General features: G+C 39.6%; 2 protein-coding genes across 3 annotated transcripts; both read right to left on the bottom strand.

Moving 5' to 3' along the window:
* Positions 1 to 44362: 44362 nt before the first annotated feature.
* On the bottom strand, positions 44363 to 48861 carry sox4b (SRY-box transcription factor 4b). Its single transcript, XM_028425717.1, has one exon. It carries the CDS (start codon positions 48320 to 48322, stop codon positions 47060 to 47062), a length of 1263 nt encoding a protein of 420 aa, XP_028281518.1. The 5' UTR covers positions 48323 to 48861; the 3' UTR covers positions 44363 to 47059.
* A 69180-nt stretch (positions 48862 to 118041) lies between these two features.
* On the bottom strand, positions 118042 to 286260 carry cdkal1 (CDK5 regulatory subunit associated protein 1-like 1). Of its 2 annotated transcripts, none has more exons than XM_028425708.1 (15): positions 286122 to 286260; positions 285325 to 285510; positions 284830 to 284942; positions 259470 to 259554; positions 237382 to 237478; positions 234191 to 234239; positions 229537 to 229657; positions 215533 to 215636; positions 192853 to 193019; positions 184096 to 184241; positions 168342 to 168522; positions 160079 to 160141; positions 133270 to 133353; positions 129750 to 129914; positions 118042 to 119089 (listed from the first exon to the last, which is right to left on the bottom strand). In XM_028425708.1, exons 2-15 carry the CDS (start codon positions 285489 to 285491, stop codon positions 118928 to 118930), a joined length of 1704 nt encoding a protein of 567 aa, XP_028281509.1. In that variant the 5' UTR covers positions 285492 to 285510; positions 286122 to 286260; the 3' UTR covers positions 118042 to 118927. The 2 variants fall into 2 exon arrangements, with proteins under 2 accessions (XP_028281509.1, XP_028281508.1); XM_028425707.1 differs by having other exon boundaries at positions 285325 to 285497; positions 286122 to 286254.
* Between the last annotated feature and the right edge of the window lie 2098 nt (positions 286261 to 288358).

Raw genomic sequence — 288358 nt, 5'->3', positions numbered from 1 at the left:
TTGCTGTAAATAAAAAGGATAGGAATTAAAAACAGGCTAAGGGGTTTGGTTAAAGATTTGGCTAAAACTTCTTCTGTAAGTATTGGACCGATCTAGTGGTACTAAAGTTTTTGTCCACTATATCCAGAGAAAGCTAAAATGTAGGCTCACTTCTGAAGAGGCAATGGATCTTCCATTGCCCTACTCAGCACTGATGTGACACTGCGCTCACTGTTTGTATTTTGTCAAATGCAATTACTTCAACATGCTCGAGTTTCTACTGTGAGTGAATCATCATCCCCTCTTTCCAGAAAAACTGTAGCCATTATTGTTTCCATTGTTTTCGGTCTTTCTTAGTGTTCGCCTCTTTCCAGAGATTACCTGCTATTTTCCAGTTCCACCCATGTATGTTAGTCCTAAAATAAATCATGTCACTAGGCTTCTCCCACATTACGGTTAATGTGACATGCAGAGCTGCCTCAGCAAGGTTATGTAACTATTTTACTTTCAAAATCATTTTGATGGTACACTGACTTGGCTCTAAATTCATTCTCATTCTCCCCTCCTCCATGTCCCTTGATTGAGTGGGTATGACCCTTAGGAAAAGCACATAACGCTCCATGGCAATGCGTCACACCAACTATGGGTTTGATCAGTTTCAAATGTGAACTGCCTGGTGATCAACCGCAGGATTCTCTTTAGAGCTACATTTAGTTTGTGCTATCATCCAGCTGGCTACTAGGAAGGGCTAACAGGGGCTACAGTGGGTGATTCTGCACCAGCTTCTTAGGTCTAACTGAGCTAATATGCTGTTTTCCAATGGAGTGGAGCTGCGTTTCAGTGCTGCAAAAAGACCACAATTACTGCAGATTATGGATGTCCCAATCAGGTTTTTTTGCCCTTCAGTCCAAGTTTAAGTCATTTGATTTTGAGTATCTGCCGATACCCAGTCCCGATCCGATACTTTTAGGGTTCTCTACAAAGGCGAATGGCAGGTCACTCGTTAAGATTGTCATTTGTGCTATTTTGGCATATTAGGGCTGTCAAACAATTACTGCTTTACCTGTTATTGCTCGCGTTTCTGTTTGCATACGCAAAACTCTTTGTGTGTGTAGTGCTTCCCGCTGACTCATCAACTGCCCCCGGCACAATACTTTGACAAACTACTCGAAACGCATTGCCACAAACTATAAATACTATAAATACTTCATCCATCCCAAACTGGAAACGTCCCAAGAGTCTCAAACCCAGGACCTCTCACACCCAAAGCAACAATCATAGAGTCATCCTGCGCTGCACGTTAACTTTGACAGCCCTAATAAATATATATCCGAGTTCTGATCGGTAATGTCCGATTCTGAAGCTTTAAACGGAACTGAAGAAATAATATATTGGCAAAATTGTCCATGCATTGTGTTTCAGAGATATCTTCTGAAGTTAGCATGCTAAGGGTGTATTTAGGCCTTGCTCTTAGTCCAAACATGCAATTCTCACATGTGGCCACAGAAGCTGCTGTTGCCACTGTTCAGCAAGTTGCATACTGTTCCTTTAAACCACTGCAGCATTAAAACAGCTGAATATTTAAGTGCCTTTAAAGCAATATAATTTTATGTATTTTCCTGTGTAAAAGCAGACTGGGGTTCAAAGTTTTAACTGTTTCTCCAGCCTAAACCTAAGCACTAAACAGTCACCTGCTTTTGGCCTGCTTTTGGCCTGCTTTTGTTTGTTTCCATTAGATTCAGTCATTTTCAACAATCTCTCCTATTCTCTACATTCTCCCAGTTACACCCATGTGTGTTAAAATATATCTAGTGTTACATGGGGCATGATGTCATTCTGCCTGTGGGGCTTTCCCACATCCATGGCTCAGCTGATAACACATGTGGTGGAGAACTGTTAAAACATGGGTGTAGCAGTGCTAAACTCCTAACCCATATCAACCTTCCATGAGAAACAGAGCAAGGAGGGGATTTGGCAAGGAAAACAGGGCTCTCTTTCCCCCCCGACAGCAACCAGCAGCTTTAAAGCTCATCTAGATTGTGATTACATTGGCTAAATACAATAACCCAGCCCATGTTGTTCCAGGCAGGCTACAGCTGTGCTTTACTTTCAAACACCTCCAAAAACTTTTCATGCTGTATAGTCACTCTTTACCTTCCTGATTTAGAGAACAACTGCTTGTGCAGTTGATTTCCATTGCTGTACAAAGCAAACATTGCTCCACCAAAAACTCTTCAAATAGTCAGATGCTTTCACTCAGTTATTCTGTGTTATAAGTCAGGGTAAATAAAGTAGACTCCCCATACATAAAGAGATGATTTTAGGACATTAGTCTCACCAAACATGTTGTTTGTGGTTCAGCAGCACACGAGAAGCCTATTCTATTACTTTGTCAAACAGTGCAGAACTAAACAAAGTCTGGTACAGAAAAAACAGTGACTTGAGTCCAGCAGTTACAAATTAAGAAAAATAATACTTCAGCTGTGTGTGGGGGAGGGAAAAGACCAAAAAAAAATTCCCAAGTCCCACTGGGACACTTACAGGATAAACTCAGCTGATATGGAACCCTCAGAAGGAAGTTAAACTTGTTTATGAAGGAAATGACATCACTGGGCTTGGCGCAGACAATGACTTTATGCTGACAAGATCATAGCTGAGAGGGACAGACAGACAGAGAGAGAGAGAGAGAGAGAGGGAGAGAGGGAAAGAGAGAGAGAGAGAGAGAGAGAGCAGTGTTTAGTTTGGCTGTGGGAATCATGTGTACATATGAAAGGTCAATGAGTGCACCAGGGTTATTTTAAACCTAAAAATCAACTCCTTAGTACATCTGGTAGCTAAACGGCTGCTAAAAAATACTATCACATTTCAATTTAGTAACGCAAAATTAATTGTCCCTTAATCAGAATTTACTGTTGTTTAATTTCCTCATTTGTTCTATTTGATTTTCAGCATTTGCTATAATAATGAGTAATAATATAATTATGGGTTGTGATAATCAGCTTGTACAACCATATCTATAGGGTTTATAATGTTGGAAGATTAGACAATTGGCTGTTTTCTCCACACAAACATTCTATAGACAGGTGGTAATGATCTGTTAGCACTGTGTGACAATGTACAACCCGTGTGTCACAGATCTCTGATGCTAGGTGTGTAATGAAGGAAAATAATGAGTGCAAGCAATGGAAAGATGAAAACATGCTATCTGCTCACTTTGGTATGTGAATAAAATCTTGTGAGGAATTTTAATGAATGTCTGTGGAGAAGATGTCAGTTTCTTGGACAGCCTTGACTTTTAAGGGATTTAAACAGGCTGAATTTTTGGTAGACAAAAAAAATCATTAAAACATAAGTAGTCCTATTTCTGTATTGTACAAGCCTTTTTTTATTTTAACGTTTAAGCTCCAAATATATTCACTCACACAAAGGTCCAATGCAACTTTCCAACAAATAACTTTGGGTAAACTGCTCTGTGAGGACCTCTAATTGTCCTGGGGACTGGGGCAACGTGACAGAAAATAAAAACCCCTCACACACACAAAAGTGACTTGAGGGGTTTTGGAGGAGCTGTTGGACCTCCCAGGAGCAGAGCTGGACCAGAGCCCAAAAACAAAGCTTGCTTCTGGTTTAGGGATCTTAGAATATGCCCTGGATTATGGAACCAGAGAGCTAGAACATACCAGTGGTGGATAACCAATACTAATTTTTGCTAAAGGGGTACACAGGACTGTGTGAGGGACAGTTTGCTCAGTGTTGTTAGGATAAAGATAGTGTTTTGGGAATAAAAATAATTGATTAAAACAGGAATACTTTGGTTAAACCAAATGGTAATTTATACTAAGGTCAGCTGTTTTCCCGGCTTTTATTTGGGCTAGCACAATTAGAAATGTCCACCCCTGTTAAAAGGAAGAATACATGTTCAAATAAAAGCTCAAATAAAAGCAGGGTACCTTAAAAACTTGTGGCATAGTGATCAAATTTGATCATTTGTTAGAAAGAATCTTTAGGAAAATGGTATTAGAAACAATTTGGAAGACGGTACTTTTAAGAAAGTGCACATCACCTCAAAAATGTATTAACAATTACACATCAGACTGCTGTAATTAGGCTGCTGTAGTTGCTGTAGAAACTCCAGACTTCAGTATTATTTTGCAGCACAATTGCAATTGACATAAGAGGCTATAGACAACGGGCATACTCAATGCTTGCAAATTCAAGTAGAACATTGCTACTAATATGCAAAATTCTATATAATACATTATAAACAATGATATATGTTAGACCATAACGCTCAATGCAAAAAACACCAAGTATTCTTTACAAGGGATGGAAGAACATAATTACTGCATTGACAAATAGTTTGAGAATGTGTATGATTTTTCTACACTTCTATCTTTCATACATATTTCACACAGTGCAGTGCATTTCTAATGAAAATATTTTTCAAAAGTCTGTCAAGGATTATTTTTTGTTCCGGGCCTAACGACAAAGACATAGAGGTAGTTCATTTAGACAAACAGAATGGTCCCATCTGGCCTGATTAACATACTACATTGCAAATGCTAACTTTTAATGGTGTGATCATCTCACGCGCTCATTTTCACTGAATCCTTAATGCAAAATTAGCATATTAGAACAACATATTGTCTCTCACTTGCCCAGGGGCCCAGTGCAAGGTGGTGTCAGATTCCATTTTTGTCGTAAGATGCAGTTTGAATGAATAGTACTATAGTCGTTCAAACAGAAACAAACAAAAATGTGATTTAATTAAGTTTTTACCCAGTTTTTACAATAATAAGATAATGATAATAATAATGACCGTCAATGTCATTCTAACCATCGGTGCATAGCAGAGGTGTTTTCAAAAACACTCCATAGAATATCGAATTAAATGGGAAGTAAATTAAAATGGCATCATTTTTCTCTCTAAAGCAGTTGTTAAATCAACAGACATTTTACTCTTTCATGAAGACAGACGACTTTCCAGGAAAACTGTGCTGTGAGATTTTAATTCTAATCATTGAAATGCAGACTGCAGTCTCACTGATCAGATCCTCTGCTACACCAACAGCCACTACACACTCTCTCTCACACACACACACACACACACACGAAAACACTGTCCTCTGCAGAATCTGTCGCACTAATAAGTCACAGCATCTCTTCATGCAAGGAAAAGGAAACATAAAATAAAAAATGCAAACGCTGGCAACAGCCCTTTAATGTTGCCATAAATCACATAGGGTACTCTGGAAGATGTAGTGGAATAACTCCCACTGTTAGCACAAACAAACAGTCCTGCACACACATACACACACTTGGACGGATGGATGGACGGACAGACAGATGCGTGAGTTTAGTTTTCACTCACACATGCACAGGCCTCGGACCACCAGTGGAGCTGATAATAACTCTGGTTATCAAAGCAGAAACAGACCTTCTTTTGAGAGGTGGAGAGATGTAGAAAGACATGGGAGAGCAAAAGACAGGTGGGGAGAAAGGAAGACGGCGAGGGCTGAGGTTGGGTGGGGTTGGAGGGGACCTACATATTTCACCTCCATTCACCTGCTTGACATGGCCTCTGAAAGAAACCTTTCATTAGACCTTCAGAACAGTCAGCTTAGTCTGCCCAATGCCGTCAATTTAGCTGTCATATTACACTGGCTCACTTTCTGCTCTTTCATCTAGGGGATTTTTTCATCTCATGATTTTCATATGGGAGGATTGGCAAAAGAAGTGGGGAAGGTCTCAGAAGCTGAACCACCTAATACATCAGTTAAGTGATTTAAGGTTGCCATGGTTAACCTGTTCACATCTGAACCCAGACTAATAGAAACAACCTGCTTAAGAAACAGGATCTGTCAGCATGTCATCACTTCGAAAAAAAAGCTCAGCTCAGCTTTTATCATTGGTTTGAGGTAATATAATCTATTGGCAAAACAGGTTAACACTCCCCTTTGACTGTGTTATGGCTTGCAATTATGCCAAAGTTATTATCTTTACTTTCTTTAAATATTCGTGTCACTTTTCAGTGTCTTTCACAGAAAAATACCGTACCTTCTTAATTTGGGGGGGGGGGGGGGGGGGGGGGGGGGTAAGAGGGGCAACCCGACCTCAATCTTTTCTGCCCGAGTTGAGTTATTTTGCAGATATGTGTGCTTTCACATATGGGATCTCAATGGGTGCTTTCAGTAGGTGATAATTTAGTCTGCCAACACCTCTTCTGAATTATTAACTTTAGTGAAAGTTAGCCAAACCAGCTTATTTTTTTCACATAGTGTAGTGTGAGGATTGCTGAAAGCATACACAGACAGAAGAGGGAGAGAGAGACTCTCACAGCGTTCACCTTAAAATAGGGCACATCAATAACATTCTGATGTTGATGTAAGACTTGAGAGGATTGGCTAGTTTCACTTTCCACAGAACAAGCTCGAACTAACCTCCTGCTTCTCCTGCAAAAAAAGTGTTTCAGGCCACCCACAGATCATATAGAGGCTCTCTATATACTGTACAGCTAAAGAGTGGTGTCAGCAACTTCTCATACCATCCTGCTCTGCTGCCTCCCTCCTTCTCTCTCTTTATATCTCCCTCATTTTGTCTGTTGAAGCTGACTCTCACAGCGCAACCTATTTTTATTCCTGTTCACATTATGTAAGCAAAAGTATTTATATAGAACAAAAACACTGATTCACAAACAACTCACTATATTTGCTGCTTACTTAATGAAAATATAAATTTTTTAAGCTCTTTCACTTAACCTTGTAAGTTGACATTGCTTTCTAAGAGCTGCCCACCTGTGACCAATTTTGACTCAGGGTTCCTGGACAAAGAGCATAATATACAGAGAAATTGTGGGTGGGAGGAGTGAGGGCACACACACACACACACACACACGCACACACGCACACACGCACACACACACACCTTCATTGCACCGGTTTTATTCAGCCTGAGCAGACCTGACAACCTGAGACGCCACAACACTTCACAGCCCCACTGTGTTACTGAGCTTATTTTTACGCAAATATCAGAGCATCTTACTTCAACAACTGAACAGCTTTGCATACAGTAGCCCACCTAAAAGGTAGGAGGCAGTAAACAGCTTCATCCAACAGTGGAAACATTAGTGCTTTTCACACCTGGCTTTAACAGGCATCTTGGGTGATCTGGTGAACTGGACAGCCTTACACTACGTACAGATGTGAACTCACCATGATGCAGATTGCTTGCAAATGCAGCCACACCAAAGGCCCACTCACTCAATCAAATTCATATGGCCTCATTTTATTGCATGACATAGCTTGGTCTAAGATATATCGTACGTGAATGGGAATAATTGTCCAGAATTTGCACTGATTTAGATATAGAGCTGCCTACACAGAGAGACCGATGGTATGATAAAGGCCAATGTTGCTCCAAAAGAGTTTTATGAAACTAATAGTTCTTATTTTCTGACTTATTTCTTCACTGGCAGTAGGGCAGAGTTAGGGCAGGTAGTTATTTATGAGCCATGGAGAAATAATAATGAACAGCAAAATGAAGCAATGAATGGTTATAGAGAGCCTCCCTCTGCTTATACCAGCAGCAGTGGTGCTTTTCTGTAGTAGAGCTTGAGCTCTGACCTCAATAAAAGCAGAAAACTCTTTCTAGGGATCAATAGAACATCGTTGTATAACTGCTCTACACATGACTATGAAGCTTTGAGAGGAGCGCTACAGAGTTATGATCCACATGCAATAGAGTGAAATAAGATTGGGAGACAACCTGTTTTTTAATGGCTTTCACACAGGTGTGAAAACCTTTATCTTGTGCATTTAATCTCTGTTTTCTCTCCACTATTTCCACTGATCTGTAAAGTTAAAACCACTTAAGTTTCTGTTTAGACAACCCAGATCAAATCAGAGGTATGTAAAGTAAAAGAAACATAATCTAGGTCACGAAACGTCACACTGTGGCCACAAAGTGACATATTTTTCATCCACAGAGATGCAACTGGACAAACAGAAACACGCATACAGGCACGCACACAAACAGAGTTTGGCCACCCAGGAAGAGGAGAAAGAGAAATGGAAACTTTAACTGTGTTTATAACTTAACTGTGGATTATAGGGTAGACGGAGAGAGAGAGAGAGGGAGAGAGAGAGAGAGAAGAGGGGAGTTTCAGTTGCTCAGCTGTAAATAATTAAAGTGCAGCCCTACCCTGCTCTCAAGCTCTTTCCCCCCTTCCGCACACAGGCATGCACCCACATACAGAGAAACCTCTATTATCTTTATTATAACTTCCCTTCCTCATACATATTAGTTGTCAGTTTTACAGAGAACAAGCACAACAGGCCTATCTTGTTAAAATGAAAGGTGTGTGTGTGTGTCAGCTGGAAAGGAATGAGTTTTGATGCTAGGTTTACCACTGCTGATAAACACACACACACACATCTCCGCACCAATGCAATTTGCAGTTTGCAAATGTCATGACATATGTGATCATTTACTTCTTGTGTGTCACGACAGGCTAAAAATAGTTCACTTTAGGAAAATTTCCCTCCTAAGTTTATGTGCATAGTAAATCGCCAATGTAGCAGGCATGGGGCAAGGTGACTGACACGCTGCCCGGTTGGACGTCAGCAACCTTACCTTGCAAGAACTGTTTGTTGGCTGCTACAAAAATCATCTTGAAAAGTTAGAAACCACTGTTCATAAAAGTCAGCTGCAAACCATTTACTGTGGAGGCTGGAGACTAGCTGCCAAGCCTTAAACTGCATGTCTTATTGGCAAAGCTAACACACAGCTGAAAGTCTTATAGATGAAAGACTTATACTGTACAAGGCCCGAGGCTTATAAAAGCATTTATAGTGTGAACAAGCCTGGGAAGATTACTTTTTGGAATGTAATCTATTACAGATAACAGATCACCTGCTTGAAACTAAAATCAGAGAGGAGTTTCTTCAGAGCTACTCTGTCTTGGAAGGTAAACAGACACAGGTTTTTCAAGCTAGAACTAAAAAGAGACGGCATTCAGAGACTTGATTAATCTCCACATGGCAAATACTGATACATTACTGACTGTTTTAATGAGCTTATGGGCCTGGCTGAGGGGAACAGAAGTGATGCAGATGTAGTTCACTTAAAAAGAAGTGCAAATGTTGCATTTCTTAAAATAAAAGCTTTGACTTCTACACGACAGAGATGCATCAGATTTATTAGATGCTGAAATGGCAAGAGTTCAAAAGAGCATGGACCCCACCCAGCCTTCAACCAGAAGACACAAAATAAGAAAAAAGGAATGACGCCATATGTTTTGATAGGTTAAATGTGGTCATGCCTTGATGCTTGTTTTGAAGGATGATTTTTTTTTTTAATTTTTAAGGTCAAAACCCAACTCAAACCGACAACACACACCTCTCCCGCACACACCTAGCAATTATACACACACACACTATTGCTGGTTCCTGGATAGCGTGCCAAGCAATGCAGATCCTCATCCAAGGACTCACAAGGGGTGAAGGGTTCAGTGCATGTCAGATGTGCTGCTGCTGCTAAAACATTAAAATGCACACACTAACACTTATCCATTCACACACATCCAATCCCACAGTGTGTGGCCTTATGACCCCAAAAAGGCCAAAAAGTCATGAACTCTAAAACTTTAAACATTGAACATTTTGTACCCTGACATGGAAATGCAGTATCATTTTACATCTGGCACAGCAGCTTACTAAAGGCTTAATTTCCTGTCCACATCTCCTACTTCTCCTCTTTTATATTTTTAAATCTAAAGGGTGGAAAGTTTTTCTTGTTGAAATCAGAACCTCTACCCCTGCTATTCAAAGTGCAAACTACTATAGCAGGATTAATTTTTTTTGTTTCTTCCTGTTCTTGTTCCTGATGTTTGTATGTAATTGTGGTGACAAAATAATAGGTAGGAGAAGACATAGAGGATTATACATTGCCCTACATGCTGCAAAAGTCAAGCTAAGGCAACAAGGAGTGGAAATCTCAGTCTGTAGAGTTTCACTTATTAAGACGTGCCTGCTGCACACTAATAAGTATAGCACTACAGCATTGTAAACATGGATGTTACTTATTTGAGTGCTATCAATCAGGGATCTGGAATATCTCAATGACCAAGGCAACAGACACAGTAACAGAGCTGACAGGACACATGTCAACATCAATATTTGTTTGGTCTTTTAGATGAGCCAGAGCACAATTATGACCCAGGAAGTAGTTTCACATACACAGATGTATTTCTACAGTGCTGTGCCATCACTAAAGAATAGTCTGGCTGTAGCCATTACCATTCTGGTAAAGGATGTTCAATTGATTTGTCTTGCAATCATGATTTTTTTTTCATGGGCATACTAAAGCCATGCGGGATCCACTCATGCGGCCATAAAAGAAAATAGATCTTCCTCATGACTTGAACTTTTCGTTTTCAGTGTGCAGTTCAGTAGCTTGAAAATGTGTTGTCTACCTCTAATTAGTCAGAATATCATCAAAGTGGCACAACTATAAGAGTTTTAATATAGTCTTTGGCTAGCTTGAATGTTTGCTGGTAACTACACCGCCAATACTGATGGACTCTAAAAAGATCCAAATGCACAGACAACAGGAAGAAAGTAATCAATATCAGTAAACCGCTTTTTAAGTGAAAAATCTATTCACCTCAGCTCCTTAAAGAATCATTGGAGTTTCATGATGTAGAAATGTGGATCAATGACTTCAAAGCCTCATTTTATTCAACCAGTAAACAATGGTGCAGAGGCCAACAAAAAAGCAACCAAACTAAAGAAAAAACATGTTTTTCCATTATACAAGCACTGACAAAACTTATGACCCTGAAGGAAAGACACGACTGCAGACCCTAATGCACTTACAATTAAAAAAAAAAAGCTATTGACTGACTTTCAGTAGAGATGTCAATCCAGAGACCTTTGCAAAAAAGAGAGAATCTACACTGCAGACTGTAGAAACATAAATGATTCCACACATAAAAAACATTTCCTGTAATAAGTCTGGAAGTTCATCAGTATGTAACAGAGAGGACTACTGATGCAACAAGCATGGAAAAATATAATTTCTCATTCATTATTTTTACTTTGATCAATATGCGTTCTAAATTCTTTTGATTCTTTTAGTATGTACTTTTGGCAGTTTACAATTCATTCGTCAGTGTGTTTTACTGCAGAAGACACAAAGACATGGAAGAGAGGCAAAGGGCATTTTGCCAAAGCTTCATCTTGAGAGACATTACTTTGCATGGAAAGAGAGAGACAGAGATAGGAAGAGAGAGCATGACCCAGTGGTCAGGGATGGCACAGAGCAGCCAACCATGTCAAATGAATGACCTTCCCGAGACCTCTCGAATCAACCTGACCAGTTTTTTTTTTTATTGCGTGACTATCTTGGTTAAGCTCCTACTGTCTCATATCTCCCTCTCTTTCCTCATTTTCCTTTCCATCTCCCTCCCATCCTCTTTCATTGGTACCATCTACCTATCTCTCCTCACACACTAGTCTTTGATTTCTTCACCGAGCCTTACACCAGGTCTAACCTTCGCAATGTCAAGTTCTGGCTTTTTCATTCAGTTTACACAATAGCCATTTTATTCTTTGTCAGCCACAACCATAATGATTACAATCTCAATCTTCTAAATGTCCTCATGCAGGAAATACACCATTCCATTTATAACCTTTAATTTCTCTCTCAATTGCCATAACTGTCATTCTGTCCACAACAAAAGGACTACTATGTTTAAACTCACCTGACATGAATGTATAGTAGGACTTTATTGCACTTCATATCAAGCAAAAAAAAAATTATGATTAAAAAAAAAATGATTTGATAACCAGACAATTCTGGAAACTTGGAGCCATCTAAGGCAACTAAGGTGCTTGCTATTTCCAACTAACAATGGCAACTATACATTGGTTGATATGGGCTCAAAGCAGTCTAATGAGTGCTTGTTTTTTTTTTTTTTCTGTGAACATTTCATAAATAGGGAGTAGCAGAACATCTGCAGGACTGGATGATTGAATAGCTGTCAGCTCATAGGGACTGAATGGCCTTTGTGTTTCAGGGTGTCCTGTCTAAGTAAGAGGTGTTCAAAGTGAGACCGAACGCATCATTATAACTGTCCGAGATACCTCTCATCACGCCTGACCAAAACAAAGCCCCCTTATCTCTGCTATGGCCACCCTTATCTCACAAATAGGCCTCATACAGACACACAATCATTATATACATCAATGGCACCAAGGTGGACAAACACACACAGAGCCCACATATCACACACGTTAATGGCACTGGACTTGATCTTTTTACCGCTGTCCATTTGCGGTGAAAGACACGGGACACAACACATTTATAAAAAAATAAATAAATAAAAAAACGAGGGGGGGGGGCACTCTTTCGCTGATGAAATGAAAGGCTTGTGTTGCAGTGATCTATCAAAGCAAGCAAAGGTTCAACAGAAGGTCAGACTATCTGGATTTTTTCACTGTGTTCCTTCTCAAATTACATGGTAGAAAAAGAAGAATATAAGGAGACGACTGGGGTGATACTTAGACAGCTGGGGCCTGGAGAGCAAGATTGATCATACTTAAGAGGAAGGGAGGGGGAAGTAGAAAGGAAATGAGGGTAAGTTTTGCATTTATGAAAGTAAGGGATCACTTTATCTTAATTAGGCACGAGTACTAATGACATGACACTAAGAAATGAATGGCTCTGGTTATACTAATGCAGAATGTATAGAGAAAGTGAGGTTTAGGGACAAATACAGGCACACAGGAAGCAGTGAGGAAGACAAAGATACCAAGTAAAAGATCACTAGACTAGTATCAAGGAAACACCAAGCTGTACAATCCCCTCTCTTTCTCCATCCTATATTTCTCACTCTCCACAGCTCCACAGCTCTCATTCCCTTCCCATTATCCAGTTACTTTCTTTCGCCTTGTCCTCTTCACTACATCGTTCTTTCCCACTCCTCCTGTTTCAAACACACACACAGGCTCACAGAGTCAGTTCAATCACCAACTGAAAATGACCACAGGCACCGAGGAAGAAAAGAAAGGAAATGTGTGAGGGGGCAGAGAGAGGTAATGAGACAGAGAACAAGAGGGTGCGGTGAGGGGGGGTGGGGTGAGGGGTGACAGACGCAGTGGAGAGCGAATGAGAGAATGAGACACACAGAGCGGGAGCTTCCGTCGTCCAATAGAAGTTGGGGTGAAAAAGTCGAAGGCATCATAAGCGTCGACGGCTGACTACACAGGCCATTCTTTCAGCTGTCTATTCTGTCTCCTCTTTTCACACATGCCTTTAGTGTGAGACTGAAATATGGTTCATTCCTATACAGTAAAGATGTTTCCCTAGTATGCACTGAACAATAGAGGACTGACACAGAGCAAGGACATTTCTAACACTTCTACAAATGAAACCAGGATGTGAAATATCCTTTTAATATTTATTCATACAATTACAGGGCCTTTATATGGATTGTTCTTATGTGCTGTAGCTAGAATGAGCCACTACCTCAAAAACAGTGCATACCACTATGGAAATAATAGCTGTTATAAAACTGCAGTTTTGACTGAGTGATGCAAGTTTTACAATCATATTAGACATTATTTTAAAATGAGGATGCTAAACAAAAAGTTACTACTTGGATGTTGCCTAGCAACTACAGCTTGTTTAGATAGTGTTCAATGATTTTTTTTTCTGAGAAGAAAAAAATAACATTTAAATCTTTTTTATTAAGTTTTGTCCTTTTGTTATTGCCTCAGTATATTATCTGAGTAGTGAGCTGTAAGAGGCTGTGCTACATTTTTACAGTAGTGAGGAGCCAGTGTAAGGGAGGCACTATGAAGACACAAGCAGCTTTAAGTACAATACCCAATGAAAATAATCAGAATCACTCACCCATCACTTTTTACTATATAACATCTGTCAAAGCTGAACTGCCAAAAAGGGGGGAAAAGGAGGGAAATAAAAAAATAAGGACATCAAGAAAATGAATATATCTCTCTGCACTGTTACTCTAGGAATATAAGTCAGGGAGGTAACATGTTTAAGAGTTGCAAACAGCTTCCAGAGATTACACAGACAAAAACAGGAAGAGTGACAAAATCACAGAGAGAAAAGAAGAAGAACCAGAGGAAAAACAATGAACAAAACAACAAGCTCTAGACAGAGAAGCGTATTGAAACAGTGAGTCAGGATGAGAGGATAAGCATGACACTGTTAGAATGAGATCCAAAGAACACAAGAATGCAAAGGCTATCAGAGAGAATGTGAAACACCAGGGTGAAAACAGAAAGAGGGCTGCTTGTTTGTGCTTGCTGCCTCAATGAAATGTAATTACAGCTGTTTATCCATCTAATCTGTTTTCAGCGATGTAGGAATATCTGCCAGAAAAACTGTTTACTGTGGGGAATTCATGTCAAGTCCTATTCATAACAGTATCAGTTAATCATTACTTTTTATGGAGAGTTTCGAAGAAGCAATTGATTGCGGCCCAAAGTTTCTCTTCCTCTATGCTATTGATTAATAGGACACACAAAGTTTGATGTATCTGCTGCACCTGATAAATACTGAAAAGATATGATGAGATCACAGGCTCACAAAGCACAGGTGCAGCAGGAACAGTGGACCTCAGATCAGTAGAGATCTACATGTGTAGCTATTATTAACCCACTGTAGTGTCAGTTTAATAAGTTTCTGTGCATCAACTACTATGAGTGTTATAGTGATAATCAATACTGTAGCAGAAAAAAAATTCCTTCATTCTGTGACTACACTTCTGCTTTGGGTCCTCATTAAACCTTTTTAGAACTTTGACACATTTCTTTTTTTCTTTCATGCAAGATTTTCTACTACAAATACAACAAGTGTAACCCAGCACCTCACACACATGTGCAGAGCCTCGCTCTTAATTTTTTTTTTTTTTTTTTAAAGGAAAAACACTTTCTTTGTCACCTACAACAAGCACCTCTATTGAAAAAAAAGGAAAATCAGAAATGAAGAGAGGTGAGAGAGAATCTCCCTGGTGAGATTTGCAGACTGTTATTTTCACTGAGATTTGCTCTGTTGTATTTCTCCAATAGGCTGTTGAGTGCTGTAGCAGGGGGATAGTCACGCTAGAGCTGCTTTGTATGAATAACATTTCATGTGCAATAATCTGTGGCTTTCTTGTCACAAAATTACACATATAGACAGGCTCACAAATATGAGGGATGGTTGTAAGGATTGCTTCAAACACACACACACACACACACACTTTTGACAGACAGATGCAAATAAAATAAAAATTGTATGGGTGCACAATTGGAACTGGGCAACCAAACCAGAACACATACTTAAGTCATCTTCATGTATTTTTTTTCCACATTTCTTGCTTTTTGCATGGCCGTTTGTGCTGTCAGAAATTGTATTTAAAGTTCACATCAACTTTTAAAATGTCATTGACAGAATCAACAGAACATTTTTTTGGTTGCAGTCTGATCTGAACAGTTCCTTATCTGTGAGTGCTTGAGACATCACAACCTGTGAGAATATCTACTGTTTTGACCGAAGTTAAAGAGCACAATTAGAACAGAAAAGCAAAAAGAGTGTTACTTCCCCTTTCCCTAGCAGAGCTGGGATGTAACTTTTCTGTTCTAACCGGAGCTAGAGTTGTTAACAGTCATTTCACAAAAATGGATCAAAGCCAATTTTACCCTTTCCCATCACAGATAGAAGACATCTTAGTAGGTGTTGTGCCCATGAATACACTCAAATTTTGGTTTTTAAACACAGATAAATCCACTAATAAAAGGTGTCTGTCCCATGACTGGTCCTCATGATAAAACACCACATATTGGTCAATGCATCCACGCGGTACAACACGTGGTTACATTTGAACGAACACATAGCGATGTGCCCTTCTGTTTTTAAGGACTGAAATATCAACCTCACATTGTTCCTGGTGAGGAAGGGCTGCATGGCTTTCTTTTTACTACTTTATACAGATATGTAAAAACTCAGAAATGGAACATTCCTCTAAGACATCTGATGGGGCTCTTTACTTTCTGACACTGAAACAAATTTGAGTTTGATAAGTTTTGTCAGTTCATATTTCTTATTCAGTTCCTCAGTTTTGTCACTCTGTCAGCACTGTGAAATAAGTAGATCATATTTGCTTCTGTCAGAATCCATATTAGAGTGTGCCATTCTGATATAAATAAAGTCTCAGATTAGCAGTATTGTATTACTGATAGATTACAGGCGATAATCACTGTAGTATCATTCAAATAAAGAAACAGGGATAGGTTTGTGATGAAAGGAGAAAAAAAAACTGAAAGCCTGAAGTGAACTTAAAGAGACAGACGAGGAGAGAAAGAGTCATACTAAGCTGTAAGATTTGAATGTGTTGGCTCAGTAACAAATCCTGTTTTGATCACATCTAAGTGCCTACATGACAGCTTCACTGACACTGATAATCTGTGAATCAAACATCTCCATACATCTTTAAAAAAACTCATTGCATACATTACAAAACCTGTTTGACAGTTACACACTGAGTCATGTGAATCTAGCCTATTTAAGGGTTAACTAAAATACAAATTGTGCAAATGATCTGATCCTTAAAAAACATAAAATGGTTTGTATTTGACATTTCTTCAAACTAGAGCAGCTTTTAAGTACTCTGCTGACCAAAGTGTCTCACAGCAATTATGCCTGAGTGTGGCTGACATGAGATGTGTCAATGTCAAGTCCTTAATTATAGTTTAAGAGTCACTTTTTAAAGCTGTAAAAAGTTATTAGGTGATCAAGTTTTAGTTTTTCCTTGGCCTTGTGACAGATGTTGATGAGCAGCTTTCCACTTAGTAATAAAATATGTTAAAAAAAAATAAATTACCATTTTCTACAGTCAATCACACTAGGCTAGTGTTGCCTCCTGTGAGGCTGAATCAACAATGAGATTTCTCACTTGCTCTTTAATGTACTTGCACGTGTACTGTATTGTCAACAACAGAAAAAAACAGGCTGTCAAAGTGTCACTTCCCTTTCTCAGGGGCTTACTACATGCACAAAGGATTCATTTCAGCAAATGATAGCTAAATGAAAAATCAGAACAGATAAATACACATACATGTCACTGTGGAGCTTTAACTTAATTAAGAACACTTTAAGAGTCTCGAACTGTCTCAGTGAGACAACCGCGCCTGTGTTAATCTGTGTGTCTGCATGTGTACTGCAGTGATTTTCCCTTACTCCAATTAACAGTCATAGCTGGGGAAAAAAGGTAATTACAAAGCTAAGTGGGAAACTTGAATTCATGCTGAGGCACATGAGGAAGACACACTTGTGCAAAACAAACACTTACACACTGCCACTAAATCCAAATAATACACACACACACACACACACACACACACACACGTTTGTTAACACATCTACCTACTATATGAAGAAAATATAGACACACTGTGACAATTAAATGTCATTTAAGCTGTAACTGCAGTTACATTCGACGTGTTTGTTAATCAGGAGTGATATTATTCCACTGAAAGGATGGATGTGTCATAAAACTTGGCTTGCATAACGAAGGTCAGATTAAGATAACATAGGAGCACTCTTTTTTTAACAAACACGTTTCCACTGGTAATTTTATCATGTTTCTATTCACAATCATTAAGTATGTATCCAAAATCCCCCAGTCGATTCAGTAAAGCCTTGTCCTTGCCTTATGTAACATAATTCATCTGAATTGTCCAGAAAGTGTAGGTCTTTGCTGGCAATGTTGACCACTGACCTGCAAACATATCATAATCAATTACCGTAGATATCTTCTCTAAAACTAATATCATTAATGACATTATTAGTAACATTATTCCTGCAAATAGTGAGTACAAAAGACAGGTCCAGGAGAGAATGCAAAGATTATTGCACAAGTAAGAGTATCGTGTTACAAGAACATTAAATGAATTATGAGTCATATGACTTCTACTTTCAAACCAGAACTAGACATGCACATGCTGGCACACAGGTTGGTTTGTCTGTACAGATCATCAAAACATCAGCTGAGACATGCCTAAACCACAAACAAACACACACACAAGTACACATGCGTAACGATACCATCAGCTCTCTGAAAGTGCTTCACACCTTGTCAAAAGGCAGCCAGCCTGATTAGCAGGTTTTTAATCTTTACACACATGTCATACAGATGTGCTTGTGACAAGCCAGTTTTTTCCCTCTTTGCCTGTTAATAGAAACGCAGAATCCTGGTCACCTGGTCAACTGTGTGTGTGTGTGTGTGTGTGTGTGTGTGTGTGTCTGTGTCTGTGTCTGTGTCTGTGTCTGTGCGTGTGTGTGTGTGTGTTACGTAGGTGTGCATGGAATCCTAGAACAAAGTACAAGACAAATACAAGTCTAGACTTGCCTGAAATAATCCAGAAATCCGGGTGTTTGGTTAGTATTGATCAAATCTGCATACAGTCGAGACAAAACTGTTAAAATGTTCACAGCATCTTCACATTGACCTTATTTTAGAGGAACCTTTTAATTGTCTTTCCTCCGTCTGTTAGCAGTGATGTCAGTATTTGTAACTGGCGCTCTGATGACTGATGAGGTGATAAGGGTGTCCAGAATGTTTCCCATGAGCCACATAAAGTCTTCTATCCACACATATGGAGCTATTTACATGGAACAGGTGGTGGGGCAGTGAAGACTGAAGAGTCTGGCTCGCACACACACGCACACACACAAACACATGCTGTCTTGTTATCACTGCTCTCTGTTAATTTATGGTCTTAGATCAAACATTAGAAAATGATACACCTGACACTCAACCACATATCATATAACTGGGGGGAAAAAAAGAGACTGACGAACAGCTGTCTTGTAATTTACAGTTCTGTCATCAGTGCAGATTATACAAAACAAAAAGGCGCACAAGGATCTGCCTGACAACCAAGATACTGCATAATGTTACCACACAGCGCAGGTGCAGTCATGAAAATAGATGGAAGACAGAGTTTCTTTCAGCTGTTGTTTTATGACTTATAATTATTGTCATAACCATAACTGTCATTCAACATCACACAGTCTGGTTTATGTGCGTGTGCTATCCACCCCGTCAGAGAGTTTCTGTTTCCTATTTTGTTTTGTTGCACCCATGTGTTCATTTCCTGGCTCTCATCTGGTGCGTCATGAACCTTCTTTGTCATTCATGGAAAGAAATGAACAGGCAAAAACAGACAAAGTAGAAAGATGCATGGATGGACAGTTCCATCTTTGCCAGTTTCAGTACACAAAATATTTCCTACTTTCTGCCTCTCCGTCTCCATTTCTTTTGACACCTTTAAAATCAATATAAATCTAACCAAACGTTAAAAAAAAACATGACATAAATGCAAATTTCAACAATGTTATTTCCCTCTTATTTACGCCACTCTGAAGCCACCACTGCCAGAGGAATGACAAGCCTTGTTGGGATTCTGTCGCATCAAGCCAGCAGATTTGAATGCTAAACCCATTAGCCAAGCATCACTCACAGTCAGAGCTGGCGATGATAAATAACCCAACCAGAGAAATCTGATTAGGAGAGACGAAGGCAGGGGATCTGAGGGAATGAGTAACAGCAATGTCGCCGTTATCGGGCCTCAGTCAGATTGGAAATCACACACCGAGAAAACATGAAATGTTCATCTGCAGTGGGTTGTGTCGGGATGTTTTTCTAAAATATGGATTGGGACATGAAATTGGGTCTTTGGTGGGCTGCAATTAAATGAGAGCTGAACTTTGTGTGCATGTTGCTAAGCCCTGACACACCAGAGTCACTGATCTGCACAATAAACAGACTGGTAATAGGTATATTTTATCCAAGAAAGTGGGGGGGTTTGGGGGTGATGCAGGTCCAACCACAGGGTAAGGCTGTGGCTGAGTGAAGCATTGACATTCACCTGGAAGCCAAACATGTAGAGGCCTCATATACATAGTTTACTGGATTTGTTTATTGCTTTCATCTTGTTCTGAGTAATATGCCTATTAATTAGGAGGAAATTAAACAACAATTCAAATAATATTTTGTTGAGGTCGGATTAAACAGAGTTCAAATTTGTGATGATACATACTTGGCATGTTTAGACTAAATTTGTTCAACACTCAGAAACTGAATTTGATTTGTCACACAACACATTTAAGGATTCCTTTGACCTGAACATCACCCTGAATTATTTACTTCTTTCGGTATATAAGTATTAATATTTGACACTTCAGGCTGTTGTTTTGACTGAGGCTTACAGGCGTCATTTTGTCATGTGACAAACCGTGCATTGTGTCAAACCGCCTCTGGTTTTCATAGCAGAGTCACGCTCCGTTGGATTTACAAGGCCTGCCATCCCATCAGGTGTGCATTGACTCTCTGCACTGGCATAGCCTTACCAGGGACAGCCGGCTAAACAAGCCGCTTATGAATTTGTGTGATGTTTTTAAGAACTGGCTGACTTTATAATATCAGCATTCACAGCCTAAATGCAAACTTTTGTTTACACAAGGACTTTTCTAAGAGATTCTTGAAAGCATGTATTGCTCCCCCAACGCACCTTTGGTTAAAATCTGAATAATAAATCATTCATAAAATCAGTGTGAGTGACATGATAGTCGGATTAAATATCAGGGGATGCTTGATTGCACATGTCTTCTGCATTGACGTCGGTCCACACAGCTGTGCTTTGGTGCTACAAACTGCATAAACATCATTGGCTAATTGACTAAATATCGTTATATTTAGTCAAAAATTTCTGGGGAGACCAAGGTCAAACACCAGCAGCCAAACAGCCTCCACAGCTGCATGAGAAGATCAACAGTAAAATAATCAGCAGGAAAATCATTCCCCTATTTGCTAGGGCTTGATATTAAACTGCAATTGTATAGTAACACTATGGAGTTCTTGGAGAAATTGCTGGCGGGGGGTCTCCCTACAGTCTGATAAACGTTATTGTCTGCTACAACTACATAAAATCTTTAAATGCACATTTGTTAACTAGCAGCCAAGGCCACTGGATAACGCCTATAAAGCTGGAGCTGTGTCTCGCCCATGAAGGCTACTTCAGTTCGCTCATTTTCTTAGTTTTATTTAAATAAATCTGCACAGACTGTGGCTGTAGCCTACGACAACACAGCAACAATCTCCCTCAGCTGTGGCACTCTCAGCCCGCACACTTGCATACATACACAGAACCCGGAAGACAACCCACACCTGCTTAACTGCTGCCAGTCACAACCAGTCAGAACTCCATTAAACATTGCAAAAACTGAATGACTCAATACATTTATCTCAAGCGTTACAATACGTAGGCTACATTATTAACATGTCTGAGCATAAACAACGTCCAATATTAACATTTTTCCGGACAGTGAAAAAACAGCTTTTAGTGTTTCTGTGCAAGCGCAATGAATGCAGGCAGTAATAACAGTCTGAGCAGGTAAACATCCATCAATTTAAACATGTAATTAAACAGTTTACTGACAGTATTACCTTATTTTAGCCGGCGTCCATTCAAAAGAACCGCGGACTTGTTGTCCTCTGTCCAAAGCCGCCATTATCACCGGCCTGCATCGCTAAGACAGCGGTTCTTTTCAGCTCTCGTTGATATTAATCCTTGTTCGAGCTCTTGCTTTATCACTCTGCCATTTTCTTTTCTTCGTCTCCTCAGACATCACCTTTACTTTATTTGGTTCAGATGCTGCTTCAGCCATGACATTAAACTTCGCTTCCTCCTCCTTCTTCTTCTGAATTTCCGTCAGATTGGACGCTGTAACACATGGAACAATGTTTTAATACGTACATAAAACATACGTTCTTCATTTTACCATGTATAAAACTACCTGACTGCAAGCGACATGATCGTACTTCAATGTTAATAAGCCTCTCAGTTTTGGACGGAGTTAGCTAGAAGCTATCAGCTAACTAGTTCACTCATTCAAGTGATGCTAACAGTGTACCTGTTATGCCAAAAAGTGATCGTCCGCCGAAAATTGATTTCCGTTGCGGGAGCGTGCACGGCGCCTTAAAGCTGCCTCACTGCATGTCTGTAGATTGGGTCTCATCCATACTGTTGCAGCGCACACATACTTGTAACTTGATACTTTTGATTGTTATCCAGCCAAAAACAAAAAAATAATACAGCCAATAAAGTGTGCTCCTGAATTTAGTTCTATTTCCAAATGACTTGAGTTCACTCTTATCACATATAAGAAATTATAATTCAATCAAGGCCTTCATACCCATGAAGACCCCTTAAAAAAACAGAAACCTAAACCTCAAAAATTAGTGTTTTTCATCTGCCAAAAAGAGATTGTGGCCCCCACAGTGAGCCTAGGGGCTTATTTCTGCCTCAAAAGGACTTGGTTTCATTCTTGTCTGTGATATTAAACAGATTATCATCCAACCAGCCCATGTATACCAGTTAACAGCCCTTTATAGAGCAAATATTTTGTTGTCATCAAGCCTTCACATGCAAGTCCCACTGTACTGTATAAAGTAGCCTTTGCAAGGGCATGTAAAAATGACATTAGCTTGTCTTGGCTGTGTTTTTGTTTTTTTTTTCAGAACATTTCTAAGCAGTGTCTGACTAAAAAGGTCAGCCTGTACTCACGCAACATCTCAATGAGACAATCGATTCAAACCCCTTAACCTGGTCTCTCAGGTCAGATATACACATTTACAATCATTATTATAACCCTAAAGGTCAAGCTGAATTCAATTAAGGGATTTATCTCTATACAGCAATTAAGTCAATGAGGGTAGAAAAAAATGAAAGTGCTACATTCTTGTTATGATTGTATTTGAGGTAAGAATATGTACGACTGAACCTTGTTTTGTGTATTGTTTTTATCTTATGCTATTAATTTTTTTATTGCATATTTTCATTTGTGCAATTCTTGCCTGCTGGACACATAAGAGCACCACAACATCAAACCATCAGTCCTGGTTAATTATTAAGAGCAAATTCAATTTACCCTCAACCAGTTCACTGACAACCCCATGCTCCTCCTATACCGAGCCACTTATGGGTTGCATAAGCATTCCTGGTGACAAACAATTACACAAACACACATACACACATACACATACATTGATTGACCTTTTCTTCTGAGTGTTATTAATACATGCAGGTCGTATTAGGAAAGGTTAACGAGCAGTAAGGCCAGTACCGCTCGCATGGAATACAAACAAGAGCAGTAGAAACCTAACCCTACACAGGTGACTAAGAGGCTTTCACTTCCTTTGAAGCACAGTCATATTAGTGCAATTACAATAACAGTCTAGTGTACCACTGAGAATAATGACCTAATGCCATTAATAAAACAACAGAGGGGAACAACAAAGCAAAAGATCATCACATCAAACTTACATCCCAACTACCTCCTAGAAAGTCCAGTGCAGTTTTTAAACCTAGTATTTTTACTCGTTCCTTAAAACATTACTCTTCCTGAATATAATCTAACCAGCAGTTACATTTGTGATAAAAAAACATCATTAGGAAAACTGATTTGTAATGTATGAACAAAATTTTGAGTTAGAGTTAACAGCCACCTATGACGAGGCAGAAAATGATTATTTTCTTTAAATAAGATATCTTTATAAACTCTTTGTCCGTAAGACTACCGATACAGAACTCTATGCAAAGCTAATAGCTACCGTATGTGCCATGTAGGAAAGTATAGCACAGAGGAAAAATATGTGTGGTTTCACAGCAGATATACAATATACATCACAAAAAGCTGATCTCTCTCATTTTTGTCCAGAAAATGTCACGTACTTACATCTGTAATGACCTGCAATATATCTCCTCCTCTTTCCCACATCACAGCACTTCCATGCATGACTCAGCTTTAATAGCTTTGGAAACTACTTAAAACATGTCACATAAATGTAAGTCACAAATGACTTGAAACATCTCTCTCCCTCTCTCTCTCTCTCTCTCTCTCTCTCTTTCTTTCTCTAACTGGGTCAGTATGATGATGGTGTCAGTGTCTGGACTCAGCAGCAGCATATTTGCATCAGTCATCCCAACTAGACCGTGAAGAGAAGGATTTCCCTACTCAGCTGTGCCAGTGAGTCAGTGAAATATACCCTCATAAAACCCTGCTGGACTGAAAACAGGCCTGGGGATAACTTGGATCCATTTAATGGGCTGAACTTCAGGCTCTTTGCTTTTGGCAATGTAGATACATTGGAAGTAGAACGTAACATCCCCTGAGAATGATACTACACATAATGATGCTTATAAAAACCTGTAGATTTCATTCTTTTTATGTTTCTGGAGGGTGACTACAGATATCAAGGCCTCTGTGGTGGCAGAGGATTTTTATAGGTTTTATTACCAAATCTTTAAATAATTTTTTATCTAAATTATCTAAATTTCATAACATGAAATGTAGATTGGCAGAGCTTTGAGCTGCATCAACACTTAGGATGGTATGCATTTAATTCTGCTGAGACACCAAGAAAGCCCTCTGGTGTGGGTTTAAGGATGGATAAAAACTCAGTGGTGCAGTCAATGCTACACAACCAAATTCAGCCTCTAATTAGGCTGGCTCATCCAAATTTAGAAGACTGTGATGGTTTAAAAAAAAAAAAAGCCTCAGGACATCCCTAAACTTGAAATTTTGGCTGCGATGGCAACTTTGTGGCTTAATTAGCTGAACAGACAGGCTTGTTGGGTCATATCAAAATAGCTTGGGATATTGTTACAAAATTGTGATGAGACCGAACGTTGCTTAATTAAAGTCACTTCGAGGGCTCATGCTGCTTCTTCAGTTACAGGCAGCCGTCTTGGTTTCTGTTCACACCTCTCTGGCAACGAGGTCATGCAGCATTTTAAATAAAGATCCACTTAGTTTTGGTTAGATTGATGTACATTTTAGACAAGTCTCCTAATTTCTAATGCAATTAAAATGATGAATCTGCCCAAATTTTGCTTTTCTGTAACATATGACAAAGCATGACTGGACAAATGCAGAGATAAATCCACTGCCTCAGGCCTACTTTCTCACTACAACCTCCCTCTTGATTCTTTTATGTGAAGTAGATGTTTTTTAGGTGGCTGTGAGTCAGCTGATGATGACTGGGCCTTTATCTAAATCTCTCTGGCAGGTAAACGTTCAACTAAAGAAGACCCCTGTTGCTACTTTCAACTCTTCATCTCCTCTTGCTCCCCCTTTCTGCTGCTCTTTAGAGTTCAACTGTCTGACAGAAGTTTATGCTCTCTGTACTTATTGTGGTGTGGAGAAATTTGCATGTTCATTTGTGTTTCTATACAGGATATAAATGATCTACTGTGTTTGACAGATAACTCTAAATGTCACATTTAAATCCGGTCTCAATACAAACTCTCTAGAGCTTCTTCTGATGTGGATGGAGTTAATGTGATGAGCAAATGAACGAACTTATACTATAATGCATAATGCTTAAGATTAAGAATACCTTTATTAGTCTTACAATGGGGAAATTGCATTTTTGCAACGGCAGATACAGTAAGCAAAACATAAGAGAAGCTATATAGATAATAAGATAAACATGCTCATCCTCTCAGTATCAGTGCAGGAAACCGCTCGCCTCTTCAGACTCAACTCAGTAGTCAGGACAACCTGAGACACACTTCATTTAAATTATAATAACATCAGAACACACACGTATGGCACCCAAACCCTAACCCTGAGCTAGGGTTTGCATCTCGGCCGCCGTGAGGGTTAGAGCCTCAAGTGAGACATTTCCGTAATGGTCTCAGTGAGCCGAATAAGATAAACATTGGACCACAACTCTGCGACCTTCCTAACTCTAACCCTAACCCATAACACATCAGTTTTACCACTAGCTGTGTAAAAAGGACAAGGAAAATGCAGTTTACACACAGTATGTTATAGTTTATGTTACTCAGCAGAAGCTGAATGCTCACGAGTGTTTTTGTGTGACAGCGCTGGGTAACTTTGAAACAAATTGAAAGAAAAAAAAATGTTTTTAATTTTGCGGCTTATTTAAATTCACCAGAATGAAAAAAAGATGTTTACAAAAATGTTTACAAATAGACTCTACAAGTCCAGACGCCTTGCTTCAATCTTCTCTACGTATGATGACCTGGATGACTGAGAATCTTCATCAACATGTTTACAAATAGAGAAATGACCCTCACCAGTAACACAGCATTTCAGCTGTATACACAAAGAGTTAACATATAGTTTTGATTTAAAAAATACGCCCACGTATCAAAGATACAAGTACATTTATGCTCAGACATTCTTCACCCTTTCCTGCAGCTTCCATGTTGATTGTGCTGACTCAAATACACCCCTCACCCACTGTCCCCCTCACATATGTGCACACACATCCAACAGAACATCTTTTGGCATTCACACAAAGAGACACAAACACTCCCTCTGTCCCCCTCTGTCACATGCAAACAGAACTCCCAACACACACATTCGCACAACAGTCACAGCGCCTGATGTTGGGCAACTAAAGTCGACTACTACTGAGAGGTGTAGCTTTGGTGCATCTTTGGTGTCTGCAGTACAGACAGTGCATGCATGTGGGTGTGTGAAGGTCCTTGACAGCAAGCACACAAGCTGTTGCCCATTCTAAAAGATGAATAAGTAACGGAGAAATGAAGGATCTTGTGCTATGGTTTGTGGAGACAAAAAAAAAAAACACATTTCCAACTAATTCAATCAAATATGACAGAAAACACAACTCTCCCAGAAGGGTAGCTTAGATTGGAGATTATGTGCTTATGGGCTTTGGTGGAAATTTGCGTGCTGAACAATCAAAATATTTCCCCAAATTTAGTAGCTTTATTTATTTGTCTGAATAACCCTTCTTTTCTTCCAAGAAAGATACACAGATTTCACTTTCTTGTTTCCACCTTTATTCTGAAAAAACGCTTTATAGGCTAATAAAAATGAACATTTCACATTCCAATATTACTTTTTGTCTTCTGTAAGAAAATGGTGTTGTGATATTTGTGAATATCAAAAAATGTATTTTAATGTTGATTCTTCTTCTGACCAGAAAAGTTTATTTACAGTTTATATTAAGCAAGTCCTAAAAGGGTCCAATAAATAAGTTAGTACAGTACAGTACCTAAATAGGCACCTAATTAAGCTTCAAATGACCATATAATGTATGTTGTGTACTATCCTCTCAGTTGCATTAGTTAAATAGCGTAATGAAAAGACATCTTTAGCACCATACTTTACCCTCAAGTTAAAGTTGAGTAAGGGTAAATACATATGGAATCATATATATTTAAAAAAGCAGCTAACCTCCCAGATGTGACTAATGAAGTGAGAGTCTCAGTCGACCCCTCTGACCTGCACTAAGGCCGTATAGGACTACAGCTATAGAGCCCTGAGGCATTAGGCATGTTGGTGTGTGTTAATGTGTTACATGCGTGTGCATGTGTGTTACAGTAGTGTGTTTTCATGTGAGTGAATTTGCATACTTTTATACACGTGCATATGTGTGCCTGAGTGTGCACTCTCAGGCACACATACCCCGAGGCTATGACAGACGGACTCTAAACCATGTTACCCACACACCCCACTGCCTCGCTTAATAGTGCATGAGATAAGAACATTTGGACTTCAAAATGCCCCCCCACCCCTCTACCCCTTTTCTATGGGAAATTGAGTTTTATGGCCCCCCAGTTTCAAACAATGGCTCCAATGGTTTGAATCTTTTAAAGGAAATTCTGTGTCAACAATTCAGAAATGTCCTGGATGAGTAGAGCTACTGAAACAGACACGCTCAGAGCTTCCACAGGTGGAATGTATGGATCAAAATCACACAAATATTCTTTGTGTTTGATTCTTTTGTATGTTTACACATATGCGACAGTCACAGAAGAACACAGACATGTAAATAAACATACACACAGACACTTTGGCACAAGGCCACAAACAGTCATAAACACAGCGAAAACACACTTTGTGACATTAACATTTACTGTGTACAAAATATTAGGTCCACATTCTCATTAGGTTTTGACTGTCTGTGAAGTAATGTGAACACCACTTCACACCAGTTAGAGTACTTTTGAAATACCAGTCTTGCTATGGGCTATGTAACAATTTAAATACCATTCATAGCTCAGGAAGGCAGGTTTAACTCTGTAAGTTGTAACCTGTGTAGTTAAACAGGTGTAAAGAGTGACAAAAAGAAATTTGAGACTCACTCAAAACCTAATAAATCATGATCTTTTCCATGCAAGTCAGAGGTAATCTAAGGAGGGGAACCTTCTAAAGCTGCAAACTCTCACAGAGATCAGATGAACACAGGTGACACCACAAGACAGTGATTCAGTCATCAAGACACGAAAGCAGTGTGCACCTGCAAGACGGAGGGCTGATCAACAAGCCATTATAAGCCTGGTGGCTGATGAGAAGAAATAGGAAGAAGAAGAAGCTCAGATGCAGTAATGCAGACAGGGAGAGGTAGAGAGTGGGAGGAAGAGGCAGACAGAGTCGCAGCCAGAAACATACAGAGAGAGAGAGAGAGAGAGAGAAAAATAGAAAGAGACAGGCAGTGAGCCAGAGAGGCAGCCAGAGATCAAGAGGAATTGTAAGGAAGAGAGAAAAAGACAGACAGCCATCCCAACTGTAACAGCCGGACTGCACTGGCGCAAGGAAACTCAAAATGCAAATGTTGAAAGACAGACGATATGTGAAACTGAGGGAGAGATATAGCAGAGAGGCAAAAGACAAAGTCAAAGTGTTACTGGAGGGAAGAGGAAAAAGTGACAGAGGAGGTAGAGCAAGTAGTGTGTGTGCAACTGAGAGCCCGAGATGATGATGAGAGAGGCATCCACAGAGACTGATGAAGAGTGCATAACTCAGCAGGGATTCTTACATTCTTGTCTAAGGGCATGATCCAACACAAAAAAAACTCTGTATGACAAGGACAACTTGTCTTTCCTCCACCCTCTCTTTAGTTTGGACCCTGGGACTGTGAAAGTCTGCAGCTAGCCTGTCACTACCAGCCAACACTGTAAAAAGTGCCTGAACAATACTATCACTGTATTAGTTTGGATGAATAATTTTTTATAAGGACATTATTAGGAGACAAATCTGTTCTAAGAATGTCACAGCATGCACTTGAAAAAAATAATGATGCCATTTTATGTGGTATTTTCATCAAATGAGATGCTTTTTAGCTTTCACAAGGTCTAGCAGAATATTTTTAGATTCTTTGGAGGCTCCAGGGACAGATGAATCAGCACAAAGTGACAGCATATTATCAGTCTGAGAGTTCTACCGAGAAAAACAATACACACCCTGTGTCTGAAAAGTCTAACGTTGCCCTTTCAAGTAAATGCAAATAGGTTCCTAAAGTTTTGAGGAGTAATGTTAACATTTGTGGCTGAAATCGCTGCTGTTGTCAAATTTGCATTTCTGTCTAGCATCATTTCTGTCAGCGTGGGGCTGAGTGAACTGGCGGTGAACTGAGGAGGAGGCTGGCACAGTGCTCTCACTGTCTATTGTGGCAAGGCAGCATTTCACTGTGTGTCTGTGTGTGATAGAGAAAATCAGACAGAAAAATTAAGTCAGAGAAAAAAAAAATACTGAGCCACAGAGGGGAGGGGGAGATGATGGAATAAATTAGAGAGTGGAGAGCAAAAACATAGAAGGAAATGCAGTAAAATAAGAGAGAGAGAGAGAGAGTAAACACCTATTTGCAAGTGCCCTTGTGTCTGCATGCTTTCATTCTGAATATCTTTATGTCTGAGTGGCCACGGCTCACTGTGTCAGCAGCTCTTGGTACCACACACACACACACACACACGGCTGCGGACATCAGAGAGCTTACTAAGTAGCTGGTAAAGCAGCCTCTGTCTATCTGCATACAACAAACACAAACAGCAGGAAAAAAGAGGCGCACAAATAAACACAGAATCACTGGAACGCACAGGGCACTTTCACACATAAGCATACTGTCGAGGCTGGAAGTGGATTATCTTCCAAACCCATGTGAAAAGTAGACTAAATGATGCACAAGGATTAAATTTGTATATGAAAGAATATTGAGATGACTTTGAATATAATTTTAGCCAGAATGAGGCCAGTCAAGGTTCATGCAAGCTGCCTGAAGTGACGAAATAGAGATAGGAAAATTTGTAATAAAAGCAAATGAGTCATATCAATGGACAATTAAAGTACAGTTGAGCTTTCTTATTAAGCAATTAATGAGTTTACATGGGGCCACTTTAATCTGAAAAAAGGGCAAATTAGTGTTGAATGCATATAGAGAAGCACTGAAGGGTCAAAAACATGGAACAGACAGGTAGGTGCCTCTGCAGCAGGAAGACTTGACAAAAAAATCTGTATTAAGCCTATTATTACTAAATAAGACAACAGTCAACAGTGTGGGTTTCTGTGTTTCAGTTAATTATCTCACCAACTTTTAAATTCCAGGACAGGAGAACATGCCACAGAATCACCTGTAAGTCTAGCCTGTGACCTCAGTCTGAAAGCCAACACTACTTGTCTGTCAAAGTGTCCACAGTAACTGGCTGATGTATAATTAAAAGCATGACTCAAGCTTACTCAGCTCATTTCTCAGCTGAAGATGAAGCCGTGACCTTGTCTGAGAAGAGATTTGAGTCCACGTGTGATTCAGTGCTGGATGTTTAGGCTTAATGAGAGTAGTTGAGGTATTGTGAACATTACCACGGGCTGTACAGCAAATACTGTGTGTTTGTGATAATTTCAGTGATTGCCAAAGAGTCTCTCTCTCTCTCTCTCTCACACACACACACACGCTACACAGTTTCAGTCAGTATCTAATTTTATTCAGCAAGGACATTTACAAGTACCATGAATCTGACCTTGTGAACCAGTGCTGGCAACACAGCATCGTACAGAATAGCTAATAGCTGACGCATAGTAAGTAGATGCATAGTAATAAGAGTAGGGCATGACTTGGCCTTATTCAGCCACATTTCCACCAGAGATTACACATTGACCTCATCTGAAAAAAACCTGAAAAGAAATATGTCAACCTTTATTCTCCACTGAATCTTTTATATTGCCTTTAAAAGCCCTAGCTTGAAGTTGCTACTTGGATTGTTTTGACCTCCCATAAATGGGACAAACTTGCATCAGTAGGCAACGGCTGCAGGTGGAAACGGGGACTTTAGTTAGCTTGCCACCACCTGCTTAACCATATAAATGTATTTCACTAAGCGGTCCGCTTAAGTGTTATGTACTGGTGCTGTGTCTTACAAGAAATTGGGCTTGTATCCACCTGTGCCCATCATGCAGCCTCTATCTGGCATGGAACTACTGCATTATTGAGAGGGGGACATTTACTTGGGCTTATTCAGCCCATTTTCAGGCACTCAGATTATGCATCGCACTGGACTGGAAAATCGTGTCAACGCAGATACTCTTGCGGGAAGGCTTTCAGTCTGAGACATAATCTGCCTCCGGGAAAGTCAACATTTTACATCACATGGCTAAGGCACATCTATGCACAGAGACTCCTGAATATGAATGATGAGGCATATCACAAAACATTAGGAAAAGACTGATAATTGGAGTCATCTTACAGCAAGAATAAGATTTGGATGGATGGATATAATGTACATGGGCTGTGGTAGACTAAGCTTAGGTCAATTATACCAAGGAAAATCTAGAATCTTAAAAAAAAATAGTAAAAATCAAAACTGTTGTTGATGATGTCTGATGTAAAAATCTTCCTCTTACACTGTAATAGATATACATATGTAAAAATCATATTCCTGAAAGCAGAGTTGTTTATGTGCTTACACAAAGAAAGAAAGAACCCACAAAAAGGGACAGTTTTAAAGTCTGCTATCTGAACTAGTGTTATGGAGCATAATCTGATTTATCACACCTTATCCTGCTAAGCTTCAGGATATCTCCATCAAAACAGATCAGATTTAGTACTAGACAAGCACAGTACACAATCCTGACATGGTGCAAAATAATAATAATAAAAAAAGATGACACATGGTAAGATTTTGGATTAACCTGCTTGAATATTACTGCCTGACCTCGCTGAGCTGATGCTGTATCAAATAAACACACACAAAGATATTATTTTAGGTATACCTGACAGAAATCCTTCTACTTATATGTCACCTAATCTGACAGCAAACTGAATAAGATTACCTTTCCTTATACTTTCTATGAAAATAGCCACTGTACTGTGGATTATCATTGCAATAGTAAGATGTCTGTTTTTTTTTAAGTTGCAAGATGAAGTAAGAACTCACTGTGCTTGATATGATTAAATGAGTGAAGACAAAATTATCTACAAAATGAAAGAAAAAAAGGGGAAAAAAATCTTAAGTGACACTTTCAGGGCAACAGGATTGGAGTTAGAGCTCATTTATTGCATTCCTTCATGGTTTTACATCACTGTAGTTTCTCAGTCATTCTCCTGAGCTTTTATCCCTTTATAAAATATTTGTTATCTCACTGTGATCCTTTTTTTTTTGTTTTGCAATGTAAATATTTTAGATAATTACTGTCAAAACATTACAGCTTCTCAGGAAATCAAAGTATTCCGGTTTCAAACAGAATAGGAGCCTTTAATTTCCCCTTCAGTTTACAGAGTACGGCTGGCAGGAGCTGTAGTTTGCGCTTAGCTGCATCATGACTGACAGTTTAGGCAGGTTACTACATAACAGTAGCCTCTGTAATGTCTTTTAAATCTAGTGTTTCGATTGTAGGGTGTACCTTGAAGTTCCTTGAAGAACTGATGAAGCTGCTTGGAGGAGCAGGAATATGTCTTCAAGGAGCTTCTACAAGTGCAATCGCCCTGCTTTATACTCCTAAACAATCCTGTTTGCAAGATTAGCAGAGCACTATTTTGGTAAACAGGTAAAGAAAAGATCTGACAGTATTCGGTGATTTCAAACTGTGGTCAAAGGGTCGAAAAAGGCATAGAAAAGGGAAGCACTTTCTTAAACCTATAGACCCTAACTTCTAAGTCATAAATATGATTATTTTGGGACCCTCCTTCCTTTTATGAAAGGCTGACTTACAGTACACAGTGGCCTCTTCTCAAACAGGCAGGAAAGAGCTGAAGAGCAGTGATGCAGTCAGGTCATGTACTCTAATATATAAGACATGAGGACAGTCCCAACATTCACTAATGATGGGCCTTACTTTTCTCCAACTTCATGGTCTGGGAAAACAACACCAGCTCATTCTAGGTCAACCTCAGGACACCAGCATCCATCTAGTCTGCACACTGGGTCTCTGTAACCTTGTACTGAAAGCCTGCTTCTCTTCACTCTGTATAGTCTGGCATTAGCTGGAGACAGATGTCATTTCAATTAGGCTGTACAGCACTGTGTTTGCTTCACTCAGACTTAGCATGAATGTTTTTCTACACCTACTTACATCAAGACTCCACTTCTTTGGGTCATTGCTCTTGCATGCTTCTTATTTTCAATAGAGCTGTCCTGACAATCAGGATATATATAAAGATAAAAATGATAGAAATAGACCAGTTGCACAGTTTTGTTGTGTGAGATGATGAACGAAGAAAAAGTGCCTATAGGATCATAAATTATTCAAGAGAAAAAAGTCTAAAATGTCTGAGAAAAAGACAGAACAATATTGCTCTGACTGTGAATGGAATAGGAGATATATTAAACATGTGAAAGCTGTCACAAAAATGATTTACTGAAGCTTTAACAACCACAGTCAATCACAGGATTACAGCCTACCAGCTCTGATATCACTTAACCACACTGTGGAATCAGTATGGAAGCCAGCATTCATCCTCTAATGACACGTGTATGTTTATGTCTATAAAATCACAGCTTCATAATCTCTTAACTACCAGACAATAACAGATTTGTCTGTGATAAAATCCCATCTTTACACGTATGTCTGTTTCCACCAGACAAGTCCATTGTCATATGTGTGCCTGGTGTGTATGTGTCCCCATGTGGGTATTCTTGATGCATGCCTGTCCTTGTGTGTGTGTGTGTGTGGGGGGGGGGGGGGGGGGGGGGGGGGGGGCAGATTTAGCTTTGATAAAACCCCAGTCTTTAGAGGGATTATCAGTCCATCCCCAGACAGCAACATGCTGTGCATTTATGGAGGTAATAAGTTGATCTGTAATAGGCAGACAGACAACTGGCTAAAGCTGTTGTGTCCATGTATCTATTTACCTGAGCTAGGACGAAAAAGAAGAGAAGAAAGTAATATATTCAGAGACGGCACGACCTGCTGCGCTGCACACCATGTGTGCTATCATCCAGCGAATTTTGATTTGGTGCTTACCTTTGTGTGTTTTTCCATCTGATTTGTCATGCATTTGTCTACAGTTTGGTTTTCGGTTCACTAAAATCCCAGAGGGCAAATGTGCAGTAGGCATAAAAGTATAAGCAGAAAACAAAATATTAACATTTAAACCCAAACATAAAACAGCTAAATACCAATCTGCATCTTAAATGTTCTGTCCTCAGAGATCTGAAGTGGCTCTAAAATGCTGTCTCTGTATCATCAAAAGCAACACTGGTGCTTTTTTTCCCCCCTCATTGCATGATTTGAGTGCATTTAAAACTAGGACAAAATCCCTGAAAAGGTCACATGTTTGTAGATGCTGGCTGAGTAGATTACAGGTCACAGCGGTAAAATACATCTGTACAGTTGTTCTTTGTTCCTGAGCTCATAGCTTTTATCTGAGTAAAAAGCCTTAGTTATCTGTCAAAATTGAAAATGAAATGACACTCCACTCATGACTACTTCTCCACAGTCAAGGTGAGAGTATGACTATAAACTGAAGAAAGCTGATACAGAATGCACTATGAAGCCTGCTATTTGTGTTACTTTTGTCTTTTCATCTCTGCTTCTAGCCTTTTCCTTCTCAATCTGCATCTCCTCCTCTTTCCTGCCCATCATTTATCCTCATGCCACTTCCTTCTGCTTCATCTCCCTATGTTCCCTTCTCTATCTCTCCCTCCCCTCCTTCAAACACTCTGGCTTGTGCGCAGTCATAAAGAAATAATTTATTCCTGTCCCCCAAGTGCTGGTATGTATTAGCATGCCAGCAGAGCACGTTAACTTATCTCGCGGCTACAGGCGGCGAATGGTAAAAACTAAGCTCTGATAGTTTGCAACAGGATGACCAGAAAATGCCTGTGGCTTGGAAAATTAGGACTGTCGTCACGATTAGTAATGGTGGGCCTAATGTTTTACTGCACTGTAATTCAATGTACTGTACGCACAAAATGCTGTGTTCTGTATGACTCACTGATACACATAAAGGGAACATCAATACATTTCAGATTAGGCACGATTATTATTGCTCCAATTTTTGACCACTCTTCATTTTTTTGTGGAAAACATCACACAAGCAAAATGTGTTTGAGCAGCTGTTCCACTTTGAAGATTCATCTCAAAATGTATTTGGCCATCTGTCAGCAGTTGTTGTTGAATCAGAGTGTAAGAATAGTGTAAACATACAAAGTAATGGGTCAAATCCTGCAAAAAACACATCAGCCCTTGACTGGTATTTGTTGTCATTTAGTTGTCTGATGAAGCAAAAACTCTAACTAGTGTACACACAAATGTATTATAAGAATTTATGTGGTGGACTGCCAGCTACAATGCCCACAAGCTACATGCAACGAATAGTAAAAAAAAAAAGCCTGATAGCTTTCCCAAGGCCGGCCACAGCATGTCTGAGAGAATTAGATTCATGGTAGTGATTAGTTACTTTAGGCTGAATGCTGCATTCTAGTCTCATGCACTTTGCAGCATCAGTCCAGCCCATGGATATGTGGTGCATTACGGTAATATAACTATTATAGTAGATTTAAACATCTGTGGGACGGGTGTCACCTTTAGGTAGACCTCCATTGCTACAAAGAGAATCAACATCATTAGGACACATGGATGAGAGATAATGGTGACACAGATTTTGTTGTGCATATGCTGTATTAAAAAGAGAGGGCGTGTATTAAAAAGATTGCCTGATTTAATGAGCATTCCAGCTTAGTTGGATATTGAGACTTAAGAACTAGAAGATGCCACAGATTGCTGCTAATGTTGTCCCGTGTCACTCAGAGGATTAGGTTTACATGCAGTGCTCCCACTAGGGGAGACGATACAAAAGAACGCATGGTCTCGCGAAAAGTCCAGCAAATGGCAAACGCTATGAAAACTGCACTGTATTTGATAATAGCAACACTGATAAGCAATGTAATTAAGCTGCACTCAGTGGGGCAGGCTGTGTTGTAGGGAGAAACCATGCCAGTGCAATGCAATATTAAGTGTTGGGCCTGTCATAGTGATTAGTTATGTTAAACCTGATGTGTCTGTTTTTATTCACAAGCAATTATTGGGATACTGAAGTGAATGTGCACACTTATGTAATCATAAGACAGTTATGTTATGAGTATCTGCATAGAACATGATCCAAAATTCCACACATTTTCAATAGATATATTATTTGGGGGCAACAGTGGCGCAGTGGGATAGCAGGGTTGTCCAATAACCGGAAGGTTGGTGGTTCAATCCCAACTCCTCCCTAGTTGTGTTGTGTGTTCTTGGGCAAGACACTTCACCCTAGCCTGTGGCGCGCCTTGCTAGTCATTGTATGACACTGCTTGTGCAGCAGCCGTAACGAATTTCCCTCTGGGATTAATACAGTATCTAAAATAAAAAAAAAAAAAAATTTTGTAAAAATCTGCCATCCCAATGTGCATCATGCAAATCAGTTCAAGACACACCAATGGAAAAATAGTCAACGATTCAATATGATGGTTAAGATGAAATGCTCTGCATATAACTCTGCTCTAGTCCCATGTTCCTACTTACTGTCAGTATATGACTCATCAGGACCCACACTCTTCCACTAACCTATATTTGTCCCACCTGTGTCAGTGTCGACTGACCTCAATTCCCACCGATTCCAAACTGTGACCTGCAGTCTGTGCCCTAGCAGCAGCAGCAGGAGCCAGTAAATACAAGTGGGCAAGTGACACACAACTTGTTTTTCATATAAAAAAAACAAAAAACTAAAATGCTCTCTGTGCACTCAATTGATGAATGCTAAATTACAGAAAATGGCAGACTGGTAGAAAATGCTAAAAGATCATATTTTTGACTCAGCAAAAAACAAAAAAACAATATTAATCTGCTTAAATTTAATAAATGTATTACTGGCTGATAACAGAAAAATGTCACCTTCCTTGCATACTGTACGTTTACAGTGATAAACAACTCATTTCAGAGTAGACATGGTAGATTAACATGAGAGCACATAGCCAGGAGCCACATCCCCATATCTCTGCCTCACTCTGCTGCAGAGTAATGCGTGGTGAAAATGTGATGCTGCAGGACCATGTGGGCTGCCATGCACAAAGAGGCTGGAGGCGGGGCTTGGATGCATGCAAGTGCCATCGTACGCTCTCATTGGCTCCCAATGACATCATTGACAAAGAGCTGCAAAGTGAGAGAAAGGCGTGAATTTTGCTCTTTCTCCCTCTCAGACAAAGTCACACACAGTGTAAGTACAGATTAGGAAGCCTTATCTGGATAAACAAGAGTAGCTGCTTTTTAATTATGAGATGCTGTCACTTGCACGGCCTTGTCTATTCAAACAGACTGAATGGTCTGAATAGGCATTTCAATAGCAACAACTGTGAACTGTTGAACATCTCAAATCAATAACAGTCCACAGTGTTTGTGTACCTGAATCACCTAACACAAGTCAAATCTGCTGAAAGACAAACTTTAAATGTGACACTCGCCACGCATGCCATCTACACTTGATCTTATTTGTTCAAATTTGTCATTTCATTATGCAGATGACTTTTCATCCATGTTCATTAAGATGCTTCTATTGACTGAAAACAAGTGTGAAAGCTCAACTCTGTAAGTTGTCAGTTAACAAAGCCCCAGGCAAGAACAATGTCTTTTGTTATCATCACTGCATCTTTACCTCTGAGGAGAAATGATCGACATGGTGAAGCTGGTGAAAGTCACATGGTGGTCTCCAAAGGACCACGTGTATGGAGCAGATTTATCAGAGAATTTCAGTATTGATTCTTTTGTTTTTGTTTTTTTTTTACTACGTCCGTAATGTTGAACCCACATAAAATATGAGTCATGTTACAGAAAAGAAGCAAAGTGAAATATTTCAGCTGACACTGGAAAACAAATGCAATTGTGTGTACAGCATGTAGGTGCCAGTGCTATGGTACCGGACAGGTCTAACAGTCCTGCAAACAAGTGGTTGAAACAAGTGCCACATCCCACTAAAAAGTAATATCACCTACCCATTCGGAGGGCCAAGGAGGATCAGAAATGCAATATCCTGCTCTCCTGAGGACTTCTGCCCAGACTGTGTCCTGTAGAACGGCATGCTACACAGTTTTTATAATCCTCAAAGTGTCTCCGTGAGTTTTAGATTTCCAAGTGTGCCTAAAAAACACAATCCAGCTGGCACTGCTGCTGCTGCTGAAGTCTAAATCCTTATGTGATAAGTCTTCACCTTCTCCAAAAGAAAACTGCACAGTCTCTTAATCCTCCTCTTCGTCTTAAAAGTCGCTTGATAGGTGACTCCATGTACATCCTCCATGTGATTTCCACATTTTTTTAAATAAGGAAAAAAAATGATTTGCTGGTTAATCTGTGTTCAAACCACACCTAAGGACAGTTGCAAAGAAATCAAGGGAGAAAAAAAGAATTAGGGCAATGTAGTCAATGCTTTCTGCAACAAATCTGTTCATTAAAAAAATGTTTAAATTGTATAGATTATTATTGTTAACATTTAAATTTGCTAAACAAGATCTAATTAATGCAGTAGGTGTCAACTGGGTAAAAGTGTGAAAAAGGCTGAAAAAATGTTGAAATAAAAAAAACATAACAGTAAAAAATGATATATATATTTTTCATAGAACAGATAATAACTTTTAAAGTGCAGATTTTCTTCTATGTGGCCTAATAAAAGTTTTAGGGTAGGGCTACTGTACAGTGGAATTCCACAAACTCAAACAAGTTGTTCGGCTACACCTTCACAAGATAAAGAAAGTTTTAAAAAATCATTTAAACTTCATGTTGTAGTCACTTAAACAAAAACAAAAATCAGGGTGAAACTTTCCAATAATCCTCGAGTTATAGCAGCTTTTTCTTTTTGTGATGCCCTGGTGGAGTTAAAGAAATGTAAAAGAAAAAGCAAATAAAAGCTTCTTCAACACTTGAACTAAAATCAAATGTGTTTCTGTCTCATGTGATTAATTTTTACAAGTTCATAAAAAAGTTGTTTCCTGGTAGATTTGCGCACCTCTGTGCTGGTTTTCTTTGTATGGACTGAGAACAAAGGAGCCTTTACAGTAACAAAGAAGCTGCAGCGACTTATACCTGTTGATCTGTTTCCAATAAACTATAACAAGTTTTTGAGAGATTTTTCGAGAAGTTCACATTTTAAATTCATCTCTTTGCGTCTTTTTTCCTCCAAATATCTTCTTAATTCATGCAGAAAGTTCAATTCTGTGCCATCGTTTTGTTACTTAAGAGACTTTACACCTGATTGCATTGTGCTGAATTCCCTCAGTGCATTGGCAACTTCGCAAGACCAGGAACAGCACTGACACAAACTACTGCACAAGAAAGAACTATTTACAAATCGTTCATAAGCAGAAAGTTGACACTTTGTCTTATTCTAGCCTAAAAAAGACGCCGCAAACTTCTGACAAGCCATTGCTTTGTCTTGTCTGTCGCAACATCCCCAAGAGACAAAAATACGGCACCAGCACAAACTCCATCTCACCTCCAGTAAAGCTCAGTGTCAATTAGTTCTTAAGTAGCACAAGTTGAGTATTATTGAGCCTTATGAAGATGCGTGTCTGAGCATCCCCTCAAGTTCTCTCCTCAAAGCGCCCCGCATCAGACAAAGGAAAAGGGGACCGCTCCTCTCGCTCTCTCTCTCTCTCTCTCTCCTTTGCTGCCTCGATTTCTCTATGTCTCTCTCCCTCTCCCTCCTGCTTTGTGCTCAAGTTTGAGCGCTGACGCACCAACTAACAGCCGCAACTTTTAACTGGAAATAAATTCAAAAATCTCACCGGGGGTGAAAGCAAAGGCATTATCCCGCTCGGAGACAACTCACCTGAGGCTGGTTCGCTGTGTGCGCGCTGCCGTGCGTCGTGGAAAAACTTTGAGAGAGGGCACATCTAGCTTTGTGTTGTGGAGTCCCCCTTTGTCTACACGTGTGATAGATGGATGGGGCTCCTTTTGGCCGCGCCTAGTTCATTTCGCTCTCCAAAGAGTCCCGCCCTCTCAAAGTCAAACAACTATGCACACAACAATATCGGACTGTGGATACGTCTGAAGACAAACAGAGAGCATGGTGGCTAATGGTTGGATTGGATTTTTGCTTATTTATTTATTTATTTATTTAAGCCCACCAACTTGTCCTAATAAGTTTGTCCAAAACATGTTTTTAAATTAAATACTTCTTTATTTCTCTTACTTTGGTTGATTGCATATCATCTTAATAATACCAGTTTTGTTTTGTTTCCCAGGTTTTGTACATCATATCATATTTGAATCAGGTTCTTTCCACTGTAAGTCAGTGGCCTTTAAAAGTGCTGCCACTTCACACTTGACACTATGTCTTCGGCTTCATCACTTCTCTTCATTTCTTCCCCCTCTCTCTTTTTATATTTCTTCACATCAATGTTTGCGTACACATGGCTTATATTGCCTGACAAAAAAACTTTATTACATGCACCGCCTTGAGACTACCATTGTGTCTGGACAGCAGCAGCAGGATAGCATGGAAGAGACAAAAGAAAAAAAAAGGTCTCATTGTTTCCTAACGCACGGTGTGGCAGAAAAATATAAATAATTACAGGGGTGAGCAGTGTTGTGAGTTGTTGAGTAGGTGTTCTCGGTGTGTTGCTGGAAAATATCTCTTTGTGTTTGTTTTACACGCAATCAGTATTTTTGGTTGAAAATTATGTATGACTCATTTTAATAATGATAATTACCTTTCATTGTCTATATTTAAAGACATGTATAATCCCAACCTTTATGTATATACATGTGCAAAGTTAGTATTTTCTTTTTGCCCTGGTTGTAATGATCTAGCATAGTATTATAAAATATGGCTTAGCCCTGTGATACACTGGTGACCTGTCTAGGGTGTACCCCACCTTCTGCCCATTGACAGCTGAGATAGGCTCCTGTGTCTGTGGCCCTGTGTTACAGGACAAAGAAGGTTAAGAAAATGGATGGATGGATAGCTGAGCTGGGGAGCTGAGGATGCAAAGTGGTTTTTCTATCAAATAGTAAGACAAATACCTGCCTCAGTTCAGGACAGGTGTGGTCAAAGTATAAAAATGCTGGTGTCGTGGTGTTTTGTTTTGGGTGCAGGGCAGGGCAGCACAGTGCAGTACAATTATACAGAGACAGTTAGAGGCAGAAAACTTGTATGTCTTTCCACACTCTCACAGCTGTAAATCTCTTAATCTATATTCCAGAGAAGGGGAAAATATCAGACGGACAATAGACACATTTGAAAAATACATTCAGTGAAAAGTGACTCGTGTTCACCTTAACACTCATTCACCTGCAGATCAAAGCATGTGGTGAGTGTGGCCCTGTCTGTTAGAACCTGAATCCTATAAAACACAGACAAACAAACAGGAACTGGTGTACAGTGTTTGTGTGAATGCAAACCTGTGGGAACATCCAGACCAGGAGCAGCCAGGTACTGACTCAAAAAACAAAGATAACAGACACAACCAGCAGCAGCAGCAGCACTCTATCCTCCATGCCAGACAGATACAGATAAATAATACAACTGTGTGTACTGAAAACAACTGAAACACAAGGCAAATGGGAAAATGCATAAAACAGAAGGAGAGGATAAAACAGTCACACCACCACCTCCACCACTACACCATCCACCCCCTCTGGGTCAGGCTCAGAACGGCTACAGACAGGCAGACATAGAGATACAGTCATACCTCTCTAAACCCCCCCTCCAGTAGAGCTCTTATTCCCCCTGCTGTGGTTTTACTGGGCCGCTGACTTCAGCAGTCAGCCTGTTCTGTTCTTCTCTTCTCTGCCCTGACTGATGCCTGCATATCTTCCACTGAGAAGTCAGCTGAGCCAGCCATGAGACTGCACACTGAACAGGCTACATACAGCTTAAAGGAGCTTAACACACAGAAGTGCTGGAGCTGTTCAGAAATTTACAAGATTATACCACACAGTGACGATACCATCTCCCCCCACATGATACATATTTATCACCGGGATGTTAAAAAATAAAGTAATGTGTGGGGGGTGTTGAAAAACACATATCACTGCTGGCATAAAAGTGTTTTCCTACAGTGTAGTTGTTACACACAAGCAATTAAGCTGCAATAAAATGCATATATCTGCATTTTGTGTTGCTGCTGAGGGCTTAGTTATAGCAGCTACATCATAACATCAGTTATGGATTCATGCACTACTGCACACTGGCTGTATCCCCTCTTAATGTAGCCCTCATGCTGCTTTTTGCACATAGCTCCTGTATTTAAAAGTAGTGTAACATACGGATAATCACACTGTGTCTTCGTCTACTCCACTGCCATCCCGTATGTCAGTACTCATGACACCAAGACTAATTTTTTATATTAAAAGTCCTGCTGCCTTAAGGTTATTTTGCATCCAATTATATCATTAACAAATGTGGCAACATGGACTGAAAACCACACAGGTGTTTGATTCTGCATACTCAATTACACTAACAACCATACACAGCACCACTACAGTGATTTCACACATGGAATAGAATAAAACAGAATAGGTAATGCATGTACATACTTTTTTAATTAGCTGATGTCTATATATATGACTGTCTTAATACCATCGTCTTATGCACATACATGCACACACACAGATGAAGACACATGCACATAGACAGACAGACAGACATGCTTGTCAGCTATGCTGGAGGGCCCTTGGCTGACTGCTGCTAAAAGAGCCCTTCCCCCACAATAAAGGTCTGTCTGGGAGAGGGGGAAGGGGAATCATGACTGTCTGAACAGCAGCAAAAAAAAAACTACAACAGGCTGGAATAAAACAGAATAGAGGAGACCCATTTGCCTGCAATGTGCTTGAATGTCCAAAGAAATTACTTTTTGAATTGAATAATAGTACCACACAGCCCTCATCCCACCAATTAAGTTGCTTTCAATAATCATATAAATATACACTTCTCTGGAGGAAAATGTTGTAGCCAACTACACAAAGTACGTTGTTAGTGCTTCATCTAAACAGGTGTTCATAACTTTTGGTCCATCCTTTATTATTTGCTATGTTTTCTGCCTGTAACGCATCATAAAGTCGTACATTTGACAAAAATTAATCTGATGTTCAAGTTCATAATTGCTGTTGTTGGGAGTACAACTATGATTTTGTTTTCGACAAATGACGGTGGATTACTTCCTGTTTTTATCCAATAACAACATGGTTTTAAGTAATGCATAATGCATTTGATTTTTATCCCCTTAAGCCACAAATCAATTTTACAGGGCTGTTTGAACAGATAAGTGCAGCTTTGCATGTGGGTTCACTCTGATGTCAAAAAAAACTATCCAATTTATGAACCAGATATATATATTGTGGTTTCACAGACTTAGAGCTAGGTCATGCCATATGGACGTATGGGAAATCCAGGTCCCAGATCAAGTCGCCCCTACTAAGATGAATTTTGAATGCATGACACAGACTTAAGCCTTATGGGGGCTTTACATGAAAACTTATCAAATACATGTCAGGATAGGGTTAAGACAATCTCAGTGATTTACTCTTACTATGTCTATATAAATGCATCTATTTTCTGAATCTATAGTGGAGCTGTAAGCTTTTCCAGAGGCTTTTTTATAGAATCATGACCATCCTGAATCTACAGAGGGTGAAGGCTGCCATAAACTCTTTGAAAATCAGTGCTGCCTATTCTGCTGTGACTCAGTCAGCTTTTCAAGAGCATGTGTAAGGCTTTTAAACTCAGTGTAGAAGTGAATTATATAGATGTCAATTGACCTATCAATTACTAATTACAGTTTCTACTCATTTCGATTGCTAATTCCAAATAAAGCCATTCCACACCCTAGCTTTTGAACTAACCCAATAGCTTATGTGTTGTCACAAATAATGGAGGATCAACTACTAAGCTTGTGCAGAGTTAGGCTGAATGAAAAGCTGTGATGGTCTTTGGACTACAACTAGATCCATAACATCATCTAAACATCATTAGGAGTTGATGAATTTATATCAACATCTACACAAACCTTTTAGCCACTGCTGACAGTGAAAAGACATGAAAGGTTCAAGAACCAAGCAAAAGAGTTGTATGTTTCAGTTCCAGCTGATATTTATTTCCTTCCTTGAAAAAAGTTCTGTACACAAGTTTGTATCAACAATCTGACAGGCAGTGAATGGACACAATTTAGCTGGCATGAGTTCCCCCCTCCCCTTTCTCTGAGTCTCAAAAAAAGGGTGGTTCCTTTGTTTATGGCATGATTAGAGACAATAAATGATAATTCTACACAGCATATTGCACAGGATGGATGAAAAATAAAGTTAATATATTTAAAAATGCTTTCATATATATATATAAAAAAACAGTCTGAACTTACCACCTTAAATGTAAGTAAGGATGTGTAAAAGATAGCAGTTCTAGACAGTGCCTGTCCTTGATAGCAACAACTTACATAAACACACAATCTTTTTGCTTTATGATACAGTCAAATATACAAAGATCGAGTTCACGTTTCATCATTTTTCCTCATTTTTTCATTTTTTTCTGAAAAAACACAACAGCTAATAACCTGAATCTGAAATACAAATGCTATTCACCATGCCATAAAGATACTAAAACAATTATTAGCTAATAGTTAGCCGACAAGTAGAAAAGATTATATATTCAAATACAATGAGAAACGCAGTACAAGTATGGTGTTGCGGAACTCAAGTCAGAAATTTGAATATGCTTGATGTTATCATCCTTTGTTGTTTGTTTGTTTGCTATACTGATAGCCTGTTCGGTCCAGTGGTTGATTGGCAAATGTGACATCAGTTTAATGAAAACATCAAGAAATAAGTCAAATTTAAAGCTACAATCTCCTCATAGTTGTCGTAGGCAAGATATCTGACAGGAAATGCAAGAGCAAGTGGCTACTTGGGATGGTTGGGATGTGCTGTTAAAACCCACATGGTCCATGCAGAATAGCCTCTAGGAATTATGCGTTCCTGTGTCTTTAAGGAGCCTGCAGTCTGGCACTGTAAACGTAGTAGGTAGGCTGATGCAAAGACTGGTGCTGCTTTCAAGTGCTGTCGGAAAAATCGTAATTGCATCGTTAGAAGTACTTTACATGTGTAACTGTGGATTGGACATCAGAGAAGTCTTAGTTGCTGGTAAAAGTTACACAAAGTTTGTCTGTTTAGTGAATTTAAATCACAAATTACACTCCTGTTCTGCCAAGAAAAGAAAAAAGGTGCCACTGATTTCTAAAATCAAACAATAGGCACCACTGTGTTTTAAGGTAATACGGTCTGTCCTGCTGGTTGTCATTAGAAAAACATTTCAACAAGCAGCAGTGCCTCAGGAGTATATACGAGCTTACCATAAGCACTTGAAGGCAGCGGAAAACCAGCCTGCCAGGGTATTAAAAATTAGGAAATCCAATACAGCTGTATTAGTAGTAGGCTACACACACCGATGTTGACTCCCCCCATTTTCTATATAGATTTGTACAAAAATACACTGAGAAAATAATCAAACTGTTTCCTCTCTTTTTAAGTGTCCAAAAGTGTGTATACATTTAAATATAAAAAAGAAATCAAAAAAGTTGTGTGTTTTTTTAAAACTCTAGCCCTTCGCCTGAGAAGGAAATGTGACAGACACAGACATACTGACAAAGAAAATAAACAGGACTAGATCATGTGTACAAGAAATTAAAAAAAAAACAAGATCAAGTCAAAAATGCTTGGCCCAGTATATAAATACAACGTCCCATATAAAATGGCATCTGAATACATGTACAAAAAGAAAGCTCAGTGGATGAAAACAAAACAAAACAAAAACCGGTGAGGATTTCTCTATAGCTATCATCTGAAATCAACATGAAAGAATTTTGGTCCTGAATCATAGAGAACACGTGTATAAAGTTCAGCACAGATTTGAAGTTGCGTTTGAATCCTGAAGTCTGAAAAATTACAACAGCTGGTGATTATTTCAATGTCCTTTTTTTTTTTAAAGAGAAGAACCGAAGCGAGCGCCACCTATCCACTTAAATAACCCTAACACTAGTTTTCTTTTTTTTCTTTTTTAAACTGCTCCACAGTCTCACAGAAAGTCTCAGCACAAGATAGGAACAAAGTAGGCTATCATGCTTGACATGTTTTTTTGCTTTTGAGAAAATATTCCGAAAAAAAAAACATCAACCCACCTCGGTTTCATTAAAAAAATCCCTCTCAGTGAGCACACCACTATAAAAATGTCGCACGGCAGTCCCATGTCTGTACCGTTTGAGTGGTGAAGTTCACTTGGCGATTGGTTTAAAAAGTTGTTAAATGTCCCTTTTTCTTTTTCTAAAAAAAAAAAAAAAAATCAGCAACAACATTGATTAAGTGAACGGCGGACCGCGTAACGTGCAAATCAATCACAGTTAAAGTTCAAAACAGTCCAGGCTGGCTGCGTGCTTCTCAAACAGGAAACTCAGCCAGTCTCTCATTTTCTCTCCTCTTGTTTTTTTGCACTCCCTCCACTTTTCGTGGAGTCTCCCCCTCCGCACAGTCCGCGCATCCAAAGAAAAGTACAAAAAGCAAAGTTATTCGCTTTAAAGTTTCGCTTTCTAAGGACTTGCAGCTCTTGCCTGCATGGGCGAGAAGAGACGGGGACTAGTTGCAGTGAGTGGGTGTTTTTTTCCCCTAGTCTGGTGTAAGTAACACAAACTATTTGTCCCACTGTAGCAGGAACCCCTGTTTCTGTTTGTGGTTTTAGTTTTAACGCGCAGGTTGTTTACCTGTCGTTCGTTGCCTTTAAGCTTTCTCAGTACGTAAACACCAAGTTGGAAATGGTGGACTCCAGCCAGTCACCGGAGATCATCTCGCTGACTTCGGGCGTGCAGTAGTCAGGGAATTCGAAGTGCGACCCCCCAGAGCCGGACTCAAAGTTCAAATCCCAGTCCCTGTCCAGCACCGAGGAGCCAAAGCTCCCGAGCGACATGCTATCAAAGCTGGGGCTCGGGTTAATGTCGAGCAAGTCGTCCTCAAACTCTTCGTCTTCTGAGGAAGAAGACGAGTGCGACGAAGCGGAGGAGTGTGAGCCGGAGGGAGTTGGCGAGGAAGCCCGCCGACTGCTGTATGTGTGCCCGCCGTGGCGCTCTGAAGACCCGCCCAGGCTGCTGCTGCTGCTGCCGCTGCTGCCGGGAGAGTCGGCGCCCTCCTCCCTGCCGCTGGTCGCGTCATCATACAGGCTGAGCGGGTCGCTGGAGTCCGCCGAGCTGCTGAGTGTAGGGCTGGCCGGGACCACGACGGAGGACGCGGGGCTGACGCTCATGCTGCCCCCGCTGTTCCCGAAGCTGTATACCCGCTTAGGCTTCTTGCCATCCGGTATCTGTTTGGCTGGTGAGGAGACAGACTTGGACTTGTACAGAGAGTTGTGATGGTGCTCCGACGAGTGCTCAGAGGCAAACAGTGATGCTTTGGTGCTACTGCTGCTGCTGCTCCCGAAAAGTGATTTGTGGGGTTTGCTGCTGCTGGGTGATTTGGATCCACTCTTCCTCGATGATGAGGATGTCTTAGTGCTGGTGTTGTTAGAGCTACTGTTGAGTTTCTCTCCCTTGTCTCCGTTACTACCAGGCTTGGATGCGCTTGATTTTACCTTCTTTCTTGGCCGGTACTTGTAGTCGGGATAGTCCGCCATGTGCTTGAGTCTGAGCCGCTCCGCCTCTCTGATGAAGGGGATCTTGTCGCTGTCTCTGAGCAGCTTCCACCGCTTCCCCAGCCTCTTGGAGATCTCAGCATTGTGCATGTCCGGAGACTGCTCCATGATCTTTCTCCTCTCAATCTGTGACCACACCATAAATGCGTTCATGGGTCTCTTGATGTGGCCGCTGGGAGTTTTACACCACGCCGGATTCGGATTGTCTCCCAACTTGTCGCCGGCGGTAGAAGAAGCTGTGGAGCCCGGGGAGAGCGGCGAGGCGGCCGGGTCCAGATCCATGCATGCCCCGGAGTCGGAGCTCGAATCACCGGCAAAAAAGGACAGCGCCTCGGCGGTGCTCTCTGTGTGGCTCATTTTCTGCACCATGCTGCCCGGTTATACACACAGAGTGAGAGCGGCGTAGTTGCTCTTTTTCTCCCTCTCTCCTTGGTCCTCTGAATCACTTTAAAGCAAACTCAGCTCTTTTCTCCCCCTCTTCACAGTCTGAGCTGAGAGGAAACAGTGCAAGGAATAATTCACTCCTGAGATGCGCAGTAAACTTCAGTCCAGAGTAGCCTTTACAGGCCAGATGCGTAAAAAAAGTTTAATTTCCAGGTTCTGTAGGTGTTGTACCCTGTGATCGGTCTGTTTCAGTCTCTTCCTTCTGTGTTATAAAAATCAATTCAGCCGGGTGGTCACTGAACACAGCCTATACAGCTGCAGAGCGCAGAATGAGTGCCACACTGTGCGCTCGGGCACTTACAAAGGGTTTCCAAGTACAGTGTGTAAGGTAAGTGCTTTTTCTCTGCATCTGCTCTGTCCCATCTGCTAGAAACAAAAGCCATGCATGCTGGGGAAGGAAAAAAAGAAGCTAGAGCGAGTTACACTGTCCGCCTCCCACCTGCAGACACACAGTCGCGTTTCAAGCAGCCCTCCAGATCCGGCCCCCTTGCCTGCATTTATCTCTTCCCGTGATACAACGGCGATAAAAATCCACCAATAGGACGCTGTCGCTACCCTGCCTCCGCGCCAAAGTCACGCCCACCGCACCTCTGATTGGTTGAATATCGAACCTAATAATAATCAGCGCGTGCAATGAGGAGCCTCGTGTCTGACCTCATTCCAGAATACAACAAGAAACTTCAATTTTTTTTAAAGAGACACTGGCTTATGTTATGAACCCCCCCTTTTCTACTCTCTCACCACCAGCCCATGTGTATACCATTAACATGTCGGCTTGCTATATGGGAAGCAAAGTACACTTTGCCATATGGCAATTCTGAACACAGAACAGTTTGTCCCACTGTGCCTGAGACTTAATAAAAGAAATACACTCTGCCATATCAGCCACCCCCTTTCTTTGCATTTAAGACAGACAGTAGGGATGTTGTGAATGGTGTGAAGAGAAGCTGGAGCACTGCAGCGGGAGTAGTTATGCATTACCTAATGTTTACAGTGTATTAAAGATACAGCCGGTGGTTAAACATACACACTGTATATTGAAAAAAGTGGATCAGTTTACTAATTCATATGATAAAGGTATAATTTGTGGTTGTTTGCCTACAGGTGGCCATGAACATGTTAAACTAGTCCATATTCAACAGTTGAGCGTTTCTTCCTGGTTGCTTCACAAACAGGGAAATGTCTCTTGGACACATCATGATCGTTAGGCTGGTGTGAGAGAAGACGCCAAGCCTGCTGAACGCTTTGCGCTTTCACTCCCCACCCCTCTCTCTCTCTCTCTCTCTCTCTCTCTCTCTCTCTCTCTCCGAGGCGGGGTTGGGCGGTCTTTTGTCATATAACACACACACACACACACACTCCAGAACACCAGAGAGAGAGAGAGAAAAGAGAAGGGAGCAATGAGCCAGGCGTCTGTGTGTGAAAACTGCCCCTGAGAGCACACGCATCTGCACACCTCCAAACTGACATCCAGTGCAGCTTTCCGTGACACAAACAAGAACGGGTGACACACAAACGCACGGCGCTGCGCTTTACGCACAAGCTGCTCCTTTTACGCATGGAGGAAATTGTTCTTAATTTACCACAATCAAGATAAAAAAGTTGTGCGTAAAAAAGATAGTGGGCAAAATTGCAAATTGGATTCTTAGGTAAACAGCTTTTCTATTTCTCTCTTAATTTCTCTCAGACTGTGCCAGAGTCAAAGATGCGTCAAAGTGACAACAACGTGCGTTAATGTGTCTCTAAGGGCACACGTGCAAAACACAGGTGAACATAGGTGAGTTTCTTTAAGATGCACATACAAAATTAAAAAAAAATGAGTTGAATCCACTTCAATCCATGAGTGGAAAAAATAAAAGGAGGGACAAGAAATTATTATATTAAAAAGCAGGCGCACACTATGGATCCACAACAATACAGAGATTCAATGCCACAAGATGGCGTCGCAGAGTAGGAGAGGACGCAGCGTGGTTGTGCTGTAGAGAATTTATGGAGGGTAAACGAGATCAGCCCTAGTACTGAGAACAGTTACCAGGGGTGAATTACATAATGCTTCTGTGCGACAGGGAGGCATCCAAGCGATGCTGTTGAGCCGCGTGTGCTATTTGCGTGTTAGATTAAGGTTTAACGGACTGTAGTATTGGTTGTGAAATTAAGGAAAATTAAAGCAATATGTTGTTGGTAAAAAATCTGCTTAATGTCACCACTTTAATGACTCCAGCTTCCAGGGGAGCACACATGCTTCTGTGCATCAAAAAACGAAATAGATTGGAAATGAAAACGGTGTGCATGTGTGTTAAAGACAGACCTTAGATGTGGTTAGATGTTCTGTATCCTAATGAAAGGAGAGTCAAAGGTGACTTGGACCACCACAGGGAAATTAGTAGGAAAGTATAGTCACCAACGTTACTGGATGCATTTCACCGAGTACAATTATTTTTCAATATGGCCTCATATATATATATGCAGTGCATCCAAGGAAGGCGGTGGGTAATTGGGCCCCAATTTGTGTGTTCATGGGGCAGAACTGCAGTGGAAATAGGAATGTTAACTCAAAAAGTCACACACTGCTCTACAATGCTGTTTTAATAGGGAAATACAGGAAAACATTATGGCACACAAGTTTAGCTGAAGTGGCAGAATCTTTCAATTAAAGGGTGAGTTCTCGTGCACAAATTCCTGTTTACAACTGTTAAATCATCATATATCTTCTTCAAGTTCTTTATCTCTCCTTCAACAAACTCCCAGGGACTCAGCACACCTGGAGGGACAGCTGGTCCTCTTTTTAACACCTCATTCAATACCTTGAGCAGGTGTCTTCTATTCTATTCTATTCTATTCTATTCTATTCTATTCTGAATCCTAAAGATAAATAAGACCTTTCACCTAGTTTTGGCTTTATAGTAAACTTGAATACACATGTTTTTTTTTTCTTGGCACATTTATCCTCCACTCTCTCTTTCTCCCATTCTCCCCCTCCCCCCTTACCCTCTCTCTGGGTGTACACATTAGTATGCCACACACACACAACCTAAAAGGAAGTAGTGCATTCAAACTTTCCTCTCGCTTTCTGTCTCTTTCTTTTGCTGCCATTGTTCCAGTGAGGTGCAGCTGCCACGCGAGTTGGAGTGGGTCGCGTGCCAACCCTAATCTCAACAGGTGTTCTTTTTTGCGCCTCCCCCAGCAACCCCCAACTTTTTTTCTTTTGTCCTCCTCAGTCTTTCCTACTCTCTCTCTCTCTCTCTCTCTCTCTAATCCTCCTCCCTTTTCACTTTTCTGGTTCTCTGGCTCTCCCTCCCAAATCCATATTTGCTTTTCTAGAACAGTCAGTCACCGAGTTAATTTAATAAGTTTTACAATGTAACTATCAAAGTTTTAGAAAATAATTCTGCAAAAAAGTGTTACTTTTCTATGCTTCAATGTAATAAATATACAACAAATTAAAGTTTGTTTAAAGTAATGATTAAAATAAACTCAGTTTTAGAAATAAAGTAAAGATCAACTTCTAAGAAAGAAAGTCCAGAGCAGTGTCACATTTTCTTCCACTTCCTCCTTCAGGCTGACAAGACAATGTCATATTTTCCTCATGTACAAACTCTAGTATTCTTTGGTGTGACAGTGTCAAACACTTGTTATATGAGTTTTATTTTGGTAAAGAATTTCTGACTTTATGAAGGCTTCACTGTAAAAGGTCATCCTCCTTATTTGCTTTTTCTTTCTGTCTTCTCTCTCGCTACTCAACTGCCTGTCAGCTAGTTGTCTCTCTCTCTCTCTCTCTCTCTCTCTCTCTTCAGTGTAGGTCAGTTTGTTCTATTGGCATGAATGTTAAATAAGGAATGTTGCCAAAGCACCCCCACCATCTCTCTTTCTTTCCCCTCCCCTTCTCTCTCTCTTAAGATAAATCTGATCCGAGGTCATCTGTTATTCAGAACACTGACACCATATGGTCAGCCACCCACTCAGAGTGCATCCAGTCAGCTTCATGAAAACTTAAAATCTTCCCATATTTAAATATTGATGACGTGTATAATGACCGGCTGTCACAAATAAAGCTTAGAGTTGGGCGTAGTACGAATCATAACAGTAGTTCACCTAAAATATTAGAAAGATAAAAACAAAGAACACATAATAAAATGTGATGGGAAAGTTATTACTGACAGCTCTAACAAAACCACCTGAGTTATATTAACAATTCTGCTCTGCTATGGGTTGACCTTTATTACAATTAAAAATCTGATGCTTCAGGCTCTACCTTCATCAGAGCCTTTAAAAAAAAGAAACAAAGACAGTTGTGCTATTGAGAATGAGATGGGACTGCTGGGAATGGACTGCCTTGAGGGGTGTCGGTAGTGTAAAGGATTAAGAAACGTTTTAATTGTTTCAGGAATTCTCATGGAAATAAACGAACTCTGTGCCCTGATGCATCACGGGGATGTCGCCATTTCCAACACCTCTGATTACTAAACACTAACTCACAGCTTTAATGTGCATGTGAAACTCGGTGGGGTTATTAATGTGTTGGTTGCGCAAGAGTTAATCAAGATAACCAGTGGATCTGATGCGTATAATCACACTCATGACAATTCATGCCACTCAAATGAGAGACTGCAAATGGATCACATACCTGCCTTCTTCAGCGGCAGTGAAAGGATTTAATTACAGTGGCCTTTATATATATAAAGGCGGATTAGAGATGATGGCAAGAAACAAAAGACTTTGCTCCATCTTCATGGCATAACAGTCATAATTGGACTTTGAAATGGCTTTAGTTGTTTGATTTTTTTTCGAGCAAGACAAGAACACCATGCACTGATGGGAATTTAGAGAATGGATGCAAAAATTGGATGGATGGGAGCAGCAAATAACACTTGGTGAAGAAAACATTTAAGTTCTTAAAAATAATATGGGACCACATGAATGGAGTCCATCAGTACACACAATGAAGCTTTTGGATTTATTATATTTTCACCATTATCAAAGTCAGAGTCTTTTACAACCTCGTAACAGACAGATGGCTGGTTACTGTATATATGAAATATATTTAGTCAGTCATATTTCCAAAGCTTTGTTTGAACAGGTGTCTTAGGGACAAAGATGCAGACATAAATATACACTCAAGAACACACACACACACACACACACAAACAGACATACACACTCTCAGCAGCAAAGTCTTATCTTATCCAGAAAGAGCAGCTGCAAAGTATGACCCAAGCTTAGCTGTTAATGATTGGTAGTGGGTGTCAATGTGTGTGTGTGTGTGTGCTTTAGCCCCACAATCTCGCCTTTTCTCAACTGACAAGAGCTCATTATTAGTGGTCTAGCTTTGATTTGTGAAGTTCAGCAAGGTGAATTTGAACATCTGTCGCATTTCAAGGTTGTCTCTGTAGGAGAGCAAACACAGGCAGGGGCTAAAGGTAGTGATTAGGCTGGATACACACACACATCCAGCAAGTAAATGTGTGACAAACCAATATGTGTGAGATAACACATGTTATAATGTTTAAAATAGTAAATCATATCATGTATTTCTTCTGAGATAATATCAAGTTTCAAGTGGATCTGCACATTGTTCAGATGTCAACATGTTTAGTGAAATTGTGCCACCAAATTGAGATTGTTGCATAGCAACACTGCTGTTTTCACACTATGTGCATACTTTTACGGATATAGTCGGTACTTGCTAAAAAGCAGTAGAAACAGGATGGCATATTAAATAATAATAATATAATAGCATTTCAAGAGTGCACACTCAATTTGAGTTATAAAAGACAAGTTTCAGCTGATTATATGTTCATGGTTTCAGGATGTACTACAGAGAGTTTCATTTTAAGGTCTATAAGAGTCCCATAGCACTATAAAGAACAGTATGCAGGATGTAAAGGTCTGTGGTTATAAGAATAATACCTGCTGTCATTCTTACTGCACATGTATATGTAAGTGGATATGACACTTGGCACTAACCTTCATGTGCAAAGTGTGACAGTGTGTGACACCCTGTCATTGCAGCAGTTGAGTAGCCTTTCACATCTGTCATGTAAGGTTCTAGAATGTAAATGTAAATGTATGAATAGTGTGCATATATGCTTGAGTTCATCTGCGTAATGTGTTTGTAGTTGTGTGTGGGTGTGTGTGGAGATGTGTCAGGTCTGTGATTGTTCTTCAGAGTGTGTTTGTGTGTGTATATGTGTGTATGTGTGTGTCAAAGGTGACCAGTTGTCACCGAGCTTTGACAGAAACCAGGTAACAGGGAGACATGGTGTCACCTTGTCACCTCCAACCTTTTGTGTGTGTGTGTGTTATACCTCTCCCGAGACCCCTCTTAACCTGCCCAAGGCAGACTGCATGGATGACACACACATGGAAGGGTCCCAGGAGTGAACCTCAGGTGATGAGGCAGCAGCATGTGTGTGTGGTTCGCATCTCTTGAGATTAACTACCTCCTTCAAACCGTGGATGACATACACCTACACACACACACATGAACACACACACACATGAATACACACCCACATACACAGATGGTTTAGACATAAGGAAAGTTCAGCTTTGCTCTTTCAGAGCACTCAGTCAATATCAGGTAAGTTAGTAACCATATAGGAGCCAAGACATTTTATAAATACAATCCAAGACCTGTATAAGCAGTGTGTAAAAGTTTTTCCTGTTGTCAGACTGCTCCTTGAAAATATAATTTACCTTAATATATATAAGTGTAATAGTGCTAGCTATCATGGAGGTGCTTAACAATTTCTTAGAATACAAATTGATAATTTATAGATATTGGTTATGAGTGAAATCAGGCTACATTATATGAGGTAATGAGTAAGAAGTGACAGTGCATTTCATTTTTCAGTTTTTATGTTTGCCTTTGGGTTTGTGTAACAAAAAGTGGATGTGATTTCTATTCTCTGTGCTCCATCATATTAGACACATATTGGATGTAATCTATCCTCCAGCAAAGTGACAAAGTGCTTTCTCACCAATTACTGAAAGCCATCTCCCTCTTCACACCTGGCAGGCAGAAGATGTGGCTGACAACATGTATGTGTGTGTGACAGACAGAGAGAGAGAGAGAGAGAGAGAGAGAGCGAGAGAGACTGGGGGAAAAATAGGCTGCAAGAACCACACAGACAGATTAAGTCAGGTTGTCACTTGTGTTTACATTTCCTCAGTTGTGATCAGGTGTATCTGTTTTTCTCTGTTATTTTTCTCATTGACTCATTTTACTCTGTCTACATTACATTTCAATACAATATGTTGCCAGTGGGTGGACGAGTAACCACCAGCTGTTCAACTCGCACAAAAAATATTGAGTAGGATATGAGCTTACAATGTACATATATTGCAAAAATGATAAGATGACTGCAGACAGATTCATTTCAGCATCTCCCCAGTGGTTCAAAAAAATAAAAGAATTAACCTCCACAGGCATGTTTTGAAAATAGACGCGATTTCTATTAAAACAGTGTTATTTGTATGTACGTATTTAGTGTAATGGTGATTATTTATGCAGGAAGTATTTTAAAAATTTCAACCTGTCCTCATCAGAAAATCCCTAGCAATCACACTTAGGATAATACAACTAAACATTGTCATACTGGTCCTCCATTGGTCAAGTGGATGGAGCAAAACATTACAGCAGATGGGAGAAATGCGAATTGTGTTTAATGCTATGTGTGAGTTGTGCCTTCCACATGTAGGGTTCCTTTTTGGTGAAGACAAAGCTGCTGTCAATAAATCCAACCCTGAAGGTGCAGATTTTGTCAGCCTTACCATGGAGTATTTCTCCAAGGAGGAAGGGAAGATGCTCAATGAAGACTGTTCTGCGAGAAGAAATATTAAAAAATGAGTGAAGGATAGAAAAATCAACGAGAAAAAAAACATTTAGTGTACAAAAGGACAAAAGCAGCAAGTTGATTTGACAAAGAAAAGTAGCTCACCAGGCGTCAGGAGTTTTATGGAGGAAAGTGATACAAACTGTGCAGGGTGGAAGCTGGACAATGGTGGCATGAGAGTAGCCTTTGAAGAATGCAAGAGGTCAAGGTAGAGTGACCCGCACAGGTAAAGGAGCTGGAAGAGCTGGAAGACGGAGAGCCAGAACAAATCATGAAAGAAAAGGAAACCAGGTTCAACAAGGTCACTAAAAACCTGAATCTTGAACAAAGGTGCATTAAGACTTTGACTCTAGAGTACAAAGACAAAGAGCAAAAGCAGTGGGATCTAGTGTGACTGAGGGAAAGCTTTAGAAAGGGTCTGTGAAGGAAAGCTGGAAGAGAGGAGTCTGAAATCTGGAAAAATAAAAGAGGAAATGGAGGAAATGGAGGCAATGTGCTAAGGTACTGAGACAGGAGGACACAAAGGAGATCCAGACAGTGTGTAAAAATCAGCTTCAGTAATTAAAGACATTAAAAATAAAAGGGAAGGAGCCTGTCTTTGGAGTAGTTTTCTAAGTAAGGAGGAGGAAGGGGATGGCTGACATCTGGAGCTTTGTGGAGGAAGAAGCTGCTGAAGAACTCCAACATGTGCACAAAAATCATATCAAAACAGAAAAAGCAAACTTAAGAAGAAAGGAAATGAATTATGGATAGACAAAGAGTGCCCTGAAAAAAGGCTGGTAATTGGGCTATATATAATACCTAATAAATGTCATCCAAATGAGGCCAAGTACCACCCATGGAGCTGGTCTCCAAGACAAGAGAAATGTCAGTTCTCTTTCTGTTAGAAGAGGGCTGAGGAACAAAGAGGAGGAGGAAGGAAGGAGGAGGAGGAGATGAGAGGAACAATAGCAGGCTACTTACAAAGAACATACACTTCATATATGTGCTTTACTATCTGTCTATTGCTGTCAAGACTCAGCACATCTAATGCTCCTCTAGGTTTTCTAAAGCCAGAACTATATTCCTGCAAATGGTAACACAAATAGAATTGGCAGTGTACTATCAGTTATAAGCATACTTTTTTTGGAGCCTATCCCAGCTGTCAATTAGTTACCAGTCTATCGCAGGGTTAAAATAGACAAACAAGCAACCATTCACACTTCACACGACAGTCCCCCGATAGAGTGAACTTCAAAATCAAAAACCCAAAGTAGATCTTTTCTAAGAGAACAGAAAAAAGCAAGAAAGTGACAGAGCTAGCTCCAGGACAAGAGCGAGACTGTAGCAGCTTACACATTGACAACAGCTGAAAGAGGACAAGGATGCAAAGCTGATGGTGATGTGGCTATATGATACAGTCACTTGTTGACTTGTTGGCAACAGCCACAGGTAGAACAGGGCCGCTAAACTCTTAACCTTTAGCATGCTGCTATAGTCCTACACTGTCAGGGGACACAAGCATGATCCCTGTCCCTTCATCCCCTCTTACCTTTCCAGCCTGATTCATACTAGTGATCCAGCGCGCTCTCTGGTGTATAAATGTGCCTGAATGAATCATAGTGGTCAGAGAGGCTATATGTGCACATTGGTAGCCACGACTCCATCAGTCTCCCCCAGGGGAGCTGTGGCTACATGTGTAGTTTACCACTGCTGCTGTGTGAATGTGGCGTGAATAAATAATACATTTCAATGTAAAGTGCTTTGAGTACCCAGTAAAAAACTCTATATAAGACCAATGCATTATTATTATTATTCTTAGTGATTCACAGTGCACTGTGTTTGCTGTCTTCCTTATTGTTTTGTTTCGCTCTCTCTCACACACTTTCTCTTTTCCTCCAGACCTGCATGCTGACCTGCAGTCCAGCCCCTGTATAGGCTACGTAAAATACAATTGAATAGAATGTCTTTGTTTTAAGATGTCCTGTTTAGCTGCAGGTCATGAACCTCTGTTTGAACCCCAGGGCAAGCACTAATACAGGTAAACACCGGTAAACAGCCTTTATGCTCTACACAAACAGGTGACTTGGACAGTCAGATTTTCACTGCACTGTGTGTATGCATGTGTGTATACAGGTGAGTCAATGAATGACAGATTAGAATGTGTGTGCACACTGGAGGGAGTGAACATCAGGTATAAATGTATAGAGATGAACCGAGTGGGGCGAGCGTTAGATATGGACTTGTGTGGATGAAACAAGTGGTCTGTGTCCATGTATGAGGCAGATGAATGAGTAACACAGCACACAGAGTGTGTATGTGTGTGTGTGTGTATAAGTCTTCTTTGTCCCTCCACAGTCAGTGATAGGGCTGCTCATTTACTGTAAGGCTGTGTTAATGTAGTTGTTAACTCCTCTGTTTATGTTCCTAAGCCAAGTTATTAAACGTATAGAGTGGTTTATATGGTTGTTTCTAGGATATGCTGGCTCCCTTTTCAACAATGCATCAATAAATACACATTTATTAAACCCTTTATCTGGGAGGCTCCTACCAAAGCAAGTATTCACAATAGTTTTCCCATTAAACTCCATTGTGTTGCTTTAATTAGGAACTATTTTCTAGCTGTCCCTTTAACACAGTGTCTCTTTTACAGTGAAATATCAGAGAACCTCTAAAGTCTGCAGAGGAATTTCATCTTTATACTGGACTTGGTACTAGAGTTAGAACAAATGACCAACATCATTGATAGGATAATTATTAATGTCAAGGTTTGTGTGTGAGGTTTTGATAGATGACTGTGTGGGCTCTGAGCTTTGTCCACACCCACCTATACACCCACTCATCCTCCCAATAGTACACTGAGCCATTTGTTATGAAAGAAGACTGGTGGTGACACTGACTGATGGCTGATTGATGGCCTCAGATCATTGCTGTGCTACTTTGCAGTGCAGCCAGCCCGCTATCCACAATCAAGCACTTTCTGCCAGTCTGCCACCACAGAGTTAGCAACAGTCTGCGTTTTGCCTCCCTCACTTCTCCAAGCCAGTCGCTCTGCACTGCGGCAGGCAGGGGAAGCAGACACACACTCACACACACTCTGCTCCACTCCCAGATTTTTTGGAAGGGAAGAGAAGAGGAGCGAGCAAAAGCTACACAGCACACACATTTTATTTTTTATTTTTTTTGGTATTTCTTCATGGAGAGCTGCTGCAAAATCCAGAACACATTTCAAGGATTGATGCTTCCTTGTCTTGTGTTGAAAGTTGTTTCAAAGATATTCGGAGCATCGTCATTGCAAAAAGGAATATGCACAACTCAACATGCCTGCCAATAAGGAGACACACAAAAAGTGAGAAGAAGGACAAGGAAATTTTGGACCTATGTGGTGGATTTTGGATGCGAAAGAACGTGGGGTGTTCCAAGGGTCTTTTTTTTTTGGATGAGAGCGAGAAGACAGGAGCGAAGCCAAAGGTTTCTCCATGCTCTTTTGAAAACACTCTTGCAGCAGCTGACCCCTTAGGCTCTGGCTACGCCCAGTCTCCACCTGCACGTTGCTGCTGATCAAGCAGTGGAAATCTCCCACGCTCATTCCAGGATATAGATGCAGTCGGGCCTGGTAATTGTGCAGATCCTGCACTCTCCATATGCAATATAAATCATATCCAGTACAGCGGTATCCAGCCAACAAGCAAGCTATCCAGCAACCGGCACCCAGCCCGGAGAAATTGCAGCCCCAGTGGAGGCAGAGAACGCTGGACTAAATGAATGGCGAGAGAGAGAGAGAGAGAGAGAGAGAGAGAGAGGAGCTTCCAGACAGAGTGACCTACATTTAACACTGTCTGGAGTCAGAGACAGAGTAGAGGGAGAGAGAGAGAGAGAGAGAGAGAGAGGGAGGAAGAGAGAAAGGCATGGAAAGAGCAAGCAGAAACACAATGAAGAAGGAAATAGCAAGAAATCCCTTTTCTTTTTCTGCCTGCTGTTTTGCTGCTTTATTTTCATCCATTAATCAACCATTGTCTGTCATGTCTACATGGGGGGATGCAGCTGTCTCTGGTGGAACACAAGTCTGTGGCCACAGAAACAATCACTTACAATTGTCACCTCGAACTCTTTTGTTGTTTATGCTCTGCTTCCTTCTCCTTGGTCCACTTGTTTCTCTCCTCTCTTTCTCTGTCTGCTTTCCCCTTCCATCTCCAACCACCCTCATAACCCCTCTCCACCCACATTTATCTCCTCCTCCTCTGTCAGCATTTATCTATATCTGAGTAGCTGCAATAGTATTTTTATGGTGGATTACTTTGTCTAGTGCGAGGCTGTTATCTAGTATCACTGGAGGGGAAGAACAGCACCAAAGCAGCAGCAGCAGCAGCTCTATCCATCTATCTGTCTGTGAGCCTGGCACATGAGCTGGGCTTCCTATCTATCTGATTGCCTTATGGATGCAAAGCTGTCTGTCTGAAAGCTGGTGGCCTACAATCTGGTTCTCACAGCTTTTTTTGTAGCTGAACGTACAGTTGGTGAGGTGGTAAATTCAAGTGTGACTGCCTGCCTGGCTGAGCATTTGTCCATCTGGCCACATTGGATTTATACTGTGTCATACTGGCTTTTTTTTTGACTTAGTTATGTTCCCGGCTGTCCTGTCTTCAAGTCAAATGATGAATCTCTGCACAGAAGCATAAATATTGATTATTATTTCCTGCTGCAATCATTCTTCTCCCCATTTAGTCTTTTTCTAGTTTTCATCTTGTGCTTCTTCTCCCTCCCCACTTCAACCCTTCCCTCCACTTGCATGTGTCAGTCCTCAGGGATCAGTGTTAAGGACATGAACGGGGATTGCAGTTGAAGGAGAGGAAATGACATGGGTAATGGAAGAGGACACACAGGCATCTGTCAGGGAAAATCAAGGGTGGAAAGGGGGAGAAAATGAATTATTCATAAACAGGAATTACGTTGCTTTCACCTTCATGAATAAGCTTGATCAGAAATCCTATATTTTCCTAAACTCTTTAAGAAACACCTCTTGTGTCTGACTTTAAGAGCCTTTTTTTTTCTAAAGAAACGTTATTCAGAATCAGAGAGACATTATTGCAGGTTTAGGTTTTCAAATTTGTGAGGCTCAGGTGTCCCAAAGTGAATGATTTCATATTTTTAACTGCATATTTGGAGCAATATGAAAATAAACGTCTGTGCAAACATCTATGATGTCACCATGCTATGCCCTTCTTTCTTTCTTTCTTTCTTATTACTTACAAGTGTAAGTAATATTTACTGTAATAAGCAGGTAAATGCAGTGCTAGCATCGACCATGTCCACATGCATTCATTACTGATTCCTGCTATGACTACAAACACTTTGCCCTGACTCCACATCTCTCATGACAAACCATCTCCGAGAAATGATGTGACTTATTTATTTATTTTTAAATGAAGTGTTATTTCCACATTTTCTATACCCACCTCAGGGGCCATCTGAATCATCTCTAACTATGTCTCAGCCTGCCTTATAACCCTGACAGATACTTCCTAGCCTTATGGTTGACAAGCTTGTTTAGGCCACTGTGCCCTTGCTATATCAACATAATAAGGTTGACCTTTACATAAACATGCATCCAATGAACCAGCAGCAACCCCCCTCCCCCCTCTTCTATCTCCCATACTGTTGTCTTCGCACATCCTATGACAGGTCCATTATTTGTAAATGGCAACTACACAGTACATGTCTTGCTTGAAGCCACTTACAGTGAATCACATCTATTTGTGTTATGGTGTTTTCAGTCTTTCCGTGTGTCCAAATTGCCCACTACTATGTGTTCTTACATTTGTTCCTCTGTTCATCTCACTTTAATCCTGGTGTGTAAATGTCTCTCAAATCTTGGAGAAATTGAAAAAAAGAAAAAAAGACTGGAGTTACTTCAACAGTGCATTATTACTGCAGCAGACAATACTAGCTGTCAGTTGTAGTCCAAAAAAAGTACTGTAAAATTGGATATTCTCTGCAGGACTTCACAGAAAATGACAAATGCACTCTGTGTGTCTTACACTAAATAGCATCTATTTGTGGGATAGTGTGAGCGCAGAGCTCTAGTGATGTGTGTTAAAGCAGGTTCAAATTCTACTATGTCTTTTTAGGGTTGTAAATTCAAGCTCCAGAAGATAAAGCAGAGGCCCTTCAACAGTGGGATCTGCTGAAGCTTTAGTGCAATTAATCAAACTGTGTGCAGCCTGTTTAAGTGTATCTCTGTGTTTGATCCATCCAAGAGCTTTCAGAAGGTAAATCCAGTAGTAGATGTACTTGAGAATAAATATACCAGGCAGATTTAAAATGTATTAACACATGCCAATCACAACATTTCCAATAGTATAAGTATGTTTGACACAATTCTTTTTTTTCAAGAGGCACCATATGATACAATGGAGACATTGTATATGATAAAATTTACATTTTCATTCTTGGATACATTCTTGGTAAAACATGCATTCAGAAAGTCCAGAGAGTTGTTAAATTAATTTCAGTTCTGTCACCAGTGACATGTCTACCTGTGCGTTAAACTATAATTTGTCTGACTGTATAGAAATATAAATGGCACCCCTGGAGCTAACATTGACTCGCTAATGTTCATGAATCAAATGGTGAACTGACCATTGAACATTAGTACACTAATCAAACAACAGTGTCCTTCCCTTTCATAAGTCACGTCTCCCACATTAGGCCTTATTTCCTCCCTGTGTTTGATACGGCTCTGTTCTCAGTGGGCGGCCCAAAGTGCTTTATTAATTCCTCATCATACTCCTTTCCGTCTCGCTCTTCTGCTTGTAAGAAAGCAATTTTCCCCCCATAATTCACTCAGATGCGTAAGAGGAGATTGTTTTATTATGATATGAAATGTAAGACAGTTTCAACGCTCTTCACACTAAATAAGAGGAAGTATTCTTAAACAGTTTAGAACGGGGAATGAATTGTTCACAGATCTCCTGCTGTCTTCTAATTCTTCCCATTTATATCTGTGAAAGACTCACATCTGCTGTGTGAAAGGAGGGAAGTCTTGGATTATAATGCTGTGATGGATTACTGCAATGTGGTCACTTTGATTCTTAGATATGAATTACAGCGTGATGCATTATACCAGGCAACAGATTATTATTATTATTATTTCAGTTTACTCCTTTTCCTTTATAGGTGACTTCAAGACAGCACAAGCAGAAAATATCTCAGGTTATTTAAATTTTAATATTAGAGCCAATGTCTCTTACTAGACAACACACATTACAATGCAGGCAACTAGATATATTAGTTATTGGATTTCTCATCATTTCTTATCACATTTTTGTAGTATAAATCACACAAATTGTAATGTTAAAAATGTGATCAATTAAAAAAGTTGATAAGTTGATTTTGACTGTGGTGTGTTTGTCTTTCTGCTGCTGCATACGACAAGAGTAAAAACAGTTTCATATATTGGCAGTCTCTACCATTGTGAGGGCCAAATAATAGCTCTAATTATAATATAACTGGAAGCTTTCACAGCTTTTTTCATTAACGCTGCCATTTCAAATAAAACCTGCAACCAAATGCAGAAGGATTTACTTTACCTGATTGTGTTTTGACTTCACACAAACATTGTAACGAGTGCAGAAGTTTTATTAATTAAAATTGTCATTTGAAAGTTTTGCTGCTCTACACTTTGTTTGGAATTGTTCCTAGCTGCCGTTCAGCTCCTCCACAGGAAGACTTTTTATGTTAACAAACAGGTCAAACAGGTTTAAAGCACTGACTCACACAGGTTTGTATTGTCAACAGATAGAGAGATAACACATTTCCAACTCCATGGAAAAACAATATAAAGCACTGACACCTTTTGTTGTTTTGAGTGCAGTGTACACATATAAGCTGGCTGAGACACAAAACGGATCTGTTCAGTGAAGTTCAGTTTAACTGATATAACTGCCACTCTGTTGTCATAAATTTAATCTGCACTCGGCTTTGAAGGTTAATGTCATCACAAAGAAATAACAAACAGAAATAACATTTAGTGTAGTATGTTTGATGTAGCATTTGCAGATGGAAGACCATATTATTAAAGCACCTTCTGCCCCACAAATAATACACTGTTATTAGGATTTCTCTTCATAATACTGACCACCATTAAGCTGGGAATGGACACTTAGCTTTCATTATGCAGCACAGTTCTACAGTATGTACTTCTGTTTTTTTTTTAATTCTCAATTCACCCTTTTGCTAGTAAACATGCCAAACTCATGTGCTCATATACACACACACATTGACACTATGCATCCAGAGGCCACAGCAGAGAGTCTGCACATGTACAGCATGTATATATTTAGTATACATAGAATCAAATAGAAAGGGCAGCCAGGTGGGCATGAAAAGCATATATAGACATGAGGATGGGCTGGGATACAGGCCTGCAGAGTTGTAAGTGCACACTCAGGTTAAAACCACACAAACTACCTGGATATGATCATCAGTGGTTGGCAGACTCCAGGGCTCACCCTCTGTGCTAACATTCATTTTAACTAGTCTCACTAGGTGGGTTGTTCTTTCTCACATACAGCAGGGTTTTACCTTTTCAAACACACATGCACACATTAGGAACATCAATGCATACAGCGCACACTGACTTTCCTGGTCAGAGGCTCACACACATACACACAGACAGCACACACCTCTCCCAGACAGTCCCATATGGACTCATTAGGGGCCGGTCTATCACCACCTGTGCACTGAAAGGCCCAACGGACCGGCTTTGACACTGACAGTGGACAGGAGCTGTGCAGGGATTACACACATACAGACGCACACACTACTTCCTCACACACAGGTGCAGGCTATCATGCACACATATGGATGCAGGGAAGCATGTGTACACAGCCCCAAGGTAGATACACACCCATTCTTGGTGGCAGGCAGGTCCAGCTTGGGAACGCTGAGTGCACACGCTGTAGACTAACAAAAGACTCTGACTGTAACTAGACTTCACCTTCTGATTTCAGAAACTTGGCACTGTAAAAAGAAAAGAACTAAAGAAGTACGAGTAACAGAATGGTACATTTAACAAAGGAAAAAGGAAAAAAAAAAGACATAGACATAGTATTCTAATCCTTTCTCTGATGTTTTAGTCATCACTGAAGCTGTCAGTGATTCCCCCAGGATCCCTGTCTCTGGAAAAACCACCATCCTGATCATATACATGAAACTAGTGGCTGACTCTGTACCATGTGTGTGTGTTCACTGCTCAAATTTCATACAATTGCAGCCCTTAAAGAAGTGTGTGTGTGTGTGTGTGTGTGTGTGTTTGGAGGGTGGGGGGAGCAATATGTGTGGAATACTCCCATAAGCACGCTATCTAGCGTCAAAATGAATTCCCAGGGTGCAGCTTGAGGTACCTGTATTGAGGAGTGTGCATACAAGAGAGAGAAAGAAGAGGTCCGGGGAATTAAAGCCGTTGTTGTGGGTGAATGTGTGTGTGTGTGTGTGTGTATTAGAGGAGACAACCCCTCTCTGGGAACAGATGGTCCTGTAACCATGGAGCGTTGTTTATCAGGCTGATTGCTGATTTTGTTTTTTTTTTATTTGAAGCATGTTTTAATGCTTTCATCCATGAGTCTAGTTCTCATTGAGTTACAGACAAGCATCCATACTTATTGAATTTTCTGTGCTTTTTTTCAGCAAATTAACATGACAAGCACCCTGTGTTGAAAACAGCCCGTCCACAAAATTTTTGTGATCATGTAAACCTGCTTCTACACGTCTCTTTCTCATCCATAAGGTTTATTCTTATTGAAGGGATTAGTCCCTTTTATACAATTCCCATCCCTTTAATTAACCCTCTAACTTGATTAAGCTGACTTAATACTTCATCACCAGTAGCTCATTCATCAACTGTGTCTTCCAGCTGACTGTCATATCCTATTATATTCATAAAGCTCCCTCCATCAGCACAGCCTCATTGTGTGGTATCATTTCTCCCAAATCAAAGTTACAAACTGAACACCTACCTTATATACAGAGACACATTTGTCAACTACTTCTAGGGGACTACTAAGACAACAGCAAAGAGAAGGGGAATCAACATTATGATTACATTTTGTGCAGGACACAGCCTTGTCATTAGATGACAACAATGACAAGATAGATTAAAGACAGCGAGGTGATTTTTATATGCATACAGCATCCTGCACCACATTTAAACCTGGATCCTCCACCAAAACTGTTGAAACCATTCACAGTAAAAACTATGGATGAAGCTTCAGTGACATCACCAGTTTGTTTCTGTAGTGCTGTTTTGAGGCTTGGTGGGAGGCTCCAAGAAGTTGCAGAAGCAGGTAGCTCGCCCTGTGACATGTCAACCGCCTGTCACTCAAAGCCCTTAATAATGCATAATTTTAAAACTTTGATGAGTAATTCTAGTTGCTCATCAATAGAGACCAGAATTGTTTTTTGAACCAGGCTATAATCATGTTTATTTATACTGTGAAAGTGGCGATTTTAACATGTGAGTCTATGGGGATTGACTTAATTTCGGAGCCAGCCCCTAGTGGCTGTGGTGTGAACTGCAGGTTTTAACAGTGCTGTGTCGGATTCAAGTCTGAGCCCCGGAGGTTGCTGCTTGTATAAAAGAACAAAAGACTATACAGGATTAAACACTGGAAATGTTCACTTCCATCAGTGACATTTGGTTCTAAATTAGTGCTATGCTTTCACGTGTTAGCTAACATATTTCAAATCACCACAGAAGTGGAACATACATGAGTAGTCTCTTCAGACAGCTCAGAATGTCTCACATTACAGACAATCAGAAGAGAGTGACCCTTCGACAAAGTTGCTCACAGCGTGAACACACAGTTACATGTTGTTAATGACCTGCCAAAGTCATGTTCTACTTTGAGCGGTTCCTCCACCCTTCTCGGGGGACGTAGCATTCATACTTCATCACAGTAGGTCACAGCCACACTGCTCCCCCCTGTATTGCACAGGGTTATACCTTCCCATCCCTGTCAAGGTAAAAACTTTAACCATTCACATATGCAAGCTGAGATGCACACAGACACACACACAACCTAATAATAGCCTAACCTTTATGCTGGATCAGTTACTGATGTCTTGGGATATTTCATCATGTTGAAGCGAGGTGAAAGATCTCTCGTTTCCAACTTTTTCCTCCTCTTTCTCTTAGCTTCTCCTTCCCACTCCGCCTCCCCTCAATCCTTCCAAACTGGCCTTTATCTGTGAACTTTGCTTGACCCACATCCACTAATCTGCCATGCTCTGGGGAAGACAGCGTCAAAATTCAGAGCTTTAATAGACTCGGGGAGCTAAGGGCCAAAGTAACACAGGGTAAAGGGAATAAGAGATGGCTCTTCATAGAAGGGCTAATGCCAGGCACTGTGAAATGCTCTCATTAAACAATTTTTCAGTCAGTTATTGTCTTCTTCAGTATTACTTTTTTATGCATCCTTCTCATATCTGTTTATCCCTAATCATTTCCATACATTTTTAGTGTATTTTAATAAAATGCAAAACTCACATTTTTACCCTGGTCGGTAATTTGTCCATACACTACTGAAATAACACTGATTGGTTTGTTGTCACTTTTTTGGATCGCGCTCATGCCAATAAAGTCCATTCGAACCCAGGCCAGCGGACTGGAAGCGTCACCATTCACACCATGTTTGTATTTTCACGCGTCAAAAATCAATTTGAGCCCACCACTTTCACACATGGCTAGCTGGCGCATTTTCCTAGGTTTTAAGGTGGCTGTTTTAAATAATCAGCAGGGTTCTGCTCAAACTTCCTCAACTTTGCCGCAGATGTCTTTCTGACCCAGAGGGCGGAAACATTCAGAAAATCACACATTTCAGCAGAAAAGTCTGTGATCTCTCATCATCCTTACACATCGTATGCCTGCTTCTTTCCTTCTCATATCGATGGAGCGAGTGTGAGGGATGGCTGAGAAGTGTGAGCCTCAGAGAGAGAAGAGGAACAATAGACAACAAACAAAGAAACGTTATAACTGTGTTTACTTGGAATAATAAAATTACATTATAAAAGAAAGGCAAGCCCTGCTACTTTCATTTTATACTCATGAATACCATACATTTGGTCCATTTTATGTTATTTTACAAGCCTTTCTAAATTGGTTACCTTGTACATATCAGTCATTATTTCCCTCACAAAAGTTAATTTCAAATACTTTCTGCACTCTGCACTCACTGCATTACAAGGACTGTCTTATTTTCTACATAATTCAATTTTATTTTAAAACATAAAAAAGCCTGTTATTCAATAAATGAGAAGTGGAACCAATTAAAGCAGTTCTCCCCGTATTGTTAAAAACATTTTTTTTTCTTCTTCAGCTTCTGCATAGGTTCACATTATGAGCCATGCATATTTACAGAGGCAACAACAAGCTGTGCAAGAGCCTTCATGAAACCTTGTATCGTATTCATCCCCTTAAGAAAGATGCCAAGCCACTGATGTTTTTTGTCCAGCATTGCAATACTTGCAGTACATTATATTGTGGCTATCCTTGAATATATCGTATTCCTTCAATGGTGAAGACAATAAACATCCATTTAAGACATGTTGGTTTTAAATGTCATTATTTTTATTATGTGTTCCTCCATCACCTGTTGTTCAATGATTTTCAATTCCATGCTTTTAATGTTCAAGATGAGACACCTTGCTTGGCAGCAGCAACTTTAAAGTCCCTGTGAAAGTGTTCTCTTGTATCAGGCACCATGTTAGCAGCAGAACATTCAAGTCCTGTAAGTTCTGTCCACAAGTCTTAAATAACTAGAGGCCAAATCTTTTTCATGATCTTTAAAGTATATTAAAAACATTAAAATGTGGCAAAGATAGTTTGTTGAAAGGGGCCTCTGCCATCAGGGAATACTGTCGCCACTAAATCTTTCATTGGTCCATGGTCCAGCTCCTGTAGTGGACATTCATTAATGGACAGGGGTCAGCATAAGCAATCCGACCAGTCTGCAATCCATACGCTACAATCTGCGATTCACAGTTATTACAACAGAGTGGAAAGCTTTGAACAGTCTAATTTGCAACTGAAAAGCTTCTAATTGCACATTCCACCAAGGTGCTGGTGTGCTCCCGTCTGTATGTACATGTGTGTGTAGTGTATTGGTGCATTGCCAGTGACTCAGTCGTTAGCATCCTGCCTATACACACACACCAAATCCAGATGCACGCACACACACACACACAGCCAACACCCCAACGTAAATTTCAACACACATCCCTTATGCTCCCTCCACTAAATAAACACATTGTTACTCCCATTTACACACATTCTGCAAACACACACACACACATAACATACCATTCAATTTCACACATGTCAGGGGAGACTCCCAACCAGGCAGTCATATTAAACCAGCTCATTATTTATGCAGGGGAAGAGATTGCCAGTCCCCGATTTGCCTCATAAAATGTTAATATATTCATCGGAAGATCGTAGTCTTTTAATCTGCCCCACCAGAAAAAAACACTTATCTGCCACTACAGCACCATGTTGTACAGTAGTTTTTCTCTTTAGACTCCTTTTCCTTTGCCTCTCTGTGTTCTCACTCTATCGAATCCTCTTGTCCCCTGCCTCTCTTCCTCCCTCCATGCAAGTGGTAGCTGGTAGTGATAATACATGGCATTTGGGATGCAAATTGTCACTGTCTTCATTGTCTTTTAATTTTCAAAAATTAAACAAGGTTTGCAGTTTGTTTAGGTTTAGGACGTCATTGCCGTAGACAAGACTTTCCTCCAAATGGCATTCATGTATTACTTTTCTATTTCAATTATAATCAGTGTTTAGTGTTTTCTAATCTTATATTATATATATATATATATATATATATATATATATATATATATATATATATATATATATATATATATATATATAGACCTTCCATGCAGGTGCTTTGCTTGTAATGGAGCATTTTTGCATTACTGTGTTAATACATTATGACTGATGCTAATAGCAGACTGACATTACAACCTCTGAGGGGACCTAGAAAAAGGACAGACATGAGTGAAATGCAGGGCAAATGTAAGGAGGTGGTAGAGGTGTTGGCACTATGTTATTACAGTGGACACTAGAGTGAGAGAGTCCTGTGTCACTGTGGATAATCCCTTTATTAAAATTGATATTTTGATGAAATTCATCATCCTTTACTGATACAAATGAATATTAACATGTTTTAAAACATACCTATGTTTCTTTAGATTTGCTTTAAAAATATTATTACTTGTGTATAAATGTAATTTGTAGAGCGCTATCTACCTCCTTTCTTTTCCCATTTCTTTTCCACATGACAGAATTATCCCCACTCCTCCTGTTTTATTAAAGAAAAATAAATATTTCAATTCACCTAAAATGAAGCAGTGGTAGCTAGCTAAAAATTACCTGGGTTGCTATGCAACAGCAGCATCTTGCAAAGCCCTGTCATTTCCCAAGCCAAACTAATATCCCATAATAACCTCAAATAAGCCCTTCACTCATGTTTGTAGATGTGTGAGAGGGAGAGGGGAGAATGAGAGACAGTGTCCGTCTGCTTGTCTGCATAAATATTGTGCTTCTGTGCACATTTGTGCATTATGCATGTCTGCTGCATACAGACACAGCTGTGTGTCTGTCCTCCTCTCACCAGACAGACAGAAGATTAATCTTTTCAAAATGAAATCCAAACAGGAGACAAGCACAAACCTAAAGAGGACTCATATTTTTTGGATTAAATACTGCATTTTAAATGAATCTATGGATTTTTTTATAGTAATCAGTGACTTGGAATTACACCAACAAAAACATAACATATGTCTGAGGATGCTCTCATTCCTCCAGGTCATAGAGTTCAAACTGCACAGCGATCCTTTTTTTTTTATCAAAGCTATGTTCTTTTGCCGTTTGATGCTATGATGAATAGAGCAGTGCAGGACAGGCACTTTTGTGTAAATGATGGGATGATGGGGAGCTGCTGAGAACGAAGTCATCCTGACACAAGTGTGGGCGGCAAATCAGCATCTGCAGCCCTGTGGCTTCGCTGAGATTTATCACAAAGTGTTGAGTGCTGTGACAAGTTGTTGCATGTGTGCCATTTGTAGGATGATAGCCGGCGCAAGAGCCATGCACTCTGCAAAGTGGTGAGGTGGAATTAACTGAGGAGTGAAGGTCATTTCAAAATCACTTGACATAGTAAAAAAGACATCACCCTTATCCTAAGACTTAAAGATGTAGACAAAAATAACAGCTTGTGATAGAGATGGTCGCAAACAAACATTTATAAAATCACAGAAGGTGCTCATCAAGACATCCTGGCACCACACATATAGCCATGCAGCCCTTCAGTAAATGGTCATTTGTGAAACAGTTTCCAACTAAATTGAGATTGCATCAGAAAAGGTGCAGTTTTGAGTCATTAAGTGGCTTGGGATTACATTCATGTGCCTTCCTTTCACTGATATTCAGCCACTCAGGTGAAAGCCTGTTAACATTGTGTATGGAAGAGCATGACAGAAAGGCATGTATGTGTATGAGAATCATAAGATGCATTTCTCTTGTTCCACATGTCATGTCCTGCCTGGACCAAATGTAAAAATGTTATGTGTGAAATCTCATTTAAACACATGGCCATCCATGATAGATAGGCACACGAACCTTTTTCCAACCTTTCGAGAAAAATAAATGAATCCCAAGAGAAGGTCAAAGAGTTTACGTGCATCTCCTGCAGTGTGGGTAAATACTTTTTTTTTTTGTCTTAAGCATACAGTATGCATAACCATATATCTTCTCCAATAGAACCCTGATGGCTTTACCTTACTGCAGTGTCTTCATTTAATGAATTGTTGTCCTTCTGTATCTGCAATTTGATTAATATAAGTTAAAAGAAAGAGAACTGAAAGAAATGCATTCAATGCATTGGCCCAGGGCAGAGCTCACTGTCACAACAAAACACACACACAGCTAATGAAAAGAAGGAAAAGATCATTTCAGGCTTTTAAACTTAACCTTGTCAGGTCCTCTTACTTCTAATTTCATGTTGCTTTAAGAGCAGCTACATGCTTTACAATGCATTCTATGCGTGCGCAGACTTTATGTGCTCTCGGGAGCAAAGGAGAGGCCTTTTGCTCTGTACATTCTGCAAGTGCCTTTTGATAAATATCAATATTAATAGCAAATCTGCTTCTGAGAAATACACAGAAGGACATACGCGACACAACAGAGGTCCATGATCAATTAATACTGCATTCAATTGTGACTTGGATTTATTAATTATCTATTTTCTCAAGGTGCTTTTCTATTGAAAGACGGAATACACAACAAACCCAGTGCTGCATGATGTCTGTTTGCCTTTGCCAAAACCTTCTATCCAAGTGACAAAAGCATCAAGTCAATGAGAATGACTGTATTGTACAGGTGAGGGTCTTTTATACCTTTTTCTGGTTGAATCAAATCGTGTACAACTCGCATCAAAATAAAACACACACACACTTGGCTTTGTGCGCTTTTAGATTTAAGTCCAAGTTCCACAAACTTCAGTCTAAACTTTCTTCAAAGAAACAACGTTGGCCTTGACAGCCTGTAACACACTGACCTTCTGTACTTTCCAAATATCAAAAGACTCATTTCAACACCCATTCATTCACTTTCACACATTAATATAACACATTCCCTGGTACAATAGGCCAACATACAAACACACGCAGATGGCAGGCGCTGGGACCAATCCAGTGTGTGTGTGTGTGTGTGTGTGTGACTGTGGCTGTAGGAGGTTGACAGGCAGTGTATCTGCGATTGTGTGTCCAGTCCAATTCTGTCCACGCCTGCCTGTGGAAGGAAGCTTAGCAAGCAAGCTTGTACATAAAAAAATTATATTTATGTATGCGTGTGTGGTTTTAACGGGGTAACACATACGAACATGTGTATTTATATGTTTAAAGTGTAAGAACGTCTGTGTGCAAAGGCACCGCGAGATACAGGAACAGGCTTTAGTTGGTTACTTAGTATTTCTGGCACACTGATAAAGCACTTGAAGCCATCAGAGTGAATAATATCCAACAGACTGGGGAGGCCTGCTTAAATTCTCCAGCCAGCCCTCTCTGGTTTGATAAGATTGTGTTAGCCAACACCTCAGACTTCAAACAGTTACATATTGCCCTGGAAATTGTAGCAGGGAGCACGTCAAGCAGATAAATTCATTTCTGATCATACATCTAGCTCAATTTATTTATGGTACTGCCGGCCACCAGGCAGGAAGAGAGGATGAAGGAGAGTAGGAGAAGACGCAGGGTGGAGAGAAATAAGGAGAGATTGTGAGATGGAGAATGAGATGTATGAAGGATGTAGTCAGCTGTGACTTCATCTCATGCTGCAGCTGAGCACCGTGAATACAAACAGAATCAGTAACTACAGCATGCTAATTCTGTGCAAGGTGTTAAAGAGCAGTTTACTTTCCACCAGTACAAATGATTTTCATCTTTAAAGTACAAGGACCTGCTACAAAGAAACAAAGAGCATGAGGGAGGCTTAGGAGCATTTTGGTTCCAAAATGTGGTTTCCCGTTTTTTTTTTTTTTCATTAATAGATGATGAACATTGGAACACTGCAGGCTCCATCCATTCGGTGCACTACAAGAAATTAAGACTCAGCATTCCCACTCAGTGACTGAATCAGAGTACAATTTTGAAGCAGTCATGCTTTACTATGAACAACCCAACAAGCTTTCTCACCACTACAATCTAACAATTACATGCTGCATTGACTGATTATTAGTAACTGTGTCATATGCACACCTGCAGGTTTTTTATTATGAAATTATTTTACACAGCTAAAGCTCCCCACACCTCTGATCCATCAATCAGTCGGTGTAATGTTCAGACTTGAGCTGTATTTCTGCACAGCTCAGTGACAAGTTGGGCAGATTAATATCTGTTGTTAATATTAATTTAACCACAATTACTAATAAGTGATGTTTGTGACATATTCCATTCTACCAATGAAGAAGAGCTCCACAGTTGTAGTTCCTACGTAGCCACAAGCCCATGCTTCTACATCAACAAATAATCATGAGAAACGATGAGAAAAAACTAGATTAGGATACTGTGGACAAAGCTTCCAGCATCCAAAAGACACAAGCTAATGTTTGCAGCAGATGGCTAGAACAGCATCTGGAAATTTGGTCCAATGTTATCTGATCACAGGACAGTCGTAGCTGCAAAGGTCTGCGTAAAGAGCATGAAGGGGTTAAAAAACCTGCTGTTGACATTTACATACATACATTTTACCTATACATAGTTTTTCCTGGTGAGAGTATCAGGCAGAAAAGAAACAGACTTCTATTATGAGAAAAACACACAGTGTGACACAGCTGTGTGTGTATATATGGGCCGCTCATCAGGTGGTTTCATGTAACTGTGCTGCTCTCACAGCGCTCTGCAGTCTGCTAACTTCCTGCCACTTTTTTTCCCTCCTCACTTTCTCTCTCTCTCTCTTAATGTTGTACACAATCTCTGATACAAAATAAAAACAGCTTTTCTACCTCTCCAACCCTCTCTGGCCACTTAATAATATCGCACTTAATTGTCTTTTTCCTTCATATTCTTGCCATGACCACTGAAAAAGTCCTTTACCAAATGGAAAGCTGTGCACTCACTTTCTCTTTCTCTCTCAGTATGTCAGTGTCAAATATGTGATGACATTTTTATGATCATTATTCTTCCACCTCCAGGCGGACTTCAGAGGTAATCAGCAAGGGGATGGTGGTTGAGCCAGAGATTGCGTGCACTGCATATGAGTGTATGTGTGGCAAGTAAAGAGAGAGAGAGAGAGAGAGAGAGAGAGAGAGAGAGAGAGAGCATAACAAGCCTAAAAAATATAGTTTATTGAGCTGTGTCCTGCTTTAAACTTTATAGTGGTACTTTATTAAAGTGGGACTATGGGACAGAGGATGTGAAATGCAGATGTTTTCTCAGACTCCTGAAAAGCTGAAAACTCTGTCAGAAGCGCAGCTTACATCTATCTTTGTATTTACACTGGAATCATGGATTATACTTTCAGCACCAACACAGGATCCGATGGCTGTGTGTGTTGTGCAAGTACATTTGGCAGAATGTCACCTTCTGCAGAGAGAAAATATTTCTGTATAACTGTCAGAGGTCAGAAAAACAAGATGTGGGCCCTAATTCTGTAGAGTAACCGAACGGCTTCAAAGTCATAACACCTCTTATTATGAGCCACTTAAAACAAGGGGCAGAGGGAAAAATACATGCACTTCATCTCTGTAAGTCACATGATGAGTATCAATTGTCTGCCATGGCTTCCCTATTTACCCCCCAACATGACAAACTCCCGTCTCTATCAGATCAGCTTGCGAAGACATGGAGAAACAATCAGTACAACTTGCATGTGTGTGTCATACTGACAGCTACCAGTGCAGACAATGACAGCTCTGCATTACAGCTGCAAACTCTCACTTCCTCAGCAGCGGTGACACCTTGACCTTTTCAACATTGGATGTTCTCACAGCAGGTCAGACAAGTCAGACAAGCCGTAAGCTCATACAGGTCTAATGAAGGAATTAATTAATCCTTTATTAAAATGAGGTACGGCAGCGCTGACAGCGAACAGGAAGTCAATAAGCACGGTAGGAGAAAAAGTAATGCTATTTCTAATTAGATATGCACCTTCATTGATGAATCCGTATATGTTGTTAATGGGAAAATGCAGTTAAACCTATGCTGTAAGGTTTAATATGAATATCTTTATTATTGTTGTAGTGGATATGTTAAAAAAAGAGAGTAGAGCGTAGATTAAAGTCATAATATATATAATATACTGAAGGAGAATCAAGTTTTAATTGTGTTAGAAGTAATGGCAAAATTGTGTTTGTTAAAAAAAAGAAGATAGGAATTCATGTAGATTCATGTAACATTAATGATGCATAAGTCAACATAACATCCATACAGAGGTAATAAGCAAATATATTACAGTGTTTAAACAAATATGTTGATCCGTGGAGATGTTGAGCTGTTCTTATTAGTCCTGGCACATATTTTCACAGTTTGCTGGTGAAAACAAAACAAAACAAGCTCAGTCAAACTAAAGGTGGTCAAACACCAGCACACTGAAAAAGCTCATCCCAGATATTTTCCACTAATGAGTTTTATTTTTCTATTTGAATAGAAAAAAATAAAATGGGGTCATCAAGCATTTTGTGAATCGATTTCTGCAAATAGAAAAAAACACACACACATTTTTTTTTCATATATTTCACTTCAAAACAAGCCAAATAAATAGTTATTGATTAGCTGCTAGCAGAATGAGGCTGAAGGTTGCTGGTTTCATAGATATTTTTATTGCTTTGAACAAAACTCAACCAACACTGTCAATTTCTGTGTGCACACTCTGAGGAGTTTTCACAGATTGACGACACATTTTTCCGCTGATACATACACACAATCCTGTGAATAATCCTTGGAATATTTTCTGTTTATCTCATAGATTTCTGCTTGTTGTGTTGTTTTCTTTTTATTATGATTAGTCGAGCTTAACTTCTTACTTTATGTCTTTACCCTGATATAATGTCTATTTGCCATTTAACTGACTTCAAGCTGTTGTTTGTTCTCTGCATTAACCAATCTGCCGTGCAAACAAATACATGTCACCTTGTTTATTCTCCCTGGCATTCTCGCTGTCACCATTTAGTACAAGATGTCTAGGTGGAAGACATTCAAAGATGAGCAACTGAATGTGTAAACATTATAGAACAGAGGAGGGATGGACAGGGTAGCAGGATGACAGGGAGGCAGAGGGGTTGGAAGTGGTAAGAGGCCTACAGAGGTTGTTAATCAGTCAGTCAGTGTCAGCAGGAGATACAGGGGCTGGGAAGCAGGTAATGAGAGCATGAGATGCGACAGCGATGTGGTGAAGAGTAAGGCTGCTGCAAAAAGACACTGTAAGCATTACACAGCTTTTAGTGTATGTTGGCATGTGTTATATGCTATATAATCATGGCGTTTAAAGTCACAACAGTTTTAAATTCCTCTTGCTTAAAGTGATTTGGAGAAGAGCATATAGTTTATAAATCATCATCTCTGACTTCTTTGTGGTTCTTTTACCTGTTTTTTTTTCAGTCCCTGAACTTCCATCCTTGCACCTCTTTGATTCTAAATTCCTGGCTACCAGCTATCAATTTGTACATTCCTTTCTTTCTTTTTTTCCTGCATACCTTCTTTTTTCACCCTGCTACTCTCTGCCATGCCTGTCTTTTCACTTCTTTATCTTTTTTTTTTCCAGTTTGCCCTTGCTCCTTTCTGACCCTTAGTTACTTCCTTCATCCTCCTCCTCTTTCACTTACTTCATCCTACATTTATGTTGTCAAATAAGCCAAAGAGTTATAAAATTAACCAGATATAATCCATCCATTCATACATTAATTCATTCACTCATATCCTCTTCGCCTTTTCATAACCTCCTTCCACCTACTTTTCATCCTACACCATCTCATTCAGAAGAGATTTGATAAGGGAGCAACTGGATCATGCATCTTATGGATATGAGATGCAGCCTTTAATCATACTGATGCTAAAGAGATTATCTACAGAAAGCAATGTCTATCTATCTCCACGTTATCTAATGCTAGCCCACTTTGCATGCTGATACAGAGCAAAGAGGTTTGATTAATATAGGAACTGACATCCATACACTAAGAATCCAGATACGAACAAACGGATTGTTATTTGCATACATACTATGGGTCACACCGGAGGATGGAGGAAGGAGAAGAAAAAATGATGAGGCTGATAAAAGGAAAATAGAGAAGAGAAGAGAAGAGAAGAGAAGAGAAGAGAAGAGAAGAGAAGAGAAGAGAAGAGAAGAGAAGAGAAGAGAAGAGAAGAAGAATTTCCGTTCATAATAAACCATATATTATTGAGAGTAGTATCTATAAAAAGGGCCGGTGTCATTACTCTCTGAGATGAAAAGGACACTGCTAATCACACTGCAGTACAGCTCACACCAGTGCGCTGCTGCAATTTCTCAGATTGTTCATTTCAGTATGTCATCAGGTGAAATAGAAAAAACCGACGTCATTATTGTAAAAAAAAACTGCTTTACAACAGGCCTGAAGTCGTCAATATGAATGTCAGTCATCACAACAGTCGTTCCATGCAGTGTGAGGAAAGACACAATGTGAAAGGAAACAGACAAGAGTGTGTGCGCCTTAATCACTGGCTCGTTCCTCTCTTTCATTCCCCCCTTCTCTTCTTCTCTTTCTGTGCGCCTTTAGAGATGCTTTAGTCACTATAATCCGCTGAGCGTTGCTTTAATCACATCTTCGTGGGTCTCCACTTTTTAATTAAGGCCCATGTTTCAGCTCATTTCACTGCGCATATTTAGTGAGCCGGTGGGACGCCAAGGCATTCATCAGACAGAGGTCTGACAGAACAGCATCAGCCTGCTCCAGAGCATGGCTTTTTAAAGACACTGATTGGGTCTTCAACCAAGGGCAGATGAAGGCCCACAATTATACACAAAAACCAGAGCACTGCATAAACTTTCCTTCCAGCGGATATACACATGGGCTTCCTGTTCGTAGTTTGATTGGAGGAGTAAAGGGTACCTCCAACTCTTGGCTTTTTTTTTTAAACAAGCCAATTAAACATTCTCTCAAAATAACATTCTGTCTGGATAAGAAAACATAGTGTGACATAGTGCACGGTTACTTTAATTACCCTTTTGTCCTGATTTGAAATTGTTTGTTAAGTGTATTCTAAATAAAATGTTATTACTTTAATTACTGCCGGCCTCTGAATGTAGTTGGCAAATCTAAATTTCAAATTAAATACGGTCCCCAAGTCGTTTTCACCCACACACAGTGCAGTGGCGTCAAATTATATACAAGAAAAAGGGCAGACAACAGTGTAACACAACACACACACAAACGTGCCGCTGCAGACGTATGCACCTGCACAAACGTGACCTCCTTTAACTATTAACTCCTTTAACTATCTGATCCAGAATTCTATATTGCTCTCATATTCCTGTATTCACAATTCCTTTTTAGTCTCTTTATCTCTCTGTCTCGCTCTCACACACACACACACACACACACACACACACACACACACACACACACACCTCCACCCATTGCTCCATCAGTGATCATCACAGTCTTCCATTAACTTCACAGCAAGCGGTTTTCCATCTCCCTCAGATTGCTCTTGTTTGTCATCCTAAGCTCTGCCTTCAATCATGTTTGCCCACGCCTTTACAGCACATTGCCCATTTAATTGGATTGAGAACCCCGTTTTGAATATGTAAGAGACAGAGCTGCATAATAATCAGGAATATTCAAATGAAGGACAGCACTTTAATTCACATTTCTGGATGTGCTGAAAAGGACAGAGTCACTTTTTCTTTCTGTTTTCCTTTTTTTAAAAAACTGAGGGTTAACAATGAGGTTGACTTTGTGAGAGGTTTGTTAAAATGCTATATGGTAAAAAAAAAAAATTAAATCCAAATAGCCTCTTAATCTTGTCTGGAATCTCCTGCAGACCTTGTTAAGCTATATCTATGATCTCATCATTAAATCATGATCATTATTACATAGCCCAATGAAAATGGTCCCTCATACAGTCTTAAAAGGGCATCTCCTTTTTAACATTGCACAGATGCTCCAGTGAAGACACATACCTTATATACTGAGCACATTAACATCTTAAAATCCACCATGAGATCACGATTAATCAGACAATTGCAGTAGAACAACAAAAACAACTATTAAAAATGAAGCAGAGGTAAAAAAAAAAACACATTGAAAGAAGAATAGGGGTTTAAATTGTTCTGTTAAGGGTTAAATGTCAACTATTGACTTTCTTAAGCTGCATATTGACAGCTCCTTACATCGGCCACAGGTTGGAGTTAGCAGGGTTTAAGGTCAGGTCCGTGGAGTCAGAGTTCACAGATCTGTATCTATCTATCTGTCTACTTTGTTTGCAGCGCTGTACACAGATAAATAGCGTTAAAACCATACACATGTACCATTTATTTATTTTAAAAAATGCATGCATTTTTTTTATTATTCAGGTTCTTTTGATGATACAGTTAATTGACTGTAATGGAGGCTGTGCATTTGTTCCAACTCTACCCAGTCAGGATCACAAGCAGCTGAAGCTTGAGAAAGGAACGGAGCAGCGATGCTTCCCATGTGTTTTGAGATCAAACACGTTTTAATGGTGATTAGAGCTTCCAGTTGTAGCTAGACCACATTAACCAACCTTGAGGGAAAAAAAGACGTATGCCCGTAGGAACACCTGCTGCCTATTGCTGTAATTAAAGAATCTTAAATGTGCTTTTATTTTATCCACAAAGTAGCCGCCATATGAGAAGCCTGGAATTTTATGGATAGAGGAGGAAGACAGTCGGAGTGAGGAAACCAGAGAAGCAGATAAAGGGAAAACTGCCATGAGAAGAAGACATGGCAAGAGCCCAAATGCAGTGAAAATACAGACAGCATAAAGTAGTGACTTATAACAAAGCGACAGAGTTCAAAGCAAGGCCGAGTCCTCTTGTCTCCTCATTGCTTTTGTCAGGCGCGCACACACACACACACACACACACACACACACACACACACACACACACACACACCAATGGTTGACAGAGAAAAGGGTGATTACATTTCTCCAAGCTGACATAAAGATCAGTGTTTCATGGCCCAGGCAGCCTACTGAGCGAGCTCTCTGTCGACTTCGATACTTTCTGACACTGCTGCCTCGGGGACAAGAAGACTATGTCACACACGTTCGGCATAAAAAGCCACAAAGAGCAACACAAGAAATCCATGTTCGTGTACATATGCATGTAGAGCTGCACTCTACCTTTGTTTGGACACCTGCGCGTCAATGTACACATGTCAAAACTTAAAGCAAGTAAAGTAAGTGTGTGTGTTCATGTGCGGTGAACAGACACTGCCCTTCTGCCCCTTCAGTAAATGCCAGCAAAGACCAATGTGTGAGTGGTCGGTGCAACTGCCAGTCATGATAAGATAGAAGGGCAATTACCACTATGGGGCTTTAGAGTTAGAGATATCAGCCTTAAGAAGAGTGAAATCATAATAATTTCTCAAAACTCTACCAGAAAACGCCAATCAAGGTGAGTAAACATCCTGCCACATGTGAGCTGACAAACCCCATATCCGAGTGCGTTTGGGCAGTACTATTTAAGGGTCACTCCTATGTAGCTTTGTATATAATCTCCTTGAAAACATTATTATCATTCATCATACATCGCAACAAAGCTCAGCACTAAGAGAGAGAGCGAGCTAGCTAGAGCTGCAAATGAAAGTAAAACATCAAAATCTATATTTAGATCAAATATCTTTAAAAAAGCCTTTCATTGACTCCAGTGTTTCCAATTCAAATCCAGCTCTGTAAAACTGTTTTCTTTTCATTTGCAAATATTTGAGATCCAATTTCCCCTGTGTGACCGGACCTTTGATTTTATCTTTCCACAGGGACACCAGACGCAAATCTGTTTCCAGTGGGAGTCTTCCGTTAGGTCTGATCACAATGCATCATTCCAAACATCCACACAAAGGTCGCTGCCTCTTCGCCTGTGAACGATGTTGACACTTAGAGAGATCTCAGGCTTGGCTGTTATGAAACAAACCATACAGTGTGTGCATCAAAAGAAAGAGCTTCTATAATGCCTGTAAGTGCAGCTTATTTACAACACTGAAACATGCTTGACTAGACCTGTTTATATAGTTTATTGATGAACACATGCATCTTCTGGGCTTGTAAGAGGAATATATTTCATTCTGTTTGAATTCTCTTGGATCAAATGGGTTAACATATGCTTGCTTTCAGGCTCATTATGGTATGTGATATGTTGTTTATTATTTTTATTTTTTATACCATGAACAAAAGAACATGTGCATAGCCTGTGGACCAATTTAAATGAGGTCTAGCATGATTGAATGCACAGTTTATGAAGTTTACATGAACATCTTGAAGGCATGCTAAAGAATAACACAACAGTTTGAACATTTGTGCGCACTTATGTTAGTGCATCTGTGTCCTGGCATACTTGCATCCACCTGCGTATGTGGATGCCTTCGAGCCTGTGTATTTATCAGTGCCTATAAGAAGTAGATACACATATCAAATAGGATTGGGGTCACCAGTGTAATGAGCTTTGTTGTCCCCACATGGTCACTGGATATCAGTAAAGGGCTCAGCAGACGGGAACACACACACACACACACAAACATACACACAGGTCCCCCTGGAGCAGTGTACATATAGGCGACATGTTGGCACTGATGAGGGCAGACAGCTCGCCCCCTACACATAGACAGACCCAGACAGGATGGCGTAGTGCCATCAGCGGCTATGGGGTTGGTTAGTGTGTGTGTATGTGTGTGCGTGTGTGTGTGTATTTGTTTGTCAGGTCTGCCTGCCTCTAGTGTCGTGCTGGGAGTAATAAACAAACAGAAAAATAGGAGAAATGGACACTGAGAAGGACACAGAGAGGTAAATAACCATGTATGCTTTCCATTTGTTTTTCTCCACATGGGGAAGAGTCATCCAACGGTGCCAGATCAGGGGAATCATTTTGGTGTTGAAAAATTCAAATTTTTGGATGACTTTTGAATAGACAATTCAGCTTTTAAACACAAAGGTTCTAACTTTTTACTTAACTACTTCAGATTTGAACTGTGTATAATGAGAGCTGTATTTTCCCCTACACTAGGCCACATAGTTATAATTCAACCCTGGTAGTAACAAGTCATAAAATATTAGAGATAATTAAGGAGGAAGCTTTTGTGACTCAGTGGTCACAGTAAAGAGTCAAAAACCTTCCCTCAGCTGTACACTTTATAGTGTGTGTGTGTGTGTGTGTGTGTGCTATTAGATCTCACACCTATATAGGTGTAAATGAGAGCAGCATGGTAGAGACGTACTTCTAACTAAGACAGAGTGAAAGAGCAAACAAGGGAGAAGACTGACATTTTGTCTCTTTAAAGCTCTCTCTCTCTCTCACACACACACACTCACAGACTGATGTACATACAGTACCACACAGGCCCCCTGTTGTTCACGGCACTAGCTAGTTATGCTAATGTCGCTCCTCACTAAGACTGTCAAGGCGTAGAACGGGATTAGCATAAAGTTGATTTCAAAGTGCGCACACACACACGTGGAGGCATCTGGGCTATTTAAAATAATCACTCCTCAGACTCAGACAGCAATCAGTGTAGGGTGTCAGGCTTTGAAAGAAAAGAACATATAGCGTATGTATGTAAAACCAAGACTGTAATCATGATATTATGAGTCTAACTTGATCTGCATGCCAGCGATATTAAAGTAATTTGCAGTGGGTCTAAGGCCACGAGTGCTAATATTAGAACAGAAACATTTAAACTTCCTGAAGAATGCATAAATTAGGGTGTATGGTGACTTTTTTAAAGTAAAAGTATCATTCTAATGGACTATTTTTTCTTCCACTCACATGGTTTTAGTTATAGTGTCTCTAGTGGCAGGTGGCAACACACAGGTGCGTTTAATACTTTTTGATTTGGATTATTTTGATTGGCAGTCTGCTATTTCTGAAGAGCGGATCAGTGTGCTGCAGAAGTGACCATCAGAAGTCATCAGTGGATCTGTCCGGTCAATTAAAGAGGAATGAAAATTTAGTTTTAAACAATGTGTGTAAATGTATTTAGGGAGTAGCTATTAAGCTTGTTAATGAGCAACCAAAGTCAGAAGCCTCAATGTAAAAGTCTTTGGTGAAAAATAGTTAAAAGTTTATGCATCCTTACAGCTGCTCTAACATCTAAAACAGAAGTTCATTAATTACATTATCTCTCATACATGTGTAGGAATCGTCAAGACATATGGGCTTGCTTCAACAGAGGTGCACACATGGTCTCACATGCTCATAAGTGGCCATGCTGCAGTGAGGCCGCTGTGGATTTCATCAGATGCTTTGCTTATATATTTCTTTCTCTCTTTCTCAGCATCAACAGGAAACAACAGATGGACGGAGAGGAAAGGGGAGCAGGAGACGGAGAAGAAAACCAAGGATGTTTTCTTCTTTCTTTCTTTTCTGTATCTAAGCTGAATCTGAATTCTGTGCTGCCATATGCTGACCTGCAGAGAAATGTGCCATATGCTCAGAAAAGAAGTTTAACAGCAAGTAAATACAAAGAAAACTGTTAGAGACCTTAGTGCTGCTAGTGAAGGAGGCAGCAGGGCTGTGAAACCAGCTGCAACAGGCAGAAGAGGGTAAATAGGTCCTATAACCTTTGAATATGGCCTGGTACATAATCGTCAGTAAGTTAACTCAATACAAAAAAAAAAAAAAAAAAAAAAACTTCAAATGCAGCTTATTAAAGAATTCAGAGCTGCTTTCAGTGGAGACATACTGTAGTTGTTTGAATAAATGATGTGTAGGACCAGAAAAACACCCCCAGGCTGCAAAGAGCAGTTTATTTATTTATTTTGGTGCCTTTTAAGAATGCAATATGTCGGACTTTTAGGAGTATTTGATGGTTTGGGACGCTGTTTGGCCCTATAAGAACAGGTGTTATGCTGCACGGAGTTATCAGTTTCTTTAATGAATAACCAGCAATCTAGCAAATGGTCCAATGATGAATCAGAATGTGGATGCTATAAGAAGATAAAAGATATTTCAAACTGTATTTTTGTTGAAACTTATAACAACAGATGTGACGATACATCAATTTTAACGTCTGTTTTCTTCATTGTATGGATGTAATGTGACTGCTGTGATTGTTATCGAGGTATAAATAAGTAGATACAGAGAATAAACGGCATTAACATTGAAGTTTTAGTCATATTTTTCATGTATGGTACATGAACAGCATAGTTTTTTATTTCCCCTCCCTCAGTAAACTCTGCTCTTTCTCATAGTGTGTTTTCAAATGCTTCGTATTATTGATGACACTGTGTAGTACACAACCCTGTTTTTACAATAGTTGGCTCTTTCAGTGTAAAATATTACCAGATTACAGACATTTTATTTGTCTAGGTGACTATAACTTCTTTGTCTAAAATATAGAATACACCAAGTTGCACTGTGCTGCCATGACAACTACTCTAATTAAAATCCAACTTACTGCACAAAACCAAATGAAGGTCCCTCCAAAGTCATTCACCTAATGTTATTTCATTAATGGAGATGTTGTGCCACTGCTCTGAATTGTTTTGCATGTAAATACCATTGCCTCTACCGAGTCTGGTATTCAGCTCTTGGTGATGCTTTTAAGCCATCTTTGACTTCCTCCTTTGGCTTAAGCCCTAAAGCAAAACAGCATGCACTGAGAAAAACAATTTAAAAAGATGCTGTTATATTCAATGATGTGTGCCTCCTTTAGACAAATATGAATGCAAGAGTTTTCAAAGCTGCTTCCACATTTGTGGAAATGCAAAAAACAGTATGAAATACATACACTTTGAAGAATGTGAATTTCATAAGGAGATTTTTTCACATCAACTGAGCGGGTAGGGGGATGCCCCAAAGGCCTGGCCTTGATCGAGAGTGGAGGTATATGCACAGAGCTGGCATTTTGATCCCCTCTCTCTCAAACACACAGACACACACACACACAGAGTGATATGGGGGTTCAACCCACAAATGTGATGGGGAGGGGGGGATCATTTGCGTGCATGTGGTGAGCCCCTGTAAGTACACACACACACACACACACACACACACACACACACACACACACACACACACACACACACACACACACTTAAACACAGCGCCTGGGCCCTGCTTGTCTGCCACGGGTGTCAGTACATCTAAAAGGTCTCACATAAATGGGATTAATGCAGTCTCTCTCCCATTGGCAATCATTAAGCATTCTGTTTAAAGCGCAAACACACTCAAAATAAACGCACTTCCACTCTCCCCTGCTGCAGTAAATTATTCAAAGAAAAAAAATTAAAGGAAAGAGAAAAAGATAGAGAAACTGAGATGGGGGGGGGGGTATGAGTGACTCCTCTGAGGGGAGGAGGTGCACTGGATAGGAAAGACAGATAAATAAGAAGATGGGGAGAACATGAAAGAATTGTTTTACAGCTGAGAATCCTAAAATGTGAGTGGCTTTGTCACCCAGGAGTGATTTCGCTCTCTCTCACTCCCGTTCTCCTTTCTCGTCTCTCTCGCCTCTCTCCTGACATGTTCCTCCCTCTTTCTCCAACTTTCTCCTCCCACCTCTCCTCCCAGTTTGAAATCCCTGTGTGCTGCTTGCCATACGTTAATAAGTGTTTACTTCCCACTGAGAGCAATTAGGCTAAGAGGGCTTATTTTTTTTTCTCCTTTCATATTCTTGAACTTTTGAAACCAGGCATACAGTTTGAAGTCTATGTTTGGAGGCCTTAACCAGCTCAAACATGGGGAATGTGGTTCTCTCTTGCAAATGGAAGATTTTAGAGCATGTGCTTTGTGATACTTTGAATTAGGCTTCCAAGGCATTGTCTTAATTTACCAAAGGGGCTTTTAGCATGGTGTTAATGGAAAGCAGGAGGTTCTTGTTTTTGTTTTGGAAATGTTTCACCATAAGTAAACAAAAATAGGACAGTTTTGCTCCTAGAATCAATTTTCTTTTAATCTCTAAACAAACCAGAACACTTCGTTTGCCTTCCCTTTCTACAGAGTGTGACACTGAGAGCTTTCCTTGAAGCTAAAAGCCTCTGGTCTGGAATAGTTGCGGCGGAATGTGCCCATGTAAATGAAAAAGACTGATTAAATATCTCAGGTTTTCAAAGAGGAGAAGAAATTGACTTTCTTTATGCACAGCATGGCTGATATTGGTAAGGTCTTTTAATCAGACTCAGTAAGTTCTGAGAGTTAAAGAATAAATGAGGGGCTCCCTCAGATGGCTCGAGGGAGGGATGAATATATACCATACTGCAATAGACAGTATCACAACATATGATCAGGCAAATCAGGGGGCTAAGAACCTCTGATGGGTCTTCCTGGAGAAAAAGTGCAGGTTGAAGTCCACACTGCCAGAAAAATGTCTTATAATTACACACGATATGTAATCAATGGATATGGCTACTGATGTTGTTACTGATCAGGTTTTTTTTGCCCTCGAGTCCGAGTCAGTTGAGTATCTGCCGACACGAAGTCCTGATCCGATACATTTAGGGTTCTCTACAAAGGTCACTCATTGCAATCATTTGCGCTATCTTGGCTGTTCTGTCTTGCACCTTTGTGCTATCATGGGGGATTTTTTTCTATTACTGCTCGCGTTTCTTTTTGCATAAGCAAAACTCTGTGGAGAGGATGGATGGATGGAATCACTGCATTGTATGTGGTAGAAAGATGATGTCTTAACAGAGGTGGTGGCCTCAGACATCATCTTTCTACCACATACAATGCAGTGATTCCATCCATTCCCAGGAAGTTTACACATACTCACAGTAAGAACAAAGGGCTGTCAACCAGTCCCCCTCTGGGAGTTTCATAGTCGTTAGCCAGCTGATTGGATGAGCAGTGAAACGTCTTCAAGAAAACTCCACAAGTCCAGAAGCCTTGTTTCAATCTTCTCTACGTATGTTGACCTGGATGACTGAGAATCTTCATCAACATCTGTGGAGAGGAGCGCTCGCCACCGCACCGCAATGCAACTACCCATTTCCACAGGCACAATACTTCAAACTGCCCGAAAAACATTGCCGCAGACTATAAATACTTAATTTCTCCCCAAACAGGAACTCACCAGAGTCTTGAACCCAGGGCCTCTTGCACCCAAATTGACAATATACCCCTACACAATGTGCCAGAGAGTTATAAAAAGCCCTAATACATTTATATCCAAGTACTGATCAGGTAACGTCCGATTTCGATTGAGTCTGAAACCACGTGATCGGATCTGGACATCCCTAGTTGTAAGCAAACCATACATGACTTCAGCAAACAGACAGCTAATGAAGACCGTATTTGTGCACATATGCTTAGTGGCTTTGACACAAAAACAAACAAAACTACAGTGAGAAAGTGTGTTTTGCTCAAAGAGTTGTGAAAATAACAAGGCAACAATACTATACAGACCAGCGTATCTCCTCTTTCATTTGAGGATCCACGAGCCACCTGAGGAGTTTGACCTTTGGTGGGCACCTGGATTTAAGCTTCACACACTCTTTTGGCTGAATATATTTACTGTCCACACACATCAGAGTTTGTAAAGCCATGTTTTTTATAGTAACAATGAAGTACACAAAATGAGGAATGAGCGAGACCTGATAATTATTATTAAATAATTATTAATCATTCATGACTTCTTCTAACTCAGAATCAAGAATGAGATACTGGAGCACAGAGAAGGAGACGCTGCATGAATAATTAATTAAGTAAACATAAGTTTATAAATATCTGTAAACAAAAAAAAAAAAATCTCCTCCATAAACTCCATCAGCATTATTATTTTCTTTCTCTGTGCTACCTTTACTATATATATACTATACTAATAAATCATTATTATTATAGCATTAGCATTGATTTACAGTTAGTCCATTAACCTCACTACACTATAAGACTTTATAAGGCAGACTACTTTCAAACCAGATGTTACTTTTCATGATTGCATGTGTATGAATTTATTTGTCGATATTTTTTCCTGTTTGAGATATTTAATAAAAAGAGTGTATGTGTGAACACACAGGCTTCAATAACAGTCCCTTTTTTCTCACCTTTAATGAAACCGCTTTCAGTAACACCACTTCATTCATGCCTGTCTGATTCTCTTCTGTCATCTCTGTGCTTTACATATTCACGTGCAAAGTAGTTTTTTCACACTCATTTGAGGTGTCTTGAGTGTTCGGCACAGCCTTGTTATTTCTATTACAAAGCTCAAGGACACAGTAGCGTGTTCTAACCTGAATGCTACCCGATTGGTTTTGTCTTCTTCTGCCATGTTGTGGCAGCAGGGCAGCTGGGTTGGTTTTTCTTTTAAACTTTGGATGTATCAAAAAAATCAGACTCATGTTCTTTAAATGAACCATGTATTCTTACTCACATTGAGCAGCCTCATCGCACGATAATCAGCAGCTGCTACTGGACAGACACAAAAACATAACATTGGTTTTGTTAAAATGAATGCAATGAGAGTGTACTGTGGCTTCTTTTGGCCTATACAGTTTGTAATATGTGAAGTAAGCAATCATGGCACAAATAACACATCTTGTTTACTTGCCTTTTATACACAGGTACATATCAAACAACTACAATATCATGTACATTTTTTCACTCAATACTCTGTTGGGCCTCCTTTTGCATGAATCAATTCATCATTGTGGTGTGGCATGCAGGCAATCAGCCTGTGGCCCTGCTCAGGTCTAATCCCAGCCTTCAGGTCATCTGCATTGTTGGGTCTGGTGTCTCTCATCATCCTTTTGATTATATGGTACAGATATGGTTCATACACCGTGGTCATTGAACCAGCTTTTGGTACCTTTGGCAGTGTGGGCAGGTGCCAAGCTGCTGGAAAATTAAATCAGCATCTCCATAAAGCTTGTCAGCAGAAGAAAGTGCTCTCCTGGTAGACGGCTGCGTTGACTCTGGACTTCAGTGGACCAACACCAGCAGATGACCTGGCAGCCCAAATCATCACTGACTATAGAAACTTCACACTAGACTTCAAGCAACATAGATTCTGTCTCTCCACTCTGACATTGTCTCTGGTTCAGGACATGAGAAACTGACATTTTCAGCCCATGTCTAGGATTTGTCTGTGCGCAGTGGCTCTTGATGCACTGACTCCAGCCTCAGTCCATTTAGTGTGAAGCGCCTCCAAACTCTAGAATGGACTTTGCTTGACACTCCTTTTGAGGCTTTCTGTGAATATGCTCGGATACAGCAATCTGTGAACGACCAGCTTCTTTAGCAATGACCTTTTGTAGACAGTGTCAATGACTGTCTTCTGGACATCTGTCAAGTCAGCAGTCTTCCCCATGATTGTGTAGCCTATTGATCCAGACTGAGAAACCATTTAAAGGCTCAGGAAGCCTTCGCAGGTGTTTTGAGTTAATTAGCTGATTAGAGTGAGACACCATGACTTTCCAATATTGGATTTTTGCACAATATTCTAATTTTCTGACACAATGTAAATAAAGGCTTGAAATATTTCTCTCTGGGTAAAGAATCTATATAATATATGGATTTCACTGAATTTAATTTTTGCTGGCCACATACTCAATATTGTTGTTAACAAAGTCACTCTGAGCAAATTTGATACAATAATGTTTATCTCCAGTTTACTGCCCCCCCCCCTTTCTTCATATTTCTTGGCCATCATGTCCACATACTGTACTGCACTCATGTCTGACTGCACCCCTCCTCCTCCTCCTCCTCCTCCTTTCATCAAAGTGAATTAGCAAGCAGATGTTCTGATTAACTTCACATGTAATATGCAGCCACACTGACACTGAATACATAAAAATAATTCCCTCTTTTTTTTCCAATTAACTATGACTTTGCTGTGGTTAATTACATTTCTCTTGGTTCAAAAGTGAGATAGAATGAGACTTCTGAGTGCAGATATACACTCCTCTTATCTTCCAGCAGTGATTTACAAAGCCTCAAGATGAAACAGCAGTGCTGTTCAGCAATTGTTAAAGTCCATGAGTGTATTTTTTTATTCTTCTTTTTTTCCTCCCTCTTAAATAAATGCATTATGGAAGTCTCACAGTGTCACCAGCAGGAGAAATGTATCTTTATGGCTATTCCACATGCTTTTAATTATACTACATGGAACTTTTGTAAGCAGATCAAAAGTTTTGTCACATGTCACATTCTTTCACTCTGTTCTCTCCTATGTGGGCTTTTCCACTCATGTTTCCTATCAAATCAATCAAACAGCTCATGAAAGCAAACTTGAAAAAAATAAAAACAAAAAAAACGAGTTATAGAGAAGACTTGCGAGCCCTGTATATGACACCCAGAGTCTGCAGCAGCGAGCTTTGATGAAATATAGTTCAAGGGATGAGGCTATAACATCCATACCTTCTTCTCATCTCTATCTCCTCCCTATCGCCTTCTTTTCATTCATAAGTAATGGTACATACTGAAACTCATCAATAACCTACAGCAGTCCTCTGTGAGAAAGCATCATGCTCAAAAAATGTTATTATTACCCCCCAATGTATAGCACAAGACAGTGTGATACATCAGTGATATCTATGCAGGCATGTGTTGTGAGTGGAAAAGAGAACGAGAGGCAGAGAGAAAGAGAGAGAGAGAGGCAGAGAGAGTCAATGAGCCATGAATGAGGCTATTCTCCTTTATATAGGACTGTAAATGTGAATGTTTTTTTGAGGGTAAGTGTAGTGACAGTGCAGATTCCTCTGTTAATGTGGGTCGAAAGCTGCACTCACCGTGGCCTGCGGCTTTCTCACCTTCATGGCCACATATTTGTAGTACCACTGGGTCAGTGTGATAAAGAAGCAGCGGCTAGCATTAGCAACAAGTTTAGAAACTCCTGTAATGACATCCATGTTGTATTAACAGCACCAGGGGGACAAAAACATGATAAGCACTTAAGCAGTTCCACCATTCCTCAGCACCACCACCATCATCCACCCATCGCTTCTCCTCCTCCTGTCAAAACCTGCCCATGTTGTTCATCCATGTAGTGCATGAATAATCAACAATATGTATCAGCTATAAATTAATAATACATAGTTTTTAGCATTATAACAACAACCTGCCATGTTCGTCCTCTGTAATGTATGATGTTTGCTGCACGTTCGTTCCTCTCCGCCTCTCTTTCACCCACTCTGTCCTCTACCTCCTCTTCCTTCTTTACTTAGCAGGCCATCAATGTAATGTATTAAAATATGAATCCAGGTTTTAAGGCTGATGTTTTTCTGTTTCCTCAGAGTCATGTGATCATCACATAATGAGGGATACAACCTAATCAGGATGCGATAGGTAGTAGTGTTTTGCAATAAAAAGGACTTCAGTTAACCTATAGGGAGTAGAAATTCTTTAATCTGAGGACCTTGCTGACATGTCCTTGAGCAGGCACCATTAACTTAATTAAATGTTAACCCCCCCCCCCATAAAACACGTACATGCATGCACCTCCTCAGAAACATACCTCTAATTACATGGCCATTTAACATGGCCAGTGAGCGCTCTAAATTCTTGAATTTTAAAGTGCTTTAAACTTGAAAATAATATCATTTCCCTTTCATCGCACCCACTGCCTTTTGTGAATATTACAGAATAGAGGTTCACAGGGATCACATTAGCTGTGGTGGTGGTCGGGGGTTAGAATCAGAGAGAGTACTTTGAACATATTAATTAATAATCCATGGCTGGGTATTCATGTATGAGGGCTTTCGGGCCCTGATTACTGTAGATGAATAGAACCAGAGGGCATCATGGGTAAAGATGAAGGAGGATGACACATACAAACACTTTAAAATAATTTGTTTCATATTCAGTGACTCAAACTTTCTCCAACTAGGAAATGGACTTTTTGACTAAGATTTATCAGTGACCTTTTTTCTTGTCTTTAATGTCCAAACCAAAACAAAACTGAACCCTTATCTTGGTAAAATCCTGAAATTGCTATCCTACTAATCAATTTATTATGCCCACATCTTGCAATTTAATTAATACTGAACGTAATTCAATAAAGTGTCTAAAGCCTCTACTTTTTTGGCTTTTTGAAACTAAAAACACCTTGGCCCTCATGCTACGAACGATAAACACCTATCTTGTAGGAAATCATCAAATGCAGCCTATTACCCACACATCACATAGAAAAACACCTTGAAGCCAACATATCACTATAGCCAATTTAATTTCCATACGCTTATGCTAATTACCCTGAAATAATCAACCTAATTTAGAAAGATGCAAATGTGTTTTGAGGTTGGGTTCATTAGTAAAGGGGCCCACTGCATGTGTGTGTGTTTCATTAGCGAGGGGCCCTAATGTGTGTTGAGAGGAAAGTGGTACAGTAAAGGAGAGAGGTACAGTGAAGACGTGCCATCGTTTTTTTTTTTAATTGACCTTTTTACAAGAAATTTTGAAAAAAGAAATGTGTTATAAATTAATATATATGTTTGAAACATGAAGGGTATTGTTAGATCATTCGACTTTTTCCGGTATACAAGCTCTGAGCTGGACAATGCCTTGTGAGATGAGACCTTCTGTAGCTACTAATTAAACACTTTACCAAGAAGCCAGGGACTTGCGATACACACAAACACACCACTCGTGCAATTATCCTGATTAAAGCAGAGCTGCAAGTGAGTTCAAACACATACATGTGTGCTCACATTCAGATACACTTACAGTACATATCCTCACATAGCTGCACACTCTGCCTGGTCCCCTAAGGCCAGGCTTCGGTGCCACTGAAGGTTGTAGCAATTAAAAACATCATCCTCCACTTGTCACAAACATGATGAATTTGTAGCAGCAGAGCAGTAAGGCATAACTCCTACAAGCTTCGATATGTCATGTTCTCCTCTGAATCTTTGCTTCACTATGATATCATCACTTCCTGTTGACAAAGAAAACAACGAATGACATTGTGATCACTTAAATACTATATTTATACCATCACAATCATCAACTGTTGTTATTGGGATTGTATGACAATTTGTGTCTGATCAAACAGCGGCAGATCAGCAGCCAGTGTATGTAATTTGCGATTTGAGTGACAGCTACATGTGCAAATGAGCAGATTTTAAAGGACGGGACATTTTGAGGACACATTTGACTTGTCTTATTATGCAAGAAACTGTGACACAAGAAATCAATCAAGTACTTGTCAACCAAGACCATGTAAAGAGCAAAAAGATAGAAGGTATTCAGAAGGCTGTTGAATCTACCTTATATTCACTTCTTACTTCTTTTCTCTGCTTATTATAATTTTTATTGCTCTTTGGTTCATTTTCAAAAATACTTTGTTAGGTTTGCAAAAAGATTAATGATAATTATTTGCGTTAAAAACCACCCTTTTAACTACATCAATGGCAACTTGTGCCCTAATTCCCACTAAAATAGTTACATGGCTATAAAAATGAACATTCCTCTAATATTCTTGTTTACATGCACCCAGTATTCTTCTAATACCAAACTTGTTAAGACCATGGAAACTCTGCCTCCCTGTCTATTTTCTTCACCTCCTGAAAAAAGGTGGGCTCGCGCCAAAACTCTGTTGATATCAAGGTGTTTCATCATGCAGTGAAGTAGGTGTTTTTCTCCATCTTTCCATAAATGTGGGCTTCTCCTTTGGGTATACCTCTCATATTCTGTGAACTGTTGGCTAATAAAGTTAATCACAACCATGCCAGAGGCTGTGAGATGCAAAAAAAATCAAATGAGACACATATTTAGAATGTACTGTATAAAAAGAATGCTCCAAAGAATCAAAAGAAGGTTTCAAAAACAACAATACATGTGTTTACATGTATCAAATCCAGCATATTGTCAGATTTACAATACCCACAAATCGCCTGCCAGGTTTGTGGATGTGGTGGAGAGCAAGCAACCGACATGTTTGCAGAGTCTTCAGGTTCCCAAAGCTCTATAAATCATCACAAACAGGTTTTTATCTTGGCTGTTTCAAAATGGCTGACTGTCATGAAGAAGATGAGAGTGGTTGAAATGCCTTAAGGCAACCTCTTCTATCTCTCTCTCATCCCACTGGTCACGGGTCTGTTTGATGGTAAATGGTAGAAGAAAAGACGAAAAGAATACAGAGGATCCTCAGAATACACTCCAATACAAGCTGGACTGGAGTCTTTAAACTCAGCTGCAACACTTTGCTTTGTAAAGAGCGCACATGTTATGAGGATCAGACACTGCTTCACAAACATATCTGAAAAGTAAACAAAAAAATTAGTTTTGCTGTATTTCTAGTATAACAGCACTGCTATCAATAAGGACCTTAGGATACTGCAGCTAATTTGAATCCTCCACAGAGGTCATGTGGTTTTGAACGGACTGACAGAACAGTGTGTGTGTGTGTGTGTGTGTGTGTGTGTGTGTGTGTGTGTGTGTGTGTGTGTGTGTGTGTGTGTGTGTGATATTTCTGTCCATGTTGCTCTCCACTGATGATAGATACAGCCACTCCAAAGACTGTTTCCACATCCTCAATCTCTTTTTAAGGGTATAACCCGAGCAACCTAAACACAACATGCACCTGTCACTGTAGCAGCTATAAACTGCTAACAGCATCCGGATCATCCCCCTTCAGTTTAGAATAAATCATCAGTCTAAAAATCATCCCCCCTAATGCAACCCATCGTTAAACAATCAGAGCTTGTTAAGCCCCTTGTTTGTTAATCAAGCACTTGCTTGTTAAATGGGAGATGAGATAATAGACCTCTAGTGTGTGCGTCTAATTTTGGGGGCTGTCTATCTGCCTGATTGTTTATTGCTTTTAAATATCAGGCGCTGTTTGTGCAGGCTTCTCTAATTGGTTTGTTTGCATTGCCTTGCAGCACTGATGGAGTTTGACTCATGAGTTGGTTCTGTTTTACAATCAGGCTCCTAAAAAAATACTCTACAAATGTTTCCTGTAATTTCAGAGTGTTGGGAATAAGACTGAACCTCGCTGCAAGGTGCTTACACTCAGACAATTCCATTACTGAGCTCCAGGATTGCACTCGTTTGCTCTTTTTTTAATCCATAATCTCCCCTCATTGACAGTTACATTCTAATCTCACGCCCTGTATTTTATTGTGATGTGGCTCTAAAACAGGGCGTCCAATTTGTTTTGATGAGTCTATCACACCATGGGATACACTGGCTATTCAAGCACCTCTTGCATCTGGTAAGGGGATTGCGTATACATATACTACATGTACACACTATTACTAGACAGTATACCACAGCCCACATAGATTATCAACCTCCACAACGCTGACATCAAAGGTTGAGAAAACCTCCACTTTGTGCTTCAACCCACATAACCATAAGTCATAAATCCTGAAACAAGGAAGGGTTTAGGGGTAGAGGTGTCTCTACTCTATTATGAATGCTAAGTCCTTTAGACTAGAGAGGAAACAGCGCTGACAAATCCTTGTCAATGTATGCATCGAACCTGATCACTCTGGATTTGATTAGCATCGCCTAATATGCCATTAAACACACCGAGGGAGGAAGAGGGATGAGTTTGTAGCCTTGCTTTTTAAAAAAAAAAATAATTTCATTGTGTACCCATGGACAAATTCCTCGGCTTTAGATGAGTTGAATGGGTACATGTGATTGTTTTGATGTTGCAGCACGTAATTCATTGCGTATTGGCCTAAAGCTGGCCACAGAGCCATGCCAGATGATAAGTAACACGGATTTAGTCAATGGTGTCTGTTCTTGTCAGTAAAGCCTTTCTCTGTCTCTCAGGATTTTATTTTTCTGAGAGGTTCTTAGAGGGAAATTGTCATGTTTTCATGTCAAAGGCATGCTTTTATCTGTTTGTTTTCCAGGGTGCTTAAAGTTGTTTACTGTGCCAGGGGGGCTTTCAGTCTCTGCGTCTGCAGTTGTGTGCTGTTGTGAAGTGTGTGTGTGTGAGAGAGAGAGAGAGAACCACCTAACCAAGGATGATGCAAAAAGGAGGTAGAAATTCGACATCTAAGCCTTAATGGATCACTGTATCAAAAAGAAAAGTAGTCTGTGGTGAGCATGGGACAAAATTTAGCAGTGCCCTACTTATCTTTGATCACGGAAAGCAGTCATTGATTCTCAGCCAAATGTTGACATAAAATAAGTCAAACGTGCAGATGACCTTTCTGAGTCTCCCAAAGCAGAGCAGGGGTTATGGTACAAAAGCTGGCAGAGTATGTGATGGAAATTATTCCTCCTTGACATTTCGGGGACCTCTGTGCTTCGGTTTTTAGCATTCCAGTCCAGGCACCAAAGAGAAAATGTCACCTTTTTTATTTACTTGTGGGAATATACCAATTAAATGTGACTTTAAGGGCAGGACATGATAGCTCCTCTCTACCACTGCCATGGTTGCACACACACACACACACTAGGACAGTGTCCTCATCGTGTCAGTGACATTTTAAATAATACTGATACTTGACCCTGTTGAGGTAACCTTTCTCATACAAGCAATTTAGAATTACTCTCTGTGGCTTCCTGAACTAACAGCCTTGACCTGTGGAGCCCACACAGGACCTTTAGCTGTTAGAGGGAACGGTCACTTTCAAACTGGTCACAGCTCTCAAGTTCAAAATCCAGTACATGCACAGGAAACACCATATCATAGTTTTTAACTAGGCTAAACAAAGTTAAGACATATTAACATGGAGGTCTATGGACATTGACTTGCTTCTGCCAGCCTCAAGTGGCCACTGGAAGAACTGCAGTTTATGGCTTTAGCTTCATTTCTCTGTCCATCGAATTAAAACTTTGACCAGTTCTGTGTATTTTTACTGATTATTCTGATGAGGTATGGCTGAATAAATACATCAGTGTCTCTATAAGATTTAAATAACTTAATGTGTTGAGCTTTATTGGGTCAAAATACAAGTTCTTCCGCCATGACGGAATTTGCCCTAACTTGGCCAAAATAATAAAATTCCTTATTATGAAAGAACGTTTGTGTTTCTTAGAAGACATACAGATAGATAGATACTTTATTTATCCCTGCGGGGAAATTCAAGACATACATAACCAGAAAAGACAATTTCATCGCACATAAAATAATCAATTAGGACTTTCCCTGTAGTGAGATATTCACTATTTGATAATAATAATGGGACATTTGTATACAATAACCAATCACCCATGGTCATTATAGCAGTGACAATGAGGCGTTTTGAGAACATACCACCCCTGCCAACTTTTCCACTGGAGTTTGTGTGACTTGGATTGGGGTCAAACAGCAAACCCTGTGGAATCTACAATTTTATGCAAGAAACAGCAGATCAGAAATAACTGATGCAACATATTAAATTGGACAGGAAATGCCTCTGAAGCACAGGGGATCTTCGTGTCTTTCCCCATACTCCTTCCTCCCCCTACAACACCCCTCTCTCAGTAATTAGTGTTTTTTTTTCCCTGGTATTTCCAGCAATGTTTTCATCAGTGTATAGCTTCGCTAAGTCTCAGCTGAGATAGAGAAAGAGTAAGAGTGAAATGGGGAAGGTCCTTTGTGGCTGTTAATAGTTCTCATCTCTCCCCTGGACTCTCCTTTAATTGCTCTGCTCTGCCTGCAGGGTCATTATTACTCTGATCAAGTGCAACTCTGTTTTTTTTCACTGCTTTTCATGAATATCATTTTCCAAAACAACTGCTTTGAGGTTTCTCTGGCAGGGGATCAAATTTGATCACCTACCTCAATGTAAATGTGTGAGCGTTCCTGGCATTAGCAGGACACAAAATCCTTCACATGCAGGCCTTTCAAGTCTTTAACACATCTGACATCCAAAACACTTTGAAGTGATTTTTCTCATTTACTTGCTTTAATCAAGCAAAATGCTTTTTGAGATTTTGACAGTCGGTGGTCAGACAAGCATAGATTAGTGCACTTTATGTAACTGTAAGCATCACTGTGAAAGGTCCCCAAATCTGCATATTTGTGTCTTTTTTTTAGTAAAAACATTTTTTTCTTTCAAATTGATGTGCTTAGTCTGTCAGGTCGATCAAGTGGTTATCTGCATTTAACACAGATTAAATTTTTTATTTTTTAGAAATGGTTTTTGAGCAGAGAAAAACACTTAAATAAATAAACAATAAAAAGACCAACGGTAAAAAATGTCTGTTTTTAAAAACATTATCGGGATGTCCCGATCCGATCACGTGAACGGAAATCGGGCCCAATCACTTAGTTTCAGACTCGATCTGAATCGGACGTTACCTCCCGATCAGGAGTCGGATATATATGTATTAGGGCTGTCAACGTTAACGCGTGTCCGTGGATTAATCCAGCATAGTGCTGTGCAGGATGGCTCTCTGGCTTGTAGTGCAGGGATGTGATTGTTGGTACGGGTGTGAGAGGTCTTGGGTTGGAGACTGGGATGAGGCGGTTGCTTTGTGAAAGTTACTAGTTTGAATGGAAGTATTTAGAATCTGTGGCAATGCGTTTCAGGCAGTATTACCAGTGCAAAGGGGCAGACATACACATATGCCCTGTGACGGCGTGTAGGGGCAGGACATCACAGCAAGCTAGCACAAATGAGCGCAATGAGTGACCTGCCATTCGCCTATGTAGAGATTTCTAAAAGTGTCATAGATACTCAAAATCAAATGACTCGGACTTCTGCAAAAAAAAACCTGATCGGGACATCCCTAATTTAAACCACACACTGATTTTAAGTGGAAACAGATTGAAACGTATCAGTTTAGCCAGTTTCTGGAAATATTAAAGAAATCTGAACATCTGGGGTTAAAAAGAGCAGAGACATGGCTACAAGAGCCAGGACACTCCCATCTGAACACATGTTCAGCATGTACACACCACTGTGAACAGCTAGATTCTCTTTCTGTGTGAATGCATCAATCTCACAGTTGGATTGGGACCTGTAACCATGGCAACCATGAAAATGGCAGAAAAGCTTGTTACAGGTGAGGGAGATGTTTTTTTCTTAAGATAGAAAGGATTTATTTTAATGTGGCAGTCAACCTTTTCTGTTGTTCTGTGAGGATGTGTTATATCAGAGAGCAGACTTGTCAAACAATAGTTTGAATTTAGACAAACATCACTTATTGATTCCTTCTAGCTGAATAATGTCAACACTTGGCATTTAGGACTACACCAAGGTTTATATATATTGGCAGAAAAATTGTCACGGTTAAGGCAGAGGTGCTGTATTTGAAGCAGCTACAGATGGTATTTGACATTTTTTAAACATGCTAACTGGATATAAATCATAGAGGGGGAGACAAAATGTGTGGCAACGTTATCTGTTCTGTCAAAGGGTAACACACCAAATGCCACTAAGTCCTGACAAAAAAGATGATATTGTAGCTGTAATTTGGAGGCATAACTGCCTGGAAGTCCTTCAGCCCCTCTTACTATAAAGAATATACCAGGATAATTAAGATGCCATGTTGTTTGCCAATTGGTAGTCAATCATGCAAACTCTGTATTGTGTGCAGTCTTCCATACAGGAAGGAATTGTCAAATAAACAAGTGGATCTTCAAATATAGAGAGGCTTATCTCTCACTTCCACTCCCACGGTGCTTTCTAATTCAAATGGTCTCATCAGAGTGGTTCTGAATGCTGATTTCACTGAGCAAATACTCCCTGAAACTTATACATACATATCAACAACCAAACAGCTGCCTAGCTAGCTAGCTATTTACTCCTGGATTAACAGTCACCTGATGCACATTATACAGGATCAACAAAGACAAATTATTTTGGGGGGTTTCAACGGTGCAGCTCATTTTTGTTTAAGATTTCCACTCTTTAATGTCAAGCTAAGCAAATCAGTCGTTATTAAAAAGAAAGGTGTCAAACCATGAAGCGAAGAGCAGCTGCTGTAACGAACATTACGTGTTTGTAATATTTACAAATATTTTTTTCTGCCCCTGCTACTTTTCTTTGGCAATATTGTCTCTCAATTGCATCTCTTTTGACGCGTAATTTGATGTGTGTTTCATGGAATCAAAGGAACGCATTTATATCCAAGGTGTGACTGACTGCCAGCGGTGCTTTAATGAATACTTTCCTCTGCCAAAGACCAAACTGCTTCAGTTTTCAAAATGACAGTGTACCCAAAAGCAGCTCTATTATTCGCTTGGCTGAATAACAAGCTCTGTAACAATACTGTCAAATATACTTCTGTGAATATCACAGGCAGCTCTCTGTGTCTGTGATTCAACTCTAGCAAATGTGGTTAGAGGGTCCAAAAGCACATTTTACATCCAATTTTCTTGGGCTGCACAGTCTGGGAGCCTGCAGGCAGGACACTCAAAGCTGGGGGATTCTGTAATCGTTGCATAGCTGTTGAAATAATTTGTTATGCAACCACTGAAATACAGAAGAAGAGAAATACAAGGCACAGCAGTCTTTTTAGTGCCAAACTAACATGGACAGAAACATCACTTTTAGATGTTTACACAGAGTATATGCAACAAAAGTACTTAGATATGATGGAATATATACAGCTACTGGGCAGAATAAATGCCTCCTTAAGCATCTGCATATTTATAGCTTCAAACTCCATTCATTTTTACTCTACAAATCTGTATATATGTCATATATGCAGATTAAACAACATCTTTATAAGATAATATGAATGTAATTGGTTTTGTGTGTGTGTGTGTGCCAGATAGATAGAAGTTTATCTAAAATGGCTATTTTTCTTTCCAGCTACTTTTCTGAATCCTGTTAAAATTGCAATTATTTATGAAAGGTGTCATGCTGTGAGTTATGCTACGCCCTGCTGCTCTTAATAAATACAGTAAACGTACATTACTGAGTTAGAGCTCACAGTGGGCCTCACAATGCAGAGGCGAGATCAGAAAAATGACTGTGATACATGAGTATATACAATTAGATTCCAATAAAGTATATAAACAAACACAACATGAAATCCTAGACAGGTGCAAGAGTGGCTTTATATGCTGTATAAATGCAGCCTGGTTTCTACAGTTTTTAATTCTTTAGTATTTTAGTCATTTGAGCACACATTCATGCACTCACATACATTGGACATATGCTATTCTGATAACATTATACACAGGAGAAGCCAAAGTCATAATATCGATAAATTCAAAATTCTAATTGATTCTGCCAATCAGATCACGTCCCCTCAGGTCAATCTGCCAGTCATATCGGCTTTTCAGGAGGTCAGGGTTCCTTCAGCAGAATCCTATCTTGTCAATATATCACAGTGTAGTTTCCAGTCAGCATCACGTGTTTGTGTGTGTGTGTGTGTGTGTGAGAGAGAGAAAAAGAGTGAGAGAGGGAGAGAGAGTGTCCCGGCAGACATGCCACTGGCCCTGTTTCGACAACAGATCTGTGTACAATCCAACAGGGAAGAAAGTCAGTCCATTGATCCACAGCATGGGAGACATCAAAAGATCCATAGGAGAAAGAGCAGAAAGGAACAGAGAGGGTGAAGTGTACACTCTGAGTGTGTGTGTGAGAGAGAGGGTGAGAGAGAGAGAGATCCCAGCAGGAGTAATATTTTCTTGGCAATTGATTTTCTTTATTTCTATATACACATCACCAAACATAAGCAACAACTTCCCCCCATTATAAAAGAATGAGTTAGAATGTTTCCCCTCCTCAAATGTAATAGGATGATTTTATATTTATATATTAAAAAAATTACTTCTCCACTTCACACTCTATCCTTATGTGAACAAAACTTCTGGGATTAAAACTAGAGCAACATTCATTGCTGTGATTTGGTTGGCTGAGGGAGTTAGAGATGTTGTAATGCCCTGGCAACACACACACATACACATAAATCCTGAGTTGACTGACTTGCCAGATCTCTGGGTAGCAACACAGGCCCTGTACCTAAAATACTCTGTGTGTGTGTGATGTGTAAGCCACACATTTGTAAAAAGGTTTCAAAACAACATTTCAATAAGGATTCCACCCTCATCCTTAACCAATACACACACACTGGTCTTTGCATTTCCATTTGTGCCATTCTTCCTGTCATTCTTTGTACAATACAATATTCACCATTATGTTATGGCAAGAGATAAACAACACAATGAAAGACATTATGAATAGATAAAGGCAACAAGATGCCACCTTGACTCAGTATGAATGCAGGTGACTGCAACACCCTGATCCTTACTAATAATTCATTTTGTGTACCAAACAGGTCTATTAAGAGGTTATATGTACAGTAGTGTATCAGTGTTTTCATCAAAGCCACAGCGGAAATGTCTAGTATTTATTAACAACAATTAAAGCCCAGGAATGTGTCACGTTCACATGTCAGAAAGTGACAAAACACAGTAACAAGCAGAGACAACAAGACCTTGTAATTACTGCCGGAGGAGGGAAAACAAAGGTTATGCAGTTCTGTGCTGAAGTTTCACTCAAGGCTGTATGAATCCACACAGAAAGCTGTCACTGTGTGTATTTATGCAGCTGCAGCCAAAGCCTTTTATTGATTATACATGCCTGAAATTTAACAACATAACTCATTAAATCAGCAAGGACAGACTGGAAAATACATCTGGCTCTTCAGTGAGAAAGGGGTTGGTGGTCAAATAAAAAAGCTCATCCTCACCAGTAAAACGTAACATGAGGTGGATGTTTCAGTCCCTGAAAACAGAATGTGTGCATATTTCTCTGGTTGCATCACTTCCTGTTCTTGCGGGCGGGACCTCATCCCGGTGGTACTGACAGAATCGGCTTTCCTTATAAAATGTGTTTAATGTTACGAATGTGTGTGTTTTAAGATGATCTTTATACAACCCGTTACATTGTTTTAATGCCTAAACATATTTTTAAGCCACTATTAAAAACAAAACTTACTGTGGGAGAAAATTAAACTTCACCACATGTGAAAACACAACACCTCACGGCACCAGGGGAAGCAAAACTTCAGACTTTAAGTGAAAGTTCACTGCCGTCTTATTCAGTATGGGCTGATGAATTGATTGGCTGTGAATTGATAGATAAACATTCCTGTAAAACTTCAGTTTTCGGCTCCCAGTAAACATCTGTTTTGTGTGTTGGTGCCCAATACATTCTTCAACACAGTTATTAGCCCGTCTTTAGCTGATTCCATCTGTTGACTGCGAACTGATGCAATAGGAGGCAACTGCTGAGAATTAGCTCTCCGACGCAGCCTGCTTTCTATCCACCTCTCTCACACACACACACACACACACACATTTAGTAGCCCATAGGAATTAATTTAAAAGCTCTGAATGAACAGCTTCAGATTTCCTGTAAAAATCTGTTCTAATGATAATAAACAACTTAATCTGTATTCTGGGTTGGCATTCTGGAGGTATTTGTAAATCTGATGCAACCACACCGTGTGTGCGTGTGTGTGTGTGTGTGTGTGTGTGTGTGTGTGTGTGTGTTGTTCCCCTGCTCTGATTGGAAGGTGTTTTAACTGTGGCACCTATGGGACATTGTGCACTTTGAATAACTGGCTGTGTAGACGTCCTGCCCGTGTCCCTCCTGCCCAATTTATCTTCCACATGGATGACACTAACAGTCCTGAGCACAATATGGTTTAAAACTGGCACATGGCGAGGGCACGCTGGGTCCAAAGAAGACAAACGCACATAGGCAGACATGTACACATACAAAAGAAGATGGCAGACGGGACAAGGTTAGTGCATCTGCTCTTTAATTAAAATAAGAGGGGGGTTCCCACAGACAGAGGGTCTTAAAAGGAATGGGGCCCATGTGCGTGCACACACACACACACACACACAGAAACAGATAACACACACACACACACACACACACACACACACACAACTGAAAATTCAATGCATGAAACATTCATTTAGCAGCAGATAAAAAATACGGATGTTAAAAGAGATCCAAAGGTTACAGTTCAAGACCAAACCATCATTTTAAACTCATTTTGAGGCTTCTCAGCCGTCCATGGATTTATTCTGTGTAAATAAAGCTTCACTGCTGAAGTATGTGTCTACAGTGTCTGTGCAACTGAATCTATAGGGCCGCTCTGGGGAATGTCTCTCTGGAGTCAAACAGAGTGAGCAGGACCCCATATATCTGCCGTGACTAACAGGATTAAACCTGACTGGGTAGGGAGACAGATAAAAAAAGGGGGGGGGGGGGGTATTGTGGGTAAGAGAGACAGAGTGTGAGTGGGAGAAATCAAATTCTCATCTTTCATACAGATGAGAGAAAAGAAGAAGAAGAAGAGGAAAAAGAATAAAGTTATGAGCATTAAAAAGAGGCGGGCAAGAGAAGAGGAGGAGGAGGAGGAAGAAGGCAAAAAAGAGAGAAGAGGATCAGAGGAGACTGATCAGTCTGGCTGAGACGGTATGAAAAGTAGAGCATGAGTATTTGCCCTCGCATTTGTGCATATCCATACATGAAATGCATTTTGTGCGTACCTATGCAAGCAGCTTCCTCCACGGACGAGTGATACTCCTTCCATTAGCCCTGTGGGGCATATATTCACCTAACCCATCCCCAGAGCAATTTAAGAGCAATTTAGAAACGCTTTCACACTTTAATGCCCTTAATGCTACTAAGCACACACACACACACATACATACACAATGGTATGCACACACTGAGATGTAATACAAGGCTCACAAAAGCAGAAAGCACAGGTCAGCAAGATGTGGTGTTACTAATCGTGTAGTATCTAATATTAGATTAATATTTATTAATATTACTTCACTGCTATGGAGACAGAGAGGGAGGGAAGCAGAGAGGGAAAAAAAATAAAAGCTCCTCTTACACCATCCTACGCCGAGTGGAACATGTTTTCCATATGCCTCTCCTCTGCAAAGTGTGAGTACTGCTCAGCTGGCTTTACACTCTACAAAAAATTCACCACAAGCACTGCAGTCGGACTTATCAAAACATTTATCAACATGATATGATTCAGATTTGCTCTGGAAGCTACTAAATCTCTTGGAAATGACTTTTAATCTGCAGGGATTTTAGCTGTAAAAGTCACACACAATAATCACATTTGCTTACCAGTGCGTTTTACCAGTCGTCACTACACTGCGGGCCCCATACGGGCGGGAATTAAAATACATGATCAGACAGAGATTGGTGCTTTTTAAAATATGCAATACTTATGAAAGCATACCAGAAGAGCCCTAAAAGTTTTCATCACATGTTCTGTGGCCTCCACTGAAAAAGCAAGCAATCATCTGTTCTAATTGTAGCAGAACAGATTCCCACAAAGAGCGAGAACGTCCTCTAAAAGGACTTTAGTGATTCCACCGGTGCAACATCCACTCTGCTAAAAGAGGCATGCAGGTTAGAGAAGAAAGTTTTAACTGAATAAATGTGTATGAAAGTGAATGAGCAGGGCTCTGGCAGAGGTGTGACCTCGTCAACCTTGCTGAAGTCCCAAGTCTGAGCAAAGCAGAGAGGGTGAGCTGCAGTAATTTCCGCTTGCTGCTCAAAGCAGTCTGTAATCACTCTGCTCCCAGCTGCTCTGGGATTTCTATCTGCCCATGCAGGGACTGAACCTGCCTGCTCTGTAACAGGGCTTAAAACGGGTTCAGGTTGTCTTATCACTATAATGGTAACAAAGTGTGAATGCTGCCCCACAGTTGCACCGCAGGCTGGAAGAATGTGTTCTCTGCAATCAGATGCGATGTGAAGGGAAATGCAGAGGTGGCACAAATGTACGAAATCTCAAGTGAAAATGTAAATTCACTTTAGTGAGCAAGGACACATGTGCTCAAGCTGAACAATCTTTAAACTTGAGTGACTTGCATACCTGCCTGCACCGTATGTGCAGTTCCTGAAGTGACAGGGCTGCCGCACATTTACACACATTCAGGTGTACGCTTACACTATACGCCTCAGACTCCCTGCTGCGGGTAAAATCCTGCACTGTCATGAGCCAAATGTCTTCAGCTGACATCATTAGTGGAAGTTTCCTGTCCAAATCTTACAAGATACAGTATATGATCCACACGCTGTGTTTGACAAAAGCAAAGACAACACTTTTAGTGTGCTGCATTTAAATGACATTTAAAATCCTTGCTGAATAGTGAATGAATGTAAAGCATCAGAAAGTGACTGATGTTAGTTTTCTGTCTAAGATGTTCCTCCTCATGTTTGTTCCTCTTTCTCCTACATCCTCTCTGTCCTGTCTCCCTCTTCTCCTCCTCCTCTACCCGGCCGACTATCAGCAGGAAGGTTCTCCCTTATGAGCCGGGTCCTGCTCAAGGTTTCTTCCTGTTTAAATGGAGTTTTTCTTTGCCACTGTTGCTCTTAAGGGGGTTCAGATTCTGGGTCTCTGTAAAGTGCTTTAAGACAATTCTGTTGAATTGAACACTAATGGATACCTGACTTTCAATAAGTATCTGTCTAAGAGTTTTGTATAATCATGAATTGTGGAAGCATTTCCCCAGCAGTGTTACCTCAATTAAAGTTGTCCTTGTTCAGTCAATAAAGTCTCACATTAATCAGACTGTCAAAGTCAAATATAAGGTTTTGTTCAACACGTCATAAAACAAAGAAAACACCTGATTGGTCAATAATACATCTGCCAGATACAACATGGAAATGTTATGTTAATGGAACGTATGGACGCATTTCCTGAAGTACAGCAGTGTGTTACAGTTATGGAACAAAACATACAATCACATTGCCCAATGTTATCCAATCATAGGAACAATACAGGTACAAAGGTCAAAGGAGCGTTGTTGGAGGTGCACTTTCACTCAGGAGTCAGGTTGGGTTTGGCATACAATAAGTATTGGTTAAAGTTAGAATCTAAAAAAAGGGTAAGAGGTTAAGAACATCTTAAAACACACATTCAATACAAATTCAATATTAAACACATTTTACATCACATGGTTTCCATTTTGCATTTATTCACTATTTCTGTTTTTTTTCGTAGTGAGGACAGGTTGGTTTGGTTCCCACTCTGAACTCTACACTAGGTGTCCTTGAACAAGGTGTTCAGAAGCCACTGAGCAGCTGAGTGGACAGCTCACTTAGCAGCACACTTAGTTTGCAGTTGTGAGAGTGCATCAGAGTGTTGCTGTAATAAAAGCAAGCATGCTCAGTTGACTTTCTCTGGATGAATAAAGGTTGATACCCTATAAATGCTGATGACTGATACGAACACTCAGAGAGATTATATAGCACTCGTAGCAGACACAGTATGCCTTTAGGAATCGGAGAGAGGGACTGGAAAGCGGAGATACTATTATAATGGGAATAAATCAAGCTGCACTCTGGGGCTTGAAAATAAAACCTGACATGGGCCATAAATCTTTAGGGATGTAAATAAAGCACGGCCAGAAATTAGATATTAGAAGTTCAGTATCAGATGACACAGCTATACCAACTCAGAATTATTCCTCTTTAAAGAAATACAAACGCCTAACATGTTTCAAGAAAGAGGGAGATAGAAAGAGAAAGAAGGTTCAGAGAGAGAAGAGAGATTAATACAGACAGCATGAGAGAGAGAGAGAGAGAGAGAGAGGGATTATGGGTACTTTTCTTTTGCAGCCTCATCACAAACAAATAAGCCGATCGTCAAGACCCAGCCAGGCAATTAATATTCAAGGAATTAGTTTTCTTTTTTTGAGGAAAAAAAAAAGTGGTGGTGGGGGGGCAGGGGGAGATTTAGATTCTTTTTCTCCCTTTGCTGCATGAGGATCCATTTTGTGAGCTTAGGCTATAAACAGCTTGAAATCACTTTGACAGCCTGCTCTATCTCATGGAATACACACACACACACACATACCACAGGGAATTTTAATTTTAACCTGTGAAATTGTAATTGCCTCTCCTGTAAGAGGCACAGGATTGTGGGAAGGAGTGAGTGCAACCTCTGGCATATCAGCTCTGCCATTCAGACTTCTTTATTTTACCTTTATTGTCTATTTATTGAATAATTTATTTTTTCAAGTTGTTTCCATTTTTATCTTTATTTTTCCTTTTTTCTATCTCTTCCTCCACGTTTTCACTCTCACACTCTACTGCGCTCACAGATCCGTTTGTCTCGCAGTGATGAGGCGAGCTGGCAGAGCTGACATTAAATTAACTGGAGCTGTCAATGACAGAAGGAGGGCGGCCAGGAGAGGAAGAGAGGAAAAGAGGAAGAAAGTGAAGAGGAAATGAAGGAGAGAGAGAGAGAGAGAGAGAAGACAATGAGAGAGTAATAAAAAAAATAGCGCAGGGTTAAAACCCCCCCATCACACAAACATGTGATGAAAATGTCTTAAAGGCGCTCAGATGCTGTTATTATTTCTTTTCTTTTGTTCGTTTTTTTATTTCTGACTCCTGTCGCTGCGAGGCTGCCCTGCGAATGACTTCTCAACTCTCTACCTGTGATTGTTGTTTTGCAGCGTGAAAGGAGAGACCGCCTGCCTTGCAGACTGTCAGCAGAAGCTATGTTCAGCTCGGGGAAAAAAAAATAAGAAGAAACCGTTCAAAGCAGAAGGCAAAACAGGCATGAAAGGCTTGCATGTGTGTGTAATTAGTTGTGATATTAAGTCATTTCTAACCTGTCACAGCTCTCACTCACACGCACTCTGAGGTGAAGAGGTGTCTATTAAATAACAGCTCCCTCTTATCAGGGCTTAAACGTACTCTGGATACGTGTGCACAGTTTGTGTGAATTGCTGTGTTGTGAGGGGAGGAGCTGGGGGAGGGGGTGAGCTCTCAGTGCATACCTGCCTGACAATATGAGGAATACTCAGATGAGTGAAAGAGACACGATAGTGGGTAAAAAAAAAAAAATTTATAAAGTGGAGGAGGCAGGCGGGGAAAATAGTTAAAAAAAGTGACGACACCTAAAGTTTAGTTTGGGTTGTCGCCCTCTTGACCATCCCACAACTGACTCATGGTGTATGGAAACTTGATTCCCTTTCCCATCATAATATAAACTTCATCTTAGGGTCATTTGCTTTGTCCAAAAGATGGACAAAGCTCACTACCTCCTGTGTTAAGACACTTCAGCTACATTCATATTACAAACCATAATTCAGATTTTTGTACTATTACTATTTTCACACATGCGTGTCCGCGCTCAATCTGGCTCAATCCGGCTCAATCTGGCTCAATCCGGCTTGTTTTTGTCTTCCAAACCACTAGGTGGCGCCTCGTGATATACAGAGTCCGTTAAGGCCGCGGTATGCATGTGCGCATGTATCGTGCGCTTTTTTGTCCTGTGTCGCTCGTTCGCTCATTTTTTTCGGTTCAAAAGGCAGTTCATTCCTTTGTAGCCCTGTCGAAAATAAACTCAAGGCAAAGCTTTTGTAGTTCAACGGTTGTTTACATACAGCTTTTGTACACGACCAGGACACTGTCCCCGTGTGCAGGAAGTATCACGTCGCTAGTGGGATTTGCTAGGCACATTTGAGCCATTCTGGCTAGATCCACCTCTTAGAGGCAGATCGATATCTATCCGGATATATCTGGATACAGCCTGAAACCTGCCCTAGCCTGATTGATTTCCCGTGTGAATGGGGTCGAAGTGAGAACACATCCTCACAACAAACGCCAAATTTGGTTGATAAAACAACGTGCCAGATACAACACATGGATACGTTTATGCTACCAGAACATAGAACATAGAGGCATATGTAATATATAATAATAATGTATATGTCCAAATGTCTGTACATGAGTTTGGAGACATGCCACCCATTCCTTGACAGTACTGGAGTCTGCCCAACTCCCTATCTAATCCGAAAATGGGAAAAGAGCCACTGCTTAGCATGTAAATATACAACTACTTTTACCACATACTGACACAGGCTCCTGAATCTTTTCATTAATGCAGGTTCTGTTGGTGTCTGTAGTTCCTCCATCTCCAGTGTTCACATTCTTCTGAATTTCATGCCAGTTAGCTGATAGAAACATCACTACTTACTGTGAATTCTCTGGACAGTGACCTGCTCATTCACACATGGTCTCACTCTGACATTACATGGGCTTCAAGCATTAGGAGGGCTGGAGGAATAAAGTCTGTTTAAAGTCTAGTCTGACTGATTTGGACATTTATACAGCTCCTTCAGGAGACATCTATAAAAGTTCAAGGCGGCAGCACATGTGTGAGAACAGCTTCACTTGACTCCTCATGGTGGGAGAATCACTGTTGGATGTTCTTGAGAGAGACGTCAGGCTGCAGTGTGGGTGACAGACAGTGCTCCACACACCTGAGACACGACTCACTCTGCTGTCAAAGGCCTCACTCGGTAACTCAGAAAGGCTGAGCCATGACTGCTGGCTCTTATACCGAATCCAAACCAAAAAGTGAATCTACGGGTGAGTCAAGGCAGCCACAGCCCTGTTTAGTTGTGACACTACTTAAGTTTTAAATAAAAAAAAACAAAAAGATAATCCTCCTTGCAGAAGTACATTGTGCATCTAGTGCTCTAGCAAATGATTGTGAAGTGATTTTTCTTATATAGTTTCTACAAAACAAAAGAACAAGAAAAAAGACAATTTTCTAGAGTTGTTAAATCTAACAACTCATATAATCTATTGGAACAATTTTCATCTTAAAAACTATTTTAGGTTGTCCACAGAGCAGTACGGTTATCTACAGCACAGAGCGTTCATACAGAGAACAGCTAAGAAGGAAATAATGTGCTGTTGAAGTCAAATTAAGACACGGTGCAAGTCAGTAACACTCGACTCATTCATTGCATAATGTTTGAAGTCAATTAGTACCGGTTACTATTTGTAAGGGCTCTTGTTCTCTGTCTTTATTTTTATGGTATGGTATTTTTATGGCTCTTTTTTCTTTTCTTTTTTTTACATAATGACCTCCTCACATGCTCATGACAGGGCAGATAAGGTCATGTCCTCGGCTATTTCTACTTTGATGTGTTAAACTGCTGAACTACATGTAAGATTTTTTTCTCTTCCTGTTATATATTAGGCTGTATATTATGTATTCAGACCATTAAAAAAATCATTGCACACTTCCTGCTTATCTCTTACATACACTCAACAAAAATATAAACGCAACACTTTTGTTTTTGCTCCCATGTTTCATGAGATGGACTTGAAGATCTAAACTTCATTCCAGATACACAATATTACCATTCCTCTCAAGCATTGTTCACAAATCTGTCTAAATGTGTGATAGTGAGCACTTCTGCTTTGCTGAGATAATCCATCCCACCTCACAGGTGTGCCACATCAAGATGCTGATCTGACATCATGATTAGTGCACAGGTGTACCTCAAACTGCCCACAATAAAAGGCCACCCTGAAATGTGCATTTTGTTTCTGCTTTATTGGCGGTCTGGGGACTCAGAACCAGTCAGTATCTGGTGTGACCACCATTTGCCTCATGCAGTGCAACACATCTTCTTTGCATAGAGTTTATCAGATTGTCTATTGTGGCCTGTGGAATGTTGGTCCACTCCTCTTCAATGGCTGTGCGAAGTTGCTGGATATTAGTGGGAACTGGTGCACGCTGTCGTATACGCCGGTCAAGCACATCCCAAACATGTTCAATGGGTGACATGTCCGGTGAGTATGCTGGCCATGCAAGAACTGGGACATTTTCAGCTTCCAAGAATTGTGTACAGATCCTTGCAACATGGGGCCGTGCATTATCTTGCTGAAACATGAGGTGATGTTCATGGATGTATGGCACAACAATGGGCCTCAGGATCTCATCACGGTATCTCTGTGCATTCAAAATGCCATCAATAAAATGCACCTGTGTTCTTCGTCCATAACAGATGCCTGCCCATACCATGACCCCACCACCACCATGGGCCACTCGATCCACAACATTGACATCAGCAAAGCGCTCACCCACACGACGCCACACACGCTGTCTGCCATCTGCCCTGAACAATGTAAACCGAGATTCATCCGTGAAGAGAACACCTCTCCAACGTGCTAGACGCCATCGAATGTGAGCATTTGCCCACTCAAGTCTGTTACGGCGACGATCTGGAGTCAGGTTAAGACCCCGATGAGGATGACGAGCATGCAGTTGAGCTTCCCTGAGACGGTTTCTGACAGTTTGTGCAGAAATTGTTTGGTTATGCAAACCAATTGTTTCAGCAGCTGTCTGAGTGGCTGGTCTCAGACGATCTCGGAGGTGAACCTGCTGGATGTGGAGGTCCTGGGCTGGTGTGGTTACTCGTGGTCTGCGGTTGTGAGGCCGGTTGGATGTACTGCCATATTCTCTGAAACGCCTTTGGAGACGGCTTATGGTGGAGAAATGAACATTCAATGCACGAGCAACAGATCTGGTTGACATTCCTGCTGTCAGCATGCCAATTGCACGCTCCCTCAATGCTTGTGGCATCTGTGGCATTTTGCTGTGAGACAAAACTGCACATTTCAGGGTGGCCTTTTATTGTGGGCAGTTTGAGGTACACCTGTGCACTAATCATGATGTCAGATCAGCATCTTGATGTGGCACACCTGTGAGGTGGGATGGATTATCTCAGCAAAGCAGAAGTGCTCACTATCACACATTTAGACAGATTTGTGAACAATGTTTGAGAGGAATGGTAATATTGTGTATCTGGAATGAAGTTTAGATCTTCAAGTCCATCTCATGAAACATGGGAGCAAAAACAAAAGTGTTGCGTTTATATTTTTGTTGAGTGTATATATGAGAAGGTTGCTATTATACTGTTATTTAAAAAAGCATAGTTTCACATGTGGACAACGCCACAGGAAGTGTTCGCCATGGCAACAAACCAGCCCTCAGAAGGCAACATACAGTTATTTCCATGACAACATCATTAAAAGTTTCTTGGATGCCGTCTGATGCACTCTAATCAAACATTAGCAAAAAGCAAAACAGCCATTAGATCGCAAGATAGTGTCTCTCTGTGTGTCTCTTTTGTGTGTAACTATGAAAACTATATATATATATATATATATATATATATATATATGAGTATATAGCTTATACTATATATATATGAGTATATATTTTATGTAAACAATACAAAAGCACTGCGTCAGAAGACATTAAAAACATCTTCAAACTAATAACAGCTTTTAGCACCGAGTAATAAACCAGAGCTGCTGTGTCTCTGTGTGCTTATTAAAGTGCTTTCAAGAACAATGCTGCTGTGGAGCTAAAATATTGACTTTGGTCTCTCGTCCCACTGGTGATTACAAACATCCTTATAACCGTTCAAAGTCAAAGATGTATGTACACACAAAGAAAATGCACTAAAACACAACTGGCAAGCCACCAAGACACTCAATAGAGCCAAGCTCTCTCTCAGATGGCAGGCTGTGAATTCCCAGTTTGCTTTGCAACGACAATGAAGTTGTGTGTGTGTGTGTGTGTGTGTGTGTTTGTGCTGTGTGTGCAGATAAAAAAGCAGCAGTCACTGAATGCAGACACAAGGGCCACCAAACTAAATGCTTGGACGAAGCTGGCATGAAGACACACACACACATACACAGAGCACATATGATTAGGAATGGATATGCTTGCCAAGACAGTTTCCCCCTCTGTTCCAGAAGGCGCTGAGGTGCTTAGCACACAACGAACAGACCTCAGCTTATAAATGGAAAAGCAGAGTGTGACAAAGGAGAGGCAAGGGTGGTAGGTGAAAATGTGAAGAAAGCAACAAAGCATGTTGGTCACCAAAATTGCAAAAATTAATTGGTCACGCCCACGCGGGCTTGCATTTGCATCTGGCAATTGCAGCTGGGTACGAAATTAGAAGGCAGTCTTGTTTTATGAATTTTAGGTGGGAGATACATTTGTGGCAATGTTTCCATTCACAATCACAAGACTTCATTCATCATTCATAGTCTGAATGTTATGGAGTGTTACAGCAGTGTGTGTTTACTGGCACTGAAACTTCCTGCTGTCAGTTTAACAGGAAGGTTTCTCTGCCATTTAACACAAATCACCTCATTACAGATACTCCATAAGGTTGAAGTTGTGAAGAGTGTGCCATACTGTGCACACAATGTTTTTCATATACTGTATGCTGATGTTCACACCAAGGGCAAACGGTCACTCCGGTAATGGAAGGGAAGGATTTCTGTCCTTGTTTCTCCATTTCTTCAAACTTAAGTAGAGTCAGAGTGGCAGCTGCAAATTAGGGCAGTATCACACACACACACACACACACACACACACACACACACACTATTATTTCACATTATTGTTGCGGTGCACATTATTGTTTCTGCCAGGGCTCAGTTATATGTCAGTCACTGCTCAGTGTGCCCTCAGGCTGAGCAGATCTCCTCCCCTCCAGACACACACACAAAATAAATAAAAATAAATATATGTTGGATGAAAGCATTCTGAGACATTCTGACTGCCAGTATGTAAAACCGACTGAGCTAAATTGTGTTTAACCTGATAAACATCTACACGGTCAGATTTTTCTCTCCATACTTTCACTGATTGCATTAACAGGCGACATTATCAACTGAAGCCTGAAAGAAAGAAACTCACTGCTGCTTCCATACGTTGACCCGCCAGATTTCTGATGCTCAAGATCCCAATTAATCACATTCAGATAAACACTCATGCAGGACGTACAGGAACATCTTCTGCCTTGGTGGTGGAGGCAGAAGCCGGTGAGGAATTTAATTCGTTATGCAGAAATGAAAAGGTCACCGCCTGAGATGGTGGCTAATGAGAATCTGTCAGCTCGCAGTGAGCTCGTAATGTCAAGATCCTTCGAGTATGTGATTTGTTGGCATCAAGGTGTATTTAGTGTATATTTGATAACACATTTACACTGATGTTCAAAAAAAGTTCATCAGCTAGGGATCCTTCTATACATCTTGCAGTCTACATACACACAAATATCTGACTACAACATAGCCCCAAAAAAGTGATTTTGTAGGAACCTGAATGAGCATGATGCGCTCTGAGGCTTACACGTGAATTTCTTCATCCTCCCCCCCCCCCTTCAGTTTCTACTGTGTGGACACATGCTATCTAAAGCTTGAAAGGTGGACTTCCAAATAACAATTAAAGTGAATTTATGGTTAAAAAAAAAAACAAATATTATCAAAAGCTCTAAAACAGCTTCAGTTTTGCGGTGTCAACTGTACCTCACTGTCTTGACACAAGCAAAAATGACTGCAGCTCCTCAGGGCAGCTAAAGTTAACAGCTGATGCAACATTACACTGCATCATGATGCACACGTCAATATTTTCTGATGAAATTCAGAAGGAAATTGCATTTTTAATGCCCTTTTTTTATACACACCAGCATTTGTAGACCAAAGCGCTTCAGTTCAAACTAATATTTGTCAGCCAAATATGGAGGGACAACCAGTTCAGTGTCATAGAGCATATATAGTGATGGATCAGATTTTTTGGTCCAAACTAAGAGCATGTAAGAGGACTGCAGTGGTCTCTTTAGATGGTGGATTCTGGTAATCTTTGAAGTGATTGTGCAGAGTTCAAAGGGTGCTCTGCATAAAATACCTGCCTCTGCAACAAATAGACATTATGTATAGACTGCCTGACATATTTTTCTCAAATACACCAGCTGAGCAGAGGACTGCTGTTTAGAAAACCAGACATCCTCAAGCAACAGAGAAACCTGCAGGCACCGGCTACCATTATCACAAAATAAAAGAAATATTTTATGGGCTCATCCTTCCGCTCTTGCAATATAGGCCTAACACAGATACACCTAAATAAACACAGAGCATCCACTATTACAAAGACGGCCAAACAGGCTGTCTTTGTATTCACTGTCAGACACAACAATTTGGCCTGTGCAGAGACGACACACTGTGTAGCAGCATGAAAACACTGCCTCACACGTTCATGCAGCTGAAAATGCGGTGAGATATCTTTGCTTCCTGTTACAGTCATATTGGTAAAGCAGTCAAGCTTAGGAACAGGTTGACTGCCACCTTCCTCTTCCTCAGATTTATGAAGAACCTTCATTTAGCCAAGATAAGATGGAAAAAAAAACCCAATATCCAGATTTAGTGCTTGAAAACACTACACTCAAAACAGTCACACCCTGCTTTGAATAACATAACCTGCACCGTTATGCAATTTGGAATTTAAAGCACTTAAATCACTGTAATGACATGACACAACGGATGAGAGATGACACAGGGAAGTGTCTTAATGTTCATCCTCCCTTGCATTTGTCTCATGTCTAAAAGTTTCTCCGTTTCACATCAAAAGCGCGTCACTGCGCACATGACAAATTGACAACAGCTGTGACTAAGACAAGAATTCCGAAACTCTTGCTTTTATTAGAAACAACTGAAGTGAATGATGCCAAGTGAATAATGATCTTCTTTCGATGGTTCCCACCTTAATATTTCATGGTAAGTGATGATCTCCCAAACATAAAGGGTGTCGTTGTATCCATATTTCATTGGAGAACAATGCAGTGTAACTGACACATACACACACACACCGGGAGGAAATGTGCTTACAAAGCATCAAAAGAACTGTCGCACAGTATGGACGGCTGCAGAATAATATAGGGCACTGCTGGATGGATGTAACAAGCTTCATAGCAACACGCATCATTTGATCACATAATACAAAGCCTGTGTGTGTGTGTGTACGACATGCATCATTTGATCGAGTAATATAAGGTTTTGGCGCCTGTGCTTGTGTGCAGGTTTTCTTGACATGTATCATTTGCCCATACACAACAAAGCTGCACTGTGCTGTGTGTGTGTGTGATGCATCACCTAAGACAAAAAAGGTGCATGCAAGTTATGTGTGTGTCTACAAAATGTGTGACATGCATCATTTACTTAGATAATACAAAGCTACTTTGTATGTAGGCTACAAACAGTGGCATATCCAACAAGAGAGGGCTTTCTGAGTGAGAGAGTGATGAGTCCTGTCACTCCACACACACACACAGGCTGACATTCTGCTAAATTAGGCATTGGAAGAACCTACAGACACTACATCAGACAGCACAGGCATGCGCACACACACACACACACGACACAGAAACAAGCTCACAAACAAGACACTTGTAACTAGGAATACACGCAGGGCATACACATAAAAATGCAGGCGCACTGTGAGACACATGTGCCTGTGCAGCGAGACACAAACTGGGATGTGCATTATTAACTGTCTGAGATTTTAGGGCTTGGGTTGGGTCAAAAAAAAAAGCGACATTAGAGAGCAACACAAGCAGGCTGTATGCATAACACAAACCGAGCAATCACAAAATTCAATGAACCAATCAAGACGTGGGCAGTTTCACACATCACAAATAGACTTTGTCCTTTATTGAAGTGTTCATGATGGTTACAGCGATAAAAAAAATGTCTAAAAGTTATACATATGAACCAAACGGCTGTTGTATTACAGGGCAAAACAACTCTCACCCACTTCTTAAACGTCTGCCTGTGAGATTTGTGCTAGTGTCCCATAACAAAGGACTTGTCTCATGGAGATTTAGCTAATCCACGAGTGAAAAAGAATTATAAAGTAGAAGTGATTTCTTTTTCAGAGAAGAGTTGGAAAAAGGAAGCAGTGTACCTTGGGAAATAAATCTCACAGGACGTCAGCTTGACAGGTGAGAAAATATGGGTCAACTATTTATGTTGGACATCACATACAAATAAAACAAACTCACTCTGTGTATGTGGTGCCAAAGGAAAAGTCAGTGGTCAGAGGAGTCCACATGGCTGCACTATGTAAGACTTATATGACCAGATTGAAATGTTATAGCAACATAAACGACATTATGTAGCTCTGAAAATACACCGTCCAGATCTCCTGTTCAAAAAATAAATACTGAATCAGAGTATTATACATTATCGCTTCCATCCACTTTATAAAATGACAAACTAAGCACAGCAGTGAAACTTTGATCATCCTAAGACAGACTCCACTGGTGTAGGCGATCATGATGTCCTGTAAAGCAGCTTCCAAAACCAGTTTTAAAACACCTATTAACTGGTCTGTTGACAATTTTGGGATTATAACATTTTCCTAAAATAATCTGCAATAAAAATAAAGTCTTATTTCAATAACAAAACAGTAGCAAAGAATATTGTTGAGACTGTTCTGTAAAGACAGCCTGTCATTGCCTGTTCGTTCGTTCGGTTTGCTGTGCAGTGACAGATTATATAATCAGTACAATTTCTCTACAATAAAGGCCAAGATGGCCGCTGCCAGAGCGAGCCCAATCCCAATCGTCTTCATCATTTCCCTGTCCAGACTGTAGGAGCCAACCAGGAAAGTGCTAGATGAAGGCACGGATGCAGAACCTTGGACGCCGTTGACCGCATGTTCCTGTAGTTGGGGAAGACAAAATAAAAAAGATGTACACATTCAACTCAAGTCAGGAGAGGCAGAGGTTTGTAAGATTCATTTATTCTCATCATCATGCTTCAATAAAAGTTCTGGGCACCCTCCTCTTCAGAGAAATGAAGATTACAGTAATCAAGAGTACATGCTGGTATGGGCTTTCCACACTGCTGCGGTCTACCTGCTCATTAGGAAAACACTGGTGTGAACTAGGAAACAACACTTAAAAATAAATAAATATAAGAATTTTACAACATTCCTCAGATATCTACAAACTCCTAAACACACATTAAAAAGCACCAATTTACTCAAACACCCTTGTGAACACAGATCATTGCAACTCATAGTGGATCATCTTCATAATTCCTAATTACGCAATCATCTTCAGATTAAATCAACCGGTCACGGTCACAAATCAAACAGCAAGTCTTGACAGCGGAGCAATCCAACACATCACATGTCTCTAATCAGAGTGCTCTCTTCATTCTTAATGTGTTGGACCATTAGAAAGACACCCACCACTGCAGAGGGGTGACAGTGAAAGATGGGGAAACAGCGATGCTGAGAGCAGGAGAACTGTCAGGATGAGAAGCAGCAAAGAACCCAGATTCTGTTTGTTCAAATAAATATGCTTAATTTTACTGCATCAATCAGCCAAATCATAATTTACTCTCATCTTAATAAAACAGCCATTTTTACATAAGGAGCAATGTTAAAGCCCTTCATGGGTCATTGCTGTTGATCATTATGTACATTTATGAATACATCCATTAGGATCCATACAGTCAAATTGTTAAAAATTCAAGAGAGTAAAAGTGAGTTTATCTTTTCCCTTTGCTTGCTTGCTGCACTTTGTTCCATAAACTTTAACCATCTGCCTCCCTCAATCTGCCATGTAGCCTATTTATGACTTATTTTCATTTGGAAAGTAAGACAATAACAAACTGAATTTTAAATGCAATGCAAATGAGTGCATTTCAATTATGAAGCTATTATCTCTGTGTGAGCAGTTAATGCAGTTTCGTAGTGATCCAATTATTGCAGAGTGCTGTCTATTGAATCAAGCCGATGTTGAGAAGGTGCTCTGTGATAAAAGTGGGGAACGCTGGGAGAGAGACATGACAACATAAAGGGTATTCTACAGTCTCACATTAGCATAGACTGGGATTGTATTACAGTCGCGCTTTACATAAATCTACCTCCTGTAAGAACACTGAAACAACTCCCTCAGCTGAAGGTTTGCACATAAAGAAATGATGATTTTAGAGGTTTGGCATGTTTATATAGAAATCTTTTGAGTTGCATTGATGATGTATCCTCGAGGGGAGTTTTACATGAAGGCAGCAGGGCAAAGAGGACAAACCTACTACAGCGAACAAAGGACGTGGCACTTAATTGATAAATAATCTGAAATCACTTGCTCTAACTTTGAGTAAGACAGAAGAGCAGCACAGTGCCTGCACTGGCCTTGGTGGTTTTGAGAATAACATGGCACTTTAAAGTATACGTTTTATTATGATTTCTGTCAGAAATATTCCTTTCAAACTGACTTTTGATGGCCTTGATGGTTGTAATAGAAAAATGAGGTTTCAAAGGAGAAAACCTATGTTCATGGTCCATAACAGTATTTGATTTCTTTTATTGATAATTCCGCATTAACTCTGGGACTTCACATTTAAATGCACCTTATACTAAAAAGGTGAAGGAAATAAGTGATAACTTTCATACACAAAAGGATGTTTTTTTAACGAGATGATACACAAGTAGTCCAAATACAAAAGGAGTTGTGCTGGTTGATGGCCTATACCCTCCATCAGACAGTTAGGTAATGTTGAAACATTATAAGCAACCTCACATCTGTAATGATCATGTCTGACAGACAGATTCTCCAAAAGGTTGCGTCAACACATTCATTTCAATCACCTGTTTAACAAACAAATCAACGCCCATGAACACATAAAAACTAAACTTCAAGCAGTTTTGATTGAACATCAGAAATAAGCTGGCCCTTTCCCCCGTTTGCTCACAGTGTTAATAGAATTCAGTTGGTAACCCTGAATATTGATCACCAGTCAGATTTCTCCCTGGCCTCCAACCAGCCTCATTGATCATCATTCTGTTTGATTACACATTTATTTAGTTTTATCATTTAGTGTACGAGTGTATGAGACCTGAGGTGCATTTTTTTGAAGCCCAACCAATTGATTGGTAAGTAAATAAATAATCCTGCGCAAGATCTGGTCCTTTTAATTTGAGCATAAAACAAATTGGACGAGAGAGCCGACGCTTGTCGACCTCTCTGAGTGGAGCGGAGATCGATCTGGATGACCTTGAGTTGGTTCCTGTGCTCCTGTCGGTTTCGTAAAATGCCTTATCATCGCAGAGGTAAATTATGCAGGATGATGTTAAACAATTGATTTGAATTTCTAGAATAACCTTTAATCAAGCTTACTATAGGGAACTGTGGGAGGTTTGCCTTTGATATTTACCATCGGTTTATTGACTTATTATGTCTCTTCTCCCCTCTCTTATTCTCACACTCCCACTCAAGTTACTTTGTTTATCAGACTTACCTGCATTCAAACCTTCCTACACAAAATCAGGCCTTTCTACTTTTCTTTCATCTTTCTTGGTAACAGTAATGCTTAGACAACATCATAAAAAGTACTTATCTTGAGCTGGAATTTGAATGGGTGCCTGCCATACTTTGTGACAGACTGACCTGTACTGTATGTACAGTATGTGTCCGTATGTAAGTGTCAGTGCACACCTACACGTGTTGCACGCACATGGCTGCGTGGAGGAGCAGCTGCACAGCGTCTGTCCCCCTGCCTCTCTATCCTCCACGTTACTCCGGCTCCCCTGTACTCTCCTGACGGTTGTGAATGCTACCTCGCCACCCACTCCTCGCCTCAGCACATTGTTGTGAATGGGTTCCTCTGTTACGCCACACAATGAGGGATGGATACTGTGACCGGCAACGCCTACGTGATGCATCCATAAGTCACATACAGTTACTTCAGACAATGGTTGGAGGGAGAATTGGTAACAGAAGTCTGGCTGACACATCAACATTTGCTTAATGTTGGGCTCATCGCTTAGACTCCCTAATGGCAAAAACTGATATGCTGCTTTGTTGTGAAAGGTGTCTGAAAAAAACAATAAGGGTGCTTTCTGGTACAGCAGTGAGCATGACAAGTTAAAGCAGACAGAACTGAGGCTCTTTGCTATAAAACTGCAAATCATAATGAATTTTGGTGATCAATTCAAACAATAAAACTTTAACAACAAACTATGTGTCTCAAAACAACAAGGACTTTCTTTAAACTTGCTGTTTGAGGTATAGGAAAAGATTAGGATTCAGGTTATTCCGCTGGTGAACTCTCACAAATGAGGATTGACTCTTGACTTTAGAGTTATGACCTCAAGTTGCCACTTGAGAAACAGTGTCAAATACTACAAAACTACAGTCACTGGTGTGAAAAATGTGATTACTATCCTCACTTCCCCATTGAAAACAGACATAAATGTTTCTAGAGTTCTCTTCCGTGAGGTCACATGGTTATTTTCCTCTTGCTTTCCAAAAAGAGAAGGACTGTGGTGAATATTTAACAGTACTGTGACAAAGGGAACTGTGCACTAACAGAGACTAATGAAACAGAAAAAAAACTATGTGCTGACAGGCCAAGTACACTACCTTCTCCTCTGTGCTTCTATTTATCTGTCTCTCTGCAGGTGTCTTTTAACAACAGGGTGCCAGGAGAGAGACTGAATGGTACAGTCTAAAATCTATTACTAGTAGGGAGGATAAGTGAAAATCCAAGTGCCAGTAGGTGCGTGTCAGCACAGCGGGAGACGGGAGGAAAAGAGAGAGCAGAGGGGAAAAAAAAAACTTTGTAGAAAAAGAAGAGGAAGAAAGAGAGCAGGCAAAACAACGAGAGATGTGGCTTTCAGTGATAGTTCACCACCTGCTAGTTGGCATGCTGAGTTTGTGCATATGTGTGTGAAAAAGAGAGCTGGCATTTGTAAGAGTGAGTGTGTGTGTGTGTACATGTGTAGACCTGTGGTGGATAATGTCTGTCTTTCTGCTCACAGCGGTAGAAGAGGGCAAAATAATCCTCCTGAAAATCATCTAACACTACACCAGGGGTACAGACTGGCTAGCACAGCTAGACACTTTTCCCTCAAGGTCTAAGCCTCTCAAATATCTTTCTGTGTCTTAAAAAAAACATAAGGTACAATTCAAAATATGTACCTTTAAAAAAAATAATAAAAAAATCTGCCTGGGCGCCTGGTGCAGTTTCACCAATACACAACTACACAGTGTGGCTCAATACAATGCAAGACAAGAGCCAGGAAGCACAATGCACAGTGGTCACATTTCTCACATGATCCACACCAGCTGTCAGTGTCACTCTTGACACACGCAGACCATGGGAGTAGCGTGCCTCTGCGTGTGTGCGTGCATGTGTAAACAGATACTATAACAGGCTTCTTAGTCACGGGTGATTCAACAAAGCCATGCTGACAATCACAGTATGCTGCAGCTGTATTTACAACATAAGAGAGGGACAGCAGAGAGAGAGCGAGAGAGAGAGAGAGAGAGAGTTATTACAAATAATTTTTATGATACATCTTGTAGTTGGTAGAAAAATGAGTCATGTTCTCCGTCTGTCTTTCTCATCTTTCATCACAATCTTCTTCCCTCCCCTCACCTGCCAAAGTGTGCAGGTTGACCTGTCGTCACTGCGCACACACACAAAGCTACAAAACATCTGAATCCAAACATATTGGCACATTACACGTGTATATATACACAATGTCTGTTTCATCGAGTACATGTGGAAGCACATCCAGACAGGGACGACAAAACTGCAGTTCCAGGAGAGGCCTCTTGAAGCTGTCTATGAAACAAGCCCACAGACCCCAGTATACTAGTAGATTATCTGCAGCGGTGCAAGGATCAACTGTCACCCACTATGCCACAAAGTATAAAATTACAGCCAAATCAAGAGAAGCAATAAACACAACACTGCCTGTATTTGACATCATTGAAGGACAATCACAAAATGTGAAGCATCTTCTGTGGTAGATGTAAGAGTTTGCTCACTTTTGTAATGTGGTGTTTCCTTGTGTTTAACTAATGCCTGGCTTCAGCTGCTGCCTCCATTAAACACAGACGATGTATTGACTAAACAAAACACACACATTCTGATCTCAAAAGAATTAATAAGCCCCAAACAACTACTACTACCAGTGTGCTCTCAAGGTCTTGCTATGAATATTAGAAGTCTGTGACACTTATTGAATAAATCTTGTTGGATTCAGTGCAGTAAGTGCTGAACTTTACTGCATCTATACACCGATACACAAGACTTCTTAACACACATGCAGAGACGTTCAGGCTGCCCCTATATAATAGGTTTACAGTTACAGTAACTAAAACCAAGGGAACATGATGTATACGTACACAGGGGTGTCCGGTGTGTGTGCAGTCAGTGTACATATCTTACATAAACATAAACATATTAAAGGTGCACAGAACTCAGTTAAAATAGATACGTAAACAACATGGAGACATGGTTGAGTTTAAGAGGATGGCAAAACCTTTAATAAAATACAGCCATGGCTGAGGAATTTTTTTCTGAGGAGTTTGTTTACAAGGGGCCACAATGGAGTAGGCTATTTTTATACACCACAAAGGACAAAGCCCAAAAACAAAAACTAGCCCTTCAAAAGATTACTCAATACCCAAACTCTGTTTTTACATCTTCCAGCTTCAAAAACAGTCTAGCACAAGTGGTGTTTAAAGCCCTCTGACTTAATAAATGAATAACACAAATCGAGGTTTTATACTTCAATTCGACACATTCACTGAAAATAGATTTGACTGATATATAACACTTTTTTTTAATGCAGGCCATGTAACACAATCTGACATACTAAATGAGATGCTTAAAATAGTTGTGCCTGCTGTTTGAAGGCAAAACAAATTATTTGCTACTAGTGCAAACAAAGCCATGCAAAGGCCAAGGAAAAACCTTTTGACATTTTAAATAAAAAGTTTAAAAATAGATTTCAGAGGATTAACTGTATCTCAACTACAGAAGACAGCCTGATCTTTGATTTCTGTTCTTTTCCTGACAATACAGACAATGTGTGAGCATAACGCAACATCAAAGCAACAATCCATAACAGTTGCATGTCAAACGGAGCAATATGTGAACAGAGCAGAAAAATGGAGATTTTTATTCAAGCCTTATGCCTGTGAGTGAGGCATGCTTGTCATGTGATTATTGTGTGTGTGTGTGTGTGTGTGTGTGTGTATAAGACGGGGGTCTCATACAGCCCGCGGCGAGCCGGAGTCTGCCAGGCACACCGTGGGGGACAGCAGTGGTGTACGTGTGTGTATATAACTGTGTAAACACAAGGATCAGTGCGTGTGTGTAAGCTTTGTTTTACCATTGAACAACATTAGTGTGCATCTGCATTGTGGTACAGTAAGCATAATGATGCAAAGAACAAGCAATCCCACCCACTCATTCTGAACCAGAAAAATATAAAGTGACCACATTCTCTGAGCATGTGTTTTTACACACACACATGCTGCTTTTACTACCAATTTACACAAAGTAAGTTAGACACACATTGGTGACTGGGGGGGAGAGAGAACCAATGAAGAACAAGGAAGGGAGGAAGGAAGGGAGGAAGGGAGGGAGGAAGGGAGGGAGACAGAAAGAAAGAAAGGGTACCTTAAAAAAGCTTAGAAAACCCCAAAACACCAGCCTGTGTGTACAAGAGAAAGAGAGACTAGTAAATGTAATACTGTAGCAGAGACTTGCCCATTCCTCTCCTCTCCTCTCCATTTTTGTTATTCTGTCAATTTGTGGTTATGGACGGACATTGTTCTCCACCCATATTCTTTCCTCTCCCTGCTCTCGCCTCTTCTATTCTGTCTTTCATACAAACTGTCAATTTGCTCTCCTCTGGAAGGAGCCCAGTCTTTTCCTTCCCTCTCTCCTATTCTCTTGGTCTTCTTGAGAAAATATGCTGTGAAAAGAGCTGATTATTAGATGGCACTCCAAGCTGCCTCTCTCCATCTACCTCACTCCGTCTCTCCCCTCCCTCCCTCCTTCATTCTTGCTTCATTTTTTGCCCTCTCTCTCTCTCTCTCTCTCTAACACATCCCCCCTTCTCTCTTCTATCATTTAATTTCATCTTAGGAAGATACTTTCTTTCCTCCACCATGCTGTTGAGTGCTTTTGCTGCTATTGTGTCCCACCAAAAGACTCATTACTGTCCCTCCTCTTCTGCTGAAAGTGCTGTTTCTATGAATGAAGGGCTGACAGAAGCGGAGACAGAAGGAGAATGAAGATGTCGTCTGTGTCAATAAAAACCTAAAACCTTCTTCTTTCCCTGCAATAAAATGCTTAATAAACCAAGGTCAACATAGGTAAATTTCATGCTTTAAAAAACATCAAGGTGGATGAGCATTTTGTAAAATCATTAACTAGATTATTTTCATGTAAACCTATTTTTTTTTATCCTCATACAATCTGCTTCTTGGCCAGGACATGCATAAATAGCAGTGTGTCATTAGATCATTATGAATCTCACTTCACTACTCATCCATCCATCCATCCATAATTTCTATACCTGTCCATCTATTCACACATCCATGCATCACTTCGCATCCATCAGCTGTGTCCATCTAAGCCATCACTTTTCAAATCCATGCCTCCACATCTATCTGTCAACCTTCACGTCCATTCATTCACAGCCATCCACGCAGGCTTTCATATTCCACTCCTATAAATCCATCCATCTGACCATTGGTTTCAGCCCCCCCCCCCCCACACACACACACACATTTCTGTAAGGATGCTAGCTGGTATGCAATCATCTCTGCCTCCATTTCTGACATAATAGATCTCTTACTTTGTTCCTCTTTTGAAAAAATGTACATTACAGACCTTAGTTGGCTCCTCTGCCTTTCCAATCACCCACTTATCTGCCACTTTCTCTTTTCCTCAATTTCTCTGCATCTTAGATGAAGCAACAAAGCAGCTAAGACTCTGTCCTTCCATCACCTACCCAGTTATCATGCACCTCATCACACAATGTCTCTCCTCCTGGTTCTTTATTCTTCTGTTTTTCTTGTGCACTTCGTAATTATAGAGAGCACTGCTGCAAGACATGGGGGTGAGTGTCTGCGTTTTCATAATCACTCATTCATCTCACACACGCATTCAGCTCAGTGTGTGGTGGAGTCATGCAGAGTCTCATAGAAAATAGATGGCCTTCAGATCTGTATAAGTTCGCTGTGTGAATACGGCATATGTATGTTTGTTCGTTACTGCAAAGATACGTTTAGTTCAAAGCTGTGAAATATCATCTACAATCTCTATCATGATTGAAAATGATGTACACTTATCAATATGTTATCACTTCAATACTAACAGTGAACAGTAGGACCTCGCATATACCAGAGGCTTCTACAATTAGTCTATCTGTGTGCAGCTCGCAGATACTGCTGAGTTTCCAAGCCATTAGGTCAGTTATCACACTGTGCTCAAGTGCCACTCAGTGCCATTTAGACTTGAGAATTCAGGTCATAAGAGCCGCAGCCTGCAGATTATCTGCAGCATCACTGGAGATGACTTAATATAATACAGTGTTAATAGTCAATCTGCTGTGGAGAGCAGGGACAGGCATTAATGAATGTTTGAAAGATACAACCTACAATGATCTGTCATTGAAATTGTCTGTCTCTAATTTATCCTTATATATCCATCACTCCATCGAACCTACACAAAGGAATGGTAACACAAAGTATACCTCATCATGTTGAAATGCTATATAATCGCTCACACACACATCAATAGGGACGCTCATCATGTGTGAGGTCATCATCTTCAGGAGTGAAGATAGTGATCTCACACGCTTTCTATCTGGAAATAAAAAAACAATTTTGATCTTAGGACTGGATGTATCTGGTATCAGGAAATGAAGTGTGTATAACAGTATGATGAGTGTGACACAATGTGCCCGAGAGTCCATGTGTTAAAACAATCCTCCCAAAAATAAGGCCTGGAATATTGTGTAAGATCTGTTGAAAGAGTACAAGTGTGAGGAAATAAATGCAAGTGTGTGTGTGTGTGTGTGTGCTGGATGGGCCACAGATTTTATGAGGCAACTACTTTTACAAGGTCCAGTCCTCACTGCTGAACTTTTCATTGCTGAGTGATGTGTCGCTTGGTTTGCTGTAAAACCTTCCATCTTTCTTTCTTTTTATCTCATTCTCTGCTATCCATTTCTCTCTTTGCTTGCTTTCCTCTTCATCCATGCCCCCCTCCCTTCTTCCACGTCTCTGTCTGTTCCTTTCTTCCCCTCCCTCTCTGTCTGGCAGTAAAGGCTGATGGAGTGTGAAATTAGAAAGTGTATCATATTCTGCTCTGTGGCTCCATGTCCTGAGCTATAAGCTACAGCTAGTCAGAGTGAAAAATAACATGCAGTGAAACAGATACATTAACATGGTTTTGTGTGTGGCCGTCTGTGTGTGTATGTAGGTGGGTGGGTGTGTGTGTGTGTGTGTGTTTGTGTGTGGGGTGAAGAAGCAGACAGAGGACAGTTTAGCCAGCCACAGCTTATCTAATATTACTTATCTCATGGATGATACACTGGTGCTTCTTCACAAACGACAGAAGCCAGCATGGATTAAAAATACGGACACACATATGCACACTACATTCATTTCTGAGGGCACAAAATTTTCCTGCTGTAAAAATAACTTAGAAGTTGGGAAAAAGAATGAAGTAAGAGCATAAAAAAAGGCAAAAAGTAGCAGTCGAAAGGCCAACCTAGCTGTGATACACAGACCCGCTTGCTCATGACCGCTGATTGATACTAATGTTGAATGGCTTTTTTGTAATGGTCTGCATGTATGTGTAGCACTCACAGTCCTTCACATTACGCACCATCACACACATTCACACACCAATGACCTCCCCATGAAAACAGTCAATATACAATAACGTTAGCAGTCATCTCCATGGCGTCTAGCTGTAATACATACAGTGTAACACTTCCTTCCTTTTTTAAAAAAGTTGGTGAAATACAGCGAGACCTGTCCTTTGTTGCTGATTGATTGTTAAAATCCACTTATTAGTTCAACTTGCTATCATAGTGAAGGATGACAAACACAAAGTGTAGAGTTAGATGCATGGTATACGTCTTCTGTTTGCCCTTGTGAAATATAAAACTATAATAAATGCTTGTCTGTTACACGATCATCGGTGTTCACCAAGAGGAGTCTGACCTCTGCTCTCTGCTTTTTCCTTGCCTCTTGGGCATGAGTTCTACCACACACCACACACAGATGTATTCATTTCCACTTGGGTATATCATGTAATGTTAAACAGAGCGTATAGTAAAAGAACTGGATGCAGCATTGACAGGGCTGAGGGGGTAAAATGACTTGATCCGAACCGGATCTTGACTTTTCTGTTACTGAAGTCATTTAACATCCTGTAGTTCATTGGTCTACATAGCTCTGGTTTTTTTAGGCATCTTAAAAATTAAGTCTTTAATGAAAGATATCTATGCCAATTTAATTACTACTGTGATTATATTTATGTGTGTTTACCTTCATCAGACCCGACACCTCTCCTTTCTGTAGTGGCGCAGCAATGGACGGAGTGAATGGCTTACTGTCTTCTACCGGCCTGCCCTTCATGAAGTGTTTTCCTGCTTCGTAGATGTCCACTTCAATCATCTTCCCTTTAAACTCTGCCCTCTTAGGCACCAGGACCTGTAAAATCAGGAGAAAACATGTCACTGAAAATATTCACATTTACACTTACATTATAACCATCCGTTCCACCAAATAGCCTCCTCTCTGCATGTCTCTTCACATCTGTCCATTACATTTTCAATTAACTGCTTTCCCAAACAGTTTTGCCCAACGGTCCCCCACATTGTTATTTAGCCATGGCTGCTTAAAAAACATGGAGTGTTTTCAATTCCATTTATGGAAGCCCTCAAGGTCAAAAAGTACGGCAACAGCTGTGAGATAAAGCAGGGGGGATTTGCTGGTTTGTCTTATTACTTTACCATAGCAACTCTAAATCATGGCTGATCACAGCAGGAAAGAAAGGAAAACAAAGAGTTATAATTGAGGCTTTGTGTGAAATGGAATTTGTTCTTAATGACTTACCCCCGTAAATAAAGTTTGTATGCAAATTATTTTCCTTTCAAAACAATTTTCAGGCCGACGAAAAAGTTGACAGGCCTAATGTGTTGTGTGCTAGTGAGTATAATACCGATTTATTCCTTTTCTTCCAACTCAATCTCTCTGGCAAACACTTAGAAGGTGATTGGTGCAGTTGTGATTTTGGCAGAATATAAACTGCAGTTAAAGGAGCTCATGTGAATTATAATTAGAACTAAAGTTGGAGCGTTCTTTGTAAACAATCCATTCTACTTACAACATCAGAGCAAGATTTGGAAATATTGTGATATTTTATTGATCATTATTAATAAATCTTCCGCTTGACTCTCTCCAAGGACAGATTAGGGGCCAGGAACAGCAGCACTTGGCATGCTGGGAAATTCAGTGTTTTCCACATGTTCGCTTCAGCAGGCTGGTTGCGTGCTGACTCAGATCATGTGGTGGTCTGTCTAACCATTACAGGACTCTGCAGGGCTAAGCCACTGACTGGGCAGAGAATAGCATACGAACTGGTGGAGGGATTGTTACTGCTGCGATGGCAGGAGTACGCCTGCCTTGGTGTTAATCTGTCAGTCTTTATCCAGCTGGTGAAATATGATAGGAGACGGAGCACGGGGCCAAATAGACACACACCCAGCCTCACACCTGCCCAATCAACACACCTGCTGCTCAACACTCTGACCACTGTGAGAGTGTGTGTGTGTGTGTGTGTGTGTGTGTGTGTGAGGAGCCAGCAACCAGACTGGGAGTAGAGAGGTAAAACAGCAGGGCTGTGGGGGAGGTAGTGTGTGTGTGCGTGTGTGTAGGTGAGGGTCATTCGAGGCCCATTACATGGTGATTAAATGATGAAAGAGCTTGTCCAATTTCATTGGAATCCCCCTCCCCTACCTTCTCACTCGGCCACTAACAGATACAGATGCACACACACACACACACAGGTGGGTTTGGTACCTATTATAACCGTCAGGTTAGATATCTATCTGATGGTGTAAAAGAGAAACTAGGCCACTTGTTCAGGCTCACACCTCTCTTTCTTATTGCACACATCCTTTAACCAACACCAACTCTCCTCTCCAGCTCTGCCTGCCTTCACAACTCATTTATTTCTTTCCTATTCTTTCTTTTTTATCTTTTACTCCATCCAACACTCAAAATCAATGAATGATCAAAATATCTGCAGGTTATATATGCGAAGAACAACAATGTTTAAGACATATATTTTCCAAAAGTCTATTATTCAGAGTGATTCATGTACGTGTGACTGTAGATAAAGATATTATATTATTATATTAAGTTTGTATATTGCATATAATAACTGAATCTATTCTATGCTTTGTGTGTTGATGGATGTGCTGTAGCATACCCCTGAGGTGCATATTGGTACATAGTTTTTTTGCAGGTGTTTCGTTTTTCCTGTAATTTAAGAGTACATACCAAATACTTAATGTCCCCCTCAAAAAAAAATATGAAGCAGGAAAAAAAACATCAAACGCATCTCCTCTCTTAAGCACAGTCAACTGACACACATGACACACATGCCTGGATATGCACAAATCCACAGTGTGAACTCATGCGACACGCACGCGCACACACATGAACCGAGTAACACTTGTAACTAAAGTTTATAGCCTGCAGAAGGAGGTGCAAAGGAGGAGGAGGAGGAGAGGAGGGGAGGAGAGGAAAGTGGAAGGGAGGAAAAATTATTACCATCCCCTGCCCTCGCTGCTAATAAAAAGCATAACTTCAAACATGTTTCTGATGATGGTTAAAGCAGGAGGAAATTGATTTATTTGAAGATGTTTTAAAGTGAATTTTTCACAGGTTGAGAGAGGGTCTTTGAAGCCACGCGAATGTGTGTGTGCGTGAGTGTGTGTTTGTAGGATGGAATGTTCATGTCTTTAGGGCTGACCTTAATGTTAGTACAGTAAAAAAAAAAAAAGGCAAAACGTACCACTGCTATCAGCTGCCAAATGCTCTCATGACCACCGCAGGGTGTGTGTGTGTGTGTGTATTTGTAAGTTTGATATTATAGCTAACCTACTTTAATCAATATGAGCTTAAGCTTCTGACACCTGCTGCGAGTACTTCTGTGACATGCAAAGCAAAACCTTCTGATCTGATTTACTAAGTGTGAATGAGGAAGAGTTGGATTAGCTTCACATACGTGAAATTATTCATCAAATGCAGATTAATTTACAGCTTTTCCACCGTGTGTTTTCGGATGGTGCAGAGAAACTCTGCTGAATCGTCCTTTGGCTGACATCAATATTCATGACAGCCAGTGCAGCTTGATTATGAGGTTTATCAGCATATTTATGGCAACAATTAATACAAATTACAAGTAGTTATTATTGCTCACGTTGTGCTTAGCACATACAAATACAATGATAAACTGAAGTCATTATCTTCTAGACCGTAAATTAAAATGCTTCAGCTTTAAGTGGGTGCATTATACTGCTGCCCTGCAAGGTCCCCGTGTGTTTGAAGTGTTTTTATGATCTAATGCAATGTCTTGAACTATGTCCACAGGATGCACGCTGACAAGAAACTGTAGTAATGTATTTGGAATACTCTTTTTGGAGTCTATGATTGCTTGGAAAAATATAACAATTGTTGATAACTAATTCCTGCACAAAGGGCGCTTGCTGATTTAGTGTCTATTGAATTTCTCAATTCGAACTGTATTCAAACGGCCTCCACAGTCAGCAGATCTGAACCCAGTAAACCTTTGGGATACAATAAAACAGAAAGATTTGCATCATGTGCATCATTGAAGCTAAAGGAAACCTTTCAGCACTTTGTTCTGTATACGCCACAAAGAATTAAGACAGTCATAAAGGAAGAAGAGTCAAAGCCAGTAGTAGAAAAATGACCGTAATAATAAAGAGAGTGAGTATACATTCTTGTACGGTGTATACACTTAAATGATCTTTACCTGTTCGTAGAATTTGTTGTGAGCCACATAGTACTGAGCATCGAATGACTCCTCTGTCACTAGCACATGTTGTCTCTCCCCAACCTTCATTCAGAAAGGAAGAGAAAGAAACGTTAGCAAAGTGAAATTATGACGTTCAATTTATCACACAGTGAATATCAAAGACAGTTTTATAGGCATTGGGTCATCAACCATTGTTTCATCACAGCAGCTTTCAGAAGTGTGTTTGCTCACTTTCCCATCTCCTCTCTGCCTTTTTGATGTTTGAAATGTTCCAATTATGTCAGTAAAAAGTAAAAGTAAAGACTTAATTTGCTTAATTCGATTGTTTATGACCCATAGACAAGATTTTGTAGAAAATAGTACAGTAGGTTTGTTGGAGGATTTACTTAAAGTATTGGTGACAAATTATAACTTTCTACATTGTTTCTTACTATACTGTTTGAACACGAAGGCTATTTGCAGATCACATTATTTGAAAAAGGGTCACTTATTTTATCGGGTAAACATGCACAGTATTTATTGATACATCCATGCAAGCTTGGAATGGCTTTCCAGCTTTTGTTGCACAGATAATGTGTAAGGATTATGCATCTTATTCAGTTCCAATTCTAACACAGGCATGCTTCCTTGGCCGTGCTTTTATTCATCAAGATCCCAAACTCAATAGCTGCTTTGCTCTTTCATGTATTTTTCTTCAAGTTTTATGCGACTGCAGTTCACTTCATTCAGTTCAGTTCATTTTAATTACAATCTCAAGGTTTCAGAGCTGCTTCAGTTTTAAAGCTTTGCTGAGAGGACAGTGAGCACACTTCAGTTCAGGTCCTTACAAAACAAGATAACTGAATAAAAAAGGAAAAATCCCATACAAGATACTGTTATAATGTGTAAAGGAAGCAGTGTATTCAGGAAAATCAGAAAATCAAATGTGACATGGCCTTCATGTCTTTAGTTTTGGACGTTTTTTTTTTTTTGTTGAAGAAAGAGGAAGAGGAAGAGGCGAAGAACTTTAATGAAAGAACTGCAGGCATGGAAAAAAAACACCTCTGGACTAGCTCAGAGAGAAAAGGAGATATCTTCTGACACTTTGTACACAAAGATGAGTATCATGAAAACATGAACATGATTCTGACGGGTATTTGATTTAATTTGTTGTAGATATAAACAGCCATTCTTCTTCTTGTGTGCATTTCTACCTGTACACTATGTTATGCAGTCGACCTCATGACAGTCTGGCTGCTGTAAGCACATTAAAGGTCAGCTGAAAACAGTGCCCCCAGCATCCTTGCACAACAACATGTAAATGTTTTTGTCATGGAGAGAACCACTGCAGAAAGTTTAGATTAGTGCTGCAGAGTGACTCCTCCTGGGTTGTAAACATCAGCAACATATATTTGAAAATGTTGGGAACAGGGTGTCCTGTAGGCCCAACAGGAGGTATTTGCATTTTAACTCTTGTGATGAGCCCGGCATTGTTAAACTGTGCTGACTGATCATTTCCTTAGCAATATGTCAGAGCCTTAGAAGTCATGGCTCTGACACGTTGCCCAGGGTGTTTCCATTTTTTGCAGACACTTATATTCTCAGCTCTTTTTTTCACTCTTTCCGTCCTTATCCTTTTTGCTTCCAACCCCACTCTATGCTATCTCTGGGCGCTCTCTTTGTTGTTCACACCTCTCTTTCTTCCTCTATAATTCTCTCTCATCTGTCTGCCTTTTTTTTTCTTTTTAACAGATTTTTAGTGTGTGTGCTTTCCCAAACAGAGAGCACCTGCACAGGCTGACAGACTTAAAGGAGATCAAATAAATCACTTATTTAATTTTCGAGAAAAGTGGGTAAAAATGACATCCTTTGAACATTAACATTATTATTGGATGGCAAGCATTTAAATCTAGACCCTTTGTTTGTATCACAGATGTCTGCTGAAAGCCTACAATTCAGTGCACATGGCACATGCACAGGGCTATTTTAATGGTGTTGTAATTATATGTAAGGAGAAAAAAGTCCAGGTAAGATATCTCCATTACAATTTTGTTAACCACAAGCACAGACACTTATGCACTGTAACTGTAAGAATGGATTCACCAATTTAATTTTTAACACTTTGAAAGTCCTGTTAATAAAAATAAGCACAGCTAAGCTTTAACCCTTGATATTAAAAAAACATGGCACTACTTTGTATTATTTAAACAAAGGCCCTCTTTGCACTAACCTGATGCAGCAGGAAAATAAAAAATGGAAACCAATGCAGTCAAACAGGTTAAAGGTTCAGAGCTTTAAGACTTTAAGACACGCCAAACCTTATGTTTATTTAATTTCAGTACACAATGAGCCAGAGGCAGTCAGAGAGCTGAGGATCTGTGGATCTGCTTGCTTTAATAACATCTAATCCACGCCTAAACAACCTGCAATAAACATTGATCTGGGATTAGGGCATATTCTTGATCATGTTGACTGAATTATGAATCAGAGGGTGATCATACATAAATATACCACAGCATAGACATTAGAAAGTTGGGGAATATAGATAAAATAAAATAAAGAGCTGATCAGATGCACACTCCTCTTTTCTTCCCAGTATGATTTGTCTGAGTTCATGTGTGTTCAACAGACTTGGTTTTGGTTTTGCGTGGCTGCTTGTCAGTCCTTGCATATCTGCGTATGTGAGAGTCTGCATTTAGATTTGTATTTACTCCATCTGTTGGAAAAAGTAACAGCATACCAAACAAGGCATGAATGTCTTTGCACAGCGAGATATTTATTTACTTCCCCATCCAGAGAATAACATCCCATGATACACAGCAGATCCACTACAGATTTGTGGGATCATGAGTTTAATTGATAATTAATCCACATCATAACAAGGATAATGAGAGAACTGTGGCTTTGAATCCTAATCAACTTTCTTTCCATATGCGCCACAAGTAAAGGAGCAATTCACTCAAAAGTCATCCCAACCATTTTGCAGCATCTGTGGCCCTTTTTAGCATGGAACCAGATTATGCTTTTATCCACAGTGGAAAAAAAACAGGCAGCTGATGTTGTAATGCTACTATGACAACAGCAGCTCTACAGAAGAGCTACAACATATAGTAATTTAAAGATCAAATCACAGGAGCAACTTTGAAATTTACTTAGAGACACGCACATATTCCTAAATGAGTACATACTGAATTGGATCTGAACCAATTCTAATAATGCACCGTCGTACATGCCCTTCATGCCCTTCATGCAAACAAACCCTTTAATGTCTAAATAGGTTGACTGCTAGTAGCATCATGTCAAGTATTTTTAACCCTTTTACTACTGCAAGCTGCAAGGAGCTCCACCAAAAATAAAAAAACTTAACATTCAAGTAAGTGCAGTTGCTACTTGTACTACTACGTATGGTGGGATATTCCACACAGTGATAGAACATTATTTAATCTAATACATGACAGTGTTGAGTAGCTGATGATTGACTGATCAAATGCTGCATTCTCCGCTTTTTAATTTTAGAATAACAGTGCTGTTTCCAGTCCTTCCAATATCACTCCCAGGAGGTCTATAAAATGGAAACAATGGCTCTAAAATGCAGCACCAATCAAAGCATCCAAATTTATGTTCTCAAGACAGCTTTTGCCAGATTCCTGTTTCTTACACTAAATACTTCTATTTTCAGCAAGTCAGCTTCAGTCAGTCACTGTGTATAATAACAACCACAAGTTTGGAGAATTACAGTGTTTTGAACGCTATACCCGACCTGCAGGTTTAAACAAAACAAAGCTATCTTTCCACTCTTTGTAGATGTAAGCATTATTCTCTATTTCACAGGCTACTTGATTTTGTTTTAATACTGTTTACACAGACCCCTTCAAACAAATATGCACACAGTAAAACAGAAATAATGGCAAACTGGTATGATATGCTCTCCTGCAAACAAACTTTGGCAAATTATCTTACCCATCAAATCTAGTACACACGTACACACGCGCGCACACACTGTAGCCACTTGTAGAAAGAGATTTTGTTTTGTTGCCTGCTAAACAATCGCTGTGGGGAGTGATTTAGCAGGGCTAAAGAGAGATGCTCTGATCTTTTTGGAGGTTCTCTTTTGAATAAGCTTCTTGGAAGATGAAGGGGAAAAAACACCCCTGTTGGTTTGGGTATTTTGTTTTCCCCTCAAAGTCAAATTCAAAGTAAAACTATTCAGCGCTGGCCATGAAACTGAGGGGATTACGGGTGGCTTTGGTTGAAAGTTTGCAGGGACAAATGTAAAATCAACACAGATCAAAGCTATACAAATAAACTGTTCTGAACAAGGCCTGAACATAAATACTGAGAGAAGCGAGGCATTCAAGATTAAACAGATAAAGTGAGGAGAACTGAAAGATATAATAAAGATATTAAGAATTACAGAGAACATTTTGAAAATAGCATCTTCATAGAATTTTAAAATACCAGAGTAGCTTTTAAAGTAGATTTCATTTCCTTACATCCTCAGCAGCCTACATACATCACATATTTCATATTTACACACATACCATAGTTTAAACCTAGATACAGGCAGCAGTAGAAGCATTTGTCAGTCAATATGCCGACTCCTTATCTGTCTGTTAAGCACTCTGCTCTTATAATACATTCAAACGCTTCTACCTACTTTGAGTCATATGTTGTACTCCAGCAGTAGACTCTATCACCATTCTTTACATCAGGCCATATTAAAGAGAGGAAAGCCACATTAACCACAGCTGCTAGTAGAGGTTACAATCTCACACAGATATTACAAAATTAGTACCAAAGTTTGTACAGTGAGGTGATGGATAAGCTCCTCTGTTGGTAAAATTATGATAAAAAGAACTGGCTGTGATTTAAAACAAATCAGGAGGTCTGTTTAATCTTACGTACTTTAAAAGTTGATTACACAAGAGTAAATTAAAGAGCACAAAGCACAGAAAGCACTGTGATTATTTTGGCTTTAACCTTTGAAGAAGGAAGTACACTGTGAGAAACAATGAATCAGAACATTTCAGCGGTAACAAAGTAAACAGTGAAAACCAGACATTCGTGAGTCCTTCAGCTTTGACCTCAAACACTCAGCAACTAAGACAAGTGGAATATGAAGCCACATGAGTGCTCCTTTAAATGACAGATGGCGTCTTTATACAAAACAATCCAATAAATCAGTGGCCGCGTCTGACAGAGACAAAAGGAGAGAAGGTCAATCCGGCTCAAATATGTACCTGAAACCAATGTATGTACATATGCAATTAAATACTGCATTGTGCATTTGCACTTGTGAATACACCTTAAGTTAAAACTCTTTGGAATACATGCTTTGTGGAGAAAAAAAAAGCACCATTCATTTTATTGTGATGGATCAACCTTGAATCCATCATATGTGATATGTGGGTTAGGTGGAAAAACTTGAAATCGTAATATTTAATCAAATGCAATAAGTCAATAGGTCTTCAAATTAAAAATTAATTGTAAAAAGCTAATTGCTAATAAGCTAATAAAAAAACCTCTTGCAAATATGCACTCCTTTGGAAAAAGTACTTTCATGGACACATGGTTGTATAGCTCAGTAAAGAGAAGCTTGAGTTTCTTTTCCTTTTAGCTTCCATGGTTTTAGAGCTGCAGGACTTTATGTTGTTAAACAAGCATTGACTGAATGAGAAGTGTGAAAGGAGTGAAAAAACACATAGAAAAAGCATGTTCACAAGGCTAACATGCATCATTAATCTCCCTAACCTATTCAAATATATTAGGCGGTCCAAAATTTGTACCTGTTATTATTCCTAAAGAACATATGAGTAGATCAGGTTTGGCGTTAAGGAGCCACTGACATAAAATTTAAAAGAAGAAAAAAGAAAAATCTTGCCGTTTTTTTTATTTCACACAATATGGAGGCACTGACTAAACTGCAATGAACTAGTGAACTATCTATTATGACTGCAAAGTATTACACTTATGGACAGGAGAATTGGACTACAGTAGAGTACTGACTTCCTAACGGCATGCATGATGGAAGTTTTGTCTATGAGATTCGGAATAATGAATGATAAACAGAGAAAAAACATAATGATGTACTGACAAAAGAAAAAAAGGAAAATATCTGTAGTAGTATAAGTTAGATTTGGCTCAAGCATTTAGCTGTGATGATGTGAAAGAGCCGAGGAATTTCAAAATACGATGCATAGAAAGGAAGGCACTGCATTGGAAAGCATTGTGTTGGACAATAATACAGACAAGATCCATTAGTTCTCTGTTCTGAATATAAAACAGTTTGAAGATGTTGATAGCATATAGCACTGTGTTCTGCTTGTGCATAAATGTACATAAAATATTCTGTATGCTGACACACTTACACATACTAAAGGCACAAGCGCCCCACCACACATAAACAGTTGATTGCCTCATCAATTTGAGCCATCCAACAGAAAAGACAGTCATGTCTGCCACCAGTGTGACAGATCTACTTTGTCAGACAAGAGACAGATAGATGTCTCTCTCACACATACACACACACACGCACAGGCCTGTGACAGTAGCCCAGAGGCTGTTTAGTGTCTCAGACGCTGGAATGAATCATATCAAAAAAGGGACATTGCAGAAAACACAGAATGAAAGCCACAGAAACATCAGATGCTAAAATACATCACACACACACACACACACACACACACACACACACACACACACACACACACACACACACACACACACACACACACACATAGACAGAGAGAGAGAGGGAGAGAGAGAGAACCCTGCAAACAGCCAAATAGACATACAGTAGTATATTTGGTCATGTAAGGTATAGGGGTATGCCTTAATGCAAAATGCAAATATATATATATATATATATATATATATATATATATATATGTATATAAATATATAATACACACACACACACATATCATATAATGCAAACAAACATTATATGAAAAACCCTTATTTATGCCTTTTACATACCTACTTATCCATAAACAAAAAAAGACATTTTCAAAATGTACATTACGTCTCATTGCCGGGGATTTAGCAGATCTCCTGTCAGACTATGTAACAAATGCCTTTCGGCCAAAAGATATTCCTCCTCTGATACCAAGGTTTGTACTGTTCATGTATTTTTTCCTCTGCTAGATTGGTAATTGACATCATATCTCACAGAGCCACAGTGATTGTAAGCATTCTGCACTGGTTTCATTTATTCACCCACTCTGTGTGTGTGTGTCAGATTTGGGTGTAGGGGACCAGGCCCTTAGCATTACAGCATTTTATGTGTCTTGTATTGTGCGTCCATGTGTGTAACTGTAGCATCAATCAGAGCTCAGCTGTGAATGTCAGATTGATTGTCTGTTATGTCCCTGTAGACCTGTAGGCCTTGGTATGTGTAATTCATGTGTGTATGTAAGAGAAACAGAAAAAGGAGAGTGCATGTGTAATGTGCACATCTATACATCCCCATTAATCTATAAATTGCAGCTCAAACTAATGCCTTGGCAATAGCAGTATGATTATGATTATCACTCGAGGCCACACCTGAAGACACAACAAATCATACATGCATAAGGAAGGCCTATCTAGCCAACACGTCTGATTGCTGTTCAAGGCTAGCCCTCCAGTCGTCATATTAGAATGAGAGAAACTATGTGTTGTGATAAGGAAGAAAAAAAAACATGAGCTACAAGGCCATCCTGGTGGCACTATTTGGGATAAGGCGAGGATTGTGTTCTAATGCTTGATTGGGTTAAAAGCTGGCTCATGACCTTTGATGCATGTTCAATCTGTGTCTCTTTGCACACCTCTTTTCATGTTTTTAGCAATTGTGCAAATCCAAATGAAAGTGGCGATAAAAATGATTGGAAATTTGGTAGAAAGAAAAATGATAAGGTGTAGGGATATTTGTGTGCTTCAGAAAAAAAAGAGAAAAATAATAAATAGGTTTATCGAAGATGGACTAAAACCTTCTTTTCAAGAGCAGAAGATTCTCACTAACACAATTTCTAACAATATTTTCTTTTGCTTACTCAAACAGTTAGTTGACCGAAACCTCTGACAAAAAAGGCAGAAGAAAGAAAATGCTGTTTGGGTGAAATGGTCACCATGCGCCTTCACCTCTCGACTGCAGATCCAAGATAGAGTCTTTTACCATCATGAGTCACAATTGTACAATGGGCAGAGGTGGGCCGGTGTTGCCCGCTTGTATGTACAGTCAATGCTTCCAATCACCTGGCTGATTTTTACAGAATGCAAATTATTCACATATATTTAATGTTTGAATATAACACTAACCTCCTTGTTGCCCCTTGCCTGTAAACCACACAGACATTTTTCAGAAAAAAACTAAATAGATTTTTGAATACATTTGTTATTTGCTGCATTTTTATCCTTCCCATCATTCTCAACAGAAAAGAAATAAATCAAGGTCAGTGCACGTCAAACGATGTCATGGAAGCTACAATAGTAGCACACTAGGCTCTGCGTACAATTATGATGGACTTCTGTCTCTTTTTTCTCATGCGAACAGAACGCTGACAGGAGGTTGAAGTGCCCTGTGCTAAAGTGTGGACACTCAACAGTTTGATTCTTTTCATGGGCTAATGATTCTGTGCCAGTGTGTGTGTGTGTGTGTGTGTGTGCCGGCATGGTCCAGTATGCTTGTGTCCTATTCATCTGTCCCACTGATGGAACATTGTGAAGTGGTGCAATGATGTACTGTCAAGTACTCTGCTGTTTTTTCTCCTCTCTCTACAATTCACTCAGGTACCCCAAGGATGAGACAACAACAAATGAACCAAGGACATGGGAAAGAAAAAACATAAAAGGAAAGCTTACATTTTCTTCATGCATTCGACTTTTATTGCCATGTTACTATAGGATGTATTGTAGTGTGCTCAGCGCCTAATTAGATGGTAACAGGTGAGTGATGGAGAAGTCGGGAGGTAACAAGAGGTTTGTTATTGGGGAAAAGGTTGTAATCTGTATTCAAACACTCATAACAACCAAAGTCAGTAAAGGTCATCCCTTACAATACTGTTAAAGAGGTTTGATGAATTGCTTCAAGAGCACTGATGTTCCTAAAATGCTTGTTTTGACAGTAAACACGAGTACTAAGTACCTTTTAGGGCTGCAACAAACTTCGATTCGATATTTTGATAATCGAATACTTGCTGATTATTTTTGCGATTATTCGAGTAATCAGATCACACATAAATGTCATAGTTTTCCCATACATACGGCTGCAGGTACTATTTACTACTATTTCAATAGTGGACGCCTGCTGCTCTGTCATTGCTTTGATCCGCGGCCGCACCCAAAGCGTTGATCATGCCGCTACGCCACGCGCCAGACAACCATTCTCCATATAGTCACTATTGAGTCATCAAACACTAAATTAGTTGTCGATGAATTTTGCCCTTGAATATTACCCGAGTACTTGAATAAACGTTGCAGCACTTCTGATTAGTGTTTGTGGTATAAGAGGGAAAAAAGGCTAGTACACACAACACATGGGGAAACAAGAGCAAGAAATTAATGCCACATTCAGTCCAGATGTGTGTGAGCTTGTTAGCTGATGTATGGACAATGTGTGAGTAACGGATGATGTGAAATTTGTGGTATGAATGAGACTAGTGGAAAAAAATGCACACACAAAACCAGTTGTAGAATAAATGCACAGAAGAAAATGAGGTGGGGAGAGATTGCAATCAGATTATAAAAATAAATCACCTCTTATGTAACTAAAGTATTCCACTCTTTCTAGGTTGAGAGGGGATTAATGTACTATGACTGTTTGGTGGCCACGGGCCTCGAAGACAGCTGACACAAATCCACAATGATGCATAGTGGTTTACCGGCCAAACGTATACACGAAGTGCCGACTATAGCATGAGATGCAGCCCTTTGAATGAATGTACAGACCTGTCAAAAAGACAACGAATGGATGTGGACAGTCAGGGAAAATGAATGAATGCATCGCGTCACCTATGGCTCTAATCCACACAGAAAAGAAAGACAGTGAAAAGTGGAACAGCTGACATGCACACATACAGCTGTGTGGCAGACTCTAACTTCATTAACCTTAAGTTTAAAATGCTCAAATAAGACAGATTTTTTCTAAAATGGCTCTTTCTTAAATATCATTTAACAGATGGCTTGAGGAGGCTGAGATTATTTTACAAATATCAACCCAGATTTAATAGGAAACCTCTATTAGGAAGTAAAGAAATGCCAAGCTGTGAATAAATATTAGTGAAAATCTTTTCATGAGTGTTTACAATGGCCCAAATGTTAACAAAAATTCTATTGATTGTAAAATCCTCATCATGCTTTTCAACTTTCAATTCAAACTGACAATCCCCATCAATAATCACAACAACACAAGAACTAGCTTCTTTGACAGTTAATCAACTGCATCATCTCATTAAATCATTTTCCAATCTTTCCTTTCAGTTAATCACTCCCTTCATCTTCCTCCACATGAGAGCATGTCCTTTAAATATTTTTAATAGATACTATCATTGATTTCCATCATGTGCTGATTATTTTCCTCAATCAAATGACTCTTTTATGTTTAAAATGTCACAAAATAGTGTAAAATGCCTGTTAACATTTTCAAGACGTGGAACTAGTAACTTAACTGTTCATTTTCTGATGATTAACAAATCAATTGATTACTTTATCATTAAAAATAATCAAAACCGAAAAATCAAAAAAGGAAAAAAGAAAAAAACCCAGTCAGTAAAAGTGAGATTGGTTTTAGCAAGATGAGACTTGAATAAGAAAATGGCTCACAGGAGCAATATTAGCACTTCAATGGTGTTGATTGATTTATGGCGGGGGGTCAGGTTGAACTGACTCTGAGAGCACGGACAGACACACACACACACACACACACTCAAAAGTAATGAGCATTAATCAAAGGCAGCAAGTAGTAATCAGGCGGAGCTTTAAGAGGTGAGTCTGCTCGCACACAGCTGTGCCATTCAGACCAACAGTCATCAGAAGCAGACAAGACAGACAAAAAAGCCCAATCCTTCAGCATTCATCCAGGAACTGTAAAATAAACATGTCACTAACACCCAGGATACACTTAAAAAAGCCCTCTTGTTTAGAGCTCCTATTAAACCACTTCAAAGCAGCCAGCTAAGCATGTTGCAATGTGTCTATTCATGATTATTGCCAACGTGCCAATTTTGTGAGCGCAGTTCATGAGATGTGTGGAGCAGAAGCAGTATGTGTAAGTGTAAATGGCATGTATTGATACTTTATAATAGACCCACCAAGGGAATGATGTATGAATGTGAAAGCAGTAGAAGCAGGGGGCATATTGGCTTACTAAGCCAGTGCTTATTGTGGGCTAATAGCACCAATGCAAATAAGGGACTGATCATGTGACTCTTCATGTGTTCATAAATGTGTGCTGTTTAACTTTTCCCCAATAAATATGGCTCCCTGAATTTCTATGTGCATTAGTGAGGCGCTGACTTTGTAGTAAGTGAGCCCAGACTTGCTGTCTATATGAACAGGGATCCAACATGTCAGGTCTGTACATCTGAACTCAGCTGTTTAAATATGAGATGTGTACATGTACAGGGAGGTGCATGTGAAAACAACTGCTTCATAGCATGTGTAAATGAATATATAAATATATTTGTTTGCTTCACTTCAGCATCTCTTACTGAGCGTGTTTGTTCCAGCAGATGCCAGGCCCTTGGGTGGCATATGGCTAAGTGGCATGGCTATCAAAAGCCAGTTTTGAGTGTGCTTGTGTGTATGGCCATGTGTGTGAGAGGCCACATAGCTGGTGACTGACTTGGATTTACATGTTCATCCAAAATTAGACCTTCTAAATTCACCGCCTTTGACAAGCGCCAATGTGCACTCGTACAAGCACCTCTATGCCTGGAACAGGGCTTTGCTAATTTGTACATGGAGCAGACTCTCGGAGTTACTGCAGACATTAACACAAACTCATAACCAAACAAAGATATGTAGATCTATGTAGAAGCAAAACAAAGTCGCTTTGCAGAACATAAACAGACATTACGCAAAGATTTGCATATGACTTTTGCACAAGTAAAAACATACACATATAAGCAAAACATTTTTTTGCATTTACCAGCTGTCTTTTACTGAAAGCACAGAAGCTGATCATGTTCTGTGAGTGATCAAATGGCAAGGTTTATTTTAGCCACTAATATTATATATGATGAAAGTAAGGATGCATTTCAGTCAGGTGTAAATACATCTCCACAGTAAGACCTTCATAGGAAGTGACCACAAAGGTTTATGAATTTCACCTTTATGTAAAGCAGCATCTAATATTTTAAACTGTAATAAATGTTAACAAAATATAAAAGGTTAGCAAATAGCATCAATTTGAATAAATGTTACACCACATTCCATCCAAATAGCAAGACAGCATCAGAAACACACCAAAACATACTAAATGCTGTAAATTATATTTGGCAAGAGTCAGTAGATGAAAGTGTGCATGCACGACTGATTTTCACTTAATGTGTTTTATAACACAAGTCACACCTTTAATGACCTTTCCATACCTATAAAGGTGGCCATGACCTTGTTTGTATAAAACCCTTTTGTGCCTCTGCTGGCATGGGTTAATGGGCACTGGTTAAAACATATCATCTGGCATATTGGCCTGAGGTAGACTGGATACATAAACAAGCCTATGCAACCAATAATATCCTGTGGCAGCTAACAACCATATACTACCCTGCTTATGGGCACACACTGCCATGCTCTAATGTCAACAAGCATTTACCCATAAGCAAGTGAGAACTCCATACTCCATTAGATTAATAAACTATAGCCTGTGTCCTCCATAAGTCCTCTATGCAGTTCTCAGTTCGATCCATACTTGCCAGCAAAGGTTATTCGCTCATATATGGTACATTAGATAAATAAACAACTTGTGTCCTCAATAAAGGCCCGAGGCCTTCCATGCACTGCTCTGAAAAGTGTTACTTACTCATGAATTGCATAGTTTTCAAGTCCACTAGTGCAGCCAATAAACGACTTTTGACTTTTTCTAGGGCCGGAAAACAAACAATGAAAAAAAAAAAACATGTGAACGAACACCGCATAATGTATGCTGCATGAGAGCCTAAAGGAAAACACTATCATTTTATTATAGGGCAGAAGAGAATTTATATATATTTATATGGAGGCTTTTGAGTGATGTATGACCTGATACTTCAACATTGAATGACACATATTAGTCTTTAAAGTAGCACTGAGGGACCAGATTCAAAGTTCAATAGCCTTTGAGCAACAACATAGCAGCTGTGTGATAAGTAAGTACAGTTACATATGAAGAATGGAGCTGCACATCATCGATAACAGCGTTTAATACTCGCTGTCAATGCACTTCAGAGCAGAAAGAAAAGTTGTTTACACTTTATATGCACTGAATGTACAGATTGCAGTCAATAAATGCCCCAAAGCACAGTTGTCATCCTCATAAACAAAGATAATTTACATTATCTATCAAATAACAAACACAGCTGACAATTTAGCCCACAGTCCTTAATACGTCGCAGACTCCTCATGCAGCTAATACTGGAAAGTGTAAAAGGTTACAATTATCAGAGGACATACAGTTATACCATAGTCTATATGCTTTCATTGCCGACGGGGGATTGAATGCACTGGTTGAGTCTCAGATCAGCTTTAGCTGGAGGACTTGTTGTCACTACATGTGTTGTCCTGATGAAAAAAAATGCTCTCCAAACAATGTAATTACAATGTGGCCTCACAGTGACTCGTACACTGAACGCCTCAGAGTACAGCCGTCAGAATGCACTAAATGCTCACACACATCCATGTGGAAGGATGTGACTTCATGTCAAAGCCATATCACCATATAAACTCTGTGTATACACTCTGACTTTACACAAGAACGCCCAGAAAAAAAGATGCACATGCATCTCTGGATATGCACAAACAAAGAGCTGTAGGGACACTTTGACTTAATTTGTTTATGCTGCATTTCCTGGAAAGGACTCTGCTTAAGGCAGAACATCACTTCTGCATGAGAGAAGATGACTTTAAATGGTCTGCCTCTTTCTTAAATTTCTGTCTTATCCCTATTTTGTCATTCTCTATGAGCCTACATAAAAGGCTGCATCCACCATGAACCTTAGCCTCTGTTTACCACTTCAATTGTCTCTGTCTCCCTTAACAAATGACCCATTAAAAGAGAGAGACAAGGAGGACACACATACACAAACACATGCCTTTAGGTATGCAGGTACTTATGAATATAAGCAAACTATACGTGGGAATTGAGACCATATATCAGGGGAGTCCCAACATGTAAACACAACACTTTTAAAACAACAATGCACACGTGTTGGGTCAGGAAAATGTCACTAGAACAGGGGAGGGAGCAATTAAAAGCCATGGGATTGGGAAACCTGGAAAAACAAGACATCAGTTCTGCTTAGAGCTGCACAAATCTGAGTTTAAAAAGAGCTGCTGTTCATAAACACACATACACAGACAGCAGCAAAGGAGGGGGCATTAGGGAGGTCTGTGATGCAAAATAATGCTGCTCGCTGCAATGGAATAAAGTTTATTTTTATATTCTCTGTGCTGTTCAAACACATTATGAGAGCATTACGATGAACCTATTGGTTGGAACGACTTCAAATAAGAAAGCTAGTTAAATAAAGGAAACACACACAGGTGGCCATTAAGCATTTGATCCTTTCTGGATTCTTTCAACACAAGCGTCATGTCATCAAGTTGCCTGACAAGCCCTGAGGGTATGGCTGCTTCATTTCAAAGACGGTCTGATTTTAACAACATGACAGCAATACATGTGACTCAGAGACAGAGGTGGAGAAAGAAAAAGAGACCATGATAAGAGAGAAAGACACACAGAGTGGGGGGGAAATAAGTCCAGGTCATTTTAATTTCAAAGAGGTGCGTGGGTCTGATGTGTTTCTTCTAGCTGAACTATGCAAATTATGTAAATGTATGTTAAATGATGACTCTAATTAGGTGAGGAGAGAAAGTAACCTTCTCTCTACAAAAAAATGTTGAGTAAAAATGCCTTGAGCAGCTTTGAAAGACCAGAGATTTTATTTCAATGTTTTTTAAGTTAAAAACAGAGAAATAATTTGATTTTTAAGTTTTTAGAATTGTAAAAAAAAATGTCTCTTCTGTGACGGTGTATTTATTGTGACAGTTTACAGTATTCATATAATTTGCTGTGACTGATCACCTTGATAACTTGTGTTTACAAGACGTGTTCGCTAATTAATACCTCAGTATGATGAGCGATAACCTGCATGAAATACCATATTAACATTATAAGCATGTTAGTAAAGCTGTGTGTCATAGAACACCGTGCCCCTGCTTTCATAATCCTTTTACGAAGAAAAACACCTAAAGGAACGGAGACCTGGACCATCGTCTTTTACTGACTTTTGTTATAACAGCTCTGTAAGTGTACTGTGCCTGACAAACCCACCGAGAGAGCGGGCGTGACAAAGAAACTGACAATGAAGCAAACGTTTGAACCTCACCTGCACCCATTCAAATTCTTATTTGCTTTTCAGTTTGCATGAGATTCAACTGTGAAAGAAGAAAAAATAGTTAAAAGGAAAAAAATCTCTGATGCATTTGACTCTTTAAAGTGCTTTAAGTCCACTTTTCAACTGGCAGAACTTCAAACAGCTGTATCACGCTCCAACAAGTCCGAGCTTTCATATATCAACACACACACAAATGAGCAGGTGTTAAGGGGAGAAGACATGACGAGCCAAACGAGGAAAACTAGTAAAGATGATGGGTAAAAGGAGAAAGTACAGGAAATAAAAGCATACATTGGATTGATACAGGCTTGTCTGTGTTACACAACATTTCCTTTGTCTAATTTTACCACAGGATGTGTCATTGCAGCACACTGTCACCACATCTCCAACACATGCTTTATTAAATGTTTTCCATCAGAGAGGAAAACTTCAGAGCAGAAATCCGGCAACTGGGAATGTTTCAGTGTTACCGCTAACAGGTAAGTAATTGAATTTTAAATCTAAATAAGATTAACACTGCTGCACTTCTAACACAACCGTCCCTGTGGACTAAAGTTCCAGGTGATTGGTGCCTTTTCCATTTCGTCTGGCGCAGGTTTCCCACAGATTTTACACCCCTACCTCACCTATGCCTGTTAATTACAGCTATTTATTAACCCCAAAGATCCAATTAACATGCCTTCAGCCCAACAAGCAAACAAACTAATCTATACACAACACATGGAGGGACGTCTCCACCGAATATTAGGAAGAAAAATTAAAACACGGACCACAAACAGAATAGGTGTCAACGCTGTTGAAAATGCTCTTTGTTTTCTATTCTTCTGTTCAGTCCCATAAATATTCAGCTCATTCTTTTTTCCTGAGGTGTTTGTTTTTGTTCTTTTGTCTCACTTTTTTTCTGTTCAGTATGGGGAAGCACTAGTACCCCCCCCACACCGCATCTTTAAGTGATTTCCCCTTTCATTGTCCAAAGCTGAGCAGTGAGTAATGATGTGACCATATCACTCCAGACTGCAGAAAAGCAAAACTCCTGATGCCCCTTATGAAAGAAACAAGCTGTGAAACATATGGAAATATGAATAATTAGGAATAACTGCTTTGGCTGTAGCCTTTGCCCTAAATGCACTTGAACCACAAATTAGCCCTGGCTGAATAATCCAATAAAACATACAAAACCCACCAATCTAGCTGTGAAGAATACAGACAAAGCTACTAACTACTTTTGCATGAGAATAAATACTTTATAAGCTGTCAGAATTTGACAACTTGGGAATAATCCCTGTCAAAAGAACACATACAAAGAATGCAATGCAAAGTAAATAAAACCCACAACAAACACACTTGCTGTCACTATTTTTAACTACCTTTATTTAAACTCAACGTTCGTCCTTGCACACATACACACACACACACAGCCTGCAGTTAGTTAATGTATCACTTATACCCCCTGCTGTGCCCCAGTTTTTGTGACTCAGTTATGAGACTAAGACCTTTACAGAAGTCATCCCACATTCGGCGCTATACACACAGCTCACTGGCGGGGCCATGCGAGCAGAGTGTGTCTTGTGTTTTTTGGGTCTTTAAACAGTGTCTTGAGTGTAAAGTTGCAATTCTCCAAGTGTTTACATGCACGAAGGAAACAGTAGCATGTAGAGAGGGAATCAAAGTCATTTTAATAGTCTTTGTTGAAGAAAGGATAAAACAAGCACAGGAAGAGTTACAAATGTACTAATCTACTAATTTATATTAATGAATCCCATTCATTCCCCTGTCCTGCATAATATTTCTTTTTGGTTATGAGTAAAACATTCAAAGCTACACAACTGTACCCTCAGTTAACACACAATATGCAAATTATTTCTGTGTTACACTATCTCAGATGCCGCATGTGTTAGAGCAGGTTAGGTTAGCTTAACAGACAATAGGCAGCTGTGGAGAAAGAAGTCAAACCGATGCTATTAGCCGCTCACGTTTCCCACACTGATGAAGAGATAGATCAGTCTACTAAACATCTTTATCTAAGGAGCCACAACATGTGTACTGTTTAACAATGTATGCCATGCCAGTGGCATTTCAAAATGTTTGTTTATGTAAAAATAAAACTCCTGCCAAACACACAAAAGAAAAACACCAGACCAAAAGCATGCAGCTGGAAACTATTCAGAGAGCCAGTGTCATCACTGGTTCCCAAAAGAACGACATCTTTTGAAACTGAGCCCAAACTGTACACGCTGTATCACTTATTCAAATATATAAAGGTCAGGTTGAAAATTTACAAAGTGATCCTTTTAGTTCTGTTAGACTAGTGGATAACCTGCAAACTTACAAGTGTACACAGCTTAAGATAACCACACCAGCAAGAGAAGTCAATAAGTAAATGCAAGATTTTAAATGGTGTTAACATGTAATTTACTACAGAAGATAAGCTCTCAACAGCCTGTGAAATGAGAAGATAAAGTAGCTATGGTGAGGTTTGTATTTACTGTATAAAGGCACATTAATTATACATAGGTTGGCTGAGTTAGTCCTCTATCTTAACAAAGTGTGTTTGATTCTGTAAAACTGTGATAAGCTAGAGGAGGCAGTCAATCTTAAAACACATAGAAGACTCACACGCTAAATAAGATCCAGATACTCACATCTGTACTCCCTGATTTCTGTATGTGTCTGACTTTGTGCTAACAAACAGCCACCTCTGCATTAGTTATTAGGAGCTGAAGGATTAAGATGAAGGAAAAGGAGAAGGAAAGTAGAGAAAAAGAAAAATCTGTTTATTTTAGCCTGTAGCCTGAAACCATGCAAATGAACTTCCATATAAACTGTAGTGAGTTTCTGAATCAGGCTTCAAATATTCCTGATGACAGGCTGGGTTGAGCAATCAGGCAGACAACACAATTACTCGGCCTGATAAACCTGCATATATGCATACATAAAACACATATATAACACAACATGTGCAGCATCACAAGAACACTGAAAAACCCATTGTTTTGGCTGAAATATCATACCTATGTGGACATATACGGTAAAGAGTGTGTGTACAGTATGTTGAAAGACACACACACTCTGCACAATCAGCTGCAGATGATGCCTATGGTGAAACTGCATCCGCTACAGAATGGCCCTTGTTAAAGATGAACCATTGTTAATGGCACGGCCAGCAGGGGAAAGAATTGTCCTCAATCAGGGCTGATAAGCTATTTATTACTATAGAATGCTCATTATAAACAATTGCATGTAATGAGCATTCTATCAGTGTGACTGTAAATAGGTATAGTTATAAAGTGAGAAACACTTAAGCAAGACTTTACCTATAAATACTACAGATAAATAATGTGACACATAGTGAGAGCAAAAAAGAAACACTTCCTAATGTCCAAATATTGAAGTCAAAAGAGGATATTGGCCATAATTAAAGAACAGCAGGTATTTTAATTTCTCAGGAAATGTATATTATTTTATATCTTAAATGAGAATAGATCAATTTTTTCCACATCACGAAGACACACACACATAAACAGTAAAAACCATATACCTTTTCAGATGAGCCTAGGAGGCCTATTGACTAAATCAAAAAGCATTCACACTCCTGTCTAGAAAACCATTTAGCAACACAAGCCCTGTATGCCCCTCCATTCATTTCTCTGCCCTTCTTTCTCTTCATCCCCCACCACACACACACATGCAGGCACACACACACACACACCCACAGCACCTCTATTCAGATGTCAGTCACATAGTACGCCTGATGTAGCTGGAAACCTGTGGTTTCATCTGGCCCACTGCTATAGGAGCATGTGTGTGTCTCTACCTAGTTGTGATGCTTTTAGCACAACAAATGGAAGCAATGAACAGCCTTTTGAAAGACACACTGTGTCACTTTGAGAGGGTGGTGGGGAAAAGAGAGAAGGAGAGAAGGAGCTGATATTTTCCTGGAATGTTATTTAAAGAAAAGAAAGAAAAAAACTCAGCAGCTTAGATTATAAGAAATGTTTTTTTTTCATTGTTGTTTTTGGCTGAGCATAAAAAGTAGATATTCAGTTAATGTCTGCAAGAGAAACCTTTGTTATAGTGGTTAGGGTAAATTGGTTAGTTTGTAGTCACGCATTTCTGCTTAAGGCATTTGTGTTCAGGTTGTTTTATTTTTTTTAAGCCTTAGCATTTGTTTTGTCATAATTGCATCACAAACAGTAGCTCATTACTTTAGAAAATCTGGCAGCTCCTCCGAAACAGGCGTAGGAGAAAGAGATGTGACTGTATAAAATGATCAGACAACATTTTAAACTCAAGCTTATCATGGTCCACACTGAAGTCATTCTCAACTGACAGCCTGAGGACATGTTTTGCAATGTTGTGGAACGCTAGGACAAAAAGTTCTATGTCAAGACGCCACACTTGACGGTAGAAATAATAATTAATTTAAAAATAATAATGCTACCCCATTTCAAAGGCAAATGTCTGATTTGCGCCAAACTGCACTGTAATTACAGACGTTCACACGTGTAAGACTATACATGAGTTGTACAGGTCCCTGTAAAATCTTGACAGATAATACATGGTGCTATAGTGCTCTACTGTACATTAGCAAACGAAATCATGTCAGTAAGTGGCGTTGCAATTTTGAGTGTCATATCAGCACGCATATATGCATCTCTCACACACACATAGTTTTCCCCCATTTCTGTTGCCTGTGAACAAACAGGATGAGTAATATTATCCAGTATACCAAGATATTATGCATATCTGTCAGCTTAAATCCAGAGAATAATCTGTTAGGTAAACAGAAAAGTTAGACTAATTCAACAACTAACAGACGGGTACATTACACAACCAGTAATAACGCATATGGTAATATTACACAGGGGAAAAACAAATGGCTGCAGGTATGTGATGGAAAACAACTATGTGTGGGGATCATTAGCAAAAATGTCTACATGATATAGATACACTGGACAAAATCATATTCTAATGAATGTAGTTTTCCTCAAATCTAAAATATGCTGGTCAGGGAATGACTTACGAACACTGCAGCCAAGGAAGTGGCAGAGAAGTTTGCTGCTGATGGTAGCAAACAAATGTTAAGAAAGGGTCTGTTTAACCTATACTATGATCCTTCCTAAACATAACAGAGTCACTTGGCTATGGAACCTGACCTGGTAAAAGTCAGAGGGTAGATATGTGTTGTTCTGGGAGGGATTTGCTATCATTTGTTGAGAGGCTATGCTGTTTAGTAGGCTCATAATCTGGATATCTACTAAAACAAACAAGCAGAAAGACATTACATGTCACAAATGTATGTGTAGACTGCACCACTGACAAATTTTTGAATACCTTCCATAAAGCTTTCTTGCAGAATGCATCCTATGTGAATACTCGAAACAACCGATGATGGCATTTTCATTTCTGTTTAATGATTCAATCATAATTAGTAAGTCAAAGGTGGCACACAAGTCGCAGTTATCAGCATGAAAATAAGTGAAACATAATCAGCCGGCTTTGTGTTGCAGCAACAAAAGAGTCTGACTGACTGTAATGAAAATTTGAAATACCTTTAAACCCCTAAATTGACACAATAACAGACATTCTAGACTTTCTAAAGAGCCAAACAGAAGCGGTAGACGAGTTTTTTTTCAGCAGAAGTAGACAGATGGATAAAGAGACAAGCTAAGAAAGTGTGGCAAGAAAATCCACCAGCATAACCAATATTTCTGTTTCTATTTTTTTTCACTCCTCTCACCCTGAATAGTCAGTTAATTAACAGGGAGGCAGGGAAAAAAGTACGGCAAGCTAATGTCAAGTTCAACAAAGAGAGAGGTTAGCTTTTCACAACAATGCAAAACAACAGCAGCTTAAAAACTCATTCTAAAAAATAAAAGTAATTAAAAACGCCAAAAGGGAAATAAAGAAGAATACTAATTGTTCAGTTTAGCAACATGGAGAAAATATGAAAAAAGGATCTGTTGGGTAGGGAGAGAATTGTTACACTAATTACCATTTTTCTTCAAATGATAGATAATTATTTCAGCTTCTATGAGGCAAACTGGGAGTTCAGAATAACTTAACAGAGTAAAGTTTACCAAGTGTAATTAAGTGATTTATTTTAACAAATGCCTTCTTTCCCTTGTTAGTCTTTCATTATCAACCTTTCATTTAGCCACCTCTACCTCCCTCTCTCTTCCCATCTACCCTCTCTCTGTCTGGCTCGCTCTGTGTGTGTCTGTGTGAGGCTGGGCAGGTGCAACGGGCCATGTTGACAGCTTGTCCCTCCTCTCTTGCCGCAGGGAAAACTGTCACCCCTGTCAGTCAGGCCTATGAACACAGCATGGAGGATGTGTGTGTGCGTGTGTGCTCTCAGGAGACTGTGACAGTGTGTGGCGAGAGGGGAGAGGTGCTCTCTTAACTCTGCCAGAAACAGCTGAATGTGTGGACCCTCACACATATTGCTGACAATGACTTCAGTATGATGGGAGCTTCACAACCCCATCCTGGAAGGGCAAAGCCTCCAAGGAGCAAAACTTTACACCAAATGACACAGTGATGCTGCGAAGGGAGAGGGGTCTGTGTGTGTGTGTTCAGGTACATTTTCTGACTACAAACATTAGTACAGACAAAGAAAATATGGTCATTCTAGGCAGACAACAACAAAGCATGGATGCTTACTATACTGTACATCACCAATGTGTCATTAGTGAATTAAAACAGCAATGACCTGCAGGTAGCAGGAGCAGGCGCAGGCTTTAGGCTGTGAAGCTGTTGGCATAAAATCTCCCAATTAAACAGAGAACAGCTCTCTAATAACAAGTGAACTTAACTTTTTGACCAAAGTTGAAAGTCTCCTCTGGTACAATTTTGAGCAATGTACTAATTACATTAGTGATGACATGATAACTTCCACTCAGAATAAAGAATAGATTTTCTATTTGATGATCGATTGATAGATTTCTGTAGCGATATTTAAAAATATATATAGTACAGGTCATGTTTTCAGGGTTTTAGTAGTTTGCCCAAATATCTGTTTCCACAATGGGGGATGATAATGGGGTGATAATGTTTAGGGAGGTGGGCATGTAAGGACTCACGGCATGACAATAGACTGTACTGTCTGACAATTACATTAGATTTTAATTCTACGACATCTTTCACTTTTGGTTGGGAAACTTGTATGTCTGTAAAAAAAACTCCAAACTTTCCACTCTGGGATAAATAAAGGAACTCTGGGGGCATGTCAGAAGTGAAAAAAAACACTGATTTATGCATTACAGACTTCCTATGTCAACTTCGAAAAGTTTTTTTTTTCACAATTGTCTTTTATATTTGGGTCTTTGGGGGCTAGGCTTGACACAGACAATCCTCCAGGGCTCCTGCCCTTGACTACCTGATGCAGGAGGTCCGGTCTAGGCTAAAAACATCTTCTTCAGTAGTAGCTCTATAGGAACAGCTTGCTTCTAGGGGGCAGGCTTGACACTACATTGAAAATAAGCCGAGACACAGCTGGACCCCTTCTCCTTGAGCTTCTGGCTAACATTGTTTAAAGTTAGTCCGTTTCATTACTCTGTGCACAGTTTGTTAGGGCACTAACATCATGGCTCACAATACATGGATGTCTTTGTCATAACAGCATAGCCAGGTCTTCAATCTGTGAATGTTAACCTAATAATTTACAAGTTGCAGTTTGAGATAATCTTTCTTTACAGAGACATTCATATACAGCATGAACTTTAAAAAATGCAACTATTTAAAACTTAAACTCTGCCTTGTGACTACAATAGGCTGAAGACCAATACAAGACTACACTGGGACATGTTTCTAAGGGCGAGGCTCCACCACTTATGTGGGACCGAGGCAGCGATGTATTCCACAACAAAGCACAAGGCTCCAACATGGCTCAGTGGGTTACACAGTCAAAGCCTAAGAGAGTCTCTCTGTGTGTGTAGAGTGTCTGTGTGTGTGTGTGTAGAGTGTCTGTGTGTGTGTGTGTGTGTGTGTGTCCGGTGGGGGCACTGGCCCTAGACAAAGTGCTCTGCCAGCTTTCTGCCCACTGGTCTTTTCATTGCTGATGGATGGGACTTGTTCAGCACCATCTGGCTAAAGGATACCTCACATTAATCATGACACACACACACACACACACACACATATACACATAACTCTGTTTCTTAAACACATACACCAGATGAGTCTTGTTGTCTCTGATGTATATGAATGCACAAGAAAGCATCAAACACACACACTACAACAGCATTTAATCTGAAGATGAATAAAAACTAATTCAAAGAGAGAGAAAATGTCAATAAAATGAGTACAAGGAGAAAATAATTATTCTCTTTGACAGGCAATCTCTGTTTAAGCAAGCCATTTGTAATTCAGAATAAGTCAAGGGAGATTATGAAATGAGCTTGGTACAGAAACAACAATTAGTTCATTTAAAAACATTGTTTCATTTAGTTGGTGGCCTGAAGCTACAATAAAGCCTCACTCACCCACCACCCTCTGCCCAGCTCACTCTTTATTAATGACCCTTCCATACCTGCAGGAGCATACGTATTACGGCTGTTAAAACCCTGTAAGTCTTTGCACTCACTCACTCACTGTTTATCACTCACACACACACACACGGATGTCTTGGTAAACACATATTATCCTTACATAAGCTTAAAGGCCAGACACCCAGGGGACTTTAATGTAAAATGAGGGACATTATCAGACTTCATTTATTTCTATACGGCTAACGGCTATTTGGGCTTAATGCAAGCAGATTTGCTTTAACATTTCCACTGTGTATGGACATGGGCAAGGACAGGCAGAACTATGGCTGATCTGGAAGAAAGCATGCTTGACATTAGATTAGTTATCATTAACTCATATCTCACAGCTAGCAGGGTTTGTAATGTAAAGGGGATTTATCTACACAATCTATGGGAAACAGAATAACACCTGCAGTAATGTGGCTGCAAGTTGGAAGATTTACAAGAGACTATGCGTGTTAAACATATTTACAGTATGTATGAGGAGTGGAAGAACCCATCTGATAGCACTAGATTACTTCTGACACATTTTATACATCCTGTTTATCAGGAAATTGACATTTTAACTTACTGAGGATTAAAAACATACCGTACTACATGACAAGAGCAGTCAAATGTTAAATTAATATCACTGTATAAAGCATGAAAAAGCAGAATTCTATGTGCTAAATACAAATAGAAACTGTCACTACAAATAATCAACAGATTTTCTAGCTTGTCTCCTGTAAAAGAGGGCATTTCAGAAGGTCTGGGTCTCTGACTGTAGCCATGTTTCATCTTTAGCCTCAACTTTGGAATGGACATGGACTTACTCCCTGAGGATCTCAACCTCAGAATGAATTAAGTGTTCTGAGAACTGCTGAGACAATGCAGTACCTTTAAAGTGTTACGAACACGAAATTTGTCTTTAGAGACAAATCCCTCCCTGGCTAGACTGTGAGCATACACATAGGTAGATTGCATGGATCAGGATACATTTAAAACATAATATGATGGCAAACCTGTCTATCTAGGATTTATTCAGGCATATTATTGTTGGCGCATAGTAGCACAATTTAATTTAATAAATGCATCTGGTGACAAAAATACAACGAAAAAAAGCTGCAAAAGAAGAAAGCGATATCTCGCTATTTTCTGAACATAACACCGGACATTGTACAGTGTTGCCATTTCACACATGTAGCTCACAGCAGGATACTGTCTTTGTCAAACATGTTCTCACCATTGAGGATTCACTGGGGGATAAATTGCTGCTTTTGTTTTTTTAATAGATGGAAACTCATCGACATTAGAAAGGGGGTAGAAACTTACTTACTACTGCTTGGCAAGTGATTAGATGAAGCACAAAAATATACAGCTCTATGTAGAAACATCACACAGGAAGAATAAAGTCCATTTAGTATCTGGTCCGACTGATTGAAACATTTGCATTCTTACATATAGCTCCTCTGGGTGATTTAAGGCCGACATTGCAAAGCAAAGGAGCTTTTGTGAGATGGAGCAGCTCGGCACAGCGGGCTCACTGTGGCGTACTGTCACACAGTTGGTTTCTCAATTCCTCTGACAATCATACTTGAGGAGACCGCATGTTCACAAATACAAAGTATCTAATTTAGATACGAATGTGATAATGTATTATAAAGATGTTATGTGTTAACTTGTTCAACTCAAATTCCTTCTTTATGTTAGCAATGTGCTTTTGCACTCATTTATGTGAGTGCGTGTTCCATGTATACTGTTATTAGTGCCTCTTCACGTTTATTTGCGTGTCTTCCCGTGTGTGGGTGGCCGCGATGCATGTCTGTCACAGTGAAAACGTGATCTCCCCCTTATCCTTTTAATTAGTGTGATCAAATGCACCGCTGGCTTCACAGAGTTTAAAGTCTGAGAACAAATAAACTTGCCGTGCTAAATAATACACAGTCATATGCCAGACACCTCATTCGATCACCAATATACATTCAAACACATTCACCTTTTCTTTCTGTGTTCATGATACACAACTCAGACTCTACCAACCACTGAGAAATGGCAAAATCTTTTAGAATATGGTGGCAGATATCACTTTCAGAAGGACATCTTTGTGAGGATGCGGCACATAAACAGTCTCTTAAACACTAAATGCAGTCACAAGAGTTTCATCATCGTAAGCATGCCTGAAGTGCGGCAGGTTTAGCCTGCTGTCAGATGTTAACCTAATAACGTATGAACCCTTACGCAAAAGTACACACACACGCGCACACAGCTGATTAGATTTATCTCTGAATTCCGAACTCAATCTCTCACACTTACAGCCTCTTACAATGTAATCAGGAACAAACACTTAAGCTGTCCTCATCCACTAGATTGCTGACAAGAGGTGTCCATCTTGAGGAGACAAGTTCCTCTCGGCCATAAATACAACGTAGTGACAGTGACCTACAACAACTGCTTTTGATGTCAAGTGAAAGCTTCTGAGGTGAATGATGCTGAGGACTCATTAAGAAACCTGCATGGACAATTGCCTTTGCTGTGAAGGAAAAGTAGGGACCAGGATAAACTGGTGAACGAGGGGTGAAAGATGTTTACGGCCAATGACAGAAGGACTCTATGGTCTCTAGACTCTCGACAAAGGCCAGCATGGGGGTGAGGTAGAGGGTCATCAAAGAATTTTCGAAACTTTCTGCATAAATGCTGTAAGACTTCATTAATTTATCAATCCCCGTCATAAACTTGAAGTTCTCTTACCTTGTGGCTGTATGGGTGGTAAGATTGAAAGAGTTGAGAGAGTTCTTTAGTTCTTTGCTTCTTCTGTAGATACAGAAAGAAAGAAATGTTAGCTTAAAAACTGCTCATACAATATAATCAACACACAGCTACGAACACATAATCAGTAATATTTGATTATCGCTTAATTTAGTTTTAATTGTAGACTGAAAAAAGCTGTTAGAATAAAAGCAATTTATCTAGATTGGGGATTTTTTTGTCCTCCTTTATACCATTTGTAGTGTAACTTGGCATTTCCTCATGCTTCCCAGCTTGTCTAACAAAGAAAAAAGTGACATATGGTACAAATATGGACACACAGCATAGCCTCGCTCACGTTAACTTGGCTGTAACAGAAGGAAAAAGCCAATAATGCCTAGAGTAATTCATTAAATCTATGGAATGAACAGAGGGAATACATTTGTTCACCAGCTGTGGCAGAAAATATTTCTCGTCTTATTCCTAGTGAAAGACTGGCCTTAACCTTGCATGTCCTTAATTTGTAATGAGATGCACAAGCATGAGACATGACTGTTTGATGTGTGGCAGTTGTTAATGCAATTGGTTACATGAAGCTGATGCAGTTACAGAGAGCGCTAATTAGCTTGCCGATTAGGCCATGTCTGGCTAAAGGGGAGGTATATATGTATACATTATTGTAGCTAAGTAGCTAAGAGTATGCATTCATCGCTACTCTCCTACCGTCGTCTTTTTTTCCAGCATTATTATGTAAAGGCCTTGAACTGTATATTTCTTACAGGCAACCCAGGTTGCACTCAGGCATCATTATAGCTTGACGGACATGTGCAGCTTCAGTACATGCATCTATGTAGACATCTTGATGCTTGAATGCAGAGAAGGGGGAAACTAGTAAATATAAGAACCAAAAGGATAAAGACAGAACATGATCGGGCACGACAAGCTGTACTAATGTCCTTATATGGAGAAAATGGAAAAGCCTAAACAAGACAAAAAAAAGATAAGTAGTAAGAAAAGTAAGCACAACAAAGATGTTGTTTTTTCTCAATTACATTGATAACATGATGCCTTAATCTCTGCACCTTCCATCAATGTATCTCTTTTTCTTCTCTAAGGTACATTTCTACCCATCACCCATTTCCTGTTCACTCAAGGCACTTCTGAGCCATACAATCCTGTGATCATTGGCCCTGTCACTCTACCATCCTCTCATTTATGTTTTCACCTGATTCTCCCTCTCTTTCTCTGCCGAAGGGCTCTCTGAGAACTCTAAATCCTCTTTTCTCTCATTTTCTTTGCCTTTCCACATATCCCTCGGCACTACCCCTCTCTGTGTTTTCTCCAGTGGGAGAAGACTCATACTAATCATTCAAACTCCACTCTCTCACTCCTCTCCCCCTCCCTTATAAGTCTGTCCCTCCACAATTTCTCTCACTCTCTCTCTCTCTTTGCCTGGAGCACCTTAGGTGAGAGCATTGCTCTCATCATAGCTTCTCAACACCCTTCTCTCTCCTCCTGCCATCCCTTCATCACTTCCACTATCACGCTGTATTCAGTGATGCTTGACTGTGTGAGTGTGTGTGTTTGGATGCATGTGTAACTGTAAGACAGATGTAACTGCAGGTAAGGATTTCTCAACCCTCAATGAATACCCAGCAGAATTTATTCAGTTCAACAGAACACACACACACACACACACACACAGTATGTGCACACAAACAAGCTGTACACTCAAAATGGATAACGGTGAGAAAAATTGCAAAATGAAGGTAATTCAAAAATAAAAATTGAGCACTGAGGAGGTGGGCAAGTGACAGATAAAAAAAAAGAGTGTAAGACTGATTTAAAAAAATACCACATAGTGGCACAAATTCACATCTCCATAACTGGAATGGATGAGCTGGAAACTGCTTCCCAGCTCATTACTTGTGAACCTATCATCCAGCTGTATTTTTTTTTTAAATTATCTTACCTGTGCCTAACCTTTAGGTGCACATTTGTGATAGTTCATTTAAATCCCCAGATTAGTGTGGCGAAGCTGGGTAAAGGGAAATGAAACAGAAATGCTCTTATTAGCCAAAACAGCTGCAGTCAGGTTTCCTTTGAGCAAGATCTACACTCTTAGTTGTACCTGTGAAATTGATCTGAAACCACTAGCAGAAGTATTCTGCGCTGAGAAGGTGGAGGTAGTTAAACCATGAACATCAGAAGCAGGATGGGGTTGAAATAGGCCATACATGATGTGTGAAGGTGCACAACCATTTGTATTTTGAAGGTGCACAACCATTTGTATTTTGAGACTTGAGTGTAACCATTAGTGTGACTTGAATTTGTCAATTTAGACTAAAGTTTCAACTGGGATTTTCCCACAGTAAAATGTGAAAAACTAAATTTGCACTTTAAAAAAAACGCACGCACACACACACACACACACACACACACAAAAAAGGAAAGAAGTATCTAGAAACATGTCCATAAAAAATCTGTTTAACAAGAGGGCATCATTTTCGTGCTGTATCCTGTCAAATGTTGCTGTTCCAGGCAATCATCCTGTCCCCAAGTCAGTCAGCCTGATCTCTTTTATTAAACTGTATCCTTATTCTAAAGGAACTTAAGTGGTCTTGGAACGTGCACGACATTGTGTGTATAAAGGTATGTGTGTGTATGAATGTGCATGCTCCGTCAACTGGAAAAGTTAATCTTGCATTCTGTTGGGATAGTGCTAGTGACAACCCAGCAATACACAGCCACTGTGTGTGTATGTGTGTGTGCATATGGGAGTGTGGCTTTAGACCTGTCACCATGATGATGATGAACAATGGTTGTTATCATGACGTCCATCTGCTGTTGTCGCCAGAGACGGATGCTGCATCTAACGGGACGTGACATTACATGGATGTAGACACTTGTACTCATAAACAGATTTAAATATAGGAGCAGAGGAGACAAAAGCAAACACTGTGTTAACAGTGCTCACACAGCCTGTATGAAACTATTGATGTGATACAGAAACATCTGAGCTGTGAAGCACTCTGTCTGAGCTATGATTTTGTGGAAACAATAACATAAAACATGCAATAGTGAGGAAAATAGTCCTCAAAAGCTTTTAGCTTCTGGTACTTAAAAATAAAAATGAAACCAAATTTTGTAAGCACTCATCTAGAGTGAAGCATGCATGTTGATGCTCTAGTTTTGTAATGTGTGACTTCCCAACACAAAAGCAGGAAAAATGTTTGTGTGTCCGGCAGTGTTAATTTTGGCAGCAATTTCGGATTTAGTTTTTATTTTAGTCTTGTGACTAAAATGTCATTTGATTTTAGTCACGTTTTAGTCATCAACATTTTTAAAGTTTTAGTCTAGTTTTAGTCGACTAAATATCAAATAATTTTAGTCGACTAAATCTGCCGTGGATTTAGTCGACTAAAATTCTATGATATATATTTTTCATGAAATATTTAAGGTTTGATTGTGCAATAAAAACAGGCACAGCTTTAACTTGTGTTGTTTGAAACAAACAAATTATTTAATTGCTATTACCTTTTCACAAAAGCAGCAGTGAACAGTGAGCTGCTCTCCCTGAATACACTGTTCAGTCATGACCTTCTTCATGAATACTCCATAACTACAGCAAAACACTTCAGTGACAGCTTAGAAACAGGTCGCATGCTGTAAAACCATCAGCAGCGGTGTCTTCATTTATAGATTTTGTCACGTGTATCTTTGAACGGAAGTTAAGATGACTCGTCTGCAAATGTCGCTTCAGGTTTATTGTTTTTACCGCTGATAGTCGCTCCGCACGGTTTGTAAACCGTCTTGATTGTCTTGAAATTAAACGTGTCTGTGTGTCTGTTCTCCTGTGTTGTGTGACCATGCATGAGGACGCCTTCTTCCAGCATCGCGGCGCAACGTCCTTACACAGAGAGAGCACTTCTGATTGGCTCTCTGCCGCCGTCTCCTGATTCGTCCCTCCCTTTCCACAAACAAAATTTGCTCTGATTGGATCTCGTCTCCATCAATAATTTCGTCTCGTTTTTATTCGTTGACGAAAGTGTCAATCCATTTCGTCTTCGTTTTTGGCACCGTGCGTTAGTTTTTATTTAGTTATCGTCTCATTTTTATCAGCAAAAAAAGGTCGTTAACGAAAACTATGACGAAAATGATTCGTCAACAAAATTAACACTGGTGTCCGGGTATATGTGATTGTGTTGTTGGGCAAGGTAACAGTGATCTTGCCTGTACTGTGTGTGCTTCTGGCTCACTAGTATGTGTCCAGTTGTCTTTCCCTAATGACAGACAGATGTTAGTGCTATGGAGCCCGGGTGTTATTTTACATCTACAGTAGGAGAACCTCAGGCACAATCTGTGTGGTTGTGTCTGTGAAGGATTAACACCTCCTAAAGCATCAGAGAGAGAGAGAGCGAGAGGGGTCACAGTGGTGTTTGTGACCTTTTTTCTCTCTACAGAGGTCACTAAAGGCAACGTTTCCAACTTTGTTTACATGAGTGTGTCATCGAACAGGTTTTCTTCATTCAGAAAAAGAAAAAAATAAATTTGAGCCCCCTTTATCCTCATATCCATACAAACCCCTAAATTTGCCTTTTTTGTAGCCTAGTATGCACTTCTTGCTGTGCTTTGCTTTCGTGTACACAACTTCTTTGAAGAAAAAAACACACCAAGAGGCCTGGTAACCACAACAACGAGCCTGCAGGATGGTAATTGCCTATCAAGCCAATCATCATGCGAGTTATGTAATAAATGATTTCAAAGCTGCAGCAGTGTGTGTGCAACGTATTAAACTGGAACTGTCCTGATGTTTTGTGTTCCTGTTATTATTTTTATGTCTGTATTTATTGTGTTTTAAGTGTGATCTTAGCATCGCATTTCTATTTTAGATACCATTTTTTTGTGTTTGTTCATCACTATTACCTTTCTTCAGCATCAACTTAATTTGCCCTCGGGGATAAAATAAGTAAAAGGCCCCCTGCTAATCTTTATTTTCCACACTTCGACTATGAGGTGCTTGTTAAAACTCCAGAATGAACAGCACACTGATGACCTACACAAGTAAAAATACTCACATTAATGTGGAAAGGAAAAAAAACTGTGATCATTAAAATGCAATGTGTTATTTCCTCCATTATTAGTGAACTAGGTGCTCATTAATCAAATGCAAGACTACCAGACCCCACATAGCAACTTAACCATTAACTCAACCTTAATACCAGTTAGACCGCCTTTAACCAAGTGCTATTATCTCCCCTGATATGTATGAGAGTTTTGACTCAAACCCTGACAGAGAGAGGGAAAAACTCACACGTATTTGCCTGTCGGTGTGTGTGTGTTGTACCACAAATGTGTTTGTGTGTCCAGGCGTAGATAAATGATGTGAAGCTAAAAGACGGAGCTACTAGTGGCTGGCCAGCTGTTTCACTTTGACAGCTGCTGTACTGGTGCCTCATGGGTAATGGAGTTCTTAACCAATTACAACCTGGGGAAATTAAAAACACTGTCCCACTAGAACAGCTAATCTCCTTCTCTATCCTATTTTTTTTAACTTTCTTTCTCTCCTGCAGCTGCTCATGTTCAATACGTCCTCACCAACAGACATCACACACACACACACACCCTGCAAGTCCATTTATCAAGTTATTTATCAAGTTCTAGTCACCTGGGGATGATTATGGAGATCCAAGCTAATAACACTCACATCCTTTTATTCTCTACATGCTCCCTTCTCTCTCTCTCTCGCCATCCCTCCATCCCTGTGGTCTCCTGTTCTTCCCATCTGCCTCTGCTCTACCCTACATCCAGCATTCTCTCATATATCATCTGTTCTACATGGTAATAGGTTAGACCTACAGATAAAGAAAAACACCTGGATCTCGTCACAGGTGGACCCTCTCCAGCCTTATGTGTTTCCTCCGCCTCATTGGCAGTGTGTTTTTCTAATCAAATATGGGTTTATTACCAATTACACAAAGACACTAACTCTCTCAACAAACCTGGGTTTTGCATGTTTTGCACACATAATATAATATTTCTTAACATTTCTTTCTCTGTCTCCGACATTTCTGGTTTCATCACAACCAAATTCTGTAGCTGGCCCTTAACAGGCCACTTTAGTGGAGGAAGTCCTTCAAATTACATGCATAATTTCATGTAAAATCTGCCAGGGTAAATCTAAAAAAGGGCAGAGAAGCTTATTAGAATATGGAAGAATTTTGCTTTGTAACATATACACTTACATACTAGACCAAACTGTGCTCAAAAACAAAAGTAAAGAGGAAGATGAGAAACAAACCCCAGGCTGCTAGGATAGAATTGATGCATAAAGGACATGTTAAAATTGCATGACTTCCCAACCTTTGCACAGCTACATTTACCCCCACCCGCCCTTCATCCACAGACCACATTCCTATATATGCGTTTCTGTGTCCAATTACTCCTTCCATCCATCTCTCTTTCTCCCCTCTCCTTTGTGCTTCCTCACATATCTCTCTATCTAAGGCCTCCTATCCTACTCCATCTACCTCTCCATCCATCCCTCCTGTGGCTATTCAACACAGTTGTGTTCCAGACAAACCATCTGGTGCACTTTATTAATGACTGACCCTACATGGCTTAGACGTCGCCTAACTGCCACCACTCGCTGTGTGTGTGTGTGTGCGTGCGCGTGTGAAAACAGGTGCTTGCTGACTGATGAAGTGATGCTGTGGGCAGCTTTAACCACTGAAGCAGGTGCACTGGTTACAGGGACCTTAACATATTTTTCTGACTCTCTCTTTCACCTTTTCACCATCATCCGCCAAACACAAATGTAGTCACAATTAAACTATATTTAAGCAGCCAAATGGCCAACAAAATGGTAAGTAAAACACAGGAGCTTCTAGTTTAAGCTGTTCACAAAGGAATGCCACTGTTTAAGTAAAATAATCCAGCCCGCTGCTGCCTATTCATAACTAAATAATTAATTTACAATGTCATTAAATAAACAGAAAAACTAAATAAATTCACATAAAATTGTCACCTAACATGCTGATTTGAAAAAAGTCTCCACTAACATGTCACAGTCTAACATTCAAAGAGCTGTCTGTAATGCAAAGTGTTGAATACATTTGTGCTGACATCCAGAAGATGACAATAAATGTCACATGAGAGCAATGGAGGAGAAAGAAAGAAAGAGAGAGAGAGAGGAAAAAGAAAGGGGAAGAGGGGAACCAGCAAGCAGGATTGATCCCTCTAAGACACACTCAGCTTCTCCTCTGAGAATGAACAGAGAGAAGGAGGGAGGAAGGAAAAAGAGAATGACTTATGAAGACACTCCACTTGAAAGAGATGTGTCAACACTTTGATGGCAAAGTGTGAGGGAGTACAAATGCAAGAGAGATACACACAGCATAGGGCAAGGCTTACTGAATGTAGGGGGTCAAACTAGAGAAAAAACAGGTCAAAGAAAAACATTTCCGGCAAAAGCACATGTAGCATTTGTTGTTTTGACTTGTTTTGGTTGCATATATTGTCATCTCTGGGAATGCATTCCTCATAGTGGGACAATATGAAGATATGAGTAAAGATTTTAAGCAAACAATTACAAATGTTCCTGCTTTGAGCTGATTGGCTAAGATAAACAAAGTTCATTCTAAATAAACATGATTTTTCTGTAAAAAAAGGAAAAATGTAAAATAATGAAGGAGCATAAAATTATAAACAAGGACTACAGAGAGTATCTGCTTTTTAGTTTCATTATAGGCGGCTATTGCTCTGCAAACATTAATGCAGCCAAGAAAAACATGAAGCAAAAGGTCAAAAAAATGCTGCCGATGTGTTCAGTCAGCTTTCTCACTTTCTCACTTACACACCTTTGCAAACAATTGTGGCTTCATTAAACATTAATTGTTTCATTTGGCAGCAGATAGTGAGAAATAGGGAACTAGAGACAGCATCTGTCACAAGATGGGTGACTACAGAGAAAACTAAAAGGCTGAAATGAAACAGTAGTCATTGTCAGACAATGATTTTGTGTCACAAAATGCAGTTCAATTTCAGTTCACTGGAATTTTATTTGTGTCACATCTTGAACAATAAAAAGGTGCCTTACTAAGAGCCTGCAACCTCGATCGGGCGGTTACTCTGCTCATGCAGTTTAGATGTATAGGGAATAAAAGGAATGACAATAGTCATTTTAATGTGATAGTAGTGTGGATAGCAAGGTGTCAAAAAGCCTAGTCCTCATCCTCATCTTGGCTACTTAACTGATAACACTCACCACATGTGCTGGCACCTGCTCCATCTTGGCAGCAGGTGTACCAGGTCTGGGGTAGAACTGGTTGATGAAGAGACTGGGGAATCTGTAGCATTTCACCAAGTCTATCGTCTCTTGAAAGTCTTCATCGGTTTCACCGGGAAAACCACAGATTATATCTGTAGCAATGGTTACACCAGGGACTCTAAGAGAAAGAGGGAGAAAGAAACAATCATCATATATTGACATTTTTTAGTTTTATGGAAACATCCAATGTTGAGGCATCTTGGAGAAAGCGACTTTCTGCATTATAGACAAAACAATACCATCACAGAAAACACACTTTATATTCTAAATATAATCCATCTTTTGCAGAAGAATCATACAAATTAAAACAGAAATGACAAACAAATCCAGACATGTTCTGCCTGTTGGACCATGAAACTACAGTAAGTATTGCATTAAAAGGGTCTTTCCCCATGGACTCATTCAGCCAATCAAAATCTGATTAGCAACCACTGCTGCCAATCGGTAGCTATTGATTATTGGCTGGTTGGCTCATTGGATTAATCACGGTCAGTAGCATGGTATGAGAATGAATGCATTGATTTGTTCTCTGTATTTTGTTTGTATTGACAGCTGATGGATGGCTGGATGTAAAAAAAAAAAAAAAAGCTCAAAGGCTAAGTCGTCATTCCCTGACAGACAACAATGTAGCTCTGAAGGACATGCTTGACATTTCCAGTGAAATGAGCACTATTTGGATATGTTTCCATAGTTTTAATGATTAGCCTTGATTCCCAACGGCTGATTCTCATCAGCCCTGACAGCTATAGCTGTCAATTACCCAAAAAAGGGCTGAATTAGCAATATGCATTCTCTCAGCTTTGAAGTCCAAATTGTTTTTGACAAGTTAAGCGAGTGTTTTTGAGGATACATCTATTTGCTGGAAAGGCATGAAAATGATATCAAATATTAAAATATTTGGAAATCATTGTCAACTGAACCTAGCAAACCTACTGATAAGCTTTCTATCAAAGCACAGAGGGACATTGGAGACTCTTATAGTAATGGGTTATATGGCATGCAGTCTGCCTCAAGAGGCCAGGATGTTATTAACAGGCAACCAACTCTACTCCAAACTCATTTTGTCTTTATTGTTGCCACTCTTTGGTTTCCCTTGTTCCAAATCACACTCATAAATAAGAAATTAGCTACAGAAAACAAAGGATGCCACTAAAAAGCAAAAACATGAACAACATATTATGGCACATTGAGCATCCCTCAAGACTCAAAACACAAGAGACAAAAACATGCATATTCAAGAGGTTCACATAAAGGTGGAGCTCAACAAAGGCGTTAAGAAAAGGGTAGAGAAGACGTTTTCCTTGCAATCGACAACATGATGCATCTTTAATTACATTAACTTCCTCCATCTGCAACCCCATGATAACCTCCGACTTATTGATGACTTCCAATTGGTTGATAGTCATTAATATTAACTAATGGCCTGCAGGCAGAGGCATCCTTGACCTCTCAGATCTACCTGACAACCACCCTATGGAAAAGAAAAAAACATGAATTAAAAAAGAACGGTCAAATGGATAACCACATGAATAATAATTCTATATTTGTCTTTAAAATTAACTCACTGGCTCCCCTCCTTTTTCTTATTTTGGGGAGTATTCACAGGCTGCAGGTCTCTGAGATAAATAACTAGGTAAAGTCTTCTGGAATCATCAACAGTATTCTACTGTATCATTGTGTACACATATGTGGCTTGTCAGAGTGACTGGTGTACAGGCTTAATCTAGAAATCACAGTATAAGATCTAAAAATCTACTGAAAGCAAATAAAATGTGAATAAACTCATATTATTGCTATTTAAAACTCTTTCGTATAATATACCCCCGAGCTGATTTATTAATGGCAGAGAGTGGGAAGGTAAATACAATTAGCAATATGAACAAACAAGCACTTTTTTTCTCTTTGGCCTCAATAGATAGAGTCTCTAGTGCATCTCCACTGGGCTTGTATATCTAATTTGCTATTGCCCTTGGGTGGTAGTGGTGCTGAGGAGGTACAGGCAGTCAGTGAATACTTTTCATTCCTGTAGCAGTGTTAAAAAATTGACACCACTACAGGACAAAAAAAAATGTACAACTCAAGCCAGGGGTGCAAATAACACAAGGAAATAGAACAGAGAAAAGGAGCAGAGAGAGACTAGTGTGAATTGGCTTTTGTGGATTTTCTTAAGGTGGAGGCGGAAAAGATAAAAAAAAAAAACCATGCGCACACACACACTGTCATTTTGACACCTATTCCTCTTCCAGATCTAAGGGCGATAGAGGTGTGATGTGCAATACTAATGAACAAGAAGCGCACTGATACTCTCCTTGTTAAAATGAGAGAGGAAAAATGTATCTTGTTATTGTTCACCTTTCAAAAACAGAGTGTGAGAAAAGCACTGCCAGAAAAAGAAGAAAAAATCAAGTTGATGGATTAGATTTTAGCTCAACTTCCTTTCAATTAAACTGTGCTGTGGAAAAGAGACTTTTTTCCACAAACTTTAAAACTGAAAAACATATTTGTTTGTCGAAGCTGGAATGAACTTTAACAGTAGACATTTGTGCTGCTTTTTTTTCACAACAAGCTTTAGTGTTACATCCATCCATCCAATTTTGTGTTACATCTCTATTTTAAATTGCTATTTTCAGAGGCTATCCTCACCAGAAAGCAGCAAACAGCAGTGATCTGATTTGATTGAAAAAGTTTATGGCACTAAATGACACGAGATCTTGTTGCACATGGAAGAAGCTTAAACACAGGAAAAAAACTTGTTTTGAAGCTGGTTACACAGCAGAGGTGCCTAAAGCTAAAGACTCGACCTCCTGTTAGATTTTTAAAACATTCTGGGAACCAGAAACAAACCTGCACTCCGAGCAGAGTGTTCTATTAATATTATATGGCATTATTAGGTCCTGCAGGTACGACAGTGCTTGGGCTTTAAGCCTGCTTGTATGTAAGCAAAGGAATTTTATAGTCTGAATTTCACTGGGAGCCACTGAATGAAAGCTAAAACAAGAAATATATGATTCCTCTTGCTGATTCTAGCTACGCTTCTCAGAGAGTTATTTGCACATCCTGATAATAAGGTATTACAGCAGTCCAACCCAGTAGATGGTATTCTAAACCACAACAGAAATTGAATCAATAATTAAACGAATCAATCGAATGTGTGGACTCCACATAGATTCCTGTTTTTCTTTCAAGACACTTTTCAGTCAGTAAAAGATCCATCTCAGTTGGGTTATGCAGACTTTGTATATCATCCCATAACCAAGACTTACTAAAAAAAACACTTTCAGAGCAAGATGTGAAAAGAATATAAATTCCATAGTGCCCATCATCCTCATTGGCTGTCTAAATGTCATCTTTAAATGCATCCTGAATATATGTTGATAGGAGCCACATTTAATTAGCCCTCTATTTGACAATGTCTGAGACTAAGTAAACCCACATCTTGTGAATATATTACAAAGGCACCTGAAGAGGAACTCTCAATTTTTCAGTCGCTAACCTCACAACTAAAGCTGCAATTCCTGCCGCTGCTTCAGAAAGTCATCACTGATGACCTTAAATCAAAAGGCATAATGGGACACACGGACAGGTTTGTGTTGTGAGTGTTTTGTCATTTCTCCATGGAGGCAGAGAGAATGCATCCAGTGTGCTATCACAAGTTAGAATTTGCACAGTGTTGAAGAAGATGAAATGCTTTTAATTAAAACTCCAGATAAGCACACAGTCAGTCCTCCATCTGCCTCAATGGGCTGAATTAAGCCTCATAAAACACACTATTGTCTGCGTTATTATTATCAACTCTTTGTTTGCTGAGGCCCATATGTGTGTACGAGTTCCCATACACACATAGCCAGGCTCTTCATCATATATTCAAACTATGTGCATGTGTACATAAGGGTGTTTGCACAACAGATGCCTGTGAGCAGCCTCTGTGATAAGATGAAGGCGAGACCACTGGGACAGGAGAACCCTGAAAAATGACAACAAGGGAGGAAAAGAGAGTGTGGCATGAAGGTGTAGAGAGTAAGGCGATGGGTGGAGGGATGGAAGGATAAAGATGAGTGGAAGAAAGACAATCTGGGAAGGTAAATATTTACCTATTCATGTGTTGGAAAGAGACCATGCTACCCATCTGTGCTGCAGTGTGTGAGTTCTCTGAAATGATAATATGTGGCACACTGGGGCTGCTATAGCGTAGGAGGTGGACGGTTCAGGGAAAGCGATATGGCAACAAGGAGAGGCAGCAATGCAGAGAGATGTGCTTTGGGGACATTTGTTTTCAAATGTAAAAAGTTTGGAAGAGATGTTTGCCTTGACGAAACCTCAGGTCCTAAATAAAATCATTTTAGCATGTAATTTGACTTTTCTACAACATGTAATTGTGTGCGGGAGAGAGCATGAAGCAGCTGGAGAGAGAGGGAAAACAAATTCTACGAGGACTGCAGTTTGAAGATTACAGAACCAAAGCATATTGTGTGAAAATTAAGTTAAGGTCTGACATAATCAGTGCTCATGCAAGAAAGAGCAGTGGGGTTTTCACCATCTGTCCAATCAAAATCTCTGTCAAGTTCACTCAAGATGAGTTTTTTTTATTTTTTCATTGTCACCTTCCACCTGCCTGTGCAGAAATGTGACATCATCCATCAAAGAATGAACTTAACCCTTAAGGCCATGTAAAATGTTCTTAAAATGATTTAACAAAAACACTTGCCATTAAGCCAACACATTTACCTCATCAAATCCTCCTCCAACATACAGAATACACGGCAGTATATTTTAAAAGGTCAGCTCTATCTTGGTTTTGCAGTGATTTACCAAGACCGAATCTCTTTTGAAAATCAGATTAAACGCTTAGGAGAGTACACAGACAGATGTCACATGCTTTACACTTACCAGCACTGCCACCTGAAATACATTTTATCGAGAGCTGTCAGAGAGCCTTAATAAGCAGTTGTTATTTGCTTTGTTGTCAATTCCTGTTTTGCCATTTTTGATTTGTGTTGATTTTTGTTTAGATGTTTTCCCTCTTCAGTTCCAGTTATCTTCATGAATTTATTTTAGGTGTTCCATTATTATACACATAAGCAAATGAAAAAAAAAACACATCTCAAGTGCACTGAATTTCATAACGCTAACAGAAATTCCTTCCTAACACGTGAGGCAGAAGTAACCTAAGAAATAGGGAAGAACGAGGACACTTTTGAGGAGTCTGCGTAATCACTCAGACACTTAAGTGTTTGATTTAGCTGTGGCAGCTGGAGGTAATGGCACTGTCATGTAGCAGCTCAATTTACAGAGAAAAGGAGCGAAAGAAATAGGTCTGCTTGGTTATCACTCACTTCTTCTCACCCACTATCACCATCAAGGTTGAAGGAGAGGGCTGTCAGCACTACTTGAAGAGGTGCCAGGTGACAGACTAGATACCAGGAGGATTTCAGACACTAGCTAAAATGAATCTGGATGTCTAAGTGTCAGCTACCGCGACCTAAAAACCTTATTACATTGAGACGAAGTTAAGATGGTTGCCACTGCAACAAGAGCAGATGAAGAAAGATGCAAGAAAGTGTTTTTATACAGCGTCACAACTATACAGCACAATCTACCCCAACAGGAAAAAAAACAACTGAAAGTTATTCTTAATGTTATTATGAAATGTGTCATTTCTGGGAAGAAAATGTGATGCTTAGAAACAAAGGGGAGCAACACATTCATTTTTCTGTTGAATATCTAATACTTCATTCCTTCACTGGAGATGGAAGCTAAAATGGTGCGCGGTGCCTGCTCGGGTCACTGTAGCTGACCAATCAGAGAAGACCAAGCTTATTTTTGAAAAAAAAACTATTCCCCTGTTTTTGCAGAAATTGTGAAATTCCCAAGAAACAAAGAAGAGTGATTTCATAGTAATTTTAGAGGGAACTGTACTATGTATCAGAATAAAGAGGGGTCAGACAAGTGACAAGTGATTTAGAGAAAGAGGGGGAGAATGTGATATGTGATGGCTTCAGGTGGCGTAAGAGAAGCTGTCAAACTGTCAGACTTTTTCAGCCTGTATTTTTGCTCACTCTCTCTTCCCCTCCCATCAAACTTGTTGAATTACTGTTCATGATTTACCTAGGGAAAGTTTTTATTGTAAAAAATCTCAATTTATGTGTTAAATTTGTAACAGTGTTTACTCAGGGCAAACATCTGATATTGGATATAAGTGCAAATTGCGTGTGTAAACATGTTGGATATTCTGGTGGTCTATTAGGTGTATAAGAAGTCATTCGTCTTGAACGCGCTGTGCAAAATAACCTCTGTCTTTCTATGTAGCAGGTCATTTGTAAAGATCTAGGTGGCTGCTGTGGAATGAATGGAGAGCCAAGTAAATAATGATCCCACTGGAGTCATCAGTAAACTTTATCATTTAATGAAACAGCCTGAACACAGCAGAGCAGAACTGCAGTTCAATTTAACACACACACTTACACATGCTGGCACACGCATACTTCATTAGCCTTGGAGAAGGGTAATGAGAACACACACACACACACACACACACACACATTCCATTAGTCTGAAGGAGGAGAAATAAGAGAGCACACAGACACCACAAATACATCCATTCTCATACGTGCACACGCACAGACACACACAGTTTCTTTATACACGTGTATGCACACACACCCACACACACACACACATAAAGGCTAAAAGAGGGAAGAAGTGCACAGGCATGACACTCATGACTGTCTAGCCAGGCGTTAAATGGACTGTCCCTTTGCACTTTATTTCAATTTAATCCAACCTTCATTGGCATAGCAGTCGTATGTGATTCATCATTCCATCCCGCTGCAGTGACCTGACCCGCACAGATATGGATAACATCAAGGCACCAGATAAATGCTGGACATAAAAGCCTTATCTGAATCAAATGAATAGTGGACAGGGCTTACATGTGGGATTTGTGCTCTCTTTATCAAGCAGCTCACTCACAGAGTTAGAAAAACTGTTAATGACATCAACTACACACATCTAACTTTGTGTTTTGGAACAGAAGAGAACATGACAGGAAGATCCAACATGCTAAAAATATCAGCAGACTAATTAAAAGTGACGATGATGAAATTTGAAAGTGCCTGATAATGAAAAAACTGGAAATGTTACTCCAACAATTATCAGTATTTAAAATGTTTTTTAAAAATTTTCTTCTCACAGGCCTCATGAGGGAGACTTTCATTAGCAAGTCAATTATTATCAGTATACTCAGACGATTTGAATGTTAGGCTGTAAAAGCCTGTAATGATACAACTCAAAGACACTGACTGGCATTGTAAAAAAAAGATGGGTGAACACGGATGTGTTGTGCAGAGAAGATCTGCCATTGATGCCACTGGTTTTGATCATTATATGAGTCATTTAGCCAATAGGCACTAGAACCCAAGAATATCATCAAGTGAGGGTAACAAACTATCATAGAAACTCAATTACTGCCCTTTTTATATGTGATTTCTCTAATAAAAGTACTGTGAACATAAATTCTGTAAATTCTATTTCTATCCTAATCACTAGTCACAGTGGCATAATGATCACTTTTAAAATCAAACAAAGTACCAATGTGTATAGAATCAAATACTTCATCAAAAGAAAACCAATATTCAATATCAATGAATCTTTACTGTGCATTCTCTAACCTGGATTTACTAATCCCATCACTGAGTATATAAAAACACATGAAGGTATTTAGGTAATAAGAGCTGTTGGTGTAACTACAGAGTCCGATGCACAGGGGTGCACTGTTTAATGCTGCTAAACATTACTTAACCTTCAGGCTTACTATTTTGGTGGTAAATTTCCCTCCCTGTACACAACAGTGCACTGGTGGCAACAGAGCAGAGCCACCTGAGACTGGAATAACTGTTACACAAAAGCAAAGTAAAAAAACAGTGTGACACTCAAACACACATCTACTTTCACACAAACGGATCATAGTCCCTCTACTGCGAGTGAAACTGGGATAAAAATAAACACTGAAAGGCAGGTGACTCAAACACTAAGCAAAGGAAACATGATATGAGAGGGAGAGAGAGACTGAAAGGTGAGTCAGACAGTGGAATATGACTGCACTCTGGCTGTATCAACTAACCTTGCATGAGTGTGTGCGTGTGTGTGTTAACTGGGAGGGTGTAAGCACACAGAAAGTTAACACTTTGCTACCTTGTCCCTTGACATTCCATTATGTTCTCAAGAGGTTATTTACATGTTCGCATTGTACTGCCACGCTACCTTACTCCCAGTCACGCCTCTGAAGACATGGGAGTGAGTATCTAAGGGCTGGTCGGTGGTTTATCAAAACTGCTATCTAGTGACAGTGTGAAGAGCGAGAGAGTGATCGGTGTGTAAATATCAGTTCGGAAAGTTGCAAAAAAACAAAAAAACAAACAGAAGGGCGTAGGGGGAGGGGCAACAAGCAACAAGTTTCTGGTTCACTTCATGCACTGTTTGGCCAGCAGTGTGGAGCTAAAGGTACACTTTTCCCACCTTCAGTACAAACTGAACCTGTAGGTGAGAAACCAGTGTCATAAACTTTCCCATACGATTGAACAAATACGACTAAATCTTTTCAGCAAATACAGAAAATGTGTAACTAGTGAGGAAAGAGTGGTGACTCAAACATAAGCTCAGTTCTTCAGGAGTCTAGATAACCTTGAGGTTCATGAGTAAAACCCACATGAAAGCCTTTTATTGATAAAAAATTACCATGATAAACTACAATATTGACCGACCACTTCTAGGATGTCTGACCACCTTCAATCTTGTCATGAGGAGGACAGGCAGATAATAAACAGAGTGAATGACATCATCCTAACAGCAGGTTTTCCTTTAAATAATAGAAGGTCAGGGTTATTACTGTGACAGAGTTCAAAGGAGGAACACCTCGTTACTTCTGAATTGTTCTGTCAGAGTACCACGTGTGCGTATGTTTGTTTTTCCACTTGCTCTCTGTGACCACTCAGAAGCATAGAGTTTCACTGTGGCTCCAAATTAAGATTAAGAATACCTTTATTAGTCCCACAATGGGGAAATTGCATTGCAAATTATAGTGAAGAAACAAAGATGCACTTAGATAGGTGTCAGTACATCCCTTTCATGCACACATATACACACAGAGCACCCTCACATTTGATTGTGTACATGTTGCATTCACTTAAAGACAGGAAGCACTGTTTAAGTGGTCTGACAGGATTAATAAACAAACACAACTTAATGAAGGAAACTTAACTCCTGTAATTATAGCAAAGCTGTCTGTGTCTTTTGTGTGTGTGCATGGTTTGAAGGAAGGAAATAAGGTTTAATCCAGAGGAAGTGTCAATAAGACAATGATGTGCTAGGAATTGCCCAGAGTCATTATCCACAAGCTGGTTCCCTTGCTCTCATACACACACACACACCTCAGTTTCAGCTTGTTGTGAAGTTAATGAGTCATCTCTGCTTGTTTCCTGTTGTTTAAACTGGGCCAGTTCTCAACAGTAGACTTATTGACACACACAGCCAGGTATGCAGGCAGGGAGGCCCCCTTCCGTCCCTTTCAGTCACTACCGGATTAAAATGCCTTCTGTGCACAAATAGCAGACAACGTAAACAAACAGTATAAACAAGCAGACATACAGTTGCGATTGTTCAACCATGCTGTGTATGTTGGGTTTACATGTGTTTGAACAAGTGCTATACTGTGATCATATGAATTCTATTTTTTTTGTGGCATAAACAAATAGATAAAGATAAAAATGCAGAATAATTTCTAGATATCAATTTTTTTAGGGTTAGGGTTATTTTGATCCTTTTTTTGCTGGCTCAGCTTGTGTGCAGATGCCTATGAGGTAAAATTTCCCCAGCCCTTGGTGGAAAACAGGGATGTAAAGCACTCAGAGCCTGTGCTGACTAACCCAGGCTGTTTGCTCTACATGCTATGCTGTGGTTAAACAGGAGTCCTAAATCAAAGACTGGGAGTCACAACACACACAGAAACCCAATGCTCCATTTACTTTACGTGCTGAATCATCTGCTGGAGGGAAAGGAGAGGAGAAAGGAGGGGTGAAATGTTGACAAGTCCCGCCAGTGTGGCAGGTTATCGCGGCAAACTTGTCTCGCTCGCCGCTTTCTTCCCGCCTCCGTTGCCTTTTCTTCTTTCCCTCTCTTTTTCCCTCCCTCACAAGTCACATCTGTTTTTTTTGTGTTTTTGTTTTTTTCCAGTGCCTTCAGGGAGCTGCTGCCCCTCCCACTCTGTGAAACATTAGCCCCAGCCGATACCTTAAACCCTTAAGTGTGTGTGTGTGTGTGTGTGTGTGTGTCAACTAATAAAGGTATCTTCAACAACAAATAGAGCAAGAGACTGTCTCCACACTGCACACGCACTGTGTAGTCACGCTACTGAAGCATGTGTCCTGCCGTAACCCAGGGAGGTTTGATATAACCCTGTCAGTCCTTGTGACTAATAGAGATGACGAACACACACACACACACAGACGAGACAAACACAGCAGTCTGGAGCCATTTGTTTGGTGAGAAACAGTTGCTACGCTCAAGAGACAAAGTTTATCATCAAAGCATTAGATCAGGAGCCACAGCGTCACTCTGGCGGCACATTGCAACACCCTACTAACACATAAAGGTGCCAGGATAGGAGACCTAAGTAGTCAATATGACAATATGACCCTGTGCATTCTCTTCTCATTAATTGGTTATTGAGATTTACATTTAACTGGCCTTTTAGAGGCTTTTAGACACCATAAGAGACAAAATCAATAGGAATAACTTAGATCTTTGTTAAGCTTTTGACTCTAAAACATACCACAGTATGGTAATGTATTTAAGCATATTAGGGGTCAGTGTTTGTGTAGGTATATGCAGCTTTATGTTTACATAGAGTGAAGAATTATGGGAATTCAACCATCAGAGGAGCTATCTACCAGCTACCGTGTGCACCCAACAGTGCTTTACGTTGCCATGATGATGATGTTGCCTTCATAAGTGCACCTTTTTATGGCTGTTTATTATACAAACCACAGTATGCAAAGTGAACTCAATCTGTGAAAGCACAACTGAAATGGGTTAAACCAATATAGAAATTGATGAGTCAAGGGAAATGTAACCGTACACTCAAATGGAGATTGAATGGCAGGTTCCCACAGGTCATGTCTTGGGTCAAGGGTCATTGTGCCACTCTGCTTTTGTGATCACACAGATTAATCACCTGTTGACCTATCCACATCCTTATTCATATGGGACAAAACAGTAAAAAAGATCAAAAGCTTAAAACAATTTACAATCACGATGTGCTGCTGTCCCACTGTGGCCTGACAGTATTATGATTGCTTTGACTTTCAATGACACACAAATGGTTAAAACAGATAGAACATAAGGAAGTTGAAGGCTCGAAAAAGCTCTATGCCCCAGGACTAAAAGGGTTTACAGAGGTCAGGAACATATAACCTCCAGGGAAACCAACCTATCAACTTGAGGGAAACCCCAGTAGGTCTGAGGGCCAGTCAACGCCCAGCCATACCCTCTCATTAATCCCCGTCTGGTAGCATGATGGCTCGTCCTCCTCCTCCTCCTTCCGCTCACCCTAAAGTTCAACATTAATACAGGCAGATTCTGCTCCTCTGCACACATACACAACCAATCCCCCCCATCCCACAGCTGCGTAACTATTCTTTTCCAGGCGTTTCATCTTTGGCCCTAGTGGTTCAAACACACATAATCCTCAAGAGTCGTTCAGGGAAAATCTGCTCAGATATTACGGCAAACTGCGAAACAACTGTGGAAAATCCTCTGACCACGTTCACTCACTCTGTAACAGCCTTATTCCACCATAACAGGATTTTCTCCATACATCATTACATAAAGACTGTACTTCATTATGTGATTTTAATTGATAGAAGCAGTGAGAAAAGAGTCAGAAATTATGGTCTGCATTGGCAGACGAGAACAAATTAACCATTTTAGTCAAATAATTATTCTACTGATTGTTAGAATTATTCATGGCAGAAAACAATTCAGTTAGAACAAGCACAAATGAGTTATTATGTTATTCAAAGGAAAGTATATTATTGCACTTTTCTCTGTGGAACATTCTACATACAGAAATGTGCAGTGAGCATTAAAGCAATGACACAGTGATTATACCGTCTATTAAACTAATCATGATCCTAGCGTGAGTGTGAGTGTGAATGGTCCTTTGTCTGTGTATGTTGCCCTGTGATGGACTGGTGACCTGTCCAGGGTGTTACCCTGCCTCTGACCAATAGATAGGTAGGATAGGCTCCAGCACCCTGTGACCTAGTACTACAGGACAAAGTAGGTTCAGAAGACAGATGGATAGGTGATCCTAGCATGTAAAAAATGCAATGGACAAGCTAAACAATACTGCAACAGAATGCAGTATTATTGAAAACTACCATGATATATACTTCCATATTCAAACACAGGAGTACTTATAGGGCTTGACCTAAACATTTGCTCATTTCAATAAAAGAATAGAATAGAATAGACATTTTGCACTATTTGCAATGTGTGTTGCATATTGCATATCATCATACATTAAACTATGCATGAAGAAAACAAGCATAAACATCAGTTACTTTTCAACACAGACGAGAAATGTCACAATGGGGCTCAAGATAGTCCACCATGAAGGATTTCAAGGATGTCAAAAGGGAGACAGGTCTGATGTGTGTGCTGGTTTTTACTGATAAGAAAGGCCGGAGGTGTTTGACCTGTCATGACCTCTGCTGTTGCTAGCATTAAGCCGTTTGTAAAGAAAAATACATTTATCATTGGCTGTGTGTGTCAGTCAGATAAGCACTGACCTCACAGACACCTGCACAAGGTGCCCGTTTTCTCCTTTGAAGTGAACTTTGTATGCCTTAACAAAGGACTACTGTAATTGGAAGACCCTACAGCTGTTGACATACCGATGGAACTATGGCTGTGGTTAGAATGGATGTGTTTGAGAAAGGGAAAAAAAAAACCTCAAACTTCCAGAGCTTCAAACATCCACTTGCTAAATCTAGATGTTACAAGAATAATACACACAAACACTTGTACTTACATGACTTAGTCTCTGGGCCACCCTTTACTGATTACTGATGAATTCTAAATATCTGGATGTTTCTCAAAAGCCACTCGCACACACACAGTTTATGCGTTTTATGGCTTGTCTGATGTCCTGGCCTCTCTCCCAGACCCTGAACTGCACCCCAGCTGGTACTGCTGCAGCCAAATGGGTCAGACCACTGCATGTGTACCGGTATTGATTTCACACAGCCAACATCCCTTTTGTGTTTAAGTGCATGTTTATGCATCGGAAGCCAGAAAATAAGTGACCGCACACACACAAACAATGACTGCCACAAAAGAGAGTTTATGCCACGACTGTGGAACACTTATGTCCATATGTGTGTGTGTGGGCACAATCTCTTTTTGTTTCCCATGACCATTTGCCACAATGTGTTCAGAATTTGGACAGATCAGTGTCACTATGTGAACACAAACACAAAACAAACAACAAGGGATGGGAATAGAGAACTCTACTGTTGGTTAAAGAACTGCAAACAATGCAGAATGCACTTCAGCACATATGGTGAAATCAGTTTTAAACTAAAAGACCTTCAAAGGGAACTGCAAAAAAAAATGTTTTAAAAGACTGCATAAATTATCAATTGGTGCCTGCTAAGAAATGCACACTAATATATGACGCTGCTTGTTGTTGAAATGCTGTGATGAAGTGCTCTCCAGTGGCATGCCAGAAAACAACACAAACAACACAACATTCTAAATGCAGTCAACTAAATATAAATATCATCACCCAGATTTAGATTGTATATTAAGCTAAATTCACTTTGACCAACATGAAATAGTTACATCAAACCCACTGATTGTTGCAGTTATTGCAATCTCATCTGGCTACAGTGAACTGTGCTGGAAACGCAAGATCTTGCACATGTATGCACATGTATGTGAACATATAAATATTAAGATTATGATTTACACAAGGGGAACCAACTCAGCTTAACTTAACATATATAAGTGTTTCTATGTTTAGAAAAGCAACCAATCAAATTCAATCTCATGATCCTCATCTGACTTCCCCTCTGGAAGCAGTGCTTACTCTCCCTTCATAACATTGTCTGCAAATCGGCTGTATATAATCAAAAAGAGCAGAAATACCTTCTACTGCACTCATCTTAAAAACATGTACGGTGTCTTCTAATTCCAGGCGAAAAAAACAGGTTACAGTCAAAAGTAATAACATGCTTACTATACATATACCATTGCATACATAAACATGTTTCTCTTAATCTTACAATAATATGGAGAGATTGATTTTCATGTGAATCCCTTCACATCATCATAGCAAGAGTTCTATATTTATTCACCACTCTCACATGCTCTGCCATAATTAATCATACTTAAATTCTATGGTGGATTATCTTCTGTACAGTGAAAGATTACATGTGCATCTTTCTGGCCTAAGTCAAACGTGTGTTATATTTTAAATCCATATCAGCTTTAAAGTCTGTGTGTAGGTCACTATTTGGGAGGAATATTTGTCTGAAAACTGTGCTGCAGACAGTTCTCTCCTAATTTGTCTATAAATGCTATATATGAAAAGCTTAACCTTGTAAAGTCAATGAGAGGAAAAAAAAAGATTTAAAAAAGAGCACAATACAGCCATTCGACTCCAAGCATTTTTTATGCAGTAAAAGCAAAGATTGTTTTCATAGTTTGTCCACTTTTCTAAAATGTGCTGTTACAATAAGAGTAATCATGTTTTGCAAGTCACATGTCTGAAGTCCCAAGTTCTAAACTTTGACTGTAAAGAAACCTTAAAGAAAATGTGATTTTTGATGAAACATCTTTAGTTGGCAACTATTTTGGCAATTTTTTATCTTTACAATGTGATTTTTAATCATTTTCAGTTTTGAATGAAAGGATGGACAAAAGGAGCATTATGAATAGATTCAGTTTGTTTTTACTGTTTTCAGAATTTTAACCAAACAATCGTTTAATTGATGGAGAGGCAGTTCCACCTTAATGCATGGGCAATTATAATTAAATGGTATAATTAATAATTGTACAATATTTGTTGACAGAAACAGTAATTTTGTTGGTCTTCTGCTGTGTCACAAACACACAGTCAAGGATGCAAACAAACAAACTGAAGAGGTCAGTTTTAGACCAGCAGCTTCAGGTTCAGGTAAAATTAATTTTGTTTTTTAAGGTTTTAAAGTTTTTGTCAATGAAGCCTGACATCGTTGAAAAGAGCACAGATTCCTGAAGTCTATTACTACTAGAACGTTTATTAAAGTTAAAGGATTTACATACTTACATACATACCTCAATCAACGATGAGCACTATTAAGATAGCAAATAATATCTGAATTTATGCATTTTGTTTTAGTTTTTATGAACTTGTAATCATCAACAACTTGCCCTTTCTCATTCAGAGTACGACAATGTTATCATATATCAGTAACTGCACCTGCAGTCCATCATGCCCTTGAGGTGTAGTATAAACATCTAAAAATGTTCATCTTATACCATTCCAAAGTTTGTTTGTTTTTTTGTAGTCTCCTGGCCATACCGTGCAGACAGTCAAACACATACTCACAGCCTTGTGTATGATAACAATAACATACACATTCTGCCTTACCTCTCTTTGAGGAAGTCTACCACTCTTTTGAAGTCATCAATGCAATACTCTCTCTTCATGTCCATCAGCACGCTGTCTGAGGCCGACTGCACAGGAACATGAAGGAAGGCGTACACACGTGGATGATTCAGAATCTTAGCCATCTCCTAATGAGACACACAGGGAGAGTGAGAAAGAGACAGGGGGGAGAAAAAAGAAAGAGGTTAGAGTCGGTCTGTCCAAACTGCTGGGATAAGGAAAAAAAACACTTTTATTTAGGTTCTAAGAATCCTTCCAACAGTGAAGGCCAGTCTCAAATGTCAAAGGTTGTCAAACAGAACTATACAAGTCTTTAACCACCACAGGGTTTCGGCTTTTTGTTAATAACAGTCTAATTTTTAACAGTGGTTTTCTGTTGATTGTCAATTTTAGTACAATAAAAATGATTATATTCTAATGAAAAAAAAATCTACCAGTGATGGTGGAAAAACATTACAAAACAGGGGCATTCATAACAAGTAATGTCCATCATTTGATCGCTTGAGGGCAGAAACTGTAATTACTTTATGAGAGTGTGATTTTTTGTCTATTGAAATTTACTAAAGAAGGGGGGAGGGGGGATGGAAATCTTACTGACGACTCTGGTGAATGATGCTGCCAGTACTGAATAAAGCGAAGATTCCATTAACATTCTTGCCTCTTTCTGCAACATATTAAATTTTGCTTTTTATATTAAGAAAAGAAAAGAAAAGCAGCTCAGAGAATTCACTGTGTTGCTGAAGTCCAAAGAGTCAAGGTTGCTTTGATAAGGGGCCTTTATATCTAAAAAGTCAAGAGCTTTCACTGAAGCTTTCAGTTCAGGCCAAAACACTGACTGAGGGGAAAAGCAAAAATAAAAAAAAACACACACAAGGTCTAAACTTAAGTCAGTAAAAACAGCCAGTAGGCGCCTCTCTGTATAAATACGGAATGCAGGTTTTTATATTAAACAGGAAAAAGTGATGTAATGAATAGAGACATTAAAAAGCTGCATTTCTTTCATTGCAGGTGTTTGTATACAACCCTTTAAACTAACTGACATGAGGGTCTGTGCACACTCCATGATCCTTCACTTGATTTTAACTGAGTAATGACCCACTATACGTCAGATCAAGAGGCCATTACCAAAGCTTAAACTGTTATTATCATCACACAAATAGCTAAGATTATATGCTAAATTTGAAAATTTAAACTGTATGGGTTTTTTTTTAGTCAAATAATCAAGTCTTTCAAATGCCTCCAGAAGGAGTGCCAAAGGTGGAGAAAGCAGAAGCACTGCTAAACTGTGATTTGTATCTTTTGTATACCCACCCTCACATTTTCCACCAAGAGCACTGCATTTTAATGCCTGCCTTTAATTAGGAGAGTTTTATGTTTTTGTTCTATTCTCACTTCAATTTCCTCAGTAAAAGAACTGGAGAGATCGCAGATGTCAGATTTTTTTTCTGATGGACATAATCAGGATGCTATCATCGCCATGCTAATCACCACAAGAAGCAGAGAAAGAAAAAAGAGAGGGGAGGAAGAAATGATTTAATGATTTCCTACAAGAATATGCTGATTGCAGTCCGTCTTCTCAATTAAGATCTATTGTATGTGCTCTACTTCATGCGCAGACACTAAAGCATATGTGTGCATGAGCGCACACAGACAGAGCTCGGTTGCAGCACCACAGGGGGCTGACCGCTGGAAGCTCCAAATTAGAAAGAATTAATTTGGTTGGAAAATGGAGCTTGATTGGTGACAGAAATCAGGCTGCTGCACATGTGTGCATATATATGTGTGTGTGTGTGTGTGTGTGTGTGTAAGAAAAAAGGAAAGGAAAAACATGTAAAGAAACATTTTTAGATTTTTTCAAATATAAATGAATAAACAGAAATGGTTTAATTATATTATTATAGTCTTTATAGTATTATATAGTCTTGTCAGAATACAAGCTATGATTTCCACATCTTCCAATAGCGGAATCATATACAAAGTATAAAAGGCCAAGATGGTGGTGTGTGCTCAGTGTTTGGTCTCATGATGTTTTGACACACAGTGCAGCAAGTTAGAGCTCATTAAGCAGACAGATGCTGAGAATATGTCCTGGATTCTATGAGGAGAGGGAGGTCAAGCCACTGCTTGGACAGAGACAGAGGAACTCCTCAGAGGTTGTGACAGGAAAAAAAGACCCTGCACAATGTTAAAATGCTATTTTATTTCTTCACTGCAGAAAGAAATCTTTACAGCTATGTACAAAAAAACATTATTAAAAATACCCAATTAACATTGGAGAAGCAATTACCAAACGTCAACCAAACTGTCCGACTCTAAGTGCTGTCAACAAGACGGCTGCAGAACCCTGCCGACTTATGCTGCTCTCCCTTGTTGGCCTGAGGGCACAGTCAACAATACACTGACTCCAGATTCCATCACGTGGTATTATGTGAAGTATATCAGAGATCACAGCAACACAACAACTGACACATCTCTGCTATAACATTAGAGCTGATTATTTCTTTGTTGATCATGTAAGTTATTGAAGTGTAAACCTGTGACTATGAATGTATGAAAGCAATCTTGCTCAAAGACATGCTTGTGTGTGTTTACATCCATACAAGAATGTATGTTGCAAAGGTAAGGGGTCTCAACACATGGCATGCTGCTTTGAGCAGCAGGATGCTCCTGATTGAACAGGACTTAATCTATAGGTGAGGACTTTTCATTTACCCATTTACCGTGTGTGTGTTTCTATAACAGAGCGCGTCCCCTCTTCCACTGATTACAGAACACTGATATGGATCTCTCGTAACAGATCCCACGGTGCTGAGGCTTTTTCACAGCCGCTGACAATCTAAAGTGAAAAAGATGCCATGATGAGCTCACTATCTATCAGGAGCTGTGAAAATTCAAGAGCTGCTTTCATGCCTTCACTCCTGGATGTATAAAATGCACAGTTCAAAGCAGAAATCAACAAGCTCACTGTAACGTAACCAATCAAGAAGTGGTGCATGTAGTTTCATATTTATTTCTTGTTTGTTTTGTTTTAATCGGCACTGACAGTTATTAAATATTGTTTTTTTTTGCAGTCTTTGCTCTTTCTGTTTCCCCCCACCAGGTCCATGTCTTATTCACACAGACAGACACACAATCGTTTCATCTCTGGCTGATCAGCTCAAATATACACATAAACCAGAAAGGATCTTAAATGGATTAGCCCAAAGGATCTGATATCTCCCCCATAAAATCAGATAGCACTGGGGGGGGGGGGGGGGGGGGGGGGATAAAAGATGATTTGGTTCCAAGCAGCAACAATGAGGGAGCTTTTCACACTGCCTTCCATTATGTTTTGTAAAGACAAGAAAAAATAGTGTTTACAAAGTTTGGTGCTGTAATTTGGTGCTGACATGCATTTTTAAATGTACAATTGTGTATAAATAAATGTATAGTTTCTGTTTCTGTAAGTGCAGCTTGTCTACATCAAGTAATCTTTACAACTCTTGCTTTAAATTAATCAGGGATATCACACAAACATAACTGGTTGAAACCCCCCAACCCCCCTCAAAAAAATCTACATCTAAGTTAATTTCATCATATGAAGAAATTGAATTTTCTCCTCTGCAGCTTAGGCCTAATTCATGTCCTGATGTAAATGAAAAAAATAGAGAGAATTACATAATAAAGAACACTATGTGGTAAAATACATCAGGAAGGATCAATGCAGTGCAATTAATCTGTCAGGTCCTGGTAAATACTGTATGTGTTGTCATGTAATATATATCTTAAACCCTGCTGACGCAAAGCAGAGAAACAGAACAACAATGCTGTCAAAATAACCAAAAAATGTCAAGTGTTTATTTTTTTTTTTGTATGTTTAGGAATAAATAACCACCTACACATATGTCATTATGTAATCTTTGATATTCGTTGTGTTGTCTTTAAGGATTCGGAGTGTAGTATAGCAATGCATCTATTCCCTTTTTAGCTTAGTGTTTTCAAAGTAATCCCCTGCTAGCTGTTTCATGGTACTTTTAAATGAAAGCAATATAAAGGAGAATATATTTTACTTGCTATTAAAAATGGTCATACAATTTAAAATCAGAGTTAATGTTCCAAAACTGACGCTTCTGAAATACAATATTTGTGTATGGGATACTATATGGGTAGTTACACGTAGCACTTAACAGGGAGCACCCATGGGAATCTGTGGAGAAAAAAAGCCATTCCCTGGATATTAGGTTGTGTGTACTGGCACATACAAACAGTTGGTGGGTACATTGTATATTGCAGACAGAAAAACTGAGATCCCTGTAGTATTAAAAATCTCAAACACTCCAGGCTGCACTTGATTTTCCCTGGAGGGCACACCAAGCCTGTAGCACATCACATAATGCAGACTTGTGGAGGCATTTGAATGTGTACTTTGTCCTCCTATTCATCATCTGACTGTAACATTTTCCATATTTTTTTCTGTCTGTGTCAAAGTACCAATGATAACTCAACAGAAAATACAGTACAGTTATACTACATCATATATTACTAAGTACCAAACCAGCATGTGATTATGTTTTTCTTCTTTTTCCCTTAAAATATAAGAATCTCACAGCAGAGCTCATCACTGCAGAGTTGCCTTGTAACAAATGGTCAGTCGCATTTAAACCTTTCAAAACTTGTAATTGAGAAAACTGCAGCAAGTCAGGAGTTATAATTTAGAGGCACACAATGCCTCATTGGGCTGCTAATGTGAAGAGCCTCCCAACGGGTTCATTAAAATGAAAATGGTTTGAAAGAGTGTGTGTGTTTGTGTGTGTGTGTGTGTGTGTGTTCGCTCACATAAATGCGCTCATGTGCACATAACCAATAGGTGTGGTTTTCTCACACATGTTGGTAGGGTATAAAAATTAGCCAGAGGATGCACATCTGCTTCATGTGTTTGATGGAGTCAAGTAGAGGTAGTCAAATTTGCACATTTATATTCCAACAGAGTTTTCACACACACAGAAGTGCTGCTATTGTGCCAGATGCAAGACTTTCTCTTAATATGTGCCACATCTGGTTCTCATCAGGCCCGTGAAGCTTGGTTGTGTGAAGTCTTTAAACTTGTCCATAACCTCTTGTTTTACTGATGGTCACCAGGTATCTTCCACACTCGCTCTGCCATGTTTGAATTCAGAAGCCTAAGAAGACGCACCCCTTCTTTAATCTTGTTCTTATGGACCCCTCTGGATGTTAAGCCATTAAGACTAAGGTAGCGGATGAATGTAAAAAATACTGCACATCTAATGTGCAGGATGAAAAGCGAAATGGACATGTGCTCTGAGGAAGATGTTTAATGGACATCTGATGTTTCATTCATCTTAGCTTGACTGCTACATACACATAGGCTACTTTCACAGCTCATTTACTGCTTCTGGAAGCCTGATAGATTCAATCACACACACCCAGGTGTGTGCGCGCACACACACGCACACACACGCACACACACGTAGTTATCTGTATATTAGACAGACACATTGATAGAGAGATGCTGAGCCCAATGAAAAAATATAGCCAGAAAAAAAAACAGGGAAAGTAGTAGGATAGTTGAAGACATTTTTACGTACAGCTGCTCAAAAAGGGAACCACTGACAGCACAATGCAATCAACTAAAATGTCAGAGAGAAGTGGCCCATGAGAGGCGATTGGGCCTTTAACTGCTCCAATCAGCAAATGGCGCTATGAGGCTGTCTACATCTGTCAAGAAAAAACATGCTGCACATAGGAAGAAATGGTATGCTCCTGTGTGACAGAAAGAGACAGAGCAAAAAGTCTGTGAGTATGTGTGAGAGAGGGTGATCTTTAACAGGGTAGTGGAGAAGTTACTTGGCCTTTTCAGTTTCAATCACAGCCATTCAGGATGATGCTGTTATATAAGTGCCAGTGTCCTTCAAAAAAAAAAAAAAAAAAAAAGACAGCAGGAATCATTTGGCCTTTACTTAAGATGAAGGATAAATATACTGCAAAGATTTTGGCCTTTCATCATCATCACATTATTCTTTGACTACCATCATTATGAAGAGAATTGGAGAAAGAGACAAAAGAAGAACTGATGGAAGAGTAATTAGGAGGGGAAAAAAAGCAAAAAAGTAATTCAAAGGTGGGGGATGATGATAGAATTAAGACTGTAGCATGAAATATATGAAGAAAGTAGCAAGAAGAAGAAGAGGTAAAATGAGCCAGTGGAAAGAAACCAAAACTTCAGAGCAAGGAATATAACGTTTAAAGACTGAAAATGTTTCACTAACACTAAAAAAATTGTCAGTATATACACATTTTCTAATTGAGACGACAAAAAGGAAAGTGTGGGAAAGACAGATGAACGGAGGGGAGAGGAGAAAAGAGTAAATAGGCTACAGGAGCCACACAAGACAATGATAAGTTAAAGACCATTCTTATCTTTCTTTATGTAGGTTAATTGACTGAGGAATTAAAGCAAAAAAAAAGATAAAATTCAATTCAATGCATCGACGTTAACAATAAAAATGGCTGGTAGCATATGAAATGATTCTTAACATACACACATACGCAGGCCAAACTAGTGTGTCTTCTTAGTATATTTCTAATTATCAGTTAATTGTTATTCACTATCATTAGGAGGGTGGTTTTTTAATTGTAATGTAGCCAAGCAGAAAGCCTACCTATACATGTGGGGGACAATTAGCCACCTCCATTAACCCCTGGTTAATTACAACCTCCACTGCTGCTTCCCACAGCACTTTTTCCCACTCTTTCTTACCCCTCATCTCTATCCCCGGGCCTTCATCCCTCCTTTTTTTTTATTTCTGCCCTCATTTCATTTATCTATGGACTGAATCCTCCTTGATTGTTTGATTTAAAGTATCTGTTGTGAACTTCATGAAAAAAAAAAGTTTTGATCATTATATTTTTCTGGGTTATCATTGCCCTATTTCTGCCCTCTATGTCCTTCTCTCATTCTAGTATAATATTTTGCTCCACTTCTTTTTTTTTCCCAAACTAATTTTTATCAGGGGTGACACTACAAATTATAAAATAGAAGGACAGCTGCAGCTATATGTGGTTTAAAAATAGAACGTACCAAATTTGTGGCATGCTAACCTCAACTTAAAAAATGTTCTATTTGCCTGGGCTGTATATTACTTTAATTAAAGCCCTATTTAAGTTGATGCAGGGTGTCACGTTTACAGCACTGCATGCATAGGAAGCACCAACAAATCAAGGCCAGAGTGGCGACTTCTACTGTAAGAGGGCAGCCCATGCCACGCTACAACACTTTGCACAGCAGTGGTATCCAAAGCACAATCAGATAGACCAGAAGTAAAATGTTGCTCACTGAGAGATGCAACAGCACCTTCATCTCAGATACTCACATAAAACCTGGAGTATGTTGAGTGACCAACTCTAATCATTCTAGAAAGACTGGGAAAGTCCCATCTACTGATGAGATTTGTGGCAGTAGGACAAGGGCTTGAGAGTAGGAGTAAATACAGAGTATAAAACAAGTACTGAGACACTAACACGACATTTGTGGGAGACGCGCTACAAAAGAGTGATTCATACCACAAACTTCAAATAATGATTCACAAGAACAACTAGAAGACAAAAGAAGAACATTTAATCCCTCCACAGTCACGTGACTTCAGCCCCACTCAACATTCCTGAAAAAGAAAAGCTCTTCATAACACTGGCAGATTATGCCAGGTGATACACACCTTGCCACTTAAAACGCTGCTGTCACTGAGGCAGATTTTGCTCGTAGACATAATAGAGTTTTTGCAAAAAAACAGGTGCAATCCCTTCTCTTGGCATGAAGAAGGGAGCACACTCAAAAAATGTTGGTTGGCAAGCAGCATCCACCTGGATTTCACTGGATATTGAAAATGATGTGACTGTGATAGACCAATCAGTCTAGACTACTTAAGACTACTTAAATATCTTTTTAACATCTAGCATAATCTGCCATTCTGTTGCCCCTTCTTCTCCTGTTTATATATTAATATGCAGTCTGAAAGCAGAGCTCTAATGTGCCTAACTGTTGGGTGAAAATGGTAATAATGGGTGATAACATGTTACTCTTAATACTTCCACAGACAATGAATTAAAAAAAGAAATAGAGAGGGAAAATGGCAAAACAGATTTACATGATAGAAAATGCACGTCTCACAGACATGCAAAAAACACACAAAGAGAGAAAGAGGGTTAGATAGAGGGAAAAAAAGGAGAAAAGGGGATAACAATGTCCATTGTTCCATTAGGGAAGACAATAATGACTGATAAAATGAGGTTGCTAAAGAGGACACAATGGCCCTTAATTGACTCATTAGGGAAAGAGGAGAATGAACTAATGAGTGGAGAACGAGTGCTGCGGTTAAACTGCTGGGTAAGCAAAACAGAAAGCCATTTAGTTTATTAAATCTAGACAAAGCAATATTGTTTGTTCGCAGAAAGAGATAGCACGAGAGCCTATCTGGAGAAAAACAAACCGGGGAGAAAGAAAAGGCCCGGAGTTCTCAGGTATTTTAGTTTCATTTATTACTGATGTATTATTATCTTTGATGGTACTTCTGGGTGAAATAGGTGGTGCAGGTTTGTGTTTGTACGTTATGGAGACATATATTAATTTACTGACTTATATCAGGAGTAAGGTTTAGGAGGTGCCCAAACAAAAGCCCTAACAAAATGATTGATTCTAGTGTAAAAAGGGTGTAAGTCAATGTTCTGTGTGTGTACTGTGCATACCGCTAAATGTTCCAGGATATATGGTGGGTTGGTCATACCCAGCCTCAGCATGGCCCCTTCAGGAATTTCCTCCACCAACCTCCACAGCAGAGTGGGCAGGTCTGTCCCTATGTCTCTGCCATAAGCACCGGTGTCCTCGCTGGTCAACCAGATCTCACACACTCCCTCTGTAAAGAGACATACGTACACACAAAAACAAGAATGAAACAATAACCTGCGTCTCTTTTCCATGAAGTATATCCCTCAGCATTAGTTCTCAAGAGAGTATTCATTAATGTGACTATACACAGCACAGTAATTCTTAAGGGAATCGCATATTTACATTTCATTAATTAAATTGAAAATCACATCACCTGTTGTAGGTAGGTAATGCAAAACCTACCTCAGGTATGAGGGTCAAATAAAGTTCAATTTGTTTGTTTGTGAAGCTGCATCATAAGATTTTCCTCCAATAAACACACTTATTTCATAAAAGATGCACCACTTAAGGACTGAACTCTGTTATCAAGTATCCTTTTATCTATATAAGAAAAGTATGACAGCAGTTAAGCTGTTGTGGCATTGTACAAGCTTCTCTCATGTATTGTCATTTATTACCTTTTTGAGGCCTCTGTTGTCATGCCTACATGCTCAGAGGCTTTCGTAGAACCCTTCTCATGACAGTCACTGACAAGTATTAAAAATACTCATGTTGTAAATGTGCTTTGCAGGAATGTGAAGGTCACATGCACCAAGAGGGGATGATCTACCAGCTTCATGCTAAATTAGAGCAACGCTCGGTGCTGGAGCTTAATGATCTAACTGTCATTTGGCTGCAGGTCTGGAAATGGTTGAGTGTCTGTTTAAGCTACGTGTTAAGACATATTATATCATGCAGGCACACACACACACACAAAAAAGACATTCATTCCCACTTGCGGGGCTGTGCAAGTACACACAACACATACGCACAAATAAGAAATACACATAACCATCATTATCATTAGCTGTGCACAGACAGACAGAAAGATGCATGCGGTCATTCAGATAGCAAAGATGATGTTTGGCTAATTGGACAGTGTGTGTGTGTGTGTGTGTGTGTGTGTGTGTGTGTGTGTGCATATGTGGGTGGTGAGAGAGAGTGGGAGATAAACTGTGTGTTCAAAGGTGCGCATGGGCCAGATAGATTAAAAATGACGACAGTGTAATTGTCTGGAGTGGAATGAAAGAGTTTGCTGAAGCTCATCATCATTGACATTAAGATGCACGAATGATTTCTGAAGCCAGCCACGTCAGCCAAACACCATCAGAAACATCCATCAATCACACATGCTCAGATCCGACACACACACACACAGAAATGCGGTCAGGTTGTGATGTTCATTTGCCTTAGTATGTAATTAATGAAAAGCATATTTCACCTTGGAACAATACTCAACGATAACCCAGTTCATTAAATTCTTTATCAGTTTATAATTCATTCAATTTATTTAACTTAGAATGTAGGCTTGGTCTCAGCATCGTCTCCCATCACATGTATAAAAGCTATCTGTCTCCTGCTGACCACAGAGAGCTTCTCTGCAGGACCAGGTCAACCACCCTTCAGGGACATGTTATGATCTGTTAGCACTGATTTGTATTGAAAGAGAATATTTAGCAACATTAAGACAAATGTTGATCTGCTGCAGAGTTTTTCCCCCAATTTACTATATTTATCTCACTTTTCCATCCGTCCACCTTTCATGGAAAGGTGGTGACAAATAGCAAATTCCCAGGGCAGCTGATGTCAGCTCTTTTGAGTTGAATTACACCAATCCCACTGCCAAGTCAAGGCCCATGACTGCATCATCTGCATCCCAGGAGTAAATTCACCACACCAGCACTTTCAAATTAACAGCTCTGTCTCAGAATAATGTTGGCCAAGTGGTCTGTTAACACAAGGCCAGGCCTACATTAAAATTGCCAAAGAGCCAAATGGCTCCTTCCAAAACAACATTCCTGTGATTCCAATCACATAATTCTGCCAAGATAGTAAGCCTGTGTATTGTCTGCTATTAAACAGCCCCTGTGATTCCTGTGCTAATTATATTTTGAGCAGGATGATGCTTTGTGAAAGGTCTCTCGTGTTTACCCAAGGCTACAGCTATACACACGTCTCCAGATAAACGCAATAATCTGCCCAGTAATTTGCCCCTTTGACTTGCTGCCCGATTCCTTTTGTAAAAGGTGTGCCAATGGTGTTATTGTTGGCCAAGAATGGAGAGAAGGTATCCAGCAGGAAATGTCTGTTGTGTCTACCTTCTCTCCATCTGGTCCAATAAAAACTGCACAGCTGCTTCCTTTGGTTTTGGTTTATGTGCAGTGGAGAGAGAGAGGTTACAGTGCAGGGTTAAAATCTATCAAGAATGACAAGAAGAAATATCTTTCACCTAAAAATATACTACTGTTAAATAATAATCTTGTTGTTTTATCAGTTAAAACTATAGTGTCATGTTGTTATATTGACCTTTAGTAAGCAGAATACTAAACCAGCACCAGGTTAGTTTGCAAAATGTCATCTCATGTCCAGTAGCTGACCCTGACCCCTGGCCTTCATGCTTCAAACCTCAAACTTGATTTTACTGTATAAATAACATGTTTACACTGATAATGTGCCATTGTTATCAAATAATGGAAAGCCAAATGTTTTAAAAATCAAAATCGACAAAGGAAAGTTTCCGTGCAGGCTGTGACCTGTGCATGTTCACATTACAAACCCTTCACCTTTGGCTTTTTCCATGTTACTTGATGATGTAGATTGATGTCACAGCAGGTGTAAACAAGGGTGGGGAGCAGCACATTTTTTCCTAAAAGCAATTAACATTCACTTAACATAGACACAGCAGTGCGGATAGTGAGGAGTGAACGAAAGACAATGAGGGAGGGGCCGCGTGCACAGAAGGAAGCAGTTGTACGTCTGTTGAAGGTTCCATTTGTCCGTGTCCAAGAATAACAGTGCAACAGTATGTCTGACAAATGCCAAACACATATCAGGCAATAATCACTTCAGCCTGTTTGCTGTGAACATCAATGTGCTGTAAAATGGTAAGGCATTGGTTAGGAATACAGTTAGAGTTGTTCATCTGCAGAAAATGATTGTCTGTTACCAATGATGTGCCCTTTTACTATAAACGGAAAAAGCAACCGAAGCAAAAGGCAGCGAGATAAAATACTAACATAGGTGGCAAAAAAATGTTGAAATTTGCATTCAAATCAGACAAAAAACAATTTGTTGTCAACATAAAACAACTGAAAAGAGAAGCAAAATGGAAGCATCTATCGGATGTTTGGACTTCACTGTATGTGTGTACAAGTCAGTCCTACATATGGATTGTGTACTCTTTGCCTTATGCCATATGGGTTCAGTAACCGTACTTATCTTAATCCCTTTGCCATCATATACATTTTGATTGGCTGCCACGGGCTATAGTGTTTAGCAGATTATAGATTAGATGCACATAAAGATGATCCTATTAAACTGTATTCAAACCCTATTTTCCACAACACAAGTCAACACATGGCTAAGCAGGTTACAGGAGTGTGAAAGAGAGAGCAAGAGGGGATTCAATGGTTACGTTTTAATAAAAGTTTTTTAGAACATTACCATTTAAAATATATCCAAATATATGAACATATATTAATATATAAATTCATTTTAATGCACTTCAATGCACAAAAAAATCCAAACAAATAAAAGTATACAGACACGCCCCTTGTGCATCACACTGGCTTACTTACACAACATGCTTAGCTATGTGCTACTTTGTGCCACAGCAAATATGGACTTAATGGAGGATAAGAGGATCATCTTCAAGTGCATATAATCTGCAATCTATTAAACATTATTACTCCGGGTGTGCAAGAGCCTGTCGAACTGGATCATACTATCAGTCCTCATCCAGAATCAACCATAAGTTCGTGAACTCTGTATCCTCAGTGTGACCTCTCTCAACTCGCTGTTCTTGTTGGTTCCCATGGAGACCAAGAATTAGACAGAATATAGATATGCACAAACACACATCCGGCCCCAGCAAGGATAGAAGAGCGTCAATATGAACAGTACATGGATCGATATGTTCCTTCTAAAGTACATCCTGTCTGTGCGTGCCCAGGAATTCACATGGAGGAAAGCAGAAAGAGCCAGGACAGAATGTTTATGAATCCTGTCTAATCAATACATAGAGTGGTTTTTGACTTTTTTACGTAATAAATCAACTAGATGCTGTTCACAAACATAACTCAAGATCGATAAATAGCCAGCACAAGCAGAACATTTGCAAAAAAGAGTGTTAATATTATGATTAATTAAAATATTAATTCGAATTAATATGACTTTTCAAGCCACAAAACAAGGCTTCACACATGTCAAGACAGATCCCTCTGACATGTAAAACAGAGACAAAAATGCATACATTAACTGCTGCTTGGAGCTATCAATTCATTTGTTCAGCATGAATATGTATCAAACAGCAAATTAACGTTGTCTTGAAGGCATATGTATTTGGCCTTGCAACAAACTATACTGTGCTTCATAAACACCCTATTAATTTAAGGCTTTCAAAGAAATGATTCACCACTCTTTTACATGAAAGATACACACACACACACACACACACACACACCTCATCTTTAACCATGCAGCAGTTCTGTGCAGTGGCACTGACTGGAAGGCCTGTCTGACCTTCAATCACATTAGTCCCTCCCACTCAGCCCCCCCTCCTTCCCATCAACCACCTCCCTCTGGCTGTCTGTCTCTAGCAAGAACCCCATTCCCCCACCCACTCACCACTGCACAGCAAAAAAAATGATTCTGAAGGAAGAAAGACAAAACAGGTGCTGTGTGTGGTGGTTGAATCAATAAGAAAGAGGTAGAGGTGTGCATGAATATTACATAGTATTTGAGAATGTTCAACATTTAGTTAGTTAGTAAATTCAGAAAACACACTTAAAAATCTGTTCACAAACTAAGGGGTTGTTATTTTAATTGGTGTACACCCCTCCTTAATCCCTGCATCCCAACATAACAAGTAAACACGCATGATGTCATAACACCCCTCCATTTAATTTGATATTTCTCTAAAGCAGGGATTTTTTTAGGTTATTAAATAACTCACCGAAATTCATAAACTTTTCTAATGATAATTTTCACACATGCAAGTAGCTACTTACACATATACACAGTCACAAATCTTTCTTCAATCCCTGCCACACACGTTTACACACTGCGAATCATGCACAAACACCACATACAGAGTTTAATTGCAGTAATTAAGCAGCTTAATTTAGAGCAACAACTGTTGATGTGGCGCGTGGGTGTCTTGGCAGGTAGCATCATCATCACGGATTAACCCAACACACACACACACACACACACACACACACACACTTGTCTATGCAAATATCCTCTCCTAGGCATGTTTACACTAAAGACATGCGTGTGCATGCACATGACATGCAGATGTTGCATGTGTGTGCGTGTGTGCATGCACACACGTGAAAGTACATGCATGACTTTAATAAACAGCCTACACAAGTCTTAAAAAAACACATCAGCTTTAACCTACTTTCACATAGTTTCTAAACTACAAGCATGACCTTCTGTGTGCGCCTTGTTGTGTATGTGAATACATCAAAGCTTGTATGAGTGTGTGTATATATGTGCACATAACAATGTATGTGGTATAGGAAAAAACATGCCATAGCATATGTGGGTCAGACATATTGTATGGATATATCAAAAGTAATTGGCAAGAGGGCTCTTAGAACAGTCTGTGTGTGTGTGTACTGTATACATATATGTGTCAGTGTGAGTATGTTATAGAGAGTAATAGAGGGAGAAGTTGCATCCACTCTTTCATCTTTTCTGTGTGTGCTGCCAAAGAAGAAACATCTTGTGAAGCTTCCAAAGTAGATGGACTGCAGCATATAAGAGGGACGGGGGGATCTGTGGGGACCGAAAACAGCCTTTTCACTGCCTATAGTGCTCAATGCCTACGGTACTTCTACTGTGAGTCAGAGGAAAAACAGTAAATTAATAGACAAGGAAATATGGAAGTGGGGGGCAGTGACTAGTGCTCAGTAATGTAATGATTCTGTTTCACTGCAAAGAGCAGGTTGTCTTATAAGTTATCAAACTATATATAAATGCCAGAACAAAGATTGAAGAAATGTAAAGTAAAAAAATGAAAAGACAAAAGCTGGCAATAAAACACAAACACTTTGAAACAGCAGCCTGACTGACCTTATGTAATTTACAGTTCATTGATATAAAATGATATAATGCATTTGAAAAACTTCTTTTTTTCCCATGAATAATTCTTTTTCATGGTTAAAAAAAGGAAAAATAAAAAGTTGGGAAAGATTGTCTGATAGACAGTTACAGATTCTGCTTGTTCTAGTTGGAGAATTATTTAATGTAACTCCCATTTGATGTTGAAATGGTTCTTTTCCTTTTCTTTCCATCCAACAATGAAGCAGTAAGCATCCAGGTGCTCAGTGTGGTTTGATCATGTAGCAACTTCAGGTTTAGGAAAACATGCTTAAATTAACACACACCCTTTCACAAAATCCAATTTTCAACAAGCTTCTCTGTCATTTTTGTTTTAGCTGCCATGACTACAAATCCCACCAGCCCTAACAGACAAATCATAGCAAGAGCGTGCACTTAAACATCAGTCAATTTAATCATAGGAGTTAAGAGTCTTGCTTTACTATTAGCATGTTTTTTTACCCCATACACCCTGTGACAGACTGGTCACCCTCTCACCTGGCACATGCTGGTGTAGCCACCAGCCCTAATTACAGTGAACAGTTGAAGCAGCTATTTGATTTGGGATGAAAGAGCGCAGTGCACAAATACATGTGGACATGTCTTCATGCTGGTTAAACATCTCAGTGAGAGATGTATGTAACAGTGTGCAGGAGAGATTTCATGATGTTTCAGCATTTCAGAAGGCAACGTATTGATTGACCCATCTTTCTTTTAACTGATTTTTTTCTGAAAATGCTTTAGTGTGGACAAATTATGATACATGATGTAGAGATTATGCATGTAGCCTCCAGATCTGACCCACTGTCAGTCTATCAAGATAATGAAGTTGTACTGAATGTCATTAAAGGCACATGAGCTGAAGCTGAGAGGAGGAGAACTGGCTGATGGGGCGTGTGGATTAGAGGACAGGGAGTGTGTGTCTGTGTGAGGGAGAGTCAAGGAAGCTATATAGGGGCAGATCTCATTTCTGTACGCTTCAGAGACCCAAGGAACTGTAAAGAGCTGAGGGCATTACACACACATACGTCTCAACACTGAGATTACATATGGAAATGAGTTCCTATTAAAAAGTCATTGAGGTGGTAATGGTTAATTTCAGCTGTCAAAAAGTCAAGGCACTGGACACACACATAAAAATGGGCAATCACAAATATTCCCACACAGACACACAGTGCTTCATACACATAGTACTACAGTTGTGTTATTAATCAGACATAATAAGGTTTAACTCCTTTCAATTCAAGGCTGTTGACCTAATTTATTTCTGTGATTTCTGTGTGTGTGTGTGTGTGTGTGTGTGTGTGTGTGTACTCTGGGCAGGCACTAATTTGATAAATAATAATATGCCTGGTCAGTATTTATGCTAATATATTCATGACCCACTAGCAGGCATCATGTTTGTGTTTGTTAATTCACTTAGCCTGTGTGTGTGTGTCCATGGAATCGGCTGCTGCAGCCTAGGCAAACTTTGCACCCTGTGTGTGGTAATTAAGTTGGTAACTATAATCTGCTGGGTGTGTCTGTAGCTGTGGATATTAAATAAAAATGTACTGTGTGTGTAATAATTTAGTACATTAGCTAAATTATGCACATTTTTATGTAAACATGTGGGACATTTTTTTACATTAAAGCTTTAGAATAATGGCCACTGTTTGTTTACCAAGTTAAATAGGCTCCTGATGCACCCATCCTCGCCCACACTTCCTCCCCCTGCCTCTGTAAATGTCTTCCACTCCACAATGAAAAACTTCCACACATAAACTGACACAGTCAGAACCCCAAAACATCCAAATTGTTTTAGAAAGACTTTGGCAAATTCTGTTAAAATGACTTGTTACATAACATTCACATCTTTACCAGGGGTGGACAGACTGACTTACAGCTGCTACAGCTGTCCCATCATTAAAATATAGCACATCTCATCCGGAACAAGACTTTTAGACTACTTTAAGTCCAGAACCGAACCTTTCAGCAGGTTAAAGATCTACAGAATAGAAAAAGAAAAATCCAGTTAAGGAGGTCTCAGAGGGGAGAATGGACAGTAGAAAACCTTTAAACATCTTGAAACAGACTAGCATGAAAGAAATTTCATCATATGTCAGACAATAATGAAAGCAATAAAAGCCTTTGAAGGAAACGGTGTCCTTACTTTTACACAGAAGGAGGATCTACATCACTACATCACTTGATGCTGTATTTTTATTCAATTTTAAATGTTTGCTTGTCAAAATATGTAAAAATCCACCACACTTAAGTAATGCTTGTGAAAAAACAAATCCAAACTGTTCCATTTTTTTATGTAAGATACCAAAGCTCCTTGACATCCTTGATAGTCAAGAACAAGCACAAACATTAATGTGGGGACTTGTGAATTACAGAACTTCTGTACAAAGAGTACAGATTTGTATGCACTGCAAACACACATAAAGACATTATGCAGAGCAAGTCACAGTCTTGTACACCTAAATAAAGGACATACCCTCATCACTCTCATAGACGTCCTTCGTGGCCACTTCAGGCCAGAGTTAATGGGTTACAAAAATCTGTTTTACCAATAACACATACTTTCTCCTTCACTGTCACTTCTTGAAAAGAAAGAACATGAGATCGTGGTGACACTGTATATAGAAAGGTGCAGGGCATGCACTTCTTATTTGTAAGCAAGGACACAACATTGTGTACTGATATAAATTGGCAGTGAATATGATGTGTGTTAGGAGAAAGTCTAAACAATAAGCATTTTTGCTGCTTACGCTCAAGAAAAAAGATCTACACACACATATACAGCTACAAGGCAAGGTGCTTTTCTGCTACGCTGTACCCCAACACACACACACAGAACATCCATTGGGGGTCGAGGGGAATCAGACACAGGGTTTTCTGCAAAGTGACAGATGTGCCGACAGGCTGTCCAGTCAAGCAGAAACCCTCAACAACTTCTTTAGCTGAAGACCTGGAGTGACAGTAACTGTGGCCGGAGAGAAACGTGTCAGGACAGTCAGTCACACACAGACACACAAACAGACAAAAGTATGCAAACACAAAAAATATGTGTGGTCAATATATGTAGGGGGGTGTTTCCATCCTAAACCTAATTGCCACCATAAGAGGTTAAACTAAAAGTGGGTCAACACCTGACGTGGTTTGAATTAAGCAATAATACAATCCTCCACTCGTCTGTCCTGGGGAGGGCAAAGCAAAATTCACAGCACTGGAATTATAGAAACCAAATTCCACTGCAGCACGGGGCGGACAGAGAGGTACATGTCCATACATGTCTCCAACATGTGGGGACATGTCCTCAGCTGTGCAGGCTTGTGCTCTTGTATTCTCCTTTCTTCCCTCTTTTCAGTTCCTCTGTTTTGAACCACAGGCTGATAGATTATTTCCAATGATCAAAACATTTAAAACAGTGCACACAAATAAACATAAAAATGTTTTTTTTTTTCCCCTTCAACTCGTAACCTTATCTTTGTGCTGTTTACTGAACTTCCGTGGACTGTTTGCTTTGCTTGTTATGCTTCCCTGAATTCTCTTCCACTTACTTTTATCTATCATCTTCTGCAGCAATGTGCTTTTCTTTTCAGCCTCTGTACTTTCACTTTGATTTAATTATTTTGAGTTTACACTGTAAACACTAGAACATACTACATAATTCTGTATATCTGTAAAGTATTTAGTGATAATCCTAAACTGATTCTTTAGACAATAATTTCTTGGCCGTAAAGGCAGCAGATCTAATGTGGACCGATCAAAGGTTGTGACAAAAGATGGATTGCCACAATATGCTTTGGGATACTAAGAGAAAATCTAACTCAATAAGTCACTGAGTGATCCATTTCTAAACGTCTTGTGATGCTGCTGTGGCTCGCATCACACTGGCATCACATTGTTCGCCGACCCATGTCACCTCCTATCAGAGGTGAGTTTTCGATTCTGCATATTATTTTCCCCTGTTCATTGCTGTGTTGTGTTTATGTGATGTGGAAATCAACAACTTCTCAGACTGGGTTCACCAGTATGCACTGACAGGGCAGCAACCTTCACCTACAGAAAACTCACAGCAGGTGGACGCTCACTTCACTTAACAATCACTCAGAATGCTTTTATGGGTAAAAAGTTAAAAGAAAACGTTAAAAAAAAGGAGTAAAAAAAGTTTGTTCAACACATGTTTTATTTAACGTTCACGTTAGTGTTGAATATTTAAATTATTGATACAAGCCAGGGTTATTCTTTTTTTACTTTTGAACTAAAAAAACTAAAAGCACTTTTTATATAGAAAAGCATCTGGCCTCCGTCAAAAGAAAAGTAAATCCAGGCAGCAGAGTTGCGTAAGCAGTAACCCTACACCTGCTTTGTTTGGTTGACGGTGCCAGCTTCCCACCCACTTATTTTAATTTACATATTGTGTGCATGAACATGCCATCTGATCGCATGTTGATGAAGATTCTCAGTCATCCAGGTCATTTTCATTCAAAGGAATAAAGCGAGGCAACCGGACTTGTAGAGTTTTCTTGGAGACATAATTACCTAACCGTCTGTGTCAAGTGTGGCTAATGACTGGCTAACGACTAGGAGGCTACAGCCCTGCAACTCCTGTAGTCTCACACTCGTTAGCCACACCTGACCCAGACGGCCAGACAAACACAGGTAAGTATGGAGACATTTAGAGCTATTGTTTGTGGGTGTCACACCCACCCACCCACTGAGGTCCTCCACCACATATAAACCCCACCTCCCACCAAACAGAACTGATGAAGCTGCTTGGAAGAGCAGCAAAACGTCTTCAAGAAGTGCAGATGCCTTGCTTTAACCCTTTGAATGCCATCTGATAATACTGTGCACAAAATATAGACGATGAGTAGGCAACAATTTATACTGGATGCAGATCAGATTGTATTCAAATATCGCAGGTCTTACATTAAAATTTCTAAAATTTCTTGTACGGTTTAAAACAGTTTGAAGCTCAGTGACAGACTGCAGTCAATGGCAAGAGTTGAAGCGACATACATGTTTAAGCTGTTTTTTAACTATGTACAAAACAGAATGCAACTGCTGGCAGGCAGGGAGGGACTTTTGTTCATTCTACCATCTATATTTATCAAGGAAAAGTGATGGATTAGAGCACCAAGCCTCTACTAATGTGTCTGGTTATTGTTGATAATTCATTATTAAACTGTAAGTTGTGAAATGAATATAACTTCTAATAAATTTTGACAAACACAAGCCCATAAACTGTTTCTGAGGAAGACAGATGGCTTTGGTCAACAATTAATCTTAAATAAAGCTACATACACATTACATGTTTTTGTTCATTAGTGAATGTGGTAGAAAATCATCTTTGTCCTACAGTGGGACTTAACAGAGGTTGTTTATCAAGGGGCAATGGCATCTACAGCCTGCAGCATTAAAGAGAGTTTGAGTTAAAAGAGTTAGAGGGAACATTTACTAGAGGACATGTACAATAGTTTCCAGCAATTGCAAAACAGTTCTCTGACGAAGTGTCTATGAGTGTGTGTGTGTGTGTGTTTGTTGGCGTATGTTTGTGTAAGTTTGTGCGTGTGCATCAGCTGCCTCCCCCAAAGCCCTTTCATGTCACCCAACACCAGGGACTCGTGGCTGTGGCCATGGGTGGTCCACTATGTGAGAACTGCTTCCTGCAGGGGGTGTGAAGAGACCCCCTGATGGTATCAAAATATATATAACAGAGGGACAAACACACAGCAGTGCAGGCACACACACACACAGAGCTGCAAATTATACTCAGAGGTTGTGGGTGTTTTTTCTTATGTATCCATGCAGTCATATTTGCAAAAGTAAAAGCAGCTTCTTAACTAATGTCTATCGTTCTTTTTGGATGACAAAATCATTGATGAATACAATTCAAGCAACACTGATCTTGGATATTGTGCCCATCAGCCATTTCCATTCCAGCTGAAGCAAGAACGAAATCTTCATCTTTCTTATAGTACTACTTCCTTGGAGTTGTTTTACTATCCCTGCAGGCTGGTCTAAGTAATTAGATACTGCTCACACATAAATGAATGTATAAATATTTGTTTTTGTATTTGTGCCTCAAGAACACAGAAAAATAACGCAAAGCCTGCTAAAATTATGGCTAATAAATGAATTACTATCATGAGACAATATCATACTTTGGATCATTTAAAATGGAGTTTTTAAAAAATGAGGGCTACAGAGCTAATGTTTTGCTGCTGGCTTTCCCTACTCATTCAGCTAAATGGGAAATAAATGAGCCGCTGATTATACAGTATGTGCCTTGTGTGGAATGAACTGGGTTTTAGCATTCTCATAAGCAACTGTATTATTTATCAATCTGAATGCAGATAAGCTGATAGCAGTCCAACATCAGACTAAACTGAGTGAGACAAAGGGCTGACCTACAGACACTAAAACTATCATGTGAGAAAGTAACGTGTTCAGATATACAAAATATTGGTGAAGCTAGAAAATGAAAGGTTTTGAAAATGAAGGTTCAAAATGTAACAAAGTCTATACTGACTAAAAATGAGGATCAAAAAAGAAGCTAATGACAGATAAAGCATCATGAACTGATAGAGGTGCATAACATTTCATACTTTCAATTTTTGTTTGTCTATCCTCCTCTCTCCTCTCTCTATGTAAGATTAACCAATGTTAAGGTTTGGTCATATAAAAAACACATCTTTTCGTCCTTGTTCTCTTTCCGTCACTTTCTCGCTTGTGGTGCTCTTATAAACTACCTTCTTTCTTTTACATATAATGAGTCGTGTTGATCAAAACATTGATGTGAGGTTCAATTTAATTACAGGTAGACTAACTAATTAATTGTGATGTGTGTGTTGAGCAGATGTGAAGTGTGTGTGGTAAAAGAGAGTAGCTACCTTGAGAATAAAGAATATGGGTTCACCTTTATGTTAGACAATTATGCATTAATATGTTCAATTATGTAATGTGTTCAAGCCAAATGCTTACACACAATCACACTAAATCATATTATGTCTTTTTTTTCCCTTTAAAAACACAAAATGTGTGAATAGGATACATCATAGCTTGAAAAAATGAGAAAAATAGTGATCGTGGTGTCGTTTTAAATCACCTTGAAATGTAAAGTTAGCCAAGATTAGCTTCCAAACCAATAAAACAAAATGCTGTGTGAATACTGTGTATAATGTCATCTAAACTCCCAGGAATGATGTGGTTGATGATATATTTACCAGCTTGATGTCTTTATCAGCTAAATCATCAGCACCAGATTCATGCAGCTAGCTGACTCTTTAGCTTACTCGCTAATTCCTGGTTGCTTTCTTGCTAATTCTCACTCCTCTGACCTGATTGACAGTCATTGACAGTCGCTGCTCTTTTCAGTGTCATTTCCACAATCAGCCAACAGTAGTTTTAAATCAAGTGTGTACAATAACTGGTCAATGATAAACCACTAGTTAGTGATTCTTATAAACAGACGCAACCTCTTAGCTGCCACTAAGACAATAGTTAGAGCTAAAGGCGAAGACTAGATTTTGGCTGTGAGATCCTAAAGAATGCCAAAGTTTACGATCGTAATGTATAACACTGCTTTTACAGCCTGTTCTCCTTCCATTGAGAGGCAAAGAAACGCAATAAATGCTAAATTAACAACCAATAGATCCAATTCCAGATAGGAGTTAGTTAATACGACAGGCTGTCATTATAGTTGATGATGTAGTCACAAACGCATCTTTCCTGGAAAATGTCCACATTAAACCCACCGGACATACAGGGGGATTATGTATGTTCACAGTCACTAGAAAGTCAATATGCTGCACTTCTGTAAGCGACTTAATATCCTTATACATATAGATGCTTTCTGTCATACACCTTTTACTGATCTTAAACATCCCACTCGGAAATCCACCTGACAGCTATTTACCACTCGGCAGAAACTTTAATCCCTCTAGGTATCTGAAGGGCTTTTTTGTTTTGCAGCAATGCCACAAAGCTGAAAGCGTTCCAACAGGGAACTGTGCCGATTAAACGGCCCCAATTAATCTCACCTTCTCCTGTTTCCAGTCTAGACTTCAAAGCACACAGACTAGAGGACTTAAACCACTTGTAGCTTTTTCTTTTGTTTCTTTGGCTCTGGTGTTGTGTATGCGCTGTGGCTTATAAAAACAAACGTTTCAGTTCCCATAGGCCTTCATGTGTTCACAGCTGATAGAAACTAGGTGTACATAGGGTCTGATTCCAGGACTTAGCATCTTCCTCATGACTTCAATGATGTTAGTATCCTCATCATAAACTGTCAGTCAGAACAACGATTGATTGAGAACAAATGAAAAATAGGGGAAAATGGACTAATTGACTAATTTTGTCAAACTAAAATGACTAAATGATTCAACTATATCATCAGTAAAATGATGCAATGAAATGAAAAAAGTATTATCTGACTATGTTAATACGCAATGAGAGAAATTGTATTTTTTAGGATCCCCAAAACATTCTTTTAGGTAGAGCATCCTTACAAATATTTACAAGGCTACAATAACAAATAAGAGGGGGCCATTTTTTTAGCCTTTGTGACTTGTGCCCAACTAACACAGAGGAAGTTTGCATGTAAACAGAGCAGTGCTGTGCTAAACAGCTTGGAAAAGACAACACACACACAGATACACATTTTGGGAGAAAGAACGTGAGCCAAATGTGAGGACTTACAGCAGTTCAACATTTTAGCAGGCACGAGCCGACTCAGAGTGTGTGACATACTCTGTGTGTATAGTGTGTGTGAAGACAATAACAAGGCCAGAGAGCTGAGGACATGGCCCGTGTCCTAATCTAAGTGCCCTACTGCCACCTATTGACTGGATGGGGAAGCGTTCTCCCCTCCCCCACACGGTGATGTGGAGCAGTAGTACACATAAGACTTTAAGGTGAGAGAATAGACGGAGGGGGAAACAGATGGAGCATAAGAAGGCACAAGCAGGTGTAAGCATGTCAGGTAGAGGAAGGAAAGTGAGAAACGGAATGTGAGATATTTAAGAGGTAGAGAAAGAGACTAAAATTAAACTTTATGCAAACTAAGGCAGCTTTAAATGTCACAGCTTTATATGTTGCTTTAAGGACCATTTAACTTATCTTTAACAGTTTGAATTTCCTAAATTGTGTTTTTTTTGTCAGCGCTACTACACTGAGAACATTTTTATTTTATGGTTATCGGTGTTATTGGTACTAGTGTATGTTTCACATTCGAAAACAGTGTGGAACTTAAAGAGTGATAATTATTAGCACACCATATACACATATCAAACTACATGAACAGTATGAAGACATGACATCTCTCACAAAATAGTGCTTAAATTTAGCAATAGTAACAAAAATTACATTACAATAATTAATGTCTGTGGTGTAATATGATATAATATAGTGTATAAATGTTTTTTCAATATTTTTGATATAGTAAAGTGAAAAGGGAAGAAAAGAGTGGACCCAAGTTCACAGAGGACAGAGCAGATGGCGTCTGCTGGACTTACACAATCACACACACACACCAGAGCACGCACACACACACACACACACACAACACACTGGTGACATAATAGCAGCATGCCAGGTGTGCGGTTGGTGGCCTGCAGTCTGGCATTGACTCTGAGTCCTGCGTGTGTGTGTGTGTGCGCTCTCTTTGTGTGAAAGGGGCCCCCTATTCACTGCTCTCTGCTGCCAGCTTGGCACTAAATCACAGGACAAGACGGTACACGCGCACTCACACAAACACACATGCGTGCGCACACACCACCCTCTGTTGTCTTTTTGTCCAGCCTAGGGAGAGAATTAAAAGAGGTCAAACAAGAATACAGAGGCAGGGACACGACTGAAGGACAGCAGCAGTTTAGCTGAACTTGAAGAGCAAAAGATGAAAAGATATATAATGTGATATGAGACGAGGAAAGTAGAAAATAACTGTCCTCTCTCTTCTCCCTCTTTTTTTAGTGTCAGGCTTTCTATTTGTCAGAGACACACTCCATACACACACAAACAGCACCCTGTCCATGCATAATGAGTAGGGGTAGAGGTGAGACTGCAGCTGGGGTGTCCAGACCCTCCTTGAGGAGACTGCCTGGTGAAACATATGTACATACACAGTGTGTGTGTGTGTGTGTGTGTGTGTGTGTGTGTGTGTGTGTGTGTGTGTGTGTGTGTGATAGAACATAAGACAATACAGTGACCCTATTGATTCTTCTTCAGTGTGTTATCTCGATAATCCAATAAATCATCCTTTCATATCTATCTATTAGGATTTTATATCCTGTAAACCACAGGTGGAACTAAAGATATTAAAAATGGTTTACTGGCATGTTGGTGTCTCTTGAAGCAGCACAGCTTTTAACATACAGGGCCCTCAAACTGGAACATATCACTTTAATGCAGTCGTAGTTACATTATTGAATCACACTGTATCTTTTTCAAATGTGTACAATAAATGTGCTTATTGTACATTGTATGGTATATGTTTCCAGGGTTTTCAAATAGGTGCTTCATGTTGAGCCAATGACACCACTGGACATAGGACTATTAATGTAGGAGCTGTGACATAAAAATATATTGTGTACCACCTCGGGTTGGACACGGACAGTTAAGTAATGAACATCACACTTAACGCTTCAGTTCACCTGAGCTAGTGAAGAAAAGTTAACCCTCTAAAGACCTCAGCTGAGTGAAAGCACCTTAAACTGAGCAGCACCACGAGAGAGGTGGTGTACCAAATACACAAACATAGCTTAGTTAATGTCTGTTGTGTAGTTGCGATGATCTATCTGCAGTTCAAACAGTACAACACTGTCACTGCAGTTGTCAGAGTTCCATCTCATATCAAAGGACAGACTAAGTATGTCTGTACTCTAGTGTACTTGAGGGTTGTGTCTTTATTTCTTCTAGAAATTAATCAGTTTATGAAACTTTATTTAAACTTATTACTGCAGATGTATCCTAAGCACATTCTAACCAGGATGATGATATCTGCTTTCGCTCATTTTTAATGATACAAACAAAACACTGATTCACAGTTTCCTGCAAGATTTTCTCTCACAACTGTGAATCTAACAGGGTCTCACACTCTGTTTAATACCTAAGATAAAAGTGCACACCATTGTCATGGAAGTGCTACGAAGCTTTCCTGATTTTGTTTAGTTGTTTCACATAATCACACTCTAAGCACAAACGTGGCTTCTGTACAGTCTGTTTATTTTGATGTGTAACCCAATGTACTAACTATATACTTGGGTTATAACTAAAGGAAATAATGTTTTATGTTTCACCAAAAGTCCTTTACATCTGTTGCACTGTCAAGTATTGTGCTTAACACATAAAATCGCTCTGCAATACCTAAAATGGCTTGCACTTAAACTACATTTGAATTAAGTCAAGCCTTGTTATCATTTCATGATGTTTTAATAGCGCTGACTTTTGTTTGAACTCTAGTGTCACTGAAGTCTGTTTCCAGTTTATTGGCTGTACAACAGCCAGACTGTGAAGAAACTGTTGCTGGAGTCTGAACTATTTTTCAGTAAAAGCACACATGGAGAAACCTCTGTCTGTGTGAAAAATATCAGCAAATTATCGGCCTGGAAGCGATTCAGAAAATCCATTTTTAGCTCCTCCATGCGAGCTTTACCACTGGATAATGAATTTGGCTCCCTGCACACACAGAAAATGTGTGCTGGTGCTTGCATGCTCAGCAGTTTTCCACATAAGCTTTGCAACAGGCAGCACGTTGGTGACTTAACTATGATCGATGTTTTCCTATCAATATTTCAGTCTCTATGCTCATCTGCCTCTAGATTGAGTTCCTTTGAATCTTTTCACCTCAGTCTGGTTGACTCATAAATGAGTTACAAGTCTACTATTTATATACCACGTAGATCTGTACAGATGTGTTTTCATATTTGCTGGGGAAATATGTAATAACGCCAACTGTTCATCCACATTTTTTCTGCAAATCTGTCTCTGCCACTGTGATGACTCTTTGTCCCTACAGGGTTCATTTACCTCCTCTTTCATGTAATTTAAGGTGTCATTCAAACACTGCCCACTATACCACATTCCAAGCACCCAACCTGGATGAACCAGTCACCCATGGAGGATAATTCCTGGCAAACTTTGGCAGCATCATCTGTCCAATGTGTCACATGTAGCTGCAGCGGGCCGAGGTAAACTGAAGCTGACACCTGTCACAGATGTTGAAGCTAGCCAACAAGCTAGGCCACATATCTGTGGTTGTCTGTCATACGCCATCCACTTGGAGCTAAGAAACTACACAGTGTCATTTCTGCAGATATCTGTGTTCAACGCTAATGCTAGCAGTCATGCGAAAAGGAGAGAAAAAGCAGAGGAATTTAGTGTATTTGCCTCCAGTGTGTGAATTCATCGTAAAAAAGTAAATGCGATGCCAAAGGTAACAGCATTACTCTGAAAGTTTGGTTTTGATTATACTTTTGGTTTCATGCACTATAAAAATGGTGCATGTGTTGACACCCTGGCATTACATTGCACTTTCATGTGTTGCTTGGAATCAAACATTTTTCCATAAGGGAGAGAAGCACCAGCTGTCAGTGTTAGAAAAAAAAAGCACTGTTAGTGTTAAGAGGTTTCAGTTGTGTGTTTTCATTATGCCAACACAAGCCCCAAAATTCAAGCTGTGTCGTGATTACTGAGGCGCATGTCACACGCTAATGTAGTGTGTCATGTGGGAATGATAGCAGTGTGTCTGTATGTATGAAGCGTCACATCCTGTTTTAGACAGGGCCGTTTCAAAAACACCCTAGCGACAGTTTGAAATGACAAGGCGTCAGCCTCAGTGGGGGCTTTGACGACCACAACAAAAATAGAGTTATCTCCCTACACGTAGCGCCCTGAGTCTGTGTGCTGGATTCTTGTGCCTCGCAACGCATCTCAGGGGCACCGACCATGTTTACATGACAACTTGCTGCAGGTTTCAGATCTTTGAGCTATTCTAAAGATGCCTCCCTTTCATGTAAGAGGAAAAACATAAATAATTCTACGTAAGCTGGGCTGTGCAGGAACAGACATGATAATAGTTTATGTGCCACAGATGGGGTTCACAGCTGATCAGTTAAAAAAAACTGACTGTTATGAAACATAAAGGTCACACACAAATCTCGAGTAACAGAGTAAAATATGCCTACATATTTTCATTTTCTTTCATTTTTAAATTGTTTAAAATAAGGTAACAAAATGGTATCATGTATAAGAAGTCTGGCTTTCTGTGTCAAAGAACCTTATTTTAAATAATAAAGCCTGTCGTATTTTAGAAGCAGGATTTTGTTTTTAAGCTCATTCTGGCTTATTTTCTAGGAGTCTAGGTATATTTTTGAGAAACAGTACAGAACGGGAGATGAGAGAAGGTGTGAGTAAGACATAAAGATGATGTGGCTATAGGGATGTGAGGGGGTTGTTTACCTTTCCATCTGCTGGATTCACCCTCATAGAGAATCTCCTGAGAAATATTAGTTCATTTCTGATTCTTTACTCACACACACACTAAAGACACACACTTTAGCACAGACCAACCCACACTCCATCACAGTTTCACAGCATGTGTATGAAGCCCTCCACCCACAGTCTCACACACACACACTAACACACACACACTCCACAACCTTGTCATTTCCTATGACATCCTCAGCCTCCATTACCTGCATGCATTAACAAACTTCTCTGATGTTAAAAATTATACATTCATACATTTGAATAATTCAGATTATTTTAAAAGCTGTGCACTCACACTTTCTCTTCTTTTTTTCCAGATGGAATGAGAGCTATTTACCTCAAATCGCATTTGAATAAATCCCATAAATCCTTTCAAAGTTCCCTGAGATAAACCAATCAAATATCCCCAATGCTGGCTGACTGGCCAATCAAAATTAGCATTCATACATGGTGGAGCTTATTTTTATTCAAAATACATGAAATACCAAATCAAATTGCTGGGTCTATTTGTAAGGCTCAATTTGTATGAGATAAAGAAAAAGATGGCTAACAGAGAGAGAGAGAGAGAGAGAGAGAGAGAGAGAGAGAGAGAGGCCACTGCTGCTCTGCCATAATGTGATTCTAAATCTACCAAAAATATCAGATGGAGTAAACAGCATGCCTTTCGGTCATAAATGTGGTAGATGATTCCATTTGTTGAACAAAAGAGAAATATATTATATGTGACAGATGGGTGTCAAGTTATTCCTGTGATAAAAACTGCTTATCACAGCTCCAGTGAGTGTGGGTATATTTGTCAAGTGTGTGTTTTGGGAATATGTATGTGAAACAACTATGGTCAACAAGAACCAGGAAGCAAGGTCGGAAAAAAAACACAAACTAGTCTAGTCAAGTCTAGAAACTAAACTTTAAATAACCTTTTGATTCTGACAATAATCGCATTATACAACGGTGGATATAAAGTGGAACATCAATGCTCCTCTCTCATTGTTACTATCTTTTCCCAACTGTCCATAGATCATAACAGACGGGCTTCCTCTTTTCTGTTTAGAAAACAACTGTCTCTGACACTCATGCTTCCTGCTTTATAACTACAGAGCACCCCCAAAACACACTCACACACACAAAAGTTGCTTCCATCACTTTTGAGGACATCACTCTGACTACCGATCAATTCCCAGAGAGTTACACATACCCTGCTGATTTTTTATTTATAAGGTCCAATGCTGCTTCAGAAACACACACAGAAAGACAGGAGGCATCATAGCTGCTTTTCTGGAAACCCATGAATGATATCAAAGATGGTTTGTCCATCTTTATATATAATCCATTGCTGTATTCTATAATGGTCTAACAACAAGAGGTGGGATCAATTAATTTATTTTTTAATGAATGTTGACTGTACTGGTATTGTAACTTCTGTCAAACAAATGTAAAGGGCATGTGTACAGTATTTTCACTTTGCATACACCCAGATCGCACATGTGTAAAAACACACACCAAGGTTCAAGCAGCTGGTGCGTTTGCCCTTGACTGCCCACCCCTGTGGCAGTGGCATGGATGCAGCTGTTTTAGAGGGCTCTGGATGGGATTTAGAAAGCCATGTCCTTGTGAAGGGTATCGTTTTTTGTTTTTTTTTTTTTGTTTTTTTTACTACCCCAATATAAACTCAGACAGCACCCAGACTATCATTCTTTTTAATATTTCAGACTTCTTATTTATGTCAGACCATTGTAGTGGTTCATCCATACACATCTGTATTGATCCTATAGAATCAAACTAAATATGTGCAAACATTAAAAACAGTATACCTATGCTAAGCTGATCTCTGTGCCTTGCAAGCATCAAAATAGGCGAGCAAGTTGTAAAATCAGAGGCAAAAAGATACCAACTTTTTCTAATACTGACACTAATCACCCCAGTATCAGTGGTGTGTCTGTGAGTCTGCATAAGTGAATCATCAGTGTCCATCGCCACAAAGCATTGCATTCACAAATGTTGTCATCAGCTGACTGTCAAGTGCTTTTAGACACACTGGATTACACAACAGCCAAACAACTGTTGCCTCTGCACAGCAAGCAAGGTGTTGCCGACTTTCTAATCAAATTCGATACATGCCGAAATAATGGTATGCTGCTTGAACTTTGTTATAAAAGATGCCTGAGACAAACAACACACAAATTATTAATAGCACTATGATAAATTAGATATTTGGAATGAGCCAAAGGAGGCAATGCACTAACTTGTCTACCTTTAGGCTGTTCTACTCATTAGTCATTCTAGTATTTACATTAGAATTTAAGGTTGTTATGGAAAATAAGCTGTTATTTGATAAACCGCAAATATTCTAAACGTTCATGCCTTACACTTTTAGGTTGACCTATATTTACAAGCAATTAAATGTGAGGATAATACAGAGGAGTTTCCATTGCCTGCCTCTACTCAGGAATTACACATATATTTATACCTTTATACATATAAAGAACTCAAAGAATGGACGATAGCTTCTCAATAAGAGGAGCTGGCCACTTGTATTATCAGTGTGTAGACTTGCCCTTGACTGACCCGCCTGAGGCTCTAATAGAGGAACGGCCTGCTGTGCAGTTGGGGATTCTGGGAGTATGCTCTTAAGGAACAGATGCCAGGGCACAACAGCTGTTCCTCTGGCATCGAACTGGAGCCAACTGGCTGGACCCTCTCCCCAAGAACAAAAACATCAACATGTGTTACTAAAACCTCCCCCTCTTAATAAGACACACAAGCACACGCAACGCACAGTGAATCTGAATGTAGCTGACCACAACGAAACACCAAAACAACCTACTTTTAATTCTACAACCTTACAACATATAACATTAAATATAATATTTTTTAACAACAAAGTCTGCACCTGAGAGAGACAATGTACTCACCCTGGAAAGATTGCCTTGCTCTTTCCACTAGTTCCTCTACAGGATAGCTGGCCAGGTCTCCTCGAGCATGCTTAGTCTTGCAGTATGTACACGCATTCAGACACCTGGAGAGACAGAGGCAGACAAGAGAAAGAGATGCTCATTACAATACAATGCTTTTGCCAAAACAGTTTATTGAAATAAGTAGCTCGCTGCATGACTTAATAGTCAAACGATAAATTAAAACTGAAGATGAATTTATCATCTCAGAGGAGAGGTCAACTTGAGCGAAATGCACTGGACCACAATGAAGATCGGGACTAACAGAGTGACTATACAAATAAATGAAAGACACATTCAAATAAAAACTATTGAAGCATCCTTTGTCAATAGAGCAGAAGCACCAAAACAAAAAGGCGAGTCAAAACTGTCCTTTCTTTCCCAAACTACTTATAAAGACTTCAGCTAATTCCAAAATGACCGTGGACAGCTGTCTCTCAGACTGAGGCAAGCAGTGGAAAGATTCAACTCAATGCATTGTTTTGTTTTACAAAAAGCAGACACACTTGATTCAAATTGACCGTGAAAGGAATGGAGTAATACAATGAAGCAGAGAAAAATAAAAAAACAAAATACACAGAAAAAGGGGAAGAATACTGCCTCAGATCCAGAGGCATATAAATAAACTGTAGAGGAGTCTTTGTTTACTATGAAGGGGACTTTTCTTGAAGGCTTGTCCGTAAATCACTACTGGAAAGTAGAAGAAAAGCCAGTATTGAAAGCATCTACTCTTTTGGGATTTCATTTCTGTGCTCAAATTTGTCATACTGGGTTAGGAAAACACGCACTGTTGTAACCATCATAACTCTTTGTCACTTCACATTTAGCTTTTGTTTGTAGCACGAACACGTGGATGAATCAGTTTAACACAGTGGCCATAAGCAGTATATTGCATGTCAAACACTGAAGACCTAAACTAATCCACCAATGACTAATAATAGACCACAGTGCAGCTACTCATAATGAAAACAACAAGACTGTCTATTAACACAGCGCAGCTAATGGAAACTTCTGTCGAAGATCAAACCTCAATTTTCTCTTTAAGACAAGTGTCACAAAATTGGTTTGCTGTGGGATTTAAACACTGCAGTTCAGTGACAAAAAAAAAACATCTTACCAAAGATGAAAAACTATTAAATGCTGTGAGGTAAGGCAGCCAGTGTGAAACTAACAAATCAGACTGATGCAGATAACAAGCATGAACCCTGCATCTGTCCGTCCCAGGCTAAGACAGAAATAACAGGGATTCCCCAGAAACTTGGCACAAACAACGCACAACTTCTACTAAGCCAAAGACATTGTCATATTTATATAATGTGCTTGTAAGTTGGTTCAAGGAGCCCACATATTATTCTAGAAAAACAAAAACTTCCCAACAATTAGTCATAGTATGATGTCTGTCTGTCGTACTGATCTTCCACTGCCACATGCTGAACCAGACCTTAGCACCAGCAAGATTGTTCTTCAAAAGTGTGCAAGACAAAATTTATGTCAGCTTTAAAAACGAAGGGGAGCAAAGGTAAAATAAATAGGGGGTCCTAAGTTCTTCTTTTTACCCCAATCTTGTGTAAAATGAAGTGATTACAGTATAGGTAACCTACAGTACATATATCTAACTCACTTTTTCCACTGTGTTCATTAACACCTTACCCATCATACACCCTCAACATATTATTATCATTTTTTAAATAGAAACAAAATGGCAGGTGCCTTTGTAGTGTCACAAATAATCAATACTGGTAAAGAAAATAGAGTAAGGCTATCCATCTACCCATCTCTTACTCAGGGAATTGCTTATCCTGGCTGAGGGCACTAAAGATGGCAGGGTCACAGGACCTAGCTGTGGAGAAAACACAGACAGATGGGACCCTGTGCGCATGTACACACACACACACACAGCACCGGGGGGTCCATCCATCTTAATGTGATCAGGCCCAGCTGAGTGGATCAAACCAACATTAATCTCAAGAGACAGTCAGTCCCCTGCTTGGGTGTCTCTCTGTGTATTTGCATCAATTATGTGTGTGTACGTTCGTGTGCCTGTGTGAGCGTACAGCTGCTGAACATTTGTCCAGTATCACAACAACAAATTAGCAGTTTCGACTTCTCCATTAGCCTAAACACACTGCGACAACTAGTCAGCACCCTCAGACTAACGGTGATGGAAGGAAAGGAGTGGTGTCAATCTCTGAGACACACACATGCACACATTTACTTTGTACTCCAGTTAGAGAAGTGATGAGTTTAATTACTGTTTGTCTTTGCAAAGTAAGAAAAAATAACCTAACATTACAGCATGAAAAGAAACTTCTAGAAGCAAAACTAAATATTTCTCTTCCTTATCAGCCTTCATCCTTTCCCACTTTGTATCTGTCGTCTCTCCCTTTGGTTTCATCCCAGTTAATTAAACCACAGAGGTAGCTGTTGTACCTGACAACAGTGTAGTTCATCAATGTGCTACAATGAGAAAGGCTACCTCCCCAGTGTGTGTGTGAGTTTAAGACAGAGGGACTATTGTGCGATTGCAGCCTTGAAAAAGGTAACAAAGAAAGGAAAGCCCTGAGGCTCTTCTATACATTTGTAAACCTCCCTGGGCACATACACACAAACACATGTATCGCTCCCTTTTGTAGGGCTCCCTCATGCAGCATCTTAAAGACACAGACTCTGCAAGAGTTGAGTAGGAAATCGTTTTCTCAATGATAAGCATTTAAGGACTACACATTAATTAGAAAACTGCTCAATGCATAAACAAATTGGGCCACTGGGGCATTTACGTGAGACTGTACGTGCGTTCATGGGGGTTTGCATTGTGCCTGCTTCAAAATGTAATTATGGAAACAAAGCATTTAACTACGAGGGCAAAGTCTTAATGCTTTGCAAATTGTAAAGCAAGATTATTCATCACGCTTATTGCAGCGACAGAGATGGGTATTTGCCATTATAACACTGAACAATGCCTCAAGCCTGTAAGTTTGCTGTTAGTGTCATCTCAAAGTCAAAGTGGAGGTGGCAAAATAATACGGAGTCAAAGAACAAAGAATGCTGACACAATGGAGTAAAGACCTTTTAAGAGCTATGAATAAAGAATGATGGGTAATTCAGAAAAACCCATTTAAAGTTACACGAGAACTCTGCCATTGATCTTGTATGATTTACATAAAGACGCTGTTCCTTAAGACTTCATACAAAATATTAGGAGCTACAATGTTAAACCACTTCTGAAATTCAACTGAAACTTTAGTGTGTATAGTTTGTTTTGGCACTTAACCATCTTTATAAATCAAAACAGACCTATTGGTTACATTTATTGTTAAGTAGTATGCTGTATTTTCAGTAATGACCTTCTGATTGATCATGAGTCAGACTTTAAAGCCTTGGGCCAGAGTAAGAAATAAGGTTTCATCACCTTATTCTAGCATATTAGAGTTGTTTTTGCACACATGTGCATCTTCCTTTATCTAGCAGTGTGTGTATCAGTGCGTGTCCTACTCCAGCTGGGGCCCATTTCACTCAGTGTTCAATCCAGCCTTTGTGTCTGACCTCTTCAATTCTGTTACTGAGTCCCAACACTATACACTGATAAACAGCCCTTTAGTGTGTGCTTGTAAAAAAAAAAAAAAAAACAGTCACATGCCGGCCTACAGCAGAAGCTGTGTTGTTGTTTTGACTGGATAAAGGCAGCACGTACATTTGTATGAGAGCATGTACGTTTGTCTGTGAAACCACAACAGCATGTCTACACAGGAACGCAGAGTGGTTTCTCAACTTCTTGTTTTGTCTGTAGTCTGCTGTAGCCTGACCTCGAGACAGTGTTTATACTAGATCAATCAGCCGATTGTTACTGGACAAGAATGGTAAGATGTTTGTTTATTATTAAGCCTCCAGGCTTACAGATAAAGTCAGTCGAACTGGTGGAAGAGATGACCAGAAACTGAACTTGCAGGCAGGCTGATACACTGGTTGACCATTTAATCATCTCACCTGCCGCATGCCTGCCTGACTGACTATTACGGCGTGACTACCTGACAGAATCACTTTTCATTGTCAACCTGTCTGAATGTCAAGCTAACTCAAGCTGGAGCACTCAAAGTACTACCTGAGTCACAAGTCAGAGTGACAAACTCACAGTGACTTCACACAAAAAGTCTTAGCCCTCAACTGGCAATTATTGATCAGTTTTTTTTTCTAAATGCAGATTCCCAGTGTGAACTTGTGAAGAAGTGACCAGGTTTAGTGGACACCCCTAAAATAGTGGAACTGTGATGTGAATGGCTTTACTGACACAGATCCCATCTACTGTTTGCCGATGCCTGACTCCTACTGGCAGAGAACCATGACAACTGTTATTAAACAGTGGCTTAAAGTCATAATAAATCTGATAGAACTGCAGACCGAGGTCATATATGGAGTCCAAATCAGTCAGAAGTAAAGTCTTTAAATGACCCTTAAGTTGTCCTTTTCCACTGCAGAAACTCACAGACCATTTAGGGCAGCTGTGACATTAAAGCTATTTTCTTACAATGTAGCACATGCTCTTGTACGTCTTCTACGTCATTGGCAGGGCCAGAAGATGTATTATAAGGATGATCCTGCAGAAAACCACTTTTGTGCAAGGTCTGATGCTGATTGGTTAAACTTGTTTTAAAGTTCTAGCCAAGGCTGCCTTGAAACGTTTGTCACTTTGTAAATTAAAGACTAAAGGCCCAAACAGGTCGATGTGAACATTAGCACAATTTGAAGCCTGTCTGTAGCTCCTACTTTTAAATTTTGAGAAGGGGTGCAATTCCGCCTTGCTCTGTGTGCCTAATCTATAGGTTGATGTTTCTATTGTAGACTATTTGTAAAGGAAACATCTAGGAAACTAGCTTGTGCAAATAGCCTGTAAGACAATCAGTTGTGATATTGTGTGTGTGTGTGTGTGTGTGTGTAAGCTGTGTTTGTCTATGACACAGTGGGGCTAATTCAGTTACTGAGGGGTTCTGTAGCGTAATACCTTGTAATGACACACAATCTCATTTTGTCCAAGGAGACACATCAATCTTTTGGATTTACTGTGGGGAGCACAGTCTCTCCTGGTGAGTGAGTGTGAAGAACAGTGGATGGAGTGAGTGTGTGTGTGTGAGTTGCAGGCATATATTTGTGTGTTTGTGTGTTAAGCAGTGGGAAAGAGGGAAATGGAATAAAATGTTCAGACCACTGGAGCTGAAAACTACCCATACATTGGTTTGATAAACAGCAGGAAAGGCCACCATGGTACATAGCTAGAAGAGGTGTGGGCATGTGTGTGTGTGTGTGTGTGTGTGTGTGTGTGTGTGTGTGTGTGTGTGTGTGTGTGTGTGTGTGTGTGTGTGTGTGTGTGAGAGAGAGAGAGAGAGAGGGAGCGTGTCTGCATATGATCATGTGTGTGTCGGGAATGAAATAGAAAAAGAAAATGGGAATTCCTTTGCGGACGTGTGTGTGTGTTTGTGTGTATTGTGCGTATTGTGCGTAGGTTAAAGTGCAAAATCAAAGGAAATTGTGTGTGTATATCGGGCATCCATGCATTCCCACAATTCTACACACATATGTACGTGATCAGAAACCCTTATGTAAACACCCTTCACTCCACTGTAATTCTACTTTTCTGAAGCACATCAGCACATTTCTCTCCCTCTTTTGTTGCTGTTTGACATGATGCATTTTCACTCCTGCTCCTCTGAGAGAAAAACAACACAGAGAAGAAAAAACGAAGCCATTGACCAACGATAAACAAAATGAGAATGCAGTCAAGTAGAGAAGTCCAACACGGCTCGTGTATTGCTTGTAAGATGAAGAAGAGATACAGGCAAATTATTGAAGTGAGTATCGCACAATACCCCAGTGATGGCTATTACAGTCTGCCTGGGAGTCTACAGCTAGGGCAGATATACCTGAATTGATTGCGAGGAGAAGTGTGTTTCTATAAGCGAACACACGTTATTTACTCCCATACTGTTGAAATTGAAATTACAAATAAGTACATGGGTGTAATTCAATTTTCTTTTAGCTTGGCTACTGACTCTCTTTGTACCACACTACCATTTCTCTTTGAAGCAGAGACTTTTATCTTCAAAAACGGCTTCTCTATTCCTCTAGTACTCTGCTTATTCTTTAGTGATAATCTTTATTATAAAGTTTGAGCTATGCTGTCTTTATTCCTCCTGCGTGTCATAACCTGTTGCATAAAAAAACAACACAATGTGCAGACTTTAATTGATCTAAAACCGGAGTGGGCTTATTAAAGAATCCAACTGTGCAGAAAGCGCTCTGAGTGAGTCATGTCTATGAGGTGCAGATGGCTGCCTCTTGTGTTCTGCAATGGACAACAGTGTCTCTTTGCACTTTGTTTAAAGCTGCCTTAAAAACACTTTTGTCTAGGGGTCTTCGCATTAATTCTCAGGTCAAAAAAAGTAATGAACGTTAATCAATAATCGGAAATAGTAAAAGTAAATGTGACACATTTTTTTGCTTTTTAAGCCACATTATATCCATCACTATTCAAACAGTGCCCCTCATTCAATCGGCAACAATGCAAATAGAAACTCAAAAGTATACAGACGCTGGAAAAAAGGAGCATAGTAAAGTTAGTGTGAACTCTACATCCTTGCTGCTACAATTTTCTTTTAGCTTCACAAAAACCATGTACTAGCCAGTTGTAGCACTTGAGAAGAAGCTATAAAAACTCCCACGCACTGATGCAGTCAACATGTGTTGTAGCTCAGTAGGTAAAAGGAGCTGCTTCACAAAGAAGGAAGCACATTTCTGGTGCTGCATGTAGGTGTTGATTATTCTTGGACTTTTGTTACAAAATGTTTGAAATAAAAAGAAAATATTGGACACCTTTTTCAAGGAAAACATCATTGTACCACTAGTTCTGCCTCTTTATCTTTGACCTTCGCTTCTAATTGTGTTGAACATGGGTATATGCACTGAACTGAACCATAAATGCATCTCAAGTTAACCTAATGTGAAAAAAGTGGACTGTATTATACCACATTTGTTACACAACAAGCTTCAGAGCACATCTATTCAGCAGTGAACATCTATGCATGCGTCAATGTATATACAGACACACAAATGATTATACATGTTGAATAACTAAATTAATTAAAATAAAATCACATAGGGGTTACAAACGGAGGACCTATATTTGGTTATTTGGTTATATTTGTTTTTGAGTTTAATTGTATTAATTTAGGTTTCACATCTGTGCAAATGAAAAACAACTTTAATAAAGATTTAAGTGGAAAAAAATAAAATAAATAAAATCACATAAATTCAGGCTTTTGTCCTTGACTGCAGTAGGTTGAGGACGACAACCCTTTGTTGCCTCCATCTAAATGCTTCTCCTGCACTGCCAACTCTCTGCTGGTAAAGGCAAAAATACCCCAATGATATATAATGATGGGCTGTTTTATGCATTATAGATGAAATTTGTGCAGCAGAATAAATAAAGAACACAACACAAAAACTTTGCCAGAATACACTTTTACAGAATCGGGAAACACTTTTTGACCTTGCTATGTATGTTACTCTGGGACTACATTATGTCAACACTTGAGCGAAAATAGATTTTAACCTATTTTTTCCAAGGTAAGAACACTACGTTTGAAATGCCAGACATTTGGGCTGAGGATGCAGCTTCTCCCCGACCCTGCCTGCTCTAAGGGTAATTGTTTTTTTCTGTGCAATGCAGACACTACTGACCCCAAATCTAGTACTCTCTCAGCTGGCTAAAAGCCTTGACCGTTACATCTTGGTCACAGAGGCTAACACAAATCTACACAAAGGTCACCCGCATGGTTGATAAGACTGGAAGGAGAAGTTGTGGCACATGCAAATCACAGGAAGCAACCAGCTAACACAGTGGGGGCCCCTTAGCTAACACAAATACATTCACAATGCACGCTAGCCTTCTACTCAGGCTTTTCACTCTGTCTCTGTCAGCCCTTGTTTACGAAGTGTCTGCGTGTGTATATTCCTACAGTGACATTGATAAGAAGGGAGGAAAGGTCTGTGAGGAATAAGCCACTAGCTATTTACAATTGTAGCTGACCACATAAATGAGTATAGAAATAGCATAGCTGAAATTAATGCTATGAAGCTTGAGTTAAGCATCCAAAATACTAATGTTTAAAAGGTATTAAATATCCATTCAATCCCCTAACACTGGAATCCTGCAATATTCAACAAGGTTTAATGGCTAGATTAAATTGGCTTTCTGTTAAGCAAATAAATGTGTTACTATTTGTGTCAGGAGGTGAAAAAAGAAAACAGGAGTGACTGAATAGAAGGAGGTGAACAAAGGAAAGAAGGATAAAATGCTGTATTGGCTCCAAGGTTATTCATTATACTCCGTGGATAGGTAAGGCCGGTAGCTCAGAGAAATTTCCACTCTCCTGGCACAAAAACCAAGACTATTGAAATTTATCATGTATTAAATCCACCGATGTTTGCTTTCATTCAGGACATGTCACCATCTCCGTTTGTCAACCTACTGTAAGTTCAACCCTGCAAGAATTTTAAGGACAATGAGGTGTAGGAGGGAAATGAATGAACAAAACCTAAACGAAGCATTTGAAGACACTCATTCATCCGTGTTATGGTAAACTTGGGCAACTGGACTTACAGCAGTTTTGCAGCAGAAGTGAGTGTGGTAAAAAAAAAGGCTTCAGAAAACTGTGCTTTCTGCCCATTTGCCTCAATTTTAAACTATTGGATATAATCAGAGGTGCTTCAGAAATAAACACTACACTATTAGTTACATCCTGCACCAGCTGACCTCTTGATTTATTTCGATCCATAGTTAACAACCTATGAGTTTGTAAACTACTAACGTAAAAATACAATGTTGATACTAATTTTGCAAACAGACCAAGATGACTCCTGCCAGGATCTTAACTGAGTTTTTACTGTGAAACAGTTGCTCATACATTATATCCAACAAAATTATTTAAAGATGACAAAGTGGATCGAAACATCATCATGTCATATGATGACAGTACCGCAATGCCATAGAGTATGTAGTGTATTTTTTACCACTATTATTTCCTAGCCTGTATATACGGGCAGACCTTTACCGGAGATCTGTTTTTAAATGAAGAAATATGGCCCACAGAGGAGTTTCAGCCCTCCATAACAGCATTAATTCTACCATTTTGTTGCAAAGTATGAGTTGCCAGTGCTGCAATCAAACGTCAAGGCTACAGTCAGCCTGCCAGCAAATGTTTACTAACTTTCTAAGACAGAGCTCTGAAACCACAAGAAGCTTGCTTTACTGCTTACTTCTCAGTATCATCCTCTCTACCTGTCTGCCTGAAGGATACAAATGATGAGCTCGGTTATTGGTTTGGGGTTGGAGCAGAGGATCATTAACACCTGACTTTAGCACATTGCAATAACAATGACAGAGAATATGACTGCCAAAAATGCAACTAAATAGAGAACAGGGAGGAGACAGCTAATGAAATGTAATGAGCTGTAACAGTGGAACAAAAGGGCTTTTTTTAAAAATGCCTGGAGTGTAATTGTGAAGGTTCACACAAACAGACACAGCAAGAAATACACACACAAGTTTAATGACCCATTCTGACTGAGTGGCTGTAAATTCTTTGTTTATGACACTGAAGCATCATGACTGAACTTGCTCACAAAAAGGCTTTTACTGTCACCAACAACACACAGAGCAAGAATGGACCGTTAAAATAGCCTTGGGCAAAACACACACACACACAAACACCAGCTTCCCCTAATAGTATCAAGTGTGCTAAAACTGGGACTAATAATAGAGCATTAGAAAGACATAATAAAATCTTTTTTCAGTCAGGATGAAAAATGAACTATACTTTCAGGCTTATCTGTTTACATAATAGGGCTAGGGAAGGAATAAGACAAAAAAAAATCCAAAACTAAATGTTGCACAAATGAGCTGCTGAAGTCAACATAAAAAACATGTGTAGGTTAGTGTCCAAAACAACACCACCAGTTAGCTGGTCTTATTTCCACTGCTCCACCATTCTCACTGACCATTCAACACTAACACATCCTCATACATAAACCACAGAACAGGTTGACAGCCATTGACTCCCAAAATGATGGTTTGGATGAGGTAGTAAAAGACAAAGTCCGCCAGTGGGGGAGGCTGGGGAAGATGGAGCTATTAACCTTTCTCCATGCTGTCACCCAGGAGATTGTGCTTCATGTCCACGTCGGACGATTATTTATTTTTTCTATTGGTTTAAATGCTTTACTTTTTCACTTTATGTTTTGTCTTTTGGTCAGGCTTAGGAAAAGGTAGTGGCTGGGTAAAACCCTTTCACCAGTAGTTTTAATGGCTATAAAAAAAACATTCAACTGAATGATGGCAGTTTTATTCTATTGTGTTGGTGCAATATTTTTGAGTTTTGTTACTGGTAACTACATGTAGAAGGAAAAAGTAAGAATGCAGTCAGTTAATACCACATTAATGCTGCTTCTGGACTGGATTCTGGATTAAGGCCCAAGAGAAACCTGAGAATATTCTTTTTTCATATGAAGCCAGAGGCTATTTCAGGCCTAGCTGGACTTTGTTGAGCATATTTTCTGATGAAGGATCAAATTAACTTGGTGAAAAAAAGCCAATTTAATTTAAAATTAATAGGTGCAAATGAAATTAATATGCAACTTAATGAAACTAAAATTGTGAATCAATTTGAATGCAAAATTAAATTTTCATTGGTAGTCCCAGGTGAGACCCTACGTAGGGTTACTGTGGAGGATTTGCACTAATAAAGGGAAGATGACAGACAGGCACAGACTGAAATTAATGTGTGAGGAGTAACGGGTACTACATAACATTATATATTAACATATATATAATCTGCACAAATGCACTGGCATAATGATCCCTGACAGCTGCCTGGTGTGTATTGTGACAATGACCATCCTCACACCTACTGTACAATACACACATAGCTTAACATAACTGGCCCCAACCACTTTTTTATGCCCTAAGAGTCTTTTCAGAGGATCTGCAGATATCTTGTAGAAGCACTCTGCCCTGCAGTATAAAATCAGCTTGACATTTTGCAAGAAACCAGGAGAGAGAGTATGAGCTTAAATGGATGCATCCCACATGTCCAGGCATAAAAGACAAATTGGCAACAAACAGGAGACATTAAAGGCCACACACACCCACACACACACACTAAAATAATGGTTTCGAATGTTCTCTTTGACGCAGAAGCTAAAAACTACAACTAATGCCGTGCATGTGAGTGGCTGTGTGTCACACAAGGATCTCTCTGTTTCATCAGCGGACAAATGTCACCAATGATGTCATCGCTACCTCACAGGGAATATAATGAAAACAGATCATTTAAAAACAAAACACACAAAGGATACATTCTCTCCATTTGCCTTGACACACACAGAGACACACGTGTGTACAGACACACACATACCATGTCAAATTAGTGACACCAATGACTGAGCAGCTCAAACAAGCGTACTTTAAGCTCGGATTTTCAGCAACAAAAGCGTTATTTGGGAGAGATTTAGTCAACAGTCAACTCACCCAGCCAAATATTTGTGTAATCCACCATTCTACTCTGAGAGTTCCAGTTAAAAGAGTATAAACAAGGATTTATTTGTAGCCAGCATGACCCTTTTGAAAAACAACTGCGAGATCATCTGGATCAGATACAGACCCCCTGCTGACAGGAGCCCGGCGGGGGACAGACGTCTGTGCGCACACATACCACAACACAAAACTAAGGCAATACATAGAACACAAGCAAAGAAAGAACTACAAATATTAAAATGGCTGTTTTTTATTATTTGATTGTGACAAAGTGGTAATATGCTCAGAGAGACTCACACCAAATGCCAAGAGCTATCAAAGACAAACAGGCTTTCAAATCAATGTAGCCAGGAATACACCAACCATGATGTTGGTGACAAATTTTACTCTTTCCTCAATAAAGATGTGCCACTTTAACTTGAAGACAACGGTGGAACTAGTTGGATTTACAGCTTTTGTGGTTGCATTAGTAGAATGCTGTCTAAGAAGCTTTAATCTGGGCTATAAACAGTTGAGCTGGGCGGACTACAAACATCCAAGACATAGCCAACTCTTGATGATGAAATGCTGCTTAAAGAATTAATGCAGTTTTGTAGTTTTGAACCAGGAAGTCGCAATAACCCAAGTGACGACCTACAATCACATAGAGGCCCCGTCCACACGTTTTCTGAAGTTTTGTATCGTTTAGGCATTTTATCCACACGGAGTGTTTCAGAGGTGGAAAAACGACAACTTTTGAAAACAGGTCCCAGGGTGGATACGTTTTTAAAACGGCGTTGCCATGTCTCCGCGTGGACGCCCAAAATGCTACTTTTCTGAAACGATGTCGACAGCTCCAGCTCCAGCTCCCACTCAACCCGCATGTGCTCACTCTGACAACAACAAACTACGAAGCTTGTTTTTGGAGAACTTCTCTGGTAGCATTACAGCGCCAATCACAGGCCTGGCATATGTACTACAACGTTTTCAGTAATTTTTGCGGATTCGTATGGACGCACGCATTTACTGAAATGACGGCGTCTTTAAGAACGTTTTGGAAACGAAAGTGGCTTCATCTCTGTGTGGATGGGGCCACGTTACACAAAGCTATGAAGGTGACATCTGTCTCAATTCTCTCTATCCTGTGCTGAGCTTTTCTCCATGATGCACATTAACCCAACTGACGGTGATGCTAAACAGAGATCCAAAGACTTATGCTGTATTTCACACAATCTACATTGTCTACGTTTTTGCTTGTTATTGACTTTTGTGCATGATCTTTTATGATTCCACAGACAATGGTCCATCTATACCAGATCTAACAATGTAAGCTGCTGACATTTATTGCATCTGTGTGAAGTATGGTGATGGTGTCACCACATAGCCTCACAAAGAATCCCCTGTATCACTATCACACCTAACATAATCATTAAAAAAAGCCCCCCTGGTATTATAGCAGTAATAAATAATAACCTTTCTATAACATGGACAAGAATGTTGCTACAATTAGCCCACAAGGTTCAAGGACAATGATGGTAATTCCAGCAAAATGTAAAAACCCCCTTATAGAGTGTAACAAATGTACACATCACAGGCTCAAACAAAGAGATGATGAACTGCTGAGCATGTAAAGTCTGCAACTTTGTGATGGTGATTAGAAACAGCCCATGCCATGCTTGTTTTCCTAACAGCCGGGACTTGGGAGATATTTGTATCTGAATAAATGACTTTAAGAGCTCTACTCTTAAAGAAGAATATAGTGCTTTGTCTGCAAGCTGTTTACAGCCTTGGCTTGGTGAGTCCTGCCATTAATGTATAGACCTGGAAGACATGCAATAGGATGATGGATGGATTATCATCAGTGAAGGTCCAGCATGGTGGAATTAGTCTGCAGTAATCCTTTTTAACTAGCCTACTGAGAGCACAGCACATGGGACACGTATATCTGTAAACAATGTGGAACTGGCCCATAAAGTGGTGGTGATGTGTGGGAGTGTCTCTTTATCTGTTCCCATTTACACAACTGGCAAACACAGAACATCACATCTATGACTGAAAATTCGGTGACTGTGTGTGTGTGTGTGTGTGTGTGTGTGTGTGTGTGTGTGTGTGTGTGTGTGCTTTTTGCATGCTTTAAAAAAGGAGGCAAATGGAAGGTGAGACAAGTGAAACCTGTTGGCTTTCTATTACAGTTACATCTGAAAAATCGTACATGCACCTTAAAAAACATATCCAAAAAAAACGGAATTTAATGGATAAATTTAGAAACTAGAAAGAGGGGCTGTTTAAATAGTTGTGCAAAGAGATTGTGCACACACATGCACACGCACACAGCAGGGAAGCAGTGATATTGACTAGAAGCTGAATATTTTATGAGTGGTGTTCTCTGTGTGTCTGTGTCCTACCCAGTGTTAATGGAGATGATTTCAATGAGAGGATTCTTCCTGATCTTGGGCAGGTCCAGTCTGGCCCCACCAAGCCTCCGACTTCCATCTTTCTTCTGACCCAAGAGACGGACTGAATGACCTGAAGGCAATAAACAAACAGTACATCATCTTTCATCTATATTACTTACTAGCATATTTTTAATGACTCAATAAGACTTTGATCAGCAATAAACAAGTTAGAAAAGTTCCCTCCCTGGATCACTTCTTTATTCTTTAAAAAATTCTGTTTGTATAAACAGGATACTATGCAAAGCAGAAAAGCCAGATCAGGCTCTCACTACTAAAGTAATTTGAATGGAAACAGGCTGTGTTGTGAAGAATGGTCGGTGATTATTCAACCTGGTAAGGTGGGCAACAATTTGATATTTTTGCTAAATTCAACTGATATGAATGGCAGGGTTCAGAAGTTCAAGGCTGCATTCATACACAGAGGCAAGTCAATCCAGCTCAAACCAAAAAAAAATCTATTTATTTTTTTATTTCTAAAAATGTCTATTGCTCCTGCCAGACTAATATATTTTGAACATCTTGACTTTCTTGAAATTCAGTGTATGGTGCTTAAAAGTTGGTTGATTAAACATTTTTTTGTATGTATTTGTTCAATCAAACAATAAAAGATTGTTAGGTAAAAGTAATGTTCAGAATAATCTGAGGCCTAATAGCTATAATGTCCAGCCTTCTGTTGGTGGAAATGGGATGCAGCCACCTCTGCTCTCTAACCATCTAATAGGCTACCATAGAAGTGTACGAAATGGAGGCGCTGAGGGATGGAATTGTCTTCCTGTTTTCATCCGCTTTACAAGTCTCCTGGGAGGGTGGGCTCAGGGCAGGAAGCATGGTTATCAATTGGTAGATAAAAATGACAATCTGCCCCAGAGGAGGACAAAGAGCCAATCGGTGAGGCGTGACTGGTCGTAATATCCCAGTACAAGCAAGGAAATGAGAAAACTTCCCTTGTGGAAAACAGCTGGGACTTAAAGCACATTTGGCAATACTCTCCTTTAGATCTGTGCATCTGACTTATGAAACAAGGATCGACGCTCATGCATAATATTCTTATCGCTGTAGCCGTGGTTTCATCTGGTGATTGATTGAGCAGTTACTCCATATAACACTTGCTATACCAGATTCACAGTTCCGCCTTCTTTAAAGATTTTATCAGAAGCTCATTCAACGAAAGGATAAGAATAGTTTACTTTAAAAAGCCTGAGAACCTGAATCATGAATATTACTTAAATTTACTGCACCAATTACACTGGACATTAAAATATTATTGTTTTGCCAGTTTTCCTTGCACAAACCAGGCTAACCATAATTGTCTGCATGTTAACGGGTGCACAATGGACCTTAAATCATATTAGGAGATGTAGAACTGTAATGACTTAAAAAAAGGCATGTGGTGCAGGTTTGTGGTGAAATCAGTTTCTGAAACTTCATATTATTCCAGTTCACATTGTAGAATTGATTCAGCATAGTGGGAAAATGAAGTTACCAATACATAACTGCATACACAGACCGGTCAGGAGAAAGCAATTACCAGTACAGTGCTGGGTATTTCCAGATGTTTTTCCAAATTATGAGCTTGTCCATCCTAATAACACTTGGAAATTGTCATTCCCCTCATATTCCTTTTTTCCCCTCTAAAACTGCACAGGACTTCTGTCAATTGACTACCACCTCAAGAAATAATCTTACTGCCAGCATGGAATTATTCCAGGAATGTACCCAAAGCCAAATTCAATTTCAGGGCCGAGGGGACCGTGAATGGAAAGCAAAAGATAAAATAGCTAACATAAGTTGCTAAGGAAACCCCCCCAAAAAATGCCTCATATTTGTCATCTCAATTACAGAGTTTAGAGAGGCCAACTGCTGTGTTGGCTAACCCCACATAGACACAGACACACATCAACCTATTACACATTTTCTAGTTACTCACTGGCCTCCTTTCCCTCATGCACTTTTTCCAATCTGTCTTTGTTCCTTTCTCTTCTTCATAAATACAAACCGACATAAATCCTTCTATCCACTCATAAAGTTCCATTAAAGCACAGTAGAGGGAGAAAAAGGAGGAAGGGAAGGAAAGGATAGATGGATGGAAAGAAAGATAGGTGGATGATGATAGAAAAAAAATACATCAGAGATGAAAGATGTATAGAACTGCCAGATGGATGGTTGGGTGAGAGAGGTAGAAGGCTAAAAGGATGACCTGTTGACCTGAGTCTGATGTCTCATAAGTGGTGGGTCTTGTTGTGCTCTCTGGTTTGATTGTAAAGCAGCGGACATGGTTTGGGGGGGATGGGGTAGCAGATGAACAGGGACAGGAGGGTTGTAATGTTTGTCACTTATCCCTCCAATATAACTGTTATATTCCATATGTACAAATGTCTCTGGGAAGGCACTTAATTTTCTTGTCAGATCAGATTCAATGGCAAATGCACTATGAAAGAATTGCCTGTTGTTTCCTCATTTCCCCTTCCTCCTATCTCTTCAAAGACACTTTCATGCATCCATTTCTTTCAGCATTGATACAGGCAATCAGTTTGTTTATACTGGTGAAACAAAGATCACAAGGTCATATGGTGCCATTTAGCCTCTGATCTGTAGCTAAACACACATATTAGATCGTTTAACTGTTTCTATGCTTTGTCTCTGCCACCTGTTTTAATGTTACAAAGTGTGTCACAAACTGTTTCTCTAAAAGAATAAATATGAGCCAAAAAGGTGGATGATGATGAAAATAAGGAAATTAGTAAAGAAACAACAAAACAGCCCTATATAGAGGGAAGCATATCAAATATTGAGACTACACTAAAGTGGGGTTTTAACCTTTGTGTGGGCTTAAACATTTCATCTTGATTAAATATTTATCTTTAAAAAAAAAACTGATTGTGGAGCATTGCAAGGAATCATAAAACCTGCCGTTACTTTTAGTGTCATTAAAAATATTTATTTATCTGCCAATAGAACTGGTATAAAAGATAAAGTCAAAGCTTTGTTTATTATAAACATCTGGCAAAATGATTTGGATAAACAAGCTTGCTACCACAGTAACAACACCATCCTGCAAATGACTGATGCTGCACAACCACCAGCAACACAAGACTGGGCTGTAAATGTAATAATGCCTATATAAATTAAGTGAGTGCACAATCACTAAACCAACCTGTGATGAGAAGAAAAAAAACATGCCGGCATTTACAACAGGTAGTAACTTAAACTTTATATTACATATATTAAAAGCAGTCTTATAGTGGCGAGGTGCCCTTGTGGACTGAAAGATGTTAAGTTCTCTTCAATCCAAATTGAATAGATAGTCTCACACCTCAAGAACCAAGTTCATAAAGGCATTCGAGAACTCGTCATGTGGAAAACAGACCTGCAAGCAATTTTGGCACAGCAAAGACCTGTATCTATTAGCGGTTCACTGAAGTAAGTATTTTAGTAGCCATTACGAAAGGCAAATCCTGTAGCTTAAAGGTTTATGCCCAGGCCTCTGAGACAAAATAACAGCTTCCAGTTTATACGAGGTCATAAAGAACTGTAATGATACTGGGAAATTAGTTTCGATGGAGGAAGGGAGGGAAAAAAAGGGAGGGAAGAGAAGATGGAAGAGAGCACTGTGCACAGAGAGAGAGAGAGAGAGAGAGAGGTGTGGAAGAGATCAAAAGATGGAAGAAGGAAATTGAAGAAAAGAGAAAAAATGAGCAAATCATAGAGAAGAAAGGGGGAATAAAAGTCACAGAGTGTGTGTGTGTGTGTATGTGTGTGTGTGAATGAGCATGTGTACAGCCAGACGATTTAGGGTTGATGACACATTGTAAAATTAAGCCTCAGTTCAGCTGTCCTTCATTAGAATGAGGCCTGCAGTGCAAACTAGTCACACACACACACACAGATCACAAACTCAATCTGTTCTTTATTAGAGAACAGCTGGGGGTGTATGACAGCTTGACTGGACACTCTCACACTGTAAACTCTCTCTGACCTTCATTAAACAGTTAAGTGCGTTGGTTCACTAACAGTTTAAATGGATGACCTAATGACTGCCATGTGAGTGTCAGTGAGCTTCTCAGACAGAACAGGCCGTTTAACGAGAAGCTCAGACGGCAAGACAGACAAGATTCAATGACAGGACTATGACTTTGCTTTTAAACACACACCAGACGAAGCCATTTTTCTTTAACAGTGAAAGATAAGGGTGTCAGCAGCATTTTGTTTCATGAAATTTACCATCTTGTAAACTGTGTAACACACAGTAAATCCAGTCACTCTGCTATGTCAAATGTTAACACAAAGGCCCCATCTTTTCATTTTCCCTAAAAACACTCCAGTAGTTGTTTGAGAAATCTCTGTCTTATGATACCACAAACATGTTTTGATTGCATAATAACAACAGTCATCTCCCTCCACCTTATGCCATGAACTTATCAAGCTCCCCTTTGTGGATGAAGCACTATAGCGAACAATTTCATACACAGAGCTGAAGCTGACAAGTAATTTCCTATTCCAAAACAGGGCCTTTGTTCATTCATTCATTAGTTGATCAATGGTTTGCTGTTCACTCGCGCAAACAATTGCTTGTGTGTGTCAGTGTCTTTGTGTGTTAAAATACCTTTAACAGCCTCGTCCACTACTTCCACCACTCGATCAATCTGTTGGACCTGAAGCACAGGCAGACACACACGGGAAAAGTTTATCGATGCTGACAAACCAAAGTACACACACTCAGACAGGATATTGATGATACACAGACACACATATACCGATCCACATTTAAACAAGGTGGGCATATGTAATAAGCACACAGACATATATATATATATAAAATCACACTAAGCTATCTCCAGTCAGGTTTAAGCAATATAGATTTCTCATGCAACAGTGTGTGCGTAGGTGTAACACCATCCACTGTATATCCTGTATTGACAGAGACAGTCTGCAGTAGGATTTTACAAATCAAAGAAGAAAAGGAAAGAGACAGAGTGTGGCAGACAAACAGTCATGCAGGTAACAATGAAGCACATTACATTAGCAGAGATTTACTAAAACAGAACTCTGTAATGATCAAGTTATTATCTTTATTAGCTCTCACAGAAAAAAAAAGTCCGGCAGCTCTGCCAAAGGGTTCTCTGAAACACCACTAATTTATGTAAAGAGCACAAGCAAGACCCCTTTGGTCACAGTTTAATGAGAGCCAGACTATTAGAAGGTTGAGCTGGGAACTAAATGAGAGCAGCACTTATTTTTACTAATCTACCATCCCACAGAAATAATGTAAAGAGCAAAAGGACAGAGGCAGTGATAGACAACTAAAGAAGTGGGGGACGAAATATAATAATTTCTAGTGCCATTATTCCGCCTTTCATTCCTCCCAGCATCCCTTCCACCTCTAATTCTCTCACACTCTCTATTCTTAAAGATCTATGCTCTAGCCAGTGGCGCTGGCTCTCAATGCCTCCAGGCTCATTACACAGAGTAGCCCTTCTTTCAAACACACTCGCACGGATGCACACTGTGCTTTGCAGGCAGCAGTTACATGCCTGTTACACACTGAAATAAAACCTATTTCCGTGTAATGGCCAGGCAATCTGGGTCCATTCAGTGCAGCAGTGGACGTCCCTACTTAAAGTAAGAGTCAGGTGTTCTTTATATTTTAGCTATGATTTAAGATCTCTCTTTTCAACTCCCTTTTATGACTATAGAATATTATTTGAGCCAAACTAAATAAAATTTTTAAATAAAACGCTACATTAACCAAAGGTTATTGTCACATCATCAGTATATGAACAAGCAGACGCAGATTCAAAAACAAGAAATACGATCTTTCATGCGAAGACATAAAGAATACTGCAACCTAGGCTATCTAGCTTTGAGAACACATACTCATGTGTACCATCTAAGGCTTACACCACAGCACACCCATTGTGCTCCTCTTATTACACAGCCAGTAGTGTAAACATGTGTGTGTGTGATGTGTGTCACATACAAGATGTGACATGTCAAGCTCAGAGAAGCGAGACACAGTGGGCTTGCGTGACTGTCTGTGTACCTTACACATAATACACTGTCACTTAACTTCACAGCAACTTCTGACACAAAAACACAACAGAAGACATAAAAGCTGTGACGCACACACAGGGGTCAATTAAACAGATTGAATTCAACAGGAAGCATTTTTTTAACTACATCTCTTATGTAGCCGTTAATACAATCACTATATACAAATTCTCAACTTATTTGCATCTAATTTGCATAACCCACCAACTGCCACTGTCATTACGAGGTTGATTGTAACTACAAAAGATACACAAAGGGGAGTATGTGCATTTTCATATACCTCTGTCTCTGTTTGTTACTATGTGTGCCTGTTCATGCATGTATGCATCCATTAGTGTGTGCATGTGCATGAGTGTGTATCAATGCATAATCCAGTCGACTCAGGACAATCAAAGAACCAGCAGTGGTAAACTTCCCAGCTGTTTTTGCCTCACCCTGAAGGCTATTACATATACAACTGTGTTTATCTGAATATAATTATATTATACATACATGTCACTTTATTGGAATGCAATTATGTTACGCTGTGACATGTTTACCTAAATGGAATAACATTATTTATGGTAAAGGATATTTAATGTAACATTCAAGCCGCCCCCCCAAGCCATTACTTTTAAGACAGTGGCAGTAATACAGACTGGATATTGGACTGTTTGATTTATCCCCATGTCCAACAAGGCAGTTTGTTTTTTTTACACAAGCAAATAAAGCAGCATTATGTGAAATTGAGATTTTTCTGTTGTGATTCAGAAGGCAAAATCTGGACTCAACAAGAGAATCCATGAATTTATGATATTCTGAATTGATCAATATAGCTCGTCTTAGTGTGAAATAAATGTTTTCATTAAACAAATTAATTTTTATGCATAGTACAGACATATCTGCATTACATCCTGCTCAACACGCAAACACACATACACAAAAAAAACACACACACATATATACATACATATACACACATTAAGTGTGGCTGCTTTTGCAGAGCCTGTCTATCCATCTGGCTACATCAAAAACAAGACCTGACCTGTCTGACCTGACCTGTCTTTGAACCTGACAGTGTCACTGTCAGGTTCAAATGTCTTTGAACCTGACAGTGACACTGTCAGGTTCAAAGACATTTGAACCTGAGATTTGAACCTGAGATTTAACAAATCTATTTTTTTATAATTAGTATATAATTCCTCTATAATGTTTCAGTTTATACACTCTAATTATACCCACACCTGAGGGAGACTCAGGGTAACACTACAATATTACAATATATACCCTTATTTATCTTAGAGCAAACTTTATAAACACTGCAAAGAAATAAACATACAGTGATGTTAGTAGTGTACTGCATACACCCCTTTGTGTTAACAGTTTCCCTTTTACACTGCAACAGCTTTTGCCTTTTGGCTCTCTGTGCTATGTGTACAAAACACTTACAGGATTAACTGTCCAATGTCCTCTAATAGAAAGAGAATAGACATGGCAGCTAATGCTGAAGGCCTAAATCTATGGAACTTTCCATCACTGACGTGTCTCTCAACTTGGAAATGTTATGCGTGTGCATGACCTAAGAAAAGGCAAATAATAAGCATACAGCTAAATGCCATAGACAAACAAGGAGATGAGTGACAGTTTTAATCATCTATAAATGTGTTAACGGTCAATACCCAAAGGTTATACACAGATAAAGACAAACAATGAGACACGTGTGGACTAACAGGCATGCTAAGAGACATGCACATCAAGTACTCATACCCCAATGATGCTGAGACCTTTGAGGTAGTCCATCCGTGGCTGGGCTTGAGGAACACAACCTGCGACTACCACCTTTTTCTGCTGTTCCTGGGCTTTTCTGTTCAAACAAAAACAGACAAAAGATGTGAGACCATTAATGTTTTTACACAGAAACTCTGCACAACTTTCAAAAATGGTGGTATAAAGGTGCAGGTTAGACAACATGTGGTAGTATGCAGCTTTTTTGTGCATTAAAAGCTGACTTTATGTGTATATATATTCCACAGCCACTTCCCACCTCCTCTGATGAAAATATACTGGCTTGATTGCACTGAATTTCACAGACACTGATAACAAATCAACAACAAAACAATGGCCTTCTACAATACAGCCTGTCTGCATGTTCTACATACAAATGTGCCTTTTGTATAACTTTTCTGTCTCTCTGTGCATGGGAAGAAAATTCCTTATTCATTAATTCAAACCACTTAAGAGGATAAATGAATCAGGAAAGGCTGACTGGATTAGCTATCTGCTGGAAGATGAAAAGGGCCATTAAATGTCAGTCAAAGTGTACTGTCCAGGAAATAAAAGATACATCTTTATGAAAGTTTCTCGCTAAGAGAATTGTTTTTTTAAAAAGTGGAACACAAGTTATTTCTTGGTACTGTTTAGGAGTGAGAGGAAAGAGTTTGCATACAGTAAATCATGTGTTGAAGATCGCTCAAGTATTTACAGCTTCTATAAGGTGTTTGGCCATTATAATTTGAAGTGAAATTGGGCATCTCTAATCACATTCATTAAAACGATTTGACTGCAAAGAGAGCTGTGCAGGTTGTAAAATACTGTAACAAACCACAAAGAAATTGTGCATGTGGATCAATGTACAAGTCTTCATGTCACCTCCAGTTAGTGGCAGTGTGATTTGAGACACTCGGTCTGTCAGACAAAAGCTTTTGGAAGAGCTGCCCAGACTCTGCCATGAATCTTTAATAATGAAGCCTCCTGACAGCTGGAGTGAGTGGGGAGGAGGAGGAGGAAGAAGAAAAATCGTGGGAGGAGGACAGAGGAGGAGCAATGAAACTGGATGCAAACTGTCAGTTGTGTTTTAATTCAGACTGTGTTTGTATTCTTTAGCAAAACAAAGAGAGGCAGTGATGGAGGTGGAGGGGGTGTGCGTGAGAGAGCACAATGTGAAGGTAGACAATTCAAAGCCATCTCTGTGTACAGTGTACACTGTCACAACGGTGAGGAATGGAGGGATAAATGAAAGTGGAACTCATTGCAAAAGACTGCAACTCCCTGTGTTGAAGTAAATAAAACTTAAAAAATGGTAGAAGCAAGGAAGAGATGTAGCTTTATCTTATTATGATACTGGTAATTAACAGAAGGTAAAAATATAAACTTCCAACACTGAGAGAAGTAAGGACAAAACAGAAAGTAGCACCCCACACTATTCTCCATGAAGTCAAACTGGCATCACCACACATACAGACACACACACAGTAGGGGTGCGTCTGCATAATTCACACCGTCTCCTGCCAAAATGCGCCAAACGTTCCTTTAATGTGCTACTCGCTCCTTGCCCACAGACTCGGAGCCATAGCTGACACAGCGAGTAAGCAGACAGCGCCTGAGCCGTCGCCTCAGTGCCCCAGGGGGAACAGGCCAATCACGTCGCACACAGTTCCTGGGTGGGATGAGATGGAATGGGATTATGCGATGCAGTTGCCGTGGTGATATTTTTGAGCCCAACCAAGCGCTCGTTGCCAGTGACCCGGACCAGAGCAGATGTCCCCCAAGATCAGACGACGAGGTGTGTGTGTGTGTGTGTGTGTGTGTGTGTGTGTGTGTGTGTGTGTGTGCCTGCACACACATTTCTCCTTGACTTCCCTGGCACCTTGCCCTAAATCTCTACGGCCCTCTGTCAACTCTTTGTTACTAATCTCCATTGCCTCCAGACCACACGCACATACTAGGTCCACATTGCCCACATGCCCCAAATTGACTGTACAAACATATACAGTAAGTCAAGGCTGGCAATGGCAACAGTGTACAAAAGTCTATGAATACATGTATAAGTGGTATGTATGTATAGTAGGGTGTGCTGTGCTGTGCTGTACATACTGGTTTTTAACAGCTGAGTGGACACAGTGAATCAGTCAAATTAGACCAGACTAAATGTCCAACTGAATTGATCAGTTTGACTTGGATATGTCCCTTGCTATGAATATGACATTAAAATAACTCTAGGCATTAGATAGGCCACAGTGCATGACCTATATAAGAGCCTCTTCAACTTTCTCACAGGAAAACCTGAAGTGAAGGAGAAGACCTTCCTTTGCTGATTCTGACAATCCCCTATAATGGCATGTAGAGGACTGCATCTGAAAAGTAGTGACATCATCATATAAATTGAGCAGCAAGGCAGCTCACAACTGTCACATATGTTTCCATCTAAAAAAAAAAATAATAATAATAATTAGTCATTTATTTTCCTTAATAGTAAGTTGTGTGGTATCTAAATCAAATGAATATGAAATAATAATTTAGTCACTGTGTTAAAATCTCTATAGTATGTCTTATATTGTTTATGTTGTCCAAAAACATTGTTTTGAAGGTTGCCATTTTTCAAAAAACAAATATAAGTCTGACTCATCCTGTAGTCATGTGTATACTAGCACTGCATCAAATTACTTTGCTCAACCCCAGTTCTGACATGTTTTGTAAGCTAGGCAATGAATGTATTTTTATGTCGAAAACACATTTAGCCACCAAAAAATTAGGAAGATAACCGCTTTCTTATCAACATTTTTTGAGTACTCTACAAATTACTCCATTGTCAAAAACAGTCATTACACAACCTGTAACCTGCTCCTTATGTTGCTGAGAATTACTGTGGCCACCACTTTCTTCAACAGGCACATATAAAATGTCCTTTCAAGAACTAAACCAGGACAAATACATGAGACACCGAGAAACATCCAAAACAGGTGAGCAGCTGTGAACTCTGTGTGTGTGTGTGTGTGTGTGTGTGTGTGTGTGTGTGTGTGTGTGTATGTGTGAGATAGTGTGTCCTCTCAATGACTCTCCCTGCTGCTCAACATCCTCAGCTCTATACAGATACTGTAGCAACATAGTGGGGAGAGGATGAGCTCATTACACACACACACAGAGCCAACCATATGCTCTTTAACAAACATGTTGTTTAAAGGATGAGGTCATATTGGTAGAAGTAGGGACTTCTATGTTACAGAGAAATACCGTACATATCTGTATTGCGACTGTCTCTTCAGCCTGTATTTATGAAATAAATAAGTAAATGTTTAACTGTTATTTGAGCCACATAACTGTTTTATTCCAACCAACATTCTCTGCTTCTCCTTTCCTGTATTTCTCTTGTCCTTCCTCCTCCATCTCCCCCATCCTCTCATCTGCATCCCCGACAGTTGTTTCTGGCTGATTTGACAGCGAGCCAGCCACTCGGCACAGACCTGACCTCTCCGCATTAGCATAAGCAGCAAGGGGCAAGGTTAAGTACCCATCAAGCCTCAGTAATTAAGATGTGAGCAAGTGTGTGCATGACTGTGTGTAAATGTGGGAAAGAGAGAGAGAGAGAGTGTATTTAATCTTCCACTTCTTATATTTTCCACTTGCACAAACTTCTGTTTATTCAATAGTTTATTCTTGTGGTTGGTCACTGTCCCACTAGTGATTCCACAACGACTATTATAAACCAACAATCTACCTTAGATTTACTCCACGGAGGAGATGCAGCAACACATGCTTATTTGATTGATGTTTTATTCATCATTTCATATATATATATTTCCCTCTGTATTTGAGCAGGAAGTGCATCTCCACTGACTGACAGCACAGACTAAATGAATGGGGAGAAAACACACTTACTCTGGTAAAGAATATAGCCTTTCCACTGTGAATAAGTGTATTGGTAAAGTTTACCAAAACAACTGTCAAAATACAAACAGTATAAATAAAACAGCAGCTAACTCTTGGCCGATGGGATCTGACTGCAGACATACTAAAATAAATGAAAGTTGTTAGTGTGGTAGACTGGAGAGAGGGGGGGTGCTCAGAGATTCAGCTGAGAGAACAGAGAAAGACGGAAGGAAAGCAGAAAGTGATTGACAGGAAACTGTCAGAAGAACATCTTTATAGACATGTGAAAAGGATAGAAGGAAACATGCAGGCATGTCAAGAAGGAAATAGCTGATGTTAAAGGAGACAAAAGACAGGGAAACATGACAGACGCAGAGCAAAGAGAGAGTCAGTAAAAGTCCCACTGTTAACTGCCAGTTTAAACAGTAATCTTATAGGGTGCAACTGCTGTCCAATGAGTTAACTAATACAGCTGTGAGTGTGCTGTCAGCTGTAAAGGCCCCCTGATAATGTACTGTACAGGTACTGAGGCCAAGACATGAAGCTAATGCAGACGATCTAAAAACTGCAGTCCCATTAGTGTCCAGCGGAGGCTGGCTCCAAAAGCGAGTCAATCCCTATAAAATCCTATGTCCAACTTTACAGCAGAAATAAGCATGTTTATACTGTATTATAAAGCATAGTTTTGGTCTCCAGAAAACCTTTGTTTGTGGTAACTGTAAGGAGGTGAAATTTTCAAACAGCTCCAGTGTCTGCACTGCAACTACTTGTTTAAATGCCAACCAGGCACATGCGAACACACACAAACTCCACTGCATTATTAGAAGGATGATGACAAATCTGAATATCACTGCTTCCTTTCTTGATTGAGCCAGGGAACAATTTCCCCAAGCAAATCTACATTTTGAGGGAAAACAGAGAATGCAATCAGGAGAAAATAGCAAAAACACACACCATGTAAAACCTCAAGGAAACAAAAACAAAAAAAAACACTCCCTGATTAAGAAATTAGTTTTTCACAAAGCAAATTCCACCCAGTGGGACGTTAAAGAACCCAAAGTCTTGCAATAGTTATTAAAATGAAATACAAAACCCTGTATTATCATTTTTTTTCCTTATATGCAATTTAATTAACAATGATATTTTAAAGCAAATGAGCCAGGGACAGCAAAGATAGAAAGTAAAAGGTAGTGTTATATAAGACAGAAGAGAAGGAAAAAACACAGGATATAAAACTGGAAATGAGTGAAATGGGGAAGCTTAACATCTTCATAACCAAGAGAGAGACAGAGAGGAAAACAACAACTGGATGAGAGGTCAGAAGCTGCAATGAAGGAATGGGATTGAAGGATGAGACAAGGGTTTGAAAGGTCCAACTGCTAAATCTCCTGGGACCTTTGTCTTTTTCTGAAACACATACACACTAATGCCTATCAAGAGACACTGAATGAGGGAAAAGAGACGGTAACGAGAAAAAAATATATCTATATAAAAATGGTACGAACTAGAGAGGTAAACTCTTCAGTCTAATCAATAAAAGATAATTACAAGAAAGCAGGTCTATAAAATTAAAGTGTTGTTAACGCCAATATCAATTTGGGCAGCCTCAGTGCCAAAGAAAAGTTGCAAAGGCCTCAATGTCTTTTATGAAACCTTGTTTTCCATCAACAACTTGAACACCAAGAGAAATGTAGAAATACAGATTGGTGTGGGTTACCGTAACCATGACCAGGCCAAACAAACCTCAAACCAGCCATAATGTGCGTCGACTTGATTTCAGATTTGCACATTTATTACCAATGTGGTTAATAAAGGCATTCACATTTAGGCTGTGTTTTACAGGATACAGGCAATCTGTTGACCAATCAATACATACCTATAACACAGCTAGTTTATGGCTAACTCACATGGCCTTTGGGTATATCAGAGATAGGATGCAGTCCAATTGTCAACATGGGCCTAGTAAATGTAAGTCAGAGGAAATGCAAGGCTTTCAGATTATGGCCTTTTAAAAAAATAAAAACACCAGCCCGGTGCAGTGAAAGGGATGACATCTGTCTTGTAAAAATCAGTTGAATGTGTGATAAATATTGCATTACTGTAAATGAGTTGTATTCACCGGCTGAATGGTTCATAATAGAGAAAATGCTAATAAAAAAAAAGCAGAGGCAGGAGCAAACACCCACACAAAAATTCAGACACGCAGATGTGCAGGGAATTGCATTGAAGATGAGCACTTGAATGAGCCACAATGAGGGGAAAGCTGAATCCTCAGAAAAGCCCCACGAGCCCCATTTCCAATGCAAAGTCCTGCAATCTATAGGAGAGGCTGTTGTGTGGGTGATAATATAGTAGCAGCCCCTCAGCCTCAGGCTGTTTGGAGAGACAACTGGCAAGTAAATACTTTAGCAGGGGGAAATAAACACACACCCATATGGTGTATGAGTGTTCCCAAAAAAAACAGGAATGTGTAAACCCTGCCGGTCAACATCAGGGTTTGTATGTTTATGTACAAACAAACAATCTAAATTAGGTTAGTCAAGATCATTCAGATATTTAATTAAAATAAATAATGTGTAGCTCCTAGTGTCTGGAGCAGCGACAGTTGTGTGTAATTGTGGCAGCTTTACTCTCAGACTAAACAGGTCAAGTTACAGGGCACACAGCATTTATCATGCAAAGCCACGGCTACTCCCCAGGAGGCCTTCTGGCCTCTGTGTGAATCAATCTGAAAACATATATGCGTGTGAGCATACAAGCGACTCGCTTGTGTGTTCATATAGGTGCAAATGTGGAGTGTGCATCGACATGTTTGTGTGCTGATCCTGAGGAGAAGCTTTGCTAAGATGGCACAGGGTGAGAGGACACTCTTGGATGAATGAATCCACACAAAATTAGTCCAAGCATAAACAATCATGATTGGTTTCAAGGTCATAAATTATTACAAGCAAGGGTTTGGAAAAGTGGAATGGCACATGCTCAGTGACCTGAAATGCATCAACAATCTTTGGAAACCAGCTTTTTTTTTTTCCTCACAAACATTAAGACAGAATAATTACACCATTCTAACAAGCAAAGCAGGAATGGATAAAAATGAAATTCTTAATTTGTTCCGGAAAACGGAGTAAACATATCAATCAACAAGAATAAGATGTAGATGTATGACACAAGAACTAAGTCACCTCAAGCTAAAAGTATAGAAAGTTTAAGAAACAACAGTCTTCTCTATTGTAATAAGTATGTATTGAAATCATCAATATCATGCTTTTCAAGTAACTGCTGTGTGAGAACTCCAATCCGAGTAACCAAGAAAAGGGAGGAGAAACTTGTTCTGGCCATGGCATAATTTGGTATTTTCATATTGTATGACATTTGGTTGGGTTTATGTTAACAGAGCATATGATTGTTTGACATCATCTAATAATGAGACAAATACAGCCACAAAAGAGTAAAGAAAAATGCACGTTCAGAAATATCAAACTCAGGCTACGTTTTTCTGACGCAGACTGGTCATTTTATTTTTCTTTGTTATAAAATTATAATAAACTGCCGTATTGTGGAAAGCCAATTTAAAAATGCATGTAAAAAAGAAACAGAAGAAGCCTGTGAACAGTACATGCCTGCAGAAAAAAGGCACAAAGCAGTTTAACTGCATGATTGAGCATCAACATTACCACCCACACCCATTCACAGAGACAAACTGGACATCATCTGGCATTCAAGAGCCAGCAGGTTTAAGATTGGTGCACCTAAATTAATCTGTGTAATCTGTGTTTTTGACATGCATAGACAGCGGCTCAAGTTTGGACAATAACCTGAGTCCAGTACGTGTGCGCACAGAGCTTTAATGGCTGTTACATATTGTATGTGATGAATAAGAAGGCAGATGCATAAGTATATCGTATGTACAATGCGAGCTGTGGGGGTCTCATTATGGAGCCTAAGCATCTATTCAGCCTGTTAATTTCACTGGCTGATTTTTTTTTTCCCTGCACAGCCTGAAGTGGCTCCACTGTGGCTCATCAGACCTTCTAAAAGACCTCCTCATTTAACCACAGTGCCCTATTTATTCTAAATAACATTCCTTTAAAAGCCAAGGATGCAGTGTGCACAAAGTGCATTAAATTGCTATGTATAACCCCCTTAGTTGGTTGAAATTAATTTATGGAACATTGAAAAAAATGTTGCTTCATTCTCATCTGAGCTGCTACCAATTAAAAGGACGGTTCAAGGCATGGTTCATTAAATTAGAGAAGAGAAGAAAGAGAAAAGGGGCAAATTGTTGAAAGGCTTTACTGGAAGAGGAGGCGATATTTCAAAATACATTTGGCTTGTTAAGACCGGGAATATTTTGTCTAGTCGATGATGAATAGAGCAGCTACTGCCTCTTTTGTTAAACCATGTTTGTTACATATTCTCTCATTGTCAGAATTTTATTTAAGACTACCTATCAACAAAATCCAGGCTCTTCAATAAAAATGAAACATTAAATAAATAAAAGTAGCATCTAATTGTGGTTTGGCCACTGCAATAGTAATGTAAAGGGACTAAATAAATCTGAACAGAACAAACCACAAAGTATACTACATATACTTTAAACCAGATGTATATAGATGCCACAGATAGGATTGTGGTACCACATCTGACACAAACACTTTGCTACATGAACTGTACATTGAACAATTTAATCGCATGTCTCAGCTATGCCTCACTGGTATTCTAGCAGTCAGGGAATGTACAGAAGCCTATATTGCACATGTGGCCTGATCCCCCCCACAGCGATATTCATTCTTTCCATATCCAGCTATCTGCCTGTTTGTTCACAGCACCTCAGAGGTTAAGGACTGCCCCGGGTGTACTCATGGACCGACCCACCATGCCCCATGCCTTACAGGGGTTGGCATCTTGCTGTGTAAATTTGCGTGCATCCATCATTCTTTGCACATATACCTATAGTGCGGTTGTAAGCCCTGGGCTTGTGTCACTCCAAATGCTGTGGGGTCAAATTTATTCTCGGGAATCTGCTGGTTCAGTAAAATTAAAATTTCAAAGTATAAACTGTATATGTACACACAAACAAAACTGCAGATAAATATCTGACAGACCACACACAAATACTAGCACAAGCAACAATGCACATGTTTTATTTACTTCAGCCTTTATTAGAAAATCACCTGACATCAAACATGACCTCTTTAGTACATCCTCCATCCCTGAAATTTCTCAAAGGTTGCCTCCTCGCTTCATGCTGTCATCCTTTTCCCACTGCCATCTTATTCCACTATGTGCATCACTCCTTAAATTTCACCTAAGGGTCTAAACATAAGGCACGCAAAGGCCAAAGATCATACTGTCATCTTGGATGACTTAATGTATATCAAGCACGTCTTTATACTTTAACATACCGAATCTAGAAGGAGCATCCACTGAGTAATGCTTTGAGATAGTGCCTGCATCTTCATCAGTATGTGTGCCTTCCTGCAAAGTTTCTCAAATGATTCTGTCACTTGTCACCCTGAAGGTACATGCGGAATGAACACCCTCTTTCACAGGGAGAGAATGTCATCTTTTATAACTGCAAGTATAAAGTATCTCAGTGGCTTGGTAATTTCCAGGTCAGTGCTTGTTTAACTAACACCAGCAAAAAGCCTCTGGAATCTCAACAGGGAGAATGTCAGAAAGCTTACAGGTGCTCCACAGGAGAGGACACAAAACTCTTTTCTGCCATTGCCCTTTTTTCTTTTTACAGTTGGGCATTATTATTAAATGATTTGGCATGTAAAAACTTCATGTTAAAGCCTTTCTGCTCTGTGTACACAGAGAGCACAGAGTGCAAATACAGTGATGTAATTTTGATGCCCAAGTTTGTTATGTCCACAGTGTTTTTGTCCAAGGGTGAATAGATCCAGGTCGATCTTGTTTCAGTGTCAGACCCTCTGCTTCCAACTAAAGATACTTGATAGGAACACAGCAGCTGCAATGCTAGCTGTTACGTACACACACACACACACACACACACACACACCTGCCACCTGAGTCAGTCTGTCTTTCAGGCTTCCTCACCTTCTTATACAGACACACAGTCAGCGGACATTAAGGCGTCCCTTTTTCCAAAGAAAAAATCTGTCACCCTAGTACAAACATGAAAGACAAATATGTCCCATAGAACCCAAAGTGGGTAATAGAGCCATAGCCAGAGAAAGAGATAATAGCATTACTGATCTTGTCTTTCATGTGACTAAGGCAGCTTGACTGAAATTGGGAGAGACAGACAGTGAGAGAGGGGTGGAGCAGCAGGTGCTGTGTGTGTGTCAGTGCAGGTGAACAGAGGGTCAGTGCAGTATTCTCCATATGCCATCTGTCAGATGAGCTACATCTCACAATGACATTTTCCAACATTCAGTAACAATATCTAACTAACCAAGAACCCAGTTCAATGCATTCACCAGCAGAGATCATTTTTGTCATAATATCTCATCAAACATGCCACTTATATATATATTTCCATATTTACACATATGTTATTCTGCATTGGGCTACCAGATGTTAAGGCAAGTTGAGACAATATATGTAGATTATGTATGCCAGTCTTATCCTGCCTAAGAGGAATCAGCTACAGAGATTCATGGCACTCAAGTGTTGTTGGGTTTTTTCTCCTTCCTATGCCTAATTGATCTGCACTCTGTTCCGCTCTGCCCTGCAGCCTTGCCCACAATGAGACTGCGAAAAAGTCCACTAACTTGGACAGGTGTAGAGCTGTCCCTTGATCAATCACAATTTGCATTTATAAAGTTTTATTTCTTTCAACATAAGTTCATTTAACTAACAAAACTTCAAAACCTCTGTCAACACAATTCAGCCCTGACCTAAGATTGACTCCCTCGTTTGCATGTTTCTCCAAATCTTTTTCTTCCCTCTCCACATCACTCTCTTTCTCTCTAGTAATGCAAGTCTTAATGAGGTGCTAATGACATTCACAGTCCTCTCCTGAATGAGATTACAGTGAATTATGTATAAAGCCTTTAAATCACTGCTTTAAAATTACACGACTGGGCCTTGTAGCAACATGATAGGCTTGTGTTTTTCTAAACTGACAGCACAGCGGTGGTGCTCATCTTGTTTTACAGACATTTTATGTCAAAATTATCTGCCATTATAACATACAAGGCAAAATAATTCAAATAAAGAAAACATTTTGAATGGTATATAATATATAGATAATATAACAGTATATCAAAATATCCTTTTGCCCCTGGAATCTAAAACTAATGACGAAAGAGAGAGAGAGAGAGAGCAATGACATGGCAAAAGGTGGAAAAATTAAGGTGAAAGATGGGAAAACTGGAGTCACCTAGAGAGTATGAGAGGGTGCAAAAGCAGAGAGCAGAAGATAAGTGGGAGAGAATGATAGACAGACAGAGGTAATGGTGTGACCTTGCGAAAGCCTGTCATCACCTGCTGGGAAAAAATTACCTGCAGGAGATAGCCCAAGTACATAACACAACATCTGAGAGCGGTCTCTCTACCCTCTAGCTTCTTCACTACCTCTTTAACTACTCCCAAATGACGAATATGTTACTTGCTTGAAATAACTAAACTCAATTAAAATGGAATAGAAATGACTCTGGTGGGTCCTCTACTTTCATTAATTGGGAACAAAATAACCTTTCTCTCATTTACTCCTACAATTCATCCATCTTTTTATCTGCTTCTTTCTTCCTTCCCCTCCTCTGCTGTAATTTGTCTTCATCACTCTCACACTATCTGTTTAGCTGCAAAATTCAATTAAACGCACCTTATTGCTTCAAAATTTGAAACGGTGCCACCAGTCACCAAGGTCATCAGTTTTGTTCACCAACACACATGCTGTCAATTTTCTCAGGATCATTTCAAAGAAGGTTTCCACAGTATTTGTGCAGGGTCTGTGTGTGCACATGTGTCGTCAACGTCAATTTAAAGACACTGCAAAGAGAACTTTTCTATTTCCAGTTGTGTCTTATGGCACTTTAACACTATGAATATTACCCATAACCTGAACATTTGGAGAATTTGTGGGGGGGGGGGGGGGGGGGGGGGGGGGTCAGTACTGCATTGCTTTCGCACTGTATTTGAAAAACTGCTGTAAAATACAATCTTCACCCATACATCATTAAAAAGAAGCACGCACCTTACAACTGGGTAAACACACTGAACTGGGCTGAGCAGTAATGACGAGAAATTCTGCCAATACACCACCTGGCAAGTCCAGTTAAAACACCCTTTCTCATGATTCTCTTCTGTTCTGCTCTAGAAAGTCCAAAAAAGGAGGAAAACAGCTCAGAGTTTGGCTGGGATCCTAGATCCATAGGCACGTAGGACTGTAGAAGAGAGAGAACTAGAGGAGTGTTGCCTATTAAGTGTACTTCCCAAAGCAAACACAAAAGTGATGTCAACAGTTGAAGAGTGAGACAGAGGAAATAGTGAAGCAGGTGTTAAAGCTGTAAGGCTTGAATTTCTGAATTTAATAAAGAGTAAGTGTGAGTGTCCAAGTCTGGGTTCGTCTTCATTTCACTCCTGTCACAACAGCAGCAAGAACTATCCTGGGAGGCTCAGATATAGCATACCACATGCCTGAAGGAGTAAAACACACACAAGCAACCTCACATGTATGGCGTTATCATGGGAAATAACTTCGTACCAAAGGGATCCTCTGGGGTTTGTTATTGATCAAGAATGCCCACTTTCCTTTGCTCATATTATCCGAGCATTGTAAACCTAAAATTCCCTGTTAAAATCTGCTTTGAAATACCACCAGAAAACATGGAAAAGGAGCAAAGAGAACTGAAATGAGGTGCAACTCTTGCTGGTTGGTCATTTGTTTTATACTAAAACTGTATTAATGTTGCTATGTTGCAATCAAAATTACAATCAGGTAAAAGCCACCAACAACTAATTCTAACCAACTCATCCCTTAATACACAACATACCAAATGAAAAGAATCCCACAAAAGCGCAAGATGAGCACTCCAATATGACTTCTAACACAAACGATGACATATAGAGTATGCACTAAGGCTCCCTGATCAATGATTCCTGGGACTACACACACACACGTACAAATAGTATGTCCAAAGCACCACAGACACCAGGTGATTCATCACAAGCTGAGGACAACATGACCTCCAAAACCTTTTAAAGAACCTCTGACCTCTTCAACGTGACCTTCTCTAAGGGTCATTGGAGATTTATCAAACAACATAATGAGCATTACAACCACCATCACTCACTAATGTTAGCTCTCTCATAGGAAAAACATAATATACAGGCCAAATAAAAATAACAACACCCTGTCAGCCTCCTGCTGCGGTCTCCCATCTCAACATATTTCACCATTTTCTTATTACAGCTGACAGCTGACACTGTCTCTCTCATTATCTTTACCTTTGTCTCCAATTCCCCATCCTTGTCTTTTCAAGATATTGTACCACACACATACTGTAAAGTCATTGCTGACAAAACATCAGCAATGTGATGTAGCTGCCAGTAGGTATATTGCAGGGATGGGCAACTGGCAGCCCACCTCCTCATTCAGTGGCCCATAAATAAATACAAAATTTTACATATGTTTTTGACATTTACGATCTTATCGAGGGAAAGCTGAAACAAGTTATGCATAACTGCAAGTACTTCTCCTTGGCCTTGGATGAGAGTACTGATGTGACAGATGTTTGCTAGATACTAATTTTTTGCAAAAACTATTCACTATTCATGTGAAGTGCTAAAATTTGTACTAAACTTGGTTTCTCTGCATGCCACCACTAGGGGCACAGACATTTTCAATTCCGTTAATGAAGTTGCGAGTGCGTATGGTGGCTTTAACAAGCTGTCAAGCTGTTGTTACGGTGGCGAACCTGTGATGCAGGGAAGACAGTCCAGTTTTACAGGGTTCCTCCAACGGAGCGGAGTGAACTGTCCTATACTGCACTGTATCATATATCAGGTAAGAAATTTTAATTTCCAGATATTGTTTAATACGCTGGAGAAATATAGGCTTAACTGAACTGTAAATGCAATCTGCATTTATCTATACAGGAGGGAGAGCCATTGCACTGAAGAAAAACTCCAGGGAATGCCAGCAATGTAACGGCAAGAGCCACCATGTTGAGCTTTAAAATTGGCCTTCAGTAAAGATATGGCTAACCTTATCCATCTTGAACAAATGGTTTTAATCCAAACCTACAGTTAAGTAGTGTCAGGCCCCAACCAAGAAGTAAAACCAAACCTAAGTCTCATTAATGCATTTTATGCAAAATAAACTGCAGAGTTGACAAAATCTGGAATTATTATTATTATACTAAAGTTACCGTCTTTTGAAATGTAAAGCCTCCTCCATCCTTTCCCAATTCGAGTGTCAGTAGCATCCAGATCTCTTAATAAGACACCAGTGTTTCCTGAGAAGTGTAAGAATCATATGACAAGTCCATCAAACCCCCTGCAGAGGGATTTAGCAACCCTTCATTCCATTAACGCACACACAACATAGAGATTCAGGGTAGGAAGCAAACTGGCAGATATTAATAACAACACGGCAAGACAAATATGCAACAGTTTAGACTATCAAATTGCATCCATAAATTCAACAACTTGTGGGGAGTTTTGTTTAATTAAGATTAATTGAGAGATGCCAATTAATCAGGAAAAAATCCAATTTTGAAGCTATTTTCAGTAACAGATGACCAGAAATGTATTAAAAATTTATTGAATTATTGAAACATCTTTCAATCATCGAATCGAAATGTCTTCCTGCCTCAAAGGCATGTCCGAACTCCTTCACTGTTCCCATGTGTAACATATGGGCCTATAATTTGGCTTTACTTTTCTTTAATATGATTGACTAGATTGTGGTTAAATTTTGCCCCTTTAGTGTATACACACCAATTTTAAAAAGGCATCAGCCTAACTTTTCCTGTCTATATATTATTTCCTACTTTTTAGTCTTATCTTAGTTATTCCTATAAAAACTGAAATGGCCAACATGACTGCAGTTATCCATATTGAGGGACTCAATATGGATAAGAGATTCTTTAAAGCCTCTCAACCAAACTAACCCAATCCCTTTACAGAAATGCAGAATTTAACTTGGGATTCAGCTACGGAAACCCAGTTACTTGCAACACACCAGGGTGAAAGGTCTCCCTTTATCTTCAATCCTATATTAACTTGGCCTCTTATGGCTTAAGTCCACAATCGGGGATCAGCGAAAAGGCAGGAGCCCAGTGGGGTGCCTTAAGAGCTCAGCAGTCTGAACAGATGAAAGGAGTAGTTGTTTGTGATTGCTGTTTAGGAAGACCTTATAAGGACAGCAACAAATGTGACAGGCTGTGATTAGGCAGCCATTTACTTAAGAGATCTTTCATGCACACACATGAAGAATATCAGTTTGTTTCCAGCAGACTCGAGTTTTTCCTCAATTTTAGAAGAAAGCCTGAAATGTTTTGCCATACATGTCTGTACAAGAATCTGTGCAAGTACAGATTACTAAACATTCCCACTTCATCTATAATTAAATGCAAATACAAACCAAACACTAACTTTGACCACAGTGAGGGTGTGTACTTTTGGTTGGTACAGCAGCTCACCGTCAGTTTGCCGAGCAAGTAAAACACACTAATGGATTTTGAAGTGCAGTGGTGCCACCGACACATAGTGTACCTATCCGATTCTATATATTTTTGTTGCTGTTGTTTTTGTCAACACCGACAAAAATGATGAATCGAGGATTGATAAACTCAAAACCTCAAGCAACATGCTGTGACCAGAGTCCCAACGCTGTGCTGAGCATGGAATCCAAAACCCAACGTGATGTTTGTGAGCTGAATTCAGCAACGCACATGCAATGTACATAATAGTACAGCATCTCAGAATTCAAATGGACTTCTATATATGACTAAATATATGAGCAGATAAGGCCTAAAGATGAAGAGGGATCGTCTTGAATGCAGAAACTGTCTAAAATTATCATCACAGCTCCTTACTGGTCCAGAGGTCTGCCAGCCCTATAATAATCTCCATCACTGGCACTCTCTGACTACATCCACAGGCAAGAAATGTCCGGGTTGCGCATGTGTGTAAATTTCTTGAGGGCATATTTAAATATAGTGGAGTCTGGCAGTTCAGCTGAACTAATGGTGCAACTTATGTTCACTTTTTGTGTCATTTCCAGTTACAGACAGTCACCCAAAAGCATGTGTACTTTATCTTAGGAGTAATTGTTGTTTATCAGCTCTAATTGTGGTGCATATATTTACTGCTCTTCACTGATCTTTAGTAACTCTGAAGGAAGTTGTTAGATGTGTCAGGCAAAATCCATGTCCAAATTTTAATCATGATCAGATAACAACACAACTTCAAACTTTACACTCCATTACAGGAACCACATGTGCTTTTCACTGACTGTGGAAACAATACCTGGTCTTTTAAAGCCAATAGAAACCAATAAATGTTGGTGAATTAGGGATTAGAGATTTAATATTAGGAGGAGATTACTTCAATTTCAGCATTCCTGGTGTAAAATTGGGTCTGACTGTTCGTCGAGGTTGAATGGCTTAACTTAAGCTGAGACAAAATGTACCAAAATTAAGTGTGACAGCAGGTAAATCATTTTAAAAGGATAAGTCTGTTTGAGCTGGAATGAGATAATGACCTCCAATTAACAGGTTAATGTTAATATGAGATCAACGCTAGAGCTAAACCTGAGAACTTCGAGGTAAAGCTTTGTTTGTGAGGCATCTATCTGCATCTATCTGCATCTCAAGCAGCTAATAAAAACAGTTAAGTAATGTTTACTGTTATTTATTCACAATGTAAAAGTCACTGTTAACCGCAACACTGATAGTGACTCAGAAGGAAATTAAATCTAAATAGAACAGGTTGAATACATGAGGTGCAAAGCGATGTTTTAATCAATAGCTCATACTGTATACATGACCTTAACAAAGCCAAGCAGTGGAATAGTAGTGCAGTGTTAAAGAAAGCAGATGCAATCTGAACAGCTCATAAACTGAAGTCGTTTCATTTTCAGTCCGTTAATCTAATCAACTGTAAAATGTAGTGAATACGATTCCGTCGTTAAAATACTGATATGTTGTATCTGTTATAAATCATAATAAATGGTACAACAAGGAGTACAGAAAGATAACATATAACAGATCACCTCTTCCCTCTAGACAAAGCACCATCTTTAGAAGGGAGAGTATGCTCAAGCAATGCAAAGCAAAACATGTTAAAACAAGGTCATGTATGGGCCAGCCTCAGCTCTGGTGTGATTCTCATACAGCCATGGGCTCAGTGAGGCAAACACAGGACACCTGAACTCAGCTACAATCTCTATAACTCCCCTTTATGTCAATGCCTTTCCCCCATCTGCATCTGTCAGTCTGTCTCTCCCTCTCTCTGACTATTTTTTGTGTCTGTGTGTCCCAGAAAATGTAGGCTAATGCCCTGTAGAACTGACAGATTAAATGCCAATCCCTGGGTTGTACCAAAACCAGCCCCAGGCATCAAGCTTTGTGTGTGTGTATGTGTGTGTGTGTCTCTGTCTGTTAGTGTGTGCAGTATGCATGTGTGAGTGTGTGCGTGTGTGTGTCCTGCCAGATACAAATCCATGCCTGTGTGTCTGCTGCGCTGGGTGAACACAGACATAAAACAACTGCCCTTAGTAAACAACTCTAAAGGTCACTGCAGATTTCAAATTGCTTATACCTCGTTGTCATGTCCTGATGAAAAGGAAACATTTCTGGCCTTAATGTCAGTTACTTTCATGTATCAGGTTATTTAAAACAACATGCTGTAAGGCAGCTCCATACATTACAAGCACTGTAGAAACAAAAACACTGGACCACACAGGAATGTCACAATTTTGACTGATATTTATGAATACATGTTTATGCGGTTGAGCGGTGCTCATGGTTTTCAGAGGTCACTCACCAATCCATTATTAATGCAGCAGGTCAGCTTTTGTTATTTAAAAGATTTGTCATCTGACAGACTACAGCTGCAGTTTGTATTCTAGAGAATTCTAGAGAAGGGACCGTGGATTGGAATAGTTTTGGGGTGGATTTCAAATTTAAAGATTACATTTGCTGAAAATGACCTTTTGCCTATGGTAAATATGTGGTCAAAAATCAATGACAGAACAGTTTTACTGGGCATCCTCAGATGTAGCTGTGGGCTAAAACACAGCCACCTGTAACATAAATTTACATGGCATGTAGAGTTTAAATGTGTTTAAGGTGTTATTTCTATGAGGTAACGCCTGATGAATAATGGCTATAAGACCACTGACAGGGCTGCTAACATTTCTGGCAGCATATACTTTACAATCAATGCAGCAAATTTTGTTAAAAAAAAAAACAAGGAGAGAGAACACTGAGATAAAGCCCCTGGCTACAGGCCGATCTAATACATATTCACCACCCAGCCTACACATCTGTTATAAATACACAGTATACACTTTGGACGTTTTCCAAGAGTTCATTCTGTGTGTTGTGTGTCCCTTTTCAATTAACATTAATGATTTTTTTTTTCTTATGGTTGGTTCATGAATATTAAAATTATATTGAAATGAATGTAAATATAATGTGGGAATTGGTTGTATTTGGAAAACAGAAGTACAGACCTCTGAGTTGGATTCTAATTCTCTAAGCATACATTCCCTTGATCATATGAATTAGTACAAACACCCAAGTTGAGAAACACACACACAAATACACAGCAGTTTAATCACATGCTGTAGAGCAACTGTTTCTTTAATGGATTCTACATTCATTGATTTGAGAGGTCTTTGACATTGAATTACACTATAGATTTTGGAATTTCAAAACACACGCATACCCAAATATCCATACTAATTGACTTTTTAGTATTCAGAAGTTACTCTATTAGCAGTTTATGCTTCTGAGTGAGAATTCCTGGCTGGAAGTATAAACATTAGGGCAAAATGCGACTCACCAGAAAGTATATCATCTCCTCTACAGCATGATTAACTCAACACTGTATGTTGACTAAAATGATACAGACCATAAGATACATCAACACTAAGCTCCCCTAAGCATCTTTGAGCCATACTCATAAATGTAGACCAAACTATAGATTTCACATAAATGGATTTCTGTATTGTCAAGCTTAGTCTCTGCATTCACGTGCAGGCTCCAAAGAAACCTCATGCATATCTGATAGTGTTCTCTCACAGGGAAACCCTTCACACACAACACTCTTTCACAAGCTTCCCGGGCATCCATCCACCCATCAACCCTCCAACACATATGCACAAACTCCTTATCCCACACACTTGGCATGGATGCCAGCTAAGCCCCAGTTCTCCAGAGGTAATAAACCATCTTTTCACTATGTCTCTCCAAACCATGATAGAAGACTGCTGAAAGCAACTGTGCTTCAATTTTAAACCCCTCAGCTCATTTACTATGACACTAATTGTTACCTATGCGACCAGTATGTTAGTGTGCTTTGTGAGTTAAGAACCAACCTACTAGCACCATGGAGGGCATTAAAAACAAACTGAACACTTGTGTTCTTGTCCTTGTATGGGGGTTTAATGACCACATTTACCTGTTTAACAATTCTTTTAGAGACAGGAGCCTTTAGAATAAAAGCTGCACTTTATAGACTTGTATAAGCTTATATAACATGTATGGACCCTGTTATTAATGAAGAGCATTTTACTTTTAGTAGAGCATTTTGTCTGGTATACATACCCTTTAGTTCACATGCAAACAGACGTTTATAATGTATATATAGACTTTAGAAAGCCAAACTGAGCTAGGAAGGCTTTTTTACATACACAGTGTTTTCAGTGTTTTGTCTACCATCTGTTTGAAAACTATTACCACCGTATCTCCTGTTAGTTTAGTACATACGCGCGCACACACACACACACACACATTAACAATGCTGTGTTTAAAATGTTGGGTTTCTTTTAACAGTGGCAGCATTTGCATAAAGCTTTATTTTGTTTTGCAATGTTTTAACTGAACCTAAAATGTGCAGGCACGACTGACACAGCCTATCTCTTTGTGTACTGGCTCTTCCTCATCTGCACCTGTGACTGTTTATGTCCTTATATTTGAATTGCATTAGTTGAAACTACTAGTGAGCTTTTAGAACTTAAAAGGGTGGTCTGGGTGGTCTTAGTTAACATTAACTTTGAGCTGTGACAAAGCATAACAGCACAGCTAATGGCAGCCTCGAAACCCACACATAAAACATTCAAGGTTAAAGTGACCTTGTCAAAACACTCATTTTAGGAAAAAAAAGGTAGAATAAATCCAAACATTAGTATTTCCAGACATGAGGTATAAATATGTGTGTGTGTGAATTCTAAGTGTGAGTTTGTGGTACCAGGAGGTGCCGGCATAACGACCAGCGTGTGACTGAGCGCGAGGCAGCCTGTGTGCCTGCCTCCTCCTCTCATTTTTTTCCTCCCTGTCGATCATATGAGCAGATGCCAAAAGAAAAATAAAAGCATGGAGGGGGAAAAAAGGAATGACAAGTGGGCATTTGGGTTCTCTCTGATCCGGTACCCCCTCATTTTATGTCTCCATCATGCAAGCAGCAAGTGATGAAAGGCAGAAAAAAAAACTTTTTATTCCCCCTGTGTGTGTGGGTGTGTGAGTGTGTGAGTGTATGTGTGAGTGTGTCCTTTGCAGTGAATAGAGCATTAATTGCATTAGCATTACAGCTGGGTGATTTCCAGTCAAAGAAATCTCTGGCATCAACATTTTCAACAAGTCTTGAAGTGTGTTATTATTTTGTGCATTTCGATTGACAAATTCTTTGTATATAAAAAAAAAAAATTTACAAGACAGAAAGAATGAAAGGAAAAGCGAGCATCAGGAGACGGCTGAAGTAGAAAGACAGGAAGATTGCACTGATCAAGTTGGCCGAGTGAAACTGTTCACCCTTGAAACTGTAATATTGCCTTATGATAAGTTACACCATTCAGATAATTCAGACAATCAAAGTGTAAAAAGTGACAGATGATAAATTGCAGCCTTTTCTTTTCAACCAAAATGCAAATCATCTGAAAGAGTGGAACAACTAGAAAGCCCACATTTTGTCATTGTGAGGCACTGCTGCAGCCACTAAGGTAGGAGAATTTTAATGTTCTTTCCCATGTTTTTCTAATACTTGTAAAAAGTCTTAGCGGTATGTGCCCACTTTCTACTAATACAACAACTGCACCTGTTAATTCTCAACATATTAACACAGATACTCAGTCTGTGGAACTGGAGACTGTTTAGTGATGATGTGATTTCTACTGTGGCTAGAAACAAATGAACCAAAATCATTGTCAAAATCTGTGAGTACTTGAATGGCCACTTGAGACTGGCTTCAGAAGGGAGGGCCCATCTTACCAGCACAAACAAACATGTTTGCAGCCTGGTACAGTAAATGATTTTGGTCTTTCTATCTAATTTTCTGTTTCATGATATCTTTATATATTCATATCAGTCTATGATTCTGGCATTCTCAGCAAGTGACCCTTGAAACTGTGCTCAGTAGCAAAATCCTGATTTGTTTTTTTTTTTACTTACAAAACCTGCCAAGTGGCTTAAACAAAAGCACATGCCAGCCAGGTGCATGTGTGTGTCCCTGATGGAAGGAAATTAATCAAAATGCAAAACAGTTTCTAGCTTAATTTCTCTATGTTTATGCAAATATCGGTGTGTTTTTCTCTCTTTATGTGTGTGTGTGTGTTACTGTGAGAGACCAGAGAAACAGTGAGTAGGTGGAAACTTACATGGGGGCAACAAGCTGACAAGATTTACCACACGTATGTGCACACACACATTTATGCATGAATGAGAAATAGCACCATAATTACTTTTTTGGCTGTGCAGGAGTAGAAAAAGCAGAATTTTTCCACTAACCAAAGATATTCCAGGATCGAGGTCACATGTGTTTCATATGGTGGATTTGTATTAATTAGTATAAAACTATGTAATTTTTCTTAATGGCTATATGTTAATGTCATATAATTTTGCAACAGGACTGAGTAATTTATTTTTATACTACATAACAATTTAGATATGCACATGATCTTATTATTACTTTTCAATTCCCATGAAAGCCACAAGCTCATTCCAGCTGACCAAATCAAATAAAATAACAAATAAGGGACTAGGTGTTTGAGTGTGTGTTTTTGTCATTACTTGATTGAGTTTCTGAAGTGGTCCTCTGCAGGGTTTTTCACAGTGCAGCTGTTGAGCAACCAAAGGTCTGCGTCTGCTGGGTCATCTAGAGGAAACAAAATATTATTACTTATTTCTGAGAATAGAATAGCAAGCATTGCATTCTAAAGCTGGAAAAAACCCAGATTCAGCAACATAAGACCAAATCAAGAAACTGTATAAGACAACAAAGCAGACAGCATCCTAAAAATGTATCAAAGTTATCACTGCAGCTAATGAATAATGCTGAGGCTCAGTTTCTGAAGGCCAGTAAACAGGGTACCAGATTGCATCTGTACTTGCCTAGTTTTACTGGGAAACAGTTAAGCAGAGTGTTTATGGTCTGTTTGTTTCGAATGCTCTGGCATGTCCTTATACTTCAGATTTCCTTTGCCTCAAACCAAATTAACCAACAATCTTAACTGTTTGGTACTTAAACTGTTTGTTTGGTTTGGTATTTAATGGCAATGTACCATAATTTAGTGATGTGCTTTTTAAATAAAAGCAGTTTTAGTAGTGACCTCAAACTACCTAAAAGATCTTATTCTGCTCCATACCATCTTTGACACAATCAGGTCTTTGTATTGGTTTATAAAACCTAATGGTTGTGACCTTGGCCATGGCACCCACAGAAATGGAGAGTTATACTCTATGCATGCAATTGTTCACAGTTAAAAATGATGATAACACGTGCATGTGTACATGTTAGCATCAATGACATGTTCAAACAGCACTAATCCATTCTGCTTTGTGACATTTACAGTAAGCATTTGAATGCATTTTGGATTGCACAGTGCACTTTAATGTACATTCACTCACTACAAATTGTCACAGTGCTCTCCAGCTCAGTCAAGCACTGCACATGAGGGGGTTGGAAGGAAACAGTCTGTTAAAGGTCCAGACTGGATGACTCACAGACCGTTTCCTGGGAGATGTCCGGAAAACTTCAGGGCAGCACCGCAAGTGCAAAAAAAGGCTTTTAGCTGATCATTTAAGGAAGTGCAATCAGCATGCTCACACACATACACGCACACAATCTACATGTTCCTCTGTGATGTTAAGCTCAGGTGCTACTCAATATGATGGTGGCAGGATTAGCATGGCACTGCCAGGAGACAAACACAAACTCATGTAGCTGTGGCACAACAGGGGTGGGGAGCTAGAAGCCTGATCCTTTACCCCACATTGAACCAGATATTTCACTTACAATACACTTCGCTGCTGCACTCAAGCATACACACCCCACACACACAGACTACGTTCCCTGCATTAGTTAACGTGATATACAGCCACAGTACTTTTCAATAAAACACTACAATTCTTCACTTTTACACAGAAACACACACAATATTTCTTTGCTAAGGGCCATCTGCCAAATTATTACTTCATAATAAGACAACAAAAAGTGAAAATGTTGTTCACTTCTCTGCAATCCATATTTACACTTTATTACATCTATTTGCCAACAGTTTGAAACACGAGGAGAAGTCTAATGTGACAAATCTTTACCACACTGTTAAATTCAGACAGAAACCATATCTTTTAAATATGACAATGCATGAGTTTGCAGCTTGAGTTGTGTTAGCTGACTGGATAAGACATAATGATGTCTCATCAAAACAAAATGACAGCTGTGTTTCATAAAAGCTCTAAAACAACATGAGTCACACTGGTAGGATATGAATCACATGTAGGGTTTAGGATTGTTGGGCTGGGATTTTGTGTGCTGTGGGGCACTGCCTTTTTTTGGGAAAAAAAATATCAATAGAAAGACTAAGAAAATACTGAGTAATTCTAAAACTAAATGTGTATGTGTGTAATGAGGAAATACATCACAATCTGCAAAAAAGAATAAAGAAAGAGATAGAGTAAGTTCAGCTGGCAAAAGGTGCTCATTATGCCTACCATTATTTGTCTAGCAACCAACACACACACACACACACTAATACACACACATGCAGGACTATAGTGGGAGTGGTCTCAGCTGTGTGGTTGCTGTCTGATGTCTGTCCCATGGGAGCCTTTCCAGACCAACAATAACAAGCCATCAATTTAACACACACACGCACGCACACCACACACACAAGAAACAAACATCTGCAAAACAATCCTAGAGTCAGCACTACCATAGCACAGAAATAAAGATTTAAAAAACAAAGAAAAAGCAGTAAAAACTATGCTGGGAAATACATATGCTGGTCAAAATGCTTACATGTTTTAAATTTAAAGATTTTTGAGAAAATGACTTGTCTATATAAGAACCCACTAATGTAGACGACATGGGGGACTTAAAGTAAGATTTTAAAGAATGTAGAAAATTGCAAAGCTGTTAACAGTTCCACGTAGTTCAAATCTAACTATAAAAGTTACATTTGTATTACAATGTAGATGGCTGATTGTTTGATGGTAGATGTACATTCTCGATGGCAGTTGGTTCTTCCTTTAAGTTTTCATCCAACTGGAAACTTATTAAACATAATTGTTATGATTTGTTTCACAAAAAACACACTGCTATGGCTGTCCATAGCTGCCAATATAATCTTCATGATGTCTTTTGATCAAAAACACGACTCTTATATGGAAGAAGTAGATCTCTGAGTGTAAAGAAGCAGACAACTCTGTCAAAGCACAAACAAGAGGGTGAACATTTCTGGGAACATCCAAAAACAATGAATAAGTCAGTCAGAATGCTCTCACATGGCTTGAGAAGTCTTGGTAGACTAGGCATTAAGACATACACACCACTGTACGCTGACAGTCTGGATTAGATTGACTTTTAATAGAACATTTTACTACTTTATCAGTCTGCATACATGTGTTTCTTTTTCAGTTGCTCTCAGATTGAGGAAGCACCCAGAGGTAACCTTCAGTGACACAGCATAAATCCCCACCACTTAAAGAAATGCTGCTATCAGATAATCTCTGGAATCTGTTATTTGCATAAAATTTGCATAGCCATGAGGGCTCAGCCAATGGCAGGCGAGTCATTTGCTTACTTTTTGCCTGCCAGGCCATCGGGTGAGAATTTATTAAAGCAGAGTGAGCACAAAGACTGTTGACTTGTCTTTTATCTGATGAAGAAAAGGCCCAGAGGGTAAAGTACACATTCTGTTGTATGTGTGTGAATGTGCTGTACAATGAGTGTCTACTAGCCCTGCATTAAACCTGCTTACAATGTGGAACATATAGGTATTCAGGGTGTGCAAGCTAGTGACAATATTTACTATATTACTATAGTCTGTAATTTTTGAAGATGTAGTGAAATATACAAAAAAGCCAAACACATAAAAGAAACCAAAATAAACAGTAACACAAAGAACCAACATATCTCTTTCTCGTCGCACAAGCACACTGTGTAATATTTCTTTCACCCCGTCTTAAGCCCCTGGATGAAAAGTCAGTTTTATCTTTTATCTGGTGTAAAAAACGTATTTCATTTGACAACAACAAATTGGTACTTTTGTTGTGTGTGTGTTTGTGAGTTTCTCTACTACAAAATAAAAGGTATTCCACCATTCTCCAACAGTTGACCCCACTATACAAAAAGAAATTGGCCTCTGCCTCTGGCTTGTGTGTGTGTCCCTAGCTACGCAGACTCAATTTGTTTCTATGTGTGTACATGTATAGAGGCTTGGATAGAGGTACACTTTCATTCTTTAAAAAAAATAAATTTAAAAAAAAAAAATCACCACTGACTGACCCAAATGACTAAATCGAATCCATGAGGTTATTCCTGTGTATGACTGTGTGTGTGTGCATGACCCTGTCTGTGTATGAGTGTTTGTGTGATATTCACCCTAAATTCACCCCACAACCAAATCATACAAGAAAGACAGGGTTATTGGAAATACAGCACCTGTGGTCAAAATGTGTGTGTGCGTGTGTGTACAAACAGGGTCATACATAACACATTTCAATCACACTACTCCCTATGGAGATGAAGGGGAAAAATGATGGGGGCAGGTGCATTATTCAACAAATAAGCATGGATGGAAGGATGGACAAAAGACTGAAAGAGTGAGAGCAAGGACCAGATGGCTGAGACTGTACATAAGAAAGAATTAAATGTAGGACAGTGACATGGAGAAGTGGCACTCTGAGAAAGGAATAGAAATAAGTGTGTGTAAAGTAGAGGGGGCTGGTGAATATATATATTCAAACCGCATTAAAGAATGCCCAACAACAGAAACAAAGATGAACAGAATCAAAGCCAGAATGGTTACAAATCCTGATACACATCTGTGTACACGTTATGTTTATGTGTGTTCACCTTTACATACTGTATAATTTGGCTAAATATTTTGTTTCAGAAATACTATCAAATGATAAATTCTGCTGTATTTGCAGATGTGGATTTGCCCACAGGTGTGTGCAGCACCCTGCAGAGGCAGAGATGAGGCTCAGCTGCTAGGTCAGAAAGCAGAGAAATCCACAAACAATAACAGGCAGACTGGGAATATGGTAATTTCCCCCATCTCCCTTATATCTGCTGTATGCAGATGTGCCAAATTACAGATAAAAACTGTGAACTGTAAATACAACTCACTTGTTTACTGTAAATAGACAAACAGCCACTATTTTTTTTTAACTTTATGCTTCAGACATACATTTGTTGCTGTGATAAGATGGATTAAGCTATGTCCAACGCTTAAAGTTGCCAGGTTGACCAACTCAGCAGCTGTGACAGAACTGACAGTTTTCCCTAGGTAAACAACATTCCAAAGAGTTAAAGAGCGAGATGCTTTTCACAGAGAAACATTAGGATGTCAAAAGTCAAGGGCATGGTGGGAGGAAGAGGAGCAGGTAATTTATACAGCTTAGTATGTATGTATACATATTTTAAAACACAAATTCCCCATGTACATGTTTCATCTTTTCCTGTCATTTCTCCACATTATCCACACGAAGGAGCTGCTTCTCTCGTGTCTCATTTAATTACGCTATACTAGAGCTGTAATCAGGCCTTAAAAGTTAGGCCCGGCCTAAACCCGAGAATTTTGGTTGACAGCTTTTTAAAGCCCAAATTCATTCAAATGTGTGCATGCACACAGCCCTTTTGCCTTTTGTCAAGAATGAGTTATTTATACATGTGTCAACATAATTTGTTCATGTGGGCTACAGGCCACTTGGAAGCTATACTTGGAAAGAAATAAAATGACATTGTAGTAATAATAATCGAAACGCATCACGACCACTGATTTACCACGCAAGCCCAAGCCCGACCTGAGACTGTGTAAAATGATAGAAATAAGCAAAGATCTTCAGCGTTACGCTCTATTACATCCACTCACTTTTATTTTTTCCTGCTTTTTTATGTCACGTCAGCCCCATTATTAACATCAGGTTAGTATTCCTTTTCGATCTCTTATCACATCATAAAATGACGTTGTCTTAACCTAATTAAAAAAAAGTACAGTTTGTCTTATTTTTGACCAAACTGATTTGGCTCAAGTGGTTTAGTTACAATGCCTTACGGAAACACATTCCTCTCCATAACCACACATAATTAAAGACGTTTGTACTGATATGACTGGAAATCCAAAATCTAAAACAGCAGTTTTGCTGCATGCTAGCACATTGTACTAGCTCCCATGACAACTGCTCTGCAAACAGATTTGTTTTCTTCCTGCCAGGAGAGTGCTTAGCATTTTTAGTTCTCACTGATTATAAAGAATCTTGCCTGTTTTTTTCAGGCAGTTCAAGGAAGTTCACTGCAGTCAGATGTGTATATTTATGAAGGAAAAACAGCTCTGGAGACCTCTTTGCTTTCCAAGCAACATAAACCTTTCATACAGACTCCTTTAATTCTCTCTCTCAATGATAGATATACAGTACAGCATATCATATATAATGCCACTTTCACTGCTATCAGGGCAGCCAGAGTATCATATTTTTCCACTGCAGACAGACCTACTTAACAAGTTTCCAAACTTTCCCTGACACTCCTTCACACACTATAAACACACAGTAAAGTTATACTGTATATCATCAATTTAAATCTCCCAAAGAACAAGGCTGACTGAATGCGGTGCTTGTTTCTACTTGCTGTCTTTGCAGATTCACAAATTTGGATAAAAACTCTTCTACTGATGAGCTATACTATAAGTGCCAATTCATTACCACATACTACATAAACTATAAGTTCAGCTATAGTCTGCACAGTTTCTAGTCCAGAACCCAGAAACAGATCTGTGGTGTCCTTTTACCCCCTGTGGTCTAGAGCCCTGGTATATGATATATGAGTGCTAAAGCTGAGACATTTGGGGAGGGGGTGTATATGAGTGAGACAGAGAGCAGAGGCAGGCAGCCCTAGAGGTCAATATGATGCTCCTGGTGCTTCACACAGAGACCACACCATGACCCAGTTTCCACCCTATCTCACACACACTTGCACTTCTCCCCCTTGTTATTTCTGTTCCCTACCCTCCATCCTTTTCTGCCTTCATCTCCAACACATCGCCTTTCCTCCTTCACTCCCCCCCATCCCTCATCTTCCACGCACACAAAAACACACAGGACATGCTGACCTTGGGATACAGTGCAGCAGTGGTTTATAGGGGTAAGCATGCTGGGGCAAGGGGTGGCTTAAGGGCGAATAGATACACTTGACTGAGCTAACAAGGCCTGTATGCCTTACTGGGTGATAGGCTGACCGGACAGCTTGATGCCAGGCTGACTGGCTGGGAGGACAGGTGGACTGGAGGGCAGGGTGGGGCAATGACCCACTCCCCCCCAGTGTAAGATCCTGCCATGAATTATATCCTAACAATGATTTGACTGTCACTTGTTTTCACAAAAGTTCAAACAAAATGTGATGCATTAAAATGATTATTACCATAGAAACGAAAAATCTATCCAATTTGAGCAATTAAGTAATAATCTGAAAAGTGAGTATTTACCATATTGTGCTTTCTCTATGATAAGTCATACAGGGCCAAGTCAAGGCAGCCCTATTAAAGCCCAAACAGCTACAGCCACATGCATGCACAGTCATATTTTCGAAGCATGTGCAGGAAAGTGGGTGTGTAAGGAAAGACAAGCTGGGCATGTCTGGTTGGGACAACAAGACAGGATCCCGGCTGACAACATTTCTGTCTAAAAGGTTCCCAATCCTTGGGGAAACAATGTGTGTGAGAGAGAGACAGTGTGTGTGTGTGTCTGTAAATTTGCCTTACTGACGTGGCAAATTGTGAATGGGTCTTACAGGACTTACGAGTTTCACCTCCAATCACATTTTACAAGCAGGCATTTGCACACAGACACACTGTCACATTCACACAAGACATGGACACACATTTATACACACACACACACACACACACACACACACACACACACACACACACACACACACACACACACACACACACACACACACACACACACACACACACACACACACACACACACACACACACACACACACACACACACACACACACACACACACACACACACACACACACACACACACACAGAGGGGCCTTGGGGTTTGGCAGTTGGTCTATCTGTCTAGCAGGGTGAGCAACCACTCAGCCGTGGATGATAATGCAATCAACTGTCATTAGAAGGATGCTGGCTGGCTACACATGGTACAAACACACACACTCACACGCAGTACTGCTGCCTTACCCAGAGCACCCTGACACCTGAGATGCAGATGAACCTCACATAAGCAACAGCAAGAACAGAAGAAAAAGTGGTAACTCTGAAAGGTATATTGACAGAATATTTAAATATCCACTTCCAATGATGCACATATGTGTATATAAACCCTGCACAAACACACAGGCACAGACACATCTTCATTCTTATGGGCACTTAATCTTCTGATGCAACTATAGGGCAATACAAGGATAGAACAGGATTACTACAGGTTTGGGGCATTAGCTCTTTGTCCTGTTGGTGCCCTCAGTGCTGTTTTTATTTGATTTTCTATTTTTTGTTCATGAAGTACAGGTAGGGTTGAAAGGGTCATCAGTATAGTCCTGATGTCATGCATCAGGGATAGCTTGTCGCATTCCGCTTTTATCTATTTATTTTTTTGTCTCCTTTTTTAACCATAATAATACAGCTTCTTTAACTATGTAGATTATAGCAAGAGGTAAAGCAAAGTTAACTTAACTAAACTTAACTAAAATACTTAGGGGTCAAAATCAGCCCATCAAACCAAGATTCAGCATCAACTGTAAATCCATTCAAATTGTATTGCATTTAGCTGTCATTATTTGAAGTTATTAGCTAGTTATTACTACAAAAGCTAGTTACTAATACAAAAAAGCCTTCAGCAGTACTGTAGGTACTGAACTAAATTAATCAACATTAATTAAACTTGCCTAATTATAATTCACAGCTACAAATTACATACAAATTGCCACTGTATAGTAGAACTCACTGTTTCAACTACTTTATTACCAGAATTAAGTACTGTGATTTATAACAGATGTTAAAGCATTGATTAAACATGCAAAAACATGTTTGTAAATAATAAATTGTTTAATAAAAAGTGGCTAGCCATAAGCCAAATTTAGGTCACTGTTCCACTGAGCAGAACACAATTCAGTGAAAAACCTTGTGACAGACACAGACCCTCAAAAAATACATTTTGACAGAAACTAAATCAATGGCTTGGGCAGGTTACATTCACCAGACTACAGACAAAAGTGCAGCCATTACAAAAATAAGTTTATCAAGAGAGAAGAACTTTGTGTAAGAGGAGAAATGGTTAGAGCGGTTTCAAAGTGAGACAGCACCTGTATTTCATCTCAAGATTCAGTTTTGGTTATCATGTCTTCGGCATCTGACCACAAACAAATAAAGATTCATATAGTATTATAGTTACCCAGCAGGCATGTCTTGACTAACTAGTAATACTGAAACACAAAATTAGTGATTGCAAAGAGTAAAGGCCTGCATTGTACTGTAAAATCTGTTGAGCATGCTCTTCAAACAGCTTAGTTTTAAGGATTTAAAAATGCCAACTTAAAATGGGTATAAGCCCAAAATAGGGTGTATTTTTTAAATGTGTCCAGAAGTATTAGTGTGGACATCATCTAGACATGTTCCTTTCTTTTCTTTCCTCATATTTTTCTCTCTTTCACTTTCACATGCAAACTAAACATACCAGCCTGCTGTCCTCTCAGGCTCACTGTCTCTATCAGCTTTGTTAGGTGGCAGAAATTCACTGAAATGGTTCTTGTAATATGTGCATAATCTACCCTCACTTCTCAAGAGACAGATATGGCTGTGTGCATGAGTGTGTGGCGGTGTGCACTAAGAAGTGGGGAGGGTATGCCAAGTTAGGCACAGCAGGAGCCCATGATAGCACTCACGTCAACAGTTTGACAACATCTTAGAAAGATCTATTCACTTGGGATTTTTCTGCTGTCCTTAACAACTCTGAGTACATTACTGTTGGAGTGGGAGAGCCAGCTTGACAGATAAGAGGCAGAGCCAGAGAGGGAGGGAGAGAGAGAGAGAGAGACAGAAAAAAAAAGCGACAAGGAGGGAGGGAAAGACTCAAGAGTAAGAAGTTAAGAAAGATGGAAAGAGGTGGAGCAAAGTGAAGATGCAAAACAGAAAAGAACATGAAAAGGAGTGAAGAGAAACTGTTTTTTAAAAAAACGCAGAGAAATAGACAGAAAGAGAGCAAAATAACGAGGATGCGCAAAGGAGAGACCTATAGCATAGAAGATTAAGTGGGGGTATCTCGGTGAAAAATAGCAGGTGAGCTCTACTGAAAGTGGAGCAGGAATGATGAATGCTGCATGGCAAGCCAACCACTAATTTGGATGGCAGAAGTTTGCTTCTACAGGGCAAGAGGCTGGAGTCAATCTGTCTCTCTTACATCTGATCACAGAGCCACAGTGGGTGCACCTGGGTCCAGACAGGGACCCTGTTCTCAGACCTAAAACTACTGGAAACAACCATTGAACTTGCAATACAAAGAATTAGAGCCAAAAACTGTCTAACATTAGGCAGTGTTGCATCAGTATTTATAGCCCAATATTGTTACAACTAGGCTGGTCTATAATTAAACTAAGTAGAAGAGGTAGGGGCTGTACATGCAAACTGTAAAAATAAATGCATTTTGAGCAATTAGGTTTTAAAGCAATCACTGCAAAAGATGGCTTGTGGGCTGCATCTGGGTTGTATTTATTTAAAACATGTACAGAGGAAAGTAATGATAAACACCTGGTCAATTCTGTGTGATTTTAAATGTGCATTAAATGTGATTTATTAAGCTGCATACAAGCAGGGGATGGAAACCAGGGCTAAATAGATTTCTGCCATTACACTTCTCACCTTGCATAGATAGGATGATTTGAAGCCTCAGGTTCATGCAGTAATTGGGGCCAATCTCTAGTCTGCAGCTCAGACAGAAAACCATTATGATCATCAGTGCAGACATGAAAAGATATTTCACACAGCAAGAAAGGGATTATTAGAGTCAAGAGCACAAAAGTCAGTGTGTCTGAGAGAAAGAGGGGTCTGAAAGGTTACTGAGTGACAGAGTAATATACCAGTGACTTCACCTCACACACCTCAAACACGACACACACTTTCTCTTTCAAGATGAAGACCAGTATAATTGGGAGGGCTGAAAAAAAAATCTCAATCCATTACTGCTTCTAAAATCAGTGTGATATATAAGCTAAAGATACAGGGTTACTACACTAACACACACAATTCAATTCAATGTTCAGATTTATTGCAGCCATCTCCAGTTAACTATAGAAATGTTGGGAAAACAAAAAAAATGGCTAAATATTTAAACAATAAAATTAAAAGTGTCATTTTGCAAACCTCATTTGGACACTGCAAGATCATACGGGCGTGTGAGAAAGTGTTTCTGGGCCTCTAAACCAACTGTCAAAAATTATGCACACCATAGTAACCACAGCCAGTTCCCTATTTCACAACAATAACAGACTAGGCAAATATTGACACACCATTTCTATGACATTATAAATGTGATTATATTTGCTGTTTGCCCTAGGAGATGGCAGTTAATATTCAATAGGGTGTGTGTCCCTCTGACTGTGACTGTGAGTGAAGGCTGTTCCATACTCCACGAGACAAAGAGCGGAGAACGCACTCCACGGGTGGTAAGAGATACAAAAAAAAGGTCTTTTCTGCATTGAGGTACCATACTCCGCGAGACGCGTGTGTGCAGAACTCCTCATACGGCCCGCCCACTAAACTATAAGGAAAGACTTTACTGAGTTTTTTAACACACCACAAGGACTTGTGCCATGGCAAGAGGGCATTATACAGAGATGGTGCCTGCAACAGCGTGAGATGTCCGGCGATGAGTTGTGAAAATGCGACATTAAAAGTAACAATAGCAAAGATTCAGTGTTTGTGCCTTTATGACCACATTTGCACATCTACTGTGTTCCAATATGCCTGCGATACTTCAAACTGTCCGGTGATGAGCTGTGAAGATGCGACATTAAAAGTAACAATAGCAAAGATATACAGACATTGTTAACGAGCCTATTATGCCCGGGTATGTAGGAGTATATAGAATGGTAACAGTCACCATCTGGTATGTGTGAATGGCTGTCTGGAGTTATTGGTGACAAATCACCCTTACTTGCCTTTCTTTCTTTCTTTTATTGCTCATCATGCAAAACCAGTATGGTCTTATCTAAATCTGTTGAATCCGTGCTGTTTATACACCTACCTATATACCTGGAGAGGCTCTTGCGCTTCTCCACTTTCATCACGCCCACAATAAATTCCGACCAATCACAGCATGGTTGCCGCACAGCCTTGAAAGACAAAGTTCGGCCCGGACCCTGTGCACAGGAGTGCGGATCAGCGGGCGGTCAGAGACAAAAAATGACGTCATTTTGTGGGCGTAACGTCTGCAGGGGGGAAAAATGTCTTTGTCTCGCGGATTATGGATTATGGATCCAGCTTGAGTGAGTGAGTGAGTGAGTGAGTGAGTGAGTGAGTGAGTGAGTGAGTGAGTGAGTGAGTGAGTGAGTGAGTGAGTGAGTGAGTGAGTGAGTGAGTGAGTTTTAAGTTAAAGCACAGGCCATGGGAAGAATGCACGTCAATGTACACAAAAGAATGTGTTACAAGAGAGATCTAGAAATATGTGTATTCATTCAGTTCCTCCCGCTTGTCACCTGGAAGACAGACAAAGCCTGAGAAATAAAGATAAAGAAAGCAAAGTAATCGCCACCTGTATGCAAAAGCTCACCTGTCCTTAGAAAAAAAAACATACAGCACAGATGAATGTGAACTGCAGCAGATGGAGCTTTAGCCTTCACAAAAGTAGAGGAGGTAGCTGAAAAGAGGCTGTGGTCATTGAAATGACAATACCAAAGAGAGTTTTTTGTTCCTTTTCATCTTTCATAAATATACGCAGTGACCAATCCCATGTAGCTCCAGGTTTGGTGTAAAGGAATGAACACAAACAATTTGTGTATAGGTGGTCTCTCTTTTTCTCATTAACCTATCCATAAGCCTTAATGTTTCCACAGAGCAGTGGCAAAAACCACCACGAAGTCAACCTCTAGGTTGTGGACTGAAGCCTCAGCATTATGGAAGTCATCATCTTGGAACCTGAGGTAACCATATGTCAGGAGGGATGGACTGAGAAGGAACAAATTCTGTATGTGGAATCCGTCATTAAAGTCAATGCAATCTCTCAGCACCACTTTAACACTGCACCTAATATTTGGTGACACTGTATTGTATTATAATAGCAATCTTCTACAAACAAAAGTGGCCATTAATAAAAGTGTGTAGCCAGTTTAGATATTCTGGTAATGACAGTGATTCACTCAGACATAAGGGTAGCAGAGTTTAATTTTAAGTACTTTTTGATAGCTCTGGTAAGGTGATGTAAGCTGCCATGGAGAAAATATTTATTGAAAAGTTCAGAGCTTATCCTGCTTTTTACTGGAAAAACAAATCAGGCAGACAGCCCCAAATCAGGTCTGTCACAAGAAAATGGCTTAAAAAGACCAGAGAAAATTATTAAGGAAGGAATCAAATCTTACTTGTTCCATTAGCTGGTTGACTACATCCAGTGACCAGTGAACTGCATAATATCTAAGCAAGCAAAGATTGGAGTAACGAACCAGACATTTGGTGGCTGGGTAAGTAACATCACATTGTCTTTGGGGAGCCTTATTGCAGGTTGTATTCAGCACAGATTGCCTGAGCTTAAAACCCTTTTACATATTTACGCTCTATGTGTAAAGTGTCCTAATTCGATTAATAGTAATAATTAGACCTTCTTCTGCTTTTTTTCATTTCAGGGTGAAATTGAAACAATTTAGGTCATCAGGCCCCTTATTCCCAGATCCAAGCTAAGGGACATGCAAATCAGATGCAAATGCCACCAAAAAAAGTGAAAACTAGTTATGGGCCTTGGTAATAAATAGTGAATTTAGCCTCTTGGCATTCCAAAAACAGCCAGTTGGGGTTCGTATGCAAATGTTATGCAAATAGCCTAGGCGCAGGGAGCTCTTATTTTTCAGATACAGAGAACATGTGGGGTGTCCTGGTGCCTTAGATGGCAGAGGCACATAACATGCCCCTATGATGTTGTGGGTTTAAAGCCAACTCATGTTGCCTTACCCTGACACTCATACTTTTATATTCACTCGAAGGGATGGAGATGACAGAAAGACGAAAGAATGATAGAATATAAAAAATATCATATGAAAGGAGACATATGAGAGGGTAGGACAAAGAGACGAGAAGATTTGGAGGAATAGCATGTAATTTTAAAACCCAACCCTAGACAGTGTTGTTGACTGATTAGAGGATCACTGTGGAGACAAAGGCAGGGAGAAAAAAAAGAACAGACTGCAAATGTACAGAGACAAATTTTGAGACAGAAACAACTCCCTCTGAGAGACACAAAGACAAAAGTGAAAAAAAAACATATGCACTGTTAATTGGGAAGGTGTTATACACACACTCAGTTTGCTGATCTAACTTGCTTATAAGGGGGTGGGCTATTAATCTGAAGGAAACACATTGAGCACGCACAACACATGATAAGCTTAGTGGACCACCTTGTTCAATTGGCAACGTCTCCTCAAATTACATGCATCACTGGTACACACACACACACACACACACTCAAACCTTGTGTTATATCTCCCTTTAGCTGTCCCACCATAATCACTATAGGTCTCTTAATTGAAACCCATTGTTGTCCTGAACACATCACCTGATCTCTCTACCTGCAAACCACCAACATTCAGAATGAATGCTGCAATGCTCAAATCACAGCTTCTCACCTCCAATATTCACACCCCGTTTATAGACATTCTTAGCTCTACACACAAGCTGATACAAACTGCTAGTGTAGCTCACAGCTCTGAGAGTATTTACAAACACACTAACCAAGGATGATGATGGTCTGTTTTAAATTAACACAACTGTTTGGCTAATAATAATAAAAACCTTTATTGACCAATATTTTCAACATGAAAAAATGCAAATCTCTTAGCTACAACTAGTGGTTATTTTTTAAACCATAGGCTCTCTAAGAATCTTACCTGATATTTCCATGTGCTACACCTTATTTAATTAAGAAATTAAATTAAATTAAGAAACCTTTATTAGTCCCACAATGGGGAAATTGCTTAAGACAGCTCAGCAAAGAGCGCCATACACCAGTGAGTACACTGCAGGCTATGCAGGTAAAGTGTCTTGCCCAAGGACACACAACAGTGACTAGGGAGAAGTTGGGCTCAAACCACCAACCTTCCAGTTATTGGACAACCCTGCTATACCACTGAGCCACTGCTGCCCATTTAAAATTAATCTAACCAACCTTGCTTCTTCTAAACCATTTTTTAGTAATTTGAATAAAATCTTTTTTTTGAGAAATCACAACAGACACAGTAGACTATGATAGTATGTCTGTGAAGACTCTGATTCATCCAGGTCATATTGTATCCAAGTTTCTCTTGGATAGACTATGGAAGCATTTTATGTGTGTGTGTCTGTTTGTCTACACATGCATGCTTGCTTGCATGTGTGTCTCTTACGCATCCATGAGATTGAATACATTAGATAGGTGGGGTGGACATAAAGCCAAATCCCAGAGAATTTGCCTCCTAATTAATAAATCATCACAAATGGAACAATTTAAAGTGTTTTCCATTGTAAATAATGCATGTCTTTGTGCAGAGTCTATGGTAATTACGAGCCTGCTTTCTCTGTGATAAAATAAAATAAAATAAAAAATATATTTTAAAATGGAATAATAGGACAAATGCCAGGAAAAGCTGTATTTAGCCTCAAACAGTACCGTGAAAAATGATGGAAAGAGGGGGGTGCGGGGGCGGCACGTACACAGAAAGCACACACAGACACACACACATATTCCCTCTGCCTCTAACAAATTCCCTTGAAAACAGATGGCATCAGAATTATCTGATGTCCTGTCATTGTCTTTTTATATGCTAATCCAGCTCCTACACACATCTGAGTCTCTTTAATCAGATATCAGGTCAGAGAGACTAAATCAAGCTGAGACAATCATGCTGCTAGCGTACCTCAATACACTGAGACATGCAGTCACCCAGCAATGTATCAGTGCACTTAATGCCATCAGACTAAGGCAAAGCGTGGAGTTAACACAGATGTGTGATCCTGCTTTCAGGATGTAAAAAGGACTGATAAATTGAAAAGAACATTTATGCTACACTCGTTCATCTGTAAAAAGACGCCCACACCTAAATGTTCAGCAATGTGACAAACTTTTCTTGCACATCATTCACTTTTTCATCACCACTTGCCAGCAGTCATTCTGTCACACAAACAGCACCATCTCAGCAGGTGTTCTGTTGTTTTCCACTTTCTGCTCAGTTCATATGCTGCATGTCGCTACTATTGATGCATAAAGCTGCTCCTGATAATAATTTGACGCCTCCTTCTTCAAAGTAAATCTGTTTCAAAATAAAGACGTGCCATGGCTTTTACTGTATGACCACCTCAGAGACTGATTGTACCAGAAGTTTTTTTTTTTGAAGTTTGAGAAGTTGCAGGGTATAAAGGCTACAATTACAGCCACAAAACAGCACTTTTGCAGGTTATATGCAACAATAGGTACAGTTTGTGGCAGAGTTGGTCTTTGTGTATATATACCAGTAGAAGACAGAGTCCACAGCATAGAGTGAGAAAGACTAATGTATAATGTTGGCTAAACAATCAATGTTTAAATATATACTTTAAACAAAGGCAGATGTGTCTTAGGTTGATAAATCACTGATCATATGTAACATACTAAGATCAGCTTGAGATAAAATCTGACCTATTAGGCCACCCAGGCTTGCACTCTCTCCTACTTGTTCATTTCCCCACTTTATATAGTCTGAGAAAGGCTAAAATAACATAAATTTCCACTGATAAATTCTATGTATCAACGACTGAGATTTGTCAGGAATCAGGTTAAGAGTTCAGAGATTTAGGGTTGTCAAAAAAATCCCTGGTCAATCACGGATTAACTACTAAGAATATTCAAAATATTATAGCCACATTCCTACTGTAACATCACATAAGTTAAATACACAATAAGCCACAAGACCACACAGACACAGTGGGGACCTGGTGATGACAGAGTTCAACCATGGAAACCACACACACACACACAGCGCATTCATCAGATCAGATCAGATCTCAAAAGGCAGTGTCTGTCTGAAAGATTAGAAGAGCCATCTGTCTACCATGTGGAAAGCATCGGATTATCAATAAACTTCACACACCTCTGTATGCGCATACATCCATGTGCTTGCATGTTTGATCCGGCAGCTGAGTGTGGAAAGCAAATGAGCGAGATAGAAACAAAACCCCAGGATAAACAACCGTAACAATAAAAATATGAAGCATGAAGTATTACAAACACTTGCTGTGGTGCTCATTTCTTCACTCATCCACTCATCCACCCAAACACACTGACACATTTTAGGAAGCACACAATCATTCAATTTCCAGCACAGACGGTCGCAAGCAGACGACCATGAAATTATTTGTGGCCACACTTGATGCTTAATCAATACACAGCTATCGATCTCCTTCCTGGCTAAACATTACTTGTATTTACTCTGCTAACTTTACAGTGCATAGATCCATATTACTAATATAAGCACAGAATGAGAGGAGACCAAGGTTGAAGAACAGTAAGAGTCCCCAGAAGAAGAAAAAAAGAAATTTAGTCAAACAGCTGAAACAATTCAAGCTCAATTATTACTCATCTCTGCCCTGTCTTGCAGAATGGACAGACAAGCTATTAGGTTTATATCTTGTGGATGACCACACACACACAGAGCCCCTTCAAGAAAGGTCCTGCCCATGCTACCAGTCAAGTCATCTTTTCTGCTTGGCGATCAAGGTTACTTTGTCCGATGATGATTCAAATTAAACCCACTGCTCAAATCATCCGCAGCTTTTAAATCCACTTTATCTAATATCTGTGCTCTCACACGGAAATCTTGCCAGAGCCGATTCATTTATATGTATGAAAAGAGATCAGACGGAGACACGTGTAGAATTAATTTATTACAAAGGACAGAAGTGCACACACAGTCATGCAGCATTAAAATACTTACAAGGACTTCTTCACCACTCCAAAATACTTCCTTATTTGTTCATTCAAAATGCTGACTGGGCCTCACAAATGTCATGAATTCACATCACACACAAACACTCACGCACACGCTGTCTGTTCTTCACTCACAGGTAGCCTGTGCTTTCATTTCAGCAGGTGGCCTCATATGAACATCCACACACAGAGATACAGGTCACCCCTGCTTTCTATTTCAGCAGGTGGTCAGTGAGTAATGGCACTGATGGCTGAACATTGGACACTCAGACAGAAAGAGGGGGTTATCTTCCAAAACAACACAAAAGGGCCAAAGTGAGGGGAGGCAGAGAGACGAACCTCAAAGGGGGCCTTGAAAAGTCATTTCTTGAGTCCTTGAATGCCTAACTCTCCATTTCTTTGCGTTTTATCCATATGTCACCCACACTCTTTATCCACCCACACCAACAGCCTGGGAAGCCACATTAATTACAAATGTCTTTCAAGCTTTCATTTCCTCTTCATGAAGGAAATTACATTTGTTTTTCCTTGTTGAGTCAAGATGACAGGGAAAACAAAGAGAAGGAGGACAAATTAGAAGTGAGAAAACGTCTCTTTCAGCTTGTGAAATATTAGACAAGCTAATTATTCAAAAACAGAGAGAGTATCATTGAGAATAAAGAAGAATATCGATCATCTTGCTTTTTGGTCCTTTTGGCTTTACTGCCAAGGAGACTGACAAAATTGCACTGTTTTGTCCTTCAAGAGAAAACAAAGTGATTCCCTGAACTGGTACAACTGAACAAATGAATACATTTTATTTTCTAAAAAAAAAACTTATTAGGTCCCTTTGTACTGTCTAACTATGTGAATAAATCTCAATTTGTCCTTTGGTGATTATAATTAACACATTTTAACTCTTTAGCAACTTTATAGGGTGCTAGGTTAGCACCAACATAGCTCCATGCACAAAGCTTCAGTGGGAGCTCCCAAATATATCCATGGACCTGCTGTGTTTCCCTCTCAGCAGAGGCACCAGGGTTATATGCTTTGTTAAATGGCACCTAATGTAACTTGTTGAAGAGGAGGGAATGCAAGACTCCCTTTAATTTCCTTTTTAGTGTGGGTGTGGTGGCTGGAGATCTGTCTGAAGGCCATTAGCTTTTATTTTCAGGCCACATTTGATGCCAGTTAGCATCATCAGCCTGCTTCGATTTAAGGCTCAACAGTATGGACATGACCAAAACCTGGCTTCACCTCTTTTCCCCTTTCCCAGTCCCCTTCTTCCTCTAGACCCTGCACCCCCCAATGTCTTTCCTTCGGCTCCTGCCTTATCCCATTACTCACATCCCCTCCATGATATTCCCATTATATCCCTTCAGGGGTATTCGCAATCCCAGTGGAATGCAGGCAGTATTCCTGGGATAACAGAGGGTTCACTGGCTGGCTGGTTTCTGAAGGAACTAGGGAATACACTTCTTTTTCACAACAGGGATGTAGTAAAGGAAATTCCTCTCCAGCTTCTCCAATCATTTATCTCCTGCTCTCTTCATCAGAGGAATGAAAGTGCAAGTGAACAAATGACTGGACAAGGGGGAGACTGCAGCAGTGATTCTTGCCCCATTCTTCTTCCGCTCTTACCTTTAAGGTTTGAGAAACAAGGATGAGATATCACTGCCCTTTGGGGAATGAATTTGTTCTGTTTTTTGTTATTTCTCAAAGGAGCAAGGAACGGTCTCCTTCTCCCAGTCATCAATAATTCTCTTTTCCTGCTTCTAAACCTTACATATGGGAAGCTGCGTCTAACAATAAGGGATGCCTTTGTGGCCTTATAGACATGAATTGGGGGCGGGGGATAACAGATGTACCATTTAGCATTTATAATGCATTTATTTTTTTAGATTATGATTCCATTTGTAATGTGGTTAAGATAAAAGCACCAATGAATCCAGGGAACTGGACAATTTTTTGAACTTCTGGTGTTGGTCAGTTTTGTGATGCCATCAAAAGTCCTTCCCATCATGTATTCAGTGAACAAAACTGAGCAGTGATCCCCTCTTTGCTCAGCCTATGCTAAATTCCATCTTCTCATCTCTCCATAGTTCCCTTATGGGAGTTTCTGAGGCAAGAATGACCGAGGTCCTTAATCTTAATTGTTCACTCCCATGAATTCTAAACGGTTACTGGGTGCTGCCTACATATGGGTCACCTTGTAGGATCACTAAAACACACATGCATATGCACATACACACACCAGGTTTGGGATCAGCCTTATCTCCTGGTCTCTAAATGGTTACACTTGACTTCCTAGACTGGTTATTCTTTTCATACTTTAGGCAAACACACAGGTCTTGGAACTGTGTTTGCATTTGAGTGTACACAAACGATGGGGAACACTTTTGTCATTCACCAGATGTGCTTTGTTAAATATGATACCAAATGATCACTTCTAAACTACCAGAAAAACAAAACATTAAAATCATGTGTACGTGCAGTGATGTGATCGCCACCATTCCACATTGTCTCATTTTGCAAAGCCTCCTTTAGTCCCTTGTTGCTTAAATCACTCCACTCCCCATCCATCTATTCTTTTTACTGCATGTTTCTACTTATTTGCCAGATTCTACTTTTCCCTGGCACAGTATTCCCCTCCCTGTTTGCCTTTCTATTTCCAACAGTCGCTTTGGCAATTTTGGCTTCGAGTGCATCCGTCTCTGCCGGCTGCACCCTTCATCCAGGCACTTCCCCACTGACTTTTCCCTATCGTCTTTCCTTACACTGCTTTCTCCCTCATTCTTTTATTTTCTCCCTATCTAAGTCTGCAAAGCAAGACTGCCTGACACAAAGCTTCAGCACAGTAGAAACACAGCGAGTCTTTCTCAGACATACACACACACACGATGATATGTCTAATCTTGCAGAATGATGACTGTCGAAAGCGGAACTGTCTCTCACACACTTTCCCTGTACAATACCAATTCCCACCACGTCTGCGACTGTGTGTGAGAAGAGCAAACGTGTGTGTGAGCCGGCTGTGTGTGTGCCAATATGTGTGTATATGTGAGAGGTGGAGTCAGACGCAACATTGTAAGTTTTCATTGGCCACAATATTGCGGCGTGTAATGTTGCGTAGCACACAGTTAGCCAATCAGAAGATCCCCACACACTCCGTTTTATGAATGAGATGGCATATATGCGAGGGACACACTCGGAGTGAGAATACTCTACAGTGATGTAATACAATCACATAGAGCTGCAGAAGCGGTTTAAAAACTGATGCAGTACGAGCTCAGTCAAGCAAATTTGAAAGTGTTTTAGCTCATCTAAAAACTGTTCATTAAAATATCAATGTTAATTAGTAAAATTGTTAATAATAATTTAATAGAAATTATTTTCTTCAGCTCTCATTAACATACAGCACTAAGTGCTTTAGCTCAATTAGAAGCAAACTGCAGTTAGTAAAGAAATAAAGAGGTGTCTGCATTATATACATCTAGCACAGTAAATGATGCATTTCCTATTGTAATTTAAAAATACATCATTAAAACTCATTGTATGTGACACCAGCATTTTCTATCCATCAACACCTGTAAAACCTGATGATCAATTGAGTCCTCATATCATTTTATCAAAACAGCTCACGCCCTCTCTCAGAAATGCATATCCTCCAACCGTCTGTGTCCAAACCAGGAACTGAGAACGCCTCATTTGGCTGACATTGTGTACCAGGGAGTAATTTTGCCTAACCGGTATGTAAAATCATAACTGAAGAGCTGTGTGCGCGGCTGGCTGGCAGAGAAGAGATTGGGAGGGGAGGAGACCAGCCAAAAACAATCAAAATATCCTGGTGTGACTATCCAAGAAGACTGTGTGTGTCTGTGTGTGTGTGTGCGTGCACGCTCATGCGTGAGCATACATGCCTTTCTATGAAGTCACCATTTGGCACATTTTTCTGCTGCTCAAACACGGGTGTGCTACCACAGGTAAACAGTGCCCTCTTTGGTGATACATAGGAACAGCATCTGAGGACAAGCTGAACAAGTGTAAGGCAGTAAAACAAGTGCTAAGACAATGAAAGCAGAAGGAAATAAAGATTTCACTGATGTAAGACACAAAAAGAGAAAAACATTTTCTCTTTAGATCAACCAGTACTGATATGTTCCAACACAAAAGATGTTAAGCCAAAAGAATCAAACCAGTTTTTTAAAAAAAGAAATATAACTTTAAACACTTTGTTTAGAAATGTCTTTTTTGTATTTTAGATAAACAATACTGTCTATATGAGGTAAGATGCTGCTCATCTGAAAAATGAGTGATCCATCCAAACAAAGCTGACACCCAAATGTTCCGCTCAGCTGATTGAGATTAATACCTGAATTTTTGTAATTTAATAGCCTGCATAATACCATGTGCAGGCTTTAAGGACTGAAAGTTACAACTTTTAAAAAACTATGAATGGGAACAGAACATGCTTTTCAAAAGAATGACCTCATCCTCATATTGCAGAGGCGCTTTCTTTCAATAAAAAAACGCTCCTTCATGGGCCAAAGCTGCCACCTACAGGCCAACATATGAACTGCTACTACATCTCACACAAGGTGATGTCATAGTTAAAGCAAGAAAGAGTTTAGAGAGACCAACAAGGGAGGGTTGGGGGTGTGAAAAGGAAAAAAACAGGCAAGAAGGATGAGAGAGGGTGAGAAGCTGATGTCATGTTTTCAGAGCAGTGGAAGCTGTCTTTGTTCGTCACACTCTGCAGAACTGTAGATTTGAACAAGCGACACCATCAGAGGCAGCTGTCTGATAGTCATGATACCATTTTTGTGGAAGGACAACACATTGTAACTCACGATGATAACGTTTTGCAATCTGGCCAACAATTACATGCTACCGCATTGAAGACCCCCATCTTTGTTCTGGTCATACTGAGCTATTTCACAGTCACCCATACAACAATTTCACACCATTCCATAAAACTGCAAGGCACTTCATATAACACCATTCAACACAATCACCAAGTGTACCACGTGTAATCTCCCCCGATTCTGGCCATGACACTGAATCTCTCCTTCAAACAGTCCCGATCGCAATGAATAGGTGAAGATGTTAAAAAAGGAGAGGGGGAGAGGAAGGTTTAGAGGACAGCAACAATGGGAGCAAACAAGGAAAAAAGAGAAATAAAACACAGGTATGGAGGAGAGAACCAAGTAGTCCTTTAGCATCTAAAGTGAAACACTGACCTTTAAAGCACTTTCTGACAAGTGAGAGAAAAAAGCATAGCTACTACTAAAGCTTTATGAAGGGAAATCTATAGTAAAACTTGAATGGGAATTGTAAAGTCTGGCACATACCTGTAGCCACTAGTCAATACTGACTGCTTATGCAAGTAAATGATTACATTAATACCTTGGTTCTATGTCCTTCAGTAGAGATAATTACTTACGTTAAAAACAGTCTGGACCAGAGGTGATATTAAAGGAGGATGCCCTGAACAAAGTCTGAGAGTCAGATCAGCTATCAATTTGTTTAGAATATTTCAGGGCTTCAGCATGAGGGGGTCAGGAAGCAATTGCTTTAGCAATTGAAGACAGAAATGCAGTAAGAGAGAAGTACAAGAGCTAGTTGGTGAGCAGTGCTTACATGCTGAATAAATTAAGGTTCCAATACCACTACATCTGGCAAAAGCCAGGCCACTCTCATGGTTTCTCCATCTCCCTTTATAATCACTCATGACCTCACATACAAATTTCTTCAGCTTTGCAACTATACCTATTCTAGACTTTACATTTAAATGCTCCAAGGAACCCAGATGATTCTTTGGAAACTGAGTGAATATATCACAGTGCTGCAGCTGCTTTTATGTAAGTGTACGTAGTAGAAATATCCTCCTGCATTGTTGTATGCAGCTCCACGAACAAGACACTGTATAACAAACCAGGGTATTATGGTAACTGCAGCTCCAAAGTAATATCAAAGAGGAAACAAATCCAACACAAAAAGGTTACACAAGCACAGATGTAGCTGCCAGGTAAGCATATCTAACAGGTATATATCAAAAGATCAAACATGAATCGACCCCTTTTACTGTTTTTTTAGAACCTCCGTTCTTCTCATATATTCTATTTTAGCACAGGCACAAAGCAGGTAATGTGTATGGCATCTTACAGAATAATGTCAATTATCTCCAAACAGAACAAGTGAGTGAAATATTTTGAGCACAGATATATGGATAACTCTACTTTTGGGCACCAGTACAGTTAACAAGCAGTCAAACATAAGCCTAATCTGAAGATTAGAAAAATCTAATATTCATAAAGGCAGTTTTAACCTTGCTTCCTGATAGTGTGTTAAATTACATATTAAACACACACTCCTGCATCACTCGCTTCTCCGAACCTTAATGCAACCTAGAGAAGCACAGTCTGATGAAATCAGATTGTGAGACAGATATTTTCTGTAAAAGAAAAATTATAAAGTTAGAACAAGGACCCGAATTCAAACAACAGGTTTTGAGTACACTCACCCCTACTTACAGTAATGCTAGTAATTTGCACAGTCAAAATAGATCCATGATGAGACAACTAGCAGACTAAATATCATGTGTAAGTAAATGCCTGGACATAGGATTCTCTACCAAGTCAAGGACCAGGAGTCAGACGGCAAGTGACGGTAGTGTGAAAGAGACATGTTATATCAGCAAGAAACCTGCAGAGAAAACTGCAAAACAAAGAAAAGTGTAAAAGATAAAGGGATCAAGGGTCTTAACTACCAAATGAGGGGGAATAAAAGATGAACAAACGGTGTCTTGTGTGTGTATGTGTGGGTTTGTGAGTGAGTGAGTGGGGACATCTGCATTTTTGAAGTGTGTGATTAATGTCCTCCTATGACTGTGGAGACCCCATGTAGAGAGAGAATTGCCTAAGGGGTTAACGCTTTCTTTCTTCCTTCTTTTGTTTCGGTCGGTCTCTCTGTCCCCACACACACATTTTCATTAAAGCAGAAAGACAAACAGTACAACACAAACATTGATACTGATACTCATACACAGCCTGACACACAAAGTTTTCTCAAAAACTAAAAGTGATAAACATAAGATAACACATATAAACAGAGAAAGGAAACTGGCTAAAATCCCAGAAAATCTCTCTCACTGCAATGGCACTGTTTGTGCCTCACACCTGTACACAAACACACACTCAATATTATATCCTTTTAAAAAGGAATCAAGTAATCTAGAACACAAGTAATCTAGAACACAATATGTTTGGGCTCCATACAAAAATGCATGCAAAACTAAAAATAAAAATGTAGCATTTAAGATGGTCATGTTTTCTAAGTAATCTGTAATCTGATCAGTTGTTGCTTTTTCTGTTGTTGTCTGTCACACGTCATGTATAAAAACATATTTTTCATTGATCAATGATTTTCAGATTCCTTAGGACATATTTTAACAACACATTTGATAGACGCTTATGTTGAGCAGTAGAGAGCCACTCAACAGAGTGAAAAATCAAGGTCTTCTATCAGAATACAGCTAGAACAGCTCACTTATAAAACAAGACTGCCCCCTTGTGTTTCATAATAATATTAATGTCACCTCTATAAAGAGATAATCATATCAAATGAATTACATTTTACCATGCCAGCTATGTATTTTATATTTCTTAAATTAATCAGACTGAAATCCATCCAGCAGTTCATCTTATTATTATCACATAAGTAAAGGAATTCCAATAGTTTTTTATGATTTGCATTATGCGGCTCACTGACGTCTCTTACCAGTCATGTTGTATCCACTGGCAGCAAGCTGTCCGGCCATGTACTCTCCATCAGAGTTGTTATGACTGCAGCCCCATGTTTTCACCCAGATCTTTTGGGTGCCAGGGATTAAGCTAAAAAATGACATGTAAATATTCATGTTACATAACACAGCAGAAAACAAAAATACTGAACAAATAAATAAATAACAATTTCAGTTGATAAGTAGGCAAAAAATAGGAAGCTGATATCAGAGATTGAAATTGAAAGTTATGCAAATGCTTTTATTAATCATTTTATACTACTATTACTCGCTTCTGCACCCCATAAAATAAAACTATTAAATTGACATTCTGTTAAATAAATTACTAAAAAAACTAGCTACCTTTTATCATTGTCATGTTGTTGATTACTAAGAAAATTATATTAAGAAAATCATATGTTTGCTTATGGTGACTATAATTTAAGCAACATGACCTTTAGCACAACAGTGGGCTAAACAACATTTTGATGTACCTGTCAGCTTGGAGCTCCTCATTGCTGAGAAGCTCCTTCTTCTTCCTGGACCTTGGTATGATACTCTTTCTAGCAGAGTGTCTTTCATGAGGAGTGGGGTCACTGAAGGACACCATGTCTTCGATGTCTTCGATGTCTTCAATCAGAGAGTCACAGGCAGATGGCATGATGGCCTGAAAATCAGAGCTTCAGTCAACCCAACATTAATATACAGACTGTTATACACTAAAGACCAGTAAATAGTTCAGATCATTGTCAAAGAATAAAAAAAAGCTAAGATTACTTGCACATGACCCTGCAGGGAATATTCTTTACTATGCTCCATTTGTCCTTGTTTTTGTGACCAAAGAACTTTATATTTTTCAAGAGGATTGGTATCTCTACTGGCTGCTTTCAAACTCCTCTGGAACCTGATCTAAAGGCTGTCCCCTAGTACATGTATATGTTGCCCGTTCTTTGCCTTAGCCATTAATTACAGATAGCACAGAGATTTGGCGTTATTATTTGCTGTATTATTTGTACGTATTAACGGTGTGTGCAACACAAATGAATGTTTAAATATACTACCTTTCCGAGCAGATGTTTTCTTATATACACTACATGTGCACCCATAAGCTAAACGCATGCAAACGCACAGCTGTGACATGTTTAACATACGTAGCAGTCTATAGTTCATTTAAATTGGCTAACGCGAGCAAGCTAGCTGTTAGCTTGGCTAGCCTCATTAGCTAGCTGCGACCCACGTGCTTCTTATTTTGGACAGACAGACTCGTTAACGCGCGGTTTAAGTCCCTTACCTGAGTTGTAGTGTGGTTAGTAGTTCAAATAAACTCAAATCCCGATGTAAAGAAGATTTACTGGAGGGAAAAAATGATTATCTATAGTACCAAAACAGTTCTGACAACTCTCAGACCGCCATACTTGTCTGTAGTGACGGGAGGGAAAGAGGGACAATCTGAACGAGTGCGGGTTTTGCACACAGAGCGGGTGTATAGGAACAAACAACAACATCAATAACAATACATTTTACTAAAAACAAATACACACCCACTTGCTGCCGTTTATGTCATTACATGCAAGAATTTTTTGCAATTAAATAAGTTACAATTAAATAAGTTAGATGGCTGTACGCTATTTTTTTCTTGGGGGGGGGGGGTTAGCCTGTATGGTAAATATTCAATATCATTGTCTTTTGCAGGTTTTACAGTTTGTGTAACTAATAAATCAACCTGCACTCAACTTCATTCATTTAAGAAATTTTCATAAAATTCCTGCAAAAAATGATTCTAGTTCTGTTGGGCTTGGGCACCTTGTAAACCACTGTTGATTATATAAGTTTGCCAACTAACAAAGAAATGACAATATAATTTCAATGGTGGGTTTATTTGAACAGTGAGAGGACAGAAAAATAACAAAAAAATCCAGAAAAATGCTTTTCAAAAAAGTTAGAAAATTAGCTCACATTTTCATAAATGAAATAAATATTTGATCCCTATCACTCAGCAAGCCCTCTCAGCTCGTTACCAATCAGATTCCAAACTCTTCACCATGGCCAAGACCAAAGAGTTTTGCAAGGATGTCAGGGACAAGACTGTGGACCTACACAAGGCTGGAATGGGCTACAAGACCATGGCCAAGCCTCTGGGTGAGAAGGTGACAACAGTTGGTGCAATTATTCACAGATGGATGAAAAATAAAATAACTGCTAATCTCTGCCTCAGGCTGGAGCTTCATGTAAGATCTCACCTAGTGGAATTTTATAGTGGAATAAGTTCATTTCTGAAAATTTACTGTCAAGTTATCCAAGGGTTCAAATCTGCGGAAAATTGTACAACGAAAATCCATCTGCTTTAACAACGTTGTTGAGTACAAGGTGAAAACCACACAGTATTACATAAAAAAAACAAACATGTATTTACTTATATTGTCCTTTATTCAAATTTTCAATTACAAATGCCCAAAGTACAAAAACACATCCATTTTTACCCCCTCCCACCCCAATACAACTCAAATTCCTCACTTAACAGATGTACAAAAACCACTTCTATAAGTGAACACACATCAAAAAACATCAAATTAGTTTACCTTAAACATTCAACGGCACTTTCACCCATGCATTCAAATTGCAAACTGCTCTTTTTTCTGTTGTTAGTGGAAACAGGCAGCAATATTATAGTTTTACAGTCAATTCCTTCCTATCAAATAGTTACATTTTCACATAACCATTACAGAATATGTATGGATCAGTATATGGTATTTGGTAACAGCTTAAGAATAACCCATTAGAAAATAGCAGGAAAAACATTATGGTGTTTCAATCTGGACTATAGTTAAACACCATATTTAGCCTAATGTCAACTTTATGTAAGATCTAATCACACATCAGAATCACGCATAAGAAATGAACTGAGCTGCAACCTTAAAGTCACTCATCATACAAAGACACTATAGCTTCAGCGGTGCATTAAAATCTTTCAACATTCCATTAGAAACCTATGGAAAGGTAGAATCTTTCCAAAAATCATGTTTCCGTCCAGGGGATTAAGAATTTCAACCAGATTCTGGTTGCTTGAAATAGGTGGAGAAAAATACAACTACCTATGTTAAATTGTAGAGAGTTGTTGTTGTCATGAGGAAACATATGAGTCTTCCATGAATTCATGTAAAATACAGTGATATAAATACGCCTAGAGGGAAAATGTATTTGGTGAATCTGGTGAAGTCATGTCTGGTGGTGACAGAAATTAAACAAAGTAATGCTGACCAAAACTGGAACAGGTGACAGAACAGAACAATGTGTTAGCTCTCAGAGAGATGGTGAAAATGGCAGAAATATATTTATTTTTATTTAGAAAAGTGTCAGACTCCATGACATCAGTCCAAAGACAACATGGACACACAGTGTCACAAAGGCAAAGCTCCCTACACGCTCCAGCGGAGGAGAAGTGATCCTGGTTCAGGGGGTGTTGTTATAATATGTGGACATGGCCATGACCACTAAAAAGAGCAGGTAGACTACTGTGAATGTGTGACT

The sequence above is a fragment of the Parambassis ranga genome, chromosome 16 (assembly GCF_900634625.1).
Source record: "Parambassis ranga chromosome 16, fParRan2.1, whole genome shotgun sequence".
Lineage (NCBI taxonomy): Eukaryota > Metazoa > Chordata > Actinopteri > Ambassidae > Parambassis > Parambassis ranga.
The sequence above is the reverse complement of the archived record's forward strand: the minus strand, read 5'-3'. Positions and strand labels throughout refer to the sequence as shown.

Bases quoted from the DNA above. Each gene is read 5' to 3' on its own strand.
- sox4b (XM_028425717.1), bottom strand. From the start codon at position 48,322: ATGGTGCAGAAAATGAGCCACACAGAGAGCACCGCCGAGGCGCTGTCC.
- cdkal1 (XM_028425708.1), bottom strand. From the start codon at position 285,491: ATGCCATCTGCCTGTGACTCTCTGATTGAAGACATCGAAGACATCGAA. The intron at 184,242-192,852 runs GTATGCACAGTA...GTGTCTCATTAG, and splicing joins ATATCCTGGAACATTTAGCG to GAGATGGCTAAGATTCTGAA. The intron at 133,354-160,078 runs GTAAGAGAACTT...TTCTGAATGAAG, and splicing joins ACCACCCATACAGCCACAAG to GTTGGGGAGAGACAACATGT.